At 37.9% G+C, this 288,358-nt stretch overlaps 5 protein-coding genes across 5 annotated transcripts in view; 2 read left to right on the forward strand and 3 right to left on the reverse strand.

The window, feature by feature from the left end:
* Positions 1–1,139: 1,139 nt before the first annotated feature.
* Positions 1,140–64,112, forward strand: LOC139735457 (probable RNA polymerase II nuclear localization protein SLC7A6OS). Its single transcript, XM_071646213.1, has 5 exons — positions 1,140–1,494; positions 57,600–57,965; positions 59,428–59,613; positions 61,852–61,978; positions 62,642–64,112. The coding sequence occupies exons 1-5, from the start codon at positions 1,282–1,284 to the stop codon at positions 62,803–62,805; spliced, it is 1,056 nt and encodes a 351-aa protein (XP_071502314.1). The 5' UTR covers positions 1,140–1,281; the 3' UTR covers positions 62,806–64,112.
* Positions 64,113–95,181: 31,069 nt separating this feature from the next.
* LOC139735477 (piezo-type mechanosensitive ion channel component 2-like) lies at positions 95,182–218,348 on the reverse strand. Its single transcript, XM_071646233.1, has 50 exons — positions 217,882–218,348; positions 207,165–207,263; positions 205,944–206,066; positions 205,221–205,263; positions 203,926–204,396; positions 202,708–202,894; positions 179,314–179,376; positions 175,734–175,745; positions 172,892–173,116; positions 171,293–171,553; positions 169,433–169,571; positions 165,076–165,281; positions 164,229–164,377; positions 163,677–163,832; positions 161,029–161,165; positions 159,437–159,594; positions 157,722–157,907; positions 155,816–155,905; positions 154,976–155,176; positions 153,387–153,588; positions 150,569–150,667; positions 149,780–149,936; positions 148,862–148,883; positions 148,300–148,463; positions 146,589–146,749; positions 145,523–145,670; positions 145,037–145,126; positions 144,683–144,759; positions 140,193–140,320; positions 139,459–139,564; positions 126,045–126,098; positions 124,214–124,300; positions 121,705–121,862; positions 120,255–120,403; positions 118,006–118,062; positions 116,059–116,326; positions 115,148–115,327; positions 114,273–114,456; positions 113,278–113,416; positions 112,303–112,441; positions 111,138–111,352; positions 109,894–110,052; positions 109,283–109,430; positions 108,399–108,584; positions 107,778–107,870; positions 102,825–102,994; positions 100,704–100,826; positions 99,903–99,982; positions 98,914–99,085; positions 95,182–96,132 (listed from the first exon to the last, which is right to left on the reverse strand). Exons 1-50 carry the CDS (start codon positions 217,952–217,954, stop codon positions 95,880–95,882), a joined length of 7,347 nt encoding a protein of 2,448 aa, XP_071502334.1. The 5' UTR covers positions 217,955–218,348; the 3' UTR covers positions 95,182–95,879.
* Positions 218,349–233,064: 14,716 nt separating this feature from the next.
* LOC139735499 (uncharacterized) lies at positions 233,065–233,681 on the forward strand. The gene has a single exon (XM_071646256.1). The coding sequence runs from the start codon at positions 233,065–233,067 to the stop codon at positions 233,653–233,655; it is 591 nt and encodes a 196-aa protein (XP_071502357.1). The 3' UTR covers positions 233,656–233,681.
* Positions 233,682–249,295: 15,614 nt separating this feature from the next.
* Positions 249,296–270,475, reverse strand: LOC139735459 (zinc finger TRAF-type-containing protein 1-A-like). Its single transcript, XM_071646214.1, has 5 exons — positions 270,257–270,475; positions 263,493–263,731; positions 253,759–253,970; positions 252,754–252,992; positions 249,296–250,335 (listed from the first exon to the last, which is right to left on the reverse strand). The coding sequence occupies exons 1-5, from the start codon at positions 270,464–270,466 to the stop codon at positions 250,183–250,185; spliced, it is 1,053 nt and encodes a 350-aa protein (XP_071502315.1). The 5' UTR covers positions 270,467–270,475; the 3' UTR covers positions 249,296–250,182.
* Positions 270,476–278,146: 7,671 nt separating this feature from the next.
* Positions 278,147–288,358, reverse strand: part of LOC139735460 (translocon-associated protein subunit alpha-like) — a 14,119-nt gene continuing 3,907 nt past the window's right edge. Inside the window, exons 3-9 of the mRNA XM_071646215.1 lie at positions 287,372–287,525; positions 286,587–286,714; positions 285,564–285,695; positions 282,368–282,447; positions 280,499–280,577; positions 279,084–279,183; positions 278,147–278,417 (exon numbers count right to left, since the gene is read on the reverse strand). Of these exons, the coding sequence (XP_071502316.1) occupies positions 278,347–278,417; positions 279,084–279,183; positions 280,499–280,577; positions 282,368–282,447; positions 285,564–285,695; positions 286,587–286,714; positions 287,372–287,525 (744 nt within the window). The 3' untranslated portion in view covers positions 278,147–278,346. The remainder of the gene's footprint in view (positions 278,418–279,083; positions 279,184–280,498; positions 280,578–282,367; positions 282,448–285,563; positions 285,696–286,586; positions 286,715–287,371; positions 287,526–288,358) is intronic.

Genomic DNA, 288,358 nt, shown 5'->3' on the forward strand with positions numbered 1-288,358 from the left:
ATGTACAGTACGGTCGATAAATAGTAAACACTGTAGAATACTAATAGATATTGTATAAAATCAGTGCTGCCAGAACCAGGGGTGCGAAATGTTTTTGCCGACGATTTTTTTTTTTTGTGTGTGTGTGTGTGTGTGTGTGTGTGTGTGTGTGTGTCCCTGGTGCAAAATATATATTTTTTTTAAATAGAAAAGAATAATTATTTAGCGTCCGGCGTTGAGGTCGCTCGCAGACTGATTTTTTTTTTTTTTTTTTTTTTTAAGGATCTGAAGGGGGGTGCGTTCGCACCCAACGCACCCCCCCTGGTGACGCCCATGAGGAGTGACATTCTAGGAGAAATTCAAAGTTCATTTGATTGAAAAATGGTTTTGAAATGGATGCAACAATAGGCCTATCCAAAAACTAAAGCAATGCGATCGTAATAAAAGTTTGGTCCCATCTTTTATTAGGATCGTTTTATATTGGATATCTCAGTCATTTCAAAACCATTTTTTTATCAAATAGGCACCTAAACATTGAATTCTTCTTGGAATTGGATGCTCTTTTATATATTTCATAGGAGGTTTCTCATTATCTCACAAAAAAAGTTAGAAATCTGAAACCAGTTCTCAACCAAAACTCAACTATCCCTTTTAATGCATAGGTCTGCTCTCAGTATTAAATGTCTCTCGAAAAAGTGATAACCTCTGCTGAAAAAAATAATAATAATAATAATCATGCTAGTCGGAACGCGTCGAATGATCGAAATTTGTTTACTATAATTTATACCCCTGCCGTTATAACACCAAAAACTAAAAAATGAGTCACAAACTACAAAGTATTGTATCGACACTCAAAGAAAAAAGAAGTAATGACAGATATAGGCTACTACAGTATTAGTAAGAGTGACTCGATTTGAATCTTATGTATTTATAATACCTAGTAGTTTCTAAAGTTTGAACTCGGGATTCAACCAAAGAGATTTTGCAACCGAAAGTAGTGTTCCAACAACGCATAAAGAGTATGTGCGCCACCTTCCGGTGAGTTGATGTTGTGCGGTCATACCACAGAAAGACAGTCTAGCACCGTGTGCGCCCGTACCCTGCAGCACCGCCGCGGCGCGCCGCCCGCATCCACACGTGCGATTGGCCGTACGCTGACACTAAACAGGACCTGCTACAATGAACGCTCAGTACACAATCTAGATCAACGAAGACAACAGGCTGCTGTTATTCCTGATTTGGATCTCCTTGCCATCTGGAAGCAACTATTTTTCTTCTTTACGTTGACACCATTGTCACAATATGGCTACCATCTTGAGAGTACGCCGCAAGCGATCGTGTGAACCGAGTGAGGCCCTGATATTTTCGTGCAAGAAAGCTCGTTTGGGAGATGGTGGCAGTGGTGGCAAGGCCAAGGGCTCCCAAGGCGCAGCCGGAGCTTCCGGGGGCAGCGCCGCTGGTAGCTCCGGTGAGGTGAAAACTGTGTTCAAGTTCGCAGGCACCGTAGCAAAGAAGGTAATTGTGTCCTTTGTTATGATCATTTTCCCAATATAGGCTATGCATGGTTCGCCTCAATTACCAGTATTTGTGATGTGTTTTCAAGGCATAGTAATTGTCCAGTCTATAATATGTCTAGTGTCGATACAGCGCAAGATTTTCAAGAGGAAGCATGCATACTGATGAGTGATGACGTGATGTGATTGTATGGAAGGGAAGATTTGACTGGTCTTACTTACGATTCATACAAGTTTGGCAAAGTGTTTCAAATGAATTCACTCCACAATACATCCACAGCCCAGTGCACTAGACTCCTCTGTTTTGTTTTGTTTTTCTGTTCTGTGAGAGAATTTGCGGCTGTTTGAAGAAAATGATGGATTGTTATGAAAATGTGTTTTTTCTTGATCTTGATCTTGATTTTAGATATGGATAGAACTAGGAGTGATATCATAATTTGTTTGGTTTGGTAAAAACAGAAATGCTTCAGTTATGACCATTTTGACCTGCCTTGTGCATACTGTAATTACTCATTATTGTAGCCCAACAATGACAGTCAGTTACAAATGTAGACAGTGATCTGATATGATTATTTACTGGCAGGCCTGTATGCAGTCACTTGGATTTTAGGGATTCTTGGAAATAGCTGGATGCATGTTTAAGGGTGGATAAAGAGCAAGAAGAGGAAGATGTATACCATAAGAAGGTGGTATAAACTTATCTCGTCATGTTAGCTCTTGTGAAAATTCAAAATTATTCATTCAATTCATTTGTGAGGCAATGATGTATTCACATATTTCAGTAGCTTATTAAATTTTGTAGGCTGTACACCTCACATTCTTTTCTGTTTGTGTTGCTAAACAGTACACACACACATACACACACACACACACACACACACACACACACACACAACTTCCGTGAGATATCATGATGAAGTGAAAGCAAGAGATTTTCCTTTGCCTATTCTGATTCATGAAAACAGATTGTTCTAAGTGAATTTGTATTGTCGATATTTGTAGAATTTGCATTGCTCAGTCAGTGAATTCAAGGGGAGATTGGAAGAAACTTCTGCTAAGCAGTAGTCACATGGATCCTCAGAAATAGAATGATAAAGTAGATATCAGACACAGTATTCACTCAGATAAGTATGGTTTTCTTGGTGATGGACATTTACTCATTCGACATTTAAGTAGCTGCCATAAGCAGCAATGTGAGAAAATTCTCAATTATAAACAGGAATACAAGTGTACTTTATCAACAGATCTATTTGACTTGGTGGAGCATTTACCCCACTGTAATTCACCATGTGTGATTTGCAGTGAATAATGATTAAAAAATTCAGAGATGCTAGTCTTCGATTCAAGAGGCAAAGGAAAAGCAGAACAGAACAGTGTTTACAAAAAGATAAACAAAACAGTACATTAACCATGGAATACCAAATGATATTAGTTCAATTAAAATTGCCATGGGACATTATGACAATGAAATGAGAGACTACAAACCATGAGTGAAGGATCTTGTCAAAGATTCATGCTGTCAATGATTAAAGTTTTATTTCCTCTGAAGAATCAGTTTCAGTTTAGATGTGTTGCATTGGATTTGAAGCAATTCCCTGGGTTTCAACCAGCAATATTAGTGATGAAATTTTTAGTGTGCTGTGATTAGTCATTTTTTTTTTTTTACAACTCTGCAGGTGTTACATCGTTAGGTATTAAAGTCAATACTGTTTATGTAATGTCTACAGTGTACCCCGAAAATCAACGATATGGATGGTACATTGGAGATGGAAACATAAGGTTTAGTGGAAAAGGATCTGAACAGCTTCAGATGTCTGTTCAGCTGTGATGTGCTTTTAAAATCGATGTTTGTTCAAAAGTGCCATGTGTGCTTTTGATTTGGCTAGACACATTGTCAGGCGGTTACTTGGCAAGTCCTACGATTGTGGTGAAGTTAAAATCAAAAACTTTGTAAAGCTGCTTCCATTCAGAGCAAATCTGATACAGACTGAATTCACTTTGTAATAAAATGTATTTTGTGGCAGAGAAATGAATATTGAAATTGCATGAATTGCTGAAATGGTTGCCATAAGCCTACAGATCATAAGCATTCATTTTGGTGTACAAAAGCTGATTCATGCTGATAAGCATGAACTTTAAAAAGCTGAGTTAGTGTGTTTGTTCATTGTCTGCTCTTTGTGTCCTTTATTGATTTCACATGATCTTTGGAACACAAATGTAAGTGTGAATTTACTTTTGGCCAACACATACAGCAAATTCTATGTACAGTGTAAATGCCTGTGAAATTTTTGACTCCGTTGATCACCATACAAACACTTCATACTGTACGTTCAGTGCTTGTCTTGTTTTAAGATGTCTTGTACGCAATGATAGGAAACGCGACATGGTTGAGTACAGAACAATTAAACAGCATCATTATGTGGTAGAGAAAGGGTATGTTCATATATCTCTCTGTGCACTGCCCATTCAACCAGAACTTATCCCTCACATTCAATCATAAACTCTCCTGGATCAAAGACTAGCCAAGGTCTACGTGAGTCGCTGTCAATGTTTTTGTTTGGGCTGTGTGAAAGGGAGCAGTTGAAGACAGCAGGATTTCAATTGAAATGTCAGAATTGAACGAGTTCTTCTGATTGATGTTGACTGTCTGGCTGTGGTTTGGAACAGCGGGAGGCAGGCGTAATTTGTCTCTAGTTTCACCCAAACTCTTCCTTGATCTGACATTGGCCCCAAATATGTGCTAGTTTGTGGGACACATGAAATAAAAAGGCAGCCAGTGAAACAAAAGTTTGAATAGTTTCTTGGTATGTCGATCTTTGATAGAAAAGAACCTACAGCTGCCAGTATAGCTTGATCCACATATTGGGTGGTTTTAATCAGATGAAACTGCTAATGAATTCTTTTGTGGTATCAGTAATACTCACATACTTTTAGTGATTACCTGGTACCAGTGCTCTGCTTTGACATGAATTTCAGTCATCACATAGGCCTAAGTCTCATCTTAAGGGAATATTTCCATTCCCTGTCAAAAATTGTAAAGAATATTGTGATAGGTCACAAATGAGCTATCTCTGCTATCATTTCATTTGTAGGAAAACTGATATTGGAATGCACTAAATGTAACAGATGATTTGTATTATTCTGATCATCTGATTATTCTGATGATGTTGATGATGAAAATTTCCATCATGATTATGATCAACATTACAGTATCCCTATTAGTAGATCAATATTATCATCATCATTATTCTAATCCTCACAGTCACTTTATGGCATTGGATATATCGTAGACACTCTTAGATGTAGTGATAATGAGATCGTGATGAAATTTTGCTCTCAGTGGCGACGCAGACCAAACTGCATTTGTCCTGATGACAAACTGGTGCTCTACTCAAGGATTTACCTTCTTAGGCCTGTCTTTGATGTTCTTCGAACATGAGATGAAATGTAGATCCCTTCCGTTAGCACACTGTAATGAGATAAGAGGCTTTCTTCATGCTAGCCGCAAGTACCCCCCCCCCCCTTTCCAATCCATGTAATGGCAGATGGTAACACAAAGTGAAGCTAAATTAGGCATGACTACATCTTCTTATCACTTATTCCCCCCACGTCACCGTGGAGAAGAGAACTAACATGACAAGAAGCATTTTCACCCAGTCAGAAGAAAACAGATACTTGCAGACATGATATACTCATCATGACCATTACTACACTGTATGTCATGACAGAAAATAAAGTGAATTTTTAGCTTCCACGTCCAAGGTGAAAGCATTTATACATGTACATTGTAGATCTTCTGCCAGTGTCGGCAGACTGAAGGTCAGCTGCCAGTTTTGTCATTTGTGGACAGTTGGTATACATCAAGACTAGAGGCTGTGAAATAGTTGGGATGCAACCTGTTTTTCATGTGTGTGTGTGTGTGTGTGTGTGTGTGTGTGTGTGTGTGTGTGTGTGTGCACATCGATGCATGCTTGTGTGCATATTCAGATATGCACCTTTGTTAGACTTTGAAAGTCAGTCTCTGGTGAATGTTACTTCAACTCTTCTATGGAGTGTTATAAATCTTGACAGGATTGGCAGTTGGCGTGAGACCTCAAGGACCCCCTGGCCTTTTGTTTACTGGGTATTTCATCCACTTTGCCCTTTTGATAGATTACCAATAAGTCTCAAAGATGCAGGAAATATGTGTGCCCTTGACATTGAAACTACCTTGGGCAAAGTCACCTCATTGGTTTTATACAAGAAGTCTTGATCAAGCCCAATGATAAACTTGTTATCCTCTTCTGTTGGAAAAAAAAAACACCCACAGCTTTTTCGTAGTAGCTCCATGGTACAAGTGTAATTGTGTCATGACTACAATGTGCAAGATATTCACATAAGAATTTTCATGTCAACAAAGTCAGTCATTTTGTGCTGGAATTACACTGACGTGACAAAGCAGGGGATTTAAATCCATTGAAATCTGACCTATTCATTTCACGTGATGGTAGGTTGAAACTGACAGCTACTCAATTTCAGTATGTGGGAGTATGACCTTGGGACTCCACCACAAGAGAGCTGATCAGCAAAGTAGGTGTCGGGGTTTCTAACATAGGATTGTTACATATCTGAATGAATACCTACCAGGGAGTGGACAAATCAACATACATGGTGTATAATTTATGATCGCATTGATAGTGAGGTGAGTCATAGAGTCAAATAAAGGATTGAAGAGCAGTTATTCATCTATACGTGCAATACTTAAATTGAAATGAAACATAAATGTGCTTGTCATACCTATTGTACAAACTACATGTACAATGTAGACGATCTCTGTTGTCTGTTAAAGAAAAATGAGGTTTTCTGCAAAGTAGGCCCATGTCCCCCAAAAATAAACCATAACTGTGGACCTGTAGGTTTACCTAACATTGAACTTCATTATGAAAAAGCAGAATATGATCTTGCAGACTAAAGAAGACAGTGAAGGTATTGCCATGCTCATGAATAATATGGCATCTGGGAATGGAAGAAATTGGAAAATACAAGTGCTATAAGCTGTAAATTTTCGCAAGCGTTTAATTTTCTTGAATTTCACAAATCACTATGGGACCACAAATTTATCAACACATGAAAATATCTCCAACTAACAAGCATTAGTGCACTCATGATAGCCACAATGTCAAAATCGTGAAAACAGCATCTTGCAAAAATGTCTGTGACCCCCTTATTTGCAAAAATATCTGTGCACAAAAAATAGTATCTTATACAGTATATAGCATTCAGCAGTGTCTTACACTCTTTTCTTTGATACAATCTTCTTAAATGATGTGGAGTTGCCCTCATTATATTTAACAATTTGTCAGTAATTATTAATTTCTATTCTTTCATTCAAGCCTTCTGTCTGTTTCTAGTGTTAATCTCTCGTCAGTCATACAAATACTCATACTTTTATTGCTGTCACATTACGCCACTCTTTACTGTAGAGTGGTGTGAACGGCATAGTACATACTGTATATGTGGGGATGGATGATATATCAGCTTGGGTTTCTGGAACTTTACCCATTTTGTTTGATGCAGAAATTATGATTTGTGGTTCGCCAGCTTCTAACATTGCTACGTCAAATTGGCAGGCTATTAAAGTGAGGCCGGTTCGTCAGATGGTAATCATCGCCCACCTATTACCCTTCAGACGGGGTGAAAATGCCAGCCTATTAATTTCTAATTAGATTAACTCTTGTCGTACTTGGATCCGTGTATCATGGATTGATGCGAAATATGAAAGTGATGCCAAGTGGTCGTCAGCTGATCAGGAAATGTCATCAAAATACAGAAAAACCTTCAGGAGCATTTAATGAAAGCTTTGCTGCTACTTAGTAATTAAGGAAAATGGGACTGATTGATCTCTCAAAGAACTTGTGCATCATGCAGTTAATATTAATAGGTGGAATGGTAAGGTATTCGAAAGTGATATCCAGACTCGTCATATTGTAGAGATTTGTAAGCCACATTTACTCCGCCAGAGTGCCGCCTAGTTATGATCAGTCTAAAAATGTACGTCATTCTCATCAATGCACATCTTGTGCAATAAATTGTAACCAACTCTGTCATGGGCTGAGATGGCAGTTTGAATCAGAGGTGCATTTGTCTAATGTTGGATCATCACTTCCACCCCCCCCCCCCCCCCCCCCCGTGCTTTGTAGAACCATCTGTAATAGTTTTTATGGTGGTAGGGGGTCATTTCATTTTCAAAATTAATTTGTTGTCATAACTCCAACTCAAATGTTTTCTCCATTTTCCACTTCAGACAGCTACTTTAACTCTTTGGCCAATTGATTATTTAAGATGTCAAGAGTGCTGTGTAAACAGGTGCTGCCATTTTTCATACCAGAATTTGATTAGTCTCCCTCATTAGCATCTCAAAACCTTCAGAGGCAACATTCTATAATGTTCCCTCCAATGCCAGTGGCCACCTGCATTGGTCACACTCACATCAGTCAGGTTTCAGTTGTGATTTTCTTTGGTTTTTCAAAGCAAGGACTGTCACCACAAAAAGCATATATTGGAGGATGGATAGCATTACTGCTAGTAGACAGAATTCATATATATGCCTATGTGTATTTGTAAGATTTTAATTAATCAAATCTCTATTCAAGAAGTTATCTCCCCCATTCTTAACCCGTCGAGGACGAGTCCCAAGTACATGTATACTCGGGCAAGCATCTATGGGAAAATAATGCATGTTGTAGCAAAATCAAACGGTCCTCAACGGGTTAACATTGAATCTTGATAACTGTTATTCCTACCTGTGCAAATACTGATAACACAACCATTAACACCTAACCTCTTATTTACACCAAAAACAAACACCATGTGGTCCTTTGCTTGAAGTACGTGGAGGCAGAGGCCATAATACGATAACTCTCCCTTTAATAGTGATGATCGTAATATTTTTAGTAGCCATAAAAGGATAATGGTAGGAAGAAAGAGGAGAAAGTGGAAGGAAGGGAGCAGAGGAGGCAGAAAATGAGAAGAGAAAGAGGAAGAAGAAAGAGGAGAAGGCTGATAAGAAGAGCTATGAAGAGAAGGAATGAAGATGCAGAAGAACTGCAGGGAGCCGGAGGAAGGAAAATAGAAGAAGAAGGGAAAAGAAGAAGAGGAAAAAGAGGGATTGATAGAGGTGGAGATCAAGAAGAGAAAGCTGGACAGACTGTAGGTTGTATATGAGGATAACACGAAACAGGGAAGCTCATTTGGGACCAAGGGGGGATAGGATAAGGGGTCTGAATTTGTCAAGACTAATCAAACTCCAGGGTTCTCCACAAACCAGCAGCATCCTACAGTCATCTCCCTGCTGTGTCCTCCCAGAACCTCTCCTGGCACTCGTCCTGCACTTTGGGACTGGGGAGCGAGAAATGTTGGTGAGAAGCAAATTTCATGCTTGCCTGGCCCTTGCCTCCATCTTCTTCTAGAATCTGGGTGAATCAAGGCATGAATTTTGATGGCTGTGTAAAAAGGGAAAGAATAACATGAGATTACGGGGGCAGTGGTATTTGATGATGGCAATAGAATGACAACATAATGATGGCACTATGAGATGCAGGATACCTGTAGTTCCAGTCTTTTAAATACATCCTGCAACCTCTTTGCTTGCCTTTATCTAGCTTTGCACTTTATGTATTGTTTTATTTGATTTTATAACACACCAAATATATTATCTGTATTCAGTTCATACAAAGCAGCATACTGTACATTGTAGATGCATTTTAGTTATTCCATTGCAAAGAATATACAGAGTTGCCAACTATTATGTTTTTAACATTTTTAGTATGTTTTTACTTCGTCAGGAATAAGAAAGTTTAGTTTAATAGTTCTTTTTTTTTCTAGAATTTTATTTGGCGTGTGTAGTTAGTATGCGCCTTTCTAGAAGATTTTCTAACCAAGATGTTTTTTCTGCCTTCAGCATATTTTTTTTTTAATTTATTTTTTATCTCTCTTTTTTTTTTTTTTTTTTTGGGGGGGGGGGGGGGGGGCTGCTGTTCATCAGGATGTTGTTTGATCTGTAGAAGTTGGCAGCCCTGAACAAACATACGCCATGCCTGATGCTGAAGCACAGAAAGCATTGCTGTATTAACATCTGGCAGAGAAGATGTTACAGGAGCCGAGACATTGATATGAACACATGGAATTTGTGATAGAGACACGCCCTACCCCAGCTCCCAGTCACTGAGGCGAGAGTGACTTTCACTCTGGCAAGCAGCCGTCTCCTTTTTTCCTTTGTCTGCCGCTCGTTGATAAATATGCGACATGACAGATGATATGTCGAGGGGAAAGCTTAGCATGTGAGATTTTCTGCGGCACATGTAAGTAAATAATTGTACTTGGCTATAGGATGATGGAAAGGAAAAAGCTTTTGTTGGATTTCTTACGGGGCATGTACAAAGAATGCAATATCCCCAACCAACGTGCCTCCCAGACTCATAGCACAATTTAAGTTTGACAGCATCCGTGATGAAACCATCCAGACATGCTTTCGCAGGAACCTTGAAGGAAATAAGCTAATCTTTTGTAGCTTTTAGTGAAAATCTGTGTCACATTTTTTGAGTAGTGGTAAGTAGAGTGTTTAAACTGAGTAGTGAGAGTTTCATTGCAGTCAGACAAATGAAAAAAAAGGAAAGTTATAGAATTGTGAAAGTTTCTGGCATTTTGATAAAACAGTGATATCAGTTGCAATGGCATTTGTATTAAAATGAGATGAAGTGATGATGTCATCATTCATGTTTGCATGCAGAGAATCAAAGTTATAAAACAAATGAGGACTCCTTTACTGGGTAGTAACAAATACTTGGTGATTTCTGTAAAAGTGGACATTTTTGTTCATTTTGTGCAACCTGGAAGTAGTTCAAAAATAAACATGTATGAATATCTTTGCTTGTAATATGTCAAAAATATCTCATGTCTTTGATTCTACAAAATTAAAAAGACTTGCAAAATTCATTTTAACTGACTGAGTTAAAGAAATTACTCGCGCAAAATTTCCAATTTTACAGTTCATTCAAATTTGTACCTTTTGTTTCAGTACCCTGGGCAGATATCCAGTGCCTTGGCATATTAGAGTGTCACCAGTCGACAGAATGTTTCTCTCATCCAAAAACGTCTGAGATAAATAAAATGATACCTATCCAAGGCATTTGCAGTAAATGAAAGGATACTCCTGGAACATCATTTGAGGAACAATAATAAGAGATCATACAGTAGTTCAGTATGGAATTTGACACAGGAACAAATACGATTATTATCTTCCTGTATACATAAGGGATAGCTCTGCTGAAGTGATGATCTCGCATCATTTGTCTGATAGAAAATATACAAATTGGTAGCCATCATATGAAGTTTACATGGCTACCCTATTATAATCAGGCTGTGCACTCAGTACTAATGTCAATTAACCCCAATGTGCACTTTGATTATCATTCATGAGTGGATGTTCCTCCAATGTTTGTTTTTCTCTATGAGGTACACTGATCCAGGTACACTACCTCTGATTGTACACGCCTCCTTTGATGAATACAAAAGAGAGGACATGCTATAAAAAGGAGGGGGGGGGGGTAAGAGATGGAGAGGGAGAGATGATGCTAGAGCCCTTGCTGTCTTCACTGGAGGCCTCTTGCCTTGTTCCTCCGAGGCAAGAGATGGGCCTTCAAAATTTCTTAAAAGAGAAGGGCTCCCTCGCCATTTTGCCTCTCTTTCCCTATAGATGCATCCTTGTATGCCTAATTTGTCATCACATTTTGCGCGAGTGTTTCATGTATTCGCAGAGAGAAAGGGGGGGGGGAGGGGGAGAGACGAGCTCGCCTTGTGTACCGAAGCCTGTTTGGATGAAGTCTTATATTACGCTCTTGCCCATTCTATACATTAATGTAAATGCATCCCTCCACTGCCTCCCCTTCCCCTCCCCCCCCCTTCCCCTCCCCCAATCCCCAGCACCATTATAGAGCCATTGTATGGCCATAAAGTATGCATATTTGAAGTCGTTGGTGATGGGGTGCGGGGTTCAAGTGCAACGAGATGGCATCATGGGAGAAACATAATTTCAGCTTGGATGTCACAATAGCTTGGGGCTGTAGCAAGCCCACACTTGGGAGGTGACCCCTGGATGCAAATTTGATGCAGTCTCCCACCCATTCTTCATCTCAGTACTTTGTATTGATGAAAAGTTGCATAGCATATGATATGAAAATTAGATGATTTTGAATAGTCTTTGAGTGCCGTTCAAATTCAAGGATTCACAATCATAATGCATAAGTTTGCTGTATTATATGATGAGAATGAGGGAATCTTTTATATGTTAACAAGGTGTATTTATAGATACACCCTATTTCATTTCATTGAGATGCGCCCTCGCTCTCTTCGGTGAAGTCATCTTGGCCTTATGACCTCAAGGTCAGACTTGACCCTTCATAATTTCTTAAAAGACAAGGCCTCCCTCAATATTGTCCTTCATCCGTGTAGCATCATTTTGTGATGCATTGTTACTGATATTGTCTCAAGTTATTTGTAGAAAATGCTGATTTGCTGATATTATTCATGAAAACTCTATCTAGAGCTGATAGCAAGATTTTACATAACTACCATGAAGGTAGATATTTTCTGTATATTTTAAATGAATTGTACATTACCCGTTCTTAGACAGATATCTTATGTCAGAGAATAGTGTGTATGGTAGGGTCTGTGTATTTTCCAAGATGTGTTTATTTTTGCTCTTCTCTCCTTGAAAAATTAAATTCTGTATTGCACTGATCATACTTTTAATTGGGACGTAAGCATACAAATGTCTCTCGCCAAACAGTCGTTTTCTGATGATAATTGATTAAATTTATCCTAGTAGCATGGCTAGGTGTGTCAGAATGTCCTTCTCCAAGTGATTGAGTGGAACCTGATTTTGCTCTCTCTTCCAGTCTTTCCTGTCACTCCTCCACTTTCCCTGTTCGATGCCCCTTTCATACTGGCTCTATTTATGGGCTCCATATTAAAGAACCTTTATTTATTCAGCCATGAGCATTCTGTTTGATGTTAGAGGTTAATTTTCTCCACCCACCTTTCAGAACCAGAAGGTTATGAAGCCGGGTAATAATCACAATGGCAAATATACAAATCACTAACATAATTATAAGCTAGCTCTGTGTGTGCATTGGCTCAACAGCAAGGGCTGTTAAGCAGAGCATGCCTCTCCACTGGGCAGAATTCACAAATTTTAGCATTTGTAATGAAAAGAGCATTCCAGACCAGAGACTTCTGTTGAATTATGGTCGAACCGTCTAACACGGTAGTGTTCACCCACTTTTTAGCAATATTTCTGCTGTGTTTCATAAGAAGTTCATTGGAGGGAGGTATCACTGTGAAAAGATTGGATTCACTTATTGAAAATTCTCTAGTGTGAAAGGGCTTCAGTGGTACATGTAGGAAGAGGCACCTTTCTCATTCTTGCTTTCAATTTCAAGACAAAAAAAAAAAAAGATGAGTTCACCCATTGAAAAATGTTTGGTGTGAAAGGGGTCATCAGTGATGATACTAAGAAGAGTACTTGTCTAACTCCCCGGGCTTTGTGTGACTGAAATATTGAGTGAACCCATCTTAAATGTACTGTTTACCTTTGGGAGCAGTGATTTTAAAAATGTCAAGTTATCACATTTGATGCACATGTGTATGTCAGTTGTATCACAAAACATTCTACTAGATATAAAAAAATTGCAATAAAGCCTAAAATATAAGGAGATATTACTATTTTTCTCACTGAACCATAACTGTAAATGGTTTAGTCTAGAAACAGTTCTATTACAACTATCATTCACATTTTGTATATTTAACAATATTACTTACTGATTATACTGATTAACTCTTATTACATTGGTTGTTTCTACCCTGACTCCCATTTCAGAACTATTTTGAAGCACTAAAGCTGGTTTTTTTGTTTCACCCACAAATGGTAAGCAATGCCTTTAAGCTGTCAGGTGTGAAAGGGGTACCAGCGGGAATAAGAGGCACTTGTCTCTCACTCTCCTGGCTATGTGTTGTCCCATGTGGGTCACTAGCAGTGGCAATCTAAGCAGCAGCTCCTATTTTCCAATCACGTTGGCAAACATTTTGAATGTTTGAGATTGAGGGGACTGTTTGGCACCTCAATGCTTGAAAATGAAAGCACTGCCATTGTTGACTATTGGAAGTCGATGTGAATGTAGGGAAATGCCTTTAAACGTGATAAATCTATTAAAAAAAAAAAAAAAAAACATGGTCGCCAGAGTATGAAAATGATTGTGAATGTTGGTAGTTCTTCCAGTATGAATATGGTGCCCTGGTAGCAATTCATTGAACTGATGTGATCATGTTACCAGTATATTCTGTTTCTTCTCCTTTTTAATTAAAAACTAGATGAACAAGGGATCTCAATATCATAAGTTTTTTTTTTTCTAATATTTTGCCCTCTCTGTTTTGGATGTGTAAAGGAGCATCATATATTTGGTTGTCTGGTAATAGCACACATATGGATTGAAACTGTATTTCTAGAGTAAGATGATTAATGTTTTGTATGTCCAGAACAAAATAATGAGGGGAAATACTTGTGTGGTATCACATTCTCATGTCCACAGTGGAAGATGGCCATAGGCTGCCTTGTAAGCTTTATATTTGTAATCAATTGCCAATATTTTCTTATCATTTGTGTCTTTCTTCACCTAAATCATTTACTATTGATTCATCATTGTTACGTGAAGCAGGCTCTCTCTTTGTTCGGGATTTTCTTTACACTGTGAAAAAAATGTGTTGTGGAACACTTTGTACTTATTTCACACTCTGATTAATTGCCCTTGAGGGAATGTACTGAAGGAATATAACAGCTCCAGGGTCTCTCCTGACCTTACAGCATGCATGGTTAATCCGAACAGACAGGAAAGGACAGAAGGAAATCCATCCAAACCAGTTTGGATGCTGGCAATGCTCACCATAGCAATGGAGTCCAGATGGAAAGTGCACGGTTCAGTAATCTCATCGCTGCATACTGATTTAACAGCCGAGATGTTCTCTAGCAGGAGTCTTTTGCTCACACCCAGTGTGCAAATTTATCCCCTGCCAGCACATCCCTATCCAGAGTCTCCTCTCTAGTACCTCATATGTGATTGGTTTAATTCTTACCATCAGGTTCGGAAATTGAAATCTATGTCAGTCAGAGTCGTGCAATGGCTGGAATTTTGTTTTGCCACATAATTTTGAGGTACAAGTTAGGAATTGTTGTATTGGGTATTTCCTAGACGTTTGCAAACTGACCCACTTGCTCCCTTGGAGCAGAGGATTGGGTCAGATGCCTGTTGCCATGACAACACATGTCCTCCCTTCTTCTGTATCAACCATCCGGATTGGATGAGAATCCCCACAAATGATGCATCAAGGTCTGAAATCTAGCCAGAGATCTGGGGAAACATTGATTGAGGATCACAGAGGGGATGTCATTAATTCCAGGACTGAATATCCTAGGATTGGCCCACTTGCTTTCCTTTGGTTTATAGAATGCCCTACAAATGCAATATGCTCCTGCAACTTTTTAGGAATGATTGATGGACAGAGTTGACAATATTTGTCCTCCGAGCAGAGGGCGATAAGGAAATACCATATACGTGTAATCCTCCAGTAAGCTTCACTACTGGTTGACATTCCAGGATAAAGCAAATGAGATGGGTTTCTTTTCCCCCTTTGTATCATGGCTAGATATTTGACATTTTTCTTTCATATTATGACGTCTGTGTTATTTTCTATCTATCTATCTATCTATCTATCTATCTATCTATCTCGCTAACTGTCTTGCTATCTTATATTGCTCTAGATTGCTTCCAATTTTTTTGTCACTGTTTTCTGTTTTGTTTGATGGGTGTTTTTCAGTATATTTCCGGTTTCCATGGTTGCATTAATCAGCCCATCTCTTTCTGTCTGTCTGTCTCTCTCTCTCTCTCTCTCTCTCTCTAGCTGTCTATTATTCCTTTCCATTTGTATACATGTTTTTTTTCTTTTTATTGCCCACCAAGCTGATAAATACATGAAGTATTAAAACTTCCAAAGTATACATTACTCAAACTGATTCTTTCCCTCATCTCTATATAAGCTGTATTCATTCCTCACCCCCCAAAAAAAAACAAAAACAAAAACAAAAAAAAACACCAAAATGTTTGTATGTTTGTATGATGTTGTGGCAACATCTTAAATAGACATTTTAAGTGGATTTTCTACCCTGGTGTCAATGACACTGTGTCATTTCATGTGTGAAGTACATTGAAAAATAATCTATCAAATACTCTTTCATTTTCGCCCTTTTGTCACATTCTAAGCGCTAATGTTGGGCAAGTTCTGCCAGAGGCTCACTTCATTAACATCTGATGAACCTTGCATTGTTGTTGAGCTATCTCGTACATTAGAATATCCTCAGAAAAACTCTGATGGATGACATGACGCGCATTCTAATACCCTGTCAAAATGGGGGAAAAACAGAGAAAAAACAGAATTCCATCAAATTTAACTCAGGGGGTCCTTTTCTCAGTCACACTTCTCACCCTCTTCTTTTCAAACTTCGTGAACTTGAGGGAGGGAATATCACCTGTTATTTTCCTGTTGTAGTTTGCCGAGGGCTGCCGAGTCTTTGTACTTGGATGACAACCTGCCTGACAAACAGCATGATAATTACCGATGCAGGTCGCTCAGATAGTGAAGTAAGTCTCTTTGCCCGCTAGCCAGGGATCCACACAAATGGAAATTTCATGCCTGTCTAACTTGCAGTAGGATGCTTGGCTCCAGTCTTTTGCCCTTTCATTAGCCTCGCGGTGGCTTCATAGTTGATCAATTTTTCATGCATCTTTTGTCCGCATTTCAGCTGAACTCGTGGGTTGACCTGCCACAACCCTTGAGCAGTGACAAAAAAGATCTCGTGTGTTTACAATGCCCAATTTCTGTTGTACATTGTTTGAAGACAATGTAGGTGTTTTGATAACAAAATCTATGGAATGCCATTTGAATGAATATGCTGCCGTAAAACATTTTTGCTACAGTCTGTCTTTTGTGTCGGTGTGTCTGTGAGCTAGCCTGATGCCTTTGATATTTAAATGTCTGTCTTTGCATACTGTAGGAATCTGTAGTAAATATACATATAGATAGAAAGATTGATAGATTGATGTAAAGATCTAGTATACAAACATAGTACATTAATTATGAGTATACATTATGAGAGTATCAGTAATAATAGATATGGCGCATTATTAAATGCACTTTATTATCATTATTATTATTATTATTATTATACCCCCGCCAAACGAAGTTTGAAGGGGGTATATAGGAATCAGCGGACGGTCGGTCGGGCGGTCGGTCGGGCGGTCGGTCGGGCGATCGGGCGGTCGGTCCGTTGCAAATCTTGCGTCGCGAACTACTTCCTCAGTTTTCAACCGATTCCCATAAAACTTGGCACAGATGTGTGCCTTGGGTTGTAGATGTGCAAGACGTATTTTTTGACAGTACCCAAAAGTACGTAGCCATGGTAACGGCATATTATGGGCAAAAATGGGTACAAATCTTGCGTCGCGAACTCCTCCCACAGTTTTTGATCAATTTTTATGAAATTAGGTACAGATGTTCATCTGAATATGTTAATGTGCAAGACACATATTTCCGCAGTGGCAAAAAGTGCGTTGCCATGGTAACGGCATGTTATTGGTAAAATATAGGGCAAAATGCTTCATGGCAAAACTGCTTCATCAGTGTTCTTCCAATTCTCATGGAATTCATATTGAATGTTTATCTTAGGATATAGGTCAGCATGACACATTTCTTGACAGTGACAAAAAGTATGTTGCCATGGTAACAGCTCACATATTATGAGCCAAAATGATGGAAAATTTTGTGTTGCAAACTACTTCCTCAGTTTTTGCCCAATTTCCATGAAACTTGGTACAGATGTGTGCCTTTGGTTGTAGATGTGCAAGACGCATTTTTCGACAGTACCCGAAAGTACGTTGCCATGGTAACGGCATATTAATGGCAGAAGATCAAGGAAAGATCTTGCGGATTTAACTACTTCCTCAGTTTTTTGACCAAAGCTTACAAAATGTTGTTTTGACCAAAGCTTATGAAATGTTGTTTGGCGGGGGTATAACCAGTCGCTGTAGCGACATTTCTAGTTATTATTATCATTATTATTATTATTATTATTATTATTATTATTATTATTATTATCATCATCATTATTATTATTATCATTATTATTATTATTATTATTATCATTATTATTATTATTATTATTCATGCGCGTACATACATACATACATGAATGCACATGCATACATACATGTACAGGCTGTATCAGTTATTACTGAGGTTTGTGGCTCATTCTAGTCCATATCTGACACTTCCATGTTTGGCCAATAGTGTATATTACCCTGCGTGATATTCTAGGTTGTTCCAGGTTAAAGGGGCTGTACAGTTCTGGTTGAGGTGAGGATTTAGCTTTTAACATTTTGCGAGATATTCAGAAACCACTCTATGAGATGTCAAACAGCATGCAATTCTAAGGGGTATTAAAAGTTTATTTGATGAAAATCGGTTTTGAAATAGCTGAGATATCCAAAAACAAGGTGAAACAAAGAGATCCTAATAAAAGGCATGGCCTGTCGCCTTTTATTGTTATCACTTTTTTGGATATCTCAGCCATTTGAAAACCAATTTTTATCAAATAAATGTTGAATCCTTCTTAAAATTACATGCTCTTTCAAAGAGGTTTCTCATTATCTCACTTAGGAATGTTATAAACCTGACTCCTCACCTCAACCAGTACTGTACAGTCCCTTTAACACCACTGGCTTATATTGCAAAATAAGCATCCTGCTTGGTCACTGTGCAACATTATGTTACCATTGTATGTTTGCACTGTCTGGATTAGTAGACTATCACAAGTGATAAGGAAATTATTTTGATATGTTGCATGTTGCAACATAGCACATGGAACTTGGGGTTTCCCATCGGCATCACCTGCTACTTTCTCATCACATTAAAGGTAGAGTGAAGACTGGCATCAGCTAGACAAATCAATTTCTCAGAAGGTCATCCTGCATTTTTCATCTCAGTATAGCTGTACTTCTGTGTGTCTACTTTTACACATTCCACAATTTATTTTAAAAAAGAAGTATTGAAATAAAACAGTTTGCAGGGATATGAGTAATACAGCTTCACAAGTGTGCTGCTGTTGAATTTCCATTCAATTTCCCCAGCTTGTGCTTGCTTTCGTACCACATTTTATATAACATACTTTACATTATATTATGTAATTATGATTGTTCACACAGATATTTTTCTCTTTAGTGTACTATCATATCTAAAATATTTGACGCTTTGTTAAATTTTATTTGTGATGTGTCATCACATAAGCCATTTAATGTCGGGAAAAGAAAAATATGTATATTTATATACATATATATATATATATATATTTTTTTCATTTTGACAGGTTTGAATTTGCCAGATGCTAAGATTTGAATTGATATATTGTCCCTTTTCATTACAAGGAAAACATTTTGAAAAAAGAATTACAAATTAGAATGAGTGACATTTTCTATTGAATGAGTGCCAAAGGAAAAAAACAGACATTATAGATTTCTTTTCACTCTGTATGCCATAATTATCTGGCCAGGTTAAAAGTCAGGGGTGTATTCTGAAGATATAATGCATACAATTTGTAAGAACAGTCAAACAATGCTAAAAATACAGACTACACCACAGATTTGTTTTGGATTTCTCCAAGGAAGTATTGCCATGCAGTAAGGAGGCATTTTTTGCTGAACTTATTCATCGATAAGGCAAGTCAGTCAGATTTATTTACACAAAGTGATTGACATGTCTCAATGTTGTTTTACTTACAGAATCGAAAACACCCCCTTTCTTGCTGCACTTCCCCGACTATGACAGCAACCAATAACTTGATATGACTCATATTTGATTCAATTCATTGACACACACATACCCGTAACTGCAGCTATTATTTCATACAGTTTGTGGGAGAATGATGTCACAATGAAAAAAGTGTAGTCTTGAATAAGAGCTTCTCCAATTAATAATTCAGTTCTCTGAAACTGAACAAAATGCTTTGTGAGTAAAAAAAAAAAAAGAGAAACTGTTTGCAAGATAAGCTACAAAGTACAAGGTCTGTTGTTTGTAAAATTCTGAGAGGTTGTGGTTCTTTGTAGATGATATAATTAGTATTATGGGAAAAAAGAATGAAATGCAAAGTCTTATCCCTATATATAGACTACATGTACGTAGGCATATTTCATGTTTGTTCACACGTTCATAGTTCATAACTGCTCATGTTCATACTCAGTGATGGATCCAGAGGGGGGCCCACTGGGCGCGTGTCCCCTCTTTATTTGTTGTTAAAACAAAAGAGATAAAAAGAAAAAAATGAAATGAAACCTGGAAGAAGCACCAGAAATATTGTTTGTGCCCCCCTTTACAGAATTCCTTGATCCGCCCCTAATACTTTGTATGATACCAGTCTTATACCATTTTATGTAGCAGCATGGTTTCTATTCAGTGTGAGTGCTGTCTCCTTGGAGATAGTGGGAGCTTGTTGTGATTCAAATATTCTGTCTCCAGCCAGCCCCTTGCAGCGACCAAGTGCTTATTTTGTCTACCTAGTGCAATATATAACAGCCAGTGAATGCTTCCAGTAGACTATAAAGCAGGTTGTGTGGTGGTTCGTACAGCACTAGATTCATGGTGCCCCCTAAACCCCTCTTTATTCCTGACAGTATCTTTCAGCAGCTGTTAGACATTGGAGCAATATATCACCATTGTCATCATCATGATGGAATGATGTTGTCTTTGCAAGAAAATAAACAAAGCAAGGCAGTAAGAGAGAGAGATATATATATAGAGAGAAATATATAAAGAGGGAGAGATGTATATGAAAAGAGAGAGGGAGAGATGGAGAGGGAGAGATATAAAGAGAAAGAAAGATATAAAGAGGGAGAGATGTTTATAAAAAGAGAGACAGAGATGGAGAGAAAGGGATATAAAGAGAAAGTTATAAAGAGAGAGAGATGTATATAAAAAGAGAGACAGAGAGAGAGAGAGAAAGAGATATGAAGAGAGAGATAAAGAGAGAGAGAGATATAAAGAGAGAGTCAGAGACAGAGAGGGAGAGACAGACAGAGGGAGGAGATAAAGAGTGCTCCTAGTTATGTTTCAAGTTGTTACTATACCAGGGTACCATTTTACATCGAGCTTGTGTTACTGTCAGCGACAATAAGCCCTTCAGCCTATCTAGAGATTTTAATTTCCTCTTTTTGTCCAACCTCAACATCATGATGAATTAAAGGTTTGAACCACTTGCCTGAGATGAAATATTTCGTTAAGCAGGGCCCCATTTCATAAAAAGTTGATATGATAGCAACTCTTGCTGGAAGGGTAATTGTCATGGTAACGACAAGAATCCAGCTTCCTGGTTGGCTGTTGCTATGGGAAGTTTCCATTCCAGCAAGAGTTACTACCCTAAACATCTTTTATGAAACGGAGCCCAGATCTCGTCCAATCACCCTTGAGGTTCTCCTGCACAAATAAGTTCTTCTGCAGGCAATTTCCGACTAATCTGATAAAAACAAACATTGGAAATTCTTGATTTTTCATATCATTATTGTAGCAAAACAAGCAAACTGCAGTGTAATGTTCAGTCCCATGCATACAATATTGTGTATGGTAACCTCATATGAAATATGTCAAATATCATTAAAAGATCGTTCGCTTTTTGGGCATTTCATAATTTCTGATGGCTAGTTATCCCGGTAGCGTCTTCAAAGTCCCCTTAAAAGTTAATGGATATCAACAAATAGGAATTAAAAGCTTGACATTTAACTTCTTTCACTGAATTCTCCAATATATGATAAAACTTGGCAGAGATTTAAAAAAAAACCACACAAAACAAAACCTTCAGTGAATACACAGTCACGAGCCTGTTGCATCAATATTAGTGCGAGACTCAGAGGTACAATATAAACCAATTTCATATCCCAGTCATATTTAAGACTCCAAAGAGACTACGAGACTTATGAATGAAGATTATGTCTTTATATTATACACTTTACAATACATAGTGTGCATGAGGCCATAAGTTTTTCTTGTAATAATGCTGCATAAAAATGATGGTAATTAAAGTAATATTGGTAGTCATAGTTTGATATACCCAAAATCTTTATGATCATAGTAAGGATAGTGTTCAGTATCATGAACTCATAATGCTGCATTATCCAATTCATGCGTTTCCATGAAGCAAAATACTTTCTTAAACAGCAATACCACTGGAAGATATAAAATCTGTAAACAGAGAATACCATGTTTTTTCCTGTTTTTGCCTTAAGTTGTGGTTAGGTATGTATTTGCAAATCTTTCAGCTGCTGAATAGCTGCAAAATATACAGCGGGTTCAGATCCACTGAGCACTCTCTGTTCACAATCCTGTTAGAAACATATTCATGTACAAAGTCAATAGGATTTTAGATTTGTGAGCCTTGGGGATTAAAGGTACTGTTTACCTTTGGGAGCAGTGATTCAAAAATGTTCGAGATATCACATTTAAAGCACGTGTGTAGGTCAGTTGTATCACAAAGCATCCTACCATGTGAAAATTTTGCAACACAGTGTAAAATATAAGGAGATATCACTATTTTTCTCAAATTGTAACTGTAGATGGTTTAGTCTGGGGACATTTTTATTACAACTATTGTTCACAATTTGTATATTTAACAATATTTGATATTGATTATACTGGTTTAATTTTCTACATTTGTTGTTTCTATCCCTAATGCACAATTTAGAACTATTTTGAAGCACTAAAGCTGGGTTTTTGTTTCATCTGCAAATGGTAAATTATGCCTTTAAGTAGTGTGTGTTTGTGCAAGGCATCTCTCAAGACACCTTGTTACTGCTCCCACTCGGCTTTGTGTCTTGACTTTGGCACGGATGTCGTTACAGAGGAGGAATAGAAAGAAGAAATTCAGGGAGAATTCTGCATGCATAAAATATTACGCCGTCTCCTCTCTCTGGTTTCTGATGCTGCGAGGGGGTATTTTCTTAGAGAGGTGGGAGGCATATATTCTATCCGGCTTTTACAGACATGGCAATTATGCTATGCATATGATATTTTTAGACATTCGCGTCCAATGTCATTTTTTCCCCTCTGGTATTTACAGTGAAGTGAAGTAAGAAGCCATTGAATCTTCCAACTGCTCACAGCTTGTGTGTTTTCCAGGTTATAAAACAAATAAAACATGCAGATTCTGTCAAGTGACATTTTTTATATGTCTCTGTATGTTGGGGGGGGGGGGGGGGGGGGGGGGACACCGCTGCTTTCCAATTTGTAATATCCCAGACTCTCACATTTCACAATGTGTTATTCTTGCACATTTTAACTGTTTGGAGATTTTTAGAAGAAACGTTAGCAATTAAAGAGTCTAAAGATTAACACATCATGCATTAGTATGGATCTGTATATACCTCATTATACCATGTTCCAAAGGATACCCTTTCAGCTGTGGATTAATGTGATTTCCATTTTATATAATATTCTAGCATAGGGAATAGAGAATGTTTTACCAAATTGCGTACCTTATTTCATTGATATCTTTCATTTTGGGAGGAAGTGAATCACAGTTATCCATTCAAAGTCATTGTTTTGAATAATAAATAGTAGTAATAGTAGTTGTAGTAGTAATAGTAGTAGTAGTTGTAGTAGTAGTAATAGTAGTAGTACTGCTGCTTCTACTAATAATAATAATAATAATATTAATGAAAGTAAAAAAAAAAATCATAATAATGATAAGATATTTTCATCCACATATAACAAGGAGCCAAGATAGGGACCAAAATGAATTCAACAATTATTAAAGAATTTATTCATGTCTCTAATCACTAGTGAAGCCAAATTCCCCAAACAAAATTCTAAAACATACCAGCTTCTAATTTCGTGCACGTCAAATTTATTAAGAGTCTGTTATGTCCATATATGTACTGTGCAGTAATTGCCTGAAATAGTATGGTTGCTGTTGATAATCCACCTTCGTTAGATGCCCCCCTCCCTCCTCTCAATATTTGCATTTTTTTGTGATTAATTGTGCTGGCAGATGAGTTTAAATGAGGAATACAATCAATTATATGGATTGCCATTCAGACAAACTTTAATTACACCTAGTCAGGAATGTCAGTGCTTCCATTCTTAATTGTGAATCATTCATTGGCCTTGTATTCTCCACTCTTAACCTCTCTGTGAAAAAAAAGGAAAAAAATATTGCTTTAAACTTGTTTCAATATCAACAGTGTTCATGTCAGAATCTCACTGTCTGGGTCTTTTTCTTTTACTTGAATAATTTTCATTCATCATATGAGCTAGAAAAATAAAATGTGGGAGACTATTGGCGTTCTTGCCCTCACTAAATGCCAGGTCTGTCAAACCAATCAATTATAGTGCAGTTGGTTAAATGAGGGTGTGTGTGTATGTTTGTGTGTGTGTCTGTGTCTGTGTGTGAGAGAATGTGTGTGAGAGAGCTATGAGGGAGTGAGTGTGTGTATGCATTTGGATGTGGGATAGAGAGAGAGAGAGTATGTTTTAGTGCCTTGTCTAGACACACATCAGACCTGTGGATTTTTTCACAATCCCCTTTGACTCAAAGCTATTGTAATAGATCATGCTCGGTGGAATTAGTTAATTGAATATGCACTTAATATCCTGATTATCTCAAAATCACAACACCAGTCCTGAATAGCTGGCATTTCTCTTCTCTTGTCTACCACAAATGAGTTTACTTTATGAAAAAGTGATCACCAGAATTCTGGCAAAAAAGTGATAAAAGCTTTGAAGTAATGGAGTGTAGTAATGTATACTTAAACACATTTTTTTTTTTTTTTTGCATGACATTTTTTTGAATTGCCACCGTCATTCAATGCATACAGTGTAGACAAGAATATTCACATGCATTTAATTTTGCGAATCTTGGCTTGCAAATTGAAAAGGCACATGGACATATCTCATTTTACAGTAACTTGTAATTTATGTGATATAAATAAGGCAAACACTTTCACAATGAAAAAAAAAATGCAACTCATATTTTGCCATTTTAGGTGCTGAAAGAGGTCAAAATATATGTGAGTGTACTTCAAGCAAAAAATCCTTGTAAGTATCCAGTGCTGTGATCATTCTGGAGGAAAAGTTGCCTACCCTCTGATCTGTGTAAGATATTAACTTGTTGAATGTCATAACCCTTGTTAACTTTTACAGCACTTGTATGGGGGAAATGCGCACTTCTGCATGCAGATATACAATCACAGTACTACACGCTTGTGTTTGTAAACAAGAGATATGGTCAAAGAAGGGAGGAGATGGGGCATTCTTCATTGCTCGGAGGGTGCATTAGTCTGCATGGCTTTAGAGCTGTACTCGGTGACTTGCCTTCTCTCAATTGCAATATTTGTGTGTATGTCAGCCTCATTCGTATAAGCTGTATCGTTGGTCAACCCAAAGGGCGTGATAGGCTTTTGCTGACTGAGTGTACCATTACTAGCAGAGGTAGTCTCTGTGTTGTGAAAATGTTGTACATTAACATCCAAACTCTCCATACCCCATTGTATATGAATTTAGTGACCTACAAATTCTAAATTTAAAGTTATGAAATGTGAGAGATTGTTTTAAAAGTCATTCAGTTACCATCTACCCTGTCAGTGGGTTTTGTCTGCTGCTGTCACAAATTTATGAGCAAGTGTACATATGTATTAGAACTATACAATAATGTACAGACAGGTATTAGATACATTTGCATACAAATACAACAGGGGGAGGGGATTAAACTTCAATTCATCCTGCCAAAATGAATTCAAGGTACTGTAGTAATTGTACAAATCTGATGGTTCTTTAATGTTAAAATGGAGAATTTGCTGAATCGAGAATGGGGAAGAAAGTTAGAATATTATTTAAACTCTGAAAAATTTGATGTGCTCCTTATTATCCTTCTTGACATTTTATAAAAATGAACATCTTGGAACAGAAGAAACATTTTCCCTTGCAAATCTGCATTAGAATGCACTGTGAAATTACTTGAGCTCTTTTAAACATGTTTTATTCACCAGAGCTAAAACTTATTCCGGAAAACATATCTTTTATTATTATTTTTTTTCTTTTCTCATAAAGTTATGTGCTGGACATTTACAAGTAGCAGAACTGGATTAGCCAATACATCCTGCAACTGCAGACCTTTGAAAATTTAAGGGCTCATGTACTCAGGAGTATACTGTGAACGTACCCAAAATTACATGAATCAATGAACACAAACATATTGAATGTATTCAGGTGGATGGTCAAAAATTGATACAACCAGACAAAAACAAGCTGGCCAGTGAAAATATGTCTAACCTACACCCTGCCATAGTCAAAGAGAGGGCATACATTGTATGTTTAGTTAAGAGGAGAGAATGTAGCAATCGATGGATACAGGTCTAGGTGACATACATGAACTCAGAGTCCCAGACTAGGGGTAGCCCCATGGCGACACATGAGTGATTGAGCACCTGTGTTGGTCAAAGAGGCTTTGGTTGCCCAGCTGGCTCAAACAACACCACTGGACTCTGCCTGATGGGTCTGAGAATAGATGGACACTTTAGTGAGACCAGACATGTTTGGTTTTGACACTTGATATTGGTCAGATCAATAAGTAATTTGAGGTGATTATTTTTGTTTACACTCGTCTCTTGAAGTTTACTGAACTTGTTACACTACCAGCATGTTTCATCAGTTGCAAAAATGGATATTATTATGTATTATTTTGTGTACGATAGAATGCATACATGCAATATTTGGTGTACCTTATGGTAGACAGCGTGGGGGGGGGGGGGGTGTTCAAGAAAAGGGAGATGCTCCTACGATGTAATTTCAAAACTTTACGTAATGTTCAGGTTGACTTTGTTATCATTAAAGTCAAGTCTTCCACAACTAGACAAGAAATGAAGTGAAATTTATAACCAGTGTATCCTTTTTTTTAAAAGGATTTAATGTAGATTGAATACAAAGCAATAAATGTGTCAAAATGAGAACTCCCTTCCACAGAAAGTGCCATTTTGCAAACATTTGGACTATAGTATGTATTGATTGAATTGAACATGTGAGAAAGCAGATGTCATGCAAGTACATTTGAACCAGGGAAAGAGAGAGAAAAAAAACACCCCAGAAACCCAACTAGGGTCTTCTTCCACTTCAGTTTCTTCATTGGTATAAGGTTTCAGTCCGGAGGAGGGGAGAAAAAGATGGATGATAGGAGTCCTCCTCACTACCGCTGTCAATTCACCACTTGTCTGTCTTCATCCTCTCTTCCTCTAGCCTCCACAAACCTGTCATTATCATAATGACATCTTCAGGCTGTCTGGGTCATGTACAATCTGGGTTCTCCATCATTAACCTGTTGCTTAGCAACACGCTGGATGGCAACATACGGGCGCATCCACTTGCTTTGTACTCGGAGCCGATGGTTTATGGTATTGATAGATGATGCACTGCCTGTAAAAGAAAATGAAATAAGGAAAAAAAAAAGATACAGTTTTTAATACATTGCACCATATTTACATTGGTACCGGTACATAAAGCCAGGTTTTTAACATTTTTTTAATCCTTGGGGAACCCTAATATGGCCATAACTTCAGTCTTTCAAAATTGCAGGATATATTTCATTGTTAAAGTTGAATGTATTATGCTCTTTCAAAATGGCAGGATAAATATTCCTGTTTCATAAATGTTTCAACTTATTTCAAGCTTTCTGAGAGACAACCCTTCCTCAGATGACACATTATTAACCCTCTGCATGCCACACTGATTTCTTGTCCATAGGTATGTGTGTGCAATCTGTTCACATTTGACTCATTTGCACATAAGGGTTAAGGTACAATGTGTAAGTATCAAATAGGTTTGCCAAGTATCAGGAATAGTGTTTGAATGAACGTCAAATATTGGTACCTCCATTTCGTTTTCTTCCAGAAAAAGAATGGCATCCATACTCTCTTTCAGTTCACAATTAGAAATTTGGTGCCCAGTATTCTCTGTAAAAGGAAAGTTTGCTTATTATTGTGAAATTGAAATTTCCTTAATGCATGTAGTCTATTCAGTGCACTTAGGAAATGCTGGATTATGTTATGTCAAATATTGTTTGATTTAAGTAATATAGATATATGAATATATATTTTAGCAAATATGATATCCATCCAGAAGAGAATCGTATTAACATGCCCCTGGCTGCCAGTACTCTATCTGTTAGATATTCACATGACACAAGGGACCTAGTACAAAATATGAGCTTTAGCTTTCCAGTCCGTTCCACTCCACAATTCCTAAGTTATGATCCAAATTCCCCAATACATTTAGTTCATTTGTTTCCTAAAAACCACTTAATTTTGTTCTTCTTTTTCCTTTATGTCCTGCATGTACACTGTATCAAGTTTGTCAGTACTTACTATAAAGTACCAGTAGCTTTAACAATGTCATAGCAAAGATCTGAACTTCTGTCATATTGTTCTGTTGGTACAGATCTGTACTCACTTTACACATTACCAACCATCTGTATGCTCAAATATTGTACATCTCAATACAGTACAGAAATATGGAAACGAAGGAAATGAGATGAAATAAATGTGTACGCCAAGTTGAGTTTGCAGAAATCATCACGAGGAAATGATTTATGCAGAGTGTATGTTCGACCCATAAAATTCATCCCACGGCAATGATGGAAGAGTGGTGGGAGGGGGGAATACTAATTCTGACTCGGGATTGAAGGTGTGGGGTACGCAATGTCTTGAGATTCATTACCGGCTAGAGGTAATTGAATACACGCTCTCCTGTGTCTGGCAAGAGGTGAATTACCATTTGGTAAAAGCAGGTTCCTCCCCCTGTCCCCCCTGTCCCCTTCCCCCTCTGCCTCCTCCCCCCCCCCACCCCTTTGTCAAATTTACACTTCTTGTAGGTGTACTTTCCTTTCTGTCTTCTCTTAGGGTTCTTAAACGTACTGTTGGGGAATTAAAGATTATGGCCTGTATAAGCTGTTATTTTCACGTACAGATATTTTTGCGAATGAGGAGGTCTCAGACATTTTCTTGATTTTTTTTTTTCGAATGGAAATCTTGACTATCATAAGAGTACTATTACCCTAGCACATAGCGACATTTTTGCATGTTGTTAAATTCACGGTCCAAGTGTGATTTGCGAAATTCACGAAAATTAAACCCTCTCGAAAATAACGGCTTGTACAGTGGTCTGTCTGATCCCTTTTTTACCACAGTGACCTTTTCCTGGGATTGTCAGCTTTAGATGTCGATAGATCTTAGTGAATTTGTCAAACAGGCAAATCTGGATGAGGGAATATTATGAAAATGCCAATGAAGTGGCAAAGGGATATAAAGCAAGTGCATAAGCCTGTAAAGGTTAAAGCAAGACAGCAGAACGCATAAGAAGGATTTAGGGTTTTTGGAATAAGAAAAGGATTTAGGCTTAGGATTTAGGTGTTGGCCAAAGTTGCATGTCCGAGACAAAAAAGAGAAGTAGAAAAGATGGGATTAGACCATTCAGCAGTTGCTACCGATGACCATGATCCATTGATTTCCATTAAGTACACTGTAAGCCGTGCAGAGAGGGAAAGATTAATCCTCAGCATGTCAGCGTGTGAAGAAATAAATCAAGTCCTTCATGTAGTCTGAGGCTTAGTGATATCAGTCTTCATTGCATGATTCAATGATCTAGAGATTGTAGAAACCTTTTGAAGAGTTGGACTTTTTGTGGTGAGCTTGTAATTTTATGGAATAACTCTCAATTTGTTATTCAAATATTTGCATGTTTGTCCTAGAATCTTTCCATAACTTACCTGATCATAAGAAACTGTCTCAATGACAACTTTACTGTGGAATGCTCATTGCAGGCAGTGCGGGCACTTCAATCACAGCAGTTTTCAACGGCTAGACAAATCGTATGCAATTACTTTTTGCCTCATAATCATCTTTAATGCGCATTCATTTGAATTGAAAGTGATCTATATGGTTATGGAATCAAATTTGGAGACTGTTAGCATGTTTCAAATAGGTGCTTATGAAGACGGAGATACAGTCAAACCCACCTGCAGCGACAACCCAAGGGAAACGGAAAAAGTGGCCACTGTGACAGATGGCTGCTATAGACAGGGTCTTTAACATGGCTTTTCTTAGGTGTATGTGTGTGTGGGGGGGGGGGGGGGTTACCCATATACAGCATGTAGCTAGTTTCCTTGACTACGTTGCTGACAAATTTCGAGCAATAAACTGTCATTGCCATAGGCAATTGAATTTTTTTTGTCAGCGTTGACATACAAATCTCACAGCGCATGTCAAAAAACTCTTCTGAGGATAACTATCACATTGGAAGTATCATTTTTTTATGCCTCCACAACAAAGTGTCGCTGGAGGCATTATTTCTGCAGGAACTGGTAGCTGTTCAAAGAAATTCTCCAGCATAAAAAAGTAAGAAGCAAAAAATATCCTTTAGCATTTTATGTATCTCCACAATATAATTTGTCACTATTTGATACACTTGTAAGAAAAAAAAAATTAGAAATGATAGGCACTTCAGTATTAAAAATTAGACTCTAAACTTTTAATGGGGCAATGAGCATTAGAAACCACTAAGTACTGCCTTGTTATGCTATGCCATTGGCTGCACTTTTCTGAAGCACTTGTGTTGTAGTGTACCATTTAGTGGGCCTAAGGCACGAGAAACTTGGGTTAAAAAGTAGCAAGAAATGGACAACTCCAATGGGATTTATCACCCGGCAAAGTGCCCTGCTCCGCCCCATTTCCTGAAAATCACCAGAAGATGAATGATGGCCACGTGGATCAGTGATAGTTCTTCAGGCCATGCTCACAGTTATAACACTACTATGTTCACTGAAAATTTCTTTCTCATTTGAAGGGTGGGGGGAGGGGGAGGGGAGTAGATAGATAGTCTTTAGAAGGAGACCCTAGCAGTTGGGAATCTTTAGAAACGATGGGAAGTGGTCACATCAAAATGCTATGCATGTCTGGAGAGAAAAGCAGAGAAATAGGCTCACTTGGCAATTCTAAAGTGATGTAATTTAAGTCATTGAAGGTATGCATCTGGGGACCATTTCATGAAAGTTGTCAGCCCTGACAATTACCATAGTTACAGTCAGTGACCAAAGCTTAAGAGCCAATCAAAACCAAGGATTTTACTGAAATTGTCAGAGACTGACAACTTGTCAGCGCTGACTAAATTGATGAAACACCCTCCTGAACAATAGAAAGGGGGTGAAAAATCAGTGATTGTTTTAAATGCACAAGTGTGAGTCAAGTGTGAAATGAAATTCCAGATGAGATTAAGAGTAAGAGTTTTAATGATTTCCGCTTTCATTTAAAACAGCGGTATTTGTAGCTCAATATTCATCACACACTAAGAATAATTCCCCGTTATAAAGCTTGATATTATGCTATGTGATGAGTACACCATTGTTGTTATTTTTATGTCAGTCTCTAGGGTATGCTTGAATTCTCTCAGCATTCTGTATATGGAATATATTCTTTCTCTTCATGTGAGTTTTTATTTTGTACTTTGAATTTATTGTTGGTGCATTTCTACTGTTATATTGTATGCACAGACTTAAAGAATAACAGCCACTTGCTAAGCTAGTTCCTTTTAACACCATGCTGAAACGAAACAAAAATGTTTTGAAAAGAATGAAAGGCCTCATTTCTGTGCCATTCAGTGAGCATGGATGAATAGATTTTAACCAGTTGTGGCACAACCCACACTTTTCCAGTCCCACTTATGAAGTTCTCATGCTGCTAGATTACCGTTATTCCTCGTTTGTTCTTACCTCGACAAACAGATCTCGACTTTATGCAAGAACATTGATAGCACAGACATTAGGAATGAAAATGATGATGTAAATGAGACCTGATTGGCATGCCTGAAGGTCAATTGTGCCGTTTCCCCTTCTGTCGTAGCTTGTTGAATCACCCAAGACGACGATGTCCGTACACCGCATGCCCTACTACTTTTTTAAAGCCATAGATTTTTATCACAACTTTGCTACCTAAAGGCCCCAGTTTTCACTGAAACTTTGACACTGCTCTGAAGAGTAAATGTACAATTGTAAGTCTTAATAAAAGGAAACTGAGAAAAACAACCAGCGGCTGTATTTTTTTTTTTTGGGGGGGGGGGGGTTTTGTGATGGAATATTGACCGCTTGAAGGTCCTTTTCCCTGTGTGCTACTTCTTGCAGCTAATCTTTTTTTTCAACCTCCTACTAAAATTTGAAAGCATAAGGAAACAGTTCTAAACTATTCATTTTGCGAGATTTGTTGGCCATTATATTGTTTACAGTGTCATTCTGAGTCACCAAGCATGCGAAGCCATTGTTGCTTATGTTTTGCCAGCTTTCATCAGTGAAGAGCTGAGAAAGCATGGTGCATTTAATCAGCATAGCAAATCCAAATTAAATGTGATAAGCAATCTGTGATACTATGGCACATTGGCCACTTTTTGTGATAGTTCATTTCAGTCTCTCATAAAACCTTTATTTCTCCATTTTATAAGCCTCACTATCTTTCCCGTTCTATTGCAGATACACTTTATTTTGATACATTGGCCTATATATGTTGTATTCATTAGTGATATTGGATTTGACTTTGCCAATCTTTGATTTTCAGTGTAATTTTAGATTGAATTATTAATGTTTTTGAATATATGATAAAGGGAAAAATTGGCTTTCTTCGTCATTTTGGTGTTTTTTTTTCTTCTGACAGGTGATAGCAATATTGAAAATAATGGTAATAACCACTGAGGGACCTACATTATTTTGCATATACTTTTGTGAGTACAACTTGGTACAAAACGTGTTCTTCAACTTTCTTCTCAGGCTTAGCTGTAGATCAAACATGGCGGGAAGTGGTTCACACAATACATGCCCAGTCAGGTTTATATCTATGACCCTTTTCTGATTTGTAAAGTAAAGGTGGTGCAGTGATGTGGGAGGCGAGTTTTTCCTTTACTCAGCGGAGAAGCTTGTAGGTGCCGGATAGAAAGTGGGACACACACAAAAAAAAGGGAGAACGGTGATGATGGGGAAAGAGGTGAAAGTACTGGGTCTGTAGTGACCCCAAGCAGACTACGAGGGCGCTTCGTCGCCTGAGTCGAGCAATATTTACCGACGTGGGCGCCTCGCAGACTGGGGGCACCTGATCAATGGTACACTCTTGAGCAAACTGAAAATGTGTGATGCCGTGTTTGGCAAGAACCGTGTCCGCTGGCGAGAGTCTCACTCTTTCTGGTCAGTCTCTCGGGATTTCTTTGTCAGTGTGGATATCTCTGACCTCTAAGGAAATGGCGGTCATGGTTGTAACCATAAAAATGGCCATTGTGCAATTTTTTTTTACCATCGCTCCTGTGTCCAAGAGATATATAATTCCTTATTTTCCCTGCTTAGCTCCCTTTCTCTGAATTCACAGAGACAATTGCCACTCAGATGATTAAATTGCAAATATGAATTTAGGACATCTGCGCCAGAACTTTTTTTTTTTTAGGTTATTGACTTTCATGAAATTGCAATCTCAGCAACAATTTCATGTGTTCTATGCCTTTATAGGCAAGCTTGCCTGAGGCATCAGCTTTATAGATAATTTTGCATCAGCAAAAGGCTTTCTTGATATTAATGAATCAAAGTAAAAATAGATCGAATGATATTTAAAAAATATCTGCAAAGGTTCATTCTGCTTGGACTTTTTGCAGGATTTTGCCCTTTTTATTCCTACTGCTTTAAGTTATGCCGCTTTAAGAGCACAAAAAATGTGTTCATCAGTAGAAGAAAAAGAGGTACCAGGTAGTAAGTCTGTCTGAGGAATTTCTAAGGAAGGAGGGTAGTTTCCATCTGTGAATGACTTCGAGATTTTACCTAAATGAAATTTTGTTTTGTAATGCTGTTTGGTCTTGATTGATTATACAATGCCAGAATATCACAATCGTAATGATAAAACCATGACTTCCCAAAAAAGCTGGCTGTACATTATATGTACAGGTTTTGGAGACACGGAAGAAAATATGCACATCTTCACATAGTGAAAAACTTTAGAAAAAAGATAATGATCGATGGAGACTACTGGACTAATCCATAATTGGTTGATGGCATTGAATCCTTTACTGCAGCCCTGTTTCCAAAGGTGTATACTTTTTGACAGGTTTAGATAATTAATTCTTGTCAGAAAATGGCCGTCAAAGAAAGTCAGTTCCTTTCTCTTTAAACGACAAGTGCCTCTTTATCCCAGACATAACTTAACCTGATTCTCGAGAAACACTGCATCACAGCGGTCTCCTAAAAGTGCATTCCCGTTTGAAGTTATCCCACCTGTCTTTCCTTTCCCTTACCACAAGCGTTGCGCAAACCATGTCGCCGTCAAAATCGTGTGGTGTCTGTCCCCGGGTCGGGTCTATATTTAGGCTCTCATATTGAAGAGCTGGGATGGAAGGAGATCAGTGTGTGAAAACAAGGTTGTACCAGGGAACGCTGATTGAAATCTGTAACCAAATGTTGGTGGTAGCAAATGTGTAGGATCGGATGATAAGAGAAACAAGCCACAATCAAGGGTGGTTGCCACATCACTGGATTTTGTATTGACCCGCATCAAGGACAGTGTCCAACCAAGAATTTTATGTCTTTGCCGTGCACCAGGGCCCCATTTCATTAAAAGTTGATATGATAACAACTCTTGCTGGAATGGCAATTGTCATGGTAATGACAAGAATGCAGCTTCCTGATTGGCTGTTGCTATTAGAAGTTGTCATTACACCAAGAGTTGACATCCTAACATCTTTAATGAAACGGGGCCCAGTAATGTGAGCAGTGGAGTCTCAGTTGAGATTTGAACCGCATGATGATGTTTACATCTAACCTGGAGAATGCCTGATGTATTCTTAGTTAATATTCAGAGAAAATACAATTGTGTGACAGATGGATCATGAAGTGGTCCCATGTGAAATTGTATTCACTCACACACACACACACACACACACACACACACATATATATATATATATATATATATATATTTATATGAGTAAATATATAGATGTATGTCTGCATTTATATGTTCATACGCATACAATGTATGCAAATTCTTTAATTGATTGAATGCAGATGACCGCCTGAAAATACAAGTGCATTTTTTCAATTTATCCCTCTCGTTTCTCCTTTAGTTCTAAAACTGTACACACCGCACCTTTAAGTGTATGCGACTTCCACAGACACAGACACATAAAATGCATGCACACACACACACACACACACACACACACACACATGCGTAGAGGCACACAAACATATATACAGCTACACAGCTACACGACCTCACAAACATGCATTCATGCAATTCCAAGTGGCGGAGATTTGTCATGATGGAGGAATAGGGTGTCATGATTTTAGGGCATTATGTAAATTTTCACAGTCATGCATACATAATATTTACATGATAGCATCGAACCCAGCTGGAAAATGACATATTTTTCACGTGGGATCAAATTGTTTTCGTATGGGCAATGATTTAAGAGGGTTTTACAATGCATGAGAGAGGAACTTCAGTAAATGACCAATAAATCTTGTAATGAGAAATGACATTTTATGGAAAATAGATGAAAATAATGCCCTCTCTATTTGCTGAACTGCAGCCATAGATGGCGGTAAAGTGCTTTTGTTTCAGTTGATTCAAATTCATCGCACTTTCATGCAGTAATGACGATGAGATAGGGAAGTATGCCTGAATGCTTTCTTCTCTGGGCTTCTTATTCTAGTGACCCGCACCACCTCTTCGGGACGAATTTTCCTCCTGACGTCAGGGAATTTGGAAGAGCAATCTATAAGACATCAGATGCAATTTGCGGTGTCCTCGCACAAGAATTGTCTTGTGCCCACTCTATCACTTTCTTTCTCTCTTTTTCTCCCTATCTCTCTCTCTGTCTATCTATCTGTCTCTCTCTCTTGCTCTATGTCTGAAAGTGCGGGCAAGTTTAAGCATATTGTTTTAGATTTATAGAGCGAGGGCTGTTGATCCGCCCTTGTTTGCTTATTTCGTACAGTTATAATTGCCTGGGGAATGGTGGTGCCTGGAAGATATCATGTAAGGACTTACAGGAAGGTATGGAGTTGAAGTGACTGTATATACAGTATATACACACACATGCATGCAAACACACACACACACACTCTTACACACATACACTGATACACTCAGTTGACAAGTGGTACATGTATATGCAATGGTTACTTGTGTTTAAAGATACTATCCCAAATGTTTAGCTATTTTCAATTTTGCTTTCACACCATTTGTTGTGGAATGCAGACATACCCAAATCTGTTGCAGAAACATGCTTTGTCATAAAAGCTATAAAGAAAAAAAATTAAGGTATAGGCCATAGTCATTCTTGTTTTCCCTTCCCGCTGTGTAAATTGTAACAAGAAAATCCTTAATATCTTTTCCTAAGGGTTTGGTTGCCTTATATGTTTCAGTCACGCATGCAGACGTCAACAGCCTAATCCTTCTTAGCATTATACATGAGGCACTCTCTTGTGACATGCAGTACTCAGAGTCTCTTAAAGTACCACTCCAAAGTGCTTAGAAAATTCTCTCCAGTTTGTTTAACAACCAAAAAAACACCAAAACAATGTAATATGAATGGGAATATTTGAGAAAATTTAGCGCAATCAAATTGTACTAGGGAATGAAGAAATAGAGCCATGTGCCATGCATGTTCCAATGCACTGTGTGTATGTGATAACCAACAATTAAAAAAGGTAGGTAAATTTAAGGAGTGTAATTAGAAACTGATATTTGTGATGTTTTGATAAAGCTTGATCAGCCGTTTCTGCATTAATTATGCATCAAGATTTAACAGTATGAAGCAGTCTGTACCCCCTCCCCATCCAGAAACATGGAAAATTATATGTCAAGCCTGATTAACATAATTTTGTCAAACACATAGTTTGATACCCAGAAATACAAGTGTAAAGTTTATCTACTTTGGTCATTGTGTTTCCTTCCTTCATGCAAAAGCCACATAACAACCACCGAGCATATTATTTTGTCTCCCCCCCCCCCCCCCCACCTCAAGAGAAAATTGAGATACCATTCTCTTTGACACGTGTGTGCTTGCTATCAGTGTAAGATATGAACTTAGGGTAGTCAGTCATTGTGTGGTGTCTTTGGGGAGTCGTTTCTTGCAGATTGTCATAATGCCAGTGCAATCATTTTCAACACCTGTTTTTCATCCTAAGACTGTATTTCATATCTCACATACACATATTATAGCTTGAAACTATCACTGTATTTTATAGCTCACATATACTACAGCTTGAAACTATCAGCTTATCAGCTTTGAATTCCGCCAACATGAGGCAGACTTTTGATAAACTGATGCTAGCAGCTTTTTCACCATTTTTCTTTTTTTACCTGACTTTTTCGAGTGCTCTTCAGTGTTCTCATTTTTATTGGGGGGGTCTCTATGTTCACTCTGCTGGTAGATGTATGATATCCAACATGTTCCAACAAGTTTTTCATGTGGTATGACAGCTCCTATGACACTGTGCTTGTCTGCAGGCTGTGTTCACATTGTGTTCCTGTGTGAATTCTTCTACACACCCCATGGTATTACATACCCTCTTCACGTCTTGAAGAATAAAAGCAAGTGGGCATCGGTCTGATGCAGCGAGGTTTGGATGACCCTGTTACAGACGCTTCACTGGAATGGGAGACCTGATTTACTCATGCGATAACATCCCCTCACGGAATAGATTATGGGCTTGCTGTAGTACCATGCATGATGTAGATCCCTCTAGGAGAAGTGTCACACACATTGCCCTTGTACACCTTATAGTGAAGAACAGGGCGGGCTCATTACTTAAATCTGGTACAGTTCACGAATAATTTATTCATTTTTCTTCAAAGGAAGTCTGTGAAATACACCATTTGCAGAATTCATTGGGTAGCTGGTGATCATTGTGATCAACCAGGTGTTAGGATCATTCAGGGTAGGCAATTGGAATAAAAGCTATTATGCATTGGCAAGACACAGTATTTTTCCGTCTAGGTACAGCGATATCTTAACCTGTAGAGGACAAGTCTCGAGTATACTCGGGCAGTTGTTTGTGGGAAATGCGTGTTGTAGCGAAATCAGTCTGTCCTCAATGGGTTAATACAGTAACACAGTGCCATGATGAATTCACTTGAATCATATAATTTGAGTTTCCTGTAATCAATAGGTTGAGTAACTGCTAGCATTGTTCTAGCGAAAAGGTTAATCTATGATTTGAAAAGTCTGTGACATGGACGTCATTGCATATGATTGCCAGCTGTGAACTGGCTTTTAACCCATTGAGGACGAGTCCCGAGTATACTCGGGCAGATGTCTATGGGAAATGTGTGTTGTAGCAAAATCAGCCCATCCTCAATGGGTTAAAAATGGTTTGTAATAAATTATTGTGAGATGGGCAGAGAGGTAAGCATTCAGTATGATGGAATACTAGGATTGTATGGTGGGAATAGGAACAATGTCACTTGCCATTGGCAATGGCTCGCTCCCCTACAGGGACCACATCCTCCCTTCCCTCTGGGCCGGGCCCTGCGTGCAATCCTGGTGCTAAGCAGCCATCGTCCATCTCGTTAAGACCCCGAAAGACTACCAATCAGATCCCATCAGGCGGGGGAGAGAAATCCCATCGCTTGGCTCAGCCTCCATTAGCTAGAGAAATAATCAGTTTACATCCAGATACAAGGCGTAAACAGAGGTGGAGGACCTCTTGGGGGCGGTGCTGAACACATGGTGACAAGACTGCCAGACATTCCCCCGTCTGTCTCTTAGGGGTGCGTGATGAGATGGGGGGGGGGGGGGGGGGAGGGCTGTAAACAATAACAGTAGTCATCTTTAAAAGGTTGTCTCGATAATGATGAAATACAGCAAATATACTGAGCTACCATTTGTGTAATGATTGTGAGGTGTGGAGGAAAAAATGTTTGGAGGGAAAGATAAAAGAATAAAAAACCTGGTATTCTTACTTGCATAAGATAATGAAGGATGTACACAAGTATTATATCTGTAAAATGGTCTCCAAACATCGAGTGGCAGATTTTGGAGGAAAAAATGTTTGGAGGGAAAGCTAAAAGAATAAAAAACCTGGTATTCTTACTTGCATAAGATAATGAAGGATGTACACAAGTATTATATCTGTAAAATGGTCTCCAAACATCGAGTGGCAGATTTTGGAGGAAAAAATGTTTGGAGGGAAAGATAAAAGAATAAAAAACCTGGTATTCTTACTTGCATAAGATAATGAAGGATATACACAAGTATTATATCTGTAAAATGGTCTCCAAACATTGAGTGGCAGATTTTGGAGGAAAAAATGTTTGGAGGGAAAGATAAAAGAATAAAAAACCTGGTATTCTTACTTGCATAAGATAATGAAGGATGTACACAAGTATTATATCTGTAAAATGGTCTCCAGACATCGAGTGGCAGATTTCTTTCTTTTTTTAATCTGGGGATATGCGTTTCAGAGAACTACATTGTAGGCTATTTAAGGCTCATTCATTATTCTCTTGTCGTAGCAAAGGGGTATACCTGTTCAGCATGCATAATTCACATGAAGGCCTGATGTAGAAATGATAAATGAGAACGAGCCTCAGATGATAACTCATGCAGAAAATGCATCACATTGCTTTTTATATCAAAATTTGTCATATCTTCATGGGAAATGAAAAGTAGTGTCCCTAATTGATTGAGAGGTACTTGCATTCCACAAATAATATGCTGTGAATGCCACCAAGACAGGGAAAACTCATTTAGACACTTTATCACTCAGAACCAAGCCAGAGCCCAGTTTCATTCTACCTCAGACCCTAGCAATCATGTGCAAATAGTAGGTGATCAGTCACAAATCCAAATCAACCAATCACAATGCAGCATAAGGAGATTATATGCAAAGTTGCTTTGGAAAGCAGCTGGAATTGCGCAGTTTTATGTTACCAAGGTCCTGAAGGCACTGTGGTGTTGGATTTGTCACTGATACTATGCAGCTTAATAGTACTGTGTTACTGAAATTTGTTGATTCCCCAGTGCCTCACACCAATTGACCATTACCTACCAATTCCACAGCTGATTTCTTGATGCTAGATCTCATGAGTTGCTCTAAATGTTAACTACGTTCATACAATTGTACCTATGTTTTTTTAGCATTATACAATAGAATGGTCTTATGTTCGTGTCTCATGAAAATTGAAATCTGTTTGGTAATACATTTTACTCAGGGCGAAACTAGAGAAGTATGTGTAGGTTATGTTGAACCATCAGAGGAAAAACATGATCTGACAAATATATTTCATGAAAACTATCTTATCTTCATTTGTGTCGTACATGTCAACAATCATGTGTCTCAGTGTGCTCCTAGGAAGATTTGCAAAGCAAAAAAAATAAAAACAAACAGAAAACCCATTTTGTGAATTACATCTTGGTGGATTGAGTATTTGAGATCATATTTATGTCATATTTATATTATGTCATGTCATTATGTCATGATTATGCTGTGTTTTGCTTATTAGTTGGGATGCATAGTCTGCATACAAAAAGTATGGTGATCAACACCCAAACTGAGCTGAAGATAACCAAATTTTAGACCTGCAATGGTATCTTTCTCCAACTGAACCAATGGTTTATTCAGACTAGAGCTATTCAAAGCTTACTTCTGCATAGCACACACTGAATTCAGTCATTGTTTGTAGCCAGAGAACAACCTGGTGCTTTACTTTACAAAGGATCACCCAAGAGTCTGATATCTGTGTGGTTAGCAGTTACGAAAAATATTCATTTCTGTCATCGTCTTTCTGTCTCCGTGAAGCAGCAGTGAAATGCTGTGCATGGCTGGTCCATCACGCTCACTGTCAGACGAATCCAGCCAAATGACCGCAATCACCACATGCAGTGACCGGCCAGTATTGGAATCTAGTCTTCAGAATCAGACCCTTTGCCCTATTTGACTGCATTTCTCTCAGCAGTAAATCTATCAAGAATCATGTTACCATTAGGTTGCCCTTAAAATCAAAATGAACCTATGTCACCAGCACCTGTTCATCATTTCTTGCAATAATGATTGGGTTGAATAGCAATTTTGAAAGTCTGATCAAGGAGAATATACTGTACGAGCTGAAATTTTCGTGGTGGTTTTATTTTCGTGAATTTCGCGAATCGCCTTTGAACCGCGAAAATAACAACACGCGAAAATAACAACGCGCAAATAGCTAAGTTCAGTTAGACCCTCGCAACTGCAAAATTAACAACACACGGAAATGTCCTCCAAGTAGCAATTCGCGAAAATATCTGTACGCGAAAATTTCAGCTCGTACAGTAATCCTTGCAGCAACAAAGAAGTTTTATGGTTGGAGGTCCTGTGAATGAAACAATTCTTTTTCTGCTATACTAGTATCAGCTACCATGATAATTCTTGCTGTTTGTAGTGTTTTGAGTAATGCAAATATAACTGTTTCTACAATTATCATCACATTTACACTGCACACTGCATACTACCATTTCTTCAAACAGCTATTGCTATTATTTCTGTACTACAACTGTTGTATGCAGGATTATATCACAGTAAAAGTTATTATGCTCACCCTCAAAACTATGGATGCCATTACTTCTACTGCTAGATATATCAATTTGCATAGATTATAATGGCAAAATCACTTTCCCCTGCAGTACACTTTTCCATAATCCTAATGGACAGGGACAGGTTGCCAAGCAAATTGTTTTGCCAGAATCCTAAAAATGCCTCTAAGCTAGGTATGAAGAGCTACATTGTACTGTCTTATGCCAGACAACATACAATGTACATTATCTAGTCATTGTCTCTTGAATGACACTGCTTTTTTTTTTTCTTCAGATTTTATGATACTGGCACATGCCCATGAGTGCCTCGGATTGTGATGTCAGACATGAATATTGAAATCAATTTCCCTGAAATCAATATCGGTAGGAGCTTTTTGAGAATGTAGACACCGGCCTGGGAGTTGCCAGGGCATGCATATTATAATTCTCATGGCCAAGAGATTTTACTTTATGTTTGGAGAAATCAGTACACTACCACACATACATAAAATCTCAACCATACACTGGAGTATGATTTCAGCAGAGATTTGTTGAAAGTCTACACCAATGACAATGACTCTCAACTTGCTTGTCACAAGTGGACTCTAAAGGGTGAAACATACAAGATGCATTTTCCATATGATCTAAACGGGAACATTTGATGTATTGCAGGCAGCATGGGGGCAATTTACACACATCTGGTAGAATGAATTCATTCCTGAATCCATGCCCCCGCAATTGCACAGCCGCACCACCAGTTATTGATGACAGCTAATTGAGAAAACATCCAGAGTAGGCAATTACTCCATGGAGAAGTATCTCAGACAGGTGGTGTGTTATTAAAACATACAATGATCATACAAGTGGATATGCATGACAAAGTATGTACATGAATAAATGAGTAGAAGAAACACCACATATAAATGCACATGTGGGATTAGGGGGCTGATACTCCAAGCTAGCCAGTGCATGGTCTAATGGTTGAAGAGGTGGGATCCCTGGGGATTGCCATGGAGACGGTGGGAGAAGGGGCATGCTCGAGGGTTTGCCAGCTAATATCTCGATTGCACTCAAATATTTTCCCCCTAATTTGATGATTTTGCTGTTGCTGAGCTATAAATGAAAGACCAGTGCTGGGTTCTCTGCCCCCCTCCCCCCATTTCGTTAGCCTAATGACATCATTTCATTAGCATAGATGGTTCGTGCACACTCTGGGCATCTCAGCTAAAGCTGAAACCCTCTTGAAAATGATCCACTTCATGGTTGCTTTACTTTCACATTATATCAAATATCATTTGATACTTAGGAGAATGAGAGAATTCAAGTGTCTTGTTTGTTGTTTTTTTTTTTAATGAGAGTATGTAGGATGGGTGAATGGAATGAAAAATATACGCTAAAGATATGAATGATATGAATATATTTAATCGTGGATTTCTTGATCAGACTTATTTGTAAATCTAAAACTAAGTTCCAAACTCTCTCTGCCATAACTGAGTTTGCCTCTGAAATCTTGAAGTTCTCATATGAACATGCAGCCATAGAAACAAATCTGATGTGTCAAGCAATATTATAGCAATACACTCTCCAGTATTGTAATTTCATAACTCATTGTGCTTAAGATATTAGCTGGTTATAGTACCTGAAAAATAATGTGATGTAAGCAGGAATGTTTGTTCATCAATAATGTAAACAGAAATATTTGTTCAATAATAGTGGTATCTTTTCATATCTACTTTAGATTTCTCTAGAAATACGTCAGATTAGTTGCTTCATTTGTGCCTATCATAATATCAATGGCACTCTCATACATGTAATTTACAACCAGGCTGTCAAAATCAAGCTTGTGATGTATTTTTTTTCCAATTATTAAAAACAAAAAATGAATCCAAACTTTTTCCATGTCTGCCTAACTATTCACTTTCTTTTAGCTCTCATAACTCAGAATGTTTGTTCATGTAAAACTTAAGTTGATGTTCACATTGTTATGGGGACACTTCAATGATCAAACAGTATTTATCATGGAGTAATATTTTGGTCATATGGCAATAAGACATAACTCTGCTATTTTCCCCTTTAGGTGGAATTATTTATTACCCGCTGTAATAGGAAATGCAATAATGACATTTTGCAATATCTTAGCAGACATGGCATGCTGGCCATCTTGGTTTTGTGTCGACAAAGTCAGACCAATTTTGGTTGTTTTTGGAGGGATGGTGTAAACCAGTCCCGTGATAGATGAGGATAAGTCGTGATGACAGCGAGGAGGTCTAATCAACCTCCACTCCAGTCTCGAGAGAGGGAAAGAGAGCTAGGAAATGAGAACCGTGCTGATCCAGGGCTGGGGACCCCACCCGAGCCCGAGTCCGCTCAATTTATCACCCCCACAATCATCACCACATCAGCATCACTCCTTGTTTTACACAGGTGACTCGGTTTATGCCCATCACACACACACATACACACAAATGGCCGCTTGAGAGGATCATATCACTTTATAGTAGGCCGTGATGGTTCACTGACCAAGCTTAGGTGGGAAATGAAAATGGGGCGCAGTCTGGTCAAGTCATCAATTAGGCGTGTCTTTCATTAACTAGTACATCTCACAGTGCCTGGAGGTGGACTATATGGTAAAATGGCAAACATTGTCACTGGCTGTCTGCCTTTATTCATACAGTCTGATTCTTTCCATCTTTCCACTGCCAGTCCCTTGGATGTACAGTACTCTCCGCATAATTGGGTAAGCTCAGGCAGAGTGTTTCTTACCTGATTAAGCGGAGTACCAGATTAACAGAATAACACGTCTCATTCACAATTGACACACACACAATATGTATGTACATGCATTGTACACTGCACCAAAAACCTACACTGTATGCTTAACATGCGTGCTTGCACGGCACATTATACATACCTTTAATACACTTGCTCAGTCACGAGCAATAATTTACACTCTTTTTATGGACAAATGTGTCTTCAGAAAACTTTGTCGTTTGACTATAGACTCCTCGCCAACACGCAGGCGTTTTCCGAAATGAACACGTCTTTTTGCATGCACTAGTCACGTAGAACATCGGGTTACTTTTTGAGAAGTGACTGGGGAAAAGCAGAATTATGGAGCTGGTGCATGGCCTGATTTTCGTTGCAATCTTCTCGTATTGTGAATGTTGTTGTTGTTGTTGACATTCATGATTTTTTAAGTGTTATATCTGCGATAAAATATTGGTAGAAATTAGGTAAAAAGAAATGTATTTACCCATTTATGTGGAGAGGCAACCCGATTATCAGGTAGTTTTAATGTGCATTGGAACTGATTTTGACATTACTACCCAATTAAAACGGAGTACCCGTTTAAGCGATACCCGATTACGCGGAGAGTACTGTACCAACACTTACATCTCAAACCTTTTCTTTCTTTTCCTTTTTTTTTACTCAGACTTAAAGCATAATATGTGCTTATCTTCCAATACCTTTTCATTCCTTTGGAGTGCAAAGTTTATGTGGAATATCCCAATAGGTTATCATATTAGGACCTCACTGTAAAGGAAAAGAAAGACGTTCAGTCAAGGTGATTTTGAGAAATTTCGTGTTCACACAAGGTCACATGATTAAATTTTCTGAAAGTGTCTTTAATACTGTAAAGCAAGATATTTTTGCGGCATAAAATTTTCGCGAATCGTCACTGGCATTCAGTGCATAAAGTGTAGACAAGTACATTCATGTGCATTTTAATTTTCACGAAATTGGCTCTCACAAAATTTGCGAAATTAAAATACATATGAACATTTCTGGTTTTACAGTAGTTTACTCATATCTGCTACAGATGTTTCCAACCTACCTTATATACAAATATGCCATCAGTGTGCTATTTCACTTATATGCTTGTTGTCTGTGCAAGGGTTTTCCCCCCTGAAAAAGTAGAACTTTGGGGCTCTGGAAGAAGAAGGTCTCCTCAGCAAATATGATCAATTTTTCTGTCTGATTCGATTGATATATGCCCTGAGTCATCTCCCTCAGGTCGTGTCTTTTGATTTGAAATCATTCTTGAAGCAGAGAGCTGAAAGAGTGGACTCCAGTGTCAGTCAGGTCTGAATCATAGTAGACTCTTCTCAAGGCTTTGGGTTGTTTTTTTCCTTCACCCACCTGTACCTTGTCCTGTCCAGTGAATAGATTTATACATTGGAAAATTAACCATTATATCATGACCAATCTTGCAATGACTCTATGTACTTTGATATATATGTGAAGTGGTATTAGTCTTTAATCAAGAATGATGGGCTGTTAATAGAAAGTTGACAGGTGTTTATAATGCATCAAAAAAGTCTGGAAGGTAAGCTAGGTCACCAGAGGGCGATTGGGTCTATATTAATTGCTGATTTCTTAGTAACCAGAAGCTTGTGTCATTACCTGCGCTGTAACATTAGGATCTGCACTATCGCATGAATCACGAATGAAGCATCTAATACACTAAGTACATTCCAATATTCAAAGGCCAGTACAGAGGGTCCATGGCAACCTGAAAAAATTAAGGTCACTTCACATACGAGGACATTACTGCCTTTGGCATAGCTTGACAATGCGCATGAAATCATAATAGCAATAGGGAACCTACTGGTAAGAATGCATGCTGTAAGTGGTGCTGTTTTTACCTTCTCTATGGTGTAGGCTGCCTCAGACATGCCTTTTCAAATGGATGAGATAGGGAAAGAAAATATTCTCCTCATGAATAATTGGTTGGAAGGTTCAAGTTTAGCGAGCAGAAGTAATGGCCCAGACACGAGCTGGAGCCCATATATGCTGATGCAGAGAGCGTGTACACTACGCCCACCGTTGAAGGTTAAAAAGGCATTCAGTCTGATCCAAAGTGTGGCAATTTTCAGGTCACACAGAACAGGTGGATTTGGTTAGTGTGTTTTCTGTAATTCAAAATATAAAGGCTGAATGGTGGCAGCTTACATATTATAAATTTCAAATCTTTCCAATTTTATCAGTGGAAAGTACACAGTATGTCAGATTGCTTCATAATTAAGAGCGTAGGTTCTGTGTTATAAAGAGGTGTCTGAATTTAAGGTTGACATTTAAAGTAACTTAATGATTGATGTTGTATACTGAGTAAGCTTACCACGATATGTCAGCCCTAACCATAAAGGGCCTTTCTTACAATGAGGAACAAATATTTGTTCTCCAATTTCTAGGTATTATTTCTGGGTACTATTTCTGAGCACCGTCAACATATTTAGGTCACCTAGCAAGAAAGGATTTCTCATATGCCACGCTAAATAAACTGTGTTGAATCAGGGAGGTGTGAGTCTCACACCTTCGTGATTCAGTCATTACCATATAGGAATTCATCATAATTATTAATTATTATTATTGATATTCAATTGACAATCAATTCTAATGGCAAAAGAAAAAATGTGTTCTAGCGAACTGCACTAAGCATAAATTAAAGTAGGATGAAAAATGGTTAGATCTATGATTTTCAAAATCCATGTAATTCAACTACAGGGGAAAAATTACCAAAAATTAAATACTGTACAGCAAATGCCATAAAATGCACCTGACATAAGAGGGGGAAAAGGGAAGCCGTGTTCAATATGCTAATGAGCTGTATCAGTGAATTTTTGTCTTATATTCTGAGAGAGACCACGAAGTACCAAGGGAGAGCAACCCTTCGGGCTAAAAAACCTCTCGCATGAGTTACGGTCAAATTTCTGGTTGTTTTCACACCAATGAGGCGCATTAAGATATGGGAGAAATTCGGCAGCGACAGGCGGAGATTCCGCGGAAAGCCATCGTCATGTATTCCAGAGACCTTGACCACGAGTCCCTTGCGGTCACTGATTGTAGCCAGGGGAATTTAAGATGGATGTTGCGGGTTCGGTGATTCTAAGGATTCGAAGATCAATACCCATGATGTTGTGTGTATTGATTGTTGGTCTAGTTCATAGACATATTGATGGAATTATCAATGAGTCAGAGAAAAGAGAACATTTTACCCACTTTGCAACCTCTGACCACAACTTTTTTATGATATCAATTCACACATTTCTTTAAAAAAACCTTCTTCTTCTTCATGTGGCACAATGTGCCTAGTTGATGCCATTTTCTGACTATTGCTAGTCACCTGGGGCGAACCACGAGGGGTAGGCATCATTCACCCATTTTTCTCATCAAATAGAATTGACTCCTGTTGATGAAAAGAACAGAAAAGAGTGGAATAGTATTTTCAGTGACATACTGTATACACCATATATTTCGCGAGTCTAAATATTCGCGAATCAGGAATTCCTGCCAATTTTGTGAGTGGCTGAATTCCCGATCATGGAGTCCTGTACTGAACAGAGAAATGTACAGGAGTAGGTCACATCCAAATTGGGATCAGAGTCAATATTTTTGCATGTCTTTAATTTCGCAAATAGCACCTGACTCACGAAATTCGCGAAAAATGAAAACCGCGCGAAATATTTGGCGTATACAGTATTCCATCCATGCCTCAGTGGACAGACACAATTGTGACATTATTGGGCATGGCGGATTTCCAAACTTTGACCGCTCCTCACAAGAAGCATGCACCGTATTGGTGACCACAAAAATATGGGCCCTGTTCCATGTGATAAATTGTCTTATTTAGTGACATACTATAAAGCCACTACTAACTGGCTTTTTCTGCCATGGATGAGCACCTAGAGCTGTACCTGGAACTTTTGAGAAAATTTAGTGAGACACAGGTCTCAACAAATTCCAAACAAATTCCACCTTGCACCCTGACACAAACTAAAAGCCTTCACTCTCTGCTTTTTTACAGAATACCGTGCACATGATTCTTTCCTTGATAACTTGTCATGCAGACACCCAAATGCAGTGATTATTTGCTCACTACATAATAGGAGATCCCAAGGTTCACATAAAAAAGTACCTTTGATACTTACCTTCTTGCCCCCAAAGAGTCTTATCTAGTGAAATAATTTATAAGTGGACTCTTCCAGGAACAAGATTAGGGTTTGTTGGCTAAATCTTGCGATAACATTGTCATTCAGCGTGTTTCTACAGAGAATCCGATAGACCTAGCATTTGCAAGCGCGTAATCAAACAGTGCGCTAACGCGGAACCGGGTTGTTTCTACAGAAAGCGCATAATCGGATTGAATCCGATTCTCCACCTGAATGCAGGTGTGACCGGATGTCTGGAAAGTTGGCTGGTGCATTGTGGGCCTGGGTCAAGGTCAAGCATCTACTTAGGTACTGATGATGCGGATGCGATCACCGATTGAACGAAACTGAGCACAGGGCCTGCCTAGCTAGCCTAGCCCTGGGCCGGCCGGCCCGGCCTAGTGTGGGTACAAGTTTCACCACGACCGGCTGCTGGACGAATTTGTTTTCATCTAACTTAACGTTAGGGCTCCTACTCTAACGTTCGTTCCAACGTTTATATGGATTAGAAACTAGTTTTGTTTTCTACCAATTCTTTGGTTCGTCAATATTTCACGGATCTTAAGGTTGGATTTTTATAACTGGATTATATCACATGTGACGAGACAACAGCAGTTCACAGAGACACAGCTTCTGTCGCGTCTGACTGAGTTCTGTAAGTTCTATCATTAATTCTAACTAGTTTCTAGAGTAGAAGTAGAACCTCCTACTCAACTGTTGGGCTAGGCCCAACGTTAGGCATATTTCTAGTCTAACATTTAACGCTAACAAGTTAAGATAAAAAATGATTAGATTAGGGCCTAGCAGTTACACGTTTTTATAGGCGTAAAGAGTCGTTGGGCCTACTGCGACTGGATACTATCTTACTACTACTACAAGTTAGCTCTAATGTTAGACTATTCATGTTAGTGATTTCCACATTTCTACTTGTCATTAGGCCTAACGTTAGATTCTAACGTTAGGCCTAAACAGTTACTTTTACTAACGTTTCTAAAGGGGTCCTAAAATCCAATTTTATTTGAAAACATCACTTTTGGGAATATAAGGGTGGTTCTAAAACGTTCCATATTATAGGCCCTATTTTGATTATATTGATTAGAAATGGCTTAAAGTCAATCTAGAACTAGTTTGGAAGGTGTTTTTTTTTATAGTTCTGTTAAATATTTCAGTAGGCCCTAAACGTACTTTACTACTGCATTACATACTGTCTTTACCAATGACTGACAGATGAGGAATAATATTGATTAGAAATGTCTTAAAGTAGATCTAACGTTAGAACTTAAACGTGTTAGTTTGGAAGGTGTTTTCTTTTTTTTTGTGGGCGTTCCCAAGTAGAGTCTAACGTTAATCTGGAGAATAAAAAGAAAAAGTCGTTAAAAATAATAGAATGTTTCTAACGTTAGAATAGATATCCGTTTCACCACAAAAGTGCTATTGAGAACTTGAGGGTATTTTAAATCAACACAAATCAACATGCATTTGAATTTCAGGGCCCCTTTAAATTAGGCCCTATACCTAGAGAACCACTGAGTCTAACTTAACAAGTTAAAACGTTCAGTATAGTCTATTAACTGTTAGAGTCTTAAACACAAACGGCCTAACGTTACAATTAAAAGGATCGACTGTGTGTCATTGGATTTATAAGTATAAAACGTTAGAACAAAGGCCTATTAAACGTGAGGGCTAACGTTGACTGTTTGTGTTAACTGTGCTAGACCTCTTTCTTCGGGCAGGTAGGATTTAATTCGGGTAGAAACTCGGGTTTATGGAACATTAAAGAACTGTTAGTTATATTCCAAGTCAACGTTAGATTTTAGAACAGAAGTAGCTGTTGTTAGGATGCCTAACAAAACAGTTAACGGCTAACGTTAGATAGCGTTGATTCTAACGTACGGTAAAGTTTGTTAGGTAGAACCTCTAACAGTAAAACACACTGTTAGGCACCTTGCCTCTACCTATTAAAATCTAACGTTAACTAGGTCTAGACATATTCTAACGTTACACCCCAAGTGGACTCACTTTTTCCACTTTTGGATTGACAAAATGTGCTTCAATTATGTTTTGATACTCAGTAAATGAATGTTTGAATTTCCTTTCATTTTCGGACTAACGAAACGTCGTATTTTTATAGGCCCTACCAAGATCCATATTTCTTACTATTTGATTCTTTGTCGGATTAACAAACTAGACCCTAGTAACGAACCTTTAGAATAACGACAAAAAGTTCGTAAAACAAACCCTTTTAGTTTGCTAATGCTAGACTTTAGAGTTTGTCTTTTCCGAACTACAAAGTATTAACGCTAGGCCTAGAGAATATCTATTTTTAATAGACCCCTACTAGATTCTATGTGCATCTCACACGTATTGTTAGCGCTAGTTAGTATAGTATTGTCAATTAGAATGTAACAAGTTAGTCGTACTCGTAGATCTATAGGTTCTAGTAGCTCGAATCTAACGTTAAAAAGTATTAGGCCTAACTATGAGAACGGTTACTAGATCTAGTGTTAGTTGCCTTGGTTTTAAAATTACAGCGCAACTGTGTAAAAATAACACCCCTGCCCCTGTTCGTGTGTCTTTTCTTTATGTTAAAATTCAGAGTATTTTCTTTACAAGTTTGTCAAATCTGAGGCAAATTGTGACTAGTAACGTTAGAACCTGATACTCGGACATTTTGGAGATACCCAACTAGAGATCTATTCAACGTTAGATAAAATAGCTGCAACATGCATGCACATAAAAGTCATGGCCACATTACCGTACACGTGTATGTCAAACTGGTGATTGTCTTCCGGGTCAGTATCGGATTATTGAACCTGGCGTGTTTCTACAGCGCTGACACTGGAAACTGCCCCGGAAAGAACTACCTCATTAGACGGTTAAGTTAAGCGGAATCAGTATCGGAATCTGCATCGGAAAGAAACCGTTACTGGTGTGTTTCTACAGCCCCCTCTATCGGATACAATCCGATAGACCCGGAATTTGGGGTTCTGTAGAAACACGCTGATTGTATGTTTCATTCAAAACCTCAAAAGAATATAGCTATCCGATTGGTCAATCGCTCATCACATGACATGCTGTTAAAAGTTCCATGGTGTGTTGTCTTTTATATCACCTTAATCATGTGGTGTACAAATAGTGAATGGTCTTTACTCGTACAAAGGAACAAGATTTTGTGCTCGGTGAAAAATGAGGCACACTATTTAACTTGGTTACACCTCATTGAATAGAGCGCCTCTATCTTTCACCTCATAATGAGAAATCTTGTACCATCGCAATCGTGACCATTCACTATTTGCATACTACAAAATATCAATTTGGTAAAGACAGTGGATATAGTAGTACATGTATTTTCTAGTGCATATGTATAGTTTCAGATAGTCAGCTTAAACAGTCAGGTTCTCTTTACAGAGGAGCTGATAGATCTATTCTAAAGAGAAATATTTGGTTGGAGAATCAATGTTTCAAACGACATAGGTCTGATTCAAATTTTGCAAGGTGTTGTGTTAATTGGTACAGTAGTGAGAAAGTCAACTTATTTAATCATGATCAAGTATTAAGGTACTGGCATTGATCATGGTGTCATCTCATTTTGTGTGGATTGTACAAATTTGATTAATTGATTTCCTACTTTGAAAAACCCGACATTGCGTGCAACCAAACATGATGTTCTTTGAATGGAGCTGAGAGCACAAAGTATGATTATGAACATATTTCCTGATCCATGGGTAAATGTCGCTGTCAAATGTTTGATTGAGAACCTCTTTCTGTTTGCAGGACAATGTCTGGATAGCACTCATGTAAATAATTGAACAGTGCGCAGATGCTCGGCAGACTTTGCTTTTGATTGCAAACACTGAGTGATAGTTTTATGAGTAGAGACGGCCTTAAAGGCTGCAAGTCAAAGATATGTCCCCATTTAAAATACAGTATGTAGAAATCATAATGCGGATGATTTGTGTTTTTAAGTGTATCACTATCAGTCACACAAAATTCATAGTTTTCTTGCAAAACATCTTTCTATGGCCTTGATGTGGCTGAAGACATAGCTGATTGTAAACTCTGTGATTCAGACAAAGTTTACTTTGTGTGTGTGTGTGTGTGTGTGTGTGTGTGTGTGTGTGTGTGTATGTGCGCGTAAATATTGCAACCAATGCAATGTGAGATATTTGTAAACATCAGCAAAGAAATCCACTTGGAAAAACTTGGATTGTTTTAGGTGTTTATGCATTTAACAGATCATCAGTGAGACAATGGAACAATAAGGATGTTTAATGTGAACCTGGGTACAAAGTAAATGCTATTCACATGTTTGAACTCGTGATATTTACAGACAATTTATTCCAAAGTCTGGAGTTCAGACAAATAATGACAAAAAAAAATCATTACTCAACGTCTAGAAATTCAGACACAGACTCGATAGTAGGGATCTTAGCTTTATGGACGCCATATGGCTCTTTCTAAATCCTATTTGATGTTAAGGGGATTGTTGCATGAACTAAAAATGATGTATGAATATATGAAGAGTTCTATTGTAAAATGGGCTAAGCACCATTTTTCAGCATTATTCAGTAAGTCCATCATCAGAAAGACCAAAATAAAACCTTTCCAGTAATACCTCACTTATAAGTTAACAAGGAGTATTCTTGAAGTTATGATTAAAAATATTTCTTATTTTTCTTATTATTCTCTGTTTTTGTAGCATTTTTTTATCACAAATATCACAACTTACAAAGAGAGGAGTTTTTTTTTGTTTAAAATCAAACTCCTCATATATGCATTACCTCATGAAACAGACATAACAAGTAGATATTAGTATAGAAGAGCAACCCTGTGCATTTTGTGTTTGTTTGTGTCCATGTGTGGGTGGGTGTGTATGGGTTTTGGGCTTTTTTTTTTTTTTGCTTTTTTGTGTTTGTTCTGTATTGACATATGAGCTGTAGAGTTCTTTGTGAATTATAAGTCATGGGGCTTATTCTCATGGAGATTTGTGATATTGGATCTCATATTAAAGATGTTGCTCGGAACATCCCCCCCCCCCCCCCCCATTTTGCTCGGTAACACAAGATGATGTTTATCATTCCAATCCCCGTCCGATTCTTCCTCCCGAGATGCGATGCGGTCCTCCCTCTCCCCACACGGCTCCTCCAATCACCCGGATAATGTCACGCAGTGTCATTCACGTGCAGCCAGATAACCTCGTGAAGGCGAAAGGAAATTCGCCCACCGAGAATCAAGCGGGCAATGTATTCCGAAAGCAGGCGGCCTTTTGCTGAATGATTTATGTAGTCTTGACTGTAGACTGTCTTTCCTCAACATTCATGGTGTAATGAAGGCAACAGTACTGTTACACATTTATACTACTATGGGAGAAAATAAGAATGATAATATGAATAAGGATATTGATGAAAATAGTAATGATGATGATAATGTAAATTTGATATTGCCATTATCAATATTATTGTTATCAGTATTATCATTGTTATTATTATCATTATCATATAGTAGATTTTATTATGATATGAGTAAAGTAAAGACTAAAATGCAGGAAGGATTCATATGTAGGCTGTAATAATTCACAAGACAGGTGTAGCTAAAGTCATGTTGGAATTTACATGACTATGTAATATCCTTTATAAGTGTATTCACTAGTCACATGAAAACCACAACTAATGTTATTTCATATACTTAGAGGGAAAATATTTGAATATGAATACAAATTTTCAGCATTGCGCCTTATCCCTAGAAGTTTATGTAACATCAAAAGCTGATTTAATTTCATTGGTAGCACTGTCATGAAATGATCAGGGGACATGTACAGTATGGGTACAATTTACAAAAAGAATATATTAACCTTGTTAAATTGGTAGAATCTTTCTTATTTCAAATATTTTTCAGACTTTAACAATAGGTCATTCATGTCATTGGTACACAATGATATTTACATGATATGATAAGACCAAAAGAATAATAAAGTTATCCAAAAATGCTACTATCATAGTCAGAATGCTATTGTTACAAAATATTAATATCTTCCCATGGCTTTTAACAGTATGAATATTAAAAAGTTGTTCATGTTATTTAATATGTATAACTATTGAATACAAATTCATGAATGAGCATGTCATGGGCAATTAGTGATGTGCAAGTAGCTGTGTTTATAGTTCTCTTAATATTTGACAAAAATGAAAGTGCAAGTTTTGGGGCTCTAGTTTTTCTTCGCCACGTCATCTTCATTTCCACGTTTAATAAGACACTCGGGCTGAGGAAATGCTCATTGGCATGAATGAGATATACAGGTGTAGATGTTAACACCATATGACATCAGCCTAGTCTATCACCGAGGTTGTGATCAAACATGACGCACATGTGTCGTATAGACGCAGGGCATGCATATAGCCGTGGTAAGGTGATTGGAAGCGACGCTGGTTATTGTTGTTGTTGATGATGTTTTTGAAGTGCTTCACAGAGCTGTTCACCTTTCAAAACTAGTATGCCTCAGCCACATTGGCAAGAGAGAGCTTGAAGTGGATCAAGTGATGTGCGCTAGTCTTTGCTCACAACCCTGTCCACATCTTAATGGTGTACATGAACTACTGTAAAACACAATATTTTCGCGGCATGAAATGTTTGCAAATTGGAGCTAACTGCCTTTTTCGCGGCGTGAAATTTTGTGAGTTGCCTCTAGCATTCAATGCATGTAGTGTAGACAAGAACTTTTGCCTGCATTTTAATTTCGCAAATCGTGGCTCTCCCGAAATTCGCAAAATTAAAATGCATGTGAACATTCCTTGTTTTACAGTATTGCCTTTTGAATAGAGTACCAAAGTGATGATTTCACAGTCTTTTGTTATAGCTTGGGTTGGAACCAGACTGTGCAAGTGTGGTTGGCAACAGTAGTATTCACAGATACAGTACTTGGGCCAGATTAGGTTGTTTAGAACCAGTTTCCATGGCAATGCATGGTTATGATAGTGCACTCTGATAGTCTGTGTGTATATTCTGATTATAGAACCAGCTGTACCTTGACTAAGTCTTGACTTAGTGGGTTGTTTTTTTTTTACAGTAGCATGTTTTTCCATTGGAATGAATCCATTCTGAGAGGTGTAAACTTACAGAGAATAAAATTCTTGTTGCCAGCATATATTTCATTTTATATGCTGGGTAACACATTAACTTTTTTTCCCTTGCGGTGTTGACTCCACTAATTTCTTTACATTTTGAATTTTCATGGCCTGAAATAAACGGAACCATGTGATATCAATCCATTTCATATCCTGGTTGCCTGATCGGGCCACCAAAAGATGACCTTTTTGGACATTTGGTGGCTTCACATCAATATATGGTGGCCCTGGGCCACGGGGCCACTACTAATGTTGAGCCCTGTTATATGTCTCCTTGCTAGTCTTTTTTCAAAATTAAGATTGAAATTGGAGAAAGGCGAAGTATACCATTGTTAGATTTGCTCACCTAAAGGTTCAAATTTTGGTTGCAGTATTCTGACTTGTGTGTGTGGAAAGTGGTGCTTTGTATTCACAAGCCATAATTTCCTAAGCACAGATAGGTTAACATGGAATATTGTGTGTATTCTATGAAATCTACAGTAGTCGTAGTAACATTGTTACAATTGAAATATAAAAAAAAAAATTCAATCTCTTTGTCTTAAGTCTCCTAAGTTAATCTCCTTTCCTTTTTAAAGTTTTTTTTTCAAATTGTTCATTCATGGGATGCCTACATCTGAGAAGAGTGGGATGAGATAATGTGTTCATTCCTTACAAAGGAAATTATTCATTCCTAAAACACAGCAAGCTTCATTCAACATCTACAACGTGTATCACAGAGAACATAGAGGGCGTGACCTATTCTTGCTATGCAGTTAACTTTATTCAACATTGAATAGATTAACATGTTAAAGGTAACTGCTTTGAATCCAATTCTTAAGTAAAGCAGCTTATTGTGAGTAGTTTGAAACTTAATTATTTTTTTTTCACAAAGCCTGGGATGTAAACTAGCAATGCCCCCCTCCCCACCCCACCCCACCCCCCCCCCCCCCATCTGTCCTTACACGTTGTCACCGCCTTACTGCTTGCATGCACCTGAGAAATCCATTTCAGCATGTTCCCTGCTTCACCGGTTTTCCAGGCACGGACAAGGAGGGTGATTATGTGGCCAGAGACATTTCTGCTTCAGTGAGCTTGGAATAAATTGTGCATAATTTGTTGGTGTAGTCATTCACCAATATCCCTTTTTAACTTGGCCCCCTTGAGATACACATTCGTTAAAGGAAGGATACACAAACACGCGCATGCACACATAAAGTAACATGGAAAAGTGAAATTCCAAGACCTTGGTTCCTCAACTCTGTCTTCCTTTCACCAGATTCTGTTGCTAAATAAGTCCCAGCCCTTACTCTTTGTATTTCTAAGTATACTCGTGCGTCATACAATCCATGATACTACAGTACCTATAGACAATTTTGATTTGATTTGATTTGATTCTATGTTGGAATCTGCTCAGAAATTCAGGGATTTATAGTAGAAAAATTGAGGTTTATGATATCTTAATGTCAAGAAAAATGAATGTAAAGGAAATTAGTCACCAGTATGGGAACATACACGGTATAAATGCACGCTACACAGTCTGCCGGTAATATTATTTCTAATCAAAAAAGTTTTTTTCTGGGGACATAATGTCATGGAACCAACACACAAGTATCATTATGATTCTGACTTGGTTTTGGTTTGGTTTGATTTGGTTTATTTCTGCATTTTCTTTCTCCAAATGCAATAACAAATGAAAACAAAGTGATACAGAGTATGCAAAAAAAAAGGACAGTATAACATGCAAATAAATGTAAGAAATGTCAATTTTATAAAAACATCAGTCTGTAATAAGATATGAATCAAAGCAACATATTAAGGCATACTGTATTATGAACAAAGGAGAAATCAATACAGGGGACCGTCATCATAAGCAGAGCTTGACGTGGATGAGACCCTATCTATATTTACAAATATATTGTAACACCAATAGATCTACACATAAAACTTTTAATCTTAAGGTTATATACCAAACACATTTTGTTAGAGAACTTGTTAGAGGACTTGTCAAATAATACCAGCAAATTTTTTTGATCAAAAAAATGTATGATATAAAATATAAAATTTTTTGATCATAAAACAAAAAATTGCGATTTCTGGATGAAATGTTTCCTCCTTTTATGAAAACCATGCTATCTTTCACCCTTCATCACAATGCTCGCTGCATCTTGTATCCTTTGTAACTCATATAGGTACGTTCTATGCTGTTTTGTGTTTTTTTATAACACTTTGGTCATTTCCTTTGACACACTTGCTTTATTAAGTGCAAGTATAGTAAAGTATATTCAAATATTTGCATAATTTGCATTAAATTGATTTGATTATATTTTTTTCCTCTCCAGGACCAACCTATTTCACAGAGGATTCAAGCAGCCCTCAGCACAGTGCATCTCTACGCAAACCTAGAACCAGCCAAGCCAAAACCAAAGCCATCATCGTCATCAGAATCATCATCGTCCTCATCAAAGAAGTCCAAAAAGAGCAAGTCAAAGTCAAAATCAAAGTCAAGTTCCAAGAGCAAGAGTCGAGCGTCGCAGCTGGCCTCACAGAAGGAGGGCCGATTTGAGATTGTCTCTTCCCATAGAGGACTGAATCTTAGTGGACTCGATGGGCAGAGTGAGCCCTCTAGTGTTAGGAATGGGTCCAGTCACAGCAATGGTGCAGAAGCAAAGGACCTGTTTAGTCTCTTTGATGTTGTTATGGATGAGGTAGGTTGCATAGTGCAAGAAATCATGTTTTCTTTTTCTGCTTATTTTCTTCTTTTGAACATAGAAAAAAGGACACTAGGAAAAAAAGAACTGCTGAGATATTTATGAATCAAAATTTACAGCAGAAATCCACCTTCTATTAATTCTAAGCCTTGATTATCTAGATTACATAATTTTTTTTGCCCTGCTTTGTTCACACTTGATTTCTAGCATTAAAGGAAACCAAAACCCAAATATGAATTTGGATTGAGTGAAAGCAGCAATATTAGTTGAACTCATCAGTGAAAGTTTGAGGAAAATTGGACATTCCATTCAAAAGTAAGTAATTTTTAGCGTTTCAGTGCCGTCATCACTAGACAATTACTAAGTAGACTGCTACATTTCATGACGACATTATGGACAACAATATTTTAGAAAATATAAAGAAATTCAACATATTTTCACTTTTCTAGCATGATGAAAGAGCACTTTGCTTACGTGTACCTCTTTCAGAAAGCAGAGGGAATAATATTACGCTTAACATGTGTCAGTAGCATGTCGGATGGAATGCATAGTTTCCATGAAAAATTAAATTTTGTGGAATTCCCCATGTATTTCCTTTAAATATTGTAGTCCACAATGACGTCATGAACTGTAGTAGTACTAGTATCCTTATCCAGCAGTGACTGCACTAAAACTTTAGAATTTCATAACTTTTGAATCGCCTGTCCCATTTTCTCCAAACTTCAAATGATATATTCTACTGATATTGCCATTTTCACTCAATCCAAATTTACATTTGGGTTTTGGTTCCTTTAAACGTTGTATTTACACTATATTCAAGTCAGTATTAATTTTTTAGAACAAAATTAGACAAACGAAATTGTAGAGACTTCATTAAAAGCAGACTTGAAATGAAAAAGTTATGGAATTTCAAAGTTTTGCATGTCTGCACTGATCAGTAATATTGCATCAAATACACATTACACTTACCAAGTCTCGTACATTAGGCGTGAGACTCATGCCTCAGGTGTCTTTTTCAAGAACACTCATCTGTCCAACTTTTATCTCACACCTCGCAAACAACTTCCTCACAAATAAATAAAAAAACAAACAAACATGGATTTCCTAGCACTAGAAAACTCACATTCTCACTGTAGCCTCAGAATATTTTTGTTTTCAAATCAGAAAAGGCCAAAACAATATATGTAGTATGCTCCAGATTGCAAAATTTTTAAGAATGCCAAACCTCCTTACCAAGGTAGTGGGGACACCCCTCCTCCCATACCCTTCCCTCAGGCATTCATGGTTGTTCAATTTTGTGAGGTCAATGCCCAACTTTGAGGGAATATACTCCTAAAAATACTTCCAACTTTGTATCATCTACTCCCAGTCTTTGGTCTCTCTTAGAACTACCATCTCTGAAGAATACCAATCTATAATCATGTATTTCAAGCATTCTTTGTGTCTCCAAAATATTCAGAGCAAGGCGTCGAGCAGTTACAAGAGGCAGTCATCAAAGTCGGATGCCATAACGTGTAATTCAGTTCAGATGATTCGGGAGAAGCTCGTCATCGACGACTCGGCAGATAATGAGTACGTCTACGATCTCTACTACGCAGACGACAACCAGCTTGACTTTGGGCAGACCGTCGTAACGGGCATGCAGGTGAAAACATTAGGAGTAGACTCACTCATGGGAATTTTAAGTTTCATGATGATGTGCTTTAGATTCATGTGGAGTTAATTCTGCCAATTCAGTGCAAAAGTGGAGTAAAGCAAAGAAATGTGAATGAGGTAAAAGTATTAGCAATTCACAATACTTTTAAGATTTGAAAAATGTTAGTGGAAGAGCTCCTTATGATTGCAGCACAGAAAGTCATGTGAATGCGTACAAGCTTTCCTTTTATCATTTATTGTAGGTACAAATAAGATAAATCATACACCTGAACAAATAAGCAAACCAACAAATGCAGTTGTGGCTACATTTGTTTGTGTTGCCACTGTTGTTGCAAAAACCCAAACCCCAGACTTACCATTCTGTAGCTATACACACGAAGACTTTATGCAAGCTGGAGATATCGCTATTGTTATTTGAATTCGCTCACTCTAGAAAGGCAAATGACCAAAAAAAGACCATGAACTGTGACAATATCTGTCTTTATAACAAAATTTAATTATATTTTTGGATCTGCATCTAAGGAAAATATGAGAATATTAAAGTGCAGTACTTTACTGCAGAAAATTTGACTAACCAGGATCCCGTTTCATAAAACCTGTTATCAGTAACAACTGCCACATTTCTATGACAAATTTGCTCTCAGCCAATCAGGATCAAGTATTTCAGTAGTTTGGAACAAGTGTTGTAACTTGTTATCGATAACAAGTTTTATGAAACAGGGCCCAGAGATTTACTGTTAAACCAGGATCATTGCTCTTACCGTTGCTGTTATGTTGAATCCTTTAATACAAGTTGTGATTTTAATGCATGCAAGCATCTGTACTAGTTAGTGAATCTACGTGTACAGCTTCTGGCGTATGATTATGAAGATGTAACAGTGATGTCATTGTGGAGATTCAATATGGACTGCAGTCAGATGATTAAGATGCAGTGAAGATCACTAATAGGGAAAAATATAGCAACACTCTCTGGTGTGGATTGCTAATTAGTTTGGGGATACTGAGCCCAGGTGGGCGGTCGCTCAGCAGTGACCAATCACCCAAGTTGGTGGTATTATGATAAATGTCGCTTGACCACCTTGGCAGCTAGGCTTACTACCGAGGGTTAAAGATTTGGCACATAGTTACCAAAAGGCACCAGCCTCATTCAGGCAGTCAAGCACCAGATGGGTATAAGATAATGTAGCATTATAATATTAGACATGGTGTGAACATTAAAGGGATGGTACAGTATTGGTGGAGATGAGAATTGGACTTTTAACTTTTTGCGAGATGCCAAGAAAACATGTATGATATAGTACAGAGCATACCATTTTAAGAGGATATCAAAGTTTATTTGATATAAATCATGTTTGGAATGACTGAAACATCCAAAAACAAAGTAAAACAAAGCGATCGTAATAAAGTGTGGGTCCCACACTTTATTAGAATCACTCTTTTTTGGATATCTCAGTCATTTCAAAACCCAATTTTCATCAAATAAACGTTGAATTCCTCATAGAATTACATGCTCTTTCATATTTCATTAGAGGTTTCTCATTATCTCACCAAAAAATGTTAGAAACCTGAAATTAGGTCTCAACCAAAACTATACGATCCCTTTAAGTCAATCCGCCACTTGAATGGAGAAAGGATGGTGATGGAGATTTTCATCATCAGCTTTGCTCCGCTCTGCTCCACTGATATGAATGGCAATACAACCTTCTGTGCAATTCATTCAGCCTCAGTTTCTCTTATGTGACCCATTACCATCTACACCATGAATGGACATTATTCTCCAGGTCATTCTTGCATCTTCTTCCAGTAATATTTAAAGTCATTCTTCCTCCTCCTCCTCTTCTTCGATAGTCTTCCCCCTCCTACTCATCCTTTTCCTTCTCCTCCACCTCTTCCTCCTCTTCCTAATCTTTGTCATCCTCATCATCATCCTTCTTCTCCATTGTTAGTTTTTTGTCAACTCTTTAATGGGAATACTCAGTGCAGGTATACAGTTGTCCAAACAAACCCTTATGAGACAGAAGAGTGAATGTTCACAAATATGAAAGATGTAGACATATTGGTGATGTGAGCAAGAAGGAAGTCAAATCCAACCTGCCTAGTAACTAGTCAGTTGTCATGGAAACGTCTCCTTACCTCTTCAGTCAAGAGTCATCATAGTTTCCGGTGCTGGAGAGTGTAAGTTTTTAATAGTCACCCCCTCCCTTCATGCTTTGATGTCTCCTAACAGTTGGAGGACGAGGAGTTGGTCCATGACTTCTTCGAAGAGGACTCCCACGAGGTGTATGATGACGAGGATGACAGCAACGATGAGAACAACTGGAGGAATGACTACCCAGACGAGGACCCCGATAAGAGTAAGAGAGGAGACAAACTCAGTGCAGGGAGAAGTTTCAGGATCATTGATGCTGGGAATTTTTGTTTGTGTGTGTGCAATAGGATTTCAGTTTATTGTGTCATAATTTACCTGGCATCAGTTTTTCTTCTGATTTCATCAGATATGAATTAGACAGGAATTGACACTGCTCAGAGTTTAGAGAGCTACATTCATCTAGTTTGCATCCAATGTTATCTTGTATTTATGTGGGAGGAAGACCTCATGCACATTCAAGAATGAATGGGTGAAGCATCTTATGAGATATTTGAAGTCCAGATATTTCTTTGGCCGTTTAAAGGGCCAGCTAAAGAAATTTGAGTGTTTTTGCAGGATGTGGAGTTGCATGGATAATCTGGTCTGGGGAAACAAGGGCAGCATTGCTGAATTAGTGTTCTGAAATTAATGTGAAAGGAGATAGGGTGTAAAAAAAGTGGGAAAGGGGTCAATGAAATGTAGTGGCTGGATTCATTTGCTCTTTTTTTTTTCATCATTTCATCAGCTTTTAGAATGTCATCAGATGTCACAAAATCATCTGTGTGACTGTTATTCCGTGAATCGTGATGACTTTTATAAATGATTTGCCCTGTTTTGCTTTGTTGTTCTTGACATCAGTTTTGTGCTGGAATGTTTGTGTATCTTTCAGGGCATGCAGATCTATTTGATGAATACCATGACGAATATCGCTATGGTGACATGTCCAGTGACGATGACGACATCCTTAATGATTATGGTGACTACCGGAAGAGACCCGCCAAGAATCTGGACTATTTAAGCGGTGGGCGGGACCCCCTAGATGACCTCATGTGATTGGCTGAAAGAGGACTCAAGGCAACCAATAGGAGCTCATTTCCCCATGCAGTGGGTGATGACAGGCTTCAAGACTGTTATAGTATCTGTCATAGATTGTAGAGTACTTCCCTCTCACATGTAGGTAGATGAATCTCAGAGAAGTCTTCAAGACTGGTGTAAGAGATGGGAATCAGCACTAGAGGGTACAGTAACAAGAAGCAGCGACCTACAGAAAAAGTGATGTCTGGAACAGTACTCTACTTATGTGCAGATAAGACATTCCTTCTCTGGGCCAAGTCCACGTGACAGATGGACCAGGTCCCACAGAGTGATGGACCAGGTCATACAGAGTTCGTCGCATGGTGTGGATTTGCCGCAGCATGTGATATATTTGTTTAATTGACACATTGAAAATGTTTGCAGAGATTGAAGTACTAAAATGTAATTGCTTTGAGAAGGGCCTAAGTTTGCTCCTGTGAACAAAGGTTTATTGTGCAATGCAATTACTGTCGAATGGAGATGTATTTCTATTGTATTGGAGATTCTTATTTACTGGCTATGGCCAATTTTTAATGGCACAGAGTTATCCTTTTTTTTTCTTCTTCTTCTTCTTAATTTGCAAAATGGCTTTTGCCTGGGCAGACATAGTAATTAAAAATGCGATCGCTTCTCTTTCATTATTAGAATTGGACCAATCTATTTCCGCTGGGGCAATAGCCTTTTGGAAAAGAAATGCAGCTCATGAGGAACTACCCACATGATCTGAAGTTTGGAAACAAAAGTGAGAGAAATATGACAGAAGATTCTGTCACGTCTTTCCAATTTGAAACATGGAATCTATACAATCCGTACTTTCAGTAGCCATGCATTTCTTCTTCCAGAGTTTGGTGAAGGGATAGGGGGTGGAAAAGGTCTGCTACTGCAGTCAGATTTGTTCAAAAGATGATGAATGTCATTCTTCTTATTAATGTATAAAGCTTATTTCCTAAAACATTTACAAACATTTTGGTGATATGGATAATTGTTTGCAGTTTAGCAGATTATTTTCTTTGCTGACAGAGTAGATTATTTTCTTTTGGGACAGAGTTTCTTGGTTTCTTTTAAATGTCGTGACAAAACGTGCAGTGCCGATTTTTATCCTCTTTTTAGAGTTTATCCTGATACAGCATGAACACAACTGCAGGTTTATGCCATTTTGATTTCTGCACCGAGAGCAGAAATATGTGAAAGTGATATTATAGGCAATCATCTCTTTTTCAGTAAATATATATGTGTGACAGCTAATTGTAGATATCTACATTTCTATCAGCTTCTTATGGGTAGTACTAAAGGGTTCATTCATTTCATTCATAATTATTATTTTTTTTTTTTTGCTTTTGCATCCATTTAGCACAAAATACTGGTTATCTGTTAGCTTGGTGGCTTAAAGGTTGCTTGTCCCATTTTAAAAAGAAAAATGTCTATGGCAGGTTAGGGTATCTGCCATCCTACAATAGGCAACAAGAGAATTTCATATTTGGTGTAGAAATGCAATATTTGCATGTGTATTGGGTGATAAAATTGAAACAAAAATAAGGATATGCACAGTACATTTACAGTGCCAGTTTTAGCTGCTTGCTTTTGCTAAATGAGAATATTGACATGACTCCTCTTCTTAGCATGTATTTTTCTAACAAATTTCATCATTACTTGTAACATGAACAGTGCATTGCATTGCTTGCTGACAATTCTTCTTTTCTTTTCGTTCGTTCTTTTTTGTTGTTGTTGTTGTTGTTGTTGTTGTTGTTGTTCCAATGCTGCTTTGTTCAACAATATGTGCTTAGTAATCAGAAAAAAAGGTGCAAACAAGTCGCAGAATTACTTGAGCTTTACTTGCTATGTATAACGCTCTACCCCAAATTATAGATTTGTTCCAATGTGGATTCAGATTTCATGTGGCTGAAATCATTTTCATAATTTTTATGTAAACTTTCTCTGGGACAGTTGTCCCGTTCACACATCAAATTTTAATCTACTGAAAGCGAGAGCTTCAAGGCTCTAAAAATCCCATGTAAATGGGGTAGTTAAAAGATAACATGCTTGGTGCTTCCCTTCAGTTTTCCTGAAATACCAAATGTTTCCAAGTGCTTTGTTTTGTTTTTAGTTTGACAAGGCTAAATATTTTATTAATCATCGGGGTTGCATTGTTTCAGTCTTGTAGGTAATATGCCGTGGTTTCTTTAATTGTTGGTATTGGTTTTTCAGTAAACTGTGACCCAGTTTATGTTTTTGCCAAAAACTTATCATGTATTTTAGTGCTGTATCTCAAGATGCATCAAACTGGAATTAAATGAGATGGTGTTGATGATGTATTTTAAAAAGAACAAAACAGTTTTATGCCTGCATGGTACTTTTTGTGCAGTTGTTTTCTGCCTACAAAGCTCTTAAATGAACCTCTTAAACTTAGTGGCATGAAGTATAATATGCAGGTGACTAGTATGAATGCATGCATCAAATTACTACATCAATGAAATATTTCCATATGTTACACAAAGATTCAGAAACCAGTAAGCTAGTAGAAATCTACACTTGGTTTGGCTGTGATGTTAGATAAAATACTACCACAGAATATTGAATATTTCATCTCTTTGAAATTGTATACACAATATGTGCTTGAGTGAGGATATACCACAATAAAAATGCCAAAAATATTGATATTAATCGTGTATTAGTCAAACATGTAGAGATACGTTTATCTTCCAGTATACCAGGTAACAATACTAATAATATGCTTAATCATTATTATCATCATCATCATATACCCTCAAAACAAAATTGGGCTCCCTATCTTCCAAATTACCAGACATTATGATGTTTCATTTTTTGCAAGATTGCTTTTATGAGTGTGTAAGAACTTTTGATTGATTAATGCACAGATTTTAGGGCTATCAAGTCAGACTGTTAACGTACCCATGCAAATGTACTTTAGTAACCACCAGCTACATCTGAATACTATGCTGACAATATCTATTCATACCATAGCAAGTTCCTAGTATGTCCAGCTGTTATATTTCATCTGCTGTTGCACTTTGAACAGCTGTCAGTAATCTTTAATCACAAGAACTCAGTATTCAGCAGATTTTTATCAGAAGATTTTTTGGATGTTGGAAGGACACTTTTGAAAAACAGATTTAGAGCTCAAGCTATGTACACAGGTGATGTTGCAGTCTAGAACAAAATATGCTGTGAGTTTTCCTTTCAATTTTATACTCTCGGCATCTTCTGAAATTTAAGAGGACAAAAATCTACTTGTAGGAGGTCGGATTTAGTATGTAAATCTTACATGATAACAAGGACTTGAATGTGTGTATGTGTGTAAAAATTTGGTACCAATTTGAGATACCACCTCATTTCGGATGTACACGTTTGTCAGCTTTTTTCTGAAGAAAACTACTGCTTTTGGGAACGAGAAAGTTGGAAATTTCTGTGAATGTTGAAAGTGATAATGTCATTTTGTACTTTGCTGAGTAAGAGTCCTACAGAAGCCAGATCTGTAAAGGAATTTGCGTCTTAGGCTCAATTGATAGAGCACTGATGTTGATTTGGCATTTGTTTGGTATATGGCAAGATAGCGACTTTAGAGCAATATGAAGCATAAGAATGTTACATAATATTGAATACTGTATACGCCATATATTTAGCGAGTCTAAATTTTTGCGAATCGGGACTTCCCAACGACTTCACGAGTGGTTAAATTTGCGATCGTCGAGTACTGTACTGAACGGAGAAAATGTCAACGTGTGTGTCACATTCATATCGGGATCAGAGTCATTTTTGTGTGTCTTTAATTTAGGGAATAGCACCTGACTCCCGAAATTTGTGAAAATAGAAACCTGGCGAAATATTCGGTGATACAGTAAGAGAAGTAAAGTATCTATTGTAGCCCTTTAGAAAGTCATTTGGATATTGGTGACATTCATTCACTATGTTAGTGGTATTTCTCTATCAAAATAGCACAAGCTGACCTAGATAGAATGGTACATAGTGAAATGTAAGTCATTCAGTTTGAGGCAGTAAAGTACTAAAGCAAACTCTGAATACTATCTGAAATAATATGTATGGTGGTAAACCTACAACGTAACAACTTCTGTACTATCTTTCAAACTTCTGCTTCATTTAGGTAGAATACGCTGCATCTGTTTTGACACTGTTTGAGATGTCCAAATTAACAAAAGGTGCAGACTGCGCATCAAGATGTTTTTCATTTGCTTCTAGATGGGAAATATGTCTTCATGTATGAAATAACACAATTTTTCATATGTCAAGTAATGGCCTGTGGTTTGTAACAAAAAGGCAGCATAGGCACATGATGAAAGATTTAGCACACCTAAGGGTAAGTAGACTCTTCACCAGTCTTCAGGTGGCTTTTTTGTTCATCTTTATACTTTCTGCTCAATTCTTTACATATCCTGTGTACAGGTGTTGCTTCAAGACCTAGGATTACTTACATATTATATCGAACATGCTGTGCCAACTGACTGGACAGAAGGCTAGTCTGCCTAGCTGTGTCTGTCCATGGAACACACACAGGGATTGGACCACTGATTTCTATATAACATAACTGGATATCCCATTGGCCCGATTCATGCTGTACAAACAAGTGAAGCCACTGTGCCATCATGTTACCAGGCCACTCTAAGATGGCGGCACAGTGGCTTCAAAGTGATTGGCTTATGAGATATCCATATACTCCCATAGAGATCATTCGGATTGGACATGTTACAGAAGTTAGTCTTTCCCACAGACTGACACAGGTATGAACTAGGATTGGGTAGTTTTGTGAAAAGAAAAAACTTTCAGCAGTTTTGGCGTGAGACAAGACAGGTGATGGACTGTATCCATGGCAACCAGTCTTTACAAGCTGGTCACACTGACAGCTCTGTGTTTCCAGGTAGTGGATCATGTGATTTATTAACATCCCCTGACTGAAAGTGTCACTGGTTTGTAGTAGCAACTGTCTGTGATTCTTCACTTCCAAAATACGAGAAAATATCAATATGTATATTCAATAGATCAGTTTTGCTCTGATATGACAGTATACTTTTAGCCTTATTTCATATGAATTGATCTCTCTGAATATGAAATGATCCCTTCTTTTAAGAAGCATTAAATTTTGTCTCTCAACTACCAATGATGTTTATACCAGTCAAGATGAGTTGGAGAGTGTAGAAATCAATATTGCTTCTGAACTCTGATAGATGTGAGATTTTATTGATGGAAAACAAGCCAAATCTGTTGGAACAGATATTCACACACTGCCAAGACACCATTGTCTGTATTGCATGTTCTTTTTGACTATCATATTTTTCTTTATAACCACATATTTTTGTAGTAGAATCATTTAGTAAATTGTTTGCTTTCTAAGAATACAGGAAGAAAATTGACAACTTCTTTGTCCGTGACCTGAAGAGAATTTATGTTTCACTCTTTCGTAAGTCAGGATAATTTGGTAGGTCGTTGGGCTGAGTGAGCTCAATGGCACTGAAGATATACTGCATACGCCATATATTTAGCAAGTCTAATTTGATGCGAATTGGGATTTCCCATCAATTTCGCAAGTGGTTAAATTTGCAGTCTTGGAGTACAGCAGTGAAAAGAGAAATGTATGCATGCATATTACATTCATGTCAGGATAAGAGTTGATACTTTTTTGTGTTCTTAAATTTGCGAAAGGCACCTGACTTGCAAAAATGGGAATTAAAACCCTGCATATATATTGTTCATACAGTATGTTATGTGCGGTTTCTAAGCAAGAGATTTATGTGATGCTAGTCTTCTATTCATACTCTTCTCTTGCTGAAATTGGATGTGTCAAAATTTATGAAAATATCTACCCAATCACTTTTGCTTTATATGCTACAGAATTAAGATATGTTTACAGCGCACTCCCACTATAACGAACACAGTTATAACAATATTGCGGTTACAACAAAATAAAAATTCAGGCTGCAATATTATCCATTCTACTTTCTTTATTGTTTATTTGTTCGGTTATAACGAAATTTCGATATAACAAAAGAAAAATGCTGGTCCCGGGGACTTTGTTGTAACAGGAGTCCACTGTACTCTAAAATAGTGCATTTCATACAAGCTGGCGTAGTCCCAAGATGCAAGAGTGTAGTCTGTCACTAGTAACATATTCATCTTTTTTTAATTTTCCCCATCATGTTATTGCTTCAGATTATTGAAGATTTTTGCTTGCATACAGTATATTCAGTGCAGCTTGATTAAATTGGAATGCTTTTCTATACTTCATTTTAGCTGTAGATCTGTTTGCTTTGATCGTATTTAAATGTGCTTCCAGATATCTGTTGGAAAGATTTCGAAATATGTTCACGAATGTTTGTAGATACATTTTGTTACTTGTTCTGCTAAAATGTACTGTACACCTTGACTTTTGATTAATATAAGCCAGACTTATGCTGTAATTGTAGGCAAATACAGTTGTTTTTTTTTCAGACAATTTATTGATTTCTTAACTTGCAGACAAAAGTATATAAAGGTTGATTCACTCCATCCATTGCTTATTCATTTTCCTATTTTTTCACAAATATTTAGGTGATTTTATATGATTATTTACCCTCTTTAGTTCATATTACCCATCTGCGCCCCCATAGACTATGGTATATTCATTGTAAAGTAATGTGATACTATGAAAATGGAAATTTTCGCTGTGTGGAAATTTTAGCCAATTTCACGCAACCAGAAGCTAGTACGAAAATAAAAGCATGCTGATTTTTTGCATGCCATATGTTCCAGTACTTAATGTCCTCATACCATGGAATTAAAAACATGCAAAATTTCTTTTGTCTGAACGAGTGCAAAAAAAAATTTAAAAAAATACATGCACAATAATATCCATATTTACAGTAGTTACGTTGTAATTGGGTACTCTATTACCCTTTATTCGTTTGATCTTACAACCTAATGCAATTTTGAGCATGCATACATGAGTAAAGTTTTTTGCCAAAATAAGGAGCTTCCCAATATAACTCGGCAAATGCCACATATATCCTCTGCCATTTCTTTCAACAACAACAAAAAAGTTGGCATGATTGCATTAGAATGATAACAAGTGTGATGAAAATAAGCAGTCTAAAGTAATGAGTGCTTAGTATAGCTCCACTTTACCAGTAGGGGATAAAAGGGCTTTTTTGAAAACCACCATTTTTGCTGTCTCTGTATGGTTCTCTATGGTGCAATCCTGAGATTTTTTTGCTTTAGTACGAGTGAAAGCTGTTCTCTAGCAGGTTCAGGGTTCCCACAGTCATGGAAAATCCTGGAAAATCCTGGAAAAATTTGTGGTCATTGAAAGTCAGGGAAAAGTCAGGGAATTTGGAAAATTTGTGAAAAGTCATGGAAAAGTCATGGGCCCCATTTCATAAAGAGTTGATATGATAGCAACTCTTGCTGGGATGACAATTGTCATGGTAATGACAAGAATTCTGCTCTCTGATTGGCTGTTGCTATTGGAAGTTGCCATTCCAGCAAGAGTTGCTATCATAACATCTGATATGAAATGGGGCCCTGTAGTTGCATTTACCTCTTGGCTATGGCAGCTTTCCAGTTTGTCGTGTCTCGCAACTCTCATACTGTGTGATCATACTCTGCTATTATAGTTGGTGTTCATGATTTCCATTTTCCCCAGTTTTGGGACATCCCAAATTCTACATAACTCCCGGGACATATACTAATGATAATAGATGTACATGTCATGAGTAAGATATTGGGTGGAACGGATGGCTGTGAGGGGAGGTGGAGGCCATCATAACGTGTCCAGTTTTGGGAACCGTGCCAGAAAGGAAGTCGTGGAAAGCAGCAATTTAGTCATGGAAAAGTCATGGAATTCTGTTTTCAAATTTCTGTGGGAACCCTGAGGTTAATCATTGTGTAATCTTTAATTTTTGTGATAAATTCCTATCTTTATTATGAACTTTGATTTTTGTCTGTAACTAACCCCCACCCATGAAAGAAAACTTAAAAAGTGGTGCGTCATTGCAGGCTATAGAGTATTGCAGTGATTATGTCACAGTCTTGTGTTAGATATAAGTGTTGGTTCCACACAAACTACCCTTGCATAAGACTTCTGGCAGTCGTTGGAACTGGGTAGGAACATGGTTTAGCAACCACTGTAATCATGGATATTTGGGTGATGAAAGGTTGTTTAGAACCAGTTTCCATGGCGATGAATAGCTATGACATCGTCTCTTGTTTCCCTGCTTTTGCTGAAGACAATTTGTTTGAATCATTTACTCACAATATACAAATGATGCTCAGGTCTGAGTGATTCTGTAGGAATTGTGTGCACATAAGGTAATAATGGAATTGTCTAAATTGCAAGGTGCAACCAATTGGATTAACCTGTAGAGTTCGGGCTGATTTTGCTACAACATGCATTTCCCATAGACCCTTGCCCGCGTATACTCGGGACTGGTCCTCATCGGGTTAAGACAAGATTCCACAGTTACTATGTGTATGCTTCCTACTGACACATGTAAAGGCAAGTACATCATCTGTTTTATAGAATGGTGAACAAAGTTTTGCCAGATATCCATTGCTTGATTTTTTTTTTGTTTCAGATACATTAGTAATTACCGATGCTTGGCAAATTTACTGGGTGCATTTTCTTTTGGCTTGCCATAGATGCAAACCGTGTATCAGTAATTACTGGGTGCATGGCAAGCAATCTCATGCAGGTGCACAAATTTCTTGCTAAGTGAGCAAACGCTTGCCAAGTGTACGAACTATTTTGCTACAAGTGCTTGATAGCGTGTTTACAGTGTCTCTCACCAGTGATTGGCAGGGATTATTTGATATTGAACATGCTGCCAGTAAAAACTGACGTACTGCTCTCGACCAATTAGGATGCAGAATTTTCTTGAGCCGTTCAATGAATAAATGCAAATCATACCAAGCTCACCAAGTGTGAATGAATGCCCTCGCTGATATCATGGTGAATATCTTATCAATCTGGCAAAGTTTTTGTGGTGTTTTCCATTTATTTAATCAAATGTGCATCTTTTCTTCATTTTTTTTTGTTTCTTAAAAACAAAGTTAAAGAGTGGCACCTGTTAATTTCCTGCTAATGATACAACAAGAAAGCATCTAGTATTTCGTGCAGTACAGAGAACTGTTAAGATTGAGTGTGATAAGATTGCCAAAAGACGACATACATATTCAAATTTTCATAATAATCTGTAATAACGGTTCTAGACAAATAGAAAACTGGCCTGTGTATAGTGCCTAACATTGCAAGAAATGTTAAATGCAAACTCAGTTTTAAAGTGTATTAAAGGTATTGTGTAGAAGTAAGGCTTGTTTGGAATGGATAATTGGAACAGTTTGCTCTTAGGATTTGGAAGAAGGAAAAATGTCCACTAAATGTGAATACATCAGTAAACTGGATTATTGCAGACTTTTGAATTTTTTTCCTTCTATGTCTCAAAATGCATTGTGACGAGTGATAATTTCATTTGTGATGATATTTACTGTTAAAGTTAAAGAAAATTTTATTGGTCAAATAGTGCTTGCCTGATTACCAAACACATATGAAGCATGGTTAATGAACATTTTCATACTCTTCTCTATTTGTTTTCGCTCACGCTGATGTATGTAGCTATTTTTTTAATATATATATTCTTGTATTAGCCCACCAAGGAAGATAAAGAAATTGTGTAGATAGAGATAGTTGAGTAGATTTCAAAACTTCGTTATGTTGCTTCGTCACACGCTATTACCATTTCACATCTTATTACGGCTTCTGTGGAATATTCTCAATTTGCAATCATGAATTTCTATTCCAGATATTTCTTTGTGATCATGTGGGTGTATGAAAAAAAAAGTTTTCTGCAAAATAAATGTAAAAAACTACTGTCTATAATATATTCTGCTGTGTTGTTTTCTGTGAAGTTTGTGCTGGCGAGAACACACGGTCCGTGCAGTGTTGTTGGTGTTTTTATTTGCATATTTTAGATGAAATACACATACATATAATCTGCAAGAAAATACATATACAGTCAACCTTGCATAAGTTAAAGGGATGGTACAGTATTGGTGGAGATGAGAATTGGGCTTTTAACTTTTTGCGAGATACCAACAAAACATAGTACAGAGCATACCATTTTAAGAGGAATTCAAAGTTTATTTGATGAATATCGGGTTTTGGAATGACTGAAACATCCAAAAACAAAGTAAAACAAAGTGATCGTAATAAAGTGTGGGTCCCACACTTTATTAGAATCGCTTTTTTGTGGATATCTCAGCTATTTTAAAACCAATTTTCGTCAAATAAACGTTGAATTCGTCATAGAATTACATGCTCTTTCATATTTCATAAGAGGTTTCTCATTATTTCACCAAAAAAATGTTAGAACCCTGAAATAGGTCTCAACCAAAACTGTATGATCCCTTTAAATAATCGCCTACGTAGAAGGTCTTTTCAAGTTCACTTCTCTTTATACTTTAATTTTGATCCATAATAAGTTGATTTTTTTCTAAACCAAAGCTATTTTTCCAGTCCAAATAGATTCAACTTTATACGCAAGGTTGACTATAGATCTACAATACGAAGAAATGGGGGATTGCACGTTCAGCCATATTTGCAAAATACAACTGTTCTTTTTCACAGTCTCATACAAGCTCTTGTTTGTGGCCGTGTTATGAAGTGGAAGGTTTCATGGCATAGTGGCAAGAGGATGGTTGTTGTTTTTTAAGACTTCCTTTCCTAAAAGTGCTACATCCACTTTTGATGGTAAGGAGAAAATCCAGGATTTTTATTTCTCATGCTTTCAGGCATTTTCATGCAATGACTGTAGGTCACATGATAGTATCCCATAACGGGATTTTCTGTCTCAGAAATATTGATCTGCCTAAATTTTTTTTTTTAATATGTTTTTGTGTTTTTTCTGGATTTAGCACCTTTTGTAACAAAAATTTTAGCAAGATGATGTACAACCTGAAAATGTACTAGTTTCTGTGACTTCGTGAATTTACTTGGAATGTTTATATACATCTGTACACATTCTCCTGATTTCTCCATCTCTTCAAAGAATTTATATGCCTAAAATGTAACATTTCACAACTTTATATCAATCAAGTAGCACGTGGGTCATCTATAGATAGCTACACAGCTAGGAAATCCAACCAGAATAGCCTTACTCTGGGGTCAAAGTGCAATCAGGCATGAACACTGGTTTCAGATTGGATCCCACTGGATTTTGCACCTTTTGGAACAAAACACATTTTTATGGTCTGATTTCTCCATTTCTCACAAGAATTTCAATACTCTGAGGAGTTTACTGTGTGGTATTACTAACAATGAATACATTTCTTTCAAAAGGTCAGATTTGATAATGGATTTAGGACCTTTTAGAAAGGATAGAGGTAAAGATGGAGATTGTCAGGATTAAATACAAATAGGTTACTCAATGAGATCCAAGGCATAAGGGTACATTGCAGGAATGTCGGGTTATTTTCAATTTCCAGCGTGCATTACCCCCCCCCCCCACTACTATATGATCTTTGAGAACAACTATAATGAGTGATAACTTTGCCCGAAATTGCTTCAAACAAGGGATATGTTAGAATTTATGCCAGAATCAGCATTTTTGGTCGAATGTGCATTACGTTGGACTGACATATACGTAGTGGTGAATAACACGTTACGTGGAATTACAAAATTGTCCCTTTTGTATATACATGTGTATATGTATATCATATATTTGTATATATATATATATATATATATATATATATATATATATATATAATATACAAATATATATATATATATATATATATAATATACAAATATATATATATATATATATATATATATATATATATATATATATACAGTGCATATCAAAAAATGCAACAAGGTTTAATTTCAAATTTTTGAAGATTGTGTTAACTTTACACCAAAGAGATTAGCATCATCTTAAAGCCACATTTCTCCTCTTTCCAATGATATCTTATTTATTCTTTCACGGTCATGGATGGCTGAGTAATCATTCTTTTTGGACAAAGGGTCAAATTGGACTTGGGACCAAGTTTAGACACTGCAAGAATCAATGCACCTTATTAGAAATTAACTTAACAAATGGAATAATGAAATTAATAATCACAATTTACCATTGTCTTCTTTGAAAACAACGTGAACGGAAGTGGATACTTACAAATTGTAAATGAACATGACAATGTGATTCCTGAATTGATGGAAAATTTTCCTGTGCAACAAGGGGTGTGTTCAGACGCCTATGGTGGGCACAGGATGGCGCACCAGCCCATCGACTGGTTGCAGTAAGAAACAGATTGGCCGAGGTATTTGGAAATCGGGTGATTGCCTTGTATCATGATCACTGATCTCCACGGAGATCAGTGATCATGATGTGGAGTGGCCACCACGATCTCCGGATCTGACTTGTTGTGACTTTTTTCTTTGGGGTTATCTCAAGAGCAAAGTGTTCATTACCCCTCCACCTGACATTGTAACTCTGAGACAAAGAATCACTGATGAGTTTGAAGCTCTTCGCCACCAAGCCCCAATGATTCGCAGTACTAAGGCTGTGCGTGAGATGGAGAAAAGAGCTAATCTCTGTGTGGAAAGGAATGATGGCCATGTTTAGGTTCATGGGATGTACTCAGTAATGTTAAAAAGAGATATCCGAAAGAAGACAATGGTAAGTTGCGATTATTCATGTAATTATTCCATTGGTTAAGTTAATTTCTAATAAGGTGCATTGATTCTTGCAGTGTCTAAACTTGGTCCCAAGTCCAATTTGACCCATTGTCAAAAAAAAAAAATTATTACTCAGCCATCCACGACCGTGAAAGAATAAACAAGATATAATTGGAAAGAGGAGATATGTGGCTTTAAGATGATGCTACTCACTTTGGTGTAAAGTTAACACAATCTTCACAAATGCGTTTTTTATACGCACTGTATATATATATATATATATATATATATATATATATATATATATATATATCATATATACATTATTTATATACCAGGGGACTAGACAGCTACAAAGACAGGTATATTGATGAGGTTTTACTATTCTATGTCGAGCCTCATAAACTAAACAAGACAAAAGACAAAAATGCATTTGCTCTTGAATATGTATGTCTGTGTGTGTGCGTGTGTGTGTGTGTGTGTGTGTGTGTGTTTGTGTTTGTGTGACATTTCTGAAGCACATACTATTTCATTATCATTTCAAAGAGGTTCATAGGCGAGTCTTGTGTAACTTTTTTTTTTTGACAGAACAGGGCTTGACGGTCTCTCGTAAGTTGTTCTTTGGCGAATGATACTCGATCGACCTTCAAAGCTTGCGCCAAGCACAGTACACCTTGTCCCCAAAAATGTTGTACCTCATGAACTTGACCACCATAGGATTAGGATTAGTGCCTGACCCAGAGATTTTTTAAAAGAATATTTATTCTTCACTAAGGAAAACAAATTTTCACATCAATTTCATAATTAATACCCTCTGATGAATTATTTCACAAACATAAGAGTGCTAACTTGTTTCAGTATTATCACAAACCATATACCTCATTATTTTTACTAATTTATTTTACAATCACTTTTAATGAATACTCATTCATCACTATACAAATTATATTAACTATATCAATAACAAAACCTTTATACTCTCATTCAATCTACGTGATTTTAAATTTCAATACGTGAGCAAACGATGTCTCTCGAGATGAGTTCGATACCTTAAGTTTTTGTTTTAGCGAGATTCATGAAGTTCGTCAATTTCAGTGTAATTCAGCACAATTCAATTCAAGTGAAATTCTATTTCCAATAACACAGGTTTGTTATCGATACAGATTCGAAAAAAAAAACACAAACGTGCAATGTATTACAACAAAAGAATATGCATATTATGGAACTGATTGTTCAAAATAATTGCGTTAATGGAAAACAGGGACCCATGTAGAAAACAAGCTTGTAGGACTGTGAGCCACTTAAATACATCAAACTTACAATAGAATAAATGCAGATCCTCAACTGTGGCGTCTGTGTGAGTTTCAGCTCTTAAACTTAAACAGTTTGTGCTCCAGATTATCGAATCCTGTTTTTTTTAAGGTGTATTTGCTTGGTATGTGTGTTACAATATCACCAAGAATGTTTTTCCTGTTTTTGTGTACTTTGGTCACTTATCTACTTTCTTGATGTGCATTATATGTAAAGCAGCAGTTGTTAAAGTATTGATATTCATAATTACACTATTTACGTAAATTATATGCTGCTCTCACTATCACCAACAAGCGCAACTTTATCATAGCTGATTACACGCTTTTCAACGAATCCATACCAAGAGTTCAGCAGTACAAATACCTTGGCGTCATCATAACTGGTAACTTAAAATGGAATGTCCACTGCCAAAAAATTATTCACAAAGCCAACAAAAGATAATTTGTACTCCATGACATTTAAGGCCATAAATAACTTTTCTCCACTTTAAAAGAGCTGTTTAGATTTTCCGATACACTATATAATCTTCGTTCTGTTGGTACTCTTGTTCTCCCCAAACCCAAAACTCAATACTGCCGCAAATCTTTTAGTTATAGAGGATCGTGTTTATATAATAGTACCAAATTTTCAACTTAAGTGCATTTGTATATGTACTTTTTTTTCGTGTTTTTTTCTTTGAAGCGTAGATGTTTATTTTGTTGAATTCATTGATTTGGCTTATTGCCATCATGGCAATAGCGTTGTTTATATAACTGAAGTGTAGAAGTGGATGCTATTTTAATTTTTGTGTAGTGCAGTTTTCCTTGATACAAGTTTATATGTTAATTTCGGATTTACCGAGTGTGTAATATACCATTAGGGCGGAGCTGAGTAGGGCCATCCAGCCACAGTTTCTACTTTTGTGATAATTTCTTTGTATTATTCAATTAGAAGTGATGTACATATTATATTTTGCGGAAATAAAATCAATCAATCAACCAATCAACCCTTGGTCTTCTGCGCAGAACACTGTCACCCATGCTCCAAAGACATCAAGCGTCAAGTCTACCAAGTACTGATTCGTCCTCAACTATATAGAGTATGGCTCAGAAGCATGGAACCCCAACTCTGCAGGAGCAGTGGAAGGCTTGGAGAAAGTGCAGAAAGCTGCAGCCAGATCGCAGAAATACCTCTGACTCAGATCTTGTGAAAAAGCTGGGATGGGACACTTTACACACCCGCAGACTTCTTGCACAATACACAATGTTCTTCAAAATTCACCACCATCATGTCAATATCCCACTTCCAGTGTACATAACCCCAGTTAAATATTTCATCAGACACGATCACCTACTGAAGTATGAAATACCTGCAGCAACTATCGACGCTTACAAACTCTTTCTACCCCCGCACAATCAGGATCTGGAACCACCTACCTCTCAAGTTGCAGTCGAGGCACCATCAACTGCTACTTTCCAGGAGGCCGCCCTACCTGTCATCAGAGGGATGCAGCCTCATGTGGGCTTCAGGCTACTCTAAACCTAGCCCTGGATTTTATTTGCACCATCACCTTTTTTATTGTACATACAACTTTTTCACTGTCACCTACTCTTACTCCTAACACTGTCACCTATACTGTCGCACACCCATCCAAGTTTAGCTTCATGGACAAGCTGCTATCGGGATTATAATTATCTTCACGGTTCAAGGTTCTCTTCGTTCTCCTCGTACACGTTCATACTCTGGTGCACTCGCCCCTCCCTAATTTTCATTTGCGAAAGGTTCATTACTTGATAAAATAATTGCTTCAATAAAGTTGTCAGTGAAAATTCAGCCTAGGATGGCCGTGCCCTTTACTCGGCATTGTACCTTGAAAATAAAAATGTTCACTCATTGGGTATGAAGGCTCCTAACCTCAGGTTTGGTATACTGTTGATCGCCCTTTGACACTGTGAAAGCAGACCAGGAATAAAAAAAGAGAGAAAGGTGGGCCAACCCAGGCAGAACAAATTTATATGAGGGAAAAAGCCTAACGAATCAACCTATATTGATGGGTAGTGAACCGAGCAGCAACGAAATGGCCGGTGGATCTAAGTCTTTTGAAGCCACTGGTCAGGGTCTGTGTGTAGAGACAGAGTTAAGCGTTATATACTCTAGTATGAATGGTGTGGCGCCATGGATAAAATGACCTTTCGTAGCGCTCCTGACAAGACCACGAGCTGCTACCTAACTTACCGCCCAAGCTTCCCGGTGACTGTCTTCATTGGATTCATGTGCTCTGCTGCGGTGTGCTCGAGCGAAGTGTAAGTTATTCGATAAGTTCAGCGAGTGTGAGAGAGAAAGTGAGTATTGTTTTAAGATTATGTTTGGTACCAACACCGGTTTTGAGCGTAGTTGCACTTTTGTGGGCAGATAGGGTTGTCATCGTTTCCGGTTGGGGTGATAGCGTTTCAGAAGGCTAATTATAATATAGGATATATCATATATAAACATGTCGAGATTTCGCGTATTGGCTCCACGAAGAAATGAAGAAACAAACTGATGAGGCCAATAAACTCGAGTCGAATAAACTTAGCCTTCTGAGACGTTATCACCCCAAGAGAGGGAAGAGGATTCATTTTTGAATCACGGCATTTGTTTTAACTTGTTTTTTTTTTTCTTAACAGAATTATAATCAAATATGTTGATTCAAAACGTTGATTTTAAATTGTATTGGAAAGGAAATCTCCACTTCCCAGCGCCAGGCTTTTGCATGATTTTCTCCCTTAACGTACGCATCTCGGTAGGCCTAAACATTTTGAATATGATTTTATGACATGAATAAATCAAATTCAATTGAAATCATTATGAAAAGTAATGAGATTAATCAGGCAACTCTCTTTGTTAACAAGCTGTTCTTTTTGTCAGTAAAATCTTTTATATCTCAAAAGAAAGCTTGTAATAAATTTTCCTAATAATAACATCTTTTATATTTCTGTTTAAACCTAATTCAAAAATGCGTATTGAATTTCAATCCGCCTTTATGTCACAATATAACATTACGCTCCAACCTATCAACAACCTGTAAATATCTTTCTTGCACATACAGATTCCCATTCAATATATGTTTTCATTCAAGGCGAATGAACTTATTGTTAAATATCATTTCATTTCCACCGTAAGAATCATGCTTGGACGTATCTATATATACATTTTCTAATATCTGTGTCTCAACTGCCAATAAATCTTCAAATGAAACTGTGGTATTTCAACTTCCAAAAAGCCTTAAAAAGTTACAATAATATGAATCTCCCATCCGGCTTTTCATAGCAAAATCAAAATATTGCGTCTTTATATTTCATCTCCTCACACGTTTCGAAAAGGTCTTTAACCCAAATAAACCTTTAGGCTCTGACAAACCAACCAAAATCCATCATCTTCTGGCCCCCTCGCTTATAATATTGAAACGATGTGTTTTGAATTTATGATGTGTTTGCCTCTCCACAAAAACTCAAAGCAATTTAATCTAAGGAGTCATATACCCCTCACGGAACTATATAGTGTGAGTACGAGATAAAATTTAGTACAATGTATTTAACATGCAACACCATAGACTGGACAAACACTTTCAATTGTTTATTGTAAATTCCTTTGTTTCCACCAATTCAAATTCATTTTTACACCTCGCTCAGGTTTATTCCCCGCCACTGTATTCCTCTCATGAAAGGGAAATACTCCTAGAACCTTCACGATTTCCACTGTTTGACAGGAAAAGAAGAGTTTGTAAAAGTTAAATACTGTCATGGTTCTAAGCGCAATATCTTAGGTTTATCTTCACTCGAAGGCCAGAGAGTTTCCAAATTTCAAATGGCATGTTCTATTATTTAAACTGATTCCTATTATGCATTAAAAAGGTCAATCGTCCGCAACGTGGAAAAAAAAACCCTGAACATAATCATCATTATATACGTATTTTATGTGCCATTATTTTATGAAAGGATAAACAGTAAGGGGAGAGCGAGTCGAACCCGGCATTCCACCTTGAAACAGTCACTTGAATTGTCATCATTAAATACACAACAAACAGTGCTTGAATAATTACATCACTGCAATCCATTTCCGAAATGAAGGGTGAAAATAAATTTTCATAGAAAAGAACGCGAAACCGAATCAAGTTTGTTTGTTGTAGTTGTTGTTTAAATCATTGGCCATGAGAGAACCGAATAGTATCGTAGGATCGGTCAACGATCAAAACTAACCTGTTGCACTTCTTAAGTAGTTATTTACGACTCTAGTACTCTGATCAGTCTGAATCGAATCCCCCATATTATGATGTGCTGTGCTCTAATCAGACTCCCTCCGCATGCATGGGACTCAAACAGATACGGCGCAAAGCACAGAGCACGACTCTGGAGTAAGTCTGGAGTGAGAGTCAAGCCATACGTGTGCCTCGTTCTATAAAGAACAGTGACCCTCACGAAGAGATCTCTTCAGAAGAAGAAGAAGAACAAGAAGAAGAGGGGAAAAGTTATTACCTTCTTTCTCTCGGCAGACGAAACGCCTGAACACGTTAAAGGGCCTTTAGGGCAAAGAAAATCTGTCCGTAGTCAGACGTTAATATAAACACTAAAGTAAAAACCGAACGATCCATGCTGGCACACTCACCATTTACGGACCAACTATTCTCACTTGCAAAATAGAGTGATACATTGAATTGGCCACTGCTTTCGCGTAAATATGGAATTACTTTGCATCCCTACATTGGTGGTTTCCTTTTTCCTTTACTATTATTCTCAATAATTCGTAGTCGTTTCTTTTAATTTCAATCAGCAGTAAAAGTTTGAATCACTGATATAACTGCGTTAGAAATGGTGACAATTACACACGAAAAACACGTATGTTATGACTATTTTGTAAGTCAATCATTTTTCAAATTCATGAAATTACAATTCCCCATCTTTTCTTTTTAATTTGGTAGAGATTCTTCAACAGCACTTTCATTTCCTTCATTTCTTTCTTTCTCTCTTTCTTTTATTCGCGACCTCACAGTTATTATGAATCATGTATATCCTTTTACCGAAGCTCCAGTCGAACGTTACACAGTTTCCTCTCAGAATATGAATCGCGTCCTAATCTCGGGCTAATAACCCGAGAGAAAATGGCGTTTAGTTGTCGCAGTCTTTTACTTTTACGTGTACAACTGCAATCACAGCGGTGAATTAAGAAGGTGCACGGTTTTCATTTTCCAACGTGACCATGCTGCTACCAGCAGCACTTCCTGCAGCCCGTGTATAGAGGCCTAAGAGTAACCATTTTGCATTACATGTGGTGGTGAGGGCTGATCATTTATCTAGGCCTGTCTGGTGTTAGGCGGTGATAATTGTTTTACCGAAAGCAAAATGCCGTCCATATTAAATCTATTAATTGGCAACACTGACGCAAGGACATGTAGGACCTACTAGAAACGGATGACACATACAGACACACACCCCGGTACATACCCTTGAGGTGAATGTACCGACTGCACCCTGAGACGCACATGATGCTCCGAACAGGAATTTCCCATAGTTTGATGATATGTGATTATCTACCCAAACCCTATAATTCTTGTCCAGGTTCCCATCTGAGGATTTAGCGGTCACGCGTCACCATAATGGCATGCACTGCTATCCCGTTCCCTACGATCGAATCCTCGAACATCAACCACCTAGGTACGGCAACGTGACGCATCTCTCACAGAAAGGACACGGCAAGGGAACACCAGGGGTGCAGTACCCAATCGCATCGCTTAAGTCTTTCTACGACGATTTTCCCGCGGGACAACGCGTTCCCGGACACATCGCGTGGATCAACAACCCAGCACGGACCTTCTCCGTGCTGGAACCTTCTGGCGCCGGCGGCTGCGCGAATCATCTCCTAACCACCGTTGCGGCATCCGCGCGGCAAGAGAATTGTCTTCTGGCGGTCAATGCTGGTTTCTTTGATACCAGTGATGGTGGTTGCCATGGAGCCGTGGTGAGCAACGGAAGACAAGTGAAGATCTCCGGAGAACTGCACAACGCTCACTTTGGTATCAGGGAAGATGGGACACTAGTTTTCGGGTAAATACATGCAGAGTGACTCAAAATGTCAACGATCTTCTTGCAAGGTAGTTAGTAAGTGGGAGATAATTTTTTTTTCAAGTTTATTGTTCTTAAGAACATACAGTTATTATTTCAAATTTGTACATCATGACATATTACTTATTAGCATATTTTTCTGATAGCATTTTCCTCTGAAGCATCTTGAATCATTCCTTAATGTTTGTTTGTTTGTTTTTTTTTTTTTTAGGGGGATGGGGTTGGGGGCTGCGGACCCGGGGGGGGGGGGGGAGGGAGGGGGAAGGTGTTAGATGGTTAAGGTCAATTCAATGGTCTTAACACCCTTATTTCATTTCCGGATGAACGAATCTTCGGCATAACGAACCTTCGGAATAATGCCACAAAATTAATGTCCGGATTAGCGAACATCCAAGTATAGGAAAGTTGTGGGTTTCGGAATAACGAACTTCATTTCATTTTCGAATTAACAACCCTTCGGAATAACAAACATGACCAACATCATCATATTGCCAACCCAATAAGTCTTTATCTCAGAGTTAAAATTGACGATATTTCATAATAGAATCTACTTGTGAACACTTCTTTTAAGGCTTATTTATCAATTTAGAGCCTTTGGCATTTTCAGAAACATTCTGACACTGATCTCGTTGAGTTAATTTTCAACTGCGGCTTTGACGAATAACGGTTTTAGTGTATTGATTCAAGCTCTGTCGCCTCTGGACAAAATCATCAGATCCCCGCACTATCAAAACCACCTTTGTCGTGCATCTATGCAAATTTCTACCAGGTATTTAACTGAGGAGGACGTGCTGCAGGAGGAGAACCCGTTCATCCAGCTGGTTGGAGGGGTTGGATGGTTAATACGGGACGGGGAGGTGTACATTGAAGAGAGTCGCAAAGCTTGTGATGAGGTCGTGAGACCAGGTCAGTGAAGGTCATCATGGAGGTACCACACATTCCTTGACGTCATCGCACTTCATCTTCTGTCTTTGGTGGTGGTGGTCAAGTTTTCCAGGTCGCACAGATCATCACAAAAAGAAATCATGTGCAGACCTCTTCAAAGATTCACTAAAACACCTATATAGGATCACTAAATAGAGAAAAATAGTTATTGCAAAGGATACAAGCTCATACTCAAAAGCAAAAAGAGACCATGTCATTTTTTAATCATTATTCATATCATAACCGGGGTCTTTTGAGGGATGGGAAGGGTGCATTAATGTATACATTAAACTTTGCTACAGTCAGCATAACAATTACTGTTATCAGCCTAACCTCACCGATGTAATTGGCTAACCCCCTTTCAAAGTAAGGTAATTTTGTATTATATGTAATGTCTGTCATGCGGATGTGATATCTGTAGTGTGATACTCGACACAGCACTGCGTTTTTATCGCATGTAAGACTGTTGCTACATTTACGAGGAATGTATACGTTTTGAAAGCTGAGAAAAAGCGGAAAATACAACTGTATCTTCATTCATATCCAATCATTGTTGAATTCTCAGATTATGAAGGCATATTTGACACGCTGTCAGCTCGTGTTGCCGTCGGGAGTGATGAGGAAGGTCACGTGGTCATCGCTCAGACCATAGGCGTACCCAGGATTTTTTAAAGGGGGGTGTTCAGTGGCGTACCGTGGGTCAAAACATGGGGGGGGGGCACCTCATGGAAGCAACATCAGAATTGCATAACTGTACAATTAAATGCGAGCGAGCGGAGCGAGCGAGCTTGAAAATTTTGACATTTTACAGTCCCCAAACTGCCGTTTGTAGCTATATATAATAATATATGTATATATATATATTTGCTTTGGAAATTAAGGGGGTTGCACCGGGTGCAACTGCTGGCAGTTGCTGGCAGTAACATCAGGAGAATTGCATAACGATTAAATGCGAGCGAGCGAAGCGAGCGAGCTTGATAATTTTGACATTTTACAGTCCCCAAACTGCCGTTTGTAGCTATATTTTTTCGCTTTGGAAATTAAGGGGAGGGGGCGCACCGGGCGCAACTGCTGGCAATTACTGACAGCAACATCAGGAGAATTGCATAACGATTAAATGCGAGCGAGCTTGAAAATTTTGACATTTTACAGTCCCCAAACTGCCGTTTGTAGCTATATTTTTTCGCTTTGGAAATTAAGGGGAGGGGGCGCACCGGGAGCAACTGCTGGCAATTATTGACAGCAACATCAGGAGAATTGCATAACGATTAAATGCGCGCGAGCGAAGCGAGCGAGCTTGAAAATTTTGACATTTTACAGTCCCAAAACTGCCGTTTGTAGCTATATTTTTTCGCTTTGGAAATTAAGGGGAGGGGGCGCACCGGGCGCAACTGCTGGCAATTATTGACAGCAACATCAGGAGAATTGCATAACGATTAAATGCGAGCGAGCGAAGCGAGCGAGCTTGATAATTTTGACATTTTACAGTCCCCAAACTGCCGTTTGTAGCTATATTTTTTCGCTTTGGAAATTAAGGGGAGGGGGCGCACCGGGCGCAACTGCTGGCAATTATTGACAGCAACATCAGGAGAATTGCATAACGATTAAATGCGAGCGAGCTTGAAAATTTTGACATTTTACAGTCCCCAAACTGCCGTTTGTAGCTATATTTTTTCGCTTTGGAAATTAAGGGGAGGGGGCGCACCGGGAGCAACTGCTGGCAATTATTGACAGCAACATCAGGAGAATTGCATAACGATTAAATGCGCGCGAGCGAAGCGAGCGAGCTTGAAAATTTTGACATTTTACAGTCCCAAAACTGCCGTTTGTAGCTATATTTTTTCGCTTTGGAAATTAAGGGGAGGGGGCGCACCGGGCGCAACTGCTGGCAATTATTGACAGCAACATCAGGAGAATTGCATAACGATTAAATGCGAGCGAGCGAAGCGAGCGAGCTTGAAATTTTGACATTTTACAGTCCCCAAACTGCCGTTTGTAGCTATATTTTTTCGCTTTGGAAATTAAGGGGAGGGGGCGCACCGGGCGCAACTGCTGGCAATTATTGACAGCAACATCAGGAGAATTGCATAACGATTAAATGCGAGCGAGCGAAGCGAGCGAGCTTGAAAATTTTGACATTTTACAGTCCCCAAACTGCCGTTTGTAGCTATATTTTTTCGCTTTGGAAATTAAGGGGAGGGGGCGCACCGGGCGCAACTGCTGGCAATTTGACAGCAACATCAGGAGAATTGCATAACGATTAAATGCGAGCGAAGCGAAACGAGGAGGAAAATTTTGACATTTTACAGTCCATTTTACAAAACTGCCGTTTGTAGCTATATTTTTTCGCTTTGGAAATTAAGGGGAGGGGGCGCACCGGGCGTAATTGCTGCTGGCAATTACTGACAGCAACATCAGGAGAATTGCATAACGATTAAATGCGAGCGAGCGAAGCGAGCGAGCTTGAAAATTTTGACATTTTACAGTCCCCAAACTGCCGTTTGTAGCTATATTTTTTCGCTTTGGAAATTCGGGGGGGGGGGGCGCATCGGGCGCAACTGCTAGCAATTACTGGCAGTAACATCAGGAGAATGGCATATAACGGTTAAATGCGAGCGAGCGAGGCGAGCGATCTTAAAAATTTTGACATTTTACCGTCCAAAAACTGTCGTTTGTAGCTACATGTATATTTTTTCGCATTGGAGGGAGGGGGCGCCCGGTGCGCCCCCTGGATCCGCCACTGGTAGTCAAGGGTGTCGGTTTATGTTCATGATTGGGGGAGGTATGACCAGCGAGGGGGCGTCGAAGTGACCAAGCGGGAGAAGGATGTCCAAAATCTGCACTTGATATAGAGCATCCCCTAATTTGTTTGTGTTTGTGAGTGTGTGTGTTTCATATAGATGGAAAAGTTAGGAAATAGCCAAGGTCAAGTCTTATTATTGGCAATGCGAGGCATTTTAATATAGACTAGTATGTATAGCAACACTGCATAATCAATGATCAAGCTTTGATAGCAAAATTGTGTACAACCTATCAAACATCACATTGCGCAACATTGCAGCGACTCTTTTTGCCATTCCGATATTCTGAGTCACTGCGCACATCCTGCTTGTATTCAAAATGCCAACCAGGAGTCACGCTGAATCACAATCTTTTGTCGACTCCGGGCTTTTTGAACAATGTTATACCTCTTTATTATGGTTAAAAGAAATCTTAGAAAAATATCTTTTTTTCTTGAACATTCTTTCATGTCGATTTCAAAAGCAGTTTACTAACCCTTGAATTACCATTTCGTAGGTTTTTTTTCCCTTGTTTCTTTTTTTTTTACCAGCGGATTGGGGGGGGGGGGGGCACGTGCCCCCCCCCCATGCCCCCCGTAGTTACGCCACTGTTCCTAGACCTAGATATCTAGTGAATTTTAGGCGCAATAAAGTCATCCAACCACAATTTGTAGACTCACACTCAGTTATCTTTCAGTTTTAACTTTCAGTCATTGAAAAAATTCATATCTACTATTACTAAAGATTACCAAGTCCATGTGCTATTACTAATTACATTGAGTAGCAAGTAACTTGCTACTCCCAGAGCTTCCAGAGCTTGCTGCTTCCAGTAGACTACTATACTGACTGTACTTGGTAGTCAGTGGCGTATCTAGGGAAAACGGCGCCCGGGGCAAGCGCGAAAATTGCGCCCCTAATTTCTGAAAAAGTGTTCAACCCCAACCTCATCCCGGCAGGGACTTAAAAAAAAGTCCTCATGATATATGCTTTTTGAAGCACTTAAGAGGGGTCTTTTGAGGGTGATTGAAATTTAATAGGCAACCCTAAATTTTGATATATTTTGGCGAGCGAGCGCAGCAAGCTAGCCGAAATTTTTTATATTTCAGCTTTATACATAACATGGAATTCTTGTCATTTTTGGTTATTAAATCTTCGAATTACAATTCTAACTATAGTGACGGCCTTATAGATAACGATTTATACCAACAGTGTCCAACCCCATCCCGGTAGGGACTTAACAACAAAAGTCCACATGATATGCTTTTTCAAACACTTAGAAGGGGTCTTTTGAGGGTGATTTAAATGTAATAGATATTGAAGAATTTTGGCGAGCGAGTGCTGCGAGCGAGCCGAAAATTTGTGTATTTCAGCTTACAAAACATGGAATTCTTGTCATTTTTGGTTATTTAATCTTCGAATGACAATTCTAATCAAGATATAGTGACGGTCTTATAGATAACGATTTATACCAGCAGTGTTCAACCCCAATCCCATCCCGGTAGGGACTTTAAAAAGTCCACTTGATATGCTTTTCGAGCACTTAAAAGGGTTTTTGTGAGGGGTGATATAAAATCTGATAAATTTTGATAAATTTTGGCGAGCGAGCGCAGCGAGCGAGCCGACAATTTTTGTATTTCACCTTGCAAAACATGGAATTCTTGTCATTTTCTGGTTATTAAATCTTACAATTCTAATCAAGATATAGTGACGGCTTCATAGATAACGATTTATGCCAACAAACTAAGGACTTGGAAAAATACTCTAAATTACTACGAGTGAGTGAGCCGAAATTTTTATATTTCCACGTCATCACTACGTTTTGTTCTTCTTATTTTTTTTTGGATAAATTTTGGCGAGCGGGCGCAGCGAGCGAGCCGAAAATTTTTATATTTCAGCGTTACAAAACATGGAATTAATGTTTTGTTTTCATCTTGTTTGATTTGGTTTTCTGCCCCCCCCCCCCCCCCCCCTCCCCCCATTCTCCTTCCCCCCGTCCGGGCGAGGGTTTTTTTTTTTTTTTTCTTCTTCTTCTTCTTTTTTTCTTCGTCGGTTTTTTTTTTTCTTCTTCTTCTTCTTTTTCTCGTTTTTTTTTCACGTGCCCCCCTTGCCCCCCCCCCCCCTAGATACGCCACCATGGCCACTGTTGGTAGTTGATACTACTAACTTAGCATGCAATGTGCCTATAATAGGCTGCAGCGCAGCATGCATTGTACACACATAATATTATGCATCATATACAATTTACGGTACCGCGTACGGTATAATACCGGTAAACGCTGAACATTATGCGCAATGTACATGTATCTCCGCGATTCGGTCAGAAAGCAAAGCAGGGATCGGGAATGTCTACTGTTTGCGCGTCAGCTTCGCGCGCGGTGCGGTAACGTAGTATTAACACGTACTGTACACGAGTTCTTTAGTGCGTATATTATGTAACTCCATAATGTGTCATCGTCCACACAAACATTAAGATAAAACAAGGAAGAGAGAGAGAGAAAATGAACACAAAAGAAAGGAAAGGCGGAATTCAAAACGGAAATAAAAGCGGTAAAGACAGCTTTTGTTTCATTTGTCAACATCTAAACATTGCTGAAGAGGGGTGTTGAACACCTCCCTTTTGCCCAAGGGAGGTGTTTGAACACCTCAAACACCCCCCTTTTGGCAAAGGGGGGTGTTTGAACACCCAAAACACCCCCCCTCGGTACGCCCTTGCTCAGCGGCACTAGCTGGTCTTCCATGGGGTTAAGTTTGATGTGAGGTAGGACCACTTCACAGGGTTAGGGGAGAGCGGGGTGAGTTGGGACGCGGGTCAAGTGGGACACGTTCTCTGAATTAAAAACTATTCAACCAATCAGCGATTGGCTTATATCTACAATAAGCCCCCAACAACCATACATCACACTAAGAAAGCCATGCAGTTCGGCAAATTCTAAGTATGTATAAAATGCTATTGAAAATTTTCCCCAAAATATGATATTTTTTTGAAATCAGGTTAATTAACCTGTTGTCTTTGTATTCATGATTTCAAGGGCACAATTGAAGCTGGTGGTGAGCCTTATTGATATGCAACTAATATAACTTGTTTTTGACAAATGCCTGCATGGTTACTGAGCAGTCGTACATATTTATGTATATGCCACGTGAGGGACAATTGGGACAACGTGTCCCATTTGTCCCTCATAATAGCATTACATGTAAAAAAAAAGTTGAGATTTTCAAACATGTCGTTCAAACTTGTTTTGTTAAAACAGAGATAATTTGAAAGCATGTTTGACTGTTTTCATTACCAATGTTTCATTACGCCTTCCAACTTTGACATTTCCGACATTTCTATAGGATGTCACACTTTACCAACACCGTCCCATTTCTCCCTTGCCGTTGTCCCACTTTACCCACGGGTGGGTCAACTTCTCCCCCAAAATAAGGTTTTTTCTTTTCATTAACTGCAGAAAATTGAGAACAGTGCCACCCCCAGTTTATAGCTCTTTATGTAACCTACCATATGAACCTTCATGCAAGCCCAAAAGGAAATGTAATCATCTCTTCTATAAAAAGATATAAGAAGAAAATTGGCGAACTTGAAATAATGTCCCACTTCTCCCCGCTCTCCCCTATGCACCCTGCTCCTTTTGATGAATGAATGGAGCGGGATGCTTTTATATACATAAGTTGTAACACTCTCACACACGCGGGACCTTATTTTAATGTCCTACCTGAGGACAGAGTCAGTGTTTTGCCTCTTAAGACCTGGTAATCAAATTCAGGTGCTTTGGTCTGGAGGCAGATACACTCTCGACTGAGCCAAATCACTTCGACTATGACATAATCACTTTCACTGTAATATCATCACTTTGACTCCCAGTATTTCGACCCCATAATTATCAATTTCAGTGTTGTTGCTAAGCTGTCAACACCATGTTATTCACCTAAACATTACCATCGTCCTTGTCACAATTCTTGTAATCATTATCTCCTTACCATCATCTATCATCATAATCATCATCATCATCATAACCATCACCATCATCATCATCACCATCATCATCATCGCCATCATCATCACTGCCATCATCATCACCACCATCACCACCACCATCATCATCACCATCATCATCATCATCACCGTCACCATCATCACCATCATCATCATCATCACCATCATCATCATCACCATCATCACCATCATCACCATCACCACCACCATCACCATCATCACCATCAGCTCCATCACCATCATTCTATCATTTCGATCATCATAAGCACCTCTGGCCATTCCCATTATATCTCTGTCAAGTAGTCATCATAAACATTTGTACTAAAACCAACACTTTTATTGTCCTCTCAAAAAGCATAGTGATCACCAAAATAAACACTATTACCATCATCACTTCTGTCTTCATGATTAATACCATCAAATCTTTACTGCCATCATTTTCAATATCATCATAGCAATCAACATCACCACCATCTTTATGTAAACTCAACATATTCACCATTTAAAATGATGCTTGCACATGAATGAGAACCATCTCTACTGTAAAGCAAGATATTTTTGTGGCATGAAATTTTATGAATCTTTGCTCTCAAAAAATTTGCAAAATTACAATGCATTCCGAGTATGTTTGATCCACACGAACTGATTATCTACAAAGCTGAAAAAATTATCATGCATTCTCCTTCGTGTCGCACAGGCTTGTTTTAAATTAATTCTAAAGTATCTCTTCATTAAACTCTTGCCTTACAGGTCATTTCTTCTGCAGGTTTCAGTTTATGTGTAAAATTAATTTCATTTCTCACTCACCCAACACAATATGAGTCCTGAGAGCGAAGGACATTTGAATTGGAAAACGTTTTATTTCTTCAACAATCGGCATATAGCATCTTGCCATTTATGCTTGATCATCATCACAAGCAATATAAAAAGGTGAGCAGTTATACACAGATATGGAGTTCTTCACACAGAATGCAATGAATATCACAAGCGCTATACACATTAAAGAAACATGTACATTATAACATGACTCACTTATGACAATTCCTTGCTAATATCACATGTAGGTTTTTACTCACTTCATTATATCTAAGGGAACCAATCAAACTAGTGAGCAACATGATAATGCGCAAATTACGAGTAATGCAGGGCCAATGACATACAAATTGACACTGTTCAATATCACAAATTTACAGACTATAACTGAAGTATGTTAAGTATGAAAAGATATCAATTCTAAAATAAAGTGATAAATAGGGCTTTAGTTGGTTACCTTATCCATTTGAATTAACCCCTTACTAAGGGAGACTCGTAGAAAGTTTGCTTTAAAAAGAAGAAATCAAAATGAAATCCATCATCTGGTATAATGAAAAGTGTTACAATGATGGTAAGATACACAACTTTGAAAGAAAAAATGACATATTTCAGTAGAGTTTGCAACATTCACAATACCTTGGGAACGAGGCTCCATGCTCACTGATTCTGAAAAGCTAGTATCACAACAGATGGTACACATGATGGAATATTTGTATCACAAAGCACCTCACATAGTATCCTAATGCCACAAGATTATGTAGGAAATGAAAACCAGGAGAGCACAAATCTGAATGACACGAGTTTGGAGTCATGACGACACTGCACATGAAAGCATGTGGGAAAAGAAAGTAAGCCAACTCAATCTTGATCCACTGATGAGTGTACAGACATGTACAGACATGTATAATTCTGGAATTTCATGTGAAGATTGAAATCCTTTACAACGTGGCACAAAACAAAAACATCGAATTGCTATTTGAAAGACCTTCCTTGGAAAAAAATTATGAAGTGTTTAACCTTCTTTACTATTTATCTTTTGGCAGAGAGAAATATCATCCACATCAAAGACAAATGATTAAAAAAAAAAACCATTTTAATATGATACTAGGTAATGGCTAATTTATCAAGAAATGGTTGCAACATGTCTACTTTGCATCAGTCCTAGTGATACAGTCACTTCTTGATTTGTACCAACAGAAGGACCACCTGGTAAATGTAAGTGATTAGATGTAACCCACCTGGTCCTTAATGTCTCAAATCATTGTGATTCTACTCAATGACCTTCCCTGGTGCTGGGAACCCGACTCTACCCTGCACCACTAAGCACAGCACAAGAATGTTAAGATGAGCTTGATAGAATGACTTTTGAGAGAAATTTGTTTTGCGTGGCAAGATATTCCATCAAATTGGCTGCTTTCTTGATATTCAGTACCAATGGCTTTCCTGAAGTACTACATATCTGTCTATGTTCCACAAAACTATATTTCTTGACATGTCGAAATCTATCGCCGTACCAACAATGTAATTAAAAAAAATACACACAATTTAACAACTGAAAGAGGGAACAAACTTCAGTATTACTCAACGATCACGGAAACAAACCTTCGCATACATACGATGTGTTTCCATTTCAGCCCATTTTCATGTAAATCAGGAACAATTTGCTGCGATCATATCATTAATCGTATGATTGCAATCCTGTACCATTATAAGGACTACAGCATCACCAAACATTTATTCGAGCAACCACAGCAGAACTACTGTGGGTAATAACATTGAAATCAACAAAATTGCACATTCAATACACAAAATGGGAGTAGACAAAAACAAGTACAACAACAAAAACTGGCCACGACAACTACACAACACTAAAATCCTGCAAACTGAACTCTAAAGATTATCACCAAAACATCACATCACCAAACAATAACAAATGACTATCATCTATACAGCATCTACCCCTAACCCTCCATGACAAGTTGACTTCAAGCAAATCTTACAAATTTTTCATATTTTCCTTTCTAAATCTATTGGTAATGTTACCACTAGAGTTGTGTAACCCATCCCTACCTGATCAACCCAATATGATTGCATTTCAAATCCTCCCTAACAAACAGAAACTACCGTCTTTCATGGTGAACATCTTGCAAAAAAGTGCCATAATTCTACCTCACGTCTCCCATCTCCTACCAACCTACAAATAATACATTCCTACCGTCAGATTGTTTACAATTCTTTCTTCTTCTTTTTTTCATGACACGACCAAACAACAGCAAATCACAAGAAAAAATCACAAGAAATAACTGCACAATCATACAAACTTAGAATTGGAATGCAAGATTGAGACTACACTTAGCTGTACATTTTCCCTATATGTACATACATGTATTCACATACACTCCACATAAACAGCAACCCGTGTGATTTGGCATTAGCGCCTTACATCAAAAGTACTTTATTAGTCACTTAATTCTATATAATATCCACTACGTGATTGACAAACTTTGTATGTAACTACAATGTACTATTCACAGTACCTCAGCTTGTAGAAAGCCTCCATTTTTATATATCCTCAAGAACAGAAATAGCATTTCTGAAAGAGTGATCAGTGCAAGTCTTGAAAAAGAAAACTGCATTGAAAACACTTTGATGTTATTATCTACATATATATTTCCATTTTTATGATTATCAATAAAGTGAATTGAATTGAATTGAATACATAAAGCATTTAGGGTAATCACTACAAAGCAAATCCATGCAAAACTACCAGAATGCTAACACTCTAAAACCTTTGCCATTAATATGAGGAACAATTACACCACATGACCACATTTGTATTCACACAGTGCCCACAAGACTTTAGCAAAATTACTTCGTTGTACCTTATCATGTCTTTATCAAAACACCTCTTACTTTCTTGGAGCTCTCCACAGCATATTCCCAATGAATCTTTATTAAAAGCACATCCCCTATTAACCAGTATCCACTAGTGGAATGCCCTTGTCGTTGTGCTGTAAACAACACATCCCCTGTTAGTGTTGCAGTTAATGGATCAAAAAATGAAATGAGGTGTGGTAAAGATGCCTACTTTCTTGGATCTTTCCATTGGATATTCATACATAAATTCATTCAAAACATATCTTGTGGTACCTGATCTAACAGTTAATCATTAGAATATCTTGTCTTTTTGCTGTAAAGTACAGATCCCTGTTAGAGTTGTAGTTAATGTATCAAACAGAATAATGAGCTTACATTTACCAAAACCTCCAGACATTGGTAAATGTCTTTATTTCCACTGCATGCAAAGTGATATGGTGTTGCGGTATACAAACATACAGAATATAATAGTTTTCCACGATGTACCAAGACTTGAGAAGGCACATAGCTTTCCTTGTCTTACGTTGCTTCAAAACCACACACTTTGTACGGAAAGGCACCCTCATCACCAATATTTTGTAATAATTTGATGTTGGTTAATGTGAATCATAAAAGTACTAACTCTGTTATCGGGCATGGTACTAAGCACATACCAACTAAAATGCACAAGTAGTATGGTTTTAGATAGATAAATAGATTTCTCATTGCATTGTACAGAGACAATTAGATATACGGACTGTACGTTTGCTTCAATTATTCCAAAAATCTACATGAACAATTTGTACATTTCAAAAAGAGGGAGTGTCAAAAATAGAAGTTATCTCTTGAAGAAAACAGACATAAAAATTGGCAAAGTTTTCTTCATTCATTGCTTTTGACTCTGCTTACATACATTTTCAATTCTCAAATTATAATGGTATCCTCCAGATCCAACCTTCATATAGACAAGTGCACAAATCCTTTGTAGGGTTAATAAGTGTTACAGGTAATTTGTCTTGAATGGAGAATACTAGCCTTGGTCAAAGGCCTTCTCAATTTTTAGCAATATGAAGGAGAAGCATGCAGAGGGTAGTCAAAGGAGACTGAGTCTCAACATTGGTGAGAGGGGCTGTGGAGACCTCGAACAATTACTCATCTTTCACACTGTGATTATCCAGTTTTGCTACCCACAAACATTTGGCAGCATTTGGCAAAATCACGGCTCATGAAGATTTAGTGAGTCCATGTACTAAATTAACACTAACCACTGACACACATGAAGTGACATTTCACCTTTGGTAAGCCACTCTGATGCAATGATGGTGAATGCGTTGGACTATACAGCACCTAAATCTGGCTAGAAACACAGGGCTTGCTACATTTGCTTTCGTTTTGGGCCACCAAAAATGTCAGATTCAATTTTAATGGCCTGAAAGGGCCATTAGAGAGAGAAATTGTTGTTGAATCCTGAAACAGCATGCAAACTCTCTAATACCTAGAATTCCAAGGACATAAAACTTTTTAGGTTATGAGTGAGAACAGAGCGTAATGTTTAGGCCAGGACACTTAATGACAGAACGCTGATCGGAGGGAATGGCAAGATAGCCCGTCATCCCACGCTAGTCTGTCTTCCACTTGGTGACCTTGATGATGGTCTCTGGGGAGCGGTAGAGGAAGATGAGCTTAGCGGTCAAGTCTTCCTCTAGCTCCATCTCACCGCTCTCCCGCACCAGGTAGATGTCCAGGCACAGCTTGAGGATGCGGTCCACGTTGGGCAGCTCGTTGAACATGATCTGGTAGGAGACGCCGCTGAAGTACATGCGCACGAAGCGGCCGATCACCAACACCAGGGAGACGTAGAGACCAATAATCCTACAGGAGATGACAGAAATTCAATGTCACATCATATCATACAGAACAGACTAATTAAAACTTATTGCAAGAGAATATTTAGGGAGGAGAAGGTATTGTTACCAGAAGCATGGTATTGTAGCACACGGGAGATATCTTTTCTCTGCCATCACATATCTTAAAAGGGAAATAAAATCCTCATGAACATGGATTTAGTTACTGCAAAAAGATTAGTGAAATACAACAGTGAAGCTTAAGGTAAATTTGGCGATCTCTTCAAAAGTAACTTAATTTTAAAGTTTTGATACTACCACTGCTGGATAAGAAGATTACAACTTATGGTGATGTCACAGTTGGACAACCAAAAGAAAGAACATACACAGAAAATTCAACATATTTTCATATTTCACGAATAACAAAAGAGCACTTGGCTTACCTCTTTCCAAAGGCACATAGAATGATATCATCCTCAATATATATAAATAACAAGTGGAAGGAAAGTGTGTTTTTCTTTGAAAAATGATCACTTGTGGAATTGTCATTACATTTTTTTCATTCCTTGTCTGTGACAATAAGGACTGGAATTATTACTGTCTTCTTATCCAGCGACAGCAGAACTTAACTTTAAAAATGTATGACATTTAAAAGTATTATTTGATTTTCCTCACACTGAACCGATGAGTTCTACTTGTATTTCTGCATTCACTCAATCCTCATATGTCTGGTTTTCATTCCCCTTTGACCCATTGAAGACTTAGTCCATGGGCCAAGACCCGAAAAATGGGTTGTCACAACCTTTTTGGTGTCAGTTTGTTTGTCGGGCATAGATATGCTTATCAAGCTATGATAGCATTTCAAAATGAGTAGCTTAGTCATAATAAATGAATTTTTAACCAATTTGGTCTCATTTTTATATCCCAATACATCTGAATCGAAACTAACAACTATACAAAGAAGAGCACTGTCTTCCGTATGTCCACAGGTGTTCTGTTGTAAACGCGGTGCGCTTAGTATTTATTCACGGCAGCGAAGGTAATATCCAAAGGGTTATGATGTCCACAGCTGTCACGCGGCACGCTTAGTCTTTATCTAGACCAATGTACCGTTATCATATCTAAAGTTCCTCATAAAAGGAATTATCTATACTGTTTTTATACTACCCATCAACAAATGCATCCGTTTTAAACAAAAATCACTCTGTTCATTTACAATATTATTCATTATAATGTATCGTAGTGTACCGGTACATTGTTTTTGCATTATCTTATATTGTTGGATGGAAATAAAGCGACATTGGCGTGGTATTAGCGTTTTCACCATAGCGTTTTCGCCGGAAAATGACAAATAATTGAAAAATACGGTAAAATTCACGAGGAATTGCTTTTTTGTTGTTGTTGCTTTTAGATAAAAGGATATACGCTTTATCATACGCTTTGAATATTCCCTTAGCCGTCTAGAATAAAGACTAAGCGCTGTGGACATCATAACCTTTGAATATTCCCTTCGCTGCCTTGAATAAAGACTAAGTGCACCGCGTTTACAACAGAACACCTGTGAACATACCATAGAGCTGCATTTTACAGCTCTATGGAACATACAGAAGACAGTGCTCTTCTTTGTATAGCGGTTAGTTTCGATTCAGAAGTATAGGGATATAACAACGAGACCAAATTGGTTAAAAATTCATTTATTATGACTAAGCTACTCATTTGGAAATGCTATCATAGCTTGATAAGCATATCTATGCCCGACAAACAAAATGACACCAAAAAGGTTTTGCCACCTCAGATGGTACCAATATCTGGCCTGGCCCATGGACTAACTAGTCCAAAGAATACTCACGCAAGTGTCTATGTAGCCTTTTGTCATGGCCCTCTCGCTGTATGGTGAAGAGAGCCCAGCTGAGTGGGGTTGCGCGAGGGCCTTTTGAGATCTGCTTCGCATCGTTTTGTTAGCCCCTTGAATTACCGACTTTTGCTCCCCGATTTCGGCAGCAAAAGTAGACAGCGTGTCTGTCTGCCAGAGCCCGATTTGAATACAGCGAATGCTCCGCGGGTGGTCAGTGATGCATGCGAACGAGCATGACAACATCAAGGCTAGGAATTTGGGGAGCGCGCCATTCCATTGGTCGACTGGAACCCGAGAATATGAATATTCAGTCTGGTTCATGTGTCATGAATAATAATGTGTGCAGCAGATCTCAAAAGGCCCTCGCGATGTCGTGCTCGGCTGGGCTCGCTTCGCTCGCCCATTACAGCGAGAGGGCCTTGACAAAAGGCTAGTGTCTATGGGAAACATGTGTTGTAGCAAAATCAGCTCATCTTCAATAGGTTAAAGGCACATAGACTTGGTGGTTTAGTTGAATGTGTATGCGGGCGCATGGCACAAGTTTCCAACAGAGACTTATGCTATCGACTCCTCTAAAGCTTACGCTTACGCTTTAACCCATTTCCATGAGTCCGAAGAAGTCCGATCCACTCTAGTACGTGGTCTGATCACAGTTCGGTTCATGTTTCGGCTGGGGGGGATGACAGCTTTAACAAACTTCTTTTGTGATGTCATAATAAGAAGCACATGTATGCACGCACCATGGCATTACTACAGACTGTGTGATGGGCAGAGAAGACAACGTAGGCAACGTTACCTAGCAACGCCTACACGCTTTACTCTTGATGACAGCTCAACTTCGGCAATCTTCGTATCAATGCTAACAGTGATTGGCACTATCATCCAACAGCGCCCCTGTAACTACCCGGTCTATGCGTCTTTAGCAAATGTCAGTTAGTAATGCGTGTAACTTACCCGTAGCTGGAAAGGGGTGCCAGAAGCTCCGATGCCACTCTCTCGTTGAATGTCAGGAGTCTGATGTCTGTGTCATTCTCACCACTGGCTTCCCACCACTCTACGTCTCCTGACAGCTTACTGACACTCCCGTTGCTCAGGTGCAAGGTGGCATTGCCATAGTCCAATGATTCTGCCGGAGAAAATTGAAACGTGGAGGATGTTAGCCTCGGGCCAGGCCATGGGTGAGCATGAATGCAATCCTGCCAACTTGAACTAAAACTAATTCTTTCAATCTAAATTTCAATCCTACTAAGCACAGTTTTCAAATTTTTGATGAATCAGTGAAAGTGTGGACTAAATTGGACAAGGAATAAGCGACAGTTTTCCTAATATAGCTATCAAATGAGTTGATCCTGTCCAAGTCAGACCAATGAGGGCAGCACCATCAAACCTGACGATATCCTCTCCTACCATATTATTACACTTCTGTGGAAAATTTGAAAAAAAAAAATGGGGTTGCAAGAGTCCACACAACATAATTAGAAAAAAAAATAATGTTTTTGCTTACAAAGGCTGGAACACTGGGGTACCCTCATAAAACAGTACATGGTTAGCTATTCCCACAATACACCTTAATAGCACATAGCAAATTTAACCCGTTGAAGACCTAATTCCCAGTATAATTGAGCAGGTATGTATGGGAAATATGTGTAAATATATTGTTCAATTTTCCTCAAACTTTCACTGATATCTTCTACAAATGTTGCTGCATTCACTCAATCCACCAGCCTATTTGGGGAAACGTCCTCCTTAATGAAAATCATCCAAATTATATTCAACAGAGCATGGTCTGGTAGCTAACTGCTCGTGCATGTGATGAAAAAAAGTATATTTGAAAACTTCAGGCATAAAAGCTGTTGTCTCATGACCACCAGAATTAACTCTTAGAACACCGCTTCGATTCTCGCCCATCGAATGCGGCGAATGGTGCGGCGCGTTGTACTCACGAGGCAAGAGGGGGCCAGCCGGTTCTGGACTGGTGAGAGCTGGAACCTGGATGAAGAGTGGAATCAGACCAAGCACAGTCCTGTCGGAGAACCAGGAGGAAGGGCAGGGTTACAGTGATTAAAAGCAAAACATTTAGAGGAGGATGAAAAAATATAGAAAAAGGAATGTGTGGGGTAAAGAAGAGGAGGGGGGAAAGGTCAAAGATGTACACAAAGAAAAAGAGGCAACAGAAGAAAGTAAAGACATGGAAAATGGTGAAGAAATATAACAAGATATCACACACACAAAGATGAATAGATGAAAAGAGCAATGAAGTGGATGTTGAAGGACAGATAAAGGTAATGGAAAAGTGATTAAGATAATCATACAGATAACCAGCTGCATTCCTGATTCAAGCCTGAAGTACTGTACTAGGCATTGATTACACTGTATACTACATCCTCTATTGCAATTATGAATACTTGATATACACACCATGATATGGTGATTAAGGTGGAAGGTGTCAGATATCACGGCATCATGAGTAAGCCATCGAGATGTGATTTGTATCTAATTTGAGGAAGCAATGTCTTGATTTTTGTGAAAATCGTTCTATCTCTTGATGACCTGGAGAGGGAATGTTGTAATGATCAGCGACAAATACATGAAGAAGTGCCCTCAATAACAACTCGGAGAAGTATGCTCTAAAATATCTTGCATACATCACTTCTTAAAAACCAGCAACGATGTCAGAATGACTTGAAGGATTCTTCTGGCAGCAGTCCATACCTCCCTACCACTCTCCCATCACCCAAACTTACCCTGCTTGATCAGTCTCAAAATTCAGCTGTTTGATGAGGTTGTCGGTAATATCTGGCGAATCAGACAGGGCCACATCGTAGGAGTTTTCAATGGTGGGTGTCACCTGAGTGTTGTTGGTTATCCTGTCAAGAATACAAACACATAAAATTTAAAATAATCCATTTTCTGGTTGAAACCTTTCATTTTAGCAACCAGGGAGAGATGTCAGTGTGCCAGGTGCCATGAAGAGGATGAATGAAGCAATTGGGCCATACAGATAGGCTTATACACTTTGTTTGTAATATTATTATGATGATGACAACAGTGGCAACTAGAAAAGCACTCTGAGAGCACTGACCTCCGCCAAGCAGCTATGTACTTCATTTCCACTGATGATCTTGCCCTTCCACAGAGATCAGTGATTTCCACCCATACGTACTAGTATGCATGCTGAAAAATCACCCGATTTCCCAATATAGAAGCCTTTGTTACGTCATAAACCTTCAGCTGTGTGGTGCGCCTTGCCCTAACAGAAACTACAGCACACACTTTAGTGTGCATATAAAAACCTCAAAATGCGCAGCTTGAACTCCCAAGCTCAGTGACCCTACCTGCCAAAATATAAAAATTCTTCATAAAATCCATAAAAATTTGTGGATCACTACCAAAATTTAATCATCTGTTCCTTGTGTCATTCTCCTGTGTGTCATTCACTTTGTGTCATTTCCTGCAAGTTTCACCTAAATACGTGCAAAATTTTTTGAATTATTTTGCGCACAGACATACAAATAAACAAACAAACAAACAAACAAACAAACAAACAAACAAACAAACAACCAAACGGTAATGAAAACATTACCTCATCCCTTGGCGGAGGTAATTATATGTATATATGCATATATTAATGTACAAATACACGTGCATTGTATGTAAGCTTGTATGAGTTTATTCCTATAATGTATTTTTTCTTGTGTACCAGTGAAAAACATATTTCTTTGTTCATGATTGAACAGACAATAAAAATCCATATTATTTCACATTTACAGCAATAAACTCAATCTTGCCCATTGACACTGAGTATTGGGTGTAGACTTGATCTGATGATGAAGGGCTAACACAAATGTGATCGGTGAGTATTCCCAACTTTTTCCTTGAAGTATATTATGTTTATTGGTCCATGCATACATCCATCTTTCACATTATATATTTAGTAAATATGCACTAGAATGTGTTAAGTGTGCAAATGTTTATGATTTTACACATTTGAACACTTGTTTCTGAGACACAGGAAATTTGTCCGCTCTTTTGTTCTCAATGATAATTTGTGTTCAATTACTGTAAAACATGATATATTCACGGCATGAAAATTTCGCGAATTGGAGCTGACGGACTTTCTCGCGGCATGAAATATTTACGAACTGCCACTGACATCCAATGCGTATTGTGTAGGTAAGAACTCGGGCATGCAATTTAATTTTGCGAATGTTAGCGAAATTTGCCGAATTAAAATGCATGCTAACATTCCTTGTTTTACAGTACTCTGTGTTCTGATGAAGCTATTTTTTTTGGTTGTAAGCAAAATAGAAACATGATTTATCACAATGCACTACTTTTTTTATCAAGACAAGCATAACAACAATCTTTTAAGACATTTGCAACACATGGATAGATAAACAAATAGTTTATACAGATAGAGAGATATATGGGATAGACAAATAGATAGATGGATAGACTGAAGATAAATAGATAGATAGATGGATAGATGGATAGATGGATAGATGGATAGATGGATAGATGGATAGATAAATAGATAGACAGATAGATAGATAGGTAGGTAGATAGATAGATAGATTGATAGATAGACAGACAGATAGATAGATAGGCAGGTAGACAAATAGACCAATAGATAAGATAGATAGATAAATGAATATACCATTGGGTATCACACGGGTGGATAAAGAGATAGACATAGACAAAGATAGCAAGAAAGATAGATAGATGGGCACATAAAGAGATGGATAGATAGACAAGCAGATACATAGATTAATAGATAAATGAATGAATATGTCATATCTGGGGAAATATATTCTCAGCTTTCCACTGCTTTGATTCCCAAAGGAGTGCTTGGTCGTCACTTTTACCGGGTGAACGAGTACTTGAAGGACATCTGCAGGGACAGGTCTTCCTGTAGGCGCATGATGAGATCGTTCCGGCTGGCGGGACTGATGTCCCAGGTGCCCGTAGAGTCCCGCTTTATGTGGACCACCATCATGTCTTCTTGGCGGTAGATGGACAGGAAGGACCTGGCATTCTGGGTTCCCGTGAGAACGAGAGAATAAAAGTACCAGGTGAGACAAGTTCTGAGAGAACAATCAAACCTTGATATAACTACTAAAACTGCTTCTCATATCACAAGTACCTACTAGTGATATTCCTCAACAAAAAATTAATTCACTAATAATAGTATTATTATTATCATTATTATTATTATTATTATTATTATTATTATCATCATTATTATCATTATTGTTATTATTATTATCATTATCATCATTATCATTATTATTATTATTTATTCGACCAGGTAAAGAATATAGGATACATATCATAAACATTACAAACATGAAACAAAAACCAGAATGAACATTACAAAGGATACACTGTACTGTACACGTTACACAAAATGAAAATGATATGAATGGAATCTACATGAGGGTCAGGGCACACAAAAGTAAATACATTTACTATTGCTCATAGGCATGTGAACCCACACATGCTGCCCCTAAGAAACATTTAACAATCATTAAAAAATTATCCCTCAACCCCCGATCCCCACCTCTTAACACCACAGCCCATATCAACATCAAAACATAAAAACACAATACAATTCCAATATAATCATCCAACCATTGACTTCATTTATAAATATATTCATACATTAATCTCAAAAACTGAAAAAAAATACAACTTCAACATATATGTAGGAGATTCCTGGATTTCCGCCCGACCCCCATCCCTAAACCTTTAACCTCTTAAAACATAGTCATCATTGTCGTCAGCATAAAAATGAAAATGAAGCACATGCGTACAAACCAAAACAAAAACTATCACTCAATGTAATTAATGCCCCATCAAACACCGGAAAGTACACTCAGCTAACAATTAATTTGTATACTGTTACCATAACAACTCAATGTTTGACATGAACAAGGATGAAATTTGCACACACACATATCATGGCAGTCACATATGCCGAATTTCAAATCAATTGCCCAAAATCTGGGAAAATTAACTGAAATCACATTATCATACGACTATCATTCAAAATGATACAGATGTATAGATGAAAAGTAAATCTAATTCCATATCTTGAAGAGAACATTTTCTTTTGAGAATAAATCTTACAGTTTGTAGGATTGTCTTACTTTACTTATTCCTACATATCATTTTTGAGTTATGAAGTACATTATTCATCAGATTGATTAATGAAGAAACTAGAAATGTCGCTATGGCGACTGATGCCTCTGCCATAATGCATGATTCTCCCAATAGGTGTATAGTACAATGTCTTCACAATGTGTGATGACAGTTTCACATAACTGGCAAAACATTGAAATGACATGTTTGTCAGAAATATCTTGAATGTTCACTTTCCTTGAACTAGGTTTGCTATAATTGTCTATTAAAGAGTGCAGGTATATATATATATGTATTTGGGGAATTGAGGATTTTTACTTGACTTCTGACCGACCCTTTTATAAGTTTGTAAATGAGGGAAATAGTAAAATTTTGAAGAGTTGACCTTGACTACTGACCCATAACGTCTAAATTCCCTAGATAATCCCTGCCAGTCAGTACATGCGTATGTACCACGTTCCATGAAGATACATTGAACCATTTGCGAGAAAAGTGAAATTGTAACATTTTCACCTAACCTTTGACCTTTGACCTTATGACATGAAACTCTCCCAGGAGAATCTTTATGCAGCTGTACATGTCTACACTAAGTTTCAATACCTTTGGGCATTGCATGGATATGGGGGAATAGCAACATTTTTTGCATTTGACCTTGACCTTTTGACCTTTGTCCTCTTGCCAATGTCACTAAAATCTACTTAACTAATTGCCCCATCATACATCATCCTTGGACCACATTTGGTGAAATTTGCTTGATCCAGTCTTGAGTTATCGCATAAGCAGATACAATTTCAGGATTTGACCTTGACCTTTGACCTCTGTCTGATTTCACTCAAAAATTAATTAAGCAATTGTCCCACCATACATCATCCTTGGACCAAGTTTGGTGAAAGCTGCTTCATCCAGTTTTGAGTTATCACGTAAACAGATAAATTCTAGGATTTGACCTTGATCTTTGACCTTTGACCTCTGTCCGATTTCACTCAAAAATTAATCAAGTAATTGTCCCACCATACATCATCCTTGGACAAAGTTTGGTGAAATTTGCTTGATCCAGTCTTGAGTTATCGCGTAAACAGAAACAATTTCATGATTTGACCTTGACCTTTGACCTTTGACCGATTTCACCCAAAATCCAATTAAGTAATTGCCCCATCATACTTTATACTTGGGACCAAGTTTGGTAAAATTCCAGTCAATATTACTCAAGTTATCGCGTAAACGAATGCGGAAGGACGTACGTACGGACGGATGTACGGATGGACGGACAACCCGAAAACATAATGCCTCCGGCACCACTTCGTGGCGGAGGCATAAATAGTCAAAATGTATTATGCAACACCCAAAAAGAATGTAGCTATACGATTGGTCGATTGCCCATCATGTGACATTTAGTTAAAAGTTCCATCGCACGCTGTGGTTGTCAGCCGTGCAATTTTGTGTGAGCAAAAAAGGATAGAGCATGGCTGATATCACCCATTTCCACTGACTCCTGTGTTAAACTCACGATTGATTCAAAGGTTTCGTTCCATCGCATGGCTCACTCATTTTTGTAAACAACTTCAACTGATCGGCTTTGTGTACGTACGTACATACACAGTGACTGTGACTGTGGCTGCCATTTCTGTGCTAAATTCAAGAATCTGTGTGGACCACATCTGTTGCTGTTTGAGATATTGTATAAAACAAATAGTGTATGGTCTTTACTCGTGCAATGGAACAAGTTTTCACACTCGGTGAAAGATGAGGCGCGCTATTCAACTCGGCTTCGCCTCATTGAATAGAGTGCCTCTATCTTTCACCTCGTGCAAAATCTTGTACCATCACACTCATGACCATTCACTATTTGCATACTATTGTTTACAGCTGCACTCAGAGGACAAAGATGAGCATAAACTAATAGCCATTACATCATCTTCGTATACATGGATCTATACCAGTATACTGGTACATTGAGGTGCTCTATACAGTTTAAGACACAAAGCAATACTTCTAAAACAAGTGTTTAGTGTCAAGATTTCAAGCAGTGGTGGATCCAGAAGGGGGTGCACCAGGTGCATGCCCTCCCCTTAATTTTTCTGCAAACAAAAGAAATAACTAGAAATGTCGCTACGGCGACTGATGCCTCCGCCATAATGCATGATTCTCCCAATAGGTGTATAGTACAATGTCTTCACAATGTGTGATGACAGTTTCACATAACTGGCAAAATATCGAAATAACAGGTTTATCAGAAATATCTTGAATGTTCACTTTCCACGAACTGGGTTTGCTATAATTGTCTATTTAAGAGTACAGGTACACATATTTGGGGAATTGAAAATTTTTACTTGACTTCTGACCGACCTTATTATAAGTTTATGCATTGAGTATAATTTTCAAGGTATGAAGAAAGAGTGTAATTACAGTACAAAATATATCTTTTTTTTCATTTAAACCTAACCTGTGACCCTTAACCTTTGACCTTTGACCTTCTGGCTGGAAACTTCCAAGAGAATCTCCATTAAGTAATACATGTACATATATTAAATTTTAAAACTAATAATGCAATTATTGCATATATGAGGGAAATAGTAACATTTTGAGGAGTTGACCTTGACCTTTGACCCCTGACTATTGACCCATGACCCCTAAATTCCCTAGATAATCCCTGCCAGTCAGTACATGCATATGTACCAAGTTCCATGAAGATACATTGAACCATTTGTGAGAAATGTGATATTGCAACATTTTCACCTAACCTTTGACCTTTTGACCTTTGACCTTATGACATGAAACTCTCTCTGGAGAATCTTTATGCAGTAGTACATGTCTACACTAAGTTTCAAGAAAATAACTGCGGGCATTGCATAGATATGGGGGAAATAGCAACATTTTTAGCATTTGACCTTGACCTTTTGACCTTTGACCTCTTGTCAATGTCACTAAAATCTACTCAACTAATTGTCCCATCATACATCATCCTTGGACCAAGTTTGGTGAAAGCTGCTTCATCCAGTTTTGAGTTATCACATAAACAGATAAATTTTAGGATTTGACCTTGATCTTTGACCTTTGACCTCTGTCCGATTTCACTGAAAAACTAATCAAGTAATTGTCCCATCATACATCATCCTCCAAGAAAGTTTGGTGAAATTTGCTCCATACAGTCTTGAGTTATCGCGTAAACGGATAAATTTCATGATTTGACCTTGACCTTTGACCTTTGACCTTTTGCCGATTTAACCTAAAATCTAATCAAATCATTGCCCCATCATACTTCATACTTGGACCAAGTTTGGTAAAATTCCAGTAAATATTACTCAAGTTATCGCGTAAACGAAAGCGGACGGACGTACGTACGGACGTACGTACGGACGGACGGACGGACAACCCGAAAACATAATGCCTCCGGCACCACTACGTGGCGGAGGCATAAAAAGAAAAGAAGATGAAAGGTTGATGACACACTTGGAAGTGGCACCAGAAATGGAACGGGACTCTTTTCTTTTTCTTTTTTTTTTTGGGGGGGGGGGGGGGGGGGCTTGTCAGCTGATTAAACCTGAAAGTGGAACCCAAAATATTTTTTGCGCCCCCTTCATGGAATTCCTGGATCCGCCCCTGATTCAATACATCAACACACCACACTGCTTTTTTTTTACATACACTATTAATGTCAATACATAGCTCTAACTTACCAGGTCTGTACTGAACCTGTCTATCAATTTGTTGTACTGCTCATTGTCAATTTGGGTTATATCTTCGGACAGTGCAGTCATCTTGAAGATGGGCTGTAAGGAAGGGGGAAAGAGGAGAAAATAAGTCATACAAAGTTACAAATTGCTCTCCAAATGCACAGGGATACAGAAATTACATTTTTATTACCTCCGCCAAGGGAGGAGGTTATGATTTCATAACCGTTGGTTTGTTTGTTTGTTAGTAAGTTAATTAGTTAGTTTGTTTATTTGTTTGTTTGTCTGTGTGCAAAATAACTCAAAAAATTGTGCATGGATTTGGATGAAACTTGCCGGGAAGGTTGAGAATGACACAAGGAACAGATGATTAAATTTTGGCAGTGATCCCGAAATTTTTATGGATTTTTTGAAGAATTTTTGATATTTTGGCGGGTAGGGTCAATGAACTTGAGAGTTAAAGCTGCCCATATTTTAGGTTTTCATACGCGCACTAAATTGTGTGCTCTAGTTTCTACTAGGGCGAGGTGCACTGCACAGCTGAAGGTTTATGATGTAAAATGTAACAAAGGCTTCTATATTGGAAAAAGTGGGAAGAGACAGGAAGGAGGAAGGTGCCACACCCACCTCAAAGCCTTCAAAGCTGATCTCCACTGAGGCGGTGGTGATGGGGTTCTGGAGGCTGGTGGTATTGGAGAGAGAGATGAGGATGAGAGGGAACCAGATGATCAGGATGAGCACCAGAAGCCCCACGCCTCCGACACCGTACTTGATGAGGCGTGGCGTCTTGGTTCCCCTTGGGACTGGGTAGGCCTGGGGAAGAACACATTACAAGCTCAGAGTGAAACAAACATTAACATTATTTCAACTAACCACTTTCTTTCTCCTATTCACTCCTCTAAACATCCTAATATCCAATGGAACAGAATAACTTGATAGAAGGGACAGAATCTTTGAAATCTGTTCTGTCAAGATTACTGAGCCGTGTTGTGTATTAATACCCTTTTCTACTTAGAGGAAACTTACTCTGTATTCAGATCGGATATCAAAAGGTTCTACATGTGAGAGAGTCACAAATTATGCCTGTAAAAGCTCTCTTCTTATTCTTAGTGAAGGATTAGGTGAACACCCAGTGATGCTACTCATCTCAGCTTTAACACCAGCTCTACAGGTCTGCTCTAATCCTAAACCAATCTCTTCTACCAGCAGTGTGGCCATAATGGCCTTTCTTTTGGCCCTTTCACACGACTGCATGGGAAGCAGCTTACATCCTAATGCCCCATTCCCATCAGACATATGGGCAATATGGATACAGTCTACAGGTTAGTTCCACCTTCACACTACTTTTATAGGCGTGGTTTACATCAAGGTTAACATTTCAAAACAGCTTTTTGGGTGTGGTCGACACTCAAAAATTAATCTGGACTTGAGCTGCACAATGCAACAGCCAAAATTAATCTGGACTCATGCAGCACGATGTACGTGCGAGTTGGCGGTACGGAATCACTCACTATCTCGCGGTTGCGGAAGCACTTGATGGGGTAGACGTTGGCATAGATGTCTTCCACCTGCAGCCAGTGGCTGAGGGAGAGTGTCGTGTCCGTCCAGATCCAATCCATCAGGGTCCTCAACTCCGTCAGGAAGGGGATCACACGCCACCTTTTTCATGGGAGTGGGAAAAACATTCTCAAATGTAATGCCAGTCATGTTTGTTGGGCAGAGAGACCATAACATGAATATCTCTTGCAGGCAGGAAAAGCTGCAAAATTTGAATTGTCTGTACTCATTGGGTAACCCTTGCTCACTTGATAATAAATGCTATGTATGCATATATGCTACCGATTTTATAAACTAAAATTATTTGAACTACAGTGGATATCCCAGTCAGTAGGGGGGAAAATTAAATAAAACTGAAGCTAAATTCTTAATCTATCGCTGAGGTAAAATAAATGTAAAATTTAAGTCCCAAATATTCAAAGCATGGTTGGTTGTATGGAATCCTCCTATTTTACATTTGATTGTTACCATGCATCTGGTTAGACGATTAGATGATGCATTCAATTAGACAACGAACTGTGTTCATACTTTCTCCAACTCCAATAATCTGTAACACAAGACTTACCCATAGAAAAGCACAAGGCTGACGAGGTTGTATCTACGGCATAGGAAATTACCCAGAATTCTCGTTGGGTAGCCAGAAGTGATCTGGTACGCAGACAGGCCAAAATAGATACAGAGAAAGAAATACCAGGCCTGGGCAGGGTTGTTATCGACAAACAGTCTGCAGAGAAAATTTTATAGACATGTAAGAGGCTTAACCACTATAGATACTAGTAAACAACTCTGAAGTAACCAAAGTTACTATTTTACACACAGATAAGTGCATTTGTACACTGGTAGATAAATGGCAAAATACTGATACAATATACAAAAGATTTCCATGTAGAAAAGCCCTTTAAATCTAATTGGTACAAAAAGACAAAAAACTTGTATCTTAATGGAGGGTTCAATCACTCAGACTGTACTGTATTAACAGTTATGATATAAGATGACAATTCAAATATTAAAAAGCTTTGGAAAGCACCAAATTTTCAGATTGTATATACTTGTGTCATGTTTACGTAAGTGGAAGGAATTTGAAAATGCACTGAGAACTGTACTTTCAATTCACTCTTTTAAGTGGCTATCAAGCAATTACTGTCTTTTGTCTCATAGTGCATTTGCTAAATAATCACTAGCACATTTCTTATCCTAAACCCATGTTGGATTAAACATCTTTGTTTTGAATTGCTTAATTTGACTCTATTCTTCAAAACCAACATGCTCAAATACAGTTCGACCTCGATTTTCCGGCCATGTCGGGACCGGCGCTCATCCAGATAAGCGAATTGGCCGGATATAGGAGACACAATGTTAATGTATATAGCTGCCGTCCAAGCTGCCGTCCCAGTGCACTGGCAGCTAGGCAGGTAGCGTACCCCGCAACGGTGGTGTAATCTATGCTAGCCTGTGCAAAAATGTAGTCCCTTCTTCATGAAAATAAAGTATATCTTACTGTGAAAATCATACATGTTTTACCTCATTAGATATTGAGAAACCTATCATGCACATCTTATGAAATTAGTGAAATAGATCCATGAAAAGATGTTAAAGTCACTGTTTTTTTCTAAATTTTTGGATGAAAGAAAAAGTCCTTCACTGCGTGAATGCGTCCGGATAATAGAGATTTCCGGATAAAAGGAGGCCAGATAATCGAGGTCGAACTGTAGTGCAATGTCATACTAAGAGTGAAGGCAAATAAGAACAGCTACCAACTGCAGTTGAGTGTTGACTGAGCACACAACATACTGGTGTCTCCACCCTCACCTATTGTTGTAGTAAGGCAGTGCAAAAAAGAGCCAGATGTGGAGAGTGATGACCAACGTCACCAGGTAGACGAACTTGGCCCTGACGTCCTTGCAGAGGTAGATGGCGCGGTCGATGATGATGAGCACGAACATGACGAGAAGGAGGATGAGGAAACTGATGGGGATGGTGTTGGAGGAGATGAGCTGGGCAACATCACTTGATCCTTGCTCCTCCTGGAGTGAAAGAGACATACATGTAGTCAATAAAGCTTAACAATCCTCTACCTACGGTGTACTTTGATAACTAAGAAAAAAAATGACCTTTTCAAATAAGGAAGAAAGAGTGTTCACTCTGGAGACTTTGCATAGCATTAACATCTCTCTAGTTCTTAGTTGGTAATTGGATCCATTCAAGATTTTCTACATCCTCAGTAGTGACTTCATAGTAAAATTTAATTAACACTTAGTAGTTTATTCTTGCAATATCGAGAAAACCTTTTCATGTCTTCACTCAAAACGACATATCAAAAAAAAAAAAAACATACCTGACTAACCTTTCCTTCTAATAATACTATTTATATCTTTGTTTTGTAATATTTGTGATGGATTTCAGCACAACAAATTTGCTGGTTAGGAAAGCTGCAGTAAAGTTCTGACTAAATTCAGACAAGGCCCTTTAAGACAGCAGCATCTTGAGAACACAACAGTGGCCAAAACTCCAAGTGATGCAACAATATTTGCTCAGCAACATTCTAGAAGTTCCTTCCTTTGACAGATTCTGTCTGCGTGTGCATGAAGTCACAACAAACACATCGTTGGCTGAGAACCAGAGGAGCTTTAGCACTTTTCTTCTTTTTTTTTTTTTTTTGGGGGGGGGGGGGTATTACAGTTATAGGTATCATGTAGTAGAGCTCAATCTACTCTTCATTATGGTGTCAATTCTAAACTATTCTCATTATCAGTAAAATGTCAAAAATTAAAACTAACAAACTAGTTTACCCTACGTTTGGAACAATGCTTGTATAAATCTACACACTGTTGATCAAAGAAACTTCTTATTTCATGGAAATTGATTGCTTAGTTCCTTTTTGCACTCAAATCTTGGAACATGCTAGCGCCCTTCTGGTTCTAAGCTGACGATATACAGGGCCACGCAAAAAGGCAGTATACCATCAGCTACCCACCCCAAAGGATGAGGAGAAGAAAAGGATGATGAGGAAGAGGATGAACTGGACGCCAAAGATGAAAACGTAGACGTCTGTCACAGCACTGTACATGGGATCCAGCATGTTGTGGTAGAAGTTGATGGCTGGCTGATACCATCTGTCAATGGGGGGGGGGGGGGGGGGGGGGGGGGGGGAACAAATACATGAATATTGTAGTGTGTATGTATGCATGTATGTAAGTGTGTTTATATAATTACACATATATACACACATTTATATCTATATACAGTCAAATCTGCCTACAGCAGCTGCCTAAGGGAGATGAAAAAAGTGGCAATGGTAGACAGGTGGCCACTATAGACAGGGTCATTAACATGGCTTTTCTCTTGGGGGGAATTGTGTTCAGTGGTCGCATGCAGGAGATGGCCACTATAGACAGTGGTTGCAATTGACAGGTTTGACTGTACTCTCATTTGCAAGAGCAAATAAGACTAGTAGCTGAAAACTGCTGGCATAAAAAGAACTGATAATGATTCCATGGGGGAAACAAAAGTCAAAATTACCTCAGTCTGTGATGTAAAAATGTCAATTGTTCAGAATTCCATCAGATTTCAGCACCTGTTTTGGCATTTACAACAAAGTACTAATTACAGAATGATTGTGAGAGTGATGATGTGTGTTTTGGATGAATTCTTAGTCATCCAGAACCACTTGTGTGACAGGAATGGTTACATATTCAGCTTGCTTACACTGCATATTCTATGAAGTACCGGTACATAACAAGTATCCAGCATGTATACAAAAAAAATAAAGATAAAAATAACATCTTAAACACTGTCATTTCATATGTAACATGGGGTCTGCTGATGTAAGATGACTTTAATCTATTGAAATTCCCATGCTATCTCTCTAGTTATTTTTTCTTCAAATTTGTGCAATCTGGGTCGTATCTAAAATTCCAAGGAGTAGGTTATGAGTGATAAGAAGACTCACGGTGGTTCCTTGTCCTCCAGCTCCGAGAGGTGGCTTGTAATGGACCTGATTGACCTTTGCAGCTCATTCTCCTGGCTGGTCAAAAGGTCATCTTCTGATGTCGGCAACTCTTCAGGCTTCTCCCCACTCTCTGCTGCTCCTAGATTGAGAGATTAAACAAAAATGAAAGGTTGGAAGGAGTCTGAATGTCACATTTGCATACATTTAGAATACACTCAGAGACAGATGGTACATGTAGTTGAGTGGTAGAAAGCTAATGGTACACCGCATATTCTTTCTCAGGTATGTACGTGGCCCTGAAAAGGGTCTACTCGCAACATTTCAGCAAGCATGTTTTTACTGTTCTTAAAATGGCAAGAACATATTTACTGAAACAGCCACAGAAAGCTTCAAAGATTTCAGACAGATATCATACTAGATATAAAGTGATCTTTAAAGCATTGATTACAAAATCATTCATAACTCTGCAATTTTCGTCAATCTCACATATAATGACATTTACGCACTTCATACAGCCTGGGTGGATTTGTGCAGAATAGCAAATTTAGGGTATTCCAATCACTGCAAGTTGCTACATAAGCACTTGCCCGATTGCACAGGGCAAATGAAAATTAGGGTAGAGCAAGTGCTTTGGAACAATGAGAAAAAAATGCTTACTCAAATTGGGCATACTCCATATATTTTGCAAGGCTTTATTTGTGAAATGTTTGCCAAAGTACTAACTGTGATACCAACAGGGAATGTGACATACATGCATACATTTCTCCATCCATTACTGCACTCCACGATCGTGACTTCAACCACTCGTTAACTCGTTGCGAAGTCCTGATCACAACAGAATAGACTTGCTAAATATATGGTCGACAAGTACAACCAAAATCTTGTTTGCCAATAATTCCTACAGCATTTACTGACATGAATGACACCAAAGGTGACATACAAATGTAAAAGAATAACAGTCACTTTTTCAAATGGACATATTTTGCTTCGTTCACCTGTGGCTGTGTCCTTCTTCTTACGCTTCTTCTTCTTCTTCTTCTTTTTCTTCTTGCCCTTGTCCGTTTCATCTCCATCAACATCTTCAACGCTGATGTCCGTACTGGTTTGGACCGCGGCCACTTCCCCGCCTTGCTCGTCCAGGTTGGGTACCACCCTGGACTCCTGCCATAGACCATGTCTCTGTGGAGTAAGTAACATTCATTGTCAATACCATGTCAAAATATCAGAGTCATGACTCAAGTGTTACATTACAGGGGTCACAATACCAGGATCCTATTACAAGGGTCACAATACCAGGGTCCTATTACCGGGGTCCTTTTACCAGGGTCACAATACCAGGACCACAATACCAGGGTCCTATTACCACGGTCACAATACCGGGGTGCTATTACCAAAGTCACAATTTCAAGATGATGATACCAAGGTCATAATACCAGGGTCAAAATTCTAGCACAACATTTCCAAGGTGCGAATATCAGAGTGCTAATACCAGGATAATAACACACGAGTCATGATATTGGGGTAGCGGTGTCATGGTTCAGTGGTCTGTGTCCTGTGCATCCAGTGAGATGGTCCAAGGATCAAGACCTCTTATCATCTAGGCCCTTGGTGTTGAAACAAACTGGTATAATACATCAAAAATGATGGTGGCGCTAACACAATCATCAGTCTTACGGCAAAAGTTTAAGGTTAACTATGGATAGTATGTTGCATAACATCAAGACTATTGCAGTAAGTCCCACAGTCATGGCAAAGACACAACAAAAGCTGGTGATTCTATCAACATATTAACTTGCAAAACAGACAGGTGAAACAGAATTAGAGTATTTCATAGAATTCTAAAACAAGGTGCAGGACTCGTATAACTCACGATAAGAATGGATCGATGGAAGAAAACCGTCAGCAAGATGCAGAGGTCCAGGGCTGCATAGTTGGCTTTCTTCTCAATACCTATGACCATGTACGCCTCGTCGATTTTGTCCTGTGTGGCTACGTTCCTAGCCTCGTGAGTGAAGGGAAACTGGAAGAGGTACTTGAGGAGAACGACGGCCTGGATGGGAGGGAAAAAAGAGAAGAAAATCACTCAGTATGTTGATGGCGGATGAAGTTAAAAGGAGGAGAAAGTCAAATAAAGAGCTGTATCTGTCAACAACGCTGGATCCAAGACGATGGCAAATATAAACAAAATTTACAGTTCACCAAGGGGAAAAAAAAACAAAACAACAAAAACATAATTCAGAACAAAACATTAATTAATCTTGAATTTGATTCTTGTAGGGTGCCTGAGGTAGCTTCTGATCACTTTGAGGGCATTTACAGTTAAACAAACAATGGAATACTGTGATACATTCCCTCTTGAGTTGCTGTTTGAAGCTACCAAACTCCAAAGCAGTGAATAGCTACTAGATAAAAGGGCTTCACGCTTAACCCTAGAAGTCAGACTTGTTGTTGTTGTTATTGTGCAAGCAAATATGTGAGAGATGTATTTCCCTCAGGCTGAATAAGAATGGAATGCTAGCACACAGTTTCAAAACATCATGATCAGTTTCAGACAGAAGCACACTCCTCGTGGTTTTAATGAAAACTCATATGGGTCAGTATCTTACACATGTCACGTAATGGTCACACTGCCAATGGCACATTCGCACAGCAAGTCTCAGTGTTTTTCTCTAGTGCCATAACTTGTTCAGTTGGTTATTGCAGTGTGTATAGAAAACCCCAACATTGCAATTATAATATTGTGATATTTCCTACTGAGAATGGGCCTAACAAGAAGCTCACCATTGTGTAGGAGATGACTGTGATCCAGAAGCGTTTGGTGGGGCGTGGCACCGACAACATGGCCCATAGGAAGACCATAAGGGGTAGAGGGAGGGATAGAATACTAGCTGACAGCAGCTGGTTTAGGATGATCATGAAGTAACAGACCAGCTGGGACTGGGCGATCAGGGCGTAGAGGGCGGCGTAGACCAGGCGGAAGGGGCGGGGCATGGTGCGCTGGAAGTGCTCACTGGTGCTGGTCTCCGTCATCGAGGCAGCATCATCATTGCTGGATAGACGGGGCGTGTAACAAATTTGGACTTGGTGAAAGACATCTATCAATTCAAATGTATTGCAGCTTGAGCACATTGTACCAAGCTTTCACAACTTTATAGACGGTTATTAGACATCTTGATGATATTTCCACGTTGAATAGCATTCTTACACTCTTTGCAAGTTTAAGTTTACTTGACTTGACTTGATTTCAATTTTCATTTTCTGCTCTTGGTGTCCCAGGTTCTAGGCTAGGCAACAGGTGCCTAAAATGTCCAAATCTCACTCTCAATTCAACTTTGTTAATTAAGTGGGTTAATGTGGGTCAGCTTGCATATTTTCATGTTAGCCTTGGTACATTCAGATTAAGTCTTCCATGGTAGCCATATTAACCGGAAATACACAGTTTGCATGGGCAGCCTAAGGGCAAATAATGATTGTTTTGCCACATAACATAATGCTTCATATAATAGTCCAAAGCATAAGAATAGCTGTAGCAGTTCAAGAAAGAACAAAACCAGGGAGAAGGTATGAATAATGCAGAATAGGCTAAAATGATGATTTTTTAGAAAGAATTCTCTATCTGGTGACAAGAGAAAAAACACACCAATGGTTTCACTATGCATGGATAAACAAAATAATTGAAAATCTGACTGAATATAAAATCATGGACAAGGTATTACTCACATATGACTATTCAAATTTATATCTTTAAATTAAATAGTTCTATACATTTATATTACTTTTGTATATGATATAACAAGTGATAAACACATAGGGCCACAAAATTAATGCTTCCAGCAAGACACCATAAATATATCATCGAATATGACTAGGAAAGTCATTGGATATTCATGATTGTAAATTGTACTAACATGCTACATACGCATATATCTGGATTACTAAAGATTACAGTCCCCACAATGAACAAATAGAGTTAGAGACAACAGCTGCAACTGATGATAACTGTTACACAGGTTCATTCTTTTTTTTTTACATTGATATATATGAGTACTATAAAAAAAAGAAAACAGTTTCACATGTTTTACAACCACATCAGTGGTGTAGAATAAGTGCTGATGTCATTTATCCACACTTCTGCAAGTTGATGCAAAAACAACAACAACAACAAATCAATGTATGAATAGTTTAGCTTAATAATTCAAAACCTAATACAACCCTTCCCATTAAAAGTAAATATATTTACTACAGGCAACAAATCTATACATTCATTTTTCTTTTTCTTTTTTATTTTATATACAAAATAGGAAATTTATAATGATTTTTGCACAGGTCAACTGAAGTTTGTAAGATGATGTCATCTGATTTGCATACATGATTCCTGATCAATATCAATGTTAAGAAAAAATGTGTGAAATTTTGAAGTTATTATGCATTTTTCTCTTACGGAAATGTCTACCTCTCTCTATATATTCAGTCTGCTGGGGTTTTCTTCGGTTTGTTTTGTTTCAACAGAATTATATGAACTTTTTGTTTGTAAACACTAAGAGTTCATGCTGTCTTCCAGAGTGTAAGGACAACACTCACGAAAATCAGTGTAACTTCGATAAATATCTCTTCTGCATATACCTTCACATCCAATAACTACTCATTCAAACCACCATATCTAACTTATTTTCTCTTTCTTTTTAACCCATTCTCTTTCTGTCTAGAGCATAGTTACATAACTCTCACCTGGGGAAGGACTTCTGAGGAACAGTGTGTTCTGTTGGCGGCACCACTATGGTAACCCTGGGCATGCAATGTGAAGCGGGTGGGGTTATTGGTGGCAGAGATGGGTGTGGCAGCGGGGGAGGTGCGGGATAAGCCCGCGACAAGTGCAACGGAAAAGTGGCGGCAATGGAAATACGGCATGCAGCAACAAAAAACTTTTGAAAGCAAAAGTGACACTTACTAAAACAAAACAAAACAAAACAAAACAAAATAAAACTACACCCCGGTCAACAAATTTTGTCTGATCAATTTTCCTGATACTTTTTCGAGAAATTCAGAGTTAAATACCATCATAATAACGTAGAGGAGGGGATAGATTACACAGGACAACATACAACAACTGTGTACATACATTCATTCATTTCAAACTCAGAGTCATATTTATCAAAACTCAATCAATTAAAGAGGCTGGTGGGCAAAATTTTGCTTTGCATGAACTGCTCTCTGAAACATTAGTTATGTCCAGTGAAACCTGTCTGTAAAAAAATACCAGAGGGAGGTAGAAAAATGGTCTATATTCGAAGGGGGTATTTACAGACAGTTTCACTCACTATGAAAATGCTTGAACAGAAGACACATTTTGTGGTCTTTATGGACAAGTGATCTTTCCAGACAGGTGGTCTTTACAGACAGATGGGGAATATAGCAAGTATGACTGCATTATGTACCTTATGGGTTCATATCAAAGCTAGTTTGGAATTCAAGTCAACCACAAAGTTACTCATTGATATACAGTAAATAGAACAAGAGTTCTAGTCAATTAGGCTTTGGCTATGTTGGCTACTTAAAGGTGCAACTATTCCTCAACACCACCTTATTTTATCCAAGCAGCACTTTTTTTCAGAGATTTCTTTTCATAATAGATATTTGATAAAATGTCTTTATGTTTGGAATGGATGAAGGAATGTACAATGTCATGTATTTGTCTAGTAAGCATTTTTTTTAATACATAGCAAAATCAAATAGTAAACAAATGGTAGTGCATAGAAATAAGATTCACCAAAGATATTCAAATATATGTTATACAGTATATTATATATTAAAAGATATATGACATAAATCCTGGGAGTGATATATAAATTCATGTGCACAGTGCTGTAGATGCATGAATTTCATCTTTGCTATAAACGGTGCAAATAAAGACCAGTCCATATTAGATATATCAATATGTAATAACTGAAGGAATAACTGCAGAAAGGATAATATCCCATTTCAATGACAATTCGGCCAATATTTAGCTCTATCTAGAAACAGTTAATAAAATGTTATAAGGTACTGGGAACAGGTTGATTGAAGATATATATAAACTTAAATATAAAGAAAGACAGTAATATATAGATATACACTTTATGTACATATTAATCACATATTAAGATTATTCTCTTCATGTTTATACAGTGCATAATGCAGCATTCTTTCTGACAGAAATGTATACATTCTGGATTAAACAAAAAAATGGCAATACAATATTCTTCCGAGAATGAGACAAAGCTATGTCCCAAGCTCAAAATATTCATCAAGATTCCTTGGTGAGAGTCCACAAACGATAGCACCAGTGAACAGGAAGTACACAGACAATGCATTGCAAATAAAACAAAGCAATTCAAAATAAATGATCAAACATATTTTCATACACACCACAACTACAGTATCACTACCACTCTAAACTACTGCAAGTACTCACTACTATTTCAAAATCTACAAACTACAATGTAATGCCAGCAAATCTGCATCCATGTCTTAACATCACAAAAGCAATAAGGAGTGCCCCAGAGATCCAGTGCATTGCTGGAAAATTAAAGTTAAAAGTTGCAAGCTGCAGTTGCAAGGTAAATCTACAACCTCCACTGGATCCCATACAGCAAGCCTGCTACATGCAATAACAACTACAGCAACTGGAATTTGCAATGACTGTGGGGTACCACAACCATGAGAACTGATGTGGCAACATGCGCTCAATAAATTGATGGCAACAAACTACACTCATGCATCTATTGTCTTTTGCAGCTAGAAAGACGGCAAGAGATATTTCTGCTTTTGCATGCAAATCAAGTCTGTTTAATGTGCTGCACTGAATAAGGGGGCGGGGTCACACACAGCATCATTTAGTCTGGTCTTCCAGACTTTCCATGCCATGATATGACATATCCGACTGGCATATAGATAAAACTCTACCTCAATATTTATCTGCCCCCAACCTAACGACTTACTTTGAATCTCTCGTCTGAGCCTTCTCAGTCTCTGTGGAAATGGCCAGTGCGTCTTCCTTCTCTCCAGTGGCGCCCTCTTGAGTTTCGTCCTGCATCTCCACACTAGAGCCTGACTTCATTTCCTGCATCTCGGCCATTCGACGTTGCTTCTGATGATTGGAAAACACCAGACGCAAAAAAACATATAAATGAACATGTGGCCTCACCTATGTCCTCTCACATCTACCAACCACTTGCACAAGTATCACAGCAGTTAAGCATTTTCGAATATACATTATTTGTAAAAATGTCATACATCACTTGCAACATGCCATCCCTACATGTATGTCTCCCTATGAAAAGCCACCCAACATTTCACCATCATAAAATCCTTCTGCTTCTAAAATTCCATACCACACTCACCCACACTAATGACCTTTTGCCTATCTATAGAGCACCTAAGCGATGCTGTCACAGTCTTTTGTAATGGCTTAAGTTGGAAATAGATGTAACAGTAGTTTGACAGCAACAATAGTGTTGTTCATAGACTGGGCCATGTGAGGTTGTTAAAGGACAAGTTCACCTTCATAAACATAAGGATTGAGAGAATGCAACAATATTAGTAGAACACATCAGTGAAAGTTTGAGGAAAATTGGACAATCGATGCAAAAGTTATGAATTTTTAAAATTTTTGTGTTGGAACCGCTGGATGAGGAGACTACTACAGCTTGTGAGTCATATGCGTACAACAGTATAAAGAAAATGTAAAGAAAATTCAACATATTTTCACTTTTTTCGCATAATAAAAGAGCACTTTCTAAAGGCAGGGGGAATAATATTACCCATAACATTTGTCGGTAACGAGTCGGGGGAATGTGTACTTTTTTCAAAAGATGAAATTTTGTGAAATTCTCTTTATATTTTCCTTCCATTGTTGTACACATGTGACATCTAAGTTATTCACACACTGCAGTAGTCTTCTCATCCAGCGGTTACTGCACAAAAACTTCAAAAATTCATAACTTTTGAACGGATTGTCCGATTTTCCTCAAACTTTCAATGATGTGTTCTACTAATATTGCTACATTCTCTCAATCCTTATGTTTATGAAGGTGAACTTGTCCTTTAAGAACATGTTTCCATGGTGATGGATGCCTATGACATCACACTTTGGTACTCTATACTAACAAACTTCTGCCTCTGGAAAACATGAAATCTTCTGACACCACTGATGTAATTACGCTCCTTGGATGTCGGTACAGTGCACTCCCATTATAAAGAACATGGTTATAATGACATTCCTGTTACAACAAAGTAAAAATTCAGGCTGCAAAATTATCCATTCTCCGTATTCTTATTGCTTATCTATTTGGTTATGATGAAATTTCGATATAATGAAAGAAAATTGCCAGTCCCCAAGGACTTTGCTATTTCGAGAGACCACTGTGAACTTGCTCACACTTTGCTTACCCTTAGTGCCCTTCGACGTTTGCCCTCTGAGGTCAGCTTGGCAAGTTCTTTGGCCACATAGCGGTACTCCTCAGAGATATTATCCAGGAAGGCGATGATGCTGTCGATGGTTCGGATGAAGATCAGCCAGGTCAGCTTGAGGGTGCTCTTTATTTTACCTAGCGATGAGAGGATGGAAAGTAGAAGTTGCTTGGTAACCAACTTCAAGAGGTGAGGAATTATACTGAATATGCCAAATATTCCGTGAGGTTTTCATTTTCACGCATTTCGGGAGTCAGGTGCTATGTGGTTAGTATCTGTTCCTCTCACACTGAGGACTGTAATTGCTGTCATTAATGTTCGGATCAATATTGCATTCTTTATTTGGTATATGTTTGTTTTTTGTGTGCCATCTTCTTCTTTGTTGACATGTTTGAACATGTATATGCATGTTTATATCTATCTTTTCATTTTTGAAGCACCATGAGCACAAAGGTGGGCCTGTGCGCTACACATGGAATAGTTATATAATATTGACTGGCCTCGAGGGAGATACTGGAAAATATTGCCCAAACTGAAAGAATATTGCCCTCGTCTTCGACTCGGGCAATATTCTTTCAGTGCGGGTAATATTTATCTGGTATCTCCCTCAACGCCAGTCAATATCATAATTATTACTGTCCCTACGTTAATTAGGAAAATATGTGAATATGGCTATTCACTATGATATAGATCAAGCCACATTTGACTACAGTTTGTACCTGTAGATCATCACCAACATGTCGAATAATTGAAAAATTGTTCATCAATGTATATCATTCAACTCCAACTTCAAAGATACATATGTAGTTGTAACAGGCAAACTTCAAACATCTGAACGCTTTTACACTTTATTTTTGCTTCTGTTTTAATTTGGAGAGTTGTTATGACTGATGGTCACTGTGCAGTTATTGAGCACAAATGGACTAGTCATTGTTTGATGCGTAGTGCTGCTGGAAGTGGTCGACCTTGTATGAGTTGATTTATCGGCGTTCTTCTGCGGCGCGTGTAACCGATACACAGCGACATCCTTGAATGTTTTCTCTTCGTGGTCGATCGCAATGTTTACATGTAAAGTGAATGGCGAAACCCAGAAGAAGCAAAATACTAACGAATATTGACTGCTGACCTCCACGACCCTGCAAAATACCAACTGCAATTGCCTCGCAAAAATACCTCGATAGGTAATAATCATTATTATTATTCTTCGCGAAATTAAAGACACACGAAAATAATGACTCTGATCCCGATATGAATGTGACAAACACATATACATTTCTCTGTTCAGTACAGTACTCCAAGATCGCGAATTTAACCACTCGCGAATTCCCGATTTGCAAAAATTTAGACTCCCTAAATATATGGCGCATACAGTATATTCCATGACAATCCGAGCCATGGCTATAAGATAGGAAAGAGCAACAATTCTGCCTTGCTAGGATATGGACATTTTGTCTGCTGACAACAGAGACTCCAACTCTTCTGCTTCGAGGCCATTTTCTGAAAATCTTCCGATCTCCCGCTGGAGTTTCAATTTCTCCCACTTTGGCTGTGTGTCTTCAGCCAAGGATGTATTTTCCAAAGCTCAAATTTAGCTTTCTCCCTTCAAAATTAAGTTTAGAGTCAAAACAGGTCCAAACTTTGGATCCATTTGTCACTCTGCCTTTGACAAAGATTCTGCTGGGATCGACAGCTCAGGTCCCTTTGGACTCAAATTCTACTCCACTGTCTTACCTTGATTGGATAAGCAGTTTTCAGCAGCTTTTTTTTCCCCAACTCAAGTTTTGTCATTTCATGCAAATAAGGATAAGATAGAACCAGAGAGTATCTTTATACTGAGAGCTTGCAAGGCCCTTAACAGGGACTTTTCAATTTCACCTCCTGAACGTGGCCTTCGTCCGAGGTAATGATGTCATTTTAAGGAACAGCACATGCTCACGCTTCTCCAGCACGTCCAACACCAAAATCGTGAACATGTCTTCCAAGAATTTCACGTCTCCCTAGATTCAGGACGTGAATGACGTCATCGCTTGGCGCGGCAATTGCCCACCCACTCGAGGGGACGGGTCATGACATCATAGCAGTATGTGATGAACGGCATGCACTGAAAATCAAAATGGGTGATAACACCGCAGACGTAATGAGTGGACCACGTGAATTTGGTGCCGCTCTTGTATGAGAAGGGCGTCCACGTCCAAGCAATCGAAAAGTCCCTAAACAGGCCCTGGAACCCCCCCCCCCCCCCCACAACCAGCGTCGCACTTTGCACTCATTATTTGCATCATGTGTAGATAATATCATGCCAATGCTCTCCCATCTTCGTCTCCAGTTTACTAGAGGTCCAGGAGGGGGAATCTCCTATCAAAGAGGTGCTTGGGGTTGGAGTCTCTCTGATAAGGAGTATCAAATTCTCTATCAATCCATACCTTGATTCTCATGCAACAATGCCCAGCTTTGCTGAGGAACACTAACTACACATTATCGGTCTTACTGCTGGTGGGCTCATCTTCTTCCATGTCGATGTCGTCTTCGACAACCATGTCCTCATCATCTTGTGCCTCTTCCAAGGACTTGGGATCTTGATTTGAGAGAGAGAGAGAAAGAGAGAGAGAGAGCAGTCAGTAGAAAGGAAGCAAAGCCGAATGTTTATCATGTATGGATTTGCCATTTCAGGCCTTGACACTAATTTTTTACTATTTTTTTTCTGGTAGTACGTTCAGGCCACTAATTTTCATTATGTGTATGTGCGCATTTATGCATGTACATTGTATGTATAACAAGGATAATTATGTATGTTTGCATGTATGTATGCATGTGTAAATTTAGTGTACATGCACTTCATCTTCCTTATCAAAATTATAAAGAGCAGTTCACTGAAATCGACCAGCACGAAAAAAATCTAATCTTACCAGTGTAGGCAACTCTCTTGTTAAAGTTGATTATCAGATAGGATAAAATAATTTAACTGCAGGCCAAGTTCATAAACCCTCCCAAAATGAAAATCAGTTGTACATCAAGTAATATTCTTGTTTGCTTCTTTTAATCAAAATGTGATGATAACAATTTCACCTACAGATGGTATTCTGTGATTTATCAAAGGGATGGTACAGTTTTGGTGAGACTGTGCTTCAGGTTTCCAACATTTTTTGATGATGATTCATTTTTTTTTAACAAAATGAGAAACTTATTATGAAACATGAAAGAGCATATATTTCTAAACGGAATTCAAAGTTTATTTGATGAAAATTGGTTTTGAAATGGCTAAGATATCCCGAACAAAGCAATCCTTAAAAAAACGGTAGGGCCCACCTTTTATTTAGATCACTTTGTTTTACTTTGTTTTTGGATATCTCAGCCATTTCAGACCCAATTTTCAACAAGTAAACTTCCAATTCCTCTTAGAATTGTATGCTCTTTAACATCTCATAAAGTGGTTTTTAAATATCTCGCAAAAAGTTAAAGGCTGAATCGTCATCTCAACCAATACTATACCATCCCTTTAATACCAAAGGATGACTTGTGATGAAGAGGCTGGAGTGGAAAATAATGCTATATGTGCTTCAATAGTTCTGATTGTATTAATTTGTATTAATGTTGATAAGTTCTTGGTTTTAGATTTGAATTTGTTTTGGGTATACATAATGTAAAGAGAAATTGAATAGATATAGAGTGTATGCATATATATCAGTTTCATTATAGATGTAAAGCCTTGTAAAACAACTTGATAATTTGTAAGAGATATATACAAATGTTATATTGTAATTACATTGTAATTGCAATAGTCACGTTCACACAATGTTCTTAAACTTAAAGATTCACTTGAAGTTTCAACCTTTACTAAATGATTCATATTAGCTCATAATTAAGCCCCATGATGCCCTCAAAAGCAAGTAATCTTAAAGATCAGTCAGTGATTAGAATGACAAGACATCTTAGGGTTTACGCTCTTTTCATGAGCTGCACGGATCCCCACTTGTAGTTTAGCATCATGTGGACAAGATAATCAAGACACTCAAAAGTTAATGTGACATCTTCGTGAAAAACCTATTCCCCCTCAGTTCGCTAGTGTTGTATGTATGCATGTCTTCTCGTTTTGTGGTTTAATCATCGAGTGGGACTCTCATGCTAAAAAATTCAATCTTTTATATAAGGTATTGTGTTGACATACATAGTAGTGTAAAACTACTAGCTACCCTTAATCATTAAAATTTGTTTAAAACTCTACATAAAAGATTATATACATTGTGTGAATGTAACTATTATTTCAATTCAAGTTAGAGAAAAGAGGATGTCCCGAGGACTTCAAGTAATTTGATTCTCACCTTTCACCTTTGGTTCATCCGCCCCCTCTCCACTAATAGCTGTGGAGTATGAAACTGTATGTAGGAGGATTAATAGATAGACAGACATACAGGTAGACAGATAGATAGATAGATAGATAGGTAGGTAGATAGATAGGTAGATAGATAGATAGATAGATAGACAGAGAGAAGATAGAAAGATAGATAAATAGATGAAAAAGATATAGAGATAAATGAATATATAAATATATACATATCGAAGAGACAAATAGATATATAAATTGATAAACAAATAATTCAACAAATAGTTACGTATTGATAGACATACCGATAAGCAGAAATATATAGTTAGTAAACAGATAGATTGATTGAAAGATTGAGATAGATAGATAGATAGTGAGGTAAATAGATAGTTACATATACAATGACAGATAAGATAAGTACACAAAATGACACATGAATATGTGGAGAGAAAGAAAGAGTGGAAAAAAAGGTTAAATAATATGATGACACATCTAATCTAAACTCTTACTATGTCATATGATCATTTGTCACTCTTTTCCAGATAATGGAAAGGAAAATGGTAACATACATGTATATGCCAGCTTATTAATGATGAATAATCTTCACCACTGCTTTCATGAAGAGTTCAAAAGTGTGGACGTGGCCTTATTGTATACAAACCTAAATTTCTGTTACTGGAGTATATAAAGAATTGTAATTTTAATATCACGCAGCATTACACAGTGTACTTAACTTCTTTTTTTCTTCCTAAGTTTTGTTCAACATTACAATTGATACAACTGACAATAAATCCCAAATCCCATATCCCCAAAATGAGTGTACATTGAAGGCTTAAAGTCATGAACAGGAACTCTAATCTTTCACAATAATATTTCCCCATTATGCACAGAGGTAAACACATGCAAAATTGTGGAAGGGAAAATGCAAAGAATACGGGTACACAACACTTTAACTCAAGATCTTGAAAAAAAGAAAGAAAGAAAAGAAGATGATCTAAATGAAAGCCTGTCAAAAGAGGGCACGATTTTGAAAAAAAAAAGGAACATGGCTCAAAACACCAAACAAAACATTCAACAGAACTATGATAGATTAGTGATAAACTGTTTAACTCTCAATTTCATAGGCAACCTGTAAAATACATAGCATGTCAATGACTTTTGAGCTTGTGGTGCACAGAAGGTTAAAGGGATACTACAGTATTGGTGGAAATGAAAATTGGGCTCTAACTTTTTTTTTGCGAGATACCAAGAAAACACTTATGAAAAAGTGCAGGGCATACCATTTTAAGAGGAATGCAACGTTTATTTGATAAAAATCGGGTTTGGAATAGTTGAAACATCAAAAAACAAAGTAAAACAAAACAATGGTAATAATATGTGGGTCCCACACTTTATTAGAATCGCTCTGTTTTGGATATCTCACCCATTTTAAAACCAATTTTCATCAAACAAACATTGAATCACTCTTGGAATTACATGCTCTTTCATATTTCAACAAAAATGATAAATACCTGCAACCAAAACTATACGATGCCTTAAATGACAGATAGGGATAAACAGGTGTCTGCTAAACTTATACTTCATCTATTACGAAAGATTGGTGGGTTTGATTCACGTGGTAGGTAAAATACGTTATGCTATACATTCAGGGATGCCAACCTTATAAACAATATTGCAGTATTCTGACGGCCGAAAAAGTGTATTTTTCACACCTTTCCTGCAAGAGATAGTAGTAATAAATTTGGGAAAGTACGGTATTTTCCATGAAACGTGCAGTATTTTGGATGGAAAAAGTAACAGCTGGCATCTTTCGATATTGCATTGTTGCTTATTATCATCATTATGATGACGATGATATTTTATCATTATTACTATTATTATCATCATCATTCTTGGCAATCTTTCTGTATGCTAATTACAATGTAATTCATGTAATTATATTACAAATGTATCGTATAATTGATGAAAATGATGATAACTGTTGAAAGTATACTACCGTTATTTAGTACTATGTTAATGAAATTGCAGAAAGTTGATGTATTTGAAAAAAAATGGCATACAGAGAACAAATCAAATCAAATCAAATCAAATTAAATCATCATCATCATTAATATTATCATTATCATCATTGCAATCATTATTACTGCTTTTGTTGCTTAATTATTTTCATTTCTACAACCACAATTATCACCACTATCATTACACTGATACTGAACAAAATGTTTCTGGTTACTACCATTCTTACAAATATGATGACAATGGGATTAGGGGAATACAAATATTTCATCTCCGCAAAGCAAGATGCATATCTACCACTGTCATACTATAGTCAGTGTTTAGGTTCACACCACATGGGATCATGCAAGTGATCATGTGTTTGCAGTAGTGCACAGTGTGAGACATTTCAACATGATGTGCTGCGAGCATCAGTGCAATGTTGTAAAGACTACACAATATCACAACACACTGTACATGCTTTATGAAGCCATGTGACTGGATGGCAATGAAGCCGATAGCTTTCAAGCAGGAAATCTGTGTACAAGACATTAACAGACGATGATGTGGTTACACACATGACTTGCTACAAGCGATCACAGGCAGGGAATTTCAGTCAATTTCAGCTATAAAGGAAAATTTTGGTCTCTCAATTTGTAAACATACAATTGGGGGGTATCTTAACAAGACACTTTTGTAGAATATACATGTATAAGGGCCTGAAACAATCTACAAAGGGCTATAACAGAACTTTTTAAAAAGTCTAAAATATTCTTGCCAAGGCTTGAGGTCAGGATTTTTGTCTAAATCTTTGTATCCTTGAAGATTATAGGACGGTTTCATTCTAACAATGCAATCGTATTGAATCTTTTTTCCCCTTCTGTGAGCTAAAGGTCACAATTTTTCCTTTAATTTTTTTTCTCTCTTTACAAGAATATCAATCTTCCTGACTCTATGTGTAATTATAAAGAAACAGTCATTTCAAGGCTCTGGAATGTATGTTCATCAGTAAGGGACCCGCCTTTCACTGCTAGATTATTGTCGGTAACATAGTCTCAGGTCATTTTCACACAATAACTTGGAATTTAATTCAGATCTATTTTCACAAGAGCATCATCACTTCAACAGTGTGACTGAAAAGAAGCAGTTTTATCAAATACTGATAGTATAACCCTTAACTAAAACATACAAGTGAGAGTGTAACATGCTCTACAGCTCTGGACACTATCTATTATCACACTCTATGGGCAATTTAACAACACGTTTAAGTCGGCTGTAATAAGCAGAGTAAAATCTGGATACTAGAATGGTTGAGATTTCATCAAACTCAATTAAAAACTTAAAAACTTACAACTCTAAAATTCACCTGTTGCTACATAAAAGTGTCATCTGTAGCAAGCAAATATTGGCTTTAATACGAGGGGTGATGCTATTTTCTCAAGAGATGTTCATTCACCTACACATAAAACTGTCAATGAATTTCCTTTTCTGACACAACAAAAAGACAAAAAATTTGCATCCTTTGGATGAAATTTGTGATGACTTGCAACAAACTCACATTGATGACTCTCAGGAAGAAAGGGATGCAGTTGCTTAGTAACCAATCAAAACACAGATTTTCATTTGTGTGTGTGTGTGTGTGTGTGTGTGTGTGTGTGTGTGCACAAACCAATCAGAGATTTGTGAGCTACTTGTATAACATCATCCCCTTTACTAGTTTTCACATGTTGCAACAGGTATCACTATTCAATGCAAACAATGTCAAATGTTTTTCCCAGTCATTTTAAAGGGAAAATTCATTGAAGATTTGTGTGCATGGCAGAGGAACGCTTAGGGTGTGTACAGTTCTGGTCGAGGTGTAGATTTAGCTTTTAACATTTTGCGAGATATTCAGAAACCACTCTATGATATGTCAAAGAGCATGCAGTTCTAAGGGGTATCAAAAGTTTATTCGATGAAAATCGGCTTTGAAATGGCTGAGATATCTAAAAACAAGGTGAAACAAAGACATCCTAATAAAGTTGTGGCATGTCGCCTTTTATTATTAGCACTTTTTTGGATATCTCAGCCATTTGAAAACCAATTTTCATTAAACAAACGTTGAACCCTTCCTAAAATTACATGCTGTTTCATATTTCATAAGAGGCTTTTCATTATCTCACTTAGAATAGGAATGTTCAAAACATGAATCCCTACCTCAACCACTACTGTACAGCCCCTTTAAATCATGAAATATTAAAGTCCATGACTTCTTATCCCAGCTAATCTTCTTATTTCTGATAAAGGCAACCCCCTCAATAAAGCGAATTCAGCAGTCTCAATTTTCCATAACTGCATTTAGCTCTTCTTTTTAATAAGTATGTTTATCAAAGAGGTATCGGTTATAACGAAGTAAAATTGGCTGTCCTGGTGACCTCATTAAAACACTGTCTGCCTACATATTAGGAAACGTCTTACTCTCTTTATTAAAGTCAACTTGAACAGAGTGTGTCACGGCACCTGAAGCAATATCTACAGAAACACACAGATGAGAAAGAATAACAAAGCTCACAATAGAGACTATATCTACATTTACAAGTGCAAATCATCTTTTAAGTCTTCTTACTTACCTGATTTTGGTTCTTTTGTCATTTTACAATAAAAAAACAAATTGTGAAAACTCTATTAGCCTCTTTGTTGTCTGCCAGCATTATTTTTCCTTCACACTAATGTCAAGGGCTAAATCTTCTTTTTTTTTTTTTTAAATGTAAGCCAAGTCTATCCTCATTATGTGGGCAAGCATCTAATAAGTTCTTGGTGCATTCTTGAGTGAGATTTTTATTTGCACATTCATTTGCAAATGCTTCTGATATTTGAGCCTTTTCCATGTTTTACTGTCACAGTGACTATTTCTATTGTTATTCCATTTCTACAAGAGGGCGCTTCGTGTGGATGGACTTTTACTGCCTTGTCGCAGGATTTTAACTTTCAAATCTGTTAAAATTTAGTTTTTAGAATTGTCATCGCAGATTTCCATCAAGTGATTTCTGCTTTTTAAAGCTTTTTTAGCATTACTGCGTATTTATTTTCGTTGTTCAACGTGTGATCTGGCTGAATTTTTATCCTCAATTTTTGCTCTGGCCCGCCTGGTCAGTAACACAAATCCCATACGGAGCATCGTGGTGCGCCACCGCCGAGTTGCCGATACTTGCCCATCAAAGTTAGCCCAGATTGATGCTCTGTACATACTCTGTACATACTTCGCCCACGAAGCCAGAAGATCTTCTCAGCGTGAATTATAGTTCTTGCCTTCACTCCACGCCACTTTGTGTGTATTTTTAGCTTATTCACCAGATACCTGTGTCTTTTGCATTCTACTTTTGATGTATTTTAATGTTCTGGCCCATCATCATCACCATTTTGGATCGTTTTGATTTGTGCTCCGCCATTTTGGATCGCCATTTTGTTAGCGTGTATTTCCGCCATCTTTGACCACCATTTTGTCAACGGTGGGGTCACTCTACCTCCTGTTTTCCATTGCGGTACTCCTCAAGCTCATATCGACACTTCGGGTTATCACCTTGAACCCACCTCTGATGTGTTTTGGCCACTGATTCCCTTATATCTAACATGGGAAACATGCACAAGTCTGAGTTCCAACAGCGCACCAATTTCAACGCAGCTGTCACACTTTTTGTACTTGCCAGAGTACTAGGGGGACTGTTGAATACCCATCCTGGGAATGAGGGATTGCAAACTGTAAGTACATCCATTCCTCATACTTCCTTTTTGAGAGACAAATCATCGTGCCTGAATGGCTCTGTTGCTATTGGAGCATACTGCGATCCTACTGATCAATTTACCGGTACCGGCTCTGTTTTCGTAAATTATGCCCTGTATGTACCCAGAGTCGATACAAGCTCTTTGTTTGCAAGGTACATGTATGACCCAATCTGGAATTCGGGGTTGTCTAACAGAAACAAATTCCTGGACAACATTGTAACACTATATCACTCACCCGCAAGAGAGAAAGGACATATCCTACATCACCTCCAACCAAATCGAACCGTTGTAATGGGCCTGATCATGTGTTCAGGTGATGTTCAAATGAATCCTGGCCCTGTCCACAAACCCAGGCGCACTGAACCATGTCCCCTTTGTAGCAAATTAGTATTCAGCAAAAATAAACTCAAATGTGAAGATTGTCAAGGATCTTTTCACCTCAGCTGTGCCGGAAAAACCCTCAAACAGGTCCAAACCTTAGCTGCAAATTCTACACCATGGTATTGTTCTAGTTGCTGTGCACCTTGCAGTGTGTGTGATGGTGACGTCTTGAGAGATCATCATGCAGTTCAATGCGACAGCTGTGATAAGTGGCTACACACAGCATGCTGTAACATTGACTCCGATACGTATTTTTCACTTATGAATAGCTCTTGCAACTGGATTTGTCCTCAATGTGAAAATCTGTCCTTTTCTGGCTCATTCTTCAGCGTAGATCTAAACATCTCGTCTGAAAATCCCTTTGATGTTTTGAACTCCATAGACACTTCTCAGCCGACTTCGCCAAAAGATGTCTCATCTAAAATGCCAAATCGAAATTTCACTAATTCTATTAAGACAAAGCGCCCAATGAATAAGAAGGACGACTTCAAGATACTTCTTACAAATTGTCAAAGTGTCAGATCTAAAGCCGGAGACATTGAGGTGCTCGTAGACTCTGTCAAACCTGATATCCTGTGTGGAACCGAGTCATGGTTAAACCCCAGCATCAACAGTAGTGAGATTTTTCCTGATCATTTCGATGTACACAGGAAAGACAGGACCCCACCGAAAATTGGAGGGGGGGTTTTCCAGGCTGTCAAACTGGACCTGGCTACTTCTCATTGCAGTGAATATAACTCAGATTGTGAGATTCTCTGGACTGAAACCAAAATTAAAGGCTGTAGGCCACTGCTCGTTGGAGTTTTTTACCGTCCACCCAACGATAAAGGTGAAGCAATTGAGCACCTTGTGGAATCACTCACCAGAATAGGGCACAAAATTAACTCACATAATGTTATACTCACTGGGGACTTCAACTTGCTAAATATCTCATGGTCTGATCACAGTGTTGAGAGTGGCAGTAACACTGGAGTTGCCGGTAAACTGATCTCCCTAGCTGAGGAATTTGGATTGTATCAACATGTTAGTTCTGCCACGAGAAGATATGGAAAAACTGAGAGTATACTTGATTTGGTCTTCACAAACAATCCTGAAATTGTACAGAAGGTCATATGTAGGGAAGGAATTTCCGACCACGATGCTGTTGTAATCGATGTCAGAATCACTCCCTTCAGAAAACGTCCAACCAAAAGGAAAATATTTCTACGAAACAAGGCTGATGTAGAGGGTATCAAGCAATCACTCCATGAATTTGCTGAATATTATCGTAACAACTGTCTTGATTATGATGTGAACAGAAAATGGGAAGAGATTAAATCAAACATTCTCTCAATAATGGAACGCCATGTGCCACATAAATTGTCTTCATCCCGCTTCAACCTACCTTGGTTCGACAGAACCCTGCATCGTATGGTCAAGAAAAAACAACGTTTGTACAATAAAGCTAGAAAATCGGAAAAACCAGCCGATTGGGAAATTTTCAGATCTTTTAGGAAATCCACCCACAAACTCATTAGGAAATCGCGGTCTTCCTACATCAGGAACACCTTAGGGTCTGCCCTGCTTGAAGAACCCAAACGTTTTTGGTCTTTTATCAAACGCCTTAATCAAGAAAGCTTTGGGGTCGCTGATCTTGATTTTGAGGGAAAGATAGTCAGCGAAGATCACCTAAAAGCCAATATACTTAGTGATCAATTTCAAAGTGTTTTCACGGTTGAACCTGACGGTAACGTCCCCTTGCTTGGCGACAGTCCACACAAACAGATTGATCATCTTACTATTACTGAAGATGGAGTACTTAAATTACTCAAAGGTCTGAACTCTAACAAATCTCCTGGCCCAGACGGCATACCTTCATGGTTCCTGAAAATTGGCGCCCAACAGTTAGCTATGCCACTACAAGACCTCTTCCAGTCATCGATCAACTCCGGCATTGTCCCACAGGGATGGAAGGAGGCCAATATCGCTGCTGTCTTTAAAAAGGGCAACAGAAGATGTCCTGCTAATTACCGTCCCATCTCACTTACATCGGTAGTGTGCAAAGTTATGGAACACATTATCCATAGTCACGTGATGAAACACCTTGAATCCCATAATATCCTCTCGGACGACCAACATGGCTTCAGGGCCAAGAGATCAACTGAAACCCAACTCATCTTAACCATACATGATATCAGCCATGAATTGAATAAAAACAACTTGGTTGATGCGGCACTGTTAGACTTCACCAAAGCCTTTGATAAGGTTCCACACCGCCGACTCATCTCTAAATTGAAATATTATGGACTTGACGGTGAGATATCCACGTGGGTCCGGAATTTTCTCACCAATCGCACCCAACGAGTTGTCCTGAACGGCCATTCCTCTTCATCTGCGAGCGTCACCTCAGGTGTACCTCAAGGCACAGTCACTGGTCCTCTATGGTTCCTGTTATATATAAACGACTTACCAAATGCTGTTTCTTCTAAAGCCAGACTATTTGCTGACGATTGTCTGCTTTACTCATCCATCTCACCTTCCCAAGATGTCGGTATTCTTCAGGATGACCTAAAATCACTGGAAAACTGGCAGGACACCTGGCTTATGAACTTCAACCCATCTAAATGTTGTACTATTACTTTTGGCAAGAGAAATCCACCCCACAACATATATCAATTTTGTAATTCCGAATTGAAGAGTGTTTCGTCCCACCCCTATCTGGGCATCACCTTATCCAACACCTTAAACTGGAACCCCCATGTTCAGCAAGTTCTTAAGAAAGCCCAAAATGTGCAGAATGTCATCCGCAGAAACCTATGGAACTGTGATACGAAAGTGAAATCTGCTACATATCTGGCCCTAGTGAGACCCATACTCGAATACGCATCCTCCGTCTGGGACCCTACCACTAAACACTCCATTAATTCTCTCGAGCGAATCCAACGGCAGGCTGCCAGATTCTGCACGAACACCTATACCAGGGAAGAGGGATCTGTTACAAGGGCATTATCCGAGTTGGGCTGGGAATCGCTCCAGACAAGGAGAAAGCATCAGAGGCTTTGCATGTTGTACAAAATGAAAAACGGTTTAGTCAACGTCCCCCTATATAATTATGTCCAACCCAACGCACGTGACACCAGAGGCAATAATCAAAAATTTATTCAACAACGACACAGAGCTACAGTTTTCCGGGATTCCTTCTTCATAACGACTGTTAAAGACTGGAACCAACTCCCCAACGCAGTGGTTCAATGCCCATCATTGTCCCTGTTCAAGCAAAATTTGATGCAATTTCAATAGTCGCGCTCTATCCACACGTAGTGCTTCTCTACAAGTTAGCGTGGATGTGTCTTCCTGGACATTTTGCTGACTAAACCATACAGATACAGATACAGATACTTTTGCATTGCTGTTTTCCTTTTCTAGATGCCATTAAGGAGAGAGAAAGCAGTGCAGAGATTCCACCAAGTCCTGATACCCTGAATGGAAGGCAATCCTAATTCCTACCAAGATATTACAATAAATGCATCATGTTTGGTTTCACAGAGAGATGGGAGAGGTTCACAAGGGTTTGCCTGAACAAAGATGATTCTAGACTTCAATAATTCCCAGTTCTGACTTTTCCAGTCAACATACATTTCTGACCACTTCCTGTAGCTAGTGACATGTAGACAACCGTAAACTTTGATCCTCCTATTGCAATTCTGTTACCAGAATACCGTTAACGTACAAACATTTGCAGATCACGTGCTACATTTGCAAATTTATGTGTGCAAATGCAAAGACCCGCACAAATGCTGTAATGGTTTACTTTGCACACTCTGAATGATTTGAATCGTCGACTCCATCAGCTGAAAAATGCTTACTACATGTGTGTGAGTGTGCATACTAGAAGCTTTCTGTAATGGATAGTTTCTGTGTATTCTGCAATCAAATATGTGCACTTGTGTAATTGAAGCATGATGTACTTTAAAACATCTGTAGACATGTTTCACAGAAATGTAGCAATCGTAAATGTACATCTATTTTCACACATGTCAATGTCAAAACAAATTGTTGGTAAAAAAAAAAATGTTCTGCCATGTGTGCAGGGTGAATTGAAAAATCAGCGAATGTGTTTTTTTTTTTAAGCCGCTCAGCTCTAAAATTTAATTGCGCAAAAATATTGATGTGTACAGCAGCCTCTTTGTCAAAAACGCCTCAAATCTGGCTCTCTAGTCTGATTTGCAACTGTGATTCAATGTAATGCATGGAATGCTCTTCATGAAGTCCCTCCAAAAGAATGAAGACCGTTGGAGTGTTAGATGGGTACTGAGTAGAAAGCTTAATATCAATGTGGTTGGTTTTAGGATGTGCTGTTCAACCTGGCTGGAATGCTTGCCAGGGAATAGAGTAAGTAGAGTACTGTAGGTGATGGTTTGATTCCAAAGTTCAGGGAATGATATGGACGGTAAATCCCTTTCAGTATTATGTTGTGATGAAAAAAAAAAAACCCCAAAAAACACAATATTTAAAAAAATCAACCTGAAGCAATAATATCACTATTGTTACAACAATTGCTATAATAATGTTATTATTATTACTAGTATTTTCATAATTGCTATAATTACTATATTTGTTATGATTATTATCTTTATCCTCATTGACATTAAAATCATTTTTGTCATTATTATTACTTTAATGATCATTCTTCTTCCTTTTACTATAATCAATGTCACATTATCACAATTGCTGTCACTATCAAGAATATGTCAAGAAAGAAACTGTAGTGCTTGCTGGTAATTCTGGGCATAGAGTTTTTGTTTATCTTCTTTTTACACACAAATGGACGATACCCTGCCAGAAAGCTTCTTCCATTTTGGATGACAATGACGTTCTCCACCATGTGAAATAAAAATGTTAATTCTAAAGTTTCTTGATCATGAACATATGGATAACAAGTGAACTGCAGAAACGATTCAAATATCAAATTTGTGCATGCTTTCAGTGATTCCAATGAAGATGTACCCCATGCATGCAATGTTTGGGGTCATCAGGAAAGATGAGAGGCGTACATGTGAAGTTAGTTGAACTGATACAGTCTATAGGATGAGCATTTTTAGCTAGTCAGTGAAAGTAAGACATGCAAGTAAGACCTATATCCCATATACACCTCCTCTTTTTTTTTTCACATATACTAGAGAGAGGGAAATATGACCTTTAACTCGTGACGTCACCATTACTCACCATTTTCAAAGATGACGGAACGTGGGGCAAATTTTTAAGGTTTGGTGAATTCATGAGCAGACGAAGTAATGAAAGTACAAAAGCAGAGATAAATCATGACAGAAGTACAATTTCGGGACATTCGAGAATATTTGACTGAAAGACAGGGAGGGATCTTCCATTTTTATATTTGTCTGATTCTTCGACGTAGGGGTGAGTTCATGCAGATCAGAAATATGCACAGGTCACATGGATGATGATCACAAACATGGGAAATGAATGCTGCCAATTTGATTTAAAATCAATTAGTCGAAGGTTTTGTAGTTTTATATAGAAAAAGAGAGAAAAATGCATTACATACAAGAAACACAAAGTTTTGTTCAAAGCAAAGTTGACCCCCCCCCCTTTTTCCCTAAAAAAAGAACAACAAACATAACAGACGAGAGACAAGAAGTCATAATAAAAAAGAATGAAAGTAGCAGGATTCTACAAAATTTTGCATCAACCTGGGATCACGATTCACATGAACAAGTGCAGGTATGGCACAAATTGGTAGAATTCATCTTCTCATTCCCTGCAGGAGAATGAGTAGATTCTGCCTAGAGAAACGTTGTGATATTCTAATCAATATTCTTGCATGTAACATATACTTTAGATAATCACTTATTATATTAATGTTGCAAACTGGATCCAATGTCAAATTTTGTGATGTATGGGTGTATGGTATATTACATCAAGTGCGAAGGACATGCTATGATATGCTACGAGCATTCCATACATGTTTATACACTCATTCACATTGTACCAGCTCACTGGTGGTCTAATTTCATGCGACAGATAACTCAAGCTTCAAGCAAACTCATGAATAAAGATGTCAAAAAAGCTCTAAAAAATTTTTCTCTTTGTTTTTAAGATTGATGGAAGAATTAACAAGACTTTGGAAAGGTACAGACTTGGACATAAGTAAGAAACACGGTGGCTCCTAGCGACTTGTTTCACACGGTGGGCTTTGTAAAATTTGCAATTGCTATAATGACGACAACTTTTAATGCAAACCACTGCTTGGCTGTCGTCTGGCTGATTGGCAGTAATCTGGCTGTTGCCATAGTAACCACACTGTACATGGATAATGCGCTATATAAATGTATTTCTATTGTTATCATTATTACTTGTTGCATATTGTCATTGATATGCAGTGCTTTAGGAAATGGGCCATAGAACAGTCATTTCATTTTCTAGTCATTTTAATATGAAATTCATAGAAAATTTGTGTGCAGGGCAGAGGAAGACTTTGTCTTTACTGATAAAACTTTTCACTTGACTCTATTTAACGTCAGCTTAAACATGGAGTGGACCGTCTCTTCAACTACTCCTGCTTGATAGCCTGGAACAACATTCCTCGGCAGTGATACATTTTGGAAAAAAAAAATAGAGGTACACTAGCAAGCACACAGGAATTCACACAATAATGAGAGACTGTAAGGAAATGGTGTCTACTCTGCAGGAATAATGAGAAGGGAATAAAAAGCTGTCTGGAGAGTTGGGAATTTCTCTTGATAGAGGGAATAAAAATGATCTTAATACCACACCCACACCCCTTGACACCAACACCACTCCCATTGACACCAACACCACTCCCATTGATACCAACACCACTCCCCTTGACACCAACACCACTCCCATTGACACCAACACCACTCCCATTGACACCAACACCACTCCCATTGACACCAACACCACTCCCCTGGACACCAACACCACTCCCCTGGACACCAACACCACTCCCCTGGACACCAACACCACTCCCCTTGACACCAACACCACTCCCCTTGACACCAAAACCACTACCCTGGACACCAACACCACTCCCCTTGACAGCAACACCACTCCCCTTGACACCAACACCACTCCCCTTGACACCAACACCACTCCCCTTGACACCAACACCACTCCCCTTGACACCAAAACCACTACCCTGGACACCAACACCACTACCCTGGACACCAACACCACTCCCCTTGACAGCAACACCACTCCCCTTGACACCAACACCACTCCCCTGGACACCAACACCACACCCTCATGCGTACCTGCATCCGCATCCACATCTTCGGCGTCTTCTCCTTCAGCGGCGCGGTGTTCCGCATCAATCTCTATCGCCCTCTTTGGGTCTTCAACGATGCTGTGATGCATCAGCTGAGGACAAAATGTGACAGAGAAATGATCTAATGAAGCCTTCCTCCGTTTCTACCTCATTATGTCATATTCTGTAACCTAAAAAATATCATTTATAATAATAATAACAAAACAATGTCGTATTTACCCAGGGTAGCTTCTTCAGTGTTGCCGCTGCTCTATAAGAGGGCCCTGCCATTATTACTACCCTAGTGTTGCCAGGTACCCATTTATACACCTGGTTCCAGAGCAACATAGTGGGTAAAAACGTAAGCACTGGGCGGGATTTGAACTCAGGTCCTCTCAACGGGAGTCAGCAGTCTTATCCACTATGCCACAGCGCCCCCACTAAACTAACTTAAAGGTAATTTAATTACCATACAAGTAAAAGACAAAAACAAAAAGCCTTGCAAATGGCATGGGTATGTCATGTCTTGCACCTGTAGCAAGGCTTTGAGGTGACTTTACTGAAAAATTATGAGCCTCCAACTCTAAAGTTTATGTCATTTATTGGACAATGTTTTGTGTGTATATTTCATGTGCAGTAGAAACAAATGAACAAGCATTAGTTTTGGTCATTCCAAGACATGAGGAGAGAGGATAAAGGTACAACCAGTGAGCATCAATCCAACCTCCTAACCCTGCTGACCTGGAGTGGGTTCTTCCGACTCGGTTCTCCCGTCTTGATGATGCCTTCTGCCTCCATGTCCTCAATCTCACTCAGGTCATCATCATCCACGTCTTCAAACATGTAGTATCCTCCTGTGGCCCGGATCGCTGTCAAGGGATATCAGGAAGAAACAGGGGAGGGGAGAATTTAGGTCACTTGGGGTGGCAGGCAGATTAAGATGCTAACCAATACTTGAGCCAGGGTCAAAAGTTTTGTTGATGTTGTTTGCAGCAATACAAGATGAATCTTTATTTGTTTAAGTGTTGTTGTTGGTTGTGTTTATCAGTATTCTATGTTTTCCAAAGGGGGTAAAGCAGGAATATGATCAACAGCCAGCCTTCATATAGTGTCATTATCAAGGTATTACTAACTTTCTATATCTTATTCATGCTTCATTGAAGCATATGGAACTCTATTTACAATCAAGGAAAAATCTTTGATAAACACCTCATTCTCTTATGGTTGGTCTTGTTATTTGGTTGGTGCTTTGTTTTATTTAAATTGTGTGCTACATTGACCGTGTTTAACATACAAAATCAGGAGAAAAACTCAGGGAAGACCTTTAAAGCATTTATCAATCTCTAATTGGAACACATTGGAATTACATAATCACATATGAAGCAAGTAAGAACCAAATAATCAGATATCAAACTAGTATACTTAGACATGACATACACATTGAATTACTGTTTGCATGAAGATGTTGCAAAGAGAGTATGCATAACAGAGATAAAACAAAAATAACAAGAAGAAATGTATTAGTTTCATTAGATGACTGTGAAATGCTGATACTTATCATGACAGACATGCATGCTTCTATTAGGAGACAACACACACAAGAAGAATCCAGTATCAAGGCACATTTGAAGATATTACAGAATAAATCAAAAGGTTTCATCTAATAATTTGTCTAAAAAGTAGCAGCCCCTTTGTGGAAAAGCACTGGGCAAGGTTTCAAACAGACTGAATAAAAAGGTCCCTTGCAGCTTGCAGGCCTGACTCATTCAGAAAGTACATGTATTGTAAGTGGTTTGATTACTGGTTATTCTTTGATGAGATTTGTAGGAAAGAACAGGGCTCCTTATTTACTCATGACACTCATGACAGGGGGATACCTTTAGAAGTTCTTGAGAACATAATTAAAAGTTGAGGAGCACCTAAATTTCTCCCTGCAAAGATGAGAAGGAGTATGATCTTGACGTCACTGCAAGTCAATTCTCCACGCTAACATTACCTGCTACTTTGTGCATTTTGGGAGTGTGGAGGAGTGGGAGGGGGAGGGAAGAAAAATGGGCTACTGCTTTTTCTGACAAGATCAATGGCAAGCATATATCAGTAAATGTTTCAATAATCTTTCCCCATACAAGCTTCATTGCCACATTTTAAGCACATACACACACTAAGTATTACTTTAGTACTCCAATCATCACTCCTTTGGGAAATAAGGCATGGTAAGCTCTGGGTAACTGTGTAAGAAAGGGACAATTCTTTCAACCTACAGGGGTTACATGATGACATACAATCACACTGAAAAGGGGAAGAAAAATTTGTTTTTCTAGTAATTTATTTTTCAAGCTTTGCAGATTCAATGCGATAAAGAAAGTCAATTCATGTACCCTTCTCTTGTTTTATTACACACAAAGCCACAAAATAAATGCTGATGTCCTAATGAACAAAGTAGGTGAAAATGAATTCCCCTGAATTCCCCTTTCATAGTTACCCAGAATTTCCACGCCTCACCCTCTCCCAATGTTTAAGTATAGAAGAGTCTGGAAATAAGACTAGGAGAATCAAGCACAAGATTGACAAAACAAAAACAAACAATAAAAATAAAAACAGCACTGCAAATAGATGATGCTTTGATTCCGGCAGGATGATGCAGTCTTCTTGCAGCCCAGGCATTTCACTTTTTATAAAATCTCTAGCTGGGTCATACCAATGTTGCCATCGAGACCTCGTCGCCATGGATACAACCTAAATAAGCGTTGCTCCTCTGTGAGAACCTGGCTCATGTCTTGGAGATGACAGGGAAGTGTAGAGCACACAGGTGAAGTACCAGACAACCAATCAATGTGGGAAGTGATATAATGTTTATCTCAACACTCCGCAGTGTAGCTGTCAATCTTTGCTATTAACATTATCATCAAAACAGAATATCTGTCGGAGTGGAATGTAATTCTGACAAATAATACACACATAAACAATCATCAATTTGCCTTAGGCAGTGCTTCTCTTGTTCTCGTCACCTCCCTGTTTCTCACAATCCCTCCCTCCAGCTATTAACTCTTTATTTCTTTTCCTCTTCATTTTTTTATTGATTCATCCATCTCTTCCTCTTTCTTTCTCCATGTAACTATTGATGGATTAGTTTGTTTATCTATCTATCTATCTGTCTATCTGTCTATCTATCTATCTATCTATCTATCTATCTATCTATCTGTCTATCTGTCTATCTATCTATCTATCTATCTGTCTATCTGTCTATCTATCTATCTATCAAGGTCACTGTCTAGACCTTCATATCTCTTTCTCTCTATCCCTTGATTTATTGATCCCTTCCTCTTTGTATCTCCACCTAACTACTGATTGATTAGTTTGTTTATCTATTAAATTATCAAACTCTCTGTTCTAGATCTTCATATCTCTTTCTATCTCTCACTATTCGCTGATGGATTTATTCATCTCTTGCAATTTCTCTCTCCATGTATCTCTCCATGGATCAGTCTATACAGCTCTTAACCTCTACCTCTCTTTTAAGCCCTCTCTCCCTCTCTATCTCTTGATGGATCTATCCATCTCTTCCCGCGTCTCTTTCTTCATTATTTGACAGATTACTCTATCTAGTTCTTAACCTCTGTCAATCCCTCGTTCTCTCTCTCTTTCTATATTTCTTGATGGATCTGTTCATCTCTTTCTCTCTATCTATCTACTGATAAATCTCTATTATATTCCACATACCAAGAATCTTGCTTTAGGATTAGTCAAGAGCTGATCACGTGATAAAGCGTAGTTTTGCCCATCACATCACTTGAGAAGAAAAGTTCGGTACACTCTATGTTGATAGTCCCTTTTGTTTCGCTGATCTCTTCAGTCCATACAGTCCTAACACCAGATGAGTACGCGCGAAATAAAAGTGCGTCGTACTGTGAACTACTATTTAACTAAGTCACTTGACAGTCCACAGTGCAACGCACTCTCACTTCGGTGCCGCGCGGTGCGCGCAGCAAATTCATTGTTTTGTCTACGCGCACACATCTAAAGTAAACTACGTAGCCTAAGCCCTACGGATACCTAAAGACAGCTAAAACGGTTTCAGATGTGGGAAAAAATGAGAATATCTAGGACCCTAGATGTGGAATATAAAGCAAATAATCAACTTTTAGTTTCAGGCAATGAGACAAACTATCACTTCCTCGGCGATCTGAATGTGTACGCTATCTTTCCTCAGCTGCGCTTTGGAAAGATAGCTACATCCAGATCACCTCGGAAGTGTCCCATCACCTTCACCAACATTGATAATTTGCTTACTATCTACATGTAGCTCTTCATCTCTCTCCATCTCTATCTCCATCTTTCTTTCAAAGGATGAATATGTTTATCTCTCTCCCTCTCTCTATATATATCTCTCTTTAACTGCCCACAGTCTAGTTAGTAACAATGCATGAGATGTAACACAGGAGGCTTCATGCAGACTCGGTGTATAATAAATTGGACCCAAAATTGTTGCAGTGGGCAACCGGACTCCTGGAGGACAGACTAAAAAGGTTATGGATGATATTTGAAGGACTCCATATCAGTACAGAGGATGGCAAATTCAATGTGACATGTTGGTTGCTGTAACAAAGTGCATGGCTAGATAGTGGATGGTGAATGTGCAAGATAAAAAAAAAAAAGATTGTCGACCCAAGGATGTCTAAAAGTTTCATGCTATTTAAAGTCATAAAATTCTTGCGTCGAGTAGTTTGTATTGCAACTGATTGACAAGTTGCCCTTCATCGACGTAAATAATTTCATGGATATGAATAATTACGCAGTGCCCACTGCACACTATAAGGATTAAAACCAGCACTTGCTGTCGGGCAGAAGCTTGGTGGTCTTGTGGATAAGACGCTTGTCCAATGATCACAAGGTTGTAGGTTCAAATCCTGCCTGGGCATGTACTATGTATGCCCATGATTTTTTTTATCATGGCTGCTACTAAACATTTATCAATTCGGTACTTATCTACATATATGTGGATGTAGGGCACTATGTCAGTCAGTTGCAATTTTCACACTACTGTTAGTGGGTTGGCAAGTCACAGACTGACCATCAAAATTGACTCATTAACTCCACCATAGTTTAGTAAACGGTAAGACTTGAAATTAGTCGTAAACTTCAGATGATGGCAGTAAATGTTACAGAAGTCTGCCAAAGGGGCTGAGGCGGTCAGACTCCTAGCTTAGAGAAACCAAGATACCAAGACTTACCTTCAGCGTGGGTTTTTGGTTGCCACGCCTCTTTCTTGCTCAAGAGTTTTGCTTGCTTCTCCTTGATTCGCTTCATCCTAACAAGAGAGATGACAAGATTTAATACAGATGTTACTTTCTACCACAGTCGGCAAAAGAAGTCTCAACTACCAGTGGGAAGTAATAAGTTTTGTTGACAGGAATTATAAATCATAAATAGTGCTAACACGCACAAATGAACTCACATCAGTATAGTTAACTGCCATGATATTGTAAACATGTGTTCAAATACATATAAATTTCTCTAAGTGCCCATGCTAACATTTACCACTGTTGTAGACTGACAAATGTTTGCATCAAAGTACATCAACTCACTTTCTCTTGACCCCTTCTAGAATGTTCCTCTCCTCCACACGCTTGTTTCGAACTTTGGTCGCCAGGATTTCATTAATCAGTTCTGCTCCCCTGCAACAATGAAAACAAAAGTACTGACAATGACAACAACAGCAATGATAATGGTGATAACAATAGTGATAATGATGGTAATAATGATACTAATATTGTTATGTCTATTATTATCATTATGAATCTTCGTATTATCATAAACTATTATTATTATTATCATCATTATCATCATCACTGATATTATTATCATTATCATTATGAATCTTCATATTATCATAAATTATTATTATTATTATCATCATCACTGATATTATTATCATTATCATTATTATTATTGTTACCATTATCATTATCATTATTCTACTTGCTACAGTAAATTCTGAGATGGAATTGATTTTCACTTTAAGGATTACAACTTTCTCTCTTTCCGAGGGGCATGTCAAAGCAGGGACTCACTTGGATGCCAATTTCTCCTCATCCTGCAAGTCCAGGACAACGTAGAGGAAGTAGTTACTGGTGAAGATGCGGCGCTGGAAGACGATGAAGAAGAAACAGGTCACGTCCCAGGTCAGCTGTGCTTGGTCTGCTGGTAGCTGGCACTGTTCTACAACCAGGTCTAGATGCGAGACAAGAGGTCCAACCAAAGAATCCTTAGGTTAGGTTAATCGTACTAACACTGGGATGTGACAATCTTGCCCTTCTTTGATGTCAAGTCTGATAAAACAGCACCAGAAGTCCTTCTGGGTCACATGTCAGATTTCGCCAGAGCCATGGACAAGTGCTTGGTATGAGGTTTATTGGTGAGTGTAAGGTAATCAAAGTGGTATGGGATTATCAAGAATCCTGGGCCACGGAAAAGTACAAGGTCAGGAAAAGCAAGTATTCAAAAGGTAAAAGAGTATTGGTCACAGCTGCATAATAATAAACCTGCGACACAAACTCAGAATGGCAAACTCCAACAATGGAAAGGCTGATATGAGCTAATTCTTGTAAAGACGAAGAATTCCAACTTTCTGCTGAATGGTCTTACAGCTTATTGGCAGTAAATTGTTTGAACCCTTAGTGTGCCACATTCAGGTAATATTACAGGCATTGACGCTGTTTGTAAATAACTGCCAACAGAACAGGCCTGGAGAATAACTGTTGAATCTTCCTCACGTCCCCCCAATGATTCAACTGATTGTTGAACTAAAGGATGATGAACAATAGATCATAGCGAAACGTATTTTACACATAACCACTGAAGTAATTCTCCAATCGTGAAAGTTGTACTTGTCTTCTTTTGAAGAAGAATTTACCCCAAATGTACCAGTATGTGCTGGTTCAGTGAATGTAGGAATGGAATGCTTGTGTTCGTATCTGTAAATTTTCTTCACATATCGTTGCCCTACCGTGACATCAAGAATTGTTATATTTTTCTTATCTAGCCGTGAAGGCACATAGATTATACCAAAACTTTCAAAATTCATAATTTTAATTGTGTGAGTGTCTCATAAAGGAAAAAAAGATGAAGAAGTCTCACCGCTGTCAAAGTTGTAGTTCTGCAGACAGGTGACACCAAAGAGCTGCATGACCCAACAGTTGTGGGATGAGCTTAGTTCGCTCTCATAGCCACACGCCACAATCTGTAGCGCCACTTTCATGGTGATGACAAAGATGTTGTATCCTAGCAACAGGTTCCATCTTGAGGGGATGAGGAGAAATATAAGATGAGATGCATCACAGTTTGCCAGGTTCAGACAAATGGTCCAGCACACGGGAAAATCTTCACAAATTTTCCTTTATTATCTTGTATACAGTGATTATACATATTTTCTTCATATAAAATAGCTACTCCTGTCATACGGTTGTAGTTTTTAATGCATGTTGATACAGCACAATGCTCAGGGATTGAAGTGGGGCAGGAATTCCACATTAGCTGTGTATAACCCATCACATGTGATATTCTGGCAAGCCTTCACTTTATACTGTCAGTTCTGATGGTGGTGGTGGTGGTGATGGGCAATGTGGTGGACAGTTGAGTCTTACAGTTGTGTACATGCATGAAAATTGGCATGAGCAATATATGAAGAATATGGTTTACTGTGTTTTCTTGATAATACCATTTATCCATTATCATTACTTTTATTACATAACATTATATGGCTACAATTTTCTGTATTTTGCATTATCTCAGAATAGTTCCAATTTTTTTATGTGACAGTGAACAAAGGTACAATTATTGCTTACTGCTAGAAAAATGGTGGTCGCAAATGACGTTTTCTCAATATTTCAATCCATTATTGTTTTTTGTAATTTCAAATCCTTATACATCTCTTATAGTTTTCTTTTGTAATGATTTTATGTCACCATCTCTTTACCAGCTGTGAGCAGGATGTTTCTTATCCCCTTCCATATACCTGAAAAGGTCAACAAGACAACTAAACACATAGAGAGATGTCTGAACAAGATATACAACTACCCTAAAATCCCCTAATTGTAGCAATAAATGCCACAGATGCAAAATCTTATTCTTGAAATTCTTACACTGAATTCCTCTTTAAGCAATTTTGCAGATGCTCTAAAAACTGGGGGAACAAAAACAAAGCTCACCTACATGTGTATCTTACACGTATTGTATGTAAAAATTAGGAAGTGAAATGGCCTCTCAATGACCACTGGTGTGAGGTGAGGGTATTTTACGTTTTGATGACCACTGGTGTAGGTTTGGTGTAATTACCTTTAGAGGACCGTTGGTGAAGGTGTGGTGTAATTACCTTTTGATGACCAATGGTGTGGGTTTGGTGTAATTACCTTTTGATGACCAATGGTGTGTGTTTAGTGTAATTACTTTTGGATGACAAGTGGTGTTGGTTTGGTGTAATTACCTTTAGAGGACCATTGGTTAGGTTTAGTGTAATTACCTCTTGATGACTATTGGTGTAGGTTTAGTGTAATTACCTCTTGGTGACTATTGGTGTAGGTTTAGTGTAATTACCTCTTGATGACTATTGGTGTAGGTTTAGTGTAACTACCTCTTGATGATTATTTGTGTAGGTTTAGTGTAATTACCTCTTGATGACTATTGGTGTAGATTTAGTGTAATTACCTCTTGATGACTTTCGGTGTAGATATAGTGTAATTACCTCTTGATGACTTTGGTGTAGATTTAGTGTAATTACCTCTTGATGACTATTGGTGTAGATGTAGTGTGTACCTCTTGATGACCACTAGTGTAGGGTGAGGGTAATTACCTTTTGATGACCACTGGTGTAGGTTTAGTGAGGAATTTTGGTCCGAACCAGAGAAAGTAGAAGGCAAAGACCAGATAGAAGAGTCCAAGGATGCTGATGCGAGTTGTTGCACACAGGAACACGATGGCCAGTGTCACGTAGAACATGTACCCGAAGATCAAGTTCTGTCAATATCAATGATGATATTATCATTATCAGATGACAATTATGAAAGTTATAACTTTTAATAAGAAGAAATACTAAAGGAAAATATAACACAAAAAAAAGAAAAAGAAGAAGCAAAGGAAGGAGACATAACAAAAAGAAGAAAAAGTATAAAGAAATCACAGATATTTATTCAGTATACTGAACTGAAATTACAGCATTTAAACTGTCAGTGATAAAGGGATGTGAATCCATTCCTCGTCAGTTACAAATGTACAAACATTTTGAGAAAGAGGCCTGCCGCAGAAATTCATCCATATCTCACTATAGCCGGCAATAACTATAGAAAAAGTATTTCATTATAGCATCTGTTACAGAAAGGAGAGATTATCCAAAGCAATCAACAAACAGAGCTTACCTTCGCAACATCCAGATATGACCTGAAATATATGAAGAAAGAAAAAGTATCGAAATTCAAGTCAGTGTCAAACTTCAATGGATAGTACATGTTCATAATCTCCAAGGACTGGTTTATGCCACATTTTCAAATACTACTACATATCTAATGTAAGTGTAAATGTTATCATACATGTTTCCATATATTTGTAATAATTCATGTTGCATACATCACAAAGCACTACAGATGAAATATCTATGTTGATATTAATAACTATCAAGGCTTCTGAACTCACTAATAAGCAAATACCCATTTTGAAGACAATATGTATTCTAAATATATTTTTCAATTTTATCTATTTATTTATTTATTTTTTTTGGGGGGGGGGATATGAAAAATTTGTTCGCAAAAACCGATAAGTCCATATTTGCCAAATGGAGATATTTGCGATTAAAGGTCAAGAAAAATAAAGAGAATAATAAGAATATTTTTTCTTCTTTTGACCATGACTTCAAAAATGTACCTTTTTATGTAGTGACCAATATATCATTTAAAAGGTAATATTTTGTACTTTATGACAGAGACCATACTTCAAAATCTTCAAAAGTGGACTTATTGCTTTTGCGAACAAACTCTTCATATTTTGAAGAGTTGTTGATCTGAGGAACATCATGCAACTTGCGAAATATGTGCTGATAAAACTGTAGACAAACATGACATACACAGTATTTTTTATGCGCGTGATATTCATCCAGAAATACATTATGTATTCGCATGCGATATTAAATGCTTCTGCAATAATAATCTAGTTTGAGAAGAAATCTACACAGCAGCTCAAATATAAAATGGCCACTAGACTCTGTATACAAAGGTCATCTTTCTGCAGTGGTCATGTTAGGATCCCCCCTTGACTGGCCCTCCAGTACAGGTTTAACTCACTTGTTGAAGGTGAAATTTGGTACAGGGTTCTCCTCAACCTTCTCAACATCCACTGACACCTCGTAGTTGTCGCCGCCTTTCGCCTTGACGTCCCCGTTGGACTCATTGCGGAATACGTGCCACTGAAGCGCGACAAACAAAAGCTGAAAGAAATCCGCTACATGGGACAGTGAGAGAAAAAGAAGAAGAAGAAACACAATTCAAGCAAAAGAACAATCTATTACCTCTCCAACACAAATGCAATTGATGATAAATTGTTCAGTACTGGTACATTAACCAGGGAGGAGAAATCCAGGCAAAAAACGGTCATTTGCAAATCTGACAAATGCTGGTCAGTTGGTTTAACCTAGAATAGAACAGAATAGAATAGAACAGAATAGAACCTGGTTACAAAGTAACCAGAACTGTTTTGACTAATATTGGTGTGAAAAGCTCTGCAATTACTCTTATACTCCTTTCATACTACGTAAAGCTGTATCTTGTTTTTATTACTGCTTACGCCCTTTAATTCATCTCTCATCATCGGCTACTGCAAATCGAGGGACAAGACTGACCTTTGACCTTTGTAATATATACTGTTATGACATATTTCACTTTGACTAGAAGCAACAATGGAAATAACAAAATGAAAACCTTCAAGAAAAAAAGACAGCACGGCTTGGTTGCAGCAGCTAACATCATAATCTTTTTTTTTCATGAGCTCCTAATATCTACTCATTCATAGAGTTAACCATTCACTTTAAAGGTAGGGGAACCTAATGATGATATGTTTCTTGGTTTGCAACTCACCAACTATAACAGAAGACTCCAGGGGGTACTGGTAGTTGGGTAGATACAGCCATGCCACAATCTCTATCGGTAGTTGGCTTACATTGTACCACGGATAGCCTGAATAGTGGGAGAGAAAGAAGAAGGTTTCATGCACAAGGGCATAAAATGACAATCTCAAAAAACAGATAGGGTGTTATTAAAGGGACTGCACAGTACTGGTTGAGATGGGGATTCATGTTTTGAACATTCCTAAGTGAAATAATGAGAAACTTCTTATGAAATATGAAAGAGCAAGTAATTTTAAGAAGGATTTAATGTTTGTTTGATGAAAATTGGTTTTCATATGGCTGAGATATCCAAAAAAGTGATGATAATAATAAAAGGCGACAGGCCACGCCTTTTATTAGGATCTCTTTGTTTCACCTTGTTTTTGGATATCTTATCCATTTCAAAACTGATTTTCATCAAATAAACTTTTGATACCCCTTAGAATTGCATGCTCTTTGACATCTCATAGAGTGGTTTCTGAACATCTCGCAAAATGTTAAAAGCTTGTTAAAAGCTGACTCCTCATCTCGACCAGAAATGTACACACCCTTTAAGCCACCACCAAAAGTCTTATTCCGATTCCTATGCAGTGCTCATTCAGCACAGCAACAATTACAAAGCTGATTAATATGATACAGCTAGATAAGTTTGTCGCCATGCATAGTAAATGTATCTCCCACATATGTGACAATTTATGAGACAGAAGGAACATTTTGAGCACTAATGTAAAACCAAAAACTTTCACTTACATGAAACTTTTTCATATTTTGCAAGAAGCCAAGATATGCAAGAGTGAAATGTGCATCAAAGTGGTTGTCTACACAATGCATTGAACGTCAGAACATAATTGGTGCTGTCACCAAAAACAAAGTTATCATGACACGCCTCAAAAAAAAAATTAAATGATGTCCAGTAAGAAAATACAGCAGGTAAGGCACATGCACTATTAATGCAGTAGCCTATAAAGGTTGGTAAGTAGGGGGCAGCATGAATGCAAAGTATATAAAATGAAGAAAAGCTGAATCCAGAGTATATGGAAGAAAACGTTTTATCCTCAAGCTACAAAACCCTGAACCTTCTACAGAAAAGGCACTACACAAACATTCGAGGAAAGTTCTATCTTCATCTGCATTTGATTTGGTAAATGATGTCCAGTAAGAAAATACAGCAGGTAAGGCACATGCACTATTAATGCAGTAGCCTATAAAGGTTGGTAAGTAGGGGGCAGCATGAATGCAAAGTACAGTCAAACCTGTCTATAGCGGCCACCCAAGGGATACGGAAAAAGTGGCCGTTATAGACAGGTGGCCGCTATAGACAGGTAATCCAACTTTGTGTGCATTGCCTACATGTAAATGTATCATCGTTGTATATACACGTACATTTATGTGTGTAGGTATGCACACGTGTGTATCATGCATAGAACAATGCCGGTGTTTATGAAATTGTTGCACAGTACACTAGATGTAGCATGTGCACAGTCATGAATTAGTGCATTATTGTGACTGAATAAGTGATGAATGCAACGGTGGCGATCACTGAATGTTGCCCAGAAATGACTGGCACGGCTAAAAAGCAGAAAAATACCCTGAATTATCGGCTCGGCTACGGCTCCATCGGGTTTTTGGCCGCTATAGACAGGTTAAAATCTACCGCGGGAAACAAAATTTGTGGCCGCTGGCCGCGTTAGACAGGTGGCCGCTATACACAGGGTCTTTAACATGGCTTTTCTCTCGGGGGGATTTTTCAGTGGCCGCTATAGACAGGTGGCCGCTATAGAGAGGTGGCCGCTAAGGCAGGTTTGACTGTATATAAAATGAAGAAAAGCTGAATCCAGAGTATATGGAGGAAACTTTTTATCCTCAAGCTACAAAACCCTGAACCTTCTACAGAAAAGGCACTACACAAACATTCGAGGAAAGTTCTATCTTCATCTGCATTTGATTTGGTAAATGATGTCCAGTAAGAAAATACAGCAGGTAAGGCACATGCACTATTAATGCAGTAGCCTATAAAGGTTGGTAAGTAGGGGGCAGCATGAATGCAAAGTATATAAAATGAAGAAAAGCTGAATCCAGAGTATATGGAGGAAACTTTTTATCCTCAAGCTACAAAACCCTGAACCTTCTACAGAAAAGGCACTACACAAACATTCGAGGAAAGTTCTATCTTCATCTGCATTTGATTTGGTAAATGATGTCCAGTAAGAAAATACAGCAGGTAATGCACATGCACTATTAATGCAGTAGCCTATAAAGGTTGGTAAGTAGGGGGCAGCATGAATGCAAAGTATATAAAATGAAGAAAAGCTGAATCCAGAGTATATGGAGGAAACTTTTTATCCTCAAGCTACAAAACCCTGAACCTTCTACAGAAAAGGCACTACACAAACATTCGAGGAAAGTTCTATCTTCATCTGCATTTGATAGAACTTTCCCTGGAGATGCCTGCATAACGTCAATATCATCTGCTTATCAGTTAGATTAACTTCTTAACCCGTTGAGGACGAGTCCCAAGTATACTCAGGAAATTGTCTATGGAAAATGCTTGTTGTAGCAAAATTAAACTGTCCTTAACGGGTTAAATACAAACCGTGGCGTTTGTAGATTTGAAATGAGGTATTAAAAAAGATATAAAAAAGAGCCCTTTGAAAGAGAATTAAAGATAAGTAGATTCCATACTTTCAACAAGACTTCCTCCTTTCCTTATTTTTCTTTCATTCCTTTCATTCTTTTTCTTTTATTCATCATTTTTTGCTTCAAAAAGAAAGGAAGTAAGAGTAACTCACTGATACATAGCATGGGAGGCAACCCCAGGGCCAAGGCGTAGGTGATGGGTAGGAGAATGGCCAGGATCAGGGTGTAAACGGGCCACAGGGAGGCACAGGTTCGTCGCCGAATGAAGAAGAAGGGCAGGGCCAGTATGATGTAGAGGAAGGCAATGAAGTCCAGTCGAACTGCCGCCACGATCATGGTGGTGGAGAAGCAAATCTAGCATGCAAGACGTTTCACATCAATATAATTATCATAAAGTACTTCTGATGGAAAAGTCCAACATGTTACCCCATGACACACATTTGCCTTTCACGTCTCTTCTCTTTCTACTCAAAATCACATTGCAATCAAATAATCTTTTTATTAAAGTTTAAAGTAAAACATTTGTGTCTCTTTTTATTGTGAAATACTGAAATGAATGCTCTTTGAATCATTTCATGTTAAGCTAAAGTGTGATACTTCTTCATATATGAGAATTTGCATCTGAAATAGTATTTAGTCGTCCTTAACCCTAACCAGGCCGGGCTTTTTTGGGTGTTCTGTGGCCGGGGAGGGGTTGATTCAACCCCCCCCTGAGATCTCGGCTGTCGATCGCGCAATCGCCATGAAATTTGGCACGTGCATTACCTGTGGCGTAATCTACCAAGCTACACAAAAAGAAATGAAAATTTTTGTCATAATAATTAATTATGCTAATATATGCATAAAATCATACATTTTGCTCTAAATCAGAAACTAAAGCTCCTAGAATCCTAATTTTTGGTGAAAACATTCTTTGTAGCATTCCTAACAATGTACTTGAAAAAAAATTTGGTATCACAATCAATTTCTTATGTATTTTATTGTTTTATGAATTTCTTATGTATTTCGTTGTTTTTTCGACCTTTTGTTTTATCATTTTTTTTCCACAAAATTTATGACAGAACCTATTTCAAGCATAATCATGCTAAAATTAATTGGTTTCAGCCTATGAAAGTGAAAATAATCATATCTTTATGAATAGGAAGAGAAAACTCCATTTGCATAGACTTTATACACAAAATCACGTTTTGGAGCCATTTTCGGTTTGACAGGCATGTATAAAATATTATGCAGCGTCGTAACGGTATGCACGATCTTCGCGAAAATGGTGTCAAAAGATGCGCAAAACTTAAAAGTAAAAAGTCAGCGAACGGCGCGGTCAAAAAATTTCGCGCGGCGGAGTAGTCGCGAAAAATGTCGAGGGGGGGTTGATTCAACCCCCCCCCCCCCCACGGCCTTTTTAGGGTTAAAGCACTTGTATGCCTTGTACCAATCGGCACAGAAAATCCGACAGCACTGTACACACACTGTCCAAGGTCCCCAGCACAGAAAGGGTTAATATTGTATCACTCTTGAGAAAGTCATGAAAAAATCTTCATCTCTTTCTAACTATCAGTATTCTTACAAATATGTATAACATGCATCTATGATATTTCAGAGTAAAGAATTCATCAAAAGTCGCAAATAGAGACAACCACTATATTTTCTATTGTACACTGACAACATCATGAACAGCTAAAATTTTTCAGAGGATTATTCAGCCTTTACATTTCAGGATACAGTGAGTACAAGAATGTCACACCTCCAGGCCAAATTTGTAGAAGCAGTAATTGAAGAGATACTGTATGCACTCAAAGACTCCCTTGTCGGCGATCTCCCGCGAGATGTCGTCAAACACAATGGAGTAGACGGGCTTGATGAGGCCGCGCTGGAGACGGTACTGGCGCTGGTGCAGCACGACGATGCTCTGGATGATGATCATGACGATGATGGCTACGTAGCCCTGGTCGACCACAAAGAGACAGGCTGTCGAGTTACTTTGCATTCATTCCATACATAATTCTTGCATCTGTGTAGTTACATTTGTTTCTCTAGTTAACTCAATTCAATTCAATTCAATCCTAAATCAATTTGATTTTTCAATTGAACACTAATGAAGAATGTACACAAATGAGGTGCAAATATCAATTAATCAATTACCAAATACTAATTATTGGCAATTATTTCTTCAAAACAGATGCTGTTTATGCTATAGGAATATACAGAAAATTACAGTAAAATCAAGAAGGTTCTTCCCACTAAAAACTGCGCTACAATTTCATTACCAGCTTAACCCGTTGAAGACAAGTCTGGAGCATACTCGGGACAGTGTCTATAAGAAATGCGTGCTGCAGCAAAATCAGCCTGTCCTCAATGGGTTAACACCACCAATAGTCTTTCAGAATCCTAAATCTCAGAGCTTCTCCAAATAAAGCATGGTCACAATTATGTTCTAATCCAAAGTAGTTTGTGATTCTTTTTTTAAAAAGAACATTAGGCCTCTCTGGTTGTTTTCTCTGACTAAAATGTATCTACAATGAGATGAGAGATAATTTCAAGACAGCAAGAAGAGAGTTTCCTCGATGACTGGATCTAAACTCACCTCCACATACACGTAGAAGCTGTAGTCAACTTTCTCATACCCAAACCAGCTTGTTATGTTGAAATCTCCTATCGGGGGGAAGTCCTCATTCTAAGCAGCACAAAATGAAAGAAAAAAAAAACACCAATAAAAACATAGCCACATGTATCAAAAAACAAGAGGAAATCACATCTGAAGAATACATTGTTTCAGACAAAGTGCTAAGGCATGATTAACCCACCTTACATCACCAAGTAGTACAAATTGATGTTTATTGCAACTGATAGCCAAATTGCCCTACATTAATGCCTTACTGTAATTTTTACTCTTAACACCGATTAATCAGTTTTTGATTATATCAATGAAGAGCAATTGGTCAATCAGTTGCATAAAAATAAAAAAATCAATCATTTAGAATAATGAGTCTCGTTTCTTATGGCAAACATTAACATAACGCAGTTTTTCTAAACCGACCCTGGATAAGAATAGCTGCATTAGACTCCACTGACTTGTTAAGAACAAAGAAATCTAAATTTTTTCCATAGCAAAAAAAGGATAAAGATAACTGTGTCATCACTAGTTCTGTCTGAAGAAAACCTAATTTTATTCAAAATGCTCCTTTGCAGTATGTGTCTTGCAATGACAATAAATGTTACATGAAAAATGAAGAACTTCTCATAAAATTTTCAATGCTGAACACTGGCACCGGTCTGATGGTCCCAGACCAGTAGAAACACTGTCGGACCAGCAACTTTTGAGGGCTTGCTAAATTTACTGGTCAGAAAAAAGAAAAGAAAAGAAGGTACAGGACCAGTAAATTTCAGGTTCAGATCAGTAGGGAAAATGAGTTAGTGTGCAGCCCCACATAAATAAATAATTTCACTCCTGTCTATAATGCATCTAACAAGGGTGTGAGAGAGAGCTTGCAGAAAAATGTCTTAAAAATTCTGAAACTTATTTTTTTTTTTTTTATGAAGTGCATTAAACTGCAAAATGCATTAGTGCATTTGATCTGAAAAAAAAAGGTAGAAAAAAAGTCTGATAAGTGGGGTTTGGGAGAATAAAAACTCTGAAATGAGATTAAACTCTGAACTCTCACATCCCTGATCTAATAATCAAAACCACAAACTTCAGAAAATGTCATAATTTCTTGAAATGTGGTCTCAGTGGTCAAACCCACCCCAGTAGTCAACCCACCTCAGCGGCTAATGCATCTTAGTGGTCACACACATCAGTAGTCAAACCCATCACACTGGTCATCTCATTTCAGTGGTCAAACCCAACTTAGTAGTCAACCCATCGCAGTAGTTAACCGAAGTCAGTAGTCAACCCATCTTAACAGTTAAGTCATCTCAGTGGTCAAACCAAACTCAGTGTTCTACCCACCTCAGTGGTAAACCCATCTCAGTGGTCAAACCCAACTTAGCAGTATACACACCTCAGTGGTTAAACCAGTCTTAGTGGTCACACCAAAATCAGTGTTCTACCCACCTCAGTGGTCAAACCACCTCAGTGGTCAAACCCACCTCAGCAGTAAACTCACCTCAGTAGTCAAACCAGTGTCAGTGGTCAAATTAAACTCTGTATTCTACCCACCTCAGTGGTCAACCCATCTCAGTGGTCAAACCCAACTTAGTAGTCAATCCACCTCAGCAGTTAATTCATCTCAGTGGTCAACCCAACTTAGTGGTCAACCCACTTCAATGGTCAAACCCATCTCAGTAAGCAACCCACCTCAGTAGTCAATCCAAGTCAGTAGTTAATTCATGTCAGTGGTTAAACCATCTCAGTAAACTCATGTTCTACCCACCTCTGTGGTCAATCCACCTCAGTGGTCATCCCATCACCATGGACAATTCACCTCAGAGGTCAGACCCATCTTAGTGGTCAAACTCATCTCAGTGGTCAAATCAATGGTCAAACTCACCTGATCACAGTCCTTGGTCAGAGTGCTGTTGGAGAACAAGACACTGAACTCCAGCTGGAATAGCATCTTACTGACCACCACCAGTGAGATCCAGACCAGGGAGATGATGCAGCTCAGGCGGTGGAGAGACTCGAAGACGATGGGGAGGAAGATGAGGAGGAGGAGGATCCCATTGACCGCTGTCACCTGATATGAGAGGGCGTGGTCAACAAAGGCATTAACTGTTTGTTTCTTTGTTCATTTCCCACCATTCAACATTACACAGGACTGATAAATCAGCTTTTCACACCCTCCAGTTAAATATTCTTTTTATGATTTGGGTACAGCAGAGCCTTCTATTACAGAGTTTGGCCAACCCTGTTATGAGTTTTTCGATCTACCGACGCCATTGTGTGCCCACCAGAGAGGTTCTATAATATTATGTAATAGAGTAAGCGCTCATCATTCAGTGCGTAGAAATGAAAACGGGGCCAATTGAACAGTGGCGAGCACGCACGAAAGAGGTCGACTACCAGAAAAGTGTGGTACCTTCGTGAATGCTCGACTTCTCGACTTCTTTGCTAATGGCAGCGGGTCGTTCAATTGGCCCCGCTTCTATATGCGAGAGTGCAATCTATTACATATAGAACCTCTTTGGTGGGCACAAAATGGCGCCTGTGTTTAAAGTTGGCCAAACTCTGTAATAGAAGGCTCTGGGGTACAGCATTGTGTACCGCCATTTTGTTTCCATTATCATACAGTTGTGTAACGTTGTCATGGTGACTATTTTCTCATTATCAGTGCCGGCATAAATCGGCACGGCGATAATGTAACACACACTTGATCATCTACGCACTCATGCATGATCACACACATTTGGTACCACAGGGTACCTAATATTGCATCATATTTCCTGGCAACAGAAATCATCACATAATATATGATAAGGGTTAGTCAAAGACCTTTGAGAACATTGCATACCTTTGACTTTACTGATTTATTTTTCTTTCTGTTTTTTTAGCCATTTTTACAGCGCTGCCAACAAGCACACAATTAGCTAGGTACCTATGCACGACTATATCCAGCTTTAGTGTCTTTGCGCTTTGTGCATGCAGTAGGCTCTCAAAGTGCCTGCCAAAATCTAATCATGTGCTGCTTCCCTTGGTCTACCATTTCTTTACACATGATAAAGATATCCTCCTTTGGGACAACATTTCAAGCAATGTTCCCCATTTCCACCTCCAAGTATTGGCATACCCAAATAACAACCCCCTCTTGCCCATCCCCCAACACATTGCATTAAACACTGGTCCTAAGCAACATGCAGGAATGTATGAAGTGATACCAGGAAACGAGGAAAAAGTTTTGCACTAGTAATATATTTTTTGTGCTTGACTGTGTAAGATGAATTTCGTGTGATTTCCATTTGGTGAAAGGTTGAAAAAGTACTTCAAACAGCTCACTGCTGCTACCGTGGCTGGGGGTTTTGGCAACACATACTACAATTAAAGATAACCGGTCTGCATGACAACAGCATATTCATCCATGCTACAGGACCAGCGAGAAAACTACAAATAACATACCAATTACACCCCTGCAATATACCTACCATAAATTCCAAAATATGAAATAACATTGCACATAATGACTAAAAACTTTGCACCCTTTTACTTCCAACCAGCTTCATGTTGCCAAAAAAAGCACAAAAATTTCCATTTGACAGTAGTGGACCTCACCTCCATGGTGACCACCAGAATGATGGCAAAGAAGACAATTTTCATCATGTGGATCTCCAGCAGTCGCCATAGAAACATCTCAACTGGTTCCACAAATTTGCTGAAGTAGCGATATGCCTTCACCACCTGCTGTTTGAACGTGGGCGTGGGTGTTGCACCTGGTAATGGAAAGTTTAAAAACAAAGTGTTAATCCATTAATTACCACTAACTTTGCAACATTACATGCTTACATCCTTCACAAAGTCCTTGCTGACTTACTTATTGCCATACACTTATTCAGTATGTTTCGAAAATCGATTCATTGTTCCGCCTTGGTGTGATATTTACTGCCTGTAGGAAGTACATTTTATCTAAAATCAGGAACGTTGATATGCACTTCACATAATCTTAAAACAGATGACTATAATATCCCCCAGGAGGACTAAAGTACAGCTGTATATAGGAATATCAAATACCAAACTAGAATGAATTTCCTCTACAATGAAAAGAAGATATTGTATTGCAGCTCTCTGCACAAAAGACATTTTTGAGAGTCCACTGTAATTTGACACAAAGAAAAACACAGGCAAACAAAGTGTATTGATACCTGCTTGTCATTTGAGCTTAGGCCAGTGTGCCAACAAAATCTGTGTTCGATAACAGCAGTTTACATAAAGTATAGTTTCATGAAATCATCAGAAATGATACAAGTGCCAAATAATCCCAAACAAAGCTTTACATAAGCGAAGCAATCCAATAGGGAACCTTAGAGGGCGCACTTCAACACAGGAGGTGGAAACACTCTATGCAGCATACCTTGGTACCACTGTGGCATGGTTCTCTTTTTTTTGTTTTGAGATGGAAGACGCCTGAATACATGACTTTACTGAAGACGCCAAATATTTTACAGGCAGAATATTTTTAACTAAAAAGCTGAGCAAAACTGCTTATCCAACAGTAGAGAGCCAGTGGAGTACAATGGGGGCAAAAGGGCTTGAGAAGAATCTTTGTCATACACAAAAAATAAAATAAAATAAAATAAAATAAAATAATATGAAATAAAATAGAATAAAATAAAATAAATAATAATAATACAACACATTTATAAGGCACTAAATACAGACAACTTTAGGTGCACAGTTTAGAGGAAAATTAAGATTCAATCCAAAATAATACAAAAATACAAAGATATTAAAAACCGTAAGTAATTAAAAAAATAGACAAATATAAAAGGGTAAACAGACACATATAAGGACTACAGACAACAAAATATGTGTTGTCAAAGAAGGACTAGGGCATAATATTTCACGTATCGGGAGATAATTTCATGGGTGGTTAAATTTGCAGTAGAGGGCATGAATATTAAACTGCTTGCATGTACACATAGTAAGCTACACATCTGCGTGCAGCTGCTGCTCGCCCATGTTGCATGTAACAGTACGTACATCTCTCTCATTCGTGAAACTCACTTTAACAGAGGGCAGCATTTTAGCAGGTTGTTAAATTTGCAAAATTTTTTTTTTAACTTGGGGGAAATTTGCAGAAACAAATCCCTCCCGGAAATATTCATCATCGCGAGTATCTTGACTGCATTCTGACAAAATGTACTCACTGCTCCTGCCGTGCAGGGATGCATCCTCACCGGTATCATCAATGATCACCTTGGCGACCTCTCTGGACCCCGCCCCTTCCTCCTGCCCCTCCTCGCCACCCGTCTCCTCTTCCTCCGCCCTGTCAAGATGACTGGCACTGGTAAATATCAAGATGGATGATAGGCATGAGATAAAGGTAAATAGAGATGGACCTATCTTTTCTAGCAACTTTGTGAATACCGACAATTTGTGACATATTGTGGGGGCTGGGCACCTTTTCTTTTCATTTCATTTCATTTATTACGTTTCCACACAAATCATACATTGTTGTGTTTACAACATCCACCCATGACAATGTAAAGTAACACATAAATTATAAATTATAGGTTCAGTATATACAAACAGCATTCACATAGCATAAAATCAACTGAAATCATTCTCAAGGGTACCTTCATGACAGATAAATGAAATTGTGTGTGGAGGGAACCTACATAGATGGTTCTTCGGTAATACAGACAAATGGCTCTATATAGATGCTGTTTGTTACCATCATTGTCATCGTAATCATCATAGATGCAAATAGAAAAAAAAAAATAATGCAAAACTTGAAATTGAGAGATAAAAAGCAGATACAGGTCAGAAAAAGGCAGAGTAAGAGCACATGTGCATGCACAGCATTCACACTCTAGCTCTGCACATGCACAGTACAGGCGAGCTGTTTCTGTTCACTCCAGCTATACTGGATGTGATTAACCCAGGGCTCGACACTAACGGTGGCCCGGTGGCCCGGGCCACCAAAAATGACAGTCGGGCCACTAAATTAAAACAAGGCAATCGCCAAATTGTGTCTCGCCCATTCGCGTACAAGGAATTAATATTTTTTATAACTCCCAGAAGTTAATTGACCTGCTTATGACCTTTGACCTTGTGGTGACCTTCAATACCCTAAGGGATATTTACCATCCAAGTTTGGTCACAAACGGACAAAGGGATCAAAAGTAATGAGCCATAATCGAAACGCGCCATAAAAACTTAACATTGGGTCCTAAAAATTTGTTGACCCCTTTCTGTGACCTTTGACCTTGTGATGACCTTTAACTCCCCAGGGGACATCTACCGTCCAAGTTTGGTCACAAACGGACATAGGGATCAAAAGTTATGAGCCACAATCAAAACGCGCCCTAAAAACATAACATTGGGCCCTAAAAGTTTGTTGACCCCTGTCTGTGACCTTTGACCCGTGACGACCTTCACCTCCCCAAGGGACATGTTCCATCCAAGTTTGGGCACAAACGGACAAAGGGATCAAAAGTTATGAGCCATAAACAAAATGCACCCTAAAAACTTAACATTGGGCCCTAAAAGTTCGTTGACCCCTGTCTGTAACCTTTGACCTTGTGGTTACCTTCAACTTCCCAAGAGACATCTACCATCACCCAAGTTTGATTGCCATTGTAGCAACATGTGCTGAGTTATGTGTGATAAGAGAGTCTTGCAAGTAAACTTTAACGTATGACCTCAAATGACCTTTGACCTTATCATGTGACCTCTTACGGCACCATAACATGAAGGTACCCCCAGTGCATCTATGACCCAAGTTAGGTTGTAATCCAAGCAACTTATGTGAAGTTATTTGTCAAAAGAGAGTCTTGCAGGTAAACTTTAACATAGAAAAGAGGGTCTTGCACATACCCTTTAATATATGACCTCAAATGACCTTTGACCTCATCACATGACCTCTGACAACACCATAACATGAAGATACCCCTAGTGCTTCTATCACTCAAGTGTGGCTGCCATTGCTGTAACAGTTGCCAAGTTATGCATCATAAGAGAGTCTTGCAGGTAAACTTTAACATTTGTGACGGACGACGGACGACGGACGGACGACGGACGGACGACGGACGGACGCCATTTGGATCCCTTAGTCTCGCCTTCACCTCCGGTGGGCGAGACAAAAAAGGGCAAATTTGGTGGCCCGCCTCAGGCCACCAAAATTTTTTGAAAAGTATGTCAATAAATTCGTAACTTTTTGCGCCGGAAATTCAGCAGCTAAATTTGTTCAAAGGATGGATGAAAAGGACTGAATGAATGCCTGAGAGTGAGTGTTGCAAGTTTGTTGAAGTTTATTTATGAGTAGAGATGTCCAACTTCTAATTCTTACTATCATAAATCTTAAATATTTCACTCATTACAAAAAAAAAGGACTTTTAATGTTTTTTATTGTTTGTTTTTCGGGACACCAAATTTTTTTCTCGGGCCACCAAAAATGTGAAATTTAGGATTTTGGTGGCCCCATCGGGCCACCAAACAAAAAAGTTAGTGTCGAGCCTTGTATAACCAACCATGAGAGTAGAAGAAGGAAAGGTGGGGTAAAACGGAGCAGGAAGAGGAAAAGCATCAAATAAATTTAATGGATCCAGGGGGGTGTTTCAGAAAGCTGTTCTAAGTTACGAACGACATAAGATTGACTGGTGATCAGTTCTGATGTGCTATACTTATCAGAATTTAAATAATTCAGCACGAGAACTGATTACCAGTCATTCTTAAGTCATTTGTATCTTAAAGAACAGCTTTATGAAACACCCCCAGGTCATGGTTGTACAGACAGTTTTACAGAAGACAATGCTTGAGTGGTAGGAGGATTTGAGGTAGCATCATTTCTTACCGGTAGCCCTCGTTGGACATCTTACTGATGTCGAGGAAGTGATTGTGGAAGTAGGAGAGCTGGATCATGACCAGGATGATGAAGGCTGTCGGGATGAGGAGAACCAGGAGGAGTTCGGACACGTCGTTATAATGCTGCAACCCCAGGATCTTTAGTCTGAGACAGAAACAAAGGGAACACCAAATCACAACCAAATAAACAGCAAGTCATGGGGCTACAGTCCCAGGATCTTTCATCTTAAAAGCAAAACAAAACAAAATAAAACTCTATCTTACTAATAAATCACTGCAAAGACAGTAAAACAGCAAGGAAACTTTATATTATTCCGAGATTGCAATGTTCTTCAATTGATGTTTCACCAAGACTGAATTGAAGATAGAGCATCTACTGGACTAATAAACCAGAACAATTTATTTATCATGTACTCGGATTGCAGTTAGATAAAAAATGTGCATTCCTCTATCAGCAGTAACACAAAAAAGAATAAAGACAGTCGCAAGAACATGAACATGGAGACCAAATCCAAATTTTCAGAATTCCTTCTTCACTTACTCTTCCGCTGTAAGGGGCGTGCCATCCCTCCACTGGTTACGGATGTCTTCAAACTGATACGTGTATATCATGCAGAGAACTGCAATGGAGTAGAGAACAACGAACCAGCCGAAGACCCTCAGGATGAAGCGGAACACCGTGAATGAAATCTGTCACATGATCAGCAAAATAACGTTTTATCAGAGATACGATCAAACTCCCGCGCAGTCCTTGACTCTCCACATATTTGTACAAAGTGCTCAATTTTGGATAAACCAACACATTGCTTCACTAGTCAGTAACCATCTGATGACAATGGCACACCTTGACACAAATCTGTAGGAAATGAAATTTGATAGGATTTTGTATGATAGTGCAGTACTGTTAACAAGAATCTTGAGTAAGATAGACTCAGAGATGATGTGTGTAAACCTTGACTGAAAATTTCTCGTCAATTTTTATGAAGCTGCAAAATTATATAATTTTATGAAGTCCAGGTGTTACAAAATGAAACATGCAATGAGTGCTTTTAGTTATAGAATGCATCTTTCATATGACTGTTAAAGAGAAGATGGGCATTTTTTACAGAGGTTGTAAGAATTATTTCCTCTTTTCAGAGGGATACAAAATATCTGCTCACTAAAGTTAGGAATACCGTCCGCTTTCACAGAGAAACAAAGTTATTTTCTCTCATTGGATCACAAAGTTCAAAGTTATCATAAGTTCTCATATGTTATTGAAATTGATTTCAGAGGGTTGGAAAAATGATCTGCCGTTAGGATATTGTCAAATACCTTATCTGTTTCTCCAATATCTTTTAAACAAAACTTTAAGCAAAGATGAAGATGATTTTTTTTTTCCAACTTACCACAAAGATGTTAAGGATGAGAAGAAAGAGGAGCATATAGACGACCTTGAAGATGTCCACCGTCCCCTGGAGACTGATGATGAGGAACATGAGTCCACAGAGGAGGATCCAGTACTTACTCAGGATGCCTTGAAGCTTGCTGCCCATGAACGTCATGGTAACGCTGTGGCTCCGAGGGGGTGGATTCCTCCCGTTTTGCTCAAAAGCTGCATGGATGCAACGGCAGATGGAACATCATAAAGTCTTGACTTATTATTCATCATACGTAATGGAATTGAGACTTCTTATTATATGCTTCAATAGCTTCCTCCTCCCCTCCACATTAATCATAAATCGTTGAGGTACAGTTAGTCAAAATACCTTTATGTCTTTTTGGAACATTATAAAGCCATAAATCTCTTTAAACTGGTAACAAGTACGACATGAACTCATCCTCCTCTTCTCTCTACAACTAACAAGTGTATTTTGGCTGAGAATGGAGACCCGATGAACTAATGAAAGACAGATTACAATCATCTCATGTCATATCAACACAGTAAAAAAAAAATTCTTTGCCTTTAAAAAGTTGCAAATGAATCTGATGTAAAATTAGTACATGACGATGAATTAAGATGCAATTATAAGTCCAGAATTGCTAATTTGAGCGACAATAGCTTCATGGACAATTCTGATGATATCCTTCCATGCAAACAAATGCTTGCAAGAATTGAAAGTTATGAGAATCAAACTATGCAATGAATTGCTTTTAGATTGACGCGATTTACCAGGAGAATGAGTTGTTTGGGGGTATTTTAAGATCAACAGTGTAAATGATAAAAGTAGGTGTACCCCACTTTTATTCCTGAAGAGCCCTCTCTGTTCAGAAGTGGGGAGGTAGAATGTTACGTTATGACTGATCGAGCCCTAGCAATCGTATTTCCCAACAGGCTGCATGTAATTCACTCTTGTGCGAAGATTGATGGACACTGCTATGGCCTGATTCATCAATTATGAATACTGTACGAGCTGAATTTTCGCATACAGATATTTTTGCGAATTGCTACTTGGAGGACATTTTCGCATGTTGTTAATTTCGCGGTTGCGAGGGTCTAACTGAACTTAGTTATTCGCGCGTTGTTATTTTTGCGTGTTGTTATTTTCCCGGTTCAAAGGCAATTCGCGAAATTCGCGAAAATAACACCACCGCGAAAATTTCAGCTCGTACAGTAATCAATCATTCAAAATTACGTAGCAGTCATGATTGGATAGGTTCTCAGATTGCAATAGTACTGTTGGCACACTTCTTTTTTAGCTAACATATTGCATTTTCGTTGTTTCCAAACTGAAAACTTGTTATTAGAGCATTATTTTACACAAACCTTCTGCAGATGTGTCTATTTTTAGAGCAAATATTGACAGTTTCTGCAGGCAAATGAAAACTATGTTTTACCTTTAAATCCCAGCAAGCATAGTGGACTGAGCAAAGTAACAGTGCCCTAACTGTCAATGACTCGCAAGTTTCATTCAACACATAGGACCACAGACACGATATGACTTCATTATTCATTGGCATTATTACACACACAAATACTCATATGAATTAAACAGGCAAAGAAAAGCAAGGGGAATGACTTTTTATGAAGAAACAGCAAAATTTACCACACAACAAAAAACAGAAACATTCTAGCATTCTTACCAAGCTTTACAAATGGTCAACAAGCATTTTACATTTTTGATTCTGCTTTTATATGGCAAAGACTTTCTCTTTTCTCAAGATACACTTTATCATTCAACTATCAATCTGCATGACCATTATTGTTTGGATTTTTTCAATTAATGCATTAATTGATGAGTTGCTTGATTCAACATCACACACACTTAAGCAACCAATGCCATCAGTTGCAATCCAAAGAGAGTTACATGAGTGACAGATGAGGTATCAGCAGCATTCTTCAATAACCCACAGGGGGTGATGGATGGTATACAGTGAGAAATGAACTCCTTCTGATATGGGTAAGTTTGACACAAAACCCTGATCGACTTAGATGCATCCCGCAAGCAAGCATTGACTTTGATATGACACATTCAGGGAAAGAAATATCTAGTAGAAAACCCACCAAAGAGATTTGGCTCATCTTCTTCTCCTGAATTCGAGGGAAATTGGGGAAAATCCACATCATATGAGCACAAAATAATCATATGACTCTATCCCTTATGTCATGGAACCACTACACTGCTGTACCATGGCCAGTGAATTCCTCACTCAAACTGTTCCACTTTATAGACCTGTTCAGTATGGGTGCTCTTTTTTCATGCTAATGCCTATGGCAACCACGACTGGGGTGTTTCAAGTATGCCCAACAATAGCTAATTTATGTACTGACATACAAATGTATACAGCATTGCACCTGACTTATTGCATAATCCACTGAATCATCTTTATCTCCTTATACTGTGTGGACTGATAAAATGGATTCAGCAGATTCAGCACATGGGATTCAGGGGATTCAGAATGCTTTTAGATAGAAATTGTACTTCAGTCTCCAACATATAACTTTCCATAATATTTTTAAGTCTCTTGCTAAGGTACTGACCCCTTGCACATGCTCATCGCAGGTATGGTGGACAGAATTTATACTCACGAACACATATCCCCAATGTATAGCTGCCCTTGATCTTATGTTTCTTTTGCGAAGATATTTTCAGCTGACAAAGCAAAGCAAACTAGATTTGGAAGAACAAAACACCACAATGCCTTTTTTTGATCGACTTCAAAGTCCGAAACACGATCAGGAAAACACAAACTACCAAAAGAGAAATAAAGAAAGATTATCAATCATGGGAATGTGTGGATCTGCACAAGTACAACAGTCAAACTTTTATGTCCAAATCCTTCTTTCTGTGGGTCCCTCAGAAAGTTTGGTGGCATTCCACCGATTCTTAGGAATGACATGCTATCAACACTCTGAAGTTTTATTCCATTCAACATTAGTCATTCTGATTAGAAAAGCATGGTTAATCATTCTTAACTGAAAACATTTCAGTTGGTCAAATGTTGCCAAATTCGGGGCCAGCTAGATACACAAACTGAGCAATTTTACCCTTTTGATATTGGAATAGATCAGTCAGGTGTGAGGTCATTATCACATATGAAATTTACCATAAAAACACTCAAACTAACACTCTGATTGCTCTTTGTTTACTGTATGCCCTATTGGAATGACTTGTGAGGAAATCAGAAAATTCACTCTTAATTCAAACCCAGTCAGCAAGGGGAGAATAACTGAACACTTCATACAGCTGTACATCACATTGCCATTTCAAAGGTGGCCAAACAAAATTCAACACATCGACCATTGCTTTACAATGTCTAGCTACTTAAGCATGAAAGCAGAGCATCAGAATATAAAGCGAAAAGAAAGAGAGGATAGAAAGATAGACAGACAGACAGGCAGATAAACACACACACAGGCAGAGGCAGACTGACAGGTAGCTAGACAAACAGACAGACTGACAAACAGACAGACAGACAGACAGACAGACAGACAGACAGACAGACAGACAGATGGACAGACAGATAGACAGACAGACAGACAGACAGATGGACATACAGACAGATAGATAGACAGACAGTGAAAAACAAACCAGTGAAGGACATGTATAATCCAAAGAGAAATGGAAGCTATACGGTAGCAGAATGTATCACACCTTGAAGCCAGCAAAGGGTGTACTCTAGTATGAGAAATTAATCTGGCAAGTCTAAAATGTTTTCAACAAATCAATCTGAATACCTGCTTTCTTACTGCAACAATATTCATACTGTAACAATTTTGATACCAAATCAAACATTTTACAGCATTAGCATGTTGCACAGACAAGTTTTTCACACTAAAGACCAGGCAGCATGGCAATACCATGGTGTTGGAAGGCGGGCCAGGCTAAGATATATTCAAGAATCCCCCTAACGAATTGTGTACAGCTTTATCACTGATTTTGATGTAAGTACACACACTGCTGAAGAATCTTGTCTGGAGATGACCATTACCCATGAGTGTATCCTTTGATGTACATATTCGCTGACACATGACTGACGTGTGCTATTCGTAATTTTCAAATGTACCCTGGTGGGCAGCGAATGAGAATCAATTCAATCAAACCATCCATGCTACCCGGTCTTTCAGAGAGCTAAATCTACCATGATTGGTCATCCTCAACAAAACTATGAATCTACTTTCTAGATAATCTAGAGACTGCCACTGCAATCCAAATATGGTATGCAAGTTTGCACAAGGACACAAATGATGAGTTAAAGGGACAGACTAGCATCCACTGAGACAGGAACGAGAGAAGGAAGAAGGGAGGTATAGCCTTTACTCACCAGCCACTTCATCCTTGGGGCCAGAGAAGATGACCCCAAATGGCTGCAGGACGATTCCCTCATCCACATTGTGCTTACGAAGTCGCTTCTCTCGCATAAACTGGCGCAACGTGAGCCAGAACATGACGGTAAAGGCCAACTGTAGTAAGAGGGCAAAATAGTGAGCCAAAAAATTTGAAAGCACCCTATAAAATTTTATAAACCCTAAAACTCACTGTTGTTAGGTTATTACAAGACTACAATGATTTGATGTGAAAGATACAACATATACCGTAAAAGTGGAAATTTTCACGGTGTTGAAATTTTCGCACATTTCGCGCGACCTGAAAGAAGCACACAAATATTTTTGCTTGCCATATGTTCCAGTAGTTGATGTCTGGAGACTGTGGAATTAAAAACACATGAAACTCTTCTTACCTGGCCAAGTGCGAAAGATTAGTCCCGCGAAAATATCCACTTTCACAGTACTCTGTTTCATGTACAAAAAATTCAATCATGATGTAAGTTCATACCATGAGATGATATCATCATCACTTCCTAATTTGCATAGATGCATATATGTAGTTCAAGCGTGAAGTGGTCCACCATGGAAGGGACAGTTCCTGGCTTGGTTGAATCACCTCTCAAGGCAAATTCTGGCATGCTTTGGAAACTAAGGCTGAATGCACACTTTGATGGGATGAGCAGGACCAGCCTACAACTAGAAATGTCGCTATGGCGACTGGTATGCCTCCGCCATAATTCATGATTCTTCTAATACGTCTATAGTACATGTGGACAATGTGTGATTACATTTTCACCAAATTTTCAAAATATTAAAATGACATGTTTGTCACAAATGTATTGAATGTTCACCTTCCTTACCTATGTTTAATTGGATGAATAGGAGAGTATGTATTTGGGGACTTAAGAACTTTAACTTGAGTTTGACCCTTTCATAAGTTTATGCACTGAGTAATTTTCAAGGTATGGAGAAAAGTGCAATTTATGTATTGAACAGTAAATTATCATTTCCCTCTGGCCTTTGATTTATAAGAGAATCACTGTCAGGCAGAACATACATAAATATGTACTAAGTTTCAAGATAACTTGAGCCACTTCCGAGATATGGAGAAAGAAGTAAGTTCAGCACGTTCACTTGATCTCTGACCTTTTGACCTTTGACCTTCTTGGCAAAAAAAAAAATCCAAGAGAATCTCTATTGGGTTATACATGCATACATCAAATTAAAAAAAAATAATCCTGCTGGCATTGCATAAATATAAGGAAAATAGTAAAATTTTGAAGTATTGCCCTTGACCTTTGACCCCTGACCTTTGACCCCATGAACCCTAATTCCCTAGATAACCACTGCCCGTCAGTACATGCTTATATACTATGCTCCATGAAGATACCTTGAACAATTTCCAAGATCTACAGAGAAAAAAGTGAAATTTCAACATTTTACTTGACCTTTTGACCTTTGACCTTTTGACCTCATGACCCAAACTTTCACCAGAGAATCCTAATTGGGTAATACATGTAAACACTAAGTTTCAAGAAAATATCTTCAGGCATTGCATAGATTTTGGTGGATAAAGTGAAATTTTATGTATTTGACCTTGACCTTTTGACCTTTGACCTTGAGCATGTGCACCCAAAAGTTGATAGGCACAACTTTACCCCCTAATACACATACATGCCAAGTTTCATTAGGATACCTCAAAAGGTTTTGATAGTTACCCTGCCCACAAAACAGACGGACGGACGGACGGACGGACGGACGGACGGACGGACGGACGTAGGAACGGACGAACGGACGGACAACCCGAAAACATAATGCCTCCGGCACCACTTCGTGGCGGAGGCATAAAAACTCACCTGTGCCAGGAGCGGGATGAAGGGGTTTTCATACTGGATGAATCCAACCTCCCTCAGGTTGATCCCGCCCGCTTCCTCCGGTAGGTTGGTGTTCATGTTGTAGACGAAGGTGCCGATGATGATGAGCTCGGCGTAGATCACCAGGAGGGGAGAGGTATAGAGGCAGCGGCTGCGGGTGGAGCTGATGGGGATGATCCAAATCAGGATGGCCCAGAGGAGGAGCACAAAGGTGAGCCAACTGAGGTACACGATGCTCCACGCCTGGAGACGGGGGAGGAAAGTTTGGTTTGGGGGAGGGTTAAACAACAGACCACACCCAGGAGCAGTTTGGTGATGATATAGCCCCACTGCCCCGCGGGAGTGAAGTATGGATAACTGGTAGGTATGACACATATATGTACCTTGAAAAATGATTTTTTTTTTTTAAATTTTATTTTCTTGTTGTTTTAGTCAGGTGTCTGAAGACGAGCAAGAAGAAAATTGAAAATTGCTTTCCTGTAGAGGTAAGCCAAGAGAGTCTCTGGGTGCGGTTGTGTGTACATGCATGTTTGAGTGAGTTTTGGGGTGTACATAAAACTAGGTCAACATAGACCAAGCACTCAAATTTATAGCTTACATCAAAGGAAGTTAACCCCCCTAAAAAACAAACAAACAAACAAACAAACATACACACAAACAAACAAGCAAACAAACAAATTGTATCCATGATCCAAACCAAGTCTTTCATCAACCTTGTAAACTGGTCTATTCTTGAGTTTTTCTTATTTCAAGTCATGCTGTAATAATTCAACTTTTGTTTTCTGCTTTTACTTTTTTAATAATTAAACTTTTAATTGACCTTTATCTACTGATACTAGGTCATTACATTTTCCCCCCATGGTTGTCATCATCAAAGTCAAACACTCTAACCATGTATTGTAAGCAGAGAAATTCAATGCATGCTGTTCTATTTTGGGAGTGAGATTGCTTTGAGAGGTTTTATAGGAATTGACAGCATGGGCTACTAAATGAAGAGGCCTATACTGGAAGGAGCCACTTAATGAGGGGGATGCTACAACAGAGGCCACTATAGGAGGTGGCCACTAACAACAGGGGCAGCAGGGGCCACTGGAGGAGGTGTCTCCTAGTGATGCGTGGCGGCTTAAAAATCCTACTTACCTTTGGGAGCAGTGATTTTAAAAAATATATTCAAGATATCACATTTGATGCATATGTGTAGGTCTGTTGTATCACAAAACATTCTACCATATGGAATTTTCGCAATAAAGCCTAAAATATACGGAGATATCAGTATTTTTATCAATAAACCATAACTGTAGACGGTTTGGTCTGGAAACATTTTTATTATAACTATTGTTCACATTTTGTGTATTAACAATACTTAACATCGACTATACAGATTCTAATTTTTACAGTGATTGTTTCTATCCCTAACTCACATTTTAGAACTATTTTAAAGCACAAATGCTGGGTTTTTGCTTCACATGCAAGTGGTAAATTATGCCTTTAAAGCACGTGGTCACTGCAGTGAGAGGACCACTGCCACAAGTTTGACAGGATGACAATTGCTTGTTTTGTGATGAGAGTATTTGAGGATACCATCATGAGGATGAGACCGGCGATGTAGCTCTGTTTGGTGAGGAAGATAATAAACGTGGTGAAGGGGCTCATTTTGACCCCCTCTCTCCGCCCCTCCTCGTCCCCACTGGTCAAGGCCGACTCCCCTCCATCTGTAGTGGTCAGCGGGGCAGACTCCACAGGCTGTTGCTCTTGGGAGGGGTCGTCCATCGTGTGGTATGACGGACCGGCCTCAGACACCAGATGCTGTGGGGCGAAGAAAACAAACTTGGTTTCAACCTCTCTCAACTCACAATTTGTCCACAAATACACTAGCTGGTTTGCTACTGTTGTAATAAACTCTACAAATTCAACAAGAAGCCATTTCAAGATTCAGACAGAGCTACACAGAGATAATACATTGTAACCTCTATAAAGAGATCATACACTGGCAAAAAAAAACCCGCAAATAAACAAACAAATAAATACACAAATAAACAAAATTGCTCAAAATGATGCAATATTCAGGTCATGCTGTTCATATCCTGAAGAAGAATAATACTCAAAAGTTTGGTTCATTCATGCTATGGGGATATAAGAGAAAACAAACAAAAAAAGCAATTACTGATCTTCTCAAAAAAGCAAGCCGATCAGTTCACAATAATTCATGCAGAGAAAAAGAGCATAAGGAATAGAAAGCACCTATGCATTGCACACAACTTAAATATTTTTAGTTGCTGAAAGACTGTAAAAAAACTGGCAATTTGAGGATAAATAAGAGCACATAATTATACAAACACAAAATAACTTAACCAACATAAAATAGAACTGTCAGACATAAAAACACTGAATATACAGAAAGAGTAGCTATTGAACATTTCATTTTCACAACAAATCAGCAATGAAGAATATGTCATTTTCCCTAACTCATGCACATACAAACTTTGCACAAAGATCAGAATTCCTGACATTGGGGTATAAAAAAGCAAAACAGCAGAGACCAAGCACAGAAGAATAAGCTTATAATAACTACATGAAAGCAGAATAAAAAGTGTTGGAATAAGCATAAGACACAGAAGCAGATTTGAAGCAAGGTCCTTCACAACAAAAGGCATACATACAATCAAATTATGTTGCAGTGACAAAAACTTCAAAAAGGAATGGAAAGTTAATAGCAAAAGTTTAGGTAGCGCCTTCATCTTGTTATTGTTGTTATTCATGCAAACATGACACATCAGAAATGGAAATCTTCTACAAACGATCAAGATTACACATCAAGCACTCAAAGGCAACTTTAAAATGACAGTGGATCTAGGGAAAAATATGGGAGAGTGTTAATTGTAAATAGTGCAACAAAAAGAAAGAAAGTTTGTTTTGTCTTTTCATCTGCAAGTTAGCGTTGGTCAGCTGAATATTCTCAATGCATCATGACGTCACAGCTTATGCAATGCCAAAACTCTTCCCACGCCAGTATTCTTTTTCATACCCTTTAAATATGTGTACTAATTTCTGAGGGATGCAGTTTGGTTTACAAAATAAGCTTTGGAACCTGCATTACTGTGAAGAATATTTTCCACCACTGTTAGGGAGAAAGGTAGAACTTTTGAAGCATAAATCCTACATCAAGAATTTGACATCAAGATTATCATCATCCCTTCAAGCCTGACATGAATCAAAGAATCAGAGAAGCTTGAAGAATTTGTACTTTAAAACCATTTATCAATTAAATGATTACCATAGATGACAATACTTTCCACATCCTTTTACTCAATAGCAAATGCCATGTATAAGTGATTAAGGACAAGCGAATATAATAGGTTCATCACTTTGAGCTAAAATATGGACCTGATAAACATCAAGAAATCAAGTACGTTAGGGACTTTTTGTATTTCAACCTATCATGTAAACAATTCAAACTAACAATAATAAAACTCAAAATTAATGTATGCAAAATCTGTGTGATTTACAGAATCATTAAGAGTTCAGTATAGTCTCAGTTCCAGACCCACTGAACAATTATATACCAGTACCACACCAATGCAAACTCTATGAAGAGTGACAGCTCCTATGATACCAATAAATACGACCTGATACAAATTTTACGGCTGTATCTTCTCTATTTTTTTTAACCATGGCTCATGGGTGTTTTGTGTATGAAGAATTAGAATGGGATTTATGGAAAGAACAGAATTCTGTAGGTAGTCTAGATAACTTGCCCATAAATACTAAAAATTATCATAATAATAATAATAAATTCTCATGTAAAGAAAAAGAAGAGCTGGACTTTGAATTAAGTTGTGAACATATGAAGGTCAATTTTACTGATCTGTGTTGGAAAAACGGAGATGAAATGATAGTAATTGGCCAAAAAAAAAAGGCAAAAAAAATGTGATTTGAAGCTTTACAATGAAAGATAAAAGTGGAGAATCAATATGTGTGTATGTCTATCACTGAACTCCTGTCTGTGGAAATGAAGAAGCTTCAAGTCATATCATTGCACATTCAATGACTTTAATACAATTGAGTGCAAAGTCACAAATAATGTAACCCATACATGTGAAGCATGACTTTGTATATCAACACAAAACTCCTGTCTCGAGGAGACTACAAATGAGATAAAGTTCATGAAGTTAACAAACTCATAGAGTGCAGTAATTTTCATAGACAGTGAAAAAGCAAACATGGTACAAGTAATAGCTCCTGGAGAAAAAGGACAATCATGTATTCTAAGGCGATGTAAGCTGCTGAAATCAAAGTAAAAGCACGACAGATGAAAATTTCATGCACAAAATGTGACGGCAGCATGACCAATAGGCACAAGGTTTATGGGATGGGAGGGTGAAGGCAACAATCTGTTCTAATATGAAGGAGTTGTCACACGCACCTGCTCCGTCTTCTGTGAAATTTATGAACGGCAACATGGAATTATGGGAAGGAAATAAAAGTGAGGAAAGGACAGACGAAAGAAACAGTAGTATCTCGTGGGCTTGGACCTTGTGATCACGTGTGGTATAAAAACTACATTGCACTGATCTAAGATTTTTAATCATTCATTTAATATGTTTAAGCATATAAAGATCTTATATTGAAAAACAAGTAACACCAAATATAAATGTGTGAAGACAACGCCATGTGCTTTTTTTTTTTAATGAGGGAATGATAAATATGTAAAAAATGGATGTATCAAAAGAAAGCTCATTTAATATTGGTGTAAACCTAATAAAACAATCACTGTCCCTTTCCAACAGATGAGTTAATGATTCAATAAGTTTTTGGTTCTTTGGTCTGAGAGAGAAGAGCACTCATATCATTATAAAAGCATTTCAAAGTTTGCCAAAAGAAGCACTGTGACCACATCAAATTCATTCTCTTGTGAACAGATCCTTTCAAAGTTTAATCTTTCTAATTCTAATCTGACTATTGAATGACTTACATTGTATGGTTAATTAGAATAAGACCAGGACCTGTTCATATTTTGCTTTCTCTACATACAAACACAATTATTGCTGCTGTCACCATTGACAAATTGTATGTTCATTGTGAAGATTTAGCACTGTAGCAGGATTTTGTAAATACAAAAATTCACACGCGACTCATTACCCTCTTGTTTGATTTGAGGAAAGCATTCTTGAACTTCAACATTTTGCCTTCAATTTTACAATGGTTTGGTAAAGACATACTACTATATGCATGTGAAGACAGGGTTTTTAAATAACCAAATTTCACAATGAAGTTACTCAAATAAACAAACAAGTACTTTGCATACTTTACCACACTACACCCTTACAATCATTACATTATCCTATAAAGTCAAAACATGTTTGTCACATTGGATACAGAAGTATTCACAGGTGTCATAGAATCGTAATCTGTCTCCCAATTCTAAGACTCAAATGAAGATTCTGAAAGGATGTACCATCAGTCTAATTTTAAAAAATTTGATATTTCTGTGGTGGTTTTAGCCAAATACACATACCATATTTCTAAACAAAACCAGAGTTCTTACAATGATTTTGTTCAAGTAAGAGGCTGATGTGGATTACAATCACTGACTTCAAACAGGCTTATAACATAAACAGGCCTAAAAGTCAACTTAAATCTGACATAGGCAAACTTTCAAAATGAAAATACAGGGTCTGGAGTCAATATTCAAACATTTTTACCATTCTGAACCCAACCTTTGTGTTTTCTCTTCTTTCTTTTTTTTTTCTCTCTCTCAATTTGTTCTCAGAACAACTGACACGCTAGGATACACAACCAAAATCTGAACAGAAAGTAAATGAATTGATTATCTCTAGGCTACAGTGAACCACTGGGTATAGAGCTAAACATTAATATCAAATTGTTTTTGACTGAACTCCAACAGAGCACAACCTCTCATTAAAGGGGAAGGCTAGTAACTGATCAGTGGGAATCAGTGGAAATGCTGGGAGATGATTGTTCCAATCCTTATGGGATTCATTCAAGAGTTCATCGTATATCTATTGTTGTGTGAAAATGATTTGCTTCAGAATGGTCTCATATTCAAGTAATGTGCAGTTTAATGCTTCCAGGTTAGCGTCCCTGGTCAGTGACGGGGCATTAATCTGCACATTACTTGAATATGAGACCGTTCTGAAGCAAATCATTTTCACACAACAATAGATATACAATGAACTCTTGAATGAATCCCATAAGGATAGGAACAATCATCTCCAAGTATTTCCACTGATTCCCACTGATCAGTTACTAGCCTTCCCCTTTAAGGGGATGAAGATACAGAGTGTCTGTTGTCTATGCAGCACCACCCATCTTAATTTGCAACCTGTGGTTCATAACATCCACTTCACAAAAATATTAACAACAATAATGTAAAGGGGGGGGGGGGACTTCCGATTAAATGCACAGTATAAGCACAGGTTGTTTGTCGTTGCATGAACACCCACATGTCTGATTACACAGGAAATGTCTACGCTTGTGAACTAATCTACCTAATTCTGGTTTGGATTTAAACGAACCGCTGAATTCTGATGTGACAAGCAGCTACAGATTAAAGGGAAAGGGATTTGCTGAGTATATATTTATAAGCAGGTAAAATGCTAGGATATGATATCAATGAGGTGTAATAAATAAATCGGTGAACTTTTGTTTGTGAAGCTTGTCATGCCTGTAAATAGAGATGGATACTTTGATAAATGTAACTGACAGTATTACAGCCAATGTACCACCCAGAGAAAGTACAAGTAAAAAAAAAAAGTGGGGGGGGGGGGGGGGTCCCATAATCAAATGCAAGGAAGCATCTTGTAAAATCAACATGGTCTTGATGTATTTTATCTACTGAAGTTTCATGGATATTTTCTGCTGAGATTATTCTTAATGATGACAAAATGGTTATGACACAGTCCTTGTTAATTTTTCCCTCCTTTTCTTTCATAATGTGATACATTGTCTGCAGCAATTCTATGTTGTTTCTCTTTATACTCTCTTTACTTGGCTAGTCTACATGATGTAAAATCTGGGGCAAACTTTAACAAGTTTCTCCTTCAAATACTGCTTTGTTTCTAAAACTGCTCCGAGAATACCTTACCTGACTCCGATCATATCAGAGGAGGCAGTCAACTTTCACTATGATAAATGCAAAGGAAAGTGAAGCAAGCAATGTGCCCAACCAGTCTATAGGGGTGGTCAGACTGGCAAAAGATCAAGAAGATTAAGTTCGCGATCTTTAAGATCCAAAAGTTTTACCAGTGTGACTGCAAACTTCCCGCAAAACTTCTCGCAAAACTTCTCCCGCAACTTCCCACTCCAACTAGGGATATTTCCCTCACCCCCGACAAACTTCTCGATCTGTTTGCGAGTATAGTAGTTTATGTGGTAAGTAAAATTGTATAAAGTGTTTCACAATTTTGCTATCTTCCATCGGTACTCATTTTTACACTTCCTACATAATGATACTATCGTCAGAAATTCATAGTAGATAAAATTACCACAGAAAATGTCACTTTTGGCTACAGGAAGGTGACCATGAACCTTGAGGGATTCTGCCCAGAATACGATCAGTATACGTACATCATAATTATGCAGCATTCCTGATCCAGGCACAAAAATCTGTCACATGTTTTTGCTTAAATTACAGTAAAACAAGATGTTTGGACAGACAAATGGGCAGATGGATGAACATCCTAAAACATGATGCCTTCAGCAACCCCTAAGGATGAGATATTGAAAGCAGCATGTGCACTGATTTCCATATCACTTTTAAATGTTTTCAAAATTGATCATCTGAAATGACTTTTCTTGAAGCAAATTTCATCCTGATATCGACAGAAGAGAGAAAGATGTGTGGTGATCAATATAACAGTCATGAATAACAGCAGTGACATTTTTAATTCTCACTCGAGGTGAGCTGATGGAAACGAGACGGATAATGCAGAGCACCATAACCCAGTGAAATGAAGTTAAATAAATTAAAAAAGAAAATATACCTGTTTTTCACCATCTCTGGGCTTTCTGCCTTTTTTCTTGTGTCTGACAAATTCAACATATTCCTGTTGAGGAAAAGAACATAAGCAAACATAAAGTGTATTTCACAGGGACATCAATGTATAACAAGACAAATGCATACTCAAGCTGATTGTTTTATACTCAAGCAAACAAACACAGCTTTGTACTTTAACAGTACAGCTTGAGCTAAGCTTCAATCTCACCAAATTGGCAAAGTAAGAGCAATATGCAAGTTTAGTGAAAACATACATTGAAAGCTGCACAAAGTTCTATTTGCACGACACATTGACTGCACAAATGATCTATGAGGATGCATAAAAACAAGACAGGAAAAAAAACCTGATATATTTGAAATAAGATTATATGTAGAAAAAAAAGTCTGTCTCCATAAATTGTGGATGAAGTTTAGGTGATGATGAATACACTGATGTGGATATGATCCACATGCTTTCATATTTGTACTGATTTCATGTGCATTGCCATCAGTTGGATATATTATATGGAAGCAAACATACATTTGTAGCTTTTCAGATGGGCAAAAAGATAGACTTTTTTTGCTGACGAAAATAATCAACATTAGTGAGGACCCTTTCGTTACAAACAAAACAATGAAGATGATAATAATGATGATTATGAGAATAATTATTTGATTTGATAATTCTTTTTTTTAAAATTTAGTTCACTTTTATCTGTGATTTTATCTCTGATTTCATTTTCCCTTTACGTTACTGGCCAGAATGATGCGTAGCTGAGCTTTCAGTTTGCTGAAAAACTTTCATATTTTACAAGAAGGAAAGAAGAAGTCCTTCTAATAAAGATACAGCACACCGAATCACAGATCTATTGGTTTACTGTACTGTTGAGTTGGTCTTTTAGGTAACGTGCCCAGATTACATCCTTGTACATGACATTTTGGGTGTTGAAGGGTGTGTACAGTTCTGGTCAAAAGGTGAGGATTTAGCTTTTAACGTTTTGCGAGATATTCAGAAACCACTCTATGAGATGTCAAAGAGCATGCAATTCTAAGGGGTATATGCTCTTTCATATTTCATAAGAGGTTTCTCATTATGTATCTCACTTAGGAATGTTCAAAACATGAATCCCCAACTCAACCAGTACTGTACAGTCCCTTTAACCACCTTATTGGAAGAAAAGATGCACAAATATTCAGGAGTTCTATACTTGGGAAGTCCTACAAATTGAGACATTCCATAACAAAATATCTCAGGAAATCCCCAGGAAAGGTGACTGCACTTTTAAGGCTCGTGATCCTTGGCATCAGTATTAGCTCTCAATGGAATTATGCTGATGAAAGGGGGGGGGGGGGGAGTAAAAAGTGAATGAGACTTTTGTTACTTAAGATGGAATCTGATGTATTATGCAGAACAAATACTACAGCTTATGGTGATAAACACAACTCTGAAATAAAGTGTCTTGATACAGTGGATATGTGACTTGTTAATTTGGCATAAACCTTTGGTTTCTCACTGCTAAATGTTAAAGGGACTGTACAGTACTAGTTGAGGTGGGGATTCAGGCTTATAACATTCTTAAGTGAGATACTCTATGAAATATGAAAGAGCATGTAATTTTAAGAAGGATTCAACGTTTATTTGATGAAAATTGGTTTTCAAATGGCTGAGATATCCAAAAAAAGTGATAATAATAAAAGGCGACAGGCCCCGCCTTTTATTAGGATCTCTTTGTTTCACCTTGTTTTTGGATATCTCACCATTGCAAAACCGATTTTCATCAAATAAACTTTTGATACCCCTTAGAATTGCATGCTCTTTGATATCTCATAGAGTGGTTTCTGAATATCTTGCAAAATGTTAAAAGCTAAATCCTCACCTCAACCAGAACTGTACACACCCTTTAAAGCAGTCTGCAGTACATTTTGACCTGTATTTTGATGCCACTTGCAATTTCCTGTAGCAAAACCTTGATGGCATTGAAAAAAGGCCAAGAACAGAGGGCTTCCATCTTAACCCTTTGAGGAATAGCTGATTTTGCTTTAGCACACATTTCCTAAAGACACCTGCTTGAGTATACCCAGGACTAGTCTTCAACGGGTTAATAGAGCTCTACACAATTTTTTTTTTCTCTCTCTCTCTGGTGGCCCATTTGGATCTTTGAATCTGAAATTTTGGTGGCTTAAAAAAGAAACTATGATACACTCATACAGATATACCATAGGTCAATCTGCAGATACATCTATAGGTATGTAAGGAGAGATTGATACAATAATTGACATATATGTATACACAGACATACCATGATTATATACCACTATATATAGACAGATAGAGATAAAGATTCATGTATAAGCACATGGCAATATTAAAGCTACAAGATCATAACTGGTAGGATGACATGACAGATATTTGAAGCAATGCTACTCTCAATGATATTGCAATTGACATTCTTTATATACCCTTCAATAAAGGAATCATAATGGTAAGGACTCGAGCTATTTGTAGTATGTTCCAACCTTCACACAATTGGGCAAACAACTAGTGCAAATTTTATAGTTGAGAAAACAGTCAGACTGTGTACATAGTCATTAGAGTTGAACTTTCACCTTGCATTAATAAAAACTGTCTGCATTACTGCTGGAAGAATCAAATTCACTTAAAATTGTTGATAAACTACCCTATTCAGGATTTTCACCTTCATTCCAACAGATTTTTATGTGGTGGTATGGATCTTACATTCACTGTTGCTGTATATGCAGAACTCTCATTTCAAGCATAACCTAACATGTGTACACATGCCCACATACTTCATAACATAATATAATCACAATCATACAGTAACATAGCAGTGGTTTGCTGTATTGATTCTGAAACCCATGTGTGGGTGACCCTTGTGGTTGAAAAAAAAAATGAATGCAAACAGCTTGAGCAGAGAATATGTGTGTGCATTGATTCAATACTGTTAGACTGCGTCTTAAAGGTTTCAAACTCTTTGTCCGCTTCGGACAATGGCAGGGGCAGCGACATTGGTACTGGAGGTCAAACCTGGGGATGGAAACTGGATTTTGCAGATTTTCCTGCTTTATTATGCAGCAGACAGCAAATAGGAGGCCGAGGGCAGAGAAAGCGTCGGCGACAAAACATCTCTAGAAGGAGACTTCCATTAACAACCATTGAATCTGCAGATGGTACTATGCAAGGACACTCAGTAGTGGCATGTGTAGAAGCATGTCTGCTCCTATGCTGAAAATGTCTTTTTGATGGAAAAATAATTCTTGAAAAATAACTTTTTGAAGGATTTTATTTATTTTCATCAAAATTTACTCTTTGGCAGAAGTCCACATTCTCTCTGGCACACACAATTCATGATACAACTTTAAGAAGAAATTATTTGTACTTACATGATTATGACGTCGCGGCTTTAAAATGTCGGAATTGTTTTCAATGCCACAAAACAACAGTAATTTCAAGCGAACATCTGTATCACAGATATCATAAATGTGGAATATTTTGTGGTGGGCATTTTCACACATTTGCATAATGTGATACCAGTGCAGAAGTAAGGTGACCAAATATACTGATTGATACATTTCATCTAAAATGTATAATAAACCTCACTCTACAGTGAAAATTCTGTTGAAATTTGTTTTTGTTTTGTTGTCTTGTTTTTTATTTCATGCTGTATGATAAACCTACTGCATGCAACTACAACACACATTGCCTACTCACCTGTACATAGGTGAAGTATTTAAACTTTTTGCACTTAGATGCGTTGAACACATATGTGCATAAAAGAGCACTGTGGTACAAATGCCTGTTAAATCCTTCAAGCATGAAAAGATTAGACTTTTAGTCTCGTGTGCCTATAGTTGGATGATTAGGATTAATGATGGATTACAACATAAAGTCAAATGGCTCTCACAGCATGATGATGCTGGAAACTGTGTGAAATTATATGACATGCTGTTAGCATAATAAGGATGAAAGTGAAATAAAACTCTAGCAAATATGATCGCAAAGTTAACATCTATTTCACAGGCATTAATAGCATTCTATACCATAATAAAATGCATTTGAGTTTGACACAGTTCCCATTGACACTAATGACATATATGTTAAATGGGATATAATATGCTAAATGGGCTAGAACTGTTGCCAGTGAGCCACAATTTGCACCAAATTTGAGACTGCACTTGTAATTGTGTTTGACATTCATCTAAAATGTTCACACTATAATGTAGAACAATGGTTCAGGTGATGCCCCATACTAAAATATGACATTTACAAATAATAGTCAGGTGTCATCAAATTTGCAAAGTTTGCAGAAATTTGCTGACTGATGCCTCTCATTGCAATGGTAAAAATAGAGCATTAACATATCTCGTCGGGTGCCCGTGCATTGGCCGTTAATGCAATACAAATTGTATTGCATTAACGGCCAATGCACGGGCACCCAACGATATATTGATATGGGCAAATGTTCTTTCAGCAACATTTTGTCTGTTTATGCAAGCTATATAAGAATTTTTTTCTCTCATGATCATTGAACTCCCAGCTAATCCCAGTAGCAACTTTCCATCTAAATCTTCCCCATGGTTACAATGCATAATTCTTTAAATGTCCACAATGTAAATCAAGCTGCAGGAGGCTACAATATAACACATATTGACAGAGGAATCTCATTAAATTGAATTTCTGCTGTGGTTATAAAAAGAAGTGTGTCTAAACACCCACTCACAAGACTTTATTGACACAGGGTTTGTTTGATAAAATGCTCTTCCTGACTCTTATTACCTCATGCAATGAATACTACCCTGTGACTAAAAAGCAGGCCGACTACAATGCCATACCAGGCTGCACCTTTCTGCATTGTGACCTCATAAAAGGGTAGTATACGTTGATTTCGGTCACCTATTTTTGATCCCGAAGTCATATTAACAAACATCCCATCGGCAAACAACAATGAACAGTTTTCTACCCTGGAATGCTGAAAGCTAAAGCCCTAGAATAGGTTTGGAGATATATATCTATTCTCTTTTATAAAAATATGTCTCAAACTCATCACTGTATGACGGACCAATGAACCTATAGGTCTGTATGAATTGCTCCATTAACAGGGAATACTGGTATAATATGTTAGTTGGTCATGAGCCCATGTTTAACCCTGGGCACTGCAGTGCTGCTATTGCTATTATAATTGCTGTTGTTATTGTCTACAAGGACTTTTAACAAGCATTCTCACTATTCAAAGATTAAATTGAGACGTTGGTAGGAAACTAATTTCAGTCACTTGCAAATTATTATGAGGGGTCTCAACTAAAATAGGCTTTTTAGTGAGCCCATGACAAGGGGATAGCCGTTCATCACTGGAGTAGCACCACCCTATCAGCTACTAGTGATATACCTGCATCTTTTTGCCTAGTGGCAGGAGCAAAATGTTTAAGAGCTGATTGCATAACTGACAGCAACCGTCATCATAATTCAGGCGTATAATTAGGAAGAAAGAAGAGCGAGTTAACTGATCATCAAAATTTAAGACATTACTGGCATCGAACACACTTGTTTCCTGTTTTATCTCACTGGCAGGCTGTGCCTCAATGGTGATAACCTCAAAGGAAAGCAGAAATACTTTTTGTCTTGGCCTGTTGAGGAGAAGTTGGTTTTTGCTATAAAAAGCATTTCCCATAGGCACCTGCTAAGTATACTCAGGACTAGTCCTCAATGGGTTAAAGACCTTGAGTGTGGGGACAACATAAAGTGGGAGGGCTTGTCTGAATTGGTTATATTCAAACATCCCTGTAACAAGATGTATAGCTTTATCACTGATTTCTGGTGTAAGTACACACACAGCTGAAAAATCCCAACTGGAGTCAACTGTTACCATCAAGTGTACACATTGATGCACATATTCACTGACACGTGGCAGACAAGTGCTATTCGTGAGTTTTTAGTCCCATAACATCATAAATTGTATTATTTTACATATAGTGTGGAGAGCTTCAACGAGTAAAATCAACTTGATGGGAATGGAAAGCTTTTTTTTAAAGGTTCCAGTTCTAAATCATTCCACCATAGAATTTTTTTAAAAAAAGGTATATACCTCTACAAGCATCAAAAGTACAGCAAACAGCTGTAGACTAGAGTACAGTGAACAAGAGAAGAAAAAAAATTGCTGCACAGAAATTGTCGGGGCAAACATTTATTGGCAAATTTCAGTCCTGCTGTTTGCCGTCGGATCAGACAAGTGTATATCTTTGCCCTTAACCTGGAGTAGAATATACCAGATGGTGCAGTGTTCTGTTAAAGCCATACTGTAGCTTCACCAACGAGCCATTATTTTGATAAAAAGTATCTAAATCTGGGTATGGCTGATACGGCAACTTTTCATCTACTCAAAAATCTAGTTTACAGCAAGAACACAAAATTATGTAACTTGCAGTAAACAAAATGCTCACAACCATCTCAATGTTCATGGGTATACCTAACTAGAAAAAAGTTACAGGTGCCATTATTTTTCAGTTATGACACATACTCACACTTGTCAAAGTACCTGCTTTATATTAATGCCCATAAGTTCATATAATACTGAGACATTCTCTTTTTGTATTGCATCTATTGAAAAAAAAATAAAAATAAAAATACCACATTCTGATATGAGGTTCTTCAAATTTGTAGCAATGTTCACACAAACCAAAATTAATGGTTTTAAAACATTGATTTTGCAAAACGATGCAAAAATCATGAATTCTTTATGTGGGAATAGGCCTTGTAATGCAGCTTAAAGAGCAGCTGCTTTTCCATTCATTGATAAAAGGAGTGGAATAGCTAGCAGCCATATGTTGCCTAGCAATAACGATACATGCATTTCCATTCCAGTGTCAGATTCAGTGAAACAAGTTGACCGATGGATAAACTCTGCATACAATAGGCCCGTTCACACACAAGGGAAAAAGTGAGATTTAAAAATCGATTTTCTTATCGCGATCAAAATTTTGAAATTTTTTCCGTGGGGACAGAAAAATTTCACTAATTTTCACGATCCTAATCACGATCCAACTCGCACTATTAGTGCAATTTTTCAGAATAATCGCAATTATTTTGCCGAGCGTCGTGTGTGTGAGCGCGATCGAGATTCGGAAATCGGTATTTTTAATCCCATCGTTCGTAGCGCATGAACGTCAACATTATTGGGACCGCGGGGTCAGTCTTCGGTCATGCAAGTTTCGCGCATGCGCAATTTGGCCACTGATCGTTCCCTCCTTGCTGCAAAGTACGATTTTTCCTTGTGTATGAACGGTCAAAAAAAAAAAAAATCGAAATTTGGATCGCGATTGTAATTTCAATTTTCGCTGTGTGTGCACGGGCCTATTATTGGAAAGAGCCCCATGCATAGTCATTAAAGCTAGGCTTGCTTTTTCGCTACCCTGCAAAATAACTGTTCTGCCAATGTATATAGTAATTGACAAGCCATGGTCTGATAGACATTCAGATACATATTTCACATGCACTCAGACTTGATTTGCACTATTACTTCTATCACAAAGAATTTCACAGACAAACTGTAATTTAGCAAAATTTACTGCAGAGGCTTTATACACCACCAATTATGATGTCATAGACGTACAACAATGCATGAGGCATAGAAATACTTGCTCAGTAACAGATCAAGGGAATACATAAGGGTACACTCCAAAAATGGAAGATTTGTGAAATTCTTTCTTTTATTTCTATGGTATCACATATTGTTGTAGAATTTCCTGCCAGAGAGAACATCTCAAATGAAATGGTATATATTTTTGGTTGAGATGAGGATCCAGCCTTCAACTTTTTGCGAGATATATAGAAGCCATGTATGAAATGTTAAAAAGCATATGAAGAGTTTGTTCTCAAAAACCGATAAGTCCATATCTGCCAAATGGAGATATTTGCGATCAAAGGTCAAGAAAAATAAGGAGAATAATAAGATTTGACAATAACTTCAAAAATGTACCGTTAATATGTAGTGACCAATATATCATTTATAAGGTATTATTTTGTACTTTATGACATGTACCGTACTTCAAAAATCTTCAAAAATGGACTTATCAGTTTTTGCGAACACACTCTTCATATAATCTCAGAGGATTTCAAAGTTTATTTGTTGAAAATCTGTTTAGATATGGCTGAGATATCCAAAACAGGTAAAACAAAGCAATCTTTACATGTGGGTCCTACCTTTTATTAAGATTGATTTGTATTGGATATCTAAGCTATTTCAAAGCCAATTTTCATTAAATAAATGTTGAATTCCTCTTAGAATTATATACTCTTTCATATTCCATAATAGGTTTCTCATTATCTCACAAAAAGAGTTGGAAACTTGAAACTCCATCTCAACCAAAACTATATCATCCCTTTAAATGTGAAAGGGGTATAACTCTCTTCTTTGGCAGAGACACACATCTGTCACATCACTGCTAACGCCAAAATTTAAGGCCAGTGCTCCATTACAGTTGAGTGGACATTACTACCTGCAAAGAGTGGACTTACAGCTACACTAGTCATATGATCAGTCTCGTCTCCAATAAACACACGTGAACTACTGCGGTGTAGTATCTGTTTTTCCATTGTGAAGTTAATGAATTTTATTGCTACCACTCACACATGGCCAAAACACTAATTCGCCTGTATGCCAATAACTTTTATATATCTCGGAATTGTGCATGCCTGAACAATTACCAGAGCATGACCCTGGGAAACCTCATCTCAGTAGGGTCCATGGTCAGACCAACTCATTTCTACATGACAAGTGCTCAGACCAAATATGGCGTGTTGCATCATATGTGATTTTTTTTTTTAATCAATTTTTGTTTTTAATGTCTTGTTCACACAAACTGCAAAAAATCATTGCAGGGTGTCAAAGAAAAATGAAGCTCCATTCATTTTTGTATCACGATGCAAATGGCGGTAGTTAGTGATTTTCTTGAGTCCATTCACAGTTATTTGTGAAATCCTTTAATTTGGGGCGTGTGTGAATGGGCCTGCAATCACGCTTTCACTGGACTCCCTAAGAGTATAACCTTCATAAGGTCTACAGCTTAATTACTTCAACACAGCTTCCTGATGCATGACTGAGTTTTACTGTATCTTATGCTTTAGAACTGAATCTGTAATCAAAAGTCAACCTGCTGGGAGAAGGGACAGAAGAGAATCTTCATTATTTGATTGAACTTGATTGAAGGGTGAGTGTTTCACTGCACCTCTGTATATCAATCTTTTCCAAAAGACACCTGCTATGTGATGGAAACACACAGGGATGGGGGCAGATATCTCATATAAGTTGTACTGGTAGTCAGTGATAATGGGTTACAGTCCGGCAAAAACAAGAACAAAATTGTATATCTGCATAAAACAGGGTGGTGAATGGTGTTCTTTGTATATTACATGTAAATTTTGAATGTACACAGCATAGTGAATATTTGTTAAAGAAATGCTTCTGTTGTTTAAAAAATATGTATATTATTTATTGCCTTTATATCAACTGGACATTACTGACCATCGATGCCAAATTCAACAAAATTACACAGATCTGCTACTAGAACTGCCAGATAAATATACCGGTAACCACGCAGTATATATTTCTGTCAAATCATCTGGTATAACCTGGCGATTTCATATCTATCATCCCAACACTTTATACTCCCTGTTTTCTACATTATAATTTGACTGAATATCACAGAGAATTTCATTGAAGTTAGCCCCAATTTTATATTCCCAAACTCTGATTCACTGACAAGTTACTTCCACAAGATAATTATTTTGCATGCAAAAAAAAAAATGAATAATAATAATAAATAAATAAATAAATTGTTGAAATAAGCTCAAAAGGGACTGGCTTAAACAAAATACAATATGTGTCAACTTTGTCAACGTGCCTTTGCAAAAGGAAGTGATAGAAAATAAATATGTCTCTTTAATCCGTTGAGGACGGTTTGATTTTGCTATAACACGCATTTCCCATAGACATCTGCCCGAGTATACTCGGGACTCGTCCTCAACGGGTTGAAGACTCTTTCGGGTATCAGGTGCATTCAAATGAATTGGCCAGACTAGACATCTCAAATATATACAAATCTGGAACACAAATCTGCAGATGTGTGATACCAGAACCAGCTGGTGCAATGATCATTCTAGTCACATGACTCTATGGGTTTCTTTGCTTGTTGTTGTTGTTGTTGTTGATTTCCTGCAGCTGTCTGGCAGGGAGAAGCATTCAATCTGAGATTGTTCAGAGTGCCAGTGGCATTTCTAGAATGTTGTCATTCCTCGTCCCTACATCTCAGCTCCATTATCTCCACTTTACAAGCATCAAGTTCAATCAGCCACGGATACGTCAGCTAACAAGCCAAATCCATAAGACACGCACAGCGATGGAAGCTCTTGCTTATGTAGTCTTTCAGTGATTTCCATGAAACTTTCTTGACATAATGAAATCTCCATACAAGCATATTAAACAAATTATATGAAAGTATGAAAATTCATATAATCGACCAAGCCACAAAAGGGGACAAAAAATTATTTTCAGATTGCCACAAAATACATGTCAGGGTGTTATCTTGGTAACATATAAGATTTGCGTAAGGACAGTGAAAAATATATCTCAGAGGTTTGCAATGAAGCCTGGGAGATTAGCCGGGGAAAAAAAAAATTTTATCTCTGGATAAAATAGGAGACATAAACTGACTCCAATTGCTTTAATCCACATACTCATACATGTACGCTAACAGTATTTTTGTATACATCATTTGTATCAAGGCAGTTGTCTCAAGAGTCAAAACAGAAATCTTATATGGGGTAATGAATAACATCCCTCCAAAAAAAAAAAAAAAATTGTCAGCCTGCCAATTCAACCATGGCACGAAGTATAAAAACAAAATCAGCGTTGCTTTTGAAAATGTAATGTACAAAATGCTTTTCAAATGTTGCTGGCAGTATGTTCTGCAGTATACAGAGAGATGACATGAAAGAGAACAATGATTTTTATTACAAAATTTTGCTTTAAAGACACTCATAAACCCTGGCAAAGAAAAAAACTCATAACATGCCTAAAATGGATGCAAAATGAAGCATTGTGTGGGATTTATGCATCTCATGCAAAAGATACAGCTTTTCAAAGAAAAACCTAAAGATAATTCTGCTCAACTCAAGAAATTATATCAGATGTGATGAAGTTACCTGGAGATGCACTCTCCATGACCTTAAACCATTATCAACTGATCTCCCACTGGGTCAGGATGTTCCTTTCAGCAGGAAACGATATGCATGATGGGATAGCCCTCAGCTGGATGCCATGCCATAATGGCAATTTTATTAATTCAAAAGAGCACGCTTGAGCTGAACTCTTTTATTTTGCAAATTTGGTGACCTTGAAATGTTTTCTGGATTCACACATGCATTAAATTCACACTTTAATCAGACATACACAGAAACTAAATAATGCATCATTGTCATTTAGATGTGTTAATATCTAAGGAAGCTAATCTTCCAAGGTGATCAAAACTACAATAAATTTGGTTATTCATGAGAACTTACACAGAGTCGCTATAAGTATGATTTCTTCAGAATGAGAACACACATTGTATCACTTTGCACATAGTATATCACAAGTTTGAAGATTCTTGCAGTCATACACAAGAATTGAGAACACCCACTCCTTTCTATAGTACACTGTAGGTGCAATAACATTATCTGTAATATACCGCCGTATTTCGTAATGTGAACACAAATTCACCATATAATACATCACAAAAAACAGTGGTATTTAGGCTTGTATTTCAAACTTTGCACTAAAAATGCATGCAAGATTTGAGTGTAAATCATGTCATAAATATCATCGATCATATAGCAGTCTATTTCTCGGGTGACCCGACACACTTTGTTTTTCTCCCCAACGGAGATACATGTACAAATATTGTACATATGCATGCACAACGCCTTCAAGAATACCTGGTATTTCACAAGAGAATGGTACCATGTAAATTACAGTGGTATTTATTACAACAGCCATTCAAATGTGAATACACACTTATGGTTGATGTTTCTGTTATAATAAAGTCTTTGTCACTACACTTGGAAAATGTTCTCGCTTCAAAAACATCACTTTAAACTTTACACGAGGAAATAAATTGTGTGATTCATTTTCTTTTCCCTTAATTTAGCCCCAAATGTTTCAGTCACGCAATAATGTATGCAATAATGATGTTCACTGGGCAAAATAGTATCAATTAGTATTCAAATTTGTTGTATTTGACTGGCAATTAATTGGAGTTATGTTACGTGTTGACACTGAACAAGGCGGTTGGGCGGAAGAGTTGTGACAAAGTATCACCTTGATGGGATGTACATGTATGTTTATAGGTGAACAGCCCAGGCACGTAAGGTATGTGGCATCTTTGGTTTCATTTTCATCCCAGTTTGATCTTCACATGATCTGCCAATCTCCAGCTGTCGTTAATATTGATACCCAATATATGAGACCAGACATTGACTACGTGATGGTCTGAAAACTAATGAGTCAGAATGCTTTTACAAGAACATTCCTCCATGCAGTGTTCTGAGGGGTCTGTGAGACTGTGGGTATGGGGCACTTGTCCATTTCAATATCACTTTCATAAGTATTGAATAAAATAATTGGAGATCAGATGATTTAAACTAAACATAAAGTTCATTAAAATGGGAAGACTGGTATTTTGACTGTTAAAATAGCTATTGCATCAAAACTCCATAGTTGACAGAATTCAGTCTGAATCATGACAAAGTTAATTGTATCATTAGTCCTCTGTCTTCAGTCCTAATCTCAACTACGTAAATTACTATTATATTTATTTTCATATTTGAAAATGCTACAAAATGTGCTATCTATATACTTAATATCTCTACATATGTGTGTTCTATTTTAAGTAAGGCATCATTTTATAATGTCTTCACCCCATTCATGCATGCTATCAATGTTTTTACTTTTACAGTGTATATAAGGTGGTCTTCACATCCATTTTTGACATTTATGAAAGATTCAGTTTTGATGGCAGACAAAGATTTCAAAACATGAATTATCTGAGAGCTTTTAAAACCTGTCACTTTAAGATTTTATTGCTTACTCGCTGCTGATGTGAGAGTCAGGTGATTTCTGATGTTATCTCCAGTCTACCAGACATGTAGGTCATGGTAACTCGTGCTTGAAATAGGCTTGGCAGACTGTACAGCAAATACAGAACACTCTGGCTGTTTTTACACTGGTCGAGAAACGTAACTGCAATGCTGAGTTACGATTACGATTAGAATTATTGTCCGTACACGCGAACGAGAAAGGATTTGCGGATTCTGTTACTTTGAATATCAGGGTGAGGAGAGGAGGTTTGGCTTCTTGGTAAGTTCTCATCAATCTCTCTTGAGCAGTAAGTAGCACGTGCTTTGACTGTACTGCAGTGCGAGCGTTTGAGGATTGCGGTTTTTCTGCGGAAGTTGATGAAAGGTCACGATAAGCTCCAGCCCCAAAACACAACTGGAGGTCAAACTGCACACACAACTGTTTTGATCCATAATTCTAAAGAATCATATGCAGGGGCGGATCCAGGAATTCTGTAAAGAGGGGGCGCATTTACAAAATTAAAGGGAGGGCGCATGCACCCCTCTCCCCCCCCCCCCCATTTTTTTTCTTTTTGTTTCAACAAAAAATAAAGGGGGGGGGGTGCGCCCGGTGCGGTCCTCCCTGGATCCGCCACTGATATGTAATTGGAAAACATCTGCAGACTGTCATTTGAATTATGATTGGAAATACGATTCCAGTTTGCATACACACGGCCAAAATGCATCATTTGAATCACGATTCTAGTGATGCATCATTAGAATTGTGATTCAAATCACTCACTCTCGGTACTTGTGAAAACAGCCCTAGTCAAAGCCAGTCTGGCTCATGAACTACAGGCGTGATGCAAAATGGGGGTGGAACACAATGTGTTTGTTTTTTTCTGACTTGTGCAAATCTTGTCAGGTGGCATTTATGGAGTAGACCAAGGAAACTGGAGAAATCGTGCAGAGCGTGTCTGAGCAATTGTACTACAGAGCTGGATTTATACAGCTTTCCTTTCTTTCTGACGTAGCTCTATGGTGCTGATTCATCAAAGAAGGTCTTGTATGCTTATATATCATTATTTAGCTTATAATGGTTGCACCAAAGCCCCGGAAGAGGAATCCTCTACTCTGGGATTCCAAGGTGCTGTGCTGAAGTCTGTATGCAAATCGACATGTGGCAAAATGATGTGCACAACCATGCCGAGAACAAGAACCCGAAAACTGTCTATACTATTCAAGGAAATACACATTGAAATATACTCTCATACTGATGACAACAAAACAAATTTGCAAAAAGTTCTTGATGACTAAGTGTGAAGGCAGAGTGAATAATGTGTTGCATCAAATGGTGGAATATTGCTGGATATTAGTACTCTCACACACAAGTAAGGCTTACTAGTGTAACCTGTGCTTGCATTCATTGTCAATGCACTTTAGGATTTCTTGTAAGATCACATGCATCCACATTGTATTGTTACATTAGCATTATGAATACAAAGCAGCATAAAATCGCATGATATCATCAGAGACTCCAACCCAAAGCACCTTCTGATCTGGAGATTCTCCCGCCTGAAACCCCTAGCAAACGGGAGACTCCAACTTGATGTGTGCGAAGTTCCTAGGGTTCTAGATGCTCTTTGGTGCTATCTAAGGCTTATTTTTTCAACATACGATAGAAATAAGTAAGAAATCCTTTCCAACGGGAGACAAAGAGCCAGGGCGGGAGAAATTAAATCTCAAGCGGGAGAACGGGAGATTTTGCAAAAATGGGTTTTCGGCGGGAGATCTCCCGTCGAAAACGGGAGAGTTGGAGTCTCTGTATCATAAATACAACTAAATGTAATGCTACGATACACACAAGCCTAATTGCAATTTTCATCTGCTTCACTTGTACTTGAATGGCATGAAATTTGCTAGAAATGAAAATGCAACTTTAATGCATCAGCACTTTAAACATAAATTTAAAAAAAAAAACACACACACACAGAGACGCTTTCACTTCATTGATCATCAAATCCATAAGGACTTAGTACTTCATTCCTGAAAACTAAATGGGAAATATGGCGAGTAGAAAAAGTACACAAATTACTCCTACACAGTACTCTGAATCCTGAATGAGTTCAGCATTCACTAGGTTCTAAGTCCAGTCAGATTCATATATTCCTGTATTGCTTCTAATCATATCATGTTAGAATGCCACAAAGAACAAACACAAATGGAACCGCTCTTTAGTAGAAGAAGGTTGTTGATGCAGTGTAAAGTTCTGGAGAGCAACAACCTTCTGGCACTAAACTGACAGCTCGGCACTACAAGGTTTACTCATGCAATGTTAGGCGCTGGTGGGAGTGGGCATATCACATGATAAGGATATGATTTATATAAACTTGATGCTGTTTGCACAGTTCTGGTAAAAGGTTAGTGGTTGGGAGACTTGTGTTGCAAGCAGCTACACTGTACCCAGGGCTGCTAATACTTCTACTCTATCGAAATCAAGGAGGTTAAAAATGAATATCAACCACGAGATATTCTTATGCCACATGCATATTGGACGGCAATGATAATTTCCAATTTGAGGAGACTTGCTCTCATTACTGGAATCAAATTACATAGAATGATCTAAATATCAATTTTTTACCATAACATAATTACTCTTAACTTTGACAAGATTTCCATGTGAACTCCTAACTGCTACATAGCAAAAATAAATCACACTGGTAAGATATGGCAATTGAGATTTGTAAATGTGGGACAAGTTATTACCAGTGTTTTCACATCTTGGTTATGAAAAATATTCATGTAAAAGTGGTGCCCAAAAAAAAAATGCAAATTGGCTTGCTTGTTGCTAGCTTTACCCCCATTACTTGCTTTTACCTTCATATCATACTGCCATTTCTTGTTTGTTCTAATAAAAGTACAAGTATAGATAGCTCTGTTAAAAGTTTTGCTTTTATTTTGAAAACATCAAATTGGTCTATAAAAAGTTGACATTTTCTAAACTTCGACTCTGAATAAAACTTCTCTCCATATTCTATTCAAATAAGTTTTACTCCCATTTTGTAAGATTTTGTCCAATTCTAGGTAAATAATACTGCAACAAGTGTCTGAATATTGTACCCATTATGTTTTTTCATAGAATTAAGATTTTGCAATTTTGCAAATGAGAGTAAATATGAGATAACTGGTTCAAACACTCTTTCAAAAAAAAAAAATCATACTTGATAGAATACAACAAATCTGCTTGCACTGTTACAGCATGATATTAATGGAGAAAAACACATAGCCTTATGCTTGTACTGAGACTTGAGTTGATTTGTTTCTTCTTTTTCAACTCTCCACAACATAATAGTCTGTAGAACAAACTACCAACTGTTTGCATTGATGAGCATCCAAGCACAAGATCATGAGAACTAAGGTATCTTTAAGCATAATAGACTAAACAAAAACTGGCAAGGACGTTGAAATGCGCTAATGATCATTTCAAATCAAAGCTGTGGATGCTTGGCAATCTACTTCACGTGGGAGAGGCCGACTTTTATTTATAAACAGGAGTTGGATTACATAATTGCATTACATAATGTGATTAATAAATAGGTCTGCATGTCATGATAAAACATAAATAGTAAATGACATTTAGGTAGGCGTAATGACATTTGCTTGTTTTTTTTCAGGCACAGATGATCCTTAACTGACTTCATCTGATGGTTAAAGATTGGGCTAATAGCTTTTTTTTTCAATCAAAACGACAATTTCTTTCCCTTCAGCACAGTTTTCAGAATGAGAACAAAGATGTTTAATTTGATTGTGAACGAAAAAAGAAGAAGGTATGAACTTAGAATTGGTAACATCTGTAGCATGTTGTGAGCATGGTAAATATTGATTTTAAGAAAAAAATCATAAAGTACTGTATTTCCAAGAACCTTGCAATTTGAACTTCCAACTCCACAGTACACAAGTGACCATGCATATTAATAGGAGGTGTTCTTCAGGGCTACAACAGCTTTCATTGTGTCATCTGGGGTGTTATCGTTAAAACAGTGATACTGTGGAAGACTGTACAGCAGCACTGCGTGGATTTTCTTTTCAGGCAGGCCATTTCACACCACAGCAATGGGTAGCATTGGTACTTACCCCCTTCTTGCCTTTTGCGAAGTGGTAAAGTCTTAACTCCAATATTGACTATAATGAATTGAAAGCATATACATTATTGCAAAGTCACACAAAATTGAATATCCAGCCAGGGGAATCCTTGTAACATTGCAATGAATTTCACTTTCCACAGTGGAATGAAAAAGGGGCCACAAAGAATAATAATAAAGCCAACAACTGACATACATCCATCATCATGAAAACATGAGATTAAACTAAATGATTAAATTCACTTGTTTGTACTGCAAATTACAAAAACAACAACAAATGAAATGTTTTGAAAGCATTTCTTCTTTCTAGGTGGTTCTCCCCCAACACTCTCCCCTTCCTTTTTCTTTATTTTTTTCCTGTATCTTCTAGAGTCCTTAATTACTTAATTCAATAGTTTATATATTTCCATCAAAGAAGAAAAAGAAATCATGATTCAAAGCGGCACAAGTTGTCAATTTGACTTTCATTCATCCGATAAGGACATTTTGTCGAATATATTAACTGATTTTTGAATGGGCACATATCAACCAGTCATGTTGTCTTTAATTGGAAGAACTTGTTTCATGGAATCACAGTAGCTGGGTTTGTTTTTTTTTAAACAACCCAGGACTTCTTTCTCATTTGATATCATAAGACAAAGATACAAACAAAATGGTAAAAAATGGTAAAAATTCTCCACATTGATAGCTGTATGTCTTGCCTAATACTGTTGATTAATGCATAGACAGTCTACATTACTGCAAATCACTCTGAGCTTGTAAAATGTAGGACGACCGACAGTCAAGTGACTTTGCAGTAGAACATGACCGAGAATTACTGTCATACATCCCATTACATTAACATACCAGCATTTACAAAGAAAGCACATATAAGATTTCCTCACATAAATGTGGGGTACATAGCACAAGGATCTATTACGTGTTAACATACTCCACATACAATGTAGCTTCTAACTGTCGGTATGCTTCGAGTGCCAGTCAGCAGAGAAAATAACAGTGTTGTACACATGGTCAGACATCCCTGGCAGAGACAGGGTTAATGGAATGTAACAGCAGAAGACGGAGAGCATGGGACAGAAATTGTCAGCCCTCACAATTTTGTATAATTACATTGATAGGCCTATAAACACATCACTTGTCTCTGTACAAGACACTGAACGGCGAAGACAGGATGGTTCATGTACGCAGACAGGGGAATGAAATATGAGGTCTTACATCAACAACCTCAACAAATGTCAGTTACTGTAAACGTGGAAATTTTCGCGGTACATTAATTTTCGCGGATTTCGCGCTACGCTCGGCTAGCGCGAATTCAAAAACGCGCGAATATATCTTCACAATTTTCTACGCACATTTTGAACGGGATGAATTACTGATGTGCGCTTCATCGATGATACTGCTACAATTTGTACGTAGTACAATGTACAGGCATGTTTACGCTACTAGTACTGTGCGAAGAGACGATACCCTAGATTGCTGTGTACTGTAGCATGCATGTGTGCACCGCACGCATCGATGCTACAGTCCCCCGTGACTACGGTACTAGAGTCACAGCTGTACTACGTATTTGAGTGCTTGTACTCGCAGTCGAGCCGCTCGCTACGTCGCTTGTCGTACGCTGGCATAGCACGCTATGTAGCAGAGGCTTTGGATGAAAGCAGTGAATGTGTACTACAGTAAAGTAACCTGCTGCGGAGCGCGAATTTAAGAACCCGCGATATGTTTTCGAGCCGCTCAGCGCGAAAAATTAATCGCGCGAAAATATTGACGTTTACAGTAAGTCGTTTTACATTCACAGCAGCACAGATGATACGGACACAACCATGTGGCTTGGGATTGATATGACACTGTTTGATGGCGCATGCAAGTAACAAACAGACATTCCTGTCAAACTGATCTGGGCCTGGATCAGCCACAATGTGATTTCAAGAATGAAATATGATCTGCTGATATTAATGGTGAGTGCTATGTGGTGTGTTCCACATACACCCAGCCATATATGAAGCCCATGTTCAAACATTACCATATTTGAGTCTCCACTTTAAACTTAAGGAACACTATGTCTGGTATTGCTCAAAAAAGATGTTAGCTGTGGTTTAAAACTCCCATACCCTCTCCAAACCTATAATATCTTAATATTTTAATTTTTCAATTAAAAATGTATCAGTTTCTTTGCTGATCAAGACACAGTGTCAAGACATAGCGAGTATATGTCTTGCAATATCTTAGAACAGAGTTGTTATTGATTATTCTAATTTCACATCTATATGACTTATGTCATACATGAAGTAAAAACTTATCAACTGATTTTAATGGATGTACTGAGATGTGTAGAAGCTCAATAGACTTTGCCTCAATAAGAAGAAAAAAAAATAAAAAATACAAATACAAAGATGTGCAGTCTAGATCTGGAAGGCATGAAACTGTCACGGTCCATGTTGATGATAGACACTGATTGTTGACGAGGAAAATCACAATTCCTGATGAGGTTTGGGCAGCAAAATGATGGAATACCATGGTAACACAGAGATTGTTATAATAGGGTCATATAGACAGGTGGTACTGTACTTTCCAAACACAGCACAATGATTGCTAGCTTTGATGTTGGATGTTAACAAGGATTCATTGAAGATTAAGAAAGACTGAAACCTATGGATACGTGTTGGATCATTTGACTGACAAATGACTGGTTTGAATACAACTGGATGGAAAGTGTTTAAAATGCATCTGATGTTTGATCTCCCGTTTTTCCACCTTCAGTTTCAATATTTCCTCCATAAACAAATTACATCAAAGAGGAGCTAGATCCTACCATGTGCAATTTAGCTACTATCATATTTGTTCTAATATCTCCCACCTTTTTTTTTTCTCTCTGTTAAAAAAAAATACCAATGGAATCCTATTAGCTTTGCTCAATTTTCATTCAAATCATAAATGTTTCTGATCAGTTTCTCTATGTTTGCACCATCACACTTTCTCTCTAACACTCCATCTGTTTAAAGGGCAGATGTTTGCATTTACATTATAAATATTAAACATGACTGAAACTAATTAATACAATATGAAAACTAGGCATCTTTAACACCTAATGAATAGTGAAAATGACTGTTAGTCACAATTACAGCATTGATTTCTTTGGTGAATTATGTACAAGCAGTCCAGTGACAACTTCCACCACCTACACAATCTGCGAATGACTTCTCAGCCTTGGGCTGAGGAGTATCTATGTTTGCAGCCAACAGAGTATGCTTCAAAGTTAATCTCTAAAATTACGCGATAATCTAATATTGCTGAGGTACTGTAATAAATGGTAGATACTATCAAAGCTCTGGAGCTGGTCCATGAGAATTCTTCCAATGGAAATGAAAAAGCAGCATACACTTTTTTGTTGTACACCTGATAACTTCATCTCTTCACTGGCATTGATGAATTTCAGCATTGATGAATTTCATTTTTTCACGAGGAGTTACATTATTTTTATGTTTCCTGGGGCCTGTTGCATAAAAGTTACTATTATGGTAACTTTGCCATCCGATGGTAACTTCCATGGAATTCTTGATTTTGATTGGCTGTTGAGTATTGTTGCCAAGGTAGTTACCAGTGGAAGGTAAAGTTATCATAATTGTAACTTTTGTGCAAAGGGCCCCTGCAATCTTGTGCTGCAACAAATTTTGTGACTTTCTGTGCTTCAGGACCATCAAAAAAAAAAAAAAAAAATATATATATATATATACATTCTCTTCTAATATTATTCATAGGTCAGCCAAAGCACATTTTCAGATATGTTAATGTTAATATCTATACATGAAGGAAGTATGCAATGCATAGAATGTGAGAGTGATTTGTATTACTTTACCCATCAAACCATCACAGGACACTACTTTATTTTGTCATCATTAAATATGCACCTCTGTATTTCACTGCATATTGTTTGTGGAGAAAGATTAGACAAAACTGGTTAAGTTCATCAAATTTGCAGAAATTCAGGAAGAAATTTACACAAATTTGCCAATTTGAAAGAGAATGGAAGCATTAAATCTTCTAAAATGTGTTGCCTACTTCAATTGTAATTTATCAATCACGAGTCTTTGATTGACATGACAAACAATTACCTTGGTGTATATACTGTATATGTGACCAACAATGGGTTCAAATGGCAGAACATTTTGATTGTGCGCAATGGAACACTTACAATGGATAGAAATAAATGATGATATAAATATTTATCACAAAAACACAAAAATGTGGCTTTGGGGGCACTTGATGGGTTACAAATTAGAAAGAATAGAGGCAAAAGATACTGTACATATAAGAGAAGGGTAATCAATGTCTTGCAAACTGGTACATGTACATGAACAAAATGCACACATGTGCAGGGTATAGTGGTATGCAAGTAAGTATTAAGGGTACAAGTTATTTTACCCTTCACATGTACTGATGCTCAGCATATTGTTACACATATATATGCATATTTTATTAAGCATGCTTTGGTGAGTGACTAGACACAAACACTACACTAGCATGTTTTGTCTGAAAATGCAGGACGGTCTGAGATATGCAATTTTTTTTTTTTTTTTTGGGGGGGGGGGGGGGGGGATGGGGGTGGTCAACATACATACCTGAAGTCTCTGTATACCAAAAGAAGCAGAAATGATGAAATTTGATTGTTTTCTTGCATTAGTCACAGGTTCTACATACTATCATACAGTTTTCTGAAAAAGGCACTACCTTCTATGTGGGCAGTGCATCAAACAGTACATACCACAATGATTTACTACTTTTTTTTTTACCGAATAACTACAGGCATTCTTTTCAATTTGTCAGTAGATCTCATGCAAAACACACATTTTTTACACCATGAAAATGGAATTGTTAAAGTTACTTTAGCACATCATTTACCTTGGCATTTTAAGGCAAGGACAAAGAGAGCATGCTGGTATTGCAGAGCAAAATGACGAGTTTAGGACTACAGGAATATCTTTAGAGTAGAAGTACGCATTCATATGCATACAGCATTTGTGTTAAAACTACTGATTATACTGAAGATTTTCAACTTGTACCTTGTTAAAAGATTCTCAATCTTATATCATAACCCTTTGAATATATGCAAAATGAATTAATAAGTCATTGAAACATAAAGGACTGATTGCACACAGAATGATAGTCTCTTATATGCATTTTTATTCTTCCTGACTAATTTTAACAAATGGCTAACTGCAAGTGTTGGATTACAGCTGTGTATCATAATAATCATCAATGTTTTCAAAACATATCCTGACAAGTCCAAACACACTGAAAAGATACCTGCATCCTAATGTATTTGTTGCACAGCTTTATAACATGTGGAAGTGTGAATCTGTATGCTATGTAATCAGTATAACTATGGATATTTACAAAGTGTAAAAATCAAACATTCAATTCAAATATTCAAAGATATTGAAACCCATGTAGGGATGGTATAATAGATAACTTGATAAAACTTTTTGGAATACTTAAAAGAGAGAGTAAAGTTAGTTAAAGTTCATTCTTAATTATAGATGCCCCCTAAGGTGTGTCTGCCTTCTCTTCTTCTTTGTTATATTTAACCCATTGTGTGATTTGAGTGCTGATTGACACAGAAAACCCCATAGTGTTGTACACACTGTCCTAAGTCCCTGGTACAGAAAGGGTTAAACCATTTAATACTCTGTCCACACAACATTCTAATAACTTATAAATTCAGCCTTTTGGTAGTTGCATCTGTTCATTTTTATTTTCCTTTGAATGAACAGATGTTTCATGCCCATCGTCATTAAAAAAAAAGAAAATCAAAGAAAGAAAGAAAGGTGAAGGGATCAGTTTTAGACTGAAATTTTGCAGCAGTTAAACACATTCTGGTATTAGAGCACAGCATGGCAGTATAATTAGATAGGAATTTCATTGCAATCTGAAGAGAGACAAGAAGTAAAAACACAACATGCACAGCATACTGTATATTAGACCTAAATCTACTGACAGCTAATTGAAAACACACATACACAGAAACATACACATAGATAAACATGTCAAGTTGTCCAGTTGCTGTCATCGTTTTTCTGCTTAAGAAATTAAAATAGCACCATAGATCATGTATACGGATAGACAAGCACGAATGAAAAGTGAAGCACAGACTTACGGGTCCTGCGAGCCACCTGTAAACCTCATGGCCCAGAAACCAGTAGAAGAGAATGAGGATGGCTGGGTTGACGAAGATCGGCCAGGGGGCCTTGGAGTAGAAGAACAACTCCCTCGGGTCTCCTCCGACGTTGCAGCGGAGCGAGTCCACGATGGGAGTGAGACCAATAAAGGCTGTCAGTGGGAGTCTGGTGAAGGGTAAAACATATGGAGGCAGAAATGGGGAGGGTTAGGAAAGTTCAATCACATAACAATTGCTAACCGTAAACAGGCACAATTTTTAAAACCCAACACTGGGGTGCTGTTGCACTGGGGTGGTGCGGCATAGTGGACAAGACTCCAAACTCTAAATCGGAGGACCCAAGTTCGATTCCTGCCCAGTGCTTAGGTCTTTGGACAAGATTTTTTACCCACCACGTCCCTCTTGACCCATGAATATAAATGGGTACCTGGCAATGCTAGGGTAATAATAATGGCAGGGCCCTCTTGTAGAGCAGTGGCAACAGTGAAGAGGTTACCCTGGATAAAGAAGACCTTTATTATCCCATCATCTCCTGACCCCAAGTTTAACCTTCTCAGTGGTATTAGGATGGTATTTCCACTGTTCAATCTGTTATCTGAATCCTGTCTCATTTGTGTTTATTGGGACTTCAACAAAACCACACAGTTGTATAAACTGTGGCGTAGTGGTTGTCTGTGAGAACAGGAAGAGATGGTCATAGGTTCAAATCTCGATCCAGCAACTCCAGCCACTTACCATACATTACTACTCTCACAGGCATAATATGTGCACATGCCTCTCATGCAAGGAAATAATTACCTTGACTTTGACTATAAGAGCAAATGATGATAAACATTCCAAATGCAGTGCAATGGTTTGCATCACTGTCTGTGCAATGGTTTGCATCACTGTCTAGACAAGCAAGGTGATGATTATGGGTAGAATGCTAAGGCACAAGAGATGACCTGATGAAAGAACTCAGTACCATGTGTTGCTTGAAGGAATTCAGTATTGTGTGTGACCCAGGCCTTTGACCTTCAAATGCATTGCTTCAAATGCGCTGCCTTCAAACGTGTCGTCTTCAAATGCAAATCATATGCTCTTCAAATGAACTTAGGCCTTTTGCTCTTTAATACATTTTATTGGAAATAAAATGAAATAAAATAAATAAAATGAAAATGAAATGAAATGGAATATAGTTCATAAAGTATTCCATACCCAGATTTTTTATCCGGCTCCACTGGCATGGCCTCCTGAAAGAACTGGAACTGGGCAAGGTAGAGGACCACAACGTGGCATCCGCTGTATATCAGCCACACCACCTCAATCCACTTGAAGACACGCCCCCACGTCTGGTAGAATGACCACCACGTCACAACGACCAGGAACCCAACAAAGTAGACGGAGGACAGCGCGGACGGCACAACAATCCCAGCCAGAGCGCAGAAGAGCATGATGTTGCACGACAGCAGGCCGTCGACGACCACGGACGTCCGTCGGGGTCGACGCTCCATGACGGGCGTCAGCCTACCACTCTCCTCCCGGTCATCTTGGGCGGGGTCGGTATCTTCAGTCCGAGGCGGGACCAAGATGTAATTGCACATGACGAGGACCAGCAGGGATACTACAAGGAGGATGACATCGGGAGCTACCAGTCTGGCCACATTGAGTGCGTTGAGGTCGTCCAGTCTGCAGGTGAAAGTTATGTGTGATAGGGAACTTACAATGTGAAGCCTTTCTTATACCATAAAGTCAGGAGTTTTTCATTTGGAAAATATTTAAAATAGAAGAAACAGCTTTTACAAATACAAATCATCACAGAGATGCTTCAGAACAGTGAAAGTATATACCAAATTTTATGTTGAATTGAGAAGTAATAGTTATTGGAGTGTCTATCTCTTCATCTGCCTTTAGCAAATTATATGATTTTTGGTTGAATATGCAACAAAGTTCGAAGCTTTTTAGACCTGGAAATGTGTAGAATGTAATACATATTTTAAGTAGCAATACAAAGGACACAATTCAAATATAATATGTTAAATGGTTACTCATCAAAGTTAATAAACCACAGAATAGAAATTTTAAGGATAAGCACACTATTTCTCAATGTATTGTGAAGCTGCTCTCATGTGACAAGTAAAGTCACATTACTTGAATTCAAAACCTATAGCATACAACCCTACAGCAAAAAAAAAAAAGTTATTATCTTAACAGAAGAAATGAAATGAGGCCCTCATTTCACATGTAAAATATGCAGGCTAGTGTTTTTAAAAGTCCCTACAGTCTTAAGTTTTCCTTCAAATGTGTGGGTTATTACTGAGTTAAATTTCAAATATATACGTATACAACCATCTTTGTGAATATTTCTGTTTTGACTATACAGAATGAAAACAGAAAGAGAACTGTCCTGATGCCTTCTTGGAATGTAGACAATGTTGTAATCCTTTTGGAAATTAATAAACAAAGAAAAATAAATTCTACAAAAGAAATTTTGCAAATCCCATGCGACATACCTCTGAAAGCCAAGTTGCAGCCATAGTGTGTCTGTATAGTTACCTGGTTGGAAGATGGGTACAAAATTGTGTTTATTATTTTACCAGTCGGCATCATATCATGTTCATTACAGGATGATTGAGAAAAGAATGTAACACAGACAGAGAGATAGACAGACACAAACACACACACACACACACACACACACACACACACACACATAACACATACATTGCACCTGTTTAGAAACACAAATGTTCTCTTGCTGTCTAAAATTAGAATGTTTGTATTCCTATGGCAGTCCACATTTAGTTTCACTTTCTTATAGCTTTCCTGTAAAGATACTGGTGTACAAATAACCACACACACTTGCGCACACACCCAAACACTGCACACAAGTTTTGAATAGAATATTCTCCCTAGATATCCCTTCAGCAATTTAGAACCTGAACCGGAAGGTCATTACTACAGTATAGAGTTTGTCTAAAGTATGAATGCCCTTTTGCCCTGAAGTCGCTAACTTTTATTGAGACTACTTACAATAAACACACACACACACACACACACACACACACACACACACACACACACACACAAACACACACACACAAACCACACAAACACTGCACATACCATTCAAACAGAATGTTCTCATTACATCTCCCTTCACCAGTTGAGAATCGGAAGTTCATTTCTACAGATGACCTATTACTTTTCAGCACACAACTTTAGTTAATACTCACAGTAAGAAGGATCTTTCTCATCGTAAGTGCCTAGTCCCGCCTGCGCTATCTGATAGACAATCTGTGAGAGACAACCTAGAGCACTAAGTACCACCAGCGCCTTCATATACCGCCCCGCTGCTCCTGTGGAAACCAAGAGAGGTGCAGTTATGGCAAATGCCTCCATGTGGTCAATTTCTGGCAACCATCATTCATAGCCCCCCCCCAAAAAAAAAAAGAAAGAAAGAAAAGAAAAACAACAACAATAACAACAATAACAACTACAACTACAACAACAAACCACAGGATGGTAGTGATGGGTTCTTCCTTTGCTCTCTTGTAAACTGAAGGTGGAACACAGACTTATATCAACCAGTGGCATAACTAAAGTTATGATTTGATCCGATTTGATTTGATTTCTGTATTTTTCACCACATGAATATACCTTAATTAATAAACAAACAAAACAAAACTATACTAAAAACGAAAAAAAATTCAAAATACTTACACAATGGGGCAAAGTGATATACACATTATAAATATGTGTAAATTATACTAAAAAATACATGAACTGGTATTGTAATTATTCAGTAGAATTATTCTTTGGTGTACCATATACAAATACACAAGTGTGCTATATAATCGACCTTGCTCATAAGTCAAATAATTGCCTAAGTTGAAGGTCTTTTCAAGTCCTCTTCTCTTTATTCTATTGATTTTAATTCCTCATAAGTCAAAGTTTCTGTAAGTCAAAGATATTCTTCAGTCTAAATAGATTCGACTCAGGCAAGGTACAAGTAGACTGTATTTACATAAAAACGTACTAAGCAAATCAACAAGATTAATTGAATGAAAGCCCTGAAGAACCAAAATTTCCCATATATTTTTGATATTTGATGCAATATTTGGTACATTGGAGTACCAAATGAAAATTCGCCATTTTGTTGAATAATTCTTTTCAGCGTTGTACCCTGGGTTATATGCGCAAAATTGTTTCCTTGTTTTTGATTATGCAACATAATTGGCATTGGGATCGTAATCGCTATGCCGATTTATGCCGGGCACTGATGATGAGAAAATAGTCGCCATGACAACATTGCACAACTGTATGATAGTGGACACAAGATGGCGCTACACAACACCGTACCCCGGGTTACAACGGCATCCCGGGGTACGGCGTGCTGAATCATTTATGAATCATATTTTGCAGATGTCTGAAGGCATAAAAGATGGTTGACAAACCTCTGAGATGAATCTCATGTGAAGGGCTTCGGATGAGAGGCAAGGCAAGGAGGCATAGCAGGTAAATCCCTGACACCAGATTGATGCGGACAATGCTCACTGTGGAAGATATGGAGAGAGAGAGAGAGAGAGAGAGAGAGAGAGAGAGAGAGAGAGAGAGAGAGAGGAGAGTGAGACATCAGATTGGCTTTTAAAGCGCCTGACTTCAAGATTGGAAGAGATCCTCAATAGGATATAGTCTCAATTTCAGACCCAGATACGATAACAAGCATTTGTACTGTAAAGCAAAAAATCTTCGCAGCATCACATTTTCGCAAATTGGAGTCTTTTTCGCAGCATGAAATTTTTGCAAACTGCCACCGGCATTCAATTCATATAGTATAGACAAGAACTTTTGCTTGAATTTTGAGAATCATGACTCCCGCAAAATTCGCAAAATTAAAATGCACACAAACATTTTCGATTTTTCAGATCTTATGGAATAACAACATGTAAGAAGAACATGAGAGCATAATGAACGCAGTATTGTAAAAGCTGAAATTTTTGCACAATGAGGTTTGGCTCTCAGCCAGGTATTAACGATAAATTTCACATGTTTTTAATTTTGCTGATGGTCACCTCAAGTGAGGGTGAACTTCAAAGACCTCACCGCTGGCTGCTGCTGCTACAGCAGTTAACGACTTTGGCAGCACATACTAGTGTAAAACATGATATATTTGCAGCATGAATTTTTTGCAAATTGGAGCCGACGGCCTTTTTTGCGGCGTAACATTTTCGCGAACTGCCACTGGCATTCAATGCATGGTGATAGTGTAGACAAGAACTTTCGCGTGCATTTTAATTTCGCAAATCTTAGCACTCGCGAAATTTGCGAAATTAAAATGCATGCGAACATTCCTCATTTTACAGTACTACTTGGTGGGTTAAAAAGTATTGGTCTGCTTTTGGACAGCAAAGTCACTCATACTACAGGTCTAGCAAACATGAAGAAAACTACAAATAATATGACACTCAATTATATGATACACCTTAATGACACATGTACCTCAAGATCAAAGATAGATAATATTACATATAGAAATAAAAAAGCAAAAAAAAAATGTGCTTTCATACATGTATTTATGCTAGTTTCATATCTTGTGAAATACAGGAAGTTTTCCACTTTTACAGTATCACTAAATCTCCTGTGTTACATAGTATTTCTTCATTTCAAAGGGGGAAATACCCAGTTAGCTCCAAATACACAGCCGATTATAATGTAAACATTAGTTTCACTACACTCTTTTAATTGGGCGTATAATGGTTACACTGTAATCATACTGTTACTTTCACATTAAATTACAATCACCTGGCAACAAGACTAATGACCACATTCATCTGTGATTCAATCAGAAAAGGAGACACTCGATCAAATTGACAGACTATCATTCACAGTCTTGACCGGTACTGGAGTGGCCTAAGCTTGCACGCGCATGCACAAGCTGAGAAGCCTATTCACTGACACTGAACCAGGCTGGCCAGAAAATATGTAAAAAACGGTCCAAGATGGGTGATGATAGTCTGTTCAGAATCTCCAAAATTGTGGCAATAATGCAGCATATTTTTTCTCCCTTATTCATTTGAATTTGTTTTCTTAAAATGAAAACAAGACATTAGTATAAAATTTTTAGTAGGTTTTAGGTGCAAATATTCACAGCTGAATGACACGCCCCTTAAAAATTAAAATAACAACAACAACTGCTTATTGGTCTCAGTTGAAGACAAGTGGAAATAGCTCTATAGTATGAATTCAAATCCATAGACCTATCAAAGTGCATAAACGTTAATCAAATTGCTAAAGAAAAACCTTCAAGCCATATAACCACCTGTTTATAATATGTATTGATAATGCAAAGATCTCTACATAGTGTTGACTTCATATTATGTTAGTTCTCAGTTGAGAAACAGAAAAAAAATGATTAAGTTTTTCAACTTCTAACTGAGTTAAATCACCTATATTTTTCTATCACTTTGATAAAAACAGACTCAGCAATTTATGAATTCATGAAGAAAAACTTAACAAGAACACTGTCATCTACATTTCATGTGAAACCACAAAGGTGACACACTTTAATGTGGTATAATCCTATGAAGGTGACATGCACTACTAGTGTCAAGAATTTCCACCTTGTGGTTGGTACAAGTAAAGAATAGAAAAAAAAAAAATCATATTTTGGTAGCCTCAAACCAGATCTTCATTGCCCCCCCCCCCCTCCACACACACACCTACACACAAACACAAGTGAGACATAATCTCACAAGCAAATGCAGTGTGTTTGCAAATTACACCTGGCTTGTAACATATATTGTACCTGTATGCAGCTTTTGGTTCTAAAAGTTGAATAATGTACGGTCGTATTATATAATACGCTTTCCATCTTGTCTGAAAGTGTAACGATGAAGTCTGTGGGATACAAATGGAGCTTTAGGATAGAATTCAAAGTACCCAAGCAGACCAACCTCCAAATATTCATCCTTGAAACTGAGTCTTTTCTATTTCTATTTGCACTTTGTCATATGAAATTTGATTTCAAGATGAAAGAGAGCAAAATAGATATACCATGGATGCTGTTGTTGTTGTAGTTGTTGTTATTGCTGCTGCTGTTGTTGTTGTTGTTTGATGGGTTTTTTTTCTTTGGTTGCCCTTGGCTACCAGAACTTCTGAAGCCATACCCCTTGGCACAGAATACATCGTTTGATTGAGTGAAGTCTCTTCACATTGTGAACCTGGCAAATTCTTGTTTGTCGATGTACACGTACACATTGTACAGTATAAATGGAGAAAATGTTAAAATAACAGTTGTGAAGAAAATGCACACTTTTTTTTATTAAAGCTAAAAAATTGTGACATAAAATATAGACTGTAGGCCTACCTATGTTCCTTTAATACACTGATCATCATGATCGGATGTGTATTTTGTCACAAAAATTTTCAGTAAGTGGTGCTGTCATCTTTTGTTACAGGTAATCAACTCAGGTGCCATGTTAGCTTCAAAGACAATCTCATCTTTGCCCGCACTACTAGTATTCTATTTTATAATGCCACTACCAGCTAAAATATGCACTACACATCACTCATGAGTCACCTTGTAATAGTCTTTGTGACTGATGCATTCAACTCTAAAAGCACAAATGTCCATTATAATTAATTAAGAACGTACCATGAACAATATGGGAAAATAACGTGCTGAACGAGAAAAAGCAAATATATCATATATACCAGTATACACACTTCAGTTACAATATACTCTTTTCTATCCCTCTCTCCCTTTCTATCTCCCCTTTTTTCCTTATTCTCTTTCTCCCTGTTTTCATACATTCCAAACAAATCACTTCAAGGATGCGCCATGCTTTCATTGAGTGATTGGCCTTACATCGATATCAGTTTCATTTGCTCTGCTAATTTATTCACCAATGCAATCAGGTAGAAAGCCACTCACAAGGACAAGGTGGTGGTTAATTTCCAGATATAAGTGATTCAATTGATTAAAAAAATAAAAGGTCTTTTGTCATGGAATAAACAGGTGACAGTCTATAGCCTCACTACATTGTACTTGGCCTCCATTATGGCTGAGCAAATTTGCAGTGTAACAAACATATGCACTCAATCAACTGAATTATGGGTGATTTCCCACCATGTGACTGGTTATCAGCCAAAGTGATACATTTCAAAATTCCTTTATTTCATGATCCTAATGGACTTACATTATTTCTGAATACAGGACCAATATTACAGAATGACCATGAGTAATAGCCCAAATAATAGATGTGTGACAATGAAAGTACACTGCAATAGCACTGGTAGTCACAAAAGTCTATGGCAGCAAGCTGAAATTAGTCTAAGGTACCAGCCACCAATGGTAAAAAGCAGTTCATACTCTGAATAAGAGCATTACAGTAAACACACACATACACACTGTGCTGGGTTTTGGCACAAGAATTCATTCAGGACGGCTCTGATATGTAACAACTTGAAATGGGTACTAGTAGTTTGCGTCAACCTACATGTACACATCATCACTCATGTTTGCTTTGCGGAAAGTCTGTGTTAAGACTGCCAAAAGAAAATAAATAGATTCCTTGATGTATGCATTTGGTTGTATAACATATCTACATGCCATCGCAAATTAGCTGTGAGATAGTGGAACCCTGGAAATGAAAGAAGATTGTAGGTCGTACTACTATTAAGTATCTTTTCCAGCATGCTTTAAAAGCGTGGATATTGTCAAATCACACACAGGTAACAATAACACGAGTGATGCAAAGATCAGCTATACACGGCACGGCTCCTGGCACAGCTTGTATGAGGACAAAACAAATCACAACGCTGATCGAGCTTTGTGCGTCCATGTGCAGCCATCTGTGTGTGTTCGACGGAGTCCACTGACAAAGCCATGGGGGATACGCTCATCAGCACAATGTATAATTTTTTCTTTTTGCATGTGTGTGGAGATCACAGAAAAACGACAGAACAACGCAGAAAAAAAAAGTGAGAGAGAAAATTGAGTACAGTAATTGAGCATAAAGTGCATGTAGGCCTATGTTGTATGTGCAGACAGGATACACTCTTCTGTTAGAATCAATCACTGTTACAATCAAAATGTTTAGTTGTTTTTCTAAAATTTGGGTACTCAACTCTAGGCTACAAATTCACCTGATGAAGATAATTAAAACTTTTGCATTGTGACAGTGACACAAAAATAACAGGTTTGAGAAATTTTGAGCAAACCTGCAAAAATTACATAAAAATGAAAAACCCCTGACTGTTAGACAATTGGACTATTGACTCACTCTCGGGCTATTTCAAGAATCACATAATCATTTCAGTCACAGGATTACAGCATTTCTTGTCTCACCTACATGTACTTTGGTATATTTTTTGTCCCCCCCCCCCAAAAAAAAAAAGATAAAAAGAGAGAAACTTATTTTCAAACATTAACATGAACGATGGTTGCTCTGTCATCTTCCATGATTTTACATACTGTTGTTGGCAAATCTTTGGAGAAGAATCAGAGTGTAAATTTATGTCTCTTTCCAGAAAATCCCAAATGAAAGCAGAAGTGACAGAAAGAGGAAATTCATGCAAGCAATGTGACTTGCTCACCACCAACCACTCCTCTGCAACTCCACACAGCCATGTGATATTAACATTATTGTTTATAAATTGATATTAATTTCAAAAGCAAATTGATCTGATGGTTTCACTCAACACGAAAGCTAATCTCCATCTGGAATACATCTTCCTAGAGTTTAATGAGACAGCTACCACCAAGTTTCTGATCTACAGCAATTGTATTCTAATTTTGAGAAAGGCTCAAAGGGTAACTGGTAGGTATTGTATAATTACAAAAGTGTGTACATCCCAAGCTCACAGAGTATAGCTAGCACTTGGATATGTTTTTTTATTGACTTGATAAAAACATTGAACAAGAGTGAATTTACTTGTTCTCAGCATCGCTTTTTTTACAAACAAATTTATTCATATTCCTTGTACACCAAATTAAAGCATGCCTTCTGTGTTTAATTGGCCAATTCAGATGTTCTTGCAAATAATGCAAGTCCATGTATAAGAATGAAACATAACATGTACACAAACAGGAAGAAAAAGAAGAATGGACCATTATTCATAGCCTTTAATAGCTTACTGTTTAAAATCAAAGAGAGCCATGTTGTACATGTACATTTCTACGTGGTATGTGGCACCACAGTACTGGTATCTCTGTGTGTACATGTAAACACATAGCGTATGGGTGTACAATCTGCATTTTGGTACTCACTGACAAGTTAGTTAGCTTTTCGGAAAATACTAATTTTGCCTCCTAATAATGGTGAAATATAATTTTGATAATATTACAATTATGATGATAATAATTATGACTACACAAATAACAACAAATTAAAAATGTTAGCTATCATCACTTTGATAAGACTTCACAATGACAGCCTAAGGTGTCTGGACACTGTCCGTCAGTAACTTGGTTTCCTTTATACAGGCTTGGCGATATGGTGCAATTAACTCGCCAAAAGCTTTTGACCTCGCTGCCTGATTTGCATAAAGTAAACAATGTGTTTAAATACGAAACCACTGGAGAAGTGTTGCAGGACAATCATGACATCTCGCCTCAGAAGCCATCAAATGATACAATCTATGCAGTAAATTGAAAGAGAAACTGTTCTCTAACTTGCAATGTTAGTTATTTTGAGTTTGATTGAAGACAAACCTGTGAAATTAACATAGAAACTTAGCTTGCATAAAAGAAAATTTGGTCTAAAAATGTTTATTTTCTCACATTTTTCTTCATTGGCCAAAAATGAAACTTCGGTATGACTTGTGGTAATACATGTATGTCCATAAAACTGTGTTTCAAATATAACTGTAATATTTGTCGCATGGTTACAACTGTATGTCGGGGAAAAAATCAAGATCACTGTCATTTGTGACCCATGTAAAATCCATAACGTATGGAGTTACGTAAAGTGTTACACAGTCCCATGTATCAGTTTTTGTGCTGCATGAAACAGTTGACGCACATTGCAGGGTTCGTCTCTCACCCACTCACCACCATGTGGACTGAAACCGAACCCTGTCACCGCGCGCCGAACCTGACACCACTGATTGGCTACAATATACACCTTTTGCTCTGATTTTCACCTAATTACTAATTGTGCAAACACGAAACTTCGTAGGTAGTGAGTCTGGTGAATACAGACTAGCAATATGTTAACTAATCAAATGCACATAGGAGCAGACTTGTGTTGGGAAATAATCGTAACCCTTTCCCATGGTCGACTCAAACAGAAAAATACACATAAATGTATCTTGAAAGATACGAACAGCATTTTCGCCCCAAAATCATATGAAGGATAACATGTTCATAAGATATACAATGTATGGGTGAAGTTTCAAGGGATTTGGTGGTAAAATAAGGGAGGTATAAGGAGGTGAACTTTCAAGATTTTTTGTCCTTCGCTCCGCACAGTGCTTCGATGGCTGTTACGAATTCAAAAGCTTATGCCCCTTTTCGCAGAGTTAATTACACCGTTATCGCCGGGCCTGTATAAGTACGTAGGCTCTAGTGAAGTCAAGTAGAATATTGTTACTACAGAAATGACAGGGATATCATATCTTGACACATGAAGAATGTCTCTGATGTAAATGCACTGCCCGCAGACACTTAAGGGGGGAGGTACCAAAGTTGCGTTTCAAGACCTTCAGTTCGATCATCTGAATCAGTCAGAAATACCACAAGCTCTTACAACATGGTACACAGTATTAAAACTTCTAGTCTAAATTATGACATTGGTAAACATCATAGGGCAATACCACTGTGGCCTAAAGAGCCCAAACAACATAAAGTAACAGAGAAATACAATGTACCTTGCTCCAAAGTTTTCATGAATCTATCTTTTAACAACATACACTCAAACATGTATGCATGAAGATTGATAGAAAAATATTTCAAAATATCACAGATATTGTAAATAGATACCTCTATGCAAATACTAAATCATATTCATGAAGATCACTTGTATACAATTGCAAACATTAGTAAATTTCATTCATGTATGATTGTAGCAACATAATTACACTTATAAATCACCATACACTGTGCACAGCAAACATGAGTAAGAAGCAGGTCTGGAACTGCAGACTAGTCAATCAGTCACATGTAGTGATTGCCCGCAAACCTCATCATGGTATTGTGCAGCCAAGCACTGAGTGAGGGCAGCCCCTGCACGGCCCATCAATAATGCACCACGCAGAGTGCCCTGGGTTTCCTATACCATCTAATGCATCATCACTAAATTGATGCACGTGCAGCGTACTGGAAATGATGTTGTGCCAACAGCTGACACTCAATTTAGGACACTACGGAATATGATACAGTCAGAGCGTGAACAAAGAACATTATCCATCGATGCTACCCCAAAGAATGGAGCTACATGTATTTTCAGAATATATGCACCATTTCCCAAATCATCCTTCTTAAATGCCTCAAAAAGGCAACCCAATAGCGATCATCACTATTTCATTAATAATTTAATAATTTAATTTTTTTGAAAATCGATCAAGTATTTGCACTGATTTTGATGTCCAGAAAAGTCCATATATTACTACACTTGTATACTCACAATCCATATTGTTTCACACTAGAAGAGATTTGGGGAAATCAATATAAGCAGATCTAAAAATGAAAGGTGTTGTTACTGTATGTCTACATGTACATGTACATAGTATATCAAATGAGAATACAGACATTTCACAGGTTTCTTTTACCTATAGCAATCACACAAATCATAACTTATCTATATTGCACTACTTACATTGTATACAGTACTCTATAATCTTTTACAATCTATGTATCTCATTCATTTTGGAGTTACAAAATGTGTAGCAGGATATAAAGGACTTCATATATTTCCTCATCCCATACATGAACTTACAGTTGATTCAACTACCTGGTAAATGAATAGACATGGTCATAATTACAGCGTATTTGAGGTACACTTTCTCTTCAACAGAACACACAAATTCTCATTCTTTCTACGAACAGGGAGAATTCGGAACCACCTTCCCCTATAAATGCTGTAAATGCTACAGGAATTGATTCTATCACCAAGGCTGCTCTGCCAGCCCTGAGAACCAGGCATCTTGCAGCAGGCTCCTACAGTATTCTTCAGTCTACAGAACTCAGTTTTCAATAGCATCCATGCATATTTTATTTACAATTTTGCTTTAATAAATCTAAATATTAACATGCATCAACTCATAGCAATTCTTCATGACACTTGACCTGTCACCACTCAACATCCCAGTACAGAGACCACTGAAATGTGACAGGGGATAATCTTATCAAGTATCATGCATAACAGTGGATTGATGTCAACCCATGCAATGCTGCATTTTGTGCCTCAGTGATGACGCGGTGTCGGCATGACAAAGTTGTTATGTTCCATGATCTATAGCCTATCAGCATTCATACAGTGTAGGACCGAGCATCAATTTCTAATGAGTATCACAGAACATTCTATGTACAAAGTCTTGCCTGGTGAGTTGATAATCAGGTTACCAGACCTCAAGAGAATACTTTATTCTTAAAGTGAATGTTTTGGGGTAAAAGTGGTAACACAAGGAGTGGAGCACTGAAACTTTCAGTGAAATTAAACAAATAAGACTAAAAAAAAAAAAAAAATACATAAATTTATAAATGAAAATAAAATAATGCTGCATGGCAAAGAAGTAGGCCTATGACCATGTGGGCAGACCTTTTGACAATGCAACTGTAGAATGTTACAATTATAAATCACTCTAAAGATGAAATTCAAGATAATTGATTTTCTTGCTGTAATACTACTTGGAAAACTTGAAATCAATTTCAGTGGCTCCAAACTACACCAACATCCAAAACACATGATTTTCACACATTCACACACTCATATGACACTCTCTCCTTTCTAATTTCTTCCTGAAGGAAGACATACTTTGTAGCATCTCGTGGATTTGTGCTCTTCTTGCATTTCAATCACGGCCACGATAAAGTTTAACGATTGTAGCATTTCCATTAGTAGCATCCATTTCACATATCACAACATGGTCTACATAATTCATAAAGCACTCAAAAGTAGATTGGTCTAACTCACATTTTACTGTCCTTGTAATGCATTATGCATACCGATCATTAATCTGTATCGTATCAAATGACAGATGAGAGGAAATCCTTGTAGTGTTAATGCAATGATATTAATTTTAGTAAACCACCTAGTCTTACACACCAAGGCGTTCGAGTACTGCTACTCGTATGGTAGTTGTTGTTTACTGTAGTCTGCAGTGTGTCAATCAAATCAAGGAGTTTCTGCTTGAAGCGCCTTGATCAAATCGAATATGGGTCAGCAGGCCCAGAATATAGACTATGAACATAATTTCACTTTTTTTTCCCCTACAGCTATAGAAGCTAGCATAAAAAAAAATAAACCCATTCAGGCCATTGATAGATAATCAAATTGTCCAGTACCTGGTTTTGTGTAAGTGGTAGCTCTGCATTGCGTTTAATTGCACCACTTGACACGAACCTGCCACATACAACTAGCACGGTAGAGAGCGAAAGAGAGGAAGATACAATTAGTATGAGCGCTGTAACACGAGACTACTGTTCTTCACTTCATCATCATCATCATCACCACCATCATCATCACCACCATCATCATCACCATCATCATCATCATCTGGATACTTTGGAGAGGCAGATCCTGTGAAGTGTGATCCTCAGTCTATTAATTCTTCAGCGCAGCTGGGTTACAAATATGGGTTATTCATTCACTGTTAAAGACATGCGCAGAGAGCAGAGGGGGTTAGGACATTTTGACCAGGGAAGGCCAAAGCCGTCGGGCCACCAGTGGTGATCATCCAACTTTACTTGAAACAAATCACTGGAGGTAGAATCAATACTTTTTGAGGAAGGCTGTTCAAATCAGACACAGTACCGGTACTTCAACTTGGTTGCTGAAAAAAAAAAAAGGCTTTCCTTTAAATGCTAGAAAGAATTGGTAGACTACTACAAGGCATGTACAAAGATATGATAGAATTAGAAATATTTCTTTCTTTCGTTAGTTATGGGAGTTAGTTTAGTAAGCATATCGCATCGGTATTGAGCTCGTCGTGAAGATGTGCGAAACTCACCAAATAGCAAAGTAAGTCCCAACAACAACTTGAACAGGAACACAGTCGCAGATACTTTCACCAAACTCGCCATGACTTCTTCTCCTTTCTTCGGCTAGTGTTGATGAAATATGCACCATTCGATTCTACACTCTATAAACTAAATCCAGTGGCATTTGGTCACGACATCATTGGACAAATGTCACAGAGTAGTCAAATTGTTCTGCTAAGATAATTTGAGGCTGGAGCGGTGTAAGCATGGAACGGAAAGCACCATGTTCCTCGCCCCTGCGCAGCCGGCCCACTAGGCAGTCACGGGGTCCCGCTGTGGAGCACGGTCGCGGTCCAAGTCAGCCTATACGATCAGAGCCGAGGTAGACCCACGTAGCACGCACGAAGCAGAAGCCAGCTCGTATCGTATCGTTGGTTGAGGTCGCGCCCCTCCTACCTTTACGACAACAAATCCGTTGATCGGCACTCTGATCTCATGTGACAAGAAAGGAGAGTGAGAACAAACGGCGCTTATTCTCAACTAAGGGTCCATTTATGATGGGTGGATTTTCTCCATGTAGGGCCTATATGCAATGTATGTATGGACCATCTTCTCCACAGCTTTTATCACGAAACCAGCGAGAGCGATCGGTCGGTCGCGTCTGATGTGTTGTCGCTGCATGCACGTATGGTGTACGCAGCAAGTTTGCGCGGTACGATCCACACGCACGGTGTACGTACATAGTGGGTGGTGTCGCCCCCGCGCCAAACGTACAACGGATCGGAAAATGATCGCACTGGTTTCTGAAGCACTTACGGGCTGCTCACCACTTGATCCAGCGATCTTCTCGTCCAAATGTTGCGACACCACACGATCTGTGGGCGGACGTGGTCACACAGTAGCTTGAGTGAATCAATGAATCTCGCGAATCCGGCACGATACGACACGACAAGAGTCATACAGAGACCTTCGTATACCAGCGTAAAAAGTTTAATGGGATTGAGTTTAATTGACTAGTTTGCTCGTTTTACTCTGCATGTGTAATATAGCAAGGCAATTAGGGTTGTGAGGAATGAAGAGGCATGGGAAAATCTTCAAACTAATTGTTGGAAAATATTTAGGATATCGCTGCCTCTATTTTTGAAGCATCGCAGGCATCAAGTGAGTCAAATATGCACATAATTTTATTTCACATATAAACCTATCATGGACATAAAATGAATATGGCACACACATTACAAGGTTAAAGGATGGGTACAGTAAATAGGATGAGATGGGGCTTGAGGTTTCCAAAGTTTTTTTGATGATGATTTTTAAAGATAATGAGAAACTTCTCATGAAATATGAAAGAGCATATAATTGTATGAGGACTTCAAAGTTTATTTGATGAAATCTGGTTTTGAAATGGCCGAGTAAAACAAAGCGATTCTAATAACATAGTTGGGAACCATTTTTTATTAGGATCATTTTGTTTTCATTTTTTTATTGGATGTTCGTAATTTACAAAAAATAGTTACTTTCAAAAGGTCGATCAAACATATTCTATTATCAGCTTCACGCTGAACTCCTGGATACTATTAACTATTAAACTTGCTGTGATCATATATTTCCCCTGAAATCAACATTTGAATGGGATTTATGAGAAATTTAATCAATTTAATCAGTATAATTTGCTTATAATGACTTGACACTTTAAACTTTTTCTTGCTCTCTCTTGTCAATGTCCGACAGGACAAATAGGCACCACACAAGCATTTCTTCTTCCCCCCTCATGTTCCCATGCTCTCTTTGTAAATACCCCCCCCCCCAACTTCTATCAAGTATCATTTAAACTATTTGCAAGCATATATAGATTGTGTGCACGGGGGTTGCAACGATTTTCAAGCTTTAAGCTTATGTTGCAATTCCTTTGCGTGTTCGTTACCTTGAATAATGTAGCTCTCTAGTGGAGTTGTATACTATACTGTAACTGCTTCTTATCAATGTATACTTATAGTCCAGTCAAAATATGAAATGACCCACAACTAATTGCAACAGAAACGATTCCACTTGCATTTGACCCGGAAGAGGTATTAAAATAACATATCAAAAGTTCCCTAAAATTCGAGTGGTGGATCAGTGTCTAATTTGCATAAATTCAAAATGGCCGCCATACAACCTATTTATGCCTATATCTCGGGATATACAACCCACGGAAAGTAAATTCCAGTGTCTAAACCTATGTGTTTTAGGTCAAGGAATACAAATATGTTATCTTTAGCAACTTTTAAGCATCCCTTTATATAGTTTTTGCATATATTTGCATATAATTACATACAAAATGGCTGCCATATTGCCTGTGCAAGCCTGTATCTTCGTATATCAGTAATGAAGTACACTCAGGAATAAGTCGCCATATATCTGGACATAAAACCCGCAGAAAATAGATTCTGGTGTCTAAACCTTTGTTTTTTTAGGTCAAGGAATACAATTATCATATAATCAGTAACTTTCAAGCTTCCCTTTATACATTTTCTGCATATATTTGATTTTAATTAAATGCAAAATGGCCGCCACAATGCCTCTACAGGCGTATATGTCTATCTATAAAAAGTATCCAGTGATGGTGTCTGTGGTCTTATTTTTACTGCTGAGTATCACTGAGGTAGAATACGTTCCACTCAGGAATAATTACCTATATTTCACTAAAAATTTGCATAGCAATATTTATGCATAAATCTATTCAAATTTTTATCGTGAATATAATATCAGATATACGAATACGAGCTACAGAACGTTAATTGTACTGTAATTTCTACATCCAATACTTCAAGGGCAAAATTGTTAGTATTCCATTCACAACCTTAATGATTATCCTTACACCCAGTTTTATATTCTTGCATTGATTAAAAGTATTGTACGATGTATTGCATTAAACTCATATTTTCTTGGGATAAAGCCTCAGAACAGAAAACAACTGTAAGTAGCATCGAATAGAACATATCTTCATTTAACTGTAATCTCAACTTAGCTTCCAAAGTGTGCTCAATAGGTACACAACAGCAAAGTCTCAAATTATGTAATAGGAATCGTTAAAAAAATTTTATGATTGCATGATATTTAATGTATTATATCGTGTAATTTGCCCTCATTTACTGCTCATACTTGTGTCTATGTTGCAATATTTTAGGCCAAAGGGGGGGGGGGGGGGGGGGGGGGGGAGTCATCAAGATCATGATTATCCAAAAGCTACTCTACAAAAGTTTCATGAGTTTGGACATTTGTTTAGAGGATGTTCTTGTCATATTATCTCATATAGCTTTCAAAGTGTGCTTACGGTACACAAAAATTGGTCTTAAATCATTCAGCAGATTTTTTCAAACATCTTTTTCCTTACCTGCGGTGATTTGCATCCATGTTTAGTCGATACTTGTGTCTTTTGTTGCAAAACTTTTGGCAAAGGCATGTTTATCAATGAGCAACATATGACCGTGATAATTTGTATGGAAGTGGATTTTGTCATATTTTTGCGCGGTTTCACCCAATGACTTACAGAAAACAGCCAGATACAAAAAAGAAAAGAAAAGAAAAAGGAAATGCCTTAACATTTCTATTCCTAGTACTCTGGATTCATCAGTCAATTAATACAAACAGCATCCTTCTGATTGCTCATAGCTCATAAAACGCTCATAAAACGCTTAAATTCTGATAAGTGTTACTTTTACCATTTTTTTGTGTTGTATCTGCACCTTTATTAAAGGAAATGTTTCCTATTCCATTGAGGCTTCGCACTTATAACATTTTCATCAACACACAATTTTTTTTCGGAAATGCGAGCAGCATGAAGGCTGCATTCAATTTTGCAGGCGAAAAAGCAGTCAGAAGTCAGATAAAAAAAACAAAATACATAACATCATTTTCTTAACACTTCCAAAAGGTCCCTTCCATCCACTTCAGCAGCAGCTTTTCTTCGAGTTCAACAATGGAAGGGAAATTATACAATCATTGGAATTGGGACGATTTGAGGAAGATGTTTAATCAAAAATATGTTTTGATCACTACAGACAAAGCTGCAGCTATTAAGGAACTCCTGAAGGAAGTCTGATGCAACTGCAAGACAGGCTGTTAGCGACTGGCAGTGTATAGTTGCAGGGCAAACAGATTTGACTGCACACAACCCATATCAGTGGCAGATGCGGGCCATTATAGATCAGACACTTGTAATGTTGTATTTCTAAAATATGTGAGGAGTCAGATGATGCTGTTCTAATTGGTGACTATATAGGAATAAATAGCATTCTTGAAAGACATCAACACAATTTGCAACAGATGTGAGACTTACCACTCTTCTTTTCGTCAGTATGAAATGAAGCCGGGATCCTGTTTGCTTTAAATTAATTCACACTATCCTAGTCCAGAGTTTGTGGTAAACGCATAGAACACTTTGAGTGTAAGCGAGTTTACATGTTTACACTTTTATCATTGATCTATATTTCAGAGATCACATTACATACCTTAAGTATCGGTATAAACGCAAGTCAGGAAATAAAAATGATGTACTTGAAACGGAAAAAAAGTTTTCTTGAAATCCAATGACTTTGATTCATTATATTTTAGATTCATCTTAGCCAAAGGTTCAAGACAACAAGAAAGGTTCAAGCTAATATTGCAAATAGCCATTATTTATCTTCTATGGCGTCCGTCGACAGTCATGCATGCATTTTCAAAAACCATTTTCAGATTCTCTTTTAAGACCCCATGTAATGACAGATTTTTCAACAAACTATGTGATAGGCAAGTAGCATCCCAAGGATGACAGACTATTATGTTGTTCAAATAGACACCATGTCCAAAAGGTCCCAGAATATATATATATATATATATATATATATATATATATATATATATATATATATATATATATATATTTTTTTACGTGTGGGCACTAATGTCCCCCTCTCTAAGTTGCTGCTTTTATAAAATCAGAAGAGCATTGAGTAAATACATCAGTGAGTGTATTAGCATACCCTCAAGATTATTGTGACATATCCCAGATGCAGGGGTGACCTCCTTGGGGCTACATGTAGTGCCAAATAAGGACCAATTTTCACTCTTTCATCTTCAAAAAAAAAAAAACTGTTCAATTTATTATAAAACTTGGCTGGTAGAATATTGGCAAAATGGGAAGCATACCCCCCCCCCCCCCGACCACAGGATGCCCAAAGGCACCTCAAATCTGATCTAGGTGCGGCCGCCTTTGGGCTGGGACAAATTACTGGAAGCCACTTTGATTTTTGATCCTCCTTTTGAAAACACATGGTCAAATTTACAACAAACTTAGGACTGTAGGTGCATTCATCGCTAGTGTCATGCATATATGGACATCATGCCTCCCTGGGCCCTGGAGGTCCCTAAAGGCTTCCAGATATGGCCCTACAGGTTCCCAAAGTCTTCCAATTTCCTTTCTCCCAAGTAATAGTTTGTAAACATGCAAGGAAGGGAAACTTGAGATACTCGGATGAGGGCTGGACCCCTGGGTCTTTTATTCAGAAAGTGAGTGAGTGACATGGTATCCTGATATGACAAGATCGTCATCTAATGTCCAAACTCATGAAACTTTTGTAGAGTAGCTTATGGATATAAGCTCAATACTTTTAATTTGAATAGATTTATGTATAAATATACCCAAATTTTTAGTGAAATATAGGTAATTATTCCTGAGTGGAACGTATTCTACATCAGTGATTCTCAGCAGTAGAATTAAGACCACAGACACCAACACTGGGTACCTTCTACAGATAGAGATATAAGCCTGTAGAGGCATTGTGGCGGCCATTTTGCATTTAATTAAAATCAAATATATGCAGAAAATGTATAAAGGGAAGCTTGAAAGTTACTGATTATAATATGATAATTGTGGGCCTTGACCTAAAAAACAAAGGTTTAGACACCAGAATCTATTTTCTGCGGGTTTTATGTCCAGATATATAGCGACTTATGCCCGAGTGTAATACATTACTGATATACGAAGATACGGGCTTGCACAGGCAATATGGCGGCCATTTTGTATGTAATTATATGCAAATATATGTAAAAACTATATAATGGGATGCTTGAAAGTTGCTAAAGATGACAAATTTGTGTTCATTGACCTAAAAAACATAGGTTTAGACACCGGAATTTACTTTCTGTAGGTTGTATATCCCGAGATATAGGCATAAATAGGTTGTATGGCGGCCATTTTGAATTTATGCAAATTAGACACTGATCCACCACTCGAATTTTAGGGAACTTTTAATATGTTATTTTAATAGCTCTTCCGGGTCAAATGCAAGTGGAATCATTTCTGTTGCAATTAGTTGTGGGTTAACCCACTTTTTGTCGTATTTTGACTGGACTATTATTGTATATATTCTGTCTTGGCTATATGAGATGTACTTGCATACATTTGTATGCATTCCTATTTTGTGAACACGCATGAAATCTTGAATAAATAAATGTCTCAGCCATTTCAAAATCTATTTTCATCAAATGAACTTTTCCTCTTAGAATTGTATGCTTTTTGATATTTCATAAAATAACTTATATAAGTATCTCGCAAAAAGTCTAATTATGGTGAATAGGCTCACCTCAAACAAAACTATAATACCATTCCTTTAAATTAGTATTTTCTTTCCCCCCTCATGTCTTTCTGTCTTACTCAGGACTCTATTTCGCTAATCAAAAGGTCTCACTATAATACAGTTTGACACATCTCAGTGCAATATTATATCAAGTATAGGCCATTATACTGATTTAATTGATTTCAATGCTAATTGCAGTGCGAATCAAAAACCCACCTTAAGCTGCTTGATAGCCTACCTTTAAAGCAACAATTTATATTAAGGGACTCATCAGGACCCGAGCTTTTTACTTTATGAGATGGTCGGAAATTATTATTACTATATATTATCATGCATGGTTTCTATTAACCGGAATAGTGTAATTCCAATCTGCAATTTCGACGGGGATAAACATGAAAGTAAATCTTCGTGCTCCACAACAAAAATGGAAAAAAATTAAGAAAAAAAAAAGGAAGACTTAATCGTCTCTGCAATAAGTGCTCTTGTATCGCGAAAATTACACCCGGGTGCGACGTTCGCTATTATGCCGAACGGAAATCGAAGTTTGTTAATCCGAAAATGAAAAGGATCGTTATTCTGAAACACTTTAATTTCCTAAACCTATAGATATCCGTTAATTTGAATCTGAAAAAGGGTTCTGCACTCCGAATGTTGTGGTGTATATAGGATCGAATATTCCAAAGGAGTCCCGAAAAATGATTCGTTGGTCCGTAAACAGTGCGATGAATATATACGTTAATTCGACAATGAAATACAAAACTTCGTCATTCCGAAGGTTCGTTAATCCGAAACTGAAAAAAAGTGTGTACTATATAAAAACGAACCTTAGGAATTGCCAGTCTCATTTTGTTTTTAGATAAGAGGCATAATTTACCATTTGCAGATAAAACAAAAATCCAGCATTAGTGCTTCAAAATATAGTTCTAAAATGTGAGTTAGGGATAGAAACAACAAATCCCCCGTTGAACCAGTATAATCGATGTTGTTAAAATAATTACAAAATGTGAACAATAGTATAATAAAAATGTTTCCAGACTAAACCATCAATAGTTATGGTTTATTAAAAAAAAATAATGATAAAACATCTCCTTTAAATTTGTATAGGGTGTTTTGGAATACAACTTAAACTACACTTTATGCATTAATTGTGTATAATGTCTATAACACTTTTTTTTTACATCACTGCTCCCAAAGGAAACAGAACTTTTAACGAACCTTCGGAATAACGAAACTTTTTCATTTTAAGATTAATGAATCTTTGGAATAATCAACATTTTATAGAAAAAAACAAACAAACAAACGGTAGGATTATTTATACAAACCATTGTGTCACCCAACTTGAATGCTCACAATAATAATCACTTATAAATATGAGAAGACAAACTCTGTCATTGCAACCGACTGCCAAATCGCCCTACATCGACGTAAATATTCACGTCGATGTACGACGATTTGGCAGTCGGTTGCAATGAAAACATCTCGACGGAAGAATTTCACGAATTTGAATAAAACTCTGTCATATCCGTTATACAAATAGTTGCACAAAGAACAGGATTATGAAAATTATTTATGAAAACACTGGTCCCGGAAGACTGCAAAATTAGCCCTGTGCAAAAGATCTAAACTCCAAAAGAGATTAAGTTACCAACCCTCCCCTCTCAAAATTATTCCAAGAACGAACGCCATATCGAGAATAATAATGTTCAACGCATTGAATAATTTTCTGTCTGCTAAGAAGAAATCTAAATGATTCGGTCATATTTCGTTTTGGAAGTTGGAAGATGAACCCATCCACAATGACATGAAGATTACGTTTTGATTCCTATATAGAGTAAATTCACAAAAAAAAAACGAACAAACAACCACAACATACCTTATTTCTAGTCAGATATCATTTTCCTTTGAACACAGTCATCTCCGCTGTCTTTGCTTTTGTTATCTGTTTGTTGCTATTTCAAGTGTGGTACGTAGATGGCATTCTGCAACTTATATAGGATCTATAGTTGGTGTACTGCTTTACTGGATTTTGTACAGTAGTTTATTTTGCATATTTGTTATTAAACCGTGATGTCCGTCAACGTTATATACATTTTGTATATCATCTCCGTGACCTTTGAGGGTATTTTTGATACATTTTTCTCTTATCGATGACGTATGCTTCCAGCCAAACTCTATATCATTATCTCAATCAGTATCCGAAATTGTATGATCATAACTTAATGGAGCAAGTATAAGCATGGACAAAGAATACAATAGTTCATTCAACATTTTGTGTATACTTCACTATAAGAGAACTAATACTATGCCAAAGAGCTTGCTCGGGGCTTCACTGCACATGGCATGGATATATAGCAATAAAACTTAATGCATGTCATACAGGCTGATTTCAAGTATATACATTGAAATGTGCATGGTATACTAATATAGGAACATGTCAACTGAATAGGTCGTTACAGGTTTTCAGGAGAAATATTGATCATAACTCTGAATTGAATTATAATCAGTGAGTCAGCTTATTATGCCACAGCAATAATAGAAATGCAGCCATTGTATTGATGCTTCTGAGCTACGGACTTGTTTACATGGATAGCAACTGCGGTAATTGTAACAATATAAATTACAATTACAATGTGTGTATAGCTCTGAAACGGTTGCAAAGGGTATTCCGATAATCACTGCAATGAGAGCATTCCGGAGAGCATGTCTGTGGTTTGCCTGACATAACGTATTGTGGCCTTGTTCAGTTGGGTGATGTTCGTTATTCAAAATGTTAGTTAATCCGAAAATCAAAAGGTTCATTATTCCGAACGTTTAGAATGACGAACCTCCTGTCCAGCCAATTTGGATGAATAATCCTTTTATAAAGTGATATTACAGACCTTGCCAGCTCATCCTCGTTGATCCACTCACACACTTTGACTATTAGTCATTAAAAAAAAAAGAAAAGAAATAGAAGTGCCCCTCTGCTCTGTACATAATTCCACTTTCTTAATTGTACTTAAGTCATACGATCATAATTTCAAAGGCGTCTTCTCGAGTATAAAAGTGTGTATGATCCTCTATGATGGTATGTTAATGATAGCCTATGCTTTATTGTAACGACGAATCCACTACAATTTCAAAATATTCTGACTGAGTTGAGTAATAGTACACATAAAGCATTTTGCATGAGCATTGATGAAAGCTAGAACAGAGCATTGGTAGACCATTGGAGTTTTGCGAGGTATCACTAAACTTTAAACTTGGACGGAATGCTCGACGTTGAAAATATATAAATGAAACGTCAAAAAAGCTGTGGGGTCTATATAAGCAAATGGATAGTTTCTCAAAACTTACAAATTTCTGCTCTGAGGATGGAAAATGCGATTTGCTTGTTGCAGGATATGGATTCAACAAAACCATAACTCAAAATCAAAGGGAAATGAGTGACTGAATCAAGGTTTGAGGAAAAGTGGACAATATTACTGTATTATGGGTAACCCACTTTCTAACATCATGCCTAGACTAAAACGATATAAAGAAAATACGTAGAAGAAATTCAACATAGGCAGAGACTCCAACCCCAAGCACCTTCTGATCTGGAGATTCTCCCGCCTGAAACCCCTTGCAAACGGGAGACTCCAAGTTGATGTGCGCGAAGTGCACATCACGAGCGCGAAGTGCGAAGTTCCTTGCGGCCGGGTCCAGAGCCCGCCTAAGGGCCCTGGAAGCTCTAAGGTTCTAGATGCTCTCTCGTGCTATCTAAGGCTTATTTTTCGTGTAAAAAATCCTTTCCAGGGCCAGGGAGGGAGGAATTAAAACTTTCGCGGGAGAACGGGAGATTGTGCAAAAATGGGCTTTCGGAGGGAGATCTCCCGTCGGGAAGCGGGGGAGTTGGAGTTTCTGCATAGGCCCTAATCATAATCAGTTCAATAGAAAACAGATATCTAGAGGTAATGTGTAATTTTTACTTTAAAAATGGGGAATTTTCTCATTTTTCATTGTTTTCCATACCATGACGTTTCAAAAGTTTGCTATTTTCTTATGCGGTGATGGAGGCACAATATTAGTTTTTTTAAAAATCATAACGTTTCAATGGAATTCGTTTAGGATAAATTTTCTTTAGTTATGACTCCTGTATTCAACCTTCCATATCATGCATTTCATCCATTAGATTGTAGCTATTTTTACCGCGAGAGATGCCAACAATGCAGAAAATGCTAAACAAAGTAGGACCTACCAAATCTGATCAGTATACAGTACACCGGTGGGTTCGGGGTGGATTTTACATCAATTACTAAAAGTGCCGAGTACCGGTACAAACTTCTTAATATGACCAGTGAGAGCCTTCTGCTTTTGACAGTGGTGCACGCCCTCTATCGACGATTCATGCACTATCTCTGCGCTCCTAGGCGGAAACGGTGGATTGGTGGGTGAGTCATTAGATTCGACTTGCATATTTCATATTATGTCGAATTTGATTTAGAAATGTCTACCAAAGACAGAGAATTAGACATACTAGAGGACATTGCTTTCACAGTGTGCACCTCTGAACTTTTTCCGTGTTCACTATTTTGTCCTTTATGACTAGCGAAGCAAAGGTGCATGCTCACAACGGTCCCATGTGTTGATATTTCCGTTATGTTAAGCCACAGGCACAGGACAAAGCAATGCCAATGCAGTGGTATCCCGAAAACAATGTAGGGCCTACCTACACTACATGTAGATCTAGGTCCTAGGGTCAAGGCCTAACTTTTAAGTCGTATTCCCTGCATTCATATTTATTCCCTGCATTCATATTTATTCAATTCAGCTTAATTTCTGGAATAAGTAGGATTCGTGCTTGCACGGTATGCGTTATGCACTTGTCAATGTAATGACGCACCCCACTACCCCCGGACATGGGTGTGTCATGGTCATTTTTTGACTGACCACACGGGGTTTTTGACGGACACCACAGTCACTTTTTTGACGGACATAACGCTGCAAGTGACGAACACCACAGTCACTTTTTTGACGGACAACACGTTGAAAGTGACGCACACCTCGGTCACTTTTTTGACGGACATCCTCGGTACATTTGACACACCCCCGTAAATACTGAAACGATTTTTGCATACGTTTTATTCAAGCAATTTCATTTTCTTTTGGTTCGTACACATAATTTGTAAAAGTTTCGGCAAGTTTCCCTTACCATGTAAGCACCGTATTGTCATTCACCGTACATCACGCTGCTGCTACGATATTCCGTACAGTAGTATGTATTCTGTGCATGCAATCCATACATGACAATCACATGTATATGTGTGCAGAATTAATGCGCTGTGTGTGCGCGGCCATTGCTAGTGCGGTGGATGCATACTGCTGCAGCGCAGGTAGGTACACACCACGCCACGGCATTCACATTCCCGCTCGAGTACTGCGTAACTACAGCCTAGTCGCGGTACGTAGAGATTCGCACAGTTAGCTAACAGCGTCGCGGGCGCGTCTGGCCAGCTGGTCGGGCTATCCCGCGAGCAGAAAATGGCATGCGGCAGGCAGTTCTTCTGCTGCCGTTTCGACAGGATTAAAGATCGAACTAAGCTGTTACATCGCTGAACAGTCCCTGGTTTGAGATTGAGTATGCATGATTTCATGGGTTTGTTGGAGGGAAAATGTAAGGAGAAAGGGTGGCTTTTAAATTCTTTGCTTGCCAGATTCTGGCAAGCATTTTTTCCTCTTATTCCAAAACGCTTCCCGACTTTGATTTTCACTTGCCGCGGGAAAGCGCTCACTGTAATTTCACTCGCGGTACGTGTATCCGGGACCGGTAGCGTGCAAAAATGCGTGCAGTTTTCCATAGCCAAGTAACGTACCATGACGCACCCCTCGGTTCAAAATAATGCGTGTTATTTTCCATAGCCAAGTGACGTACCATGACGCACCCCTCGGTCAAAATTTTGACCGACAATGATGGGATTTTGACGCACCCCTCAGTCAAAAATTTGACGGACAAAGCTGGTAAAATGACGAACGCCTGGGTCACAAATTTGACGGACCAAACGAGGAAATGACGCACCCATGTCCGGGGGTAGTGGGGTGAGTCATTACATTGACAAGTGCATTATCAACCAGAGTCCAGTTTTCATTGAAATGTAACAATAACATAAATTTACTGCAGTAGAAAAAATCCCCATAAAGCCACGAACAGATAGCTGTGCTGCTGATTGGCTGATCGCCGGCCGTCCGCTTCACCGCACTGCGTGGTGTGCGAGATTCACTACTCCATGGATCGGTGTGGTGTACACAATGCGTTGCACTCATCCGTGCACACTAATCAAACTCCCCGGGGCCCCATTGAAAGCTGTGAAATGATAGCCGGACCGCTGATTGGCTGATCGCCCGGCCGTCCGCTTCCCTGCACAGCGCAGTGTGCGAGATTCACTACTTCATGGATCGGTGTGGTGTACACAATGCCTTGCACTCAACATGCGTGCTTGCCTTCGTGTTACGTAGCGGTTATGGCGGTGACCTCGCTGAAGAGCTCCCGTCAGTACACAACGCTACACAAACCATACAATATGGCGACCAATTTGCAATGTGGTGTTGAGCTTCTTATGTGTGTCGCTCCACACCCGTACATGTCGCTACCATACATATCGCGTGTATTGATACACACACACCAACGAACACATCGGACAACTTCACAAATTCACACCTTGAAATCATGTAAAAATATGACTTATCGAATCTCAAACATAACGATAGCTTCACTGAATACATGGTTACACCGAAGGAGGAAAATTTTTTGCCAAAAATCAAAAATTTGATGTAAATATGCCGAGTTTGGTATCAAACTGTTCGGCCGATCGCGCTGGAAATCGTCGCACACATATGTTATAATGTTGTGGGAAAATATGTAAATGACGGGGGTAAAGAGCCAATGATGATGCAGCTTCGGTGTAGCCCCCGATTCATGAATGAAAAATGACGTCATTGTGATGTGTGCGAGGGCAGAAGCGAATTGCGCATGCGCGGAGTTCAGGGCACAAGCCATGGTGCCGTGCTTGCTGTCGGCCGTCATGTTATGTAGCGGTTATGACGGCGAGCTTGACTGAAGAGCTCCCGAGTACACGTAACGCCACACAAACCACACAATATGGCGACCAATTTGCATTGTGGTGTTCAGCTTCTTATGTGTGTTGCTCCACACCCGCACATGTTGCTACCATACAAATCGTATGTATTGATACACACACACACGAACGAACACATCGAACTACTTCATGAATTCATACATTAAAATCATGTAAAAATATGACTTACGATATCTCAAACACAATGATAGCTTTGCTGAATATATGGTTACACTGAAGGAGGAAACTATGTTGCCAAAAGTCGAAAACTTGATGTAAAAATGCCGAATTTGGTATCAAACTGTTCAGTCGATAGCACTGGAAATCGTCGCACACATATGTTATGATGTTGTGGGAAAATATCTTAATGACGGGGGTAAAGAGCCATACGGGACTTGAACCGCTACTGACAAAGACTTTGTCAGTAGCGTTGCAAGTCCCATATGTTACATTTCAATGTAAATTTACCTTGCTTGTGAAGTTGTGCTTTAAAAAAAGCGAGAAATGCAGCTTGACTAATTTATGCTTTATTGCCAGTTGCAATCAAATGCTGGCATTGTATTTGCTGTCACTTTGTATTCTAGAAAGGACGGGCTACAAACTCACTTGCTAACTTGTTTTGAATGATTAAAACACACTGTCACTTGTCGGACAAGTGAAATAAATGAGTAAGGGGTTTTTAAAGCAAAGCCGCCCATAATTCAACCGCTGTAACGTTATATTAAGCTGTTATTTTCACGAGGGTTTAATTTTCGCAAATTTGCAAATCACAGTTGGACCGCGAATTGAACAACACGCAAAAATGTCACCATGCGCTATCTTGGTAATAGTGCGCTTATGAAGGTCTCTGTGTATTTGCGAAAACAACATCTCACAAAAATGTCTTTGACATCCTCATTCGCGAAAATATCTGTACGCAAAAATAACATCGTGTACAGCGTAAGTTATAACGCCTTCCAAAGTACAACAGCCTGCTTCATGAAAAACCTAGATGCTTTTGTGTGTAGTCAAATTTTGGTATGGGAGGTTGAATCTTGGTGCAGTTTTCTCCTTTAAAGTAAAAGAGTACCGGGGTGTGGCCTTGTTGTCTGAATAACCGTTTGGCAAGTTTGAGGATGTAAACAACCTACACCAAGGATTGACCTCTCGTGTCAATATTCAACCACATAGAAACCGGTAAAAGCATCTGTTCCTACATGTAGTCAGTAGTAAAATTTTGGACAGCATTATGGTAGAATTATTGGTGGTTTGATAAGCAAATGAAAGAATATGCAGAAGAAAAAATGTAATGAAATAAGTAAAGAAAAATTATTTACTGTTTTATTTGAGCCACTGTTTTGTATGTATGTGTGTGTGTGTGTGTATAGGAATTATGATTCTCAAAACAAATCTAATCGAGTGTGTCCATTTTATCATCAACAATTGCATTGAATTTCATTAATATATCAGCTTTCTTCTTACCTTGGTCGCAGATTTTTTTCTGAGGAAGCTGTCATCGTGAATCCAACTTTACAAGATGGAATTGAGCACTGCTGTTTCTGATTTCATCCTCTCACTGACGTCATTTGGGACGGCAGTCTCCATTCTGCCTATCAACACGATTGGGGCATTTGGATTTCTCATCATGTCAGTGGCGGCTGGCTTTGGTACAGTGCGCTACAGCTCGGCCAATCCGAGTGAACATATCGTCCAGTGCCACGCCTCCATGAGCTGGTTGGCGGGGACTGTTGGACTGGCCCTGATGGCAGGGGGCTTCTACCGCAAGTATGAAGCCCGACTCCTTGCCATGGGCCACGTCGGTCTCGCTGTGGCATACGTCATCGTCAAGTTCTCCATGGAGATCCCTAACGTCGTAGATTCTGGAATTACGACAATAATCAGTTCCTCAGCTATCTTGTCAGTTGGACTTTACAGTCTTATACAACGGAATCCGTTTGGTATGCTGGGAGCGATGATTTATATGATGGCTGGTGCAGTGGGAACATCAGGCGAACTTTTTGGAATCAGGAAGATTGACTGGTTTCACTACCTGCTTGCCTTTGGAGGAGTCGTTCTAATGCGGGCATTCCACTTTGAACCCCCCATCGAGAAGGAGAAGACCTCGTGAAAATTGTCCCAATACTGGTATTTAATCAGACATTATGTATTCATTACGTCCACAGTTACAACGGTGAGCATATGTACAGAGTATGTGAATTTTGCAATACTTTTGTCATGCCAGTGGTGCCTTCATATAGATGTCATTAGTAAGAATTCTTACATGCATTCTGCAAAGAGTTATTCCAAAATGTAAGAAGATGTGCCTACTTAGTTATGTTTCCTGAAATGACAAGTTTACATAGGGATTGAAAACAAGATGGTTGAACATTTAGTTGTTGTGCTGCATTATGTTATTATGGAATTCAGAGTGACTAGATTACCATAACTTAAGATGTTCGGTCCTTACAAAATTCAAGGAAGACATTGTGCACCTTGTGGCATTATACTATTTTACAATCTATGATTGATCTAAATAAGCTGAGATACACCATATCATTATCAGAAAAATAGTTGAAACAAAGTCTTGCCATAAGTTGTGTTCAGTTTGATGAGTTCAGCAGACTTTGTATCGTCAAATAAAAACAAACAACAAAAAGCAAAAGCAGTTGAAGCAAATTGATCCCACCCTACTTGTTTCATAGCTTGATTTTTGATTTTTGATTCTTGGTTCCATCAGATCAACTGTTTTAGTACCACTTCCTAGTTGAAGCAACTCATAACCTCTTTCTAAAACTTAGCCTGCTCTGATGACACTCCAAACAATGCTTCAAACCATCGGTGATGACCAAAATCTCTTTAGCCACAGATCATGTAAATAAGATGTATGTTGTCAACACAACTGATTTGATATCAGTTCTCACTGTTTAACCCATTGAGGATGAGTCCCGAGTATACTCATGCAGGTGTCTATGGGAAATGAGTGTTGTAGCAAAATCAGCCTGTCCTCAACGGGTTAATAATGACCTATCCTAGTGTGCTGACTGATGGTAAAATGAGCTGTTGGTCCATCTTGAGTTAGGTTTGGTTTGATTTCTACAACCTGACAGATTTTTCCATAATCCTCCAAATACATCCCCGACTGTAATCGCCTCAGTCTGTGTAATTGATGGCTTATCACTCAACCATAGAGTGTATGCTGTAGCAAAGTTTAGTGCACTCAAGTCGCATTGTATGTGAAGAGTTTAAGCTCATTTGATCCCCATGCAAAACCTATACAGTAAACCTTGCATAAATTGACATAGCATAATTTGACATGATTTTGTAAGTTGACATGGTGCAGAGTGCTGAAATGTCTGTCTTTTCTTTTGTAATTTTGGTGACTTCCATGTTGGGTGACTGTTGCGAAAGTCAACAGATTTTCTCCAGTCCTGTGCATGTCAATTTACACAAAGTTTACAGTATATATACAAACTCTTCTATAGAGTGGTTACTCTTTTTTTTTTTCAAAGGGTATGTTTCTTGTTATATAGGGTTTATTAATGATGTACAAGAATAATCAATAGAGTGATATGAATGATTTGTTCATGTATTCCAATTGTGTGGCAAAAGTGATACACATGTATTTGATTAAAGTGTTTGTAAGACAATTTCCTAGGAATATTTGCTTTGTCTGAAATTGTGCCAACAGTAGCAACTTTATATCGGAAATGTTTATGAAGACAATACTTACTTTTGTTTGTGTGCATGATGTATTATTTTCATAATCATCTGTTTGCTATTTATATATATCTTAAACTCTAGTACTCTGAAGCATAGCAAAAAGCTCATCATATTTTGTCTTCTATGCATTATCATGGAAAATTAGTCTTAAACCAGATGAAAGTTACATGTACAATGATGTATTTTTATTGTAAGTGATGATGCAGATCAATGTGCATGTATGTAATTGAAGTAAACTGTGTAGTCTTTCTTAACTGCCAAAGACCATGTTTTTTTTCCCTTAAATATACAGGGTTTCATCAATTTTGGATAAGAAGTGTGTTGTAGTGAAGTACATACTCTTAACTAATCTGTGAGTTAAAAAAGATCAAAAATTCCTTGGACATCATTGTGGGATCGATATCAATCTTACCAGCATTAACAGACCTGATGATATTGGCATATTAATACTGATACCAAGTTGAATTGATATGGATCAATACCACATACTCTCAGTAGATTTTTGAAGCATTAATGGAGGTTTACTGTTACTAGTAAATCATGAAGACTTTGCTTTTTTTGTTCTGAAGAATATACAGTCATGAATGCGGATTTTTCCCAGAAGTTTAGGAAATCTAATCATGCAATAGATAAATTAGGCAAATTAGGCAAATATTGTATGAATAAAGTATATTATCGATCGATGATTTGCAGTTTATTTTCAAACTGTCCACAGGGACAAAGAAATACTTTGGTGCAGGAGAATATTCCAGAGGTGGTGCTAGTGCAGTTATGCATTGTTAACCGTTTGCTGCCCTCTAGTGATGAAAGCAGGATAATGCAAGTGCTTGTCTGCATGTTGTAAGAACTGAACACAATCTCAACAAAGTAAGATCTTAGATTTATTCATTGCAAACTGTGTAATGGGAATGTAGAGGTTTCTCCTTGAGCGCTTAAGTTTTTGAACTGATGAACTAAAAAGCTTATTGGTGGATTTCACACTCAGATTTTTTACAAGCAGTTTTTGTGCTTGTTATTTCTATCTGTTCTTTTAGTGCATCAGTACCTAATGATGATAATAATCAAATACACTGGTCACGAGTGCGATTGTACAAGATTTTGGATGAGGTGAAAGTTAGAGGTGCTCTTTTTAACCAGGCAAAGCAGAGTTAAATAGTGCACCTCATCTTTCACTAGGCGTGTAATAGTGCAAAAACTATGAGTTGATCATGAGTAGAACAGGGGGTCAATGTAAATTGGTGAAGTAGGTCGTGCACTATTCAATTTTCCTCAAACAAAATAATTATTGCATGCCTCAATGGGGACAGCGTGTAATGGTACTTTCAACTGCATGTCATGTGATGAGCAGTCGACCAATCAAATAAGTCAATGAATTTATTATTCTCTCCGTGAATGGATGTGGACAAGTAACATGCTAACTCGTATTCCCTGTTTCGTCTTTGATCACATTGATTGTGTGCCATGTGAAAAGATTTCTTCATGGTGTTCTTGTTAGCACAAGTTGGTAGAAATTACTGGGCACAACTTAGGATAGTGAATTAATACCTACATGCAGGTAGAGCAATGCACTTAATAGGTTTATCCATTTATGTCACTTATTCTTCGTTGATAGACAGGTTATAATCTCTCAATCGTAAGCATTATTACAGCTTCAAATTTACATTCTAAGCCAACTGTGCATAAGTCACTTGTACTGTATAATGTGTAAGATGTAAAAAAAAAATGAGAAAGTTCAGAGGTATGGTAGTATAGCTAAATTCCACCTTTATACTCAGTTATGAGCAACTTATGCTATGAAAAAAAAAAGCAACTTGTTTTGATAACTGCTGAGCAGCAAAGCATAAAGCCTTGTGCTTTTTGCCATTGTTGGTGAATAGAAGTCATAGTCTGTGTATGACGGTCTCTTTTTGTGAGAAATCTGCCGATTGTGTGAATTCTGCTATGTGTACGCCGTGAAGGAGTGCCACCCAGACTTTGCAGCTGTAGGCAGTCCATGGGCTTCTTTCCATGTTAACCTTTGGAATGGTGTTAACTAAAAAAAAAAATGTAGGATTGTCTGTCCTGCTGAGAGGAAAGCAAAATTGGCTGAAATGAAAATGTTTACTTTCTAATGATTACAAAGTATGATTATAATAATTCCATGATGATTTCCATCCATTGCAATTGAAATACTTCTTCTTTGTCATTTTTTGAAATTGTTGTTCACATTCCAGACTGGAGGCTAGAATTTGTCAAAAAAGAAACACTTGAAACCAAAGTTGAGGTACAACCCTAAAAAGAATTGACCATTGATTGTATTTTTGTTTTGTAATTATCAAAAGATGATCAGATTGTACCATGTTGGATGAGATGAGACGAGAATGAAATTATTCAGCCAATCATGACACATACTTGATAAAAGAATGATGAAGTTTTATATCTTTTACTGGTGACAGTACCTCAATTTCTAAGAGATACATGTAAGTGTAGTTACATTTGCCTGTGTATTTCCATATTTCATTTGTGTGTGTGTGTGTGTGTGTTTTTTTTTTTTGTATGAAAATTTAGGAATTTCATAATATTTTCTTATTTACATCATGTATTCATGGGTTGTGAGGATACTAACTGAAAATATTGCTATTCTGTACTAGGAATGTTGCACCAGTGTGTATAGTGATCAAATCACAGTGTCCTGAGTGTATATTGTATGATATAAAATCATGTGGTTGTGTCGGGAAGAGTACCTGTAAATGTATAATTATGAATAAAGAATGCAACAATTGAGTGATTATGCATACCTCATTGAAATCATGTGTAACATGTTCCTTCTGTGCATGGTGTAATTTGGAGTGATATTGCCGTAGTGACAAGATTTCAGCCCAATTATATACAATATGTCATGTCTAATACTGATTGTGGTACAAATGAAATCCAAATACATTGTACTGGTATACATGTGGATTGAGTGAATGCAGCGATGTCAGCAGAATACATCAGTAAAAGTTTTAGGAAAATTGGACAATTTGTTGAAAAGTTACAAATTTGTAAAGTTTCGATGCCACCATGGCTGAATAAGAAGACTACAACATTTTGTGACATCACATATGGAAAAAGACATGAAAATGTTTGTTTGAAGAAAATTCAACACATTTTCGCTTTTCTAGCATAGTAAAAAATCACTTGATGTACCTCTTTCAGGAAGCAGGGGGAATAATATTGCCCTTGACATATTATGTCAGCAACAAGTCGCTAGAATTTATGTTTTTCATGAAATGTGAAATTTTGTGGAATTCTCTTTATATTTTCTTTACATTAATGTTTTCCATACCTGACATCACAAAATGCTGTAGTCTTCTCATCCAGCAATAGTGGCACCAAAATTTTGAAAGAAAGTTCATAACTTTTGAACTGATGGTCTGATTTTCCTCAAACTTTCACTGATGTGTTCTAATTGCTGCAGACACTCAATCCACATTATATTTGGGTTTCATTCCCTTTTAAGTTCTATTTACCACATGCTCTTACACTCTCTTACATGCATACAAACACACATCCGAACACACACAGACACACATACACAGAGTGTGACATATGGTGAAATGTATGAAGTTTGATAGGGGTGACTCTATTGTGAGTCAACATCCAGGTATTCTGCTGGGCAATGGATGTCTAAAATAGCAGGAACAAAACTTGGAGTGTTAATCCTCTTTGTACTTGCCACACCTTCTTAATCCTTATGTGAATCTTATGTTTATTCACCAAGTAGGTTCTTAAAAAAAAAATCTGCAAACTCCATTGCACAACATAAAAAAAGACGAAAAGATTACTTGGACAGGTTTTTACACTTCTTTGTAAATTGCTAAACAAATTCTTATGAAAGCATTGTCATTAAAGGACAAGTTCACCTTCATGTACATGTGGATTGAGTGAATGCAACAATATTAGTAGAGCACATCAGTGAAAGTTTGAGGAAAATCCAACAATCCGCTCAAAAGTTATGAATTTTTAAAGTATCTGCACAATTACTGCTGGATGAGAAGACTACTACAGTGTGTGATGTCACATGCGTACAACCATGTAAGGAAAATAAAAAGAGAATTTCACAAAATTTAACTTCTTGAATAAAGTGCACATTTCTTGGACTTGTTATTGATGTATGTCAAGGATAATATTATTCCCCTTCTGAAAGAGAGAAGTCGAGTGTTCTTTTGTTATGCGAGAAAAGTGAAAATAAGGTGAACTTTCTTTATACTTTCTTTATACTGTTGTACTCATGTGACATCACAAGCTATACTGCCCTACTTTGGCAAAAGGAAGCAAGTGACAACAGTGACATTTCTCATAAAAGAGCAAAATGTGTCTGTCATTTACACTGACGTCAATGGACTATCATGATGTCTTATCTAACATATCTCTTTAGTAAGATGAGTGTTTCTGCATGAAATTTGGCCAGGAAGAAGAGCTCATTACGCGAATTATGAAAACATCAACAACTCAAATTTGAATGGTATGTCACTTGCTTCCTTTTGCCAAAGTAGGGCAGTATAGTAGTCTTCTCATCCAGCCATGACTGAGCAGAAACTTCAAAAATTCATAACTTTTGAACGGATTGTCGGATTTTCCTCAAACTCTCACTGATGTGTTCTACTAATATTGCTGCATTCACTCAATCCACATGTCTATGACGGTGAACTTGTCCTTTAATTACTGATAAAGGGTTGAGCATATTTGAAAGTGGGTTCAGAGGACTTCATTACATCCAGGATCTGTTTTCTTCAACTGTAATGATTTTTTTTTCCCCAAGAGGTACTGGTACTTGCCATGATATTTGAATGTTTTTGTTTTTTTCCCCCAAACAGTATATCTGAGCAATTACAGTGTATGTCTAATGTGTGGTATTTCCTGATGACAAAATGTTTGAAAACAGTCAACATATCTCGCTTCAGCCAGAATCACTCAAAATTGCAAGCATCTGATTTTCCAAGGTCCTGGTTGTCCTGTGCAGTCTCTTCCCAGAATTCCCCATAATAAGTTCATTCAGCAAAATAGGAAAATTATGGTAACAAGAGGAAATTTTGGTAACCAAAGAAGTTAGGGTACAGTTGACTCCATAACAGTAATAGTGAAGTCCTCAGATTGGCATTTTTCTTCTGTTATATTAAAATTTTGTTATATCCAAACTAATTACATTTATAAGGATATATAGATTACAATTTGGGGCCTGAATATTTACTTTGTTTTAGCAGGAATTTCTTTATTACTGTGTTCATTATAACGGGAGTGCACTGTACGATACCCGAGTCACATACTAACCAGAAAAATGAAATCGAAAAGCTGGATTTTGCTTACACAGCACTATGTGAACTGAAAACTACAATTGGTTACTTATTGCAAGGCCATATCTTTGTAGGAAATAACCAGTTTTGTGTCAAGGCAATCGGAAAATGCCCAAGGCATGCAAGGAAAAAATAATTAAATGCATTTTTTTTTCTGACCACCTTCATTGGGTATTTAAGACTTGTTAGGTGTAGAGGTATAGTCGTAACTGAAATTTGACGTGCAAGATTTCATTACCAAATGTTATCTTTGGATAAGATCTTATCTAAAATTTGTAAGCCAACTCACGGATGTTGAGATCAGTATAACAAAAGAGTCTAAGTAATAGCTAGGAGAACAATGAATGAGGAAATCTGCAATCATTACTGATTGTTATTAAAAACTGTGTCCTGTTAATATTATTACTGCCTATTTAATGGAATATAGGGTATTCAATGTGTTATCTTGTAATGCATGACAATTAGTGTCACAAGTATGTGTCTTGAGCAGTGATATCTGGTCAGTCATCGGGAATTGACCAGTGATGGATGACATGTCCACCTGAGCAGATGGTCAATGTCGCCAAAAGGTTTTGATTTATTTGTCAACTTGCAGTGTGTTCACACTGCTGATTTCAATGCTATCAAAGCGTACTTAACCTACTGAGTGTGTGCAATGAACACATGATATCACAAGCTGTTGCCACTGCCTTTAAAATGTGGGGAATATACAGTAACTCGGTAGACCCTGTATGGCAAACTATCATCATGACTGTCTTGCATGGGAATGTATTTGGTCTCTATTCCACAGATCAGTGCTTCCATACTTATTTTCTTTCTTTCTCCCTTTTTTGTTTTTCATGACAAAATCTATCCAAACGTGATGCAATGCTCAAGGTTGTAATAACAAAACCTGTAACAGTGCAACAGTGTGCTAAATCAGATTAAAGCTGTTTGACCGCACAGATCCAACAAAAACAACAAAACCCATAAAATTAAGGAAAGAGGGCGTTTGGGATGAGTTCAAAACTGTCAAGCCTCGACTTTTGTTCACTTTTGTTTTTGAATATCAGACAATTGCAAACAGGAAGTGAGCATCACGAGGCGGAAATTAAGTTGTGCTCGATCTCACGAAACCTTTTCTGGACAGATGACAACCTGGTGCCTGGGAGAAAAAAACTGAGTGGTGTGGATGTGGCCAGAAAGAAGCGGTCATCAATTGTCCACTCACCTGCCTGTCCATAACAAGCTTCCATACTGGCTTCTTTTGTCTTTATGATAGGGTAATTCATAATAATCACAAAATGGAAAAATTCATGCTGGTTAGACATAGTAAAATGTGTGCAACCTGTAAAATGCAAATACATATAAGTATATATATAAATATATATATATATATAAATATATATATATATATATATATATATATATATATATATATATATATATATATAATATTAGTTGAATCTCCTTGATTGGAAATGTTTATTTTTTTCATTTTTTTGTTGTTGTAAATGAGTAAACTTAGATTGATGGATTAATCTGACTTTTTCGAGTCAAAAACATGACCTTAAGGATTACGGACATCCATTAATACAGCACAGAATTCATCCGGCGTTAAAAGAGATCTCAGTTTGCGCTAATCCCATGCATACAATTCTTTGATTGAGCAGGAAATCGGGAGATTCAGTGCTAATCTCCTTTGGATCATGCACAGGAACTTCATCTACTTTCTTCTTCACTGGAAAAGAAAGCTATTTGCTTCTTCACTGGAGTCAGTGACTATCTACACATGTATATGTCTAAACATTTGTCCCATTTCTTATTTGACTATCTCCTGTAGTCATGTATTATATGTATCTATTCTTCAAGTTTCAGCTTTGTTTATATTTCCATTTCTATCAAATCATTACATTTCTGTGGGTACCTATATGTGTATCTATTTACCAACTTGTGCACACACTTTTGCTGTCAATGTGCATTCTATTGTTGAATCCTTCCATCTATATATTCATCTCTTCTTTTATCCTTTTGTCTATCCATTTAATATTTATATTTTTACAACCTTGTGCTTATCAATTTAGCATATCTTACAATCTATCAATACATCAATTCACTTAAATGTCTATATATATTTTGTTCATGATTTAATTTGGAACCTTTTCCTCTCCCTATTTAGGTGTGTATATACTTCAAACCACCTAAAGTTCTTATACTTCCTCCCCCATCTTAATATGAATGAAATTATAAACACAGATAGAATTAATTAATCTGCTATATACATGCATACACACCCACCCACACACACACACACACATGCTTCTGACCTCCTAGCTTTGTAACCACAGCAAAATGCCATGAACATAAACACGTACGGGATCTATCCGCCTCCATTAACGAGATAATTGAATTATCATTGTCAAAACCATGACCATGATACTGTAGCCATGGCAACTGTAAGTACGGAGGCTTACAGACAACCTTGATGAAAGTGCTCTAGTTTAGAATAAGTAGATACTGAATAACACTGCTTGCCAGTTATGATTCACAAAGCCACTTTCAATATTTACCAGAACTTCCACTTTATTCATCCTTCTTTTTTTTTGTATTCCGTATTCCCCATAATAGGGATAAGTAGGCTATCAAATTCTATGCTCATGTTTTGGTTTCAGATTATTGTGACATACATGTACTAGTATCACTGATATCAGGGGCGGATCCAGGAATTCCATAAAGGGGAGGCGCCTTTACAAAATTAAAAGAAGGAAATGGGGGGTGGGGGTGGTGGTGAGTGCACCCCCCCCCCCCCCATTTCCTTCTTTTAATTTCTTTTGTTTTAACAAAAAATAAAGATTGGGCGCGCCCGGTGCATTCCCCCTCTGGATCCGCCACTGGATATGAAATTTGGAGAAAATGTTTCAAGGGAAATGAAATCAAACTTACCGTTTATCCCCCTGCAGTAACCTTTCCCATCCATGCAGGGATTGCAGGGTGATTTTAGTGTGTGTGTGTGTGTGTGTATTTCTGCATGTAACTAAACTTTGATCTTAATAGCCTGTAACTGAATGAATTACAGCAGTATATTGTATATTGATTTCTGTTTAATTGAGACTAAAGGGTATTTTGATTTTTAATGATGAAAAATAATAACGTGTGATTATGATAAGGATAATTTCAGGGAATAAGAAGAGGTTGAAGGAATGAAAGTGAAGACGAGGATGGTAAAGTTTATAAGGAGGGGTAAAAGAGAAGATGGAGGAAAAAAAAAGATGAGTAGAGGAAAAGAAAGTCGTTTTTTTTTAGTAAGGTTATTTATCAAACAAAAGAGATTATTTATGCAAATAAGAACAGAGATGTGAATAATTGTATTTTTTGTTTGTTGATGGTAAAGGTCAATTTTATTGTGCAATAGTTAATATTTCTAATGTATGCTTGTATATTTGAATGTATTCATGATGATCTTTGTAAAATGTCCGCAATTCAGCCTCCTGGCTGCAAGAGATGTTATTTAATAAATACCTTTCAAATCAGGCAAAAAAAGAGAATCAAGTCAAATCTGTTCTCATACACCAATCATTACACACAGCATTCTGACTCATCACTTTCAAACAGCTATTGCTAATCATTTGACAGCTAACTCCTAAGTTACATGTCCCTATTATTAAATACTCAATTTACATCTACATCATATGATATATATATATGTAATTTTTTTTAACTTGTACAAGTTGAAATAACCAATTTGATTTATTCCATTTCTATTAAAGTGTCTATTTACACAGAAATTATCTTGTCACAAGTTGAGAAATAGCTGATCTTCTTTATCAAGTCAACAAATGCAAGTCTGTTGATTAATGCAGGGTTGATTTATGTGAGGTCACCTGTATATTATGTGTTTGTGTATTTCATATACAGTTTTTGTGTATGTAGAAGAGATTGTAATGCACTATCAGCATCTAACATCTTTATTGTTGCAACAAATTTTTGACATGTCACACATCCTCTCCATATATATATATATATATATATATATATATATATATATATATATATATATATATATATATATATGTGTGTGTGTGTGTGTGTGTATAATGGTTGCACTAAATTTTCAATGTGTCACATGTCTTTCTCACGGTTATATATCTATATCTGTATATATATATATATATATATATATATATATACATATAAGAATTCTTTGCTTAATTGTTATTTCTGTTAAGATATCATTGTGATCTCTCCGCTCCCCTTTCTCGCTCTCTCTCTCTCTCTCTCTCTAGTTCAGATATCCACAGCACAGTATTTATCAACGACAAAAATGAAATTCACAGTCAGGTATATATATATATATATATATTCATCGGTATATGTATTATATTCATGTGTCCATGAATAAAAGCCAGGAAGAGGCAAAAAAAAAAAGAAAAAAAAAAGAGAACATGACATACTGTTGCAATTTGGACAGGAAACCAATAATTGTAATTGCTAAAAATTTCTCATGAGCAGTTCTACCATATAACTGGAGTACATCAAGAGAATATGACTGTGTCTTTCACCTGGTCGGTTGATAAGGTGGGGGTGGGGTAATAGTTCTTTTCTGGTTAAAGTAAGTTGTAAACAGTTTCTCTGTATGTTTTGTGATTTGGCACGCACAGTATGAACCCAGGTGGTACACATGAAAACTTGGGACAAAATTGGCTAAGAATTGAAAACCCTGCATCTCTTTTCTGTGTTTGTTTGGGTTTGTACACTAAAGGAAACTTACCATAATAATTCATCACTGCAGCGGACTGAATGCAGTACTGGTACTTTTTAATATACTCTACTTAAAAACCCACACCAAACCTTTGCAATATGAGACTAATTACCAAAACTAAAAGTCATCAACATATATCTTTTATAGTAAAGCAAAAACTATAATTCATAAACTTGGCATAATTATATCTTAGGGTAAAAATTTCACTTCTGTCATGTGCGGAGTGCAGGGAAAGAATACAGTTCTGTGCATATTGCAAAGCATGTGACATCAAAACAATAAAGTAAAACACCGACATCAAACTAGAATGAAAAGACACATATTTTGCACACCATTTGAGCCATGGTCCATAAAACTGCAATCATAGATGCTACCCACAAGAGACATTGGCAAGATTTTTCTTTGTTAAAGTTCACATAGTATTAATATCTTGTCATAAAAAACCTTTCGATTTTTTCCTTGTGCTTTGCTTACTTGTTTGACCTTTTGAGTTTATGGTGGCATCTAGACCTTACCTGGCATGCAAAGATTTTGTTTTTCACATTTTGATATTTTAAAGTGTATTAATCTGTAAGCATAGCTACAGATCAAATTTTATCTTGAAATTCATCTGGTTTAACACCAATGACTGATTGATATTCTTGAAAACACTAAGAATCATTTGGTTCACTTTGTTTCACTGATCATGTCTTCCATTCTCAATGTGAATTGACGCTTTAATGGAAAAGAAAACCATGCATGTAGCACGCCAAGCACTGCAGAAATAAAAGGCAGTGTCCATGTTAGCCACAGTGACACCATTGAGGTGTGTTAGTCTCAGTCCTAGCCACTTTCTTGCACTTAAATTTGACACTGTGTACAGCCTGAGAAACACTCTTTGACCCTGTCTAAAATCAATGTACATGTACATGAGCTTTAAATTGGAGTTGAAGACTCTTGTTCTCAGAAATGTCATTAAAGTTACAAACCACATTGCAACAAACAATACAAGTGAGTGCACACGACCACTGCTACATCATTTGAGTAGGACACAATGTATACAAGAGGCACATGGGACTACAACAAACCATACATAACCGATACAGGGGGAGTACTATTCTGTATTAACACAAGCCTGCTAGTACACACGGTCTTATGCACATGTCTTCATGTGGCTGTATGTCAGAGAAACACCAGTTTAGAATAGCTTCATTTATACTGGAGTGGAATCTATTCCACAAATACCTGTTGATATATCAGCCATGTCACTGGCAGAATCTGTTCGTTTTTGTTTTTTATAACAAAAACAAAGACAAGATCAACATGAGGTTTAAAGAAATGCTGCATTTGTGAGATCTTTCAGTTTGCAAACTTCTAATCATATTTTGTGATGATCAGTGTGAAAAAGAGACATATTATTAGTGATACAAGTACAGGTATCCTAATCATAGGGAAAGCGAAGATTGATCTTTTTTTTTTTTTTTAAACTGGCTGTCTCTAAGACATATAGGTGTAATGTCACAAGCCATGTGCATTAGTTTACAAATTTGTTGTTTGACAATGTAATACACCATTTTACAAGAAGATACGCCGCCATAGTGGAATGGTGATCAACGTGCTCTTCTACAAATTCCCCCCCCCCCCCCCCCCCCCGAGCATTTAGACACTGATTTCAACCATTTCATTAACCATATCTAATTCACAGTTTGCCCCATTAGGTTCTGTGCTATTTGATATATCATAGTAGTGTTACAACCACTTATAACTTGGGAATCACTCCTGTATACCTGATTTCCACTCAGACAATTCTTTCTTCAATAAACAACGTAAGTCTCTCTCCTTCATCTCTTCAGCTTGGTTTTTTCGTCATAGCTTTGGCAAACCTGCTGAACTCCAAACAATTACATCAGATGATCACCTTTTACAGTGCACATACAAGACACCTCCGCAAACTCATACCCCTTTGTCGTTGTTGTTTTAAAGAAACGAAGAGAGAGAAAAGAATGCAGACACTCCTGTGTGTCAGCATAGAAACACCCTTTGGTATGATTAAATATTTTCCACCTTATACTATGCCATACTCTTGTAAGGTGCTCTTGTACTCATGGGACCACCGGTAGTTAGTTCCCACCTGCTACTAAAAAATGACAGAAAACTGCACTTTTCTGATCTCTCCACAGGCATGTGAACATGATATACGTTTATAAAACATTATGATATAATCTGTTAATGCATTCCCTCATTTTTTAACCAAGAAATATACTGATTTTGTCTCAACACTATCATCTTGTTGGTGAATTATAATTCTTGAGAATCCTTGTAGCACTGGAAACCTAAATAAATGAATAATATTTCTATTGCTTTTGCTCTACATCAATAGACACACTGACTAGGCATAAAACCTATCTATTTAGCCCCACATACAGCGCTTCATGTATGTATCATGTAAGTATCATAATGGTGTGGTGATATTGATACTAAACCACTCACACTAATTACCATCACCTGCAGTAGTTAGAAAAAGGACTAAAAACGATTCTGGAAGCAACCTGAATTAGGCATGTAAAGCATCCTTAACTATATAGCCTGATTTCAAGAAGGAAGAAATAAAATATATTGCTACTTCACTAATGACCGTTCACATGCCATTATAGCATGTTTCAATAAGTTACATCTTCATAAATACATTTATTTGTGCTTAACGAGTAAAGGATCCCCACGTGATCATAAACTCAATGCTGTTTATAGTCAAAGGAGAAATTAAATGCTGAAACATAATATATTATATATTATCCAGGAAGATAAGAGTATACTCTTTTCATCTCACTGTTAAAGGTTTCCCTCCTGGTGCTTTTAGATCCATCTGAAATATCCTGCCATTTTTCAAACATGTACAATACTTCTAACACACTGCTGTATGATGCATTCACATACTCAGTCATTCTGAGCATTCTGAACATTTGCATTTAGACTTCATCTCCAGGCTTCTTTTCCTCTCTACTGCATCACACATTAAACTCTTGTGAATAAATAATTTAATTCTTTTTAATAGATTAATTGTACAATATGAACTTCACACAATTAAAGCACTGGCCGTTAATCATCAAGGTACACCTAAGTGTAGGTAGAAAAGAAGACATCATTGAGGAACTCAAAGAACCGAAGTCAAAGTTCAATGACCCCACTGACTTATCAGTTACGTAGCACTCTCTTCTTGCCTTCATACTAAATATAGTCCACAAGAATGCTGCCTACAGAAAACGTAAGCACAATACTGTACATCTTGGTTCAGGCAAAACAAAACATTTATTCATGGCAATGCTCTCGACCACGTCTTTCAAATATTCAAGGTAAGAACTTAGAAGCCCTCTCTCAATGTTCCCCCTACGTGTCATTACAAGACCACATCTAATGTGACAAATTATAGTTTGAATATTTTTTTTTGCATAGCAGGGGAAAGTGAAAGAGTATCTTTCATTTCTGCTGATTCTATTTTAATGTTCCATGCCTCTCCTGTATATTACACTACACCGTTTACACTGGCACCATGATTTAAGAAGTTGAAAATGAAGAGAGTGCCATATACCTATCGAGTTGCTATCATAAAGCTATGTTTAGTCCACTATTGCCATTTGAAGCTCAAAGTACTTGGCTGTCAAGAGTCATTCTTTGGTGTGTGTGTGTGTGTGTTTATTTGCTTCGGAAAAAAAAAGTATGATCATGAATATAAGCCTTCAAACAATCTTTGCCTTACAGACTCACAATATTGGAGTAACAAAACATAGCAGCTAGCTACAGAGAAAATAATTTTGTCATAGAAATAACGACATGTGTATGGGCATGAGGAAGGCGAGGGAAAATTCCTCAATTCCTCATCAATTATCAGACTGTCCCCGGTTCAATCTGGGAGTGATTAATATCTCGTTTAAACTTATGTTCTTTTCATGTCTTCTTGCTCATTACAATAAAGGAGAGACAGAAGCTCCCAATAACTGTACTGACTGTGCCCACAAAACAATATGTGGTATTCAAGGATCCCTAGAGAACTTTGGCATGAACACACACCCACGGAAGATTTGAGTTGCCTTCCCCACTAATACAGACTATCCCACACTCTTTCACACTGACAAGGGGTATCCTTTCCCGTCAAGTTCAGGAGCAAGAACCCCAAGCCGCAGAGCTGACATTACCCTAATCTGAACTTCCTTTCTTGAGCAGCACACAATTTGTGGAAAACATTCGAGCCTCTCTCTTAAAGGTGGACAAGAATGCAATAATGATGAAAAAAATAAAAAGAATTACTACAACTTGCTTGCTACAAATATTTGCGCCTGAGTTCACATATAAAAAATGTGTATTACTTCCTCGTTAAAAAATACACATTTTTTTCTTAATAAAATACAGCTCCAAGTCTAATTACATTTCATATATTTATTTACACACTATATAAGTATACAATTTCATATGTTACAGTAGTTAACATGTTACACTGACTGCATACATCGTGGAAAAGGAGCAATTTAGTTCTTGCATTCAAAACTACGAGGTGAGCTGATGGGATCTCGGGGGTGAAAAATCCTGGACCACGAAGGTAACAATTCCTGGAAAAAGCCTTACAGATATATGATGGGTGTGGTGAACTCAGCAAACTTGGTTTTACCCGGTGATGTCGGATGAACTGGTAACATCAGACTGGAAGCATTTTACACTGGTATACATTGGTCTGATAATAGATTCTCTACTGACTTGCCAGTGTTTGATGAGAGAACTATGCTGGGCTGCTCCAGAGGGCATTATTTGTTGTATAATTTGTGTGTGTGTGTGTGCGTGTGTGTCCGTCTCTCAAGCATTGGTCCTGGTCCTACTGAAGATAACTTGAAGAGAATCTCTGCCAGTGCTACTCTCATTTGGGAATCTGGAACATGATGAGTCTAATGTTGATAGTCTTGGAGGCCAGGATTTTGTTGCACTCGGCCGAGTCGATGAGCGGGATTTTATTGTAGGGACTCTCCGTCTTCTCGGGAGTGAACTCAAAGCGGTAGACTCGTGGCTCAACCTGTAGTGAATGTATGGAAATGTGCAAATAATACACAATTTACTAATGAGAACTGTCTTTTACATCACAAGAGGCAAGAAAAAAAAAATCATGAACTTGATGGAAAGTGGCTATGCAAAATAAGACTTGATGTAATTACCATTCAAACAAGGAAAAGTAGAAATTACGCGGTGCGTAACATATGTCCCCGCCGGAAGTAGCATTTTGTAACAAAATGTGCAATATAGGTAAAAAATCAAGGTCAAAGGTCAAAGAAGTCAAAGGTCAAAATTCTGTGTAGAAGTTTTGAAGCCCTCACCTAGTGCCATCACATAAAGCAAATGGAATCGAAATTGGGTCAGAAATGGCGAAGGAGTAGCATTTTGTAGCCAATGTACAATATAGGTCAAAAATCAAGGTCAAAGGTCAAAGAAGACAAAGGTCAAAATTCTGTGTAAAAGTTTTGAAGCCCTCACCTAGTGCTATCACATAAAGCAAACGGAATCGAAATCGGGTTAGAAATGGCGAAGGAGTAGCATTCTGTAGCAAAATGCACAATATAGGTCAAAAATCAAGGTCAAAGGTCAAAGAAGTCAAAGGTCAAATTTCTGTGTAGAAGTTTTGAAGCCCTCACCTAGTGCCATCATATAAAGCAAACGGAATCGAAATCGGGTTAAAAATGGCGAAGGAGTAGCATTTCGTAGCAAAATGTACAATATAGGTCAAAAATCAAGGTCAAAGGTCAAAGAAGTCAAAGGTCAAAATTCTGTGTAGAAGTTTTGAAGCCCTCACCTAGTGCCATCACATAAAGCAAACGGAATCGAAATCGGGTTAGAAATGGCGAAGGAGTAGCATTTTGTAGCAAAATGTACAATATAGGTCAAAAATCAAGGTCAAAGGTCAAAGAAGTCAAAGGTCAAAATTCTGTGTAGAAGTTTTGAAGCCCTCACCTAGTGCCATCACATAAAGCAAACGGAATCGAAATCGGGTTAGAAATGGCGAAGGAGTAGCATTTTGTAGCAAAATGTACAATATAGGTCAAAGGTCAAGGTCAAAGGTCACGACTGAAATTCTGTGTAGAAGTTTCAAAGCTCCCATGTAGTGCTATCATATAAAGCAAACAGAATCAAAATTGGCTCATAAATGACAGAGAAGTAGCAAATTGAAGATTTTGATCACACACGGATGCACACACGGACACACGGACGGACGGACACACGGACGGACGGACACACGGACGGACGGACACACGGACGGACGGACACACGGACACACACACGTACGGAGCCCGTTTCATAGTCCCCTGCTCGAACTCGTTCGGCGGGGACAACTATCATTTCTACACTGCATGTGTATATTTGGGGTCATATTTTACATTTTCATTGGTTGCCTTTTCTCAGTAAAATGTAAATACTAGGCTCTGGTAAACTCTTGAATAATGTTTTGGAACATTATACCACACAGCAGGGAAGTGATACACTTTTCTATCTAAACTTGATGTAGTCCAAGGACAGCACTTTGCTTTTTGATATAGATTTAAGTTCATAAACAATTCAGTATGGATGGCGTACTATCAAATGCATGATTTCACATACCATTTCTATCCTTAATAAATCCATGTCATCCCCTATGTCCTACACATGTTGATTTCTTAGTTCTCAAAATGCTTTTCACTGTGCACACATAATTTCTCCCCATCCAGCCCCATCCCATATCCTACCACACCCCATGCGATTCCACCCTAGACCATTTCAATGTCAAAGCACTTTCCACTGCAAAAGGTCGATTACCCCTTATAGATAAAAATACACAAAAATGCGGGCAAACACCTGTGCCTTGTTGATGAAACTATTTGTCAAATGCCAAGGTATGGTTGTTTGGCAGGTATCATGGTTGTTTGTCTACACAGTTGTTGTTGTTGTTTTTGCATGTTGCAAACTACTTCAAGTGCACAATGAACAGCTTTGAAAGTTTTACACACTGGTTCTGACAAACACTTATAGAAAGCTGACATGTTTTTTCTTGTTACCTGCAGTTGTTGTCATAAGCTAAATATAAAAAAATTCTAAAAATTGTTATTTTGTGGATCAAATGAAAAAATTTAAGGTTTGTTCTGATGATGCATTTGCCAAAATTATGAGACTGCTATATGTCTTTCTTTCTTTCTTTTTAAAATGCTGTTTGTGTCTGCATGTTGTAGCACTTGTGTACTTGTTGCTGTGGTTATCAGTGGATTTGATAACTGTACATGGTACAGTGTAATGCCCACATACTGATGAGCTTTGTGTGGTGTGGTTTGCACAGGCCAATACCAGCCACCGCTTAACCAGGAGAAAACCTCGTCTCCTGATTAAGCAGTGACCATTGTAGTTCCTATAATCCAATGGCATTAGATGAGATAAAATCACCACAAGGGGTCCCATGAACTGCCACGCCTACCTTAGCATCACTGAAAGGGCCATTGAGCATCATGAACTGCATGCTGAGGTTGCTGGTGATACGGCTCTTGAGGACCAGCTGGAAGGCGATGTGTCGCTCCAGGGTGTGGGACGGGTTACGCTCGTCGTCGTTGACCCGTGCCTTGACCACCCACTGCTGGTTGAAGGCCGTGAAACGGCTGGTCTCGTAGTACAGCTTGGTGATGAAGTCGTCGGTGCGGTATGGCCTCAGCTGTAGGTCTGTGGGTGGTCAGGAAAAACCAGAGAGAAGAGATGGGAGAAATGCAATTAATATGCTACCAATGCAGAGCTGTTGCAGGTATCTATGACAAGATTATACTGTTTACATGCTGACTGTCTGGTTATTCTAATTGAATGGTTCAAATTATTCACAAAAGGACACGTACCAGATAGGACTAAAATATCTGGTCAATGCATGCATGCCACTAAGATTCAATTGCTGCTAAAAGAAAAAGAAAAACAAACAAACTTTAAAGATGAATTCATCATCACACGGCAAAAAAATTAATTTGGAAATTAAACCTTATTATATTTTTAAATTTTGTAAACATCACATTAAATTCTGTAAACATCTATTTTGTTGACCCACATTCAGACAGACAAAGACTGAAAGGTGACGACATCTTGTGGTATATATCTGTACAGACTTGTAAATGGTCAGTGCACTGTATTAACCCAGCATTGATTTGCCATACAAGAAGTTATTGACATGGCATATCACAACGGATGACAACAGACCTGATCTGTCTGCACCAGCCTGAACCTGAAGTATCATCTGAAAATTGCCCTGAAGCCTTTTTTTCTTTTGCTTGTCAGCTGATGAAACCCAGAGGTGGCACGAGAAATGGCACGGGAGCCCCCCCCCCCTTTTTGCTTGTCAGCTGATTAAACTCGGAAGTGGTACTAGAAATATTTTTTGCGCCCCCCCCCTCCCCTTTACGGAATTCCTGGATCCGCCCCTGTGCTCAGCACAAATGAGACTCACCATTGAAGTTGATCTTCTCGTATGAGAGGAGCTTGATGATGTTGCGGAGTACTTTGGTGTCCTCTTCCAGCCCCGCCTCTCTCTGCTTGATGGACTCCAGGACCTCACCCCCCATCTTACTGGGATGGGTGCAGTTCGCTTCGTGGTCGTCGAGCTCGTGCTGTGGCCCTTGCCATGAGCAGCCAATCTGGTAGTACTTACAACGTGTGATCCTGCTTAGCCATAACGTCAGTGGTTATAATGTACATTGTTTACCGTGGCAACAAAGTGAAGAGAGAGAGAGGTGCGAGAAATGGGGGAAATAAAGAGAGAAAGTAGGAGGGAGAAAATCAATTAGACAAGTAAATTTGACAACATTGACAATGAACAGTACTCATACGAAACGTACAAAATAAAGATACTAAAGCAGATGTGAGTGACTTACCTTTGAAGGTACAGTGTATAAAAGCAAAAGAATGAGAACCACACTGTATGGTTTCATGTTTTGCAGTCGAGACCAAAAATCAGCTGGAAAAGGTCAGTAGTCACAGTAGGAAATACAGAGGTCATAGGATTTGTAATAGTAACGGTACTAAAAGTAGTAGTAGAGGTAGTAATGGATATAGTACAGTAGCAATAGTAGTAATAGCAGTATAGTGGTACATATTACTGTATGTAGTAGAAGGTAGAAGTAGTGGTAGTTGTAGTAATTGTAGCAGTAGTAATAGTAGTAGATGTAGTAATTGTAGTATAGTAGTAGTAATGGCAGTAGATGTCGTTATTGTTGCCACAGCAGTGGCAGTAAAACTTCTACAATAAATTATTCCTTTTGTCACTAGTCATTATTACTACTAGCACAGTGGTGGATCCAGTGGGGTGAACTGGGTGCATGCCCCCCCCCTTTATTTTTCCTCTGTTTTTTTTTAAATAAAACAAATGAGAAAAAAACAACCTCAAAGGGGGTGTGTGCACCCCCTTTGATTTTTTAAAGACAGAAAGGCAGAAAGTTGCGCTAAAGTCTTTTTTTTTTCTTTTGCTTGTCAGTCGATGAAACACGCAAGTGGGAAAATACTGCACTGGACCCTTTTTTGTTTTTTCGCTTGTCAGCTTATTAAACCCAGAAGTCTTGGTCCCCCCCCTTCGAGGAATTCCTGGATCCTGGATCCACCACTGCATCTACAACTACTCGAAATACCAGGTAGATGTAGAAGCAGTAGTAGCAGTAGTATCAGTAGTGTAAAAGTCTAACTTTCATACAGGTCTGGCAGTTCATGACAGTATACTGTACGAGCTGAAATTTTCCCAGTGGTTTTCTTTTCGCGAATTTTGCGAATCACCTTTGAACCGCGAAAATAACAACACGCAAAAATAACAATGCGCGAATAGCTAAGTTCAGTTAGACCCTCGCAACCGCGAAATTAACAACACGCGAAAATGTCCTCCATGTAGCAATTCGCGAAAATATCTGGAAGCGAAAATTTCAGCTCGTACAGTACTGCATCAGAGTAAAAAGTGACTTTATGTGGTAAACCTAAAGTAATATCAAAGTCTGCAACTATATCGGTGGTAGGTCCTACTAGTATTGGTGGTTTAATGCAGTGTCCAATTGTTGTAGCAGAGGTTGATGTGGTCATAAGAACTGGAATGTATAGATCCCTACAATTACAAATCATCTTCAGAATGTCTACCACTTGCCCAGCATATGCTCTAACCCCCCCCCCCCCCCCCCCCCCCCCCCCCCCGTTATAATGATGTGAAGTGTTAAAGGACAAGTTCACCTTCATAGACATGTGGGTTGTGAGAATGCAGCAATATTAGTAGAACACATCAATGAGAGTTTGAGGAAAATCAGACAATCTGTTCAAAAGTTATGAATTTTTGAAGTTTCTGCTCAGTCACGGCTGGATGGGAAGACTACTATAGCTTGTGATGTCATATGAGTAGAACTATATAAAGAAAGTATAAAGAAAATTCAAGATATTCTCACTTTTCTCACATGATAAAAGAACACTCCACTTCTCTCTTTCAGAAGTCAGGGGAAATAATATTACCCCTAACATACGTCAGTACCATGTTGAAGAAATGTGCACTTTATTCAAAAAGTCAAGTTTTGTGAAATTCTATTTTTATTTATTCCTTATACTGTTGTATGCATGTGACATCATACACTGTAGTAGTCTTCTCCTCCAGCAGTGATTGCACAGATACATTAAAAATTCATAACTTTTGAACGGATTGTTGGATTTTCCCCAAACTTTCACTGATGTGTTCTACTAATATTGTTGCCTTCACTCAATCCACATGTATATGAAGGTTAAAGGGTGTGTACAGTTCTGGTCGAGGTGAGGATTTAGCTTTCAACGTTTTGAGAGATATTTAGAAATCACTCTATGAGATGTCAAAGAGCATGCAGTTCTAAGGGGTATCAAAAGTGTTTATTCGATGAAAATCGGTTTTGAAATGGCTGAGATATCCAAAAACAAGGTGAAACAAAGAGATCCTAATAAAGTTGTGGCATGTCGCCTTTTATTATTAGCACTTTTTGGGATATCTCAGCCATTTGAAAACCAACTTTCATCAAATAAACGTTGAATCCTTCTTAAAATTATGCTCTTTCATATTTCATAAGAGGCTTTTCATTATCTCACTTAGGAATGTTTAAAACATGAATCCCCACCTTAGCCAGTACTGTACAGTCCCTTTAACTTGTCCTTTAAAGGCAATTATGGATGATTGTGGAGGCATTTTATCCCTTACTTCATAAAACAGCCCTTCTCTTTCAAAGTGCACTGAAATGACTTTCAAAAGATATGATCATGAAATCGAAGAGCAGCAAAACCGAAAATTGTCATTTGATTTGTGTGCTTATGAGTTCCCACTTGAATGATACAGTGGACTCCCATTATAACAGTCCTTGGGACCGGCAGTTTTCTGTCTTCATAGTGAAATTTCTTTATAACTAAACAAACAATAAAAACAGTCAGAGAGCGGATAATGTTGCGGCCTGATTTTTTACTTTGTTGTAACGGCAATTTCGTTATAACCATGTTTGTTATAATGGGAGTGCACTGTAGCAGGAGCGAATCCAGGAATTTGATCCGTAAAGGGGAGGCCCCTTTACAAAGATGAAGGAGGGTGCACCCCCATGTTGTCTTTTTTTTTCTTCTTCTTAAGACAAAAAACAAAGGGGGGGGGGGGGGGGGGGGGTGGTGCGCTCGGTGCGCCCTCATGCCTGGATCCTCCACTGCTGTATATAGGCCTATTAATGTGACTGGCATTGAGTCTTTACTGGAGTGTCACATAAGTTTTATCCCATATCTTCCGTTGCCCATTACGGCCAGTTCTGATAAACGAACTACAGTTGAGAATACCATCCCAGTTCACTATTAATCATCAGCCAGGCCAGATCTAGAGTACCCTTAAAGTGGATCGAAGTACCCCACGTACAGTCCCACATCCTTCGTTTCCTGTCTGGCTTCCCCTGAAAAACATTCACCCCCTTCGCATGACTGATCCCAAGTCTGCTAAATACTACAATACTCCAGATAGCTACCCGCCCAAGTGTTTCCCTTGATATGATCAATTATGATGTAACAGGAATCATGTCAAAAGGGCAAAGTGATTGAGATTGGGTACGAGGTCTGTCGAACTTCACTGGGTCTGCTGTAGAGGGTATAGAGTGTCGAGTAATTGCCAGAAAAAGGGGCGTAAGTGTGGATAAAGCCGGTTGCCTTCAAGCATACTTTTGCCCTGTAGTACAAGTGAATCGGCTATGTAAGTAATCCATTATATGGCATGGTCAATGTTGTCAACATATAGATCACATAGGGCATTTCACTGCCATCTGACATGTAGACAAATCCAAACAACAGCTGTAATACTCCCTTTTTTTCTTCTTTTTTGACAAACATGAACAACTGACAAGAATTCACATGTTTTCTGTCTCGTTTTGTTGTTTTATTCTACATCCTGTGTAAATTTGATGAGTTTAGAAGCAAAACACTCAGATTATAACCTGTATCGTTACAAATCACAATGACAATGTAACATTTTATTATATTATCAAATAATATCATCACAAGTCTATGCTAAGGCACAGCAAACACAAGGCCATTTCACAGGCCATCAAATTATTCTCCTTGAGTTTAATCTAGAATGTATCTTTCTTGATAAATGAAACAATCCTCTCAAAGTTTACTAACATATCGCTAATACAAATTCTTACAAATGAAGACTGTGTCAATTGTTCCTGTTTATTTGACTGTCCATTTGAAAGTATATTTGCATGAGTAACAAGTCAAAAAAAAAATAAATATCAACAAGTAAAAAATTAATTATAAAGGATTGCACATCTCAACTGACTGTATGCCTACAAAATCTGTGTTCTATGCTGATAAATGCTGGTATATAGGGAAGTTGTGTGTTGTATAGAGACACACTGGGCGGAATCACTCAAGGTCATTTCCTGTCCTCGAGCTCTGGGCACCGCTGTCATCTATTTCTCAAACGCCCCCGCTTGGAACCGCCTTGCTCGCGCCGCCCGGTACAGCAGACAATAAGGTCGAATGACAAATTATGTGACCTGAGCTGCTGAGTATCTGGATATGTGCTCTTGTGTATTTCAAGAGCTAGCTAAACAGGTCCTGCTGACATTTCCTCACCATCTTTATAGCTTCAATCGCAGCAGATGGGTAAATTGATGTCAAGACATTCGACTTTGTCATGTGACATGAATTGTCAGGCTTGGAGGGTGACTGAGGTCTCATGTGCAAATCACATTTGGTGTGTATTTGCTCATAATGAGGGTATGTTGATGGGCAAGCTGTAAACTCTAATCATGAAAATAGGGACAACATATTGGGACTGTGGGGGAACATATTGGGACTGTGGGGGCACATCTAATGTATGAAGGGCATTTTAAAAGCTGTGTTGCCTTCTTGCAATGAAATTGGGGAGGAGAAATCCTTCTGAAATAAAAAGCATCCTTGCATCACAATCAGCTCCATTATAACCTTCCCCTTGATTTGTCATAAGCAGCATCTGTAAGAAAGGCTTTTCTTTCCCAAACTTCAAGTCGCGCTTCTGTCAGAACTCAGCGGAAGAGGCACTCCAGTACAAACCTGTAGTGACAGGATTGCTTTAGTTTCCTAAAACACTGGTGTGTCATACAGCATGATCTGTGTCATTATGTGTGCTGCAGGTTTGTTTGTTTGTTTCTCTTTTTTTTTTGTGGACAATCTCTCTGATGTTCATTGCTGGACGATTGTAAATGAATAGCTATTATGAAATATGTGTGTGCGTGTGTCTGTTTGTATGTGTGTCTGTGTCTGTGTCTATCTGTAGTAGATCAGCTTCATTCTCTCTGCCAGTCTGTACCAGATAGATACAAAAACACAGACACAAACTACACACATACACACACACAGACACATACAGTCTGCAGACTGCTCGGGTTCCACATACACCCATTTGTTCGGGAAGCTCACAGGCACTTAATTACTGCAGTATATGCAGCACTGACCTTTTACAGGTAGCCATCCATAACGTATTGAAACGCGGACAGGGCTGCCATATCATTAATTAGCTCCAGCGATGGAGTCATATGGTAAAAGTAGATTTTAAATTGTATTGCAATCACCTGCATTCCGACATTGGTTGTGGCATTTGAAGCAATAACTCTTTGTGTAGGGGTACCATGAGGCTTTGGGACACAAAATGTATCTATGCTGCTATTCATTACACCAGAATGACAGAGCATTATGAAGTTTACATAAAAATTAAGACAATAGATTTGAAACGTTCATCACATATAATGCTCATTTTTGAAAAGTTAGATTTTTTGATCATGCATACTGAACGTCAACAGACTTTAAAAATACAAATTTTTTATTTCATACATGATCCAAAGCTTGGGTTGTCTTGGGTTGTACACGTGGACTCATTGGCCCGAATTCACGAAGGTTGTATAATTGAAATCATGGTTTAAAGGGATCGTATAGTTTTGGTTGGGACCTAATTTCAAGTTTCCAACATTTTTTTTTGTGAGATAACGAGAAACCTCTTATGAAATTGAAAGAGCAAGTAATTCCATGAGGAATTCAACATTTATTTGATGAAAATTGGTTTTGAAATGGCTGAGATATCCAAAACATAGCGATTCTAATAAAATGTGGGACCCACACTTTATTACAATTTCTTTGTTTTACATTGTTTTTGGATGTTTCAGTCATTCCAAACCCGATTTTCATCAAATAAACTTTTACGTCCTCTTAAAATGGTACCCGTATGCTCTGTAATATCTCATAGTGTTTTCTTGGTATCTCGCAAAAAGTTAAAAGCCCAATTCTCATCTCCACCAATACTGTACCATCCCTTTAAACCATGGACAATTTGTATGGAGCGCAGAGTGTCGCATGGCCTATTTCGTTACGAAATGTCATTTTGTAACAAAATAGGCCATGCGACACTTGGTGCTCCACACAAATTGTCCATGGTTTAAACCATGGTTTAATTGTACCACCTTCATAAATTTGGGCCATTGAGTCTTAGTATGCATTACACATTTTGGTTGGGTGATAATTAGTCATGTGATAAAATTGAAAGAATAACTCATCAAATATTCTAATTTTTCTTTACTTTATGATCATCATAATTTAGAGTGACCATGGCCCTCAACACAAAGAGTATGCAAATATGATTTCACAATGCAAGTGCATCATAAATTGATATTCCCAAACAAATAGGTATGTGGTGTCGACTCTGTGTAGCTGTGGTCACAAAAGACTGTAGACAAAAAACAGAACAGACTTCTGCATTAAAGAATAAAAAAACAATAATCTCCAATAAAATCAATGCAGAGCAGCAGTCCGTATTGAAGCTTGGAAGTACATGGTCCAAATCCAGCTACAGCGCATTCAAAAAAAAAAAAAAAAATGAGACAGGAAGCATGCGATGACGCTCACTTTAATTTTAGTCTGCAACAGAGGAAGAGACTGGTTCCCATGGAAACACAGCGCCCATGCAACCCGCACACTTTTCCTATACTGTTCGCTTAGCCTCTACACTCAGTGTGATAATGTAATGTAGGTAGCACTTCTGTCTGTATATATCCATATTGGGACGAAGATTTAATTTAGACTTTCCACTCTCATATCTTCATTCACACTATGCTCATAGGGACAACTCTATTATTTTGAAGAAAGAATGTTCTTTTGCATTTTTTACGAGGGAGTTATTCTTTTTTTTTTGGGGGGGGGTCAATTCAAGTAGTCTGAAATAAATCTGGATATTTCTTGAGATAGGAATGAAGAGAGTAGGAACATAAACTTGATTTAGATTTATTTTGTTCAATATTGACATTACAAACATTTTGAAAGCACTTTTTGCACAGTTAATGGGCAAAAGATTTCAGAGGTAGAAAGCTTTCCTTCGAATATCCTTAATATCAAAATCAATAAAAAGAGGTTTGATCTGAGGGCTATATGACTCCAATGATAATCCACCTCGATGCCTTGTAATTCTTTTCTGAACTCCGGGTAGCTAACAGGAGAATTTGTGGTTCATTGGAAGGTCAAGATTTTCAGGCGATGCAATTCGTCTATGACTGAATAGCTGCGATGGTTTGGATCCACAGCCTTTTAGTTTTGGTTGGCATTCACTTTTTTTGCACTATACTGTCAAGCTTTGTGATTGCTACTGACCATAAAGTGCTTTCAATATGTGTGCATTTGGTTATGTTTTTGTTTTATTCACCCTCTGGAATAAAGTATTTCCAAATTAACAGAAAATAAAGAAAAATACTAGGATATATGAATAAAATAAGTTTTTGTCATCTTTGTGAATAATGTGTCAAAGTGACAAATTTGTTGAAAAATGCATTAAAAAGGTAACACTTGAAGTTTGAGCAATGTTATCACAGAGAGAGGCACACCATATCTTAATGGCGGCATGACATGTTTGTAAATTTACTTTGAAGGAATAATAATGTGGAAAATACAGAAGATTTGCTTCTCGGAACAAAAAGAAAATCACACCAGATATCCAAGACTGTCTTACAAACTTACTACACTCTAGTCATTCACTATGCCACGCTTCAAAAATTCTTTCACGAGTGATTTTTCTCTCTGTCTCTTTTACAATATCACTGAGCTTGCTCCAGTATCCTAAATACAACAACTGTCTCATGGATTTAGCATATTGGTGGTGCTAAAAAAAAAACCATTCTGACAGGAAAGATGGATGATTCTCATTTTACCATCCTGTTAATGTCCTCAGTTTCCAAATTTAGTACACCAGACACAGCTGGTCGGTTGCTTTGAAGGGATGTAGTAATTTTGGATGAGATGGGGCTTCAGGTTTCAAAACTTTGTTGTGAGATGAGAAACCTCTTAAGAGATATGAAAGAGCATACAATACTAAGAGGAATTCAAAATTTATTTGATGAAAATTGGGTTTGAAATGGCTGAGATATCCAGAAACAAAGAGGGCCTAATAAAAGATGAGTGCCGCCTTAATTAAGCCCACTTTAATTTACTCTCTCTTTTTTTTTTTGGGGGGGGGGGATGTATATCTAGGCCATTTCAAAACCGATTTTCATCAAATAAACTTTGAATTTCCTCAGCATTGTGTGCTTTTTTTAATATTTCATAAGAGGTTTCTCATTATCTCACAAGAAAGTTGGAACCCTGAAGCCCCATCTCAATCAAAACTATAACTATATTCCTTTAGGGAATAAATTCATCAAACACCTGCATCTCTTTCAGTCATCAGTAATCAGAAAGTGGTATTTCACTTTGGATCACAATTTTGTTGAGCCAAGCTTCATTTTTTGATGGTATGCAAAGGCATCACTATTTTTCACAAACAAAGAGAGATTGGTAGCAGAAGAAATGTCAATATCATAGCACCTCCTTTTTTTCCTACAAATTTAAACCAAATTTCAATTTCTCAGGACATTTTTTTTTTTCAGATTAGGAATTTAGATAACTTCCTGAAATGAACATATGAAATTTGTCTGTTTAAATGTTGTTAAAAACATTTTTTTAAATAAGTCATCTTGCCTATCTTTGAAATCACTATCATAACAAATTTAGGAAAGAAAAAGGAATTGCAGATCAATGAATTTATAATGTCACAGTGAATGACAAGATGTAGCATGCTGTATTACTTGCTTAACTGTTTACATCAACAATCATTAGAAAAAAGTTATTTATGAAATTCTACAGCCAATGAAATCATGAATATAATTAGTATTTTATGCAATGAACGTCATCTTCACAAATTTGCTCCTGTACTTTGATTTATGTAGGTTTTGAGCTTATTTTAGAGAATAATCAGTTGTGTGAGATATCTTGGTGTAGGGCTCTTAGTATTGGCATAGAGTGCAGGGTGATAGGTACTGTGTCTCCAGAATGGGGAGTGTACAGTAAGTACACCATACTCACCCGTTACCAAACCTTGCATACGTTTTCAGCAGGGGCACGATAAACATGTGGATGACATGTACTGCCACTTGGTAGTAGATAGGACAGTAGTTGGATCCCGAAGAAAGAGCTGCGTGAGCAATTGAAACAACACCACATTGAATAAAACTGAGGATACATTCATACGCCTGACAAAAAAAGCCCTAGCCTACAACCCTATACTGTCTTACAACTACGCCTGCTTAGCTAAACCCCCGGCTACCGCGACCTACGTTCCCTACGTGGGGGTTGTGTTACTTACTCCCTACGCCTTCACCACCTTACTTGCGTTACCTTTCCGGACATCCCTCCCGTTCGTGCTGGTCCAGTAGGTAGCGCGGAAGCTTGCGCGCACAGAAGCGGCAGGCCGCTGGGAGCTCGCTGACAGCCTTCTCCACAGCCAGGTTTCGGCTGCAGAGATTCTTACTGATCTCGCAGCGGCAGTTGGGACATGTCGGCTGTTCGTCCTTGAGGCGGGAGTCTGCCAAGAGGTGAGTGAAGCATCCCGCACACATCAGGTGACCATTGTTGCACTGTAGACAAGTAAGCGAAAGGGAAACAAACCAGTTAAGGTACAGTTTACCACTGGGAGCTGTGATTTAAAAAATGTTTAAGGTATCACATTTGATATACATGTGGATATCAGTTGTATCACAAAAAATTCTACCATGTAAAAATTTTGCAATAAAGCCTAAAGTGTAAGGAGATATATAACTATTTTCCCCAATAGACCATAACTGTACATGGCTTAGTCTAGAAACATTTTTATTATAACTATTGTTCACATTACACAACTGATTGACAAACTGTCCTACATCGACGTAAATATGCACTGAATTGATCAGTGTTTTGGTAGTAGCCATGATAAAAGATATCATGGGCGTACGTACTCGAGCTGGATTTGAACCTGTGACCTCCTGATCTTCAGACAAGCATCATCTCCACTAGACCAGCGAGCTCCCACCCAACAGCAAGTCTTGGTTTTAATCCTTATAGCACGCAGCAGGTACTGCGTAATTAGAATTTCATGAATTTGATTAATTACGCAGTACCTGCTGCATCTTAATTGGAAACATATTTTCTATTGAAGATTTTGAAAACTGCGCAATTTTGACAACTTTCGGATCAATTTTGAATGATAAGGATAAATGTAGGAAAGAGTATGGATTCCTTGGAAGAAAAAGGATAAAAGTGGGTTATAGACAAATTTCATAACCGGAAATTTAAAATTCTACATTGTATGTCAGTTTTAATGAAATTTCGTATTCTGTTTGTTGGATTGTATTCTTATTTTCCTATATAAAGTGAACTTGAACATGGTGGAAATGTATTGAGACTTGCTTTTCTGACAATAAAGATCATGTAGGCCTAGTCATGAGATTACTACCCTAATCACATAGATGTACATGTACTTGTCTACCATCAATTGACTTTTCATGCTGCTTACATAGTATAATCAAATAACCAAAGTCTGTTCATAAATTGCACTAGCTTGTCTACATTATGATTTTTCTTTTCTCACAATGGTATTAACATGTACACAGAGCATTTCAATGTACAGACCACTACTATCCATCCCATGAGGATATAGGTCCCTGGTAAAGTACAATCTGATCATGCCAGACAGCTAGCCCCTGGGGTGTTTTTTATATTTGGAAACATGGCTCTTATTGCTGATTGTTACCATGTCTATGCATGCGCACACACACAGGCGCTCGCACACACACACAGGCGCGCGCACACACACACACACACCAACACACACTATATCACTGATCCCGAAACAGCTTCAAAGAGAATCAGTGGACTCATGTTTCTTATATAATTGATGGTAAACAATGCATTTGTTTTTATGATGATTGAGATGAATTAAACGAATTGAATTGAATTGAATTGAATTGAATTGAATATAATTGATGGTAGCAGACATCACATCTATTTTTAAAGGGTGTGTACAGTTCTGGTCGAGGCGAGGAGTTAGCTTTTAACGTTTTGCGAGATATTCAGAAACCATATGAGATGTCGAAGAGCATGCAATTCTCAGGGGTATCAAAAGCTTATTTGACGAAAATCGGTTTCAAAATGGCAGAGATATCCAAAAACAAGGTGAAACAAAGAGATCCTAATAAAAGGCGTGGCCTGTCGCCTTTTATTATTATCACTTTTTTGAATATTTCAGACATTTCAAAACCAATTTTCATCACATAAACGTTGAATCCTTCTTAAAACTACATGCTGTTTCATATTTCATAAGATGTTTCTCATTATCTGACTTAGGAATGTTCAAAACATGAATCCACACCTCAACCAGTACTGTACAGTCCCTTTAAAGTACTGCATTCTTTCAGTTCTTTTGTATCAGCTCTGTGGAATGCATGGAATGTGTCATGCCCTCAAATACAAAATAACAGAAAATCTTTTACCCGTAACCTTCAATGTCTTTCACATATTGACACAAGAAATGTAAGAGTAAGAGCTGAAATTAATTTAATAAACATGCATCTACACAAATGATAGTGTGCATGTATGAGTGTGGGTGTGTACGTGTGTGTGTGTATGGCTGGCATTCACAGTAGCAATGTCAGTCTGGTCCATGGATCACACTCATTTCATCGTGCAAATACCCATGACACATCACCAAAGGCAACAGACACCCAATATTGAATGTGTGCTGACATGTGCAAGTGCAAGACATGAATTGCCTAGATTCAAGACATGTGCCTATTCCAGGTTTTCTTGTATTCTATGGAAAACTTCTAAATCATAGATTAAACTACCTGGGTGAATTCAGACCATCATGTTTGGTTTAAGATACTCGTAGCTGTTGGATCCATATAGCTAGGCCTAAAATGAAGAAATCTAATATACTACTGATCATTGTTTTTTGACATGATGAGCATATGAATGCTTTTCAGATACAAAATATAATATGTATCAGGCAAGCATATATCCACCCTATACATTTACCATAATTGCTGCGATGAAGAATATATTACCAAAAGGGAGTGCTAAATGCAAATTTGATCACTTCTGACTGGGTCCCATTTCACAACAGGTGAAATCACGGGAAATTACCCCAGGTGCACAGCCATTATGGCTGTTTTTTAAATAAGTAGCACTGTAAATTTAAATTTTGTTTTTCATTTTGATTATAATGCATACGTGACAGTCATCATCACTGTAACTTAAATACTGAATACAACTACTGAAGGAAATATATAGAGCTCTATATTACAACTGTTGACATGAAATCCGAGTGCTACTCAGATGGCAAGACTGTAAGATTTTCTATTATCTCCTGGCTTAAGGGAAATGTGTTATCATTAATTACATGTATTTTACTACATGATGATGAGCTGAAGAAACACTTTTGATCGAGGAAGAATGACCTCTTCTGTTACCATGATCACCATGTACAGTCATCTTCCTGTCGTTACCATGGATACTGAAAATCATATAGGCATGCCTATTATCTTTGGTATCTTGGTGCATTAAGCAAAGAGGTTTAAACTCAACATGTTTTTTGCTTGTTTCACTGTAAGTGTTTCCAGATATCCCTATGCATCTGACCCATCATACTGGAATCTGGTACATAGATTTAAATCAAAAGTATGTCTTTTATAGTACGCGCTCACATGTGTAAACATCTGTAAGGAGATTAGCATGCATGACAGATTTTTCAATGTCTATGATAATTCAAATGCTTGAAAGAAAAAAAAAGAAATAAACACTTTATTCTTGGCAAGTGTTTCCTCATCACACATCAAAACACACACATGTACAATTATGTACAGACATACACACAGTACACATTTCTCTCTGTCTCATTATCACTCTTACCTTTGTTCCCCCCCCCCCCCCGATAAATGTTTTCTTCTTTATTTTAGTTACATTCTTTCACATTTTTCAAACATGTTTGGTTAGCAAATTTTTCATAATTTACATGGCTCATTTCTTTCTTTTTGTTCATTTATCTTGAGATCAGCGAACAACCAGAAGACAGAAACACTTATTCACAAAACAAACAAGCAAATGCAACGTTAGATTGCATTGTGTGTGTGTGTGCGTGTGTGTGTGTGTGTGTGTAATTATGAAAATTAAATGATGAAGTATCTTTTGTAAATCAAGTGTTCTTCAAAACTTCCTGGCAGTATAAAAAATATGCACAAAAGTAATCATGAAGCAATGTAAAATGTTTTGGGCCAATGTTTAGGCATATTTAAAACCCTACTCCTTAGTTACAATACAGGAATATTTATCCCATGTCCACCCTTTGCCTTGCTGTATATAAAGAGAATTAAAGGAAACCAAAACCCACAGAGAATGTGGATTGTGTGAAAGCAGCAACATTAGTTGAACACATCAGTGAAAGTTTGAGGAAATTTGGACAATCGATGCAAAAGTTATGAATTTTTAAAGTTTTGGTGTTGGAACCGCTGGATGAGGAGACTACTAGAGGTTATGGCATCACGTGTGTGGACAACAATATAAAGAAAATATAAAGGGAAAAACACAAAAATTCACTTTTCTAATTCTAGCATATCAATGACAATGAAAGAGCACTTGACTAACCGTTTTCAGAAAGCAGGGGAAATATAATTACTACCCTTAACATATGTCAGTATGAAGTTGATGGAATGTGTAATTTTCATGAAAAACTAATTTTTATGGAATCTTTTGTAAACTATCATTACTAAAACAATAGGTCTAGTACATTTATAATCACTTTTTACAATTGAAAGGCGCTTAGCAAAGCTCAACATAGGTCCCGCATTCACCAGTAAACTACTGGTGAAATGACTCCAGGTTAACATAATAAAAAACAGGGCAATTCGACAGTTAACCGGCAGCCGGTAAATTACAGTTTACCAATTTAAATACTAATGTTAATGTTTCGTTTGTTTTTTCTAAATACGGTACATATTAAAAGAAAAAGCAAACAAAACAAAACATCATAAAATGTAGGTTCTACAAGTAGATATCTATCAAGGTCAGGCGCGCCGGAAGCAGTTTTGGATTGGGGGGGCAAACATTGGAGGGGGCTCAAGATTAGACCATGCATATGTTACACAATATACACATACACACACACACACACACACACACACACACACGCACACACATCTATTTTATATATATATATATATATATATATATATATATATATATATATATATGTAAAGTGGCGTACGGTGGGTCGAAACATGGGGGGAACCATAAAATAATTTTGACGGTCTGTATGCTTGTGCGTGCGTGCGTGAGCAATAATGGGACTACAATACATTACGGAATGTGATACATTCAAGAACGCAGTCATTGAGGAACATTGTAAGTTTTCCTTATATGGATTATGGAATGACGGTGTGAAACGATCGACAAATTATATACTGTCAGCAACATAAGGTGAATGGCATAACAATAAAATGCGAGCGAGCGAAGCGAGCGAGCTTGAAAATTTTGATATTCTACAGTTCCAAAACTGGAGTTTTAATTGTAGCTACATATTTCGCTTTGAAATAAATGGGGGCGCATCGGGCGCAACTGCTGGCAATTATTGGCAGCAACATTAGGGGAATGGCATAACGATTCAATGCGAGCGAGCGAAGCGAGCAAGCTTGAAAATTTTGACATTCTACAGTCCCCAAACTGGGGTTTGTAGCTTTATCTTTCGCTTTGGAAATTAAGGGGGGGGGGCATCGGACGCAACTGCTGGCAATTACTGTCAGCAACATTAGGAGAGTGGCATAACGATTCAATGCGAGCGAGCGAAGCGAGCGAGCTTAAAAATTTTGACATTTTACAGTCCCAAAACTCCCGTTCGTAGCTATATTTATCGATCTTTCGCTTTGGAAATTAAGGGGTGGGGGCATCGGGCGCAACTACTGGCAATTACTGTCAGCAACATTTGGAGAATGGCATAATGATTCAATGCGAGCGAGCGAAGCGAGCGAGCTTGAAAATTTTGACATTCTATAGAGTCCAACAACTGCCGTCGTAGCTATGTTTTTCGCTTTAGAAATTAAGGGGGAGGCGCACCGGGCTCAACTGCTGGATGCGAGCGAGCGAAGCGAGCGAGCTTAAAAATTTTGACATTTTACAGTCCAAAAGCTGCCGTTTGTAGCCATATTTTTTCCCTTTTATTCATATTATATACATATTTATTTTATTTTCTTTGTTTATTCATCATTATTATTATTATTTATTTATTTATTTATTTATTTATTTTTATTTTTTTTTTTTTTGGGGGGGGGCTTTTTGGGGGGGCAAAAATGCGTTTTGCCCCCCCACTTTTTGGATTGGGGGGGCGGCCGCCCCCCCTGCCCCCCCACTTCCGGCGCCTATGTTCTACCAGTACAAGTAATAAAGGCTAGTAGGGTCTAGATCAAGTAGTGTTAGAGGCCTATGTCTATTTAGACACATTTGTAAAGACAGGGAGGTGGCATCTATATCTCTCTCCCTGGTAAAGACCCTATCTCGATCCCTGTGTTAACCTAGCTCTAGTTGTAAGCTACACCGCATATGGACCAATGAAAAATAATTGGTCACACCCTTCTAGCCTGCCAGCTGGCCCGGGCAAGCCGATTTCTATCGCCAGGCCACGTCACACAGATCGCATAGAGTCAATCGTGTTGACTGAAGCATGCTCACACACGCATTCACTATACGGGCGTACTACAGTATTCCTCATCGATGTAAACAAACTATTGCGTCACCAGTTGTTTCCCATGTTTAGCTGCGGAAGACGTCCCTGAACACAGTTTGACCTAAATGCACGGGACGATCCGAGCTTAGCTCGCCTTGGGCACGCCTACCTGACCTGCCTGGCAAAATCTACTCAGCAACATTCTTTACTCGTATTCTAGTTGAATAATACTGGCCATTTCAATTTACATCCGTGTCTCATTATGCGTGCACGACTGGGTACCACAATAACAAACAAATATTTTTTTTATAGAAATGCAAAGGAATGGATACAGTGGGGAAAACTCAAATTACATTCGACCACCTTTGCTTTTTTTTTTTCAGAGGAGACGGCATATCGCACGATCACGACATACCTGATATATAGAGAATGTGGGCAGATCCAAGCAGACGGTGCAACACAGGATCTCATTCAGCCTGTCCTCTAAATTCTCATCGTCTTGTTCCACTGGTTTTTCTAATCTTGGCCTCTTCTTCACCGGTTCGTCACATTCTGTAGATACCCCTGGAGCAGACAATACTGCATCTTGGGGATTTTGTTCCGAGACATTTGCGACTTCTGCCATGATTCTCCCTCGACGTTCATTCACAACAAATTCACTCGACACACTGAGCCCTTCCTAACCCTGCAGCGCAAAGGGCAAACAAAAACAATCCCCTTCTGAAAATCGAGAATCTTTCGGAGGTGGGCAACCGAGGTCTATTGCGTCATCAATAGCCAATGGCTGTTGCCGAACTAATGTTGTCAACGTAGCTTTGCCCAATCAAATCACTTATTAGTTTCGATAGCCATTTGATGCGGGCAAGTCCATCCTGTAAAAGGGGTGTTGTCAACGTATGCAGGTCGGACGTACTCGTAACAAAGTTATTGCTGATGTGCCCCCAATGAATCCATCACCGGTATGTGTGTGCACGAGTGCAGTACACTCTTGCCCATGTATCCGTCCTCTCGAAAAAATTCTTGTGGTTGGCCACTTCTGTGTTCATACATATTGTGTGCAGCCATGCAGAACTTGTTGCGTGTACCCACCCATCCACCCACAAACATCAGACACACACTCTCTCAACAAATCAACATGACCATCCCCATGTAGAGAATCAGAAACAAATAGCAACTTGAACACACACACACACACACACACACACATTTAGAAAAAAAAAGAAAGAAAAGAAAATCATGGTGCCATGTTGTACAGCATGTCTGTGACCTTAAAGGCATAATTTACCATTTGCAGATGTGATGAAACAAAAACCCAGCTTTAGTACTTTAAAATATTTCTAAAATGTGAGTTAGGAATAAAAACAACCACTGTAAAAAATTGAATCCATATAATCCTTGTTAAGTATTGTTAAATACACAAAATATGAACAATAGTTATAATAAAAATGTTTCCAGACTAAACCATATACAGTTATGGTTTACTGAGGAAAAATACTGATATCTCCTTATATTTCAAGCTTTATTGCAAAAATTTTATATGGCAGGATGTTTTGTGATACAACAGACCTACACATGTGCATCAAAAGTGATATCTTGAAAAATTTTTAAATCACTGCTCCCAAAGGTAAACTAGAGAGGGTAGAGTGAAACCCAAATATGTGTCAATTGAGTGAATGCAGCAATATGAGAACCATCAGTGAACTTTTGGGGAAATTATGTTCTAAAGTTATTAATTTTGGAAGTTTTGGTGCAGCCATCGTTGGATGAGAACGCTACAATATGAAGAATGATAAAGGTAGGGAATATATGAAGAAGACTAAACATATTTTCGCTTTTTTAGCATAATGAAAGAAAATGACTTGCCTCTTTCAAAATGCTGGGGGAATAATATATACCCTTAGCATATGTCAGTAACAGGTCAAGGGAATGTGTACTTTTCATGAAAAAAGAAAATGAAATTTCATTAAACTCTTTATTTTCATGACATCATTCTTCATACATGACATCTAAAACTGTAGTACATGTCCTCTCATCTACCATGGCTGCACCAACACTAAAAATTAAAAGGATTTTCAGGTCTGTTTGTTTTTTTTTTCAAACTTTTGCCGATATGTTCTACTAACATTGCTGCATTCACTTAATCCACATGTAACTGGGTTTCATGGCCCTTTAAATAAGCTGGACAATTTTGTGCAAAGATGGTGGTGGTGGTGGGGGTCCAGCTCTCCTATTCTGACGCCCTGTGTCAGTTTTTTGTTATGTCTGATTGTGAGTCTTTTTGTACGAAGTGTTAACATGCTCACCGAAATTACCAATCGAAAACATTCTTGCCACTACTACAGGGATATCACAATCTTTATTCGGTGAGCTGTAGTTAGCTGCATGGCCATTCGATTGCTTAAAAGTGCCTTCACGAGATATACTTCTCAGAAAGCGGTCATATTTGGATAAGCAGTAATACAAACCTTGCTCACCGACTGCCTCGCTGGGTTAGTGGGACACCTCTCCGGGGACGATCAGCGATAAGGGAAAAGAATTACTGGTATCAAAAAACTCAGTTTGCTATACAGCTGCATATAAGGATGATCCTCTATTTACAATCACTTGATACGTTTGTCTGCCACCGGGTCACGAGATAAGCAAGAAAACAAATGACTTCTAGAGTCCTTGGGTCTAAAATAAAGAAATTGATACCTTCTCTTCCACAGCATCCACAGTCCAAAGAAAACCAACACAAGTTCTGGTTTGCACAGAAGGGTTTAAATTCAGGAAAAAACAGCAACAACCCATGAACTGTGCATATCACTCTATAAACAGATATAGATGTTTATACCTGTGCAAACAAAAGAGTACAATGTTTGAGTACGACATTTGACAGTAATAAGAACTTGGCAAATGGCCATACACACATCTACAACCACACACAATACTCAAGGTCAGTCTAAGTGAAGGTCATTGCAGTCTTCCAATCACGTCATCAAGTTATTACCTTGAGCATACGCTGGGGAGCACAACACATTCTAGTCTAATGACGTATTATGCTAGAGTGCCAAGGTCACAATCATTATGGCCCTGAAATGACATCTGTGTACACAGGGACACAATGCCCATACAATTGTTATTATGATAAGCAGATGTCACCGTACACACCAATGAACCCGTTCTTTAACACACATTTTTCTCAACCTTCCCTCTCTCACACAAACACAATTAGCATACAGTCAACTCTGCATATGTTCAATCTATCAGGAGTAGGGGAGTAAGCTGTGGATTTTCTGCATGTTCGACTTACCAATACAGTGTAGTACTCAGATGTCTTTAACTCACATGTTTCATACTTTGAACTTGGAATTCACCCCTCAATTTATGAAGACTGCATTTCTTTGGGAGGAGCATGTATGCTTCTAGTCATATTGTTGTTTTTGTCAACATCGTTATTGTTGTATGTTAAAATTACTATCTTTTGATTCAATTTAATGTATTACATACCTTGGCACGAAGGCTGAACATTTTGCCATTACTCTTAGAACTCGCTTGCACATACAAACCAGAATTCACCGAGGTAACTTACGTCCAGTCCAAGGATTATGCATATTTCAATAGAGTGAAATAATGTGCATGACACATTGCATAGCCCAATAGACCTCCAATACAGAATACTCCCGACATGCACATGTGCACGTAGCTCGACCAGATGCCGTACGCACGGCTTCTGTACAGTAACAGGGTTGTGTATACATGTAGTGTATGGTACCAGTACATGCATAAGCATTTCGAGCTTGTTTTAGTCTATGGACTAATAAACTATGGTTTTGATTTAAACCACCTTTGTGAGTTTAGGCAATGGAGTTGAGGACAATGGCAGGGGTGATGAGTTTGTAGAGATAATGGATAAGTTGATAATGGCCGACTGTGTAGCAAAAAAAAAAGGGGCAGACTTTTTTCGTACAGTCATCCCCACTTTATCGGGATAACTTGGGAGCAAGACTATTTGGCAAATCAGTTACAGGCAGTGCTGTGTATTAGCAAAGCGGCAGAATCAACTCATACCATGTAGATGTCATGTAGACAAGCTTCTGGCTACATCAAAGTATTTTCCTACTTGCTTGTTTTTAAAGACCAAGAATATGAAGAAAATTACATCATGTAAGTTGTACACTTGTATATTGCTCACGTTAAAGCCAATTTTGCTACCTCACAAGTGGGCTCATACTGAGTTGACTGAGTATCACGAGGCTGTGGATTCTTGACGTAAAGGGCAAGGTAATGTCAAAAGTGTTCAATGTTTGTGTGCATTTTCAACTCTCCTACACAGTTCAAGTATCAAAACACGACTGACAGCAACAAAAATAAGACACAGAGATGTGTAACTTTTTAAGTTTTTTTATATTTATATAATTTTTTAGAAGATAACAAACCTACCAGTGTAGCCATGAGTGTGGAGACTACAAGTGATCATTATAAAAACTATTGTAACTACACCTATACACTGAATGTCTACAGTTCGCATCACTGGTAAGCCCATGTTAACAACTTAGTAAGTTTGATTGGTAATAATTATTCACTGTTTTAAAGTTGGCAAAGACAAATATGCTTGTAGGTCATTCCTGCATCCAATATGTAAAACAGATGTAGATCACAGAAATCCCAGTACAGTTGTACGATACATTTCCAATGCGAATACTAAATGTGGTATTGTTCATCATTGGTGAGCCTCACAGTAGAATAACAAGTTTATGCTACTGTAGACAGAAAGATCCATCTGTCCATAGGAGTCTTTTATCTTTACTTTTTTGACGTTATCGCTCTCCTCCGTAGAAATAGGAGGGGATCCGTGAAGCCAGACGCAGTCTCCGCAGAACATATCCCCGACGACTAGATACAGACCGATCTTTCAGTGAAACGCTACTGCAGCACCAAACATGCTCTTGTATTTGTTGTAAGCGTGTGTTCGCATTCAACCGTCCATGTGACAAATTACTGAAGTGGCTAAAAGAAAAGTGATGATCTCTTCAAAGCACAATAAGTTGTAATACTGTCTCTTTTACAGTGAAGTTATTCATCCAAAGTACAGACGTCCATTTGGGGAAGAATGCCACGTTCTGAATCCTCCTTAGTCCAAAGTTTCATATACTAAAGGTTTACTGTTGGTATGAAAGCTAGATACTACTTGTACAGTGGTTACATATGACATGCATTTCTGCACAATTTTGGTGGTCAATGCCCTAAACCAGGTGCCAAGTCAGTGGCAAAGGTCAACCACATGTGAACGTATGTAATCAAACAAAAGCAACTGTTTCCTTCTTTCTTTTGCCCAATTTGAAAGGAACTTTTCAAGCTTGCTGTACAGGCACAAATTGCTATTAATCAATACATAAAAACATTAAGTGGTGACCAAGCAGATTGTGTACAGTGCTTGCATCCTTAATAAGTACAATGTATCCCATTTCATGCCAGATATGTCACTTACATCAATATGCCATTATACATTTCGAATATTACAAAATCTTTTCCAAGTGCCATTTGCTGCCGCCTTCTGTAAGACAGGCTGTGGCTACATTAATCCATTATAACAGCTGAAAGTTGCACACACTTGCAGAGTGAGGGATACCAACACCAATCACATGTATTCTTCGTTTCTGAGGAAAATAGCAGCCCTGTGTTTGTTTTCAGACAACTTAATGCCTGTAGGTGTGATTTTAGCTGCCAGCTTAGGCAGCCTAAATACACATAAAATAAGTCAGTATGATGCATATATGCATATATATCAGGCTACCAATTGCACAAATCACATCAGGTACAGCACAGCATGCATAGTAGGTTTGTATCTCATCCACATACACTGGCTTAAATGTGGGTATTCTATTACCACATACATCTGCGCTTGACATAAAGTATGTGAAGAAATTTCGCCTGTGGAACAAGTCCCACTTCATACTGCTTTCGACAAGTGACTGCATGCATTCCATCAGCATTGCTATCATTCCAGCACCTTGGAATGCCTCTTTAAAGACCTCAGTCCTACCGCCACAAGAGAAAGACTGGCCAGCAATTTCTTACTGCTACAGCAGGGAAGATTTCTGCGCTGACAGAACGTACTCGAGACCCGGGTCACGGCACATCAACCCTAGCCATGCAATCTCTTCCCTACTCAACCGAGTGCAATTTCATATTAGCCACTTAGAACAGAGCGCCAACATAATGAGCAATTGATTCCTACCTACTTATTATGGCATGGGTCTTTCCTTGAAACTGCTATGTTGTGTGCAAGGCTAGTAATCAGTGTCTGTTTATACACTCGCTCGGTTTGTCAAGCACACTTGTTGACTTTGCAGCCAGGGAAGACTGCTTACCTGGTACACTCTTTAGATTGCATCAACCACATTACGCAGATCAAACACACTGAGGCATCACACAGATCAGTAAATACAGGTACGTAATGTGAGCAAGATGTTCGTTTCACCTGCCGCGACAATCGAACAGATATAACAGGATGCCTCAATATACATTGACACCACTCTTGCAGCATCAATCAATAAAACCTGTATTCCACCCAAGCTTCAAAAGAAAGGAGGAAATAACAACCTGAAAGCTCAATAACAAGGCATACATCAAACTTTCTATCGGTAGCTTCAAGGAAATCATTGGTGTAGTTACCAAGAATAAATGTTAGTTATAGCATGTGTCTTGTTCCCTTAGATCAATTCACATCACATATCCTTTTTCCTTTTCCTTTTCCTTTAGACAAGCTTTTTGTAAACATTTCCTTTATTCATTTTCTCATACCTCTTTTTCACTGGTATTTTCTTTCTGCCTCTCTTTCTTGCGTCATGAGCATCTATTCATGATGGATACCGGCGCAGTGTTCATATTATTATCATTATTATTTTTCCCGTTGGCAGACTTTTTCTCTTTGCATGAGCACTAACCTTCCTCTAATCTTACCAGCTCAAATAAGAATTCCAATCTAGTACATGTATTCTACAAAGAACTTCAGTAAAATTTGCCTTTCACTGCTCAACACTATACGTGGGGGTAACCAGGTATATCTCATCTACTCTGTATAAAATGGCATATTTACATTTTCTGAGACCACAACTAGTCTCAAAATTGAGGGGCAAAAATAAGAGTGTAGCAAGTTCTTCTCAGATGATCACATTGTTATACAAAATGCAATGCACATGTACATGTACATTTTCATCTTCTTCTCTTTTTCTTTTTTTTTTTTGCACCCAGGCAAGATAATGTCTTCTTTCCACACTACAGCATGTGCCCTTAAACAGTATTGGAGTCTACATAAGAGAACAAACGTGGAATGAATACTGAAATAAACAAATCTAACAAACAAATCTAATGACAGGAGGCGTGCATCCATATGTGTCACTGTGTGGGGTATTCAAGTTTCAAATGAAAAGTGAATTTGATTCAATATGCAAACTTTGAAATTCCAACAAACTCACAAGTACACACACACATATATAGAGGAAATACTAGTAGAAGAAATGTGAATTGGATAGAGCTCCCACATTACATGCAAGAAAAAAAAAATAGTAGAATGAGAAGAAAACGAAACATTCCCACCACCACCATAGTCCTATCTATCTAATGCACATACTTATCAAATTTATTTTACATATTGCTGAAATGACTTGACACATGTGCATTTTGAACAGAAATCATTCATACAAATTTTTAAGGCATATAGCAGTCTTCAGTTACTGTCCATTAGTGACAGTCTGTAATTTCCTTCCAATAAATTTCCATCAAATGCACAAGAGTTCGTACATGTTCCTAAATTTAGCATTCAGGCTTACACTCCTCAAAGTCACTGAATTCATCCAATGTCCAATATCACAAGTCATATCATTGGTGAGACGGCCATAATACGAGAACTTCTGAATTCACAAATTATGTGAAAAATGACTCTCACCAGATGGTATGAAATCTCCATAGATGCTCAACAAGCACATTCAAATTTATAGCATTAACTTAAAATCTCAACAAATACGTACAACTTTTCTTCATATTTTTTTTTTCCAAAATGAAAAAATCTTCAAGCATAAGCAATCTCTTATCGTACATATTTTCCAAAAATACAGTAAATCTGTGACCAAACGTCTTGATAAATCTGCCAAACTTAACAGAAGAATGAAATAGGGGAAAAAGGAGAAAGGATGAGAAAACAAAGGAAAAAAATCTACCCTCATAACACTTAAACGATAATGGGACAGGCTTCCTATAACCCACGCACACACAATTTTCATGACAGGACACATGGTAAAACATACAAACAGAAGAAAGATAATTTCATTTCAAATTTTTACAGAAAACTCATTTATTAATAATATTGTTAGTTGCATCAGACTAGCTCTTAGTTGATTGCTCAGTTGGAATGCCGAAAATTGTGTTTCTATGAGGTTGTGTAAGCTCTGTTTTTCTTCTACTTTAAACCAATTTGTTTTGAATAAAGGGTACTATCTAGAATTTGAAAAAAGTCTGTTGCTTCTAGTCATCCCCCGATCCCGTCGCTCTCTTTGTGCGTCGCCTTGGTGATCTCCGCGGTGAGGGCGTCTTTTCTGTGAATGACAAGATCAAGACAAAACATGAACACGCATTTCCTCCACACCTGGAAACTTGTATGTTCATTATCATAAAACACTCACAGTGGACCACTTCTTTTTAATTTCAAGTTAATACAGTTATATCACATCTACCTATGGCTTTACAATATTAAACATGCCAATGATATAACATATGATAGATACGCAGCAGTATATCTCATCATATCATAATTTGCAGCATATGACTTTCTTTTGTACGAGTTCCTCTTGTACTGACTGATTCTGGGATGATAAAATCGAAGTCAAGGAGTCAAAATAGTCAAAAAGGAAGTCAAAATATACTTCAGAAAAGATATCAATGAAGAAGCAGACAAAGAAGAGCTACTTGTCATGATGGGGTGATATGCTTTCAACAGAGCAGGAAAAAAAAAACACCAATCAATTAGATATCTAAATCAATTCAGAAATTTGAGTTCTATACCATATAAAATTACCACTAGAAAGACATATGTGTTCATTCTTGTTCATCAAGTATAATGGTAATCACAATGACAGCAGAAGTCTTGCATGATATCTATTGCCTCACAAAAAGAAAGAAAGAAAGAAAAAAATGTCCTTGCATCTTCTCCTTTCCTATGAATACAACCAAGAGTGTAGTAAGTGTTTCAACATATTACTCACTTGCTGCTTGAATATTCTCTTTTGGAATCCAGTCATAGTCTACATCTGTGTGATTTTGTGTGCCAGTCTCCACAACTTGTTTTGATGGTTTCTTTTTCTTCTGCAAAGAAAGAAAAGATAGGATGATATCATATCACAACCTGTCTCTGTTTAGCAAGTGCCCCTTGCACTTGTGCTTGCATTAACTAAATTCAAATAGACTGTAGCATAATAAAACTGCTACAATCATGGCACTTGAGAGCAATTTTGAGATTTGAAGAAGGTAACGACTAAAGAGAAATTCAAATTGAAATTCAATTCTCATCCATAGGCAAACAAATTACATCAAAGGAAACAAATATTGTATCAAACAAAAATCAGTAAATTTTCCTTTAAATTTCTCTATAATCTCGAAGCATACATACCACAACACAAAAGTGGGGTAAAGTTTTAATACAACTACTCTTCAATGAGTTTTTCACACATTTCACTGTAACAGTTATGCCGATCCTTTCCTAAAATGGAACTAAATCTATAAAGTACAGTCATCAATCAGTTGGATCAGGCCCCCAACATCAAGTTTCCTCCCCAAAACTACAATGAGATTGGAACACAATACTCCGACAAAATGTATCTTCTGATGACTTTTTATGGCAACTGCTTTGCGGAGGGGGATCATGATCTGGTAATGCTTTTTACATTTCGGTCAAGCACAATTTTTATACAAGGGTAATTTTTCGCACTCGGCCATATTAGAATTTTGCAAGTTTTTGATTCTGTGGAATCGAAACATGAAAAAAGCAAAACATTTTCATGCTTTTATTTCCGCACTAGTTTCAGGTTGCAGGAAAAGTGTGAAATTTCCACATTGTGAATATTTCCATGTTTACAGTAGGGGTCAGAAAGTGGAGGATTGGAATGCTTCTCGACATGATTCCACCCTGTCATTACCACCCCTGCAAAGTGTTACTGACCTCCAGCTTATCATACATGGCCATAAGGGAGTCAAGTATTGGTATGGTGCTGGATCTCAGATAACTGATGATAAAGCAGAACAGTTCAAACACTGGTTCTTCATAAGAAAGGTTGATGAAAGGGGCTGTTGTAGGTATTCTATACACACAAACCCACAAGCAGGGATGCCAACAGGCATTGCAGTATCCATGGGGCTGAAAAGGTGTATTTTTTTTTGTGGAAAAAGATACTTTTACCTTCCTGCAATAGCTGTTTAGTGCAGGCCAACCTCATATAACAAGCTGCTTGGAACCACAGAATTTTCTCATAAAAAAGTAACAATTGACTTATCTGAACTAGGTTAAGTATTTGTTTCATTACATCATGCCTCTTGTGACACACAGAATGTGTGCGATAGGAAAGAGACAGAACCACTCTCACTTAGCCAACACAAGTATTATGCATGTTTTCAAGTTACTTACTCCAAAAGATGCCATAACTTGTTGAATGATAACAATGACTAGTACTGCCAGGGCTGCCAGGAACACATACAGGAAAAATCTGAAGAAAGACAGAAAATGAGGTTTGATTATTCAAATAACAAAATAAAGAAATCATCTTCAATTACTTTTACAGAAGTGGGCTCATTTCAAGGGCAAACATCACTTTCATACGATAAGAAATAACACAATGTTTATGACTTAATCCATGAACACAACATTAGGTGGCATCACATTGTAAAACTAATATCAACACTGTCCAAATATGAATGGATGACTAGTCATCTACAAATGACTCTAAAGCTTTTGGCTAAGTGAGGTGCAATGACATATTAACCCGTTGAGGACAGTTTGATTTTTTGCTACAACAGGCATTTCCCATAGACACCTGCCCAAGTATTCTCGGGATTCGTCCTCAATGGATTAAAATAATAGAAGTGATACATGTGGGCCCTGTTTTATGAAGAGTTATAATTGATTATATAGTTGATTTCTATCATAAGTCTATGGCAGCCTGTGTGGTAAGGGAATTTATAATTGATTATATCTTTAGATAAAACAGGGCACAGAGATGACTACAGCTTATATTTCAAACACTTCCTAGTTATTCAATTTTCACATCACAGACTGTGTATCCAATATGCTCAGAGAAAACCAGGATATCACTTCGTGTCCACAAATGCTTGAAAGCATTTCAGAGCGGCAAGTGAGTGGTCATCATTGCACGTGGATGCAGCTCGGGGATTTAAAGGCATAATTTACCATTTGCACATGAAACAAAAACCTAGCATTGCTGCTTCAAAATAGTCTTAAAATGTGAGTTAGAGATAAAAACAACCAATGTAAAAATTTGAACCAGTATAATTGATGTTAAGATTTGATAAATATACAAAATGTGAACAACAGTTATAGTAAAAATGTTTCCAGACTAAACCGTATACAGTTATGGTTTATTAAGAAAAATAGTGATATCGCCTTAAAATTTTAGGCTTTATTGCGAACATTTTATATAGTAGGATGTTTTGTGATGCAACTGACCTTCACATATGCATCAAATGTGATATCTTGAACATTTTTTAAATCACTGCTCCCACCGGTAAACAGGACCTTTAATAGCACAATAGATTTATTTGAGATGGATACATCAAAAGATTTTCATTCCACAGATGCTAAAGTTGAGCAAATACCAGCAACACTGCATGAAATTCTAGCTATGAACCTTCCAAGAACGTAAGTTCAACAGCAAAGTCTCTATACTGTTGATTATATAGGTGATAGGTTGATTCACCTATGGCAAAAGCAATCATCTCAATTTCACTGAAAGAGTAAAGAACATACGAAGTAACCCCAAGAAGAAGGAAAAATGTTTGAGAAATATGCTGAGATTAACATTCCAGCAATGACAACATACCAGGGACAGCAAAGGAAAACTAAGTAATAGGAGTTATCTGTGATGGATTACTGTACGAGCTGAAATTTCCGCGTACAGATATTTTCGCGAATTGCTACTTGGAGGACATTTTCATGTGTTGTTAATTTCACGGTTGCGAGGGTCTAACTGAATGTAGATATTTGCACGTTGTTATTTTCGCGTGTTGTTATTTTCGCAGTTCAAAGGCGATTCGCGAAATTCGCAAATATAAAACCACCGCGAAAATTTCAGCTCGGACAGTATACATCACAGCACATCAAATACTGCCTTTTTTTGTCGTTGCCATGGGGCAGGGAAATTTGCATTGCAATCATACACAGAGTTCATCTGAAGTATTTATATTTCTGACAGGGCAACAATTCAGAGGCATATATTGTAACAATGGATCTGTAGCAGTAGATTAAACAGAAAACACTCACGTTTCTGTGTCAAGGCCTTCATCCAATTCAACAAGTGAAACTGTGTCGTTGTACACTGCATCTGAGAAGAGGTTTCCTTCCTGTGATGAGATATAAAGAGCGAGAAAGAAACAAATATTATTAGGTAGGATTACTACAGTGCACTCCTGTTAAATAACAAACACGGTTATAACAAAATTCCAGTTACAACAAAGTTAAAATTCAGGCTGCAATATTATCCACTCTATGTATTTTATTGTTTATTTATTCAGTTACAACGAAATTTTGATATAACGAATGAAAACTGCCGGTCTCGAGGACTGTGTTACAATGGGAGTCCACTGTTAGTGCCTTGGTAACTGTTCTTTTTCAATGGCATCTATTGTACAGATCAAACTCTGTTCATCCTTGACACAAGTTATCGGGTAGGAGAATCTCATTTGAACATTTACCTCTGGCATTACAATTGGCAGCCTGGTGGTATTCAATGCAAAAAGTAAATCAAGATTGTTGTCAAAGCAGCGTTAATTGGGAGACCTTTTCATATGACATATCATGTAGGCACACACAGAAATACATCAAAATGTATTTGAACACTAGAACATGCAGAGAGATACTTCCTCCAGGGTGGAGATACACCTAAGACCTTCTAAAAGACCTGAATTGATTGGGAAGTTTGATTCTTGAAGAAGACACATCATCAAAAGTTTTTGCCTACACACCAGCAGGTAAATGCGAGATGGTTTGATTCTAAGGCTAAGTCTGGTTAACTTAAAGGGAAGGTAAACCCAAAGAGCAATGTGGATTGAGTGAAAGCAGCAACATTAGTAGAACACATCAGTGAAAGTTTGAGGAAATTCGGACAATCGATGCAAAAGTTATGAATTTTTAAAGTTTTGGTGTTGGAACCGCTGGATGAGGAGACTACTAGAGGATATGACATATGAGTGGACAACAATATAAAGAAAATATAAAGGAAATTCAACAAAAATTCACTTTTCTAGAATTATGAAAGAGCAATGGACCAACTGCTTTCAGAAAGCAGGGGGAATAATTGTTACCCTTAACATAATGTCAATATCAAGTTGATGGAATTTGTAATTTTCATGAAAAATGGATTTTTGTAGAATTTTCTTTATATTTTCTTGGTATTGTTGTCCACTCATACGTCATAACCTCTAGTAGTCTCCTCATCCAGCGGTTCCAACACCAAAACTTTAAAAATTCATAACTTTTGCATCGATTGTCCGATTTTCTTCAAACTTTCACTGATGTGTTCTACTAATGTTGCTGCTTTCACTCAATCTACATTGCTCTTGGGGTTTATCTTCCCTTTAATGGAGTTTTACAAGTGGCCACAAACCAGGCAGGTTTCAAGTTGTACTTTTTTCCTTTATGCACTCTACAAGTGAAGAGAAATAATTGATTATATAGTTGATTTTTATCATAAGTCTATGACAGCCTGTGTGGTAAGGGAATTTATAATTGATTATATCTTTAGATAAAACATGGCCCAGAGATGACAACAGCTTATATTACCAAACACTTGCTAGTTATTCAATTTTCACATCACAGACTGTGTATCCAATATGCTCAGAGAAAACCAGGAAATCACTTCGTGTCCACAAATGCTTGACAGCATTTCAGAGCGGCAAGTGAGTGGTCATCATTGCAAGTGGATGCAGCTCAGGGATTTAAAGGCATAATTTACCATTTGCACATGAAACAAAAACCTAGCATTACTGCTTCAAAATAGTCTTAAAATGTGAGTTAGAGATAGAAACAACCAATGTAAAAATTTGAACCAGTATACTATATGTTAAGTTTTGTTAAATATACAAAATGTGAACAACAGTTATAATAAAAATGTTTCCAAACTAAACCGTATACAATTATGGTTCATTAAGAAAAATAGTGATATCTCCTTAAATCTTAGGCTTTATTGCAAAAATTGTACATAGTAGGATATTTTCTGATACAACTGACCTACACTGCGTTACCATGGGAGTCCACTGTTACTACCTTGGTAATCATTCTTTTTCATTGGCATCTATTGTATAGATCAAACTCCGTTCACACTTGACACAAGTTATCGGGTAGGAGAATCTCATTTGAACATTTACCTCTGGCATTACAATTGCCTATAAGACCTGAATTGATTGGGAAGTTTGATACTTGAAGAAGACACATCATCAAAAGTTTTTGCCTACACACCAGCAGGTATATGCGAGATGGTTTGATTCTAAGGCTAAGTCTGGTTAACTTAATGGAGTTAATGTGGCCACAAACCAGGCAGGTTTCAAGTTGTACTTTTTTCCTTTTTGCACTCTACAAGGGGCTAATACAGTATGGACACTGGACAATATTTTGCCTCCTTGATATATGCTAAACACAGAAAAAAACATCTTCATTCAACACTGCATTTTGTCAATGTTGCAACACCAGCAGTGAAATATAACATGTTTTTTTTTTTGCCCTGAGAGTATATAAATTATGTGCATAAGGTAACTATGGAATGCTTAACCCACAAGGTGAAGCCGAGTGGGTTTAGGCTAAATTCCTTAGTTACCACATGCACACTATTCCGACCGACGCATAAAAAGACCTGTACGTCACCTGTGTTACAGAATGGGTAATTTTCTTGCCAAAAATCTATTTTCTCATCATATTACCTGATGGCAAATTTACTGGATGCATTTCTTTTTGGCTTGCCATAGACGAGAGCCAAAAAAATCATGCATCCAGAACTTCAAAACCATGCATCCAGTATTTACTGGATGCATGATTTTTAGCCAACAAGCGTCTTGTGCCGAGTGCGTTAACGCTTGCCTAGTGCGCAAACCTTTGCTACAAGTGCGCGATAACATGTTTACCACAGTGACTCAGCGTGCGGCCAATAAAAAATCAACATAGAGCTCTCAGCTAATGAGACCGCAGCATTCTCGGGACCAATTCTAGAATAGCCTCCTCGGTTATAGCACTGTGCTGTTCCAAACCAAGTCTTGTCACTGGAAGTTACCCATTCACATATACCAGGGTCAAGAGGAATGGCACGGGTAAATCATTGTGTTTAAGGAAGTGTGCACCAGATAGAATTTGACTTCAGGACATCCTGTTTACGAGCCTCATCCCCTATACCACAGTGCTTGTAGCTTTGGATCCACTAATCCACGCTGCGAGCAAAGGTATCAAAATTCATAGTGAACACACGACTTACCGAATCTTTATATGCAAGCTCAATAACCAGACCAAACTGACGTGCGGCAAAGACCTCTCCGACCTGGAACGCATACTCAAACGTTGCTTCCTTGTTGGGTTCCACTACAGTACTGAACTCCCTCACGGTGAACTGTCAAGATATATGAAGTATGGTTTAAGAATTCACCTATCTCTATGACAGAGAAAATACTATAGGCCCAATATATTTTGCAACTAGGGACTTTCAAGATAATTTCATGTGTATGAATTCACAATCAAGGACAAGGACTGAATGACAAACAATCATCTCTTTTCAGGAGGAAAAATGAATTTAAAAGTGAAAATTTTTGTAAGAGCATTTCTTTGCACTCAGCCTTGTAAGATGAATTTTGCTCGTTTTAAATTTTGCAGAATCAATATAACAATATTACATATAACAAACAAAAGATTCAGGCTTCATATCACGTGAAATGCAAAAAAAGAGGCATTACTTTCACAAAATGTTCATAACATGAAGATCAGTTGATTCAAAACATCAATAGAAATATGAACACTGAAATATATACGAACATTCCCAAATCCAACTCAGGAGATTACACTAAGCAGTCAAGGAGATACTTGTGTGTTTCTTGTATCGCAATGGTCAAAAATATTTCTTATGTCTCGCTTCTGTTGCATAGGCGAGACAAAAACTTCACAATTTGTCACATCAAGAGCCTGAGACTCCCTCCTTACTCCAATGATACACCCAACTACTGTAAAAGTGGAAATTTTCGTGGTGTTGAAATTTTCGTGCATTTCGCGCCACCAGACACAAGCGCGAAAATAAAAGCGCGCGAATGTTTTTGCTTGTCATATGTATCTGTACTTGGTGTCTTGATTCCGCGGAAATAAAAACGCGCGAAACTCCTCTTACCCGGCCAAGCGCGAAAAATTAGTAGCGCGAAAATAAAAACGTGCGAACTCCTCTTACCCGGCCAAGCGCGAAAAATTAGTCGCACGAAAATAACCACTTTTACAGTACTGCACCTCCAGCACTTACATTGTAGATGTAGAAGCTGAAATCCTGTGGGTAGCGCAGGGATGCATGAAGACTGTCTACGGTGAAGTCAAGCTGGCCGTTGTTGGTGAAGCCAACCAGAACCTGGAGGGGGATGGTGACGGGGATTTCTGGCAGGGGGAACAACAGATATTGAAAGAGTTCATCTAACAACTAACAAACAGTAACCTGAATATAACATGGCTTTTCTCTGCCTCCTATTCAGTATCCAGGGTGTAGACTATACCAAGCGTTCTTGACCAAGGAATATTTTGTCACTACAAAAATCGCACGTGCTTGGGCAAGTACACAAGAAAACACAACTTGGCTACATGCCCTTGATTGATGTACTACTCATCTAATATGAAATACTGTGGCTTCAGTCTCATCCATAACATCAATTTACAAGTCCAGCTTTTTCAGAAGGCCCATTTAACAGTCATGTGGTTAATTTCTTCCTATCCTCCAACCAAAGCCTGTACCACAAATATAAATGTTAAAAATAAAATGCGGATCATATGCACCTTACAGAATTACACAGGAACATGTAGTCACCAAATATATACTGTAAGACTTCCCTTGATGCATTTGGTATGATGCAGCATCGTGGAAATTCTACAGTCTTTGAGATTATGTAGTCTTTCGTCAAGTACACTGCAAAATCGGTCACCCTCTCGTCCCAAAGAATCATAACAAATAAGTTCCAAGAGAAGGAGATGGAAAGATTATCCTACTCAAAAACATACTTCTGCAGATACACAGGTAGGATGATTTGTTAGCAGTTTTACCTTTCTCTGAGTTCTTTGTGAAGAGCAGAGTGGTGTCAGCATCTGGAGATGGTTTGAGTGGGGGTTCCTCTTCTTCCTCTTCCTCTTCTCCTTCCTCTTCTCCCGCCTCCACTGCTGTCGGCTCTTCTTCCTCCACCTCCTCCTCCGTCTCTACCTGTTGGATCAGGTTTACAAACACGGCAGTGTAAATAGCAGGACTTGATACAAATGCCAACAGAAATGATACTTTGGTATCTGTATTCAGCAGTTGGTATATGATTTCTAAATTGCAAACATTGTAGCCAGTGCCTAGTAGTATTCACTGCATTGACCGAATAAACAATAATGAGCTAGCTGCAAATGACAGTCCTCATTTCTACAACTGTGTAAATACCAACACACAATCTGTGTTTGCCTCCTTTCAATGTTAATTCAAGCACAATTAATTGTATAAAACAAGTAATGGCACAAATGTACCATTACAACAGGCAGGACATTACTAAAGATATCGTTCTCATCTGCCAATACTGGTCTTTGGGCAGGGGCTCTATACTATTAACAGGCAAGTGGCTATTACACAACATTTGCCGAACAGTAAGTTTTAGTTACTTCACCCAGGTAAGCAAGCATGTAGATTGTCTCAACTGTTTCTTCAGTCACTTATGTGCTATCAGCTGTCCTGGGTACTGTAAAAGTGGAAATTTTCGCGCATTTCGCGCAACCAGAAACCAGCACAAAAATAACAGCATGCAAATATTTTTGTTTGCCGTACGTTCCTGTACTTGGTGTCTTGATTCCGCGGAATTAAAAACACACACAACTCTTCTCACCCGCCCAAGCGCGGAAAATTGGTCGCGCGAAAATATCCACTTTTACAGTATATCTGTATGAACACTCACTACGTGATACTATGTCCTCAGGCATTTGCTTCTGAGGTTCTGCCTGAACTGCAGGCTGCAGCCTTGGCCAGTACAACAAGATCCTCTCTCATAACAAACAATGTCTACA

The sequence above is a fragment of the Diadema antillarum genome, unplaced genomic scaffold (assembly GCF_040938485.1).
Source record: "Diadema antillarum isolate AM-2024a unplaced genomic scaffold, OU_Dant_1.0 seq00000581_RagTag, whole genome shotgun sequence".
NCBI lineage: Eukaryota > Metazoa > Echinodermata > Echinoidea > Diadematoida > Diadematidae > Diadema > Diadema antillarum.

Coding starts and splice junctions, on each gene's coding strand:
- LOC139735457 (XM_071646213.1), top strand. CDS start 1,282: ATGGCTACCATCTTGAGAGTACGCCGCAAGCGATCGTGTGAACCGAGT. Junction 1,495..57,599: donor CAGGCACCGTAGCAAAGAAG/GTAATTGTGTCC, acceptor TTTCCTCTCCAG/GACCAACCTATTTCACAGAG. Junction 59,614..61,851: donor CCGTCGTAACGGGCATGCAG/GTGAAAACATTA, acceptor GTCTCCTAACAG/TTGGAGGACGAGGAGTTGGT.
- LOC139735477 (XM_071646233.1), bottom strand. CDS start 217,954: ATGGCGAGTTTGGTGAAAGTATCTGCGACTGTGTTCCTGTTCAAGTTG. Junction 149,937..150,568: donor GGAGTCTTCTGTTATAGTTG/GTGAGTTGCAAA, acceptor TGTCCCATGTAG/CGGATTTCTTTCAGCTTTTG. Junction 124,301..126,044: donor GGATGAACCAAAGGTGAAAG/GTGAGAATCAAA, acceptor TCTCAAATCAAG/ATCCCAAGTCCTTGGAAGAG.
- LOC139735499 (XM_071646256.1), top strand. CDS start 233,065: ATGGAATTGAGCACTGCTGTTTCTGATTTCATCCTCTCACTGACGTCA.
- LOC139735459 (XM_071646214.1), bottom strand. CDS start 270,466: ATGGCAGAAGTCGCAAATGTCTCGGAACAAAATCCCCAAGATGCAGTA. Junction 263,732..270,256: donor CCACATTCTCTATATATCAG/GTATGTCGTGAT, acceptor ACTTGTCTACAG/TGCAACAATGGTCACCTGAT. Junction 250,336..252,753: donor GCCCTTTCAGTGATGCTAAG/GTAGGCGTGGCA, acceptor CATTCACTACAG/GTTGAGCCACGAGTCTACCG.